The sequence below is a fragment of the Rattus rattus genome, chromosome 2 (assembly GCF_011064425.1).
Source record: "Rattus rattus isolate New Zealand chromosome 2, Rrattus_CSIRO_v1, whole genome shotgun sequence".
Lineage (NCBI taxonomy): Eukaryota > Metazoa > Chordata > Mammalia > Rodentia > Muridae > Rattus > Rattus rattus.
Genome location: NC_046155.1, coordinates 183,642,989 through 183,931,346, shown reverse-complemented (window position 1 = coordinate 183,931,346; position 288,358 = coordinate 183,642,989). Strand labels below are relative to the sequence as shown.

General features: G+C 46.6%; 1 protein-coding gene across 2 annotated transcripts; it reads right to left on the bottom strand.

Moving 5' to 3' along the window:
• Window positions 1–94,372: 94,372 nt before the first annotated feature.
• Window positions 94,373–223,455, bottom strand: Smoc2 (SPARC related modular calcium binding 2). Of its 2 annotated transcripts, none has more exons than XM_032894654.1 (13): window positions 223,157–223,455; window positions 179,763–179,934; window positions 169,025–169,131; window positions 167,899–167,998; window positions 156,262–156,309; window positions 153,295–153,378; window positions 151,964–152,038; window positions 128,665–128,851; window positions 121,773–121,855; window positions 101,591–101,693; window positions 99,558–99,832; window positions 97,642–97,682; window positions 94,373–95,678 (listed from the first exon to the last, which is right to left on the bottom strand). In XM_032894654.1, the coding sequence occupies exons 1-13, from the start codon at window positions 223,238–223,240 to the stop codon at window positions 95,661–95,663; spliced, it is 1,377 nt and encodes a 458-aa protein (XP_032750545.1). In that variant the 5' UTR covers window positions 223,241–223,455; the 3' UTR covers window positions 94,373–95,660. The 2 variants fall into 2 exon arrangements, with proteins under 2 accessions (XP_032750545.1, XP_032750546.1); XM_032894655.1 differs by having other exon boundaries at window positions 153,295–153,345.
• Between the last annotated feature and the right edge of the window lie 64,903 nt (window positions 223,456–288,358).

The window sequence follows — 288,358 nt, the reverse complement described above, 5'->3', positions numbered from 1 at the left end:
TCTCTGGGCACCCACCAGCTAACCCTGTCAGAGAAGCAAGTAGGCCAGCTAAGCAGGAAGGTGAACTTCAGATCCTCACTCTCTCTTCCCTCCTCCATCAGCCCCGCCTCCCAGTCTCACCCTCAGCTCTGTAGCAGATCACTACTCTGATTCCCCCCTCCATCTCTGAGTCGCCATAGCCCACGGACCTAGGGGAAACCCGAACACTTCTGTTCTACTAAAAGAACCTAGCAACAAAATGACTCCCAATGCCACTCTGCTACACTCATAGTGCCTCTGTCAGCCATCATCAGGGAAGCTTCCTCCTGCAGCAGATGGGAACAAAACAGAGACCCACAGCCGGACAGGCAGAGCGTGAGAGACGTTGGTACAATCAGCCTTGAGTGAGCCTCTCCATCCAATCCCTCCCCTCAGGGCACAGGAAACAAAACCAACAGGACTGGCTGCTGTGCCTTCACAGTGGCCGAGGAAGCTTGCCTAGAGTCTGCGTGGGTCTGCAGCAGGTGGGATCCTAGAGCTGAAGGAAACAGACCCCGCCATTCCTAATTCAGAAGCTACCTCCACTTGACAATCACTTGCAAATGAGAACTTAGTTTTCTCCAGGGAAGTCTCACAGGGGAAGCAAACTAGTCTTCAGGGTGGACTGCACCCTCGCTGTAAATGGCTGACAGAAAACAAACTCAGCGGCCATCGTTGGAGGATCCTTCTCTCCTAACATCATGTCAGGGCTTTTTAAACATTTATCTTAATTTTTATTTTTATTTTCATTTTATTTGTATTTTCTTCTCTATTTCCCCTCCCAGTCCTTTGGGTATATATTATGGTTTCCAGCTTGGTATTTATAAGGGATTCCTGAGTGTGCAATCAAGTGGGTCTCTGTGTCCATATCTGTTCCTTGTGTTTTTCTTGGATTCTTTTCCTTCTGTTTAATTTGTCCTGTTCCACTGTGTTAGTTTTTTGCTTTATCTTATATCTTATTTCATTATTATCATTTAGAAGCCTATGTGTTTACTAATGAGGGCGGAAAAGAGGCGGCTCCAGCTGGGACAGGAAGGGGAGAAAGCGCGTGGGTGGAAACATCAGGGTCTATTACGTGAGAAAAAATCATTATTTTCAGTAAAAGAAAAAAAAGACATTCCCCAATAGATACTACTGTGAAAATCTTTCAAACAGAGAGGAGGGATGTGAAAAGAGTGTGCAGAAAGAGTGGGAATCCAACGGCAGCTGCTAGGCTGGGGGCCCATGTCTGTGAATGGTTATGGTTATGGGCTGCTGGTGAGAGCTGTGCCCTCACAGATTTACAAAGTCACACTGAGACAGGCCAGACCTCTCACTTCATGTTGGGAGTACCTTCGGTTCTGGGTCCCAATCTGCACGTTCCGAGGATGTAGGGAAACTTTCTTCTGTTTTCAAAAACTATTCTATTATTCCATGCGTATGGGTGTTTTGCATCGATGTATGCCCGTACACTGTGTTCATGCCTTGTGCATTGGAAAGGCAAAACAGGATGCCAGAGCCCCTGGAAATGGAGCTACAGACACTTGTGAACCGCCACATGGATGCTGGGAATTAAACCCTAAGCTAGTGCCCCTACCTACTGAGCCATCTTTCCAGCTCTGTAATCATTGGAGGCACTAACGCTAAGCCGGCACTTTCTTGAGGAGTACGGCTCACGGCCTCAGGTCTACACAGATTGGGAGGAGTGTTCTAGTTGTACTGGGGCTGAGTTCCTGACAACCAGCCATGTGGCCTCACCCAGGCTAGCCAGACCGAAGCTCTGGAAGCTCCCGAGCTCCCGAGTTCTGTTTCCCCCACAAATCGCCCATTGTGTCTGCTCTTCAAACAAATGCATTTTGTCATCACGTCAGTATGAATTGAGAGACAGTGAACTCAATCAGACTTGCTACCAAGCATACAGTTACTTCATCAGGCAGAGTTAATGAGTAGCAGCCACGGACTCTGCTCCTTTTTTTTTTGCCCTTAAAAGGATATTTCTGGCCGGGAATAAAATGAATCCCATCCCCAAACTCTTCTGAGAATATTAAGCCGAAAATCATATTTTGGAATTTAAAAGCCACCAGTCACAAGGTTAAAATAAAACGCACAGTTCACGATGTCAGAAACAACTATTTCTGAATGGGACAGAACTGCCAGCAGCAGTGAGATGCTGCTCTGTAGGACAGCATGGAGGAGAGATCTAGCTCTTCTCCTCGGGACAGCTGCCCATAAAGAGACCATAGGTGTGTTCTGCTCAGTCCCCCCTCCTCCCCAGGCAGCTGTGTTAATAGGGATGTGTGGGGTGCCTGGTACAGGGGCAGTGCCTCAGGTCAGAAGTCTAGGAAAGCCATTTCTTATCTAATGCAGTTTCCCCATCAGTTTAAACTATTTGTGAGAAATAACAGTGGAAATCTTTGTCCCCTCCCTTGTCCTTGTGGTCATCTGAGCAATTCTGTTTCCTGGGTTTCGTCCCTTGTCTTATGAGAACATTTTTATTCGGAATTTTAGACTCAGAGAAACTAAAGTAGTGATTATTAAAAAAAAATGGAAGGCTTAAATGGAAGGCTAGGGGGTCCAAGTTATTGATGCTGCCTGTTAGATACCAGGAGTTCCCAGATGCCTCGCTGTTGCCCAGGAGAGGAGGGGAAACGACAGAGACCCAACCTCATGTTTCCATCTGCCAGGCTCAGAACAAGGGACTGAATCTCCAGCACTGTTGCATTTAAATATCTACCTCCTTGTGGTGTGTTGGCCTGTGGTGGCTTGTACTCTAATGCTAATTTGGGGCTCCCTGGAGTGACCCTGCCCCCAGTTAATTGTGACTGGTGAATAAAGACAGCTAATAGCTGGGCAGAAGAGATGAAAAGAAGTAGGTGGGTTTGGGGAGAGACGGCCATGGGCTAAGCTCATGCAGGAGAGAAGAAAGGAGAGCCGCCATGGCTTATCTGAGCCATAAAACACATGGCCGGCCAATTGGAGCTAAGAGCAGCTCAGATGAAACGTAGTCAGTAATAACTTGGGTTATGGATAGGAAGGTAGATTCTAACAGCATGGAGGGCAGGCAGTTGCCCAGCTATTGAGCTACCTAAGGCATATTTAAATATAAAGGCCATGTGTGTCTTTCAGGAACATACATGGTCTCAGGCAGGTAGAAACCCCACATCAGGATTTATTAATATTTTTCACTACAGTTCCTTGCGAATTGCATTTCAAGATGTAGCTCCTTGGAAGAATCTCACCATCATGCACTCACTCCCCAAACACAAACAGCGACCAACCTTTTCCTTGCCGACAATAAATATAAGTTTCATCTCCACGAGCACCTGGGCATCCTCTGCACTTTGCAATGAAGTTGGTCACAGTTGTGATTTCTAAGTCTGTGTGTGTGTGTGTGTGTGTGTGTGTGTGTGTGTACTTAATCTCCCACGGGCTACTCAGTGCAAAGTGGGATGCACACGTCCCATGCAGTGACAGGTGGCTCCTTGGCCCCTGAATGGTATGAACCTGGAGCAGCAGTCTGAGCAGGGACCGTTAGGGAGAACTTCGCTGCAAAGGCAGCTTTGACTGGTTCACCTGTGTGCTCACTGGACACCTACTCAAGGGACTCATGCCCAGTCTCAGGCTGAGGACAAATGAATGTGCACTTAAGTGTCACAATTCTCTCCAGACAGAAGGCTCCTAAATGACATTAGTGGCTCAGTCAGCCCCTGGTTCCTTTGCAAAGTAAGGGTAGACAATATCTTGGCTCAGATACAAGGCAGTCACTGCTAAACTGACCAACCATCTGAGTGGCCTTCCCCTGGACGACCTGTTTCCCCAGATGGAACTGCACAGTGCCCTAGCATCTTGCTCTGCCTGGATGGAGATTGGCCCAGCCCTGTGGATTTCTCCTTCTCCTTGCTTTAAAAGAATCATGTACTTGTTCCTACAGTGCTTCTTTGCAAATCTGACCAGTTAGTAGGATTGAGGAGCTTGGCTGAAAGCATTTCTCAGAGTGGGGTCAGAACAGAGGTCTGGATGTCCACACTGATGGAGGATCAACTCATCTGTCCAAGGGTTAGCACCTTCACCTTGTCTGGGTCACCTTATCCTCAAACCCTGGGAACCTTCTAGACTCCCCAAGTTGATCTTTTCCATCACTCCTTGGTAATCACAGCAGACTGAGACATTTAACATGACTTCAAGGACAATTTGGATGTTACATCGACATCAACACCCTAAACAGAAGGATCAGGGGGGAGTGGCCAGGCCCTAGTACCCTGTAATTTGCATTACACAAATTACACATCATAAATGGAAATGTCTTCTCTCCTATCTCTACTCCTATGTTTGAGGTATCAGGATATCTGCGTACCTTCAGTCCCAGGGGACACGGTGTTCCATAATTTAATACCTCGTGCATTGGAGCGCATTCCTCAAATGAGGTAATATATAAACTTGCAAATCCTAGGATGTCTGGGTTGTCAAGATGTTTCAAAGAAACAAAAGTGGCTTTACTGGAGCCTGAATGAGCAAGCCCAACTCTGAGGCATCAATGACAGAACCTAAGAGGCACTCTGTAGCTACAACATTGTTCTGAAAGTCACAGGACAGTCAGGTATCAGACACTGAAGGTGCAGTGACTGTGGTGGGGACCACCTCTGAGGCATGCTGATTGTCTTGGCAACTGGGCAGCAATGGAAGACCCTGGAGCAATCACAGTCTGACAGGATCACACAGCAACAGGGCCTCCCAGATCGATATGTTTCTGAATGTCTTTGTCCTTAAGATTTACAAGAACATGGTAATCTTAATATGTTTGGAAGTGGCCAAGTCATGAGAAAGGTTCCTCATGGTGGGGTCTGTGCCATAAGGTAAACAGAACCTTCCTCATACCACCAGCAGGAAGGCAGTTCAGTGAAGCCCTCACCAGAGCTCTACAGAAGCATCCAATCTCCATCCTGATCACCAAATGCTATGCCTTCCCCAGACACCACTGTTTGATACCCACCCTCTGGTTCCTTATGGTCTGTGGAAATAAGCCAGTCTTGTAGATCTCATAAGGTCACATGAATTGGGTTCTAGCAGCCTTGCTTCCTTTGACTTCTCTGGAGCTGTGACCCAGTCTCATCTGACATGCCCACACAACCTCCCCAGGCTTTCTTTCCTGGTGTGTCCTCCTTGGGTGCTAGAGTCTTTTGCTCTCTTGGAGAGTCCATACCTTGTGTCCTTACCCCTGAGACAGATGGTAGGCCAAAGGCCATAGCCAACTGTGTACAACAGTTGTGCATGCGATTGTGTGTGTTGACAATTCCACCATACATCTACAATGAATGAGGATAGAGAGAATCTCTTATAAGCATCACCTTTTTATAAAAGTGTATGGCCAATGAGCTGAGGCAGGAAATAAGAGGTGGGACATCCAGCAGGGATAGTAAGAGTTCTGGGAAATATTGATGTAGGAGATTTGTCTCAGAAGTTTGAGGAGGTAGACATACGAAGACAGGGAGATTAAACCAGTCATGTAGCTAAACTTAGGTTAAAATAAAAGGGGTAACTGAGTTATGAACTAGTTGGAGAATAAGTGGAAGCTTATGGCCTAAGAATTTTTAATAAATAAGAAGTCTCCGAGTCATTATTATGGGGAACAGAGAAGTCCTGGGTGGAAAAACCCAAAGTAGCTATGAGTACTAAGACCTCTCTTAGATTCAAAGAACATGCGAGGGCGACTCATTCATGGTCCTTGAGCTATATTTTTCCATGGCTCTGTGATTCTTCTAAGTCTGTCGTGCTCATTCTTAGGCCTGGCTGTGGACATGGTGGCCTTGAACTGGCACAGGGTCCACAGCCTAGCATCACACACGGTGGTCTCATCACACCGCACCCTTTCACTTTCACTCTGCCTCTGGAGGCTGTGAGTGCTCTGGGAATCCTGTGTCAGGAGGCTCATGTAAGCTGAGGTGAAAGGCCTCCTGGGAAAGGAGTGGAGCCTTCGGCTTCTATAAACTTAGTAAACACTGGCTTGCTTGAAGGCAGCTGAACATCTGGGCAACGTGTCATGATAGGATCTGTCTGGACAGGGTTTTCCAAACATCTTGGGAGGCAGAGAATCACCCAAAGGGTGAACCATAGCTGCAGGGCAGGTGTTTAACAAGCCTGTCACCCTAGCTGTGCGCACGAACACGGCAGCCTCCTTCATGTTTGGCTAAACAGTTTTCACTCCTTTGATTTTTCTTTTTAAATAGACACATACTTTGAGGTACACAGAGCCGTTACCGCTGAAGCACAGGACAATCTTTGATTGTGTGTCAAACACCGTGCTCACTCCTAACCTTGACCATACAGCTCTTCACAATCTGGTTGGTGAGCTCAAAGAGCTCACTGAAAACCTTTAACTGCATTTCCATCCAGCGTCTGACAGGATGGTATAAACAGAGCACCAAGCACAACCGTGCGCAAGATGCCTGAACGTCACACTGGTGCTGGAGACACGGAGTACGCATCTGTGCGGAGAACTGAGCCAGCTCTCACCCAGGAGCACCATGCAGAACATTGAGCATCCTCTGCCTCTCACTTGCATCCATGTGAAGGTGATGCTGGAAGTGTGTGCTGGGTGTGCAGCTGTGACGAGAGAGAATGTCACACAGCTGAAGGGCGCGGGTGCCAAGAGGCCCGAAGTCACAGGAGGAGCCTGAGCCTGTTTAGAAGACACCCGACTTACCTCCATCTGGTCACTGCCAAGTTCAATGTCAGATCAGAGGGCTGAACCTTTTGATCTCGAAGAGGAGCCTGATTATTGTGATTTTCGTAAGTAGCTGTTTGAACATGTCACCAGAGAGGACGCTGGCTTGCCAACTTGAGGCCTCTTTGTCTATCACGTTTGTCTGAAAATGCTTTCAAAAGTAGACTCTGTTTTTCAAGTGAAGTCGTTCTGTAGGTTCTAAGACGAAAAACAGAGATGATCTTCCATTTCCATCACATGAATTTGTCACTTTCATAATGCATGACTGTTGTGACTCAGAAAACATGGAGGCTATCCTGGTATGCATTCAGCAGTTGGATCTCAGTCGGGGGCTGCGATTGCAAGTGCAGAGTCTGAATTTCTTCCACTTGGCAAGGAAGTTCTGATTTACTAAGAATAAGAGAGGTTGTTGCAAATAGCTATTATCCTTTAAAAATATAACCTCCAACGCAGGGGCACTTTCAAATAACACCCCACTAGGGCCTTTAAAAAGCCACAGCAGATGCTGGTAGAACTATATATAACTCAGTACCATCTCAGGAGATCATAAAATCAAAACATTGATCTACTACATCATCTGGCTCCAGCACTCCTTGGTATTTAAACAAAGAACTCCAAATCAACCTTGTAAAACATAGAAGACAGGGACGCAACAGCCGTTGTGTTTGTGAAAGGACTAACAGAAAGACACCCGACAACAGTGTCTGTTGCAGCACTGCCTATAACCACAAAGTTATGCAGTCAACCTAGGTGTCCAGCAGCACAGGCATGGGTAAGGACAACATGGCATATCTTCAGGGATCAGGACAGATCAAGTTATGTCACTCACAGGAGAACACATGTAGTTGATGTCATTGTGTTTGACAGATTAAGCCAGTCTCATGAGAACAGATGCACATTTTCTCTCATTTGTCGTCCCCAGATGTTATAAGTCACATAAAATCATGTATGTGTATATTAAGTGAAAGTCAACGTGGAGTTGTCTAGGGGGAAGGGGGGCATTAACGTGAAAGGGGATGTCTGAGAGGGTGGGTGGAAGGAATGAGGTATTTCGTTCATCATTTAATATATAAATGCACAAAACATTTTAAAAAATTACAGGTTACTTAGAAAAAAGATGGCAATAAAAATAATAAATTATGGATGTGAATTGCTACTTCCCAAAAGAGCAGTAGACAATGTTTTTTCTAAGATGTGTTAATTAACAGAAGGTAGCATCTGTTCTTCTGGGGCCAATAAAAGTCAGATAAGAACATCCAGAGAGCTCCAACCTGCACTGAGACTATTGGTAGCAGATTTTCCATCTGATTCCTGTTTTATGATGGCAAAGACCCAGCTTTTCCAGGAGGCTCTAGAAGGGTCCCCATGGAGCCCATGGCTTGGATGTTCACAGAATTGGGTTCCCTGCACTGGAAGCTTGGAGCCTTTATGGTTGAACTGTGCTCACTAACAAAGGAGGACACACAAAGGAAACTAAATTTTCACTTGGTTTGAGAAAAAAAAAAAAGAGAGAGAGAGAGGTTTTGTTTTGTCCAAGAGCAAAACAATATAAGCTGGATGAATGAAGATATGGACAGACAAACAGATGGATGTCACATGAGTGGGATCTTAATTTAAACACAACCCATTTATGGCTGCACAGGAGACCATGGAGCTGTCTTGGAAGCAGAGTGACCCTCATAGGAACAAATGTTTCTGAAAACCCTAAATTCTCTCTAGTCTATCACCCCATAAGTGCAGCAACTCTTATTTAGGGTTTCCAATGCTGTGAAGAGGCACCATGACCAAGGCAACTCTTATAAAGGACAGCATTCAATTGGGGCTGCCGTACAGGTTCAGTGGTTCAGTCCATTATCATCATTGCAGGAAGCACGGCAGCATCCAGGCAGGCATGACACTGGCAAAGGAGCTGAGAGTTCTATATCTTCATCTGAAGGCCAATGGGAGAAGACTCTGGATCGTATTGGCCAGACTTAATCATACCTATGAGACCTCAAAGATGAACCTCTACAATGATACACTTCCTCTACCAAGAGTCGACTCCTCCAATAAGGCCACACTTCCTAATAGTGCCACTTCCCATGGGCCAAGCATATTCAAATCACCACACCTACTGTGATGTCCTTGAGCTGATCTTGGTTTTATTCTACTTGGCAGGCCCATGGTTTCCATCCATCTCTTTTTACCTATGTGTAAATATGAACTACTGTAAACCAATGCTTAACAAAGCTAAGACTTGTAGGAAACATGAGACAGCGTGTTCAATTGTAATCAATATTCTTACGTATGATGAGTGGTTATTTATGGTCTACCTCTCCATTTAAGTTTTCACTATGCTGTGAAATGCGTTTGATTTTTGCATATTGGTTTACACCTTAAGATTTTTGTTAAATGTGCTTACTACTTCAGCATTTTATAAGACACCGAAGCTTCGATGTATGAACCTCATCGTAAACTATGAAATTTCTGTCAAATTTTTCATAAATGCATTTTATGATATTCAGATGCACAGATGAACCCACATCTAATTGAATGTGTTGAATGTTTTAAATCACAAATGAACATTAAATTTTATCAAATGCTTTAGCTTTGACTACTAGATTATTTTTGCTTTAGCAGTGACTACTAAATTATTTTACAATCACTTTCCTTTGTTACTCTGATAATTTTAATTGATTGGCTTTCAAATTTTAAACCAATTTAGTCATGGATTTGAAGCATTGCCAGATTCAATTCCTAACTGTGTTGATATGTTCGCATCTGTAAATCGGTATGTGCAGAGAGTGTTACATTGTCTGTAGGTCCTGTACTATTGTCTTCTTGTCCACTATGTATGATTACTAGCTTGTGGTCCTTAGATTCTCCTGGTCAATGTTACTAGGAGTTTATTAATTTTATTCATTTTCAATTTTTGACAATTATATTATTTATAAACTTTGTTTTATTGAATTATGTTCTTTATAAATTGCTGTTTTATACAAGTTTATTTTGTTCTTCTTTTGGTTTCTTAGGATAAGGTACAAGTCAATTATTTTATATCTGTCTTTCCTCTAATAAAATTAATTGAAGCTATACATTTTACTTCCCATGCTGCTTTAGCTGCAGTCATATACTTTGATGCAGTTTCATTACATAATTCAGTCTCAACAATATCTAAATGTACATTTTTCTTGATTCTTTTGTATTCTGAATTTCATTATTGAATGACTAAATGTTTAAAGACCTTTAGACTAACTTAGTAACTTCTAATGTAGTTCTTAAGTTTGAGTTCAATTTTTAATTATTTCAGTTTTTAAATTACTGGGAACTGTTTAATGGCAAGAAGTAGCCTTTGGAATTTTCATGTTCAGCTGAAAAAAAAATGTATTCCCTGAATTTGGATCTAATGTTCTGGAAATAGGAAACGAGTCAGTTCATGGTGCTCTTCAATCTTGTATCTCTTTACTAGTATTTGAATTATTTTTAAATAGTACTTTTAAATAGTACTTTTAAATAGTACAAAAGAATCAAGAAAAGTGTATATTTAGATATTGTTGAGACTTTTAAAGTTTCTAATATTTCAAGGACGTTTGCTTCATCAGGTGACTTTTCAAACTAATCTCTTAAGCATTATATTGTCAACAAAAAATAAAGATCAAAGATCTCAGTTTGCTATATAAAACATAGAATATCAGTGATATGTATATATACTAATAAATGGTATAAATATTCACTTTATTCACATGACATAACACTTATATTCAGTAGTACACAAAAATAACACAGCAACTTAACATGTTATATGCTCGGTGTATATGATTCGTGTTTACCCTGCATTTCATGTGCTGGAAATAGGGCCCCAGTGTCCTACCACTGGGAGTTGGTGAAGCCTCTATAGGGGGAGTTGTAACAAGGACCAATCATACCAGTGGGCATGAGGTCATTAGAAGGCTTTAATGTTTTCCAGTGACCCTGCAAATGTAGGCTTCTATTAAAATAGCTAGAATCTCCCCCACCCTGGTGCCTGTCTCCCCATCCTGTCTTTTTATATTTGCTTATGCCATGATGCCATCCATCACGGGCTAGAATCCACATTATAAAAGCATAACCAAAATCAGAAAATACATAGCTAAAGAAAAAAAGAAAACCAGAGGGATCTCCTTGTCTTCATGCATTAGATATTCAGACAAAACAGACAAATTCTTGGGGTCACAAATTATTAAAAATCACACAGGAAATAGAACATGTAATCATTTCTATACCAAAGATAGTGAAGCAATGAAAATCCACCCACTGAAGAGGCCGATTTCAGGTAGAGTTGTCTTCGTGTGTGAACACTTCCAAAGATAGAAGAAGCGATCCTACCTCCTCACAAAACCGCCGGAAGATAGAGGAGGAAGGGTTCCCAACTGACTTTGTGAAGCCAATGTTTCCCTGATACTAAAACAGACTAAAATAACGTTGCTCTAAAGGAACACTATAGATTGGCATCCCTCGTTGTCTACACTGTTCAAGTGTTTGTGCTAAGAGGCTGAAGTCAACAACATGTGAAAATTATATGCATGGCCTTGTGGAGTGACAGAGGCCTGGTTGGTATAACACTTACTGTTGAGGTTTGGCCTTTTGCTATGCTAAATACTGGGTTTCCCCAGAGACTTCAATAGACCCAGGTGGTGCTATGTGACCTTGCCCCCCAAATTGTCCCCGATTGGTGGATAAAGATGCCAACAGACGATAGCTGGGCAGAAGAGACACAGGTGGGGTTTAGGGTTCCTGGTCTTGGGAGTGGAGGAGAGTCAGGATGGGGAGAAGAAGGTAGAGAGAGGGGAAAACAACCATGGGGTAAGAATCTTAAAATAATGGGCATGTGGCTTGGCTAATTGGAGTTAAGAGCAGCCCAGCTGAAACACAGCGGACTATATAATGAGATTATTGGCTGAGAATCAGGCATAACAGCATAGAGGGTAGACATCTGCCCAGGTCTTGTGCTGACTAAGGCTTATTATACATAGAAAGGTCGTGCGTGTCTTTTATCTGGGAACCGAATGGTCAAAGGTGGAGTAGAAGCCCTGAGCTGAGAATATTCAACGACACATATAACAATTTAAATATCAATCATTGTGACATGTCATATTAACAGAAGACAAAAACACATTATGTGCTGGCTAATATTGATTGCCAGACTGACAGACTCAAGAATCACCTAGGAGACCGATCTCTGATCACATCTGTGAGGTGATGCTAGACTGAATTAACTGAGGTGAGAAGATTCTAGTTTGGGACAATGGGCACTAGAACATCCACTCTGGCTATGGAGGCCCAGCTGGAGTGCTGACCTGAATGAAAACGAGAGAACAAACTGAGCACCCGTGTTCATCTCTACCTCCTCCCTGCCTCACGTTTCTGCCGTCATGCTCTCCTGTCGGACTGAAACCTCTGTGAGGCTAAACAAACCTTCCTTCACTAAGTCTTTGGGTGTTTTGTCACAACAATAATTGATAATTAAGTAACTACACCCAGAACAGACACAGCATCAAGTTCAAAACATGCACAACACAACCGGCCACAATGGTCACTGTGAACCCTCCGAAAGCAGTGGGAGGTTAGATCCTCAGTGGGGTCCTGTGTCGTGGGGTCATGTGACATCAAAAGCTGTAGCTATTATGTACCAGTTCATATAGATTTAACTTAGTAGTTCAAGGCTGGAATCAACAACACAAGGAAGATACCCCAGCCTCCATTTATAAATAAACCCTGCCAGAGAGACCATGAAAACAAACCAGCCCTCCGAAAGGAAGGTTCTCCAGTAAGATCTGTTAAACATTGAAAGGGACCCAGGCGTGTCTCATTAAGAGTTGTGCTCTGTGCTCTCGCTTGCAAAGGTCAGTGTTTTTAAGATGGAAATTTGTAAGAAATTGGTTCGTAGATACAATTTGGTGTCTGTACAAATGCCAGCAAGCTTTTCACAGTGAGTGACAAACGAATCTGAAAATTTCCATGAAAACACACAGACTCAAAATAGTCCATAGAATCTTTAAAAAAATAAACAAGGGTGGGGGAATTCTGCTTCCTAATTTGAAAACTTATTTTAAAATGGACTTAAAAGAAAAGACGAAACCCTACATTTGAAGTAGACATAGACCGCAGCACTGTCTCTCATCCACACAATTGGCTTTCTGAGAATAACAAAATCTTGAATGGTTTTTAAAAGGGCAAAGCAGAATTGGATTCCAAAACCATGGCAGAGTCCTGGCTGGGCCTTTACTAAACAGAGATCAAAATGTCCAGAAACAAATGGAAAGTGCTCAGTCTGTTTGAAACAAATGTGAACTGTCAGAGCCGTTGTATGTGTTTCCCACAAGCTTAGGACAAAGTAAACCAATCTCACTAGGCAGTATGGAGCTCAGAATTGCAACCACAGGTATCTCACACGCTTCTGGGGCAGGGGGCTGCAAGCCATATATAGCTCAGATATACTTGACAATCTAGAGCAGATCAGAGCACAAATGTTATCCTACGAACTGGAAAGTCTCCTAGGAACATGCTCAAACTCCTCCTCATGCATATTGTGAGGCATACAACAGTTCGTTGTGGCAAGTTTCAGTAAGAAATCTGCCCATGTTCAACAACAGGGTAGAGCTGCTTTAAACTCGAGTTCCTTTGTACAATGGGAATGGAAGACAGATGGGCCGCAGGCACTGGTTTGCATGAACCTCATTATGCTGAGATACGAGAAAGCCACAAAGTAATGCGGTATGATTCCATTTTGTGGTACAAGTAAAGTTGACTCTTTATCTTTCTAAGGATGTGTGCTGCCATAGAATGTGGGTATTTCTTTCTTGAACTCTTAGTAGCTGTGGTTACCTGAAGGAGCCCCAAAAGACTGGGCCCATGAAGTTCCATGATGGGAGAAGATCATGATACCTTGTTCCTTCCCCTGGATAGATAAACAAATGGTTCATGGTTGTTATGGGAGACAGTTTTCAGCAATACGACCACCTCTAAGTTGCCCTCATTTCTGTAGGAATCTCCTTCCCCACACACCTGGTAGGTAACCTCAGAGAAACACCCTGGTTCACCAAGCTAGACCAGAATGAGTTGTTCCTGTCACCTGTAATTTGTGTGCTGTCTGGGTGATTAGACAATTTGTTCACACACTATGTACACAGTAAGCTACACAAAGTAAGCGGATTTTGTCCCGGTGGCAGGGGCAATAGACACATGGCTGACTTTCAAAACGTAAATGATGCATTTCTCAAGCCGTGTGGTGACATGCAGGCTAGGGTATCACTATATCTTGAACCAGACACATATGCTTTCTGTGCATTTTCATTACTCATATTTTACAACATAATATGGAAAAATAAATGTATCCACAAGGAGACATGGACACTAATGCTATGTGGTAGTAATAATAATAATAATAATAATAATAATAATAATAATAATAATGGCAGCTGATGTGCTCAGAATCAGAACAGTTACACAAGTGATTTATCCACCATGGAGTACTAATGGGTAGCTTACTCTAACAGGGTGAGTCTAAAACACTCTGTGTTAAGGGGAAGAGTAAACGCAAAAGCTCAGCATGGCTTCTGCGACAGGGAAGATTTGGGCAGGCTGTAGGACACTGGAGCCTCAGACACAGGCAGGTTTGCCCTCATGGGGAGGTACCGTTTCAAGGAAGGGACATAAACTAAAATTGGACTGTGTTTTGGGTTGTACAACTCTACGTTTACTTTTTAAAAATTACTGAGTTGTTTCCACCACTACTTTACTAAAGCAGCATAATTCCTAACTACATCCTAAATATTTATCTTTATGCCCACAGATAAATGTAGCTCTCACCCCTCATAAAAGAAACTTCTCTTCACAACAGATGGAGACCATTACAGAAAACCACAGCCAATGAAATGATCGTGTGCTACCCAGCCCCGGGTGACATACAGCACACCCAGCTCCCATACCCAAGGCTCAGAGGACATCACGGAATAGGGGCAGAAAGATTGTATAAGAGAGAGGTTTGCTGCGAGATTTCACCTCTCAGAAATGACAAGAAGCTGCGTCACAAAATCTTATCAACATGGCTGCCTTAACAATACCCGAGCTTCAGCAACACCAAGACAAAAACTAATATGGAGCAGGGAAATCTCACAGGGTCCCCACCCTAACTGAAGAACGAGAGGCAACTAAAAGATGCAGAGAATGGGAGAAATAATCCTCCCTAATTGGTTATTCAATGCCAGATGGTCAGCCCCCAAATCATATATCATATACGTACAAGTGACATTATATGGACTGTGCAGGTTATGCATATAAATATATATATATATACATATATGTGTGTGTGTGAGAGAGAGAGACAGACAGACAGAAACAGAGACAGATGGAGACAGAGACAGACAGAGAGACAGAAAGACAAAGAAATAGAAAGGAGGGTCATAAAAGCATGAAGTTGAGAGAGGGTAATGGGGGATGCATGGAAAGGGTTAAAGGGGAGAAACTATGTAATTATATTTTAACCTAAAAAGAATTACTCACTTGGGCTGGGGAGATGGCTCACTAGTCAAGTGCACATGTTGCTATTACTGGGTTTGGTTTTCAGTACCACTCAGTTGGCCAGCAGTGGCGGGGTCCAGTAGCTGGTGCCCTTGACCCCTCATGCTCCCCCCATAGAGGCTGGAATATTATACCAGATTATAGAAAGAGCGGGCGGGGCGGGGGAGGAGTCACTCCTGTTTGTGACCTGAGGAAGTGCATCCCATCTTAAGCATATGGGACTCATTTTGCCCTTGTGGTTGGCTCTGAAGCTGGGAACATTCTGACAACATGGACGGTTACACCAGCCTGTCTCTCTGTCATTCTCACTGTGGCCATACTGCTCTGAATACTTCAGTCTGTGACCTCATTTTGGCCACAGCACCAGCTCAGTTGCTGGACCACACCAGTGCAGGCGACACAAACAGGAGAGCTGGCCAAGCCCCCTACAGTTCTATCCATGAGGCTGCTGAGCTGCATCTGTGACGCTGCCCCTCTGGGGAGATCACTCACAATGTTGGCCCCATGATACCTGCAATGGCTGGTAAGGGAGAGAGGCGCAAGTGGCTGACCATGGGAAAGACAAAACTGTAGAATCTGAAGGAAGCCAGGGACCTATCATGCTACAAGCTTTTCCTGGGCACAGAGACAGCTCCTGTGAGGTTTTGTCTGTTGAAGAACACAGGGAAACATGGGCACCCACAGTGGGTGACCCAGACCAGCCTGGAGAACCTTCTTTTTTTGGCCTCAGTGATGGAAGGCTGATAGATACAGAGAAAAGGCAGGGGTGACACTGGTGGTGGTTCCACCAGGCATTGATGCCTGGGTCACGCGTTCCCCCTGGAAAGACTTCCTACTTGAAGCTGGGTTGAGCACAGGCTCCTTCTGTTGGTTTCTTCTTTCACTGATGAGAACCATGCGGCAGCCGTGCATGAGGAAAGGCGCGATGACATTTAGCTTTGCACCAGCAGAAACACTTTAAGAGATTTAAAGATGCTTATCTCAGTTAAACCATGGGGAATGTTTGGGCTCATGAAAGCAAACAGCCTCAGGCAGCATCTCTTCCCCCCACCCCAGGATCTTTCAGAGAGCCCCAGAGCTGCTATGGGGCTTCAACACCCCATTGTGCCCCCCAACTCCGTCGTTCTTTGTTTTATTAACATTCTAAGTGTTTAGCAATGTCAGTAGAAAGCTATGATGACAAGTTCTTGGCGGCTCTCATGCCTGGAAACAGTGAGGACAGCGAGTCCTTACAGGTGTGCCAGAGGCTATACTGTCACCAGAATAAGTCTAGCTAAGAGCCACTGGCCCCCAGGTCAGGGAGGTACGGGAACTGTCTAGTGAGTCCCCAGCGTGCTCCGCTCTTACAAGTATCTGGCAATGATTTCTGAGAGTGGTATAAAGGCTGAGCCCCGGCTTCACGCTGTGCCAGCACACTTGAGAAGCTCAGAGCGCAGGGGCTCTTTTTCATGTTGTAGCCGAAAATGAGCTCTTAAGACCACTTACAACCGTCGTGATTTATGCAGCTGAATAAACACTGCATTTAAAAAAGAAAAATTTAAAACTATAAAGTATGACATATTTAATGGGGACAGGGTGATGCGATAGGATCACCAAGCTTCGTAAAACTTTAAATAAAATTAACACACATCACTTTTTAATACACCCGTGTCAAGGCATCTTAAAGACGCAAGAAATAAACACGTAAGTCCTCCGTCCCCTTTTAAAGCCGCACTAACATGTGAATCCTTATCTCCATTTATCAGAAGCTTTTAATAGCCTGGGTGGATGACAGAGATCCCGTTTCAGTGCTGCTAACAGCTTCCTTTGATGTTCTAATCCTGGGAGGTCAGAGGAAGACCCTCCACACATCTGTCTCTGGGCTCCGATGCTAGCTGGCACTTCTCTGCTTGCTGCAGGCTCTCTCTCTGCACACTCTTTCTCCTACAACCTGCTCCTGCCTTTGAGGTCTAAGCCTCTGAGATTGGTCTGGCCTGTTTCGTTTCTATTGTGCCGAGGAATAGCCCTAATCTCCCTCCAAACTAGGTGCTCTTTATTTGACTCGCTGTTAGACTTGGGACAGACCAGCAAAACTACCTTTTGGCCTCAAATGCATTTGATTTCCACCCGGTACCCTGCTGGCCCTTCCTTCTGCCCGCTCCCAGCTTCCACCTTGTTCCTGGTGTGACTTTAATCCTCTTTCTTGCATCCACCATCAGCAAGGGAGGCCATGAAGGAACTGTCATGGATTCTGGTATACTTCGCTCAGGGCTCAGGGAAGAGCTTTTCCCGTTTGAACTATCATCTCTCTGTTTAACAGATTGGTCTTTAAGGAAAGGTGTCCTTCTATAGCTCACACTGGCTTGGAATACCCGAACCCAGACTGGTCTCATACCATATTCCTGCCTCAAGGTTCCCAGTGCTGGGGTTACAGACATATATATCCCCACCCCAGATTTGGCTATTAACAGCTTTTCTGAGGTCTCATTTCTAGGGCATGTGTCTTAAATGTGCAATTCAATGATATTTTATTTTATGTATATGAGTATTTTACCTGCATGTATGTCTGTGTACCACGTGCATGCCTGGTCCCCAGAGTTGAAATGATGCCATCAGATCCTTTGAAACTGTGGATCATGCCACACGTCGGAACTCAAATTACAGATACCAGCTCTCTAACAGCGCCCAAGGCTAGATGTCCAAGATTTGTGGTCAGCAGACCAGAGTCTACCTACTCTACATCCTGGTGCCAGCTCCGGTGGTATGTCCTCATGTAGCCTTTCCTTGGCGAGCACCTGCCCTACGTCTCTGCTGGTTCACCTCTTCCTATGTGAATACCTGTGAAACTCGACGGAAGCCACTCTCATTTCAACTGGCCTGTCTCCAGAGATCTTAATGCTGCTGCCGCTGTTTTTCAAGCAGGACTTCAGTGCATACGTTTGAGGGGGACATAATTTAGGTCATGGTACCCACTCACTGGTAGACACAGACAAAAATTGGGTAGTTAATAAATAACCTGAGGTCAGCTTCTCTGAGGATAGAGTGGAAACAGGGTAGGCTAGCTCAGGCTTGTCCTAGGAAGGACAGAGAGGCAGTGGTGGGCTGATGGCCAGAGTCTGACCACACAAGCTCAGAGCACTCATGCATGCTTGTGATAGAGCACTCATGTATGCTTGTGGTGGAGCACTCATGCATGTTTATGGTGGGCTGATGACCACACATGCTTAGAGCACTCATGTATGCTTATGGTGGAGCACTCATGTATGCTTATGGTGGAGCACTCATGTATGCTGGTGGTGGAGCACTCATGCATGCTGGTGGTGGAGCACTCATGCATGCTTGTGGTGGAGCACTCATGTATGCTGCTGGTGGAGCACTCATGTATGCTGCTGGTGGAGCACTCATGTATGCTGGTGGTGGAGCACTCATGTATACTTATGGTGGAACACTCATGTATACTTATGGTGGAGCACTCATGCATGCTGGTGGTGGAGCACTCATGCATGCTGGTGGTGGAGCACTCATGTATGCTTATGGTGGAGCACTCATGTGTGCCCGTGAGGTCATCTGTTCTCTCATTTGCATCCAGATGGGAATTCTGTGCACACTGTACAAGCCTGTGTTCAGTGTGTTTTATAAGAACAATTCACTCATTACAGACTCCCATCCATGTCGCTTCCTCATGTGGCAGTTTGTGCTATGGCGTGCTGTATGCATCTCACTCTTTATGATACCTTTTGGTGAACAGAAATTATTAATTTCATTGTACTTGAATGGTTTTATGTCCTGTTCAGTAAATCATTCCCTCCCTCAAGGTCACAAATATAAATTCAAGGTATCTCCTAACAGCATCTTTTGCTCCTCGTTCTTGTAATTATTGTGCATAGTGCTACGATGGGTCAGAATCTGCTTTACTGTCCCCTGAGGTGAACCATTTATCTCAACAAATGTGGGACTGTCCCCTTCTTCACTAATCTACAAAAACTATGTTGCCCAAAGTTTCTGAGTCTGCTTCTGGAACTTTATTGTAGTCCAAGAGCAGCCTCCTTGGTGACATCGTGGTTTTTATGAGCCCTCTGTGCATTTATTCCTGGGTTTGCTTCGATTTTGTCTTTGAGGCAAAGTTATGTGGCCTGACCTTCCAATAGCACACGGTACATGGGCTGCACTTACAGTCTGTCATGATTTTCCTGTCTTAAATGTAAGCTGAAATTCTTTTGAGGGTCTGATGTTGGCAATTTCATAATAGTTTGAGATATTATATTCAGTCCTTACTTACACTTGTAGAAAGAACCTCTTCCTCTGGTTAAGGTCTCTTAGGCAACAGGTTATGTGAGGCCAGCCATGCAGATCTTACCGACAGTGTCCTCCAGGTTCTCATGGGACACATCCTCAGAGAGTCCCTCAAGGAGTGTACTGAAGACATTTGATATGTGCTGTGTTGGATATTTTAAAAGCAAAGTCATTCCAACTATAGTATAAATTTAATGACTTTTGTGTGCTTCTTGGCCTGTGGATAGGCTCTGAGCTGAATGACTACACTGAAACCTTAGTCAAAATGCCTGTGGTCCTAGGGGCCTATTTCAAGACCAGGGCCAGAGGCTTGAGGTGCAGGGCCCTAGGTGAGGAGAATAAGGGCGTCCTGGTGAGAATCCACTCCGTCTGCCTTAATGGTTCCCTGGAGCCTGGCCCCTGGATGGTGCTGACCACCCTGAGGGGAGGCAGATCTTCACCCTATCCACTGACTCACATGAAGCTCTCTTGGGCACACTGTCCCAGACACCCCTGGGGCGTCTTATCAGTCCAATCAAAGGTCAGACCACCTGGTCTCCCATTTGTAGGAGGTCAGGGCCCGGTGCCGACAAAAGCTAGGAGGATGATTCATGAAATAAATTTCATATGTATTCATGTCATATACAAAACATTCAGTTAAAATGCCCGTGCTGCCCTGACATAGAGGCCGTCAAGTTCACATACCAACTCTTGATCTGTCAGCTTCCGAGACTTCTCTCTGCTCTGTCACAGAGCTGGCAACCCCCAAACCACGGACATTCTTAAAGAGAAGACAGTGTGCTATCCATGTAACAATTTATCAAGATGGTCAACTTTTCAAAGGGAGAAGTTTGTTCTCTGAGGCTCGGTCCTAGCTCACTTGGCTCCGATATTTGGTCCCAGTGAAACACCAGAGTGAGAGCACATGATCGAAAACGCTGTTTACCTCATGATGGCCAGGAAGCAAAGAGAGAGTGGGCAGCGGTGTCTCCGTACCCTTCACAGGTGTGCCCTCTACCTCCTTTGCTGGGATCCACAGAGTAAGCCTTCAACATTTGTGCCGCTGGGGAAATTTCAAACCTATTGAAAGTGGAGACGTTTTGAAAGTTAGCCCCAAACTCAGGAGTCAAAATCAAACTTGGAAACAGTGGTGAGAAATTAAATTCCTTTTTCGACAATAGAATAAGGATTATTGTATTGAATCTACCCTGTCACCAGAAACGTGTCTGTTTGCTAACATGTATATGTGTACATAGCCATACATTTGTATGTAGTATTCACACACACACACACACACACACACACACATACACACAAACACACATACACACACACATGCTCTTCTATAAAATATGTCAATATGTGTACACAGGCACAAACATGTATGTAGTACGCACACACATGTATATGCTCTTATATAAGATGTCAATGTGCAGTGTTTCTTTTCTCTAAATCTGTCGTCACCTCATGATTCATTTCTCGTTGATTTTGTGGTTGTGACCGTTTATGTATTTACCCCTAGTTAGTTACATTTCTCACATTCTCTTAAGTTGGAGAGATGTCAGGAAAGACAGTAAAAGTCAGTTAAAATGGAGCCATGAAATGAATGTAAGAAAAGAAAATTAGCTGTGAAATATTGACATATGTATGTTTTCTGAAAATATTTTTTTTTTAAAAATAGGTTTTTAATTCTGGTGCTTGACATTAGAGAAAACGTTTAAGGCTAATGTTGCAACCTTTGCAGAACTGAAATATCAAGGTATCTCCATGCAGCCTAGTGCTCGCAGAGTTAATCACTCTCACATCTGTCTTTGGCTTGTTTGCTAGATGTTAATGAAGGATGGAGGAAGAGCAATTTAGATTAATTGCTCTTAATTAATTAATACCAATTGACAATTTATGATCAAGTAAATTAGGTAATGAAGAATAAATAGTAAAAAACTATCATGCAAGCTGGAATGGTGAGCAGGATGTCACGTTTTTTGTGTTATTGAATTTACATGGGTATTAACGCACACTCCAGTGCCACAGAGTTTATCCGGGGCTGTGACTGAGAGCCGATGAAATCCCCATGGAAAGAGCGTGCCCCCATCCCTGTTCGCTGAGTCAGCGTTCCAGGACACGGAAACCCAAGAAACCAAAGACAGGATCTCTGCACACTCGAGGTGGTACCGTTCAGCCAGCACTTGCTCCCGGGGTATCAGACTCGAAACTGGAATCTCACACAGGTAGGCTACACTGAGTGAGCAGACAGCGTAGCTCACAGAGTTCTCAACACGCAGAAATTCAAAGCCCCAAAGCAAAAAGTCGTATGAGATTCTTAAGAGTCTCTCAATCGGACAAAGGGGGAAACGCCCAAAACACAAAGCAAGTGTTACCCACAATGCAAGGCCAGGCACTGAGTATCAGCTCAAGTATCTTTTTAAAAGAATATAGCATGGGCTATTTTAATGCTTTAAGCTTAAAAAAAAAAAGGACACATTGGAGAGGGCTAGAGAGATGGTTCAACTGTTAAGTGCATGCTCTGCTCTTCAGAGGATCCTAGTCCGGTTCTCAGCAAATACGACTATCTCAGACTTTCACTTCTGTTACCCGCAAAAGCTCCCAGTGACTCCTGTCCCATACTGCTCTTCATATGGTGTGTGACGGACTGAGCCAAGTTTTCAGGCTACAAACGTTTCGTTTTTACTTCTATAAGAAAGAATAATTTTGCCCACGAACAGTTTCCTAAGGGAAGGAAACGTAGGAAGGGTGCTCACCCATAGCTTTGGTCTACATGTTGGATCTGAAAGAGCAGGGGCTTTTGAAGGAGTCAAAACTCTGTCCTTGTGTTTAAATCCGATGTTTAATTTGTGAAAACATAAAACAGAGATTTGAAGACAAGCCCATTTTGCTACACATGAAAATGTTCAGCTAAGGGGTAATTTGCTTTATGTTATGCCTTTTCACAGTAAATATAATTAAAATGTGCTATAAGAAATAAAAGAATATCTTTTGGCTAAAGGAAAAGCCAAGTAAGGGCACAACAGGGAGAAAATATCAGACATCTTAAAGTGGAAAACAGAAGAATTACATCAGGGCAAACGTTTAGGGTTTACTAGCCTTTTAAAATAATTTGCTAATAAAATTTCATATTAAATTAGAGGGCTCATGTTCAGAGCCAGGGTTAGAATGGTATATAATTAATTCTAGATCGTCCTTAATTTATTTGAAGTTTCAACACTGTCTGTAACAATGCCTAAAACAATTTATTTCAAAAATTATCTCCTCCAATTTACACACTGCAAAGAGTTTTGTGCGGCTCCATTTGCACCGAGTCTTGTAAAGTGTCTCTTATGGCCACTCTGTCACCCCAAGAAAGGGGAGGTCAGCTGCCCAGAGGGCAGTGTCTGGGTTCAGTCTGTGTGCATTTATGAGGAGCTGATCACAGTAAACATTCTCTCATGATCGACCAGGGACTGTCCTAGCGTAAGGTTCCTCTGGTTGTATGGCAAAAAGTCTCACAAGACAGCTGGGAACGGCAGCTGCCCCAGAGGATGAAGGTTCCTAGGCCATGAGTGCCAGCTCCCTGGGTCCACACAGCGGCACCGGCTGGTATCATCCACGCTCTTGCATCAGCAGCCAACACTGTCAGGCAGGATGTGCACACGATACAGCAATTCACGTAAAGCCACAGATTTTGATGAAGCCTGAGAATCCTGAGAACACAAGCTGAGCTGTAAGGACTCCTGTCAAGACAGAGTACATTTTCACTGGCTCAGAAAGAAATATTTCAGGATTAGGAGTGTAGCATGGCCTATGTGAGGTCCCCGGTTGGATCTCCAGCCCATAAATAGACTTAAAAAGCTTCTCATGTTCCTTCCATCCTCACTCAGAATCCAGCCTCCTGCAGCCTCCTGCCTCATGCACCCTGCAGGAATGACTCTACCACCTCGATTGAGACATTTATCTGGTCTGCTCACACATTACCACCTGTGTGCTTTGATGGAAGGTTGTACCACATGATATACATGCCCTGCAGGATGTTCGCCCAACAGCAGATGGACTCTCCCAGGTTCCGGTTTGGACCCATTTGTGCAGAGCTTCTCATGGGCGCTGCTCTCGTTTCCAATGCAAACAGATCTAGAACTATAAATGGCTGGATCATGCTTTAGCTTCCCCGGTCTACCTTCTCCAGACTCAGAACACACGTGTTCAGAGCCATCTAACACAAAACCTTCTTTATAGCGAAGTGGCCAATGCCTCGAGGGACTCGATGAATACTTGCATTCAAAGCACGCTGGCAACACGGCGCAGGACAGATTGGCTTTTTTTACCCTGGAGACTGTGCAGCTTCCTAGAGCTGCAGCTCTCTAGGCTGCCTGGAATTGCTAATGTTAACGATCCGGCCAGAAGAGACACACATTAGAGCACGAGGCCCAGCTTCCATTGAATGGGGGCCAGTTTTACACTCTCATAAGTCAGAGCCATGTGCATTTTCAACGGTAAGAGGCTGCCAAGAGAATTTCCCAAGCATTTTCAGTATTTGCAGCAGTATTTCCAACTGTTTGTTATGGCCCCCAGCACGTGGCTATGTGGCCGTGTCAATTGGCCATTGCATGACTCCGTGGGACTTAGGTCCATTCTGCTGATCAATATCGATGTGAGCTGTGGCTTCCTGTGTTTATCTTCCACATGTAGCTCTTCTCCCATTTAAGGCTCCCTTAAATTCTGTTTTGGGTGACTGCTCTGCCACCATGTTCTCTCCTTCTGTGAATGATTGCTTGTTCACTGTGTGGGTGCAGTAGGGGATAGGCAGTGGCTTAAAGTAGGGACCAAGTGCTTCTAGTTGTCTCAAAGAAAGACACAGCACAGTACATTCCTGCCCACTTAGTGGCTCCTGTGTGAGGGGTGTGTGGGAAAAGGATTAGAGTGGAGATGTGCAGGCTAGGACATGAGTCAGGGGGACACGAAGGATAGGGAAAAGAATTAGAAGCGTCACGCCTATATTTCCATGTTTCCTGATCAAGCGATAATGTATCTAATGCCTCTCTTTAAAGGGACATCTTTTGGAGTTAGTGTAAGAAATAACCTGTGAAGACTCCGAGTGCAGTTATCTGGGAGGCTCCTAACCAGAGTGGTTACTGCTACTCTCAGGATGAACTTAGCCATGGGGATGGAACAAAGTCAAGATCAAGGCCCTTCCCACTCAAAAAAAACTGTTGTCATTCCTCAGCTGGAGCTGATTGAGATGCTTCAGTTAAGCAGTAAGTGTTGTCTGGTCACGTGAGCTCACAAGCTCCTCGGGCAACTGACTCAGGGAAAGAGGATGGTTTGGGGAGGACCAAGCCGCAAGGCTGTTCTACTTAACGTATTCATAAATTCCGAGATCCTTGTGTGACACGGTTGTACTTTCACCTAATATTTTATACATGCCAAGAAGACAACAAATTGAATTATGTTTCTCATTACAAAATAAAAGGAAAGGTTTAAAATACGCTCCATCTAGAAACATCCATCTTGTCAGCATTAAGCTAATCCCCCTGCAGTGCACGCGGGGTCTTTGTCTCTCGGTTTATTACTGTTAATTTAAGGAAGGTTTTAAGGCACGCTTTGTGCTTTGCACACTAATGACTAAACCAGAAGAAGGGACTGTAAGCTGTAGTTTTCTCTACACAACAATAATGAAACCCAAAACAAAGCAAGGAAGAATGAGCTGCAGGCACTGAAGCCTGAGCAGTGCATGGAATTGAAGGATGGAGGACAAGAGCTGTTGCTTAGGTTAGACGGGAGAGCCATGGTTCAGCTGGGGCATTTAAACACACATGCGTGCATGTACACACACACATGAACACACATACACATGCACAGGCATACATATAAACACATACACACAAGCATATACAGAGACACACAGACATATACACATAGGGACACACCCATAGAGAAGCACATGTAGACAGACACACAGAAGAACATACGGAGACACACAGACATACTCACAGAGAGACACACACATAGAGAAGCACAAACAGACATAAACACAGAAGCACGTGCAGAGACACAGACATATACACACAGACACACGCATATACACAGAGAGACACACATATAGAGACACATACACACACATCCAGAGACACACAGACATATGCACAGAGAGACATGTACATAGAGAAGCACATACAGACATACATACAGAAGCACATATACATACACATTAGAGACACATAGACACAGAGACACATAGACAGAGAGAAGCACATACAGACACAAGCATAAACAGAAACACACAGACATAGGCACAGAGAGACATACACAGAGAAGCACATACATACATCCACACATACATACATATATACACATACATACATACATACACACATATACAGAGAGACACCTAAAAAAACAGAAACACACACACACACATATACAGAGAGACACCTAAAAAAACAGAAACACACACACACACATGCACACACACCTTCACTAATTAGAGTTGAGTATGTGTACGTGTGGATGGAAAGTCTCTCTGAGTCACTGGGTAAGGCCCCAGGATGCACCAACTGAACAAAGTAACCCTTCTGACAGCTCGACTGACTGACAGCTTGGCTGAGGACATTCCTTTTGTGCTTCAGGGCCATTTGTTTTTGTTTTCCTTCCTCCAGAGACCTCGGATGAACTTATTTTTTAGGAAGATAATAAAACAAGCGCTTAGAGAGCTGGGTGGGTTTTGCTTAGTCACTCCGTAGCCACTGCTAACCTAGGTATAATGCAGGGAGCCAGCCAGAAGAGCACCGCCCTTAAAGAATGGCACGGCTTCTTCTGTTTAAAGTACTCGCCGTGTAGTTGAGGGAGATTGTACAAAAAGAGGGGAGCAAACAGCAACTGACCTTTCAATGCTAGTCCAGTTTGATACATAAAGGAGCAGCCACACCGTTGCCAAAATTCCATGGAGTATCAAAACTGCAGAGTGACCAGGAGAGGAGCATATTTAGTTAGGCGAGGAAACCTATGCATTTGGATTCAGTGACTCAGGACTCCTCTCGATCTACTGCACTCTGACACTACAAGAAGAGCAGCACAGAAATCCAATGCTTGGTTTGCAATGAGAAAAATCCCAGACTCTACTACATAGAGTGTTGATATGCAAGATTTAACAAGTCCAACTTGTTCATGAAATTTGTTCCTATTAGAGACATAGATATTCCTGCCTCTCTGACTTACAGCTAGATGAAGAGCATTTGGCTTCATGGTTTATTCCAATTGATGAATCAGACCATCTAATTTTTCTCATATGTTTTCTATTACACAAAAAATGACAAAAATTCTAGTTGGAAGATTGAATAGTGCAAAATCAGAACCGCAGAAGTCTTCAGTAGGATTTTATTTGGGATATGAAGTAGAGTTTTCCTACTTTTTTCTGCTAAGTGTAAATCAATGGTCTGGGTTCGTTTTTGTTTTAACTGCTCAGTTTGTTAACAAGTCCCATGAGATCAAAGAGTAGAAGCCTCAAGCACTGACAATATACAGTTCCCCAGACTTCTGGGGCTCCCCGTGATCCTTCCATCCTGAATTCTGCAGCCGATGCGAGAACTTCACTTTAGATATCACAACTAGCTATGCAAAATGGCTGCTCTGTGTATTTCTTTCAATATCCAGCTGGAGGAAAGAAAATACTTATATTCATTAGAATCCATTTGCGTGACTTCACCTGCATGCCTTCCTGACATTTCATATCCAGACCTACAAGGAAATACATTTCTTTGCTGATGCAATGTAAGGTAAATATAAGATCCAAGTGGTCATGATCTCCCCTTCTTCCTAGATGCAGGAGGAGCTAAGTGGGGCCTTGTCAATATGTAGCAACCACCTTTAGGTTAGTCAGCACGGAGAACCCTGAATAGTGACTGTACTTCAGAAGGTAGTGGACAGAGGGTCCCCTGCTGGCTCTCTTTCTGCAGCACTGGAAATGCTACCACAAGCAAAGGGAACAAGTTACCTCAGAATCTAGGCAACTGAACAAAACACCAAAGGCAGAAAGGTCTATTCAAGAGAATCTTCTGGAACATGGTTAGACAGTTGTCTAGATGACACAGACTTGGAGCTCTACCAGTCCCCTACCACCAGATCAGTCCCAGTAAGTCAATTCCGAAGTATTGCCAGTTCTGAAAAAAAACCCTGACCCCAAAACAACGTCTTCAGAGCAGTGCCAGTGTTTCTTACAAACTTGCGAATCCCAGACATGTTTTCAGAGTGTGAGCTGTGCCCTTTGATCTAATGCTCATGCCAGGGTGGTGGGGGCAGGGTGGGTTCAGAATTCAGCTAAGTTTTATGAAAACAGCAAGGCTCAGCTGCAACCCGAGCTCTGAGAGTTTAGCCTGGAGGAAGTCCTAGACCCAGGGAAGAACAACAGCTCACCATTCCTGCATATCTGAGGGCTACCTGTCTGTAAACCCTGAGCTGGCCAGGAATCAAGGACAGGGGGTGGCAGGAGCTGGAGGGGACAGCTCTGTCTTTTATTTAATGATCAGCTTTACAGATAATTAAGAGATGCCAGTGAGGCTTGTAAGGAAAAATTAGAAGCTTAGCGCACGCGCGCGCACACACACACACACACACACACACACACGCACATGCGCATGCACAGATGCACACACACTGACAGAACCCAGTGTCCATATGCTTTAGAGAGTGGACAATCTACAGAAATGTGTGCAGAAGTCATAAATAAATGAACAGCAACAGGTATAAGGCATACATAACTCTGGGGATGCGTCACAGGCAAACCCAGCAAACTGTGAGGGTGGGGCTGAGGAATCTGCTTCCAGGAAGGTTGTGTTCTGCAAGAGACTAAGCAAAGAGAACCTTTAGGCCTGATTGGTTCCTGGGCTTTATATTGCCTTCCCTTGGCCTCGGTGTCTAACTTTATGCAATGCTCCTTGGGAGACTACAGCTTTGTGATGCATTTTGTACCACAAGTTGTCTACCGTGATGCTGTCCATACTGTGACTACAGTGTGATGCATTTCAGATGTTCCAAAAGTCAGGCTTCCTCGTCTTTTCTAACAGTGCTACAGTGTATGTCTTTATGCAGCTAAACGTGTTCTTTTCTCCTTCACTATTTGACTTAGTTTTCAAACACAACAGTACAAACTCAAAGACTCTTATCAATTACTTTCTAAGGACGCATGCACACACAGGCACGTGTGCACACACACACACACAGACAGACAGGCAGACAGACAGACATATTAACTAGGACTTTCACAAGAGGCAGAGAGCAGTGTTCATCTCCTGCCATACACAACAGCTGTGAAGAGGCCAATGTTGTAGAATTACTTGCAGACTCAGTAGCTGGCAGTATTAAGTGCACATAAAGTTAGCCTGAACATTTTTCATTTATTTTAGCCATCTGATTTCCTTTATTTATGTCATTTTTCTATGATTATTTGATTTATGTCATTAGTCAATTTAATGCTTTTTATACTTCATTCGCTATGTTATATATTGTTGAAAATTATTTCCGGTTACTATTTGCAATTTAATTTGCCTTGTGATGTTTAACATATAACTTCCTATTTATAAAATAAAATTAATATTTGTCTCATTATTTCTTGACTTAAATCTTAGGGTGTTCTTTGATTTTTTTTCAGGTTATTATTCTCCAACATGTGTGTCCAGTTCTTAAAAATTATTTCTTTTCATACTGGTCTGGAATTAATTTCAAAAAATGGTATTAAATAAATATTTTATTCTATTTTTTGCACAGATAGCCGGCTTTGCCTTAGCGTAATTTCTTCAATAATCCTCTTCTGGCTCTCCCAAGTGAAATACAATCACTCTTTTATATAAAGCATATGAAAAGCGGTTCTATCTGGAAAACTGCTCATTTTTCTGTTTATTTGTGTTCCAAAATGGACAAGCCTCAGAGTCATTATCAAGGCCATTATGCCATCTGGGAATTTAGAGAGAGCTCAAATTAAAGCTGGATGCCTCATCACAGTATATGATGAGAAGACAGAAGGGAGATTCAGGGATGGGGAGAGGAGCTGGGGAGAAAGGGAGGTGAAGGACCAGAGGAGTTGATGGGGGCAAACACAGCTGGAGAACATAAAAGACCTGAAAGAGATTGTCCATCTAAAACCCACACTATACGTGTCAGTGAAAATATTACAGTCAGAAACAACTTGCTTTGCCCCTGGGACTTAAAGCTCCACTAGGGCAGGAGCACATATCCCTTCGAGTGCAATAGATGCTCCTCTTTAAAAGGCTCCTGCGACATTTGTCAATGTGAACAAGTATATCAAAATGAGTCCACAAAGGGAGAGAGAGCCTTGGGATCAAGAGTCCAAAAACTGTTATGTGATGGAGAGGCCTCTTGAATTTGAATTTAACTTTGGAGACAATGGGACAGGGGCAATAGCAAAGGATTCCTCAGAGGTTTGCAACGAAGACTTATAATTCTTACCCAGGCATGCAATTATCATCATCATCATCATCATCATCATCACCACCACCACCACCATCACCACCACCACCACCACCACATCACCATCACCACCACCACCACCACCACCACCACCACCACCACCACCACCACCACCACCATCACCATCATCACCACCACCACCATCACTATCACCACCACCACTACCACCACCATTGTCATCATCATCACCACCATCACTATCACCATCACCATCACTAACACCACCACTACCACTACCACGACCATCATCATCATCATCATCATCATCATCATCATCATCATCATCCCAGCACTCTGGAGGGAGGCAGATGCAGGTTGATCTCTGTGAGTTCAAGGCCAGCATGGTCTACAGAGCAAGTTCTAGGACAGCCAGGGATACACAGAGAAACCCTGTCTCAAAAAACATATTTATATTTGTGTGTGTGTGTGTGTGTGTGTGTGTGTGTGTGTGTGTTTAAAAATCTTTTTTTCTGGCTGCCAGGTGCATGTTTTACCAGCAATCATTCCAGCAAGAACACAACAGGGATGGTTACTAGAACTTGGCAGCCAGCAAGTGGACCAGGCTAAGTGAGGTCACTGGGTACTCATGGTAAGTCACAAGCTCAGGACAGGATCACCAATATGGGCAGAGTCTATGAAGGATTCTTACAATTCTAAAAAACCCCTTAGTGGTCCCATAAGGGATGGGCCATCCATCATATACGTGGGTGTGGATGCCTGGGTATAAAGTCTCTACACCCAACTCAATATGGCTGAATGGTAGTGTTTGGAATGTGCTGAAAGGTGCGGAGTGGGGACTGATGTGCATCGTAGACACCCTTCTGGAATGTAGCCAGACTCTAATGGTCAGAAGTGATTGCTTTGTTTGGCCTTCATTCTGCTTTTGAAGGCACAATTTCCACACTGCAGGGGTAGGGGTAGATTGCGGGTGAGAGAACAGGGAATGTGTAGTCCAAGCAGGAATGTTTGCTGACAAGTGAAGGAGAGACGGAGTGTTGGGACACAGCACAGTCACGGTGATTCCTCAGCTCACAGCATAGGCGCCAGGCTCAAGGGTGATAGTGACATCTGTGGACGATGCCTCCTGGGCTTCCAAGCCTCAGGGCTTCCCTAGGCCACCACCACCTCCACTGAGAGGATTGGAAAGGCGGCCCATGCCAAGTGTCCGCACATGCAAAGTGCTCGCTCATGGCGATTCTACCTATAACACGTCTCCCTCCCCACAGGTCAGCTTCTCTAACTACAGAGTGAAAAACCAGTTTCTGTCAGACTCCTCCCAGAATTCCACAGTGTTCCAAAGGACACGTGGATTGATGTGTGCCACCGAGGATAAATGGGTACCAGCTGAGCTATTCTGAGGTCACACCTAGGCCAGCCTGTTTACAAAGAAACTTGTTCAGTGCCTCTGGCAGCCTTGGGGTCCGCACTGTGCAGCCCTGTTGGGGAGTCTTCATTTCACCAGTCAGTCAAAAACACCTAGAAGGTTGCCCTGCTGGACTACCCTGACAGAGACCAAGTGTGCTGCATCTCTGTGAGGAGAAACTTCACGTCAGGTTGAGGAGCAGGGTTAGGAGGGAGGCACCTTTAAGAGTTTCGTGGAAGGTTCTGGAACTGAGCATATTAAATTCTGGGTTTTGAAGGAGGCTTCTGAAATTGAATGTTTATGGTTTCAGCCAGGCCAGCAGAGCTGGACATCACAAGAAGCAAAAATAATCCCCGTTAGCTGTGCTCTGACCACAGTACCTTCTCTTGTGTAGGAAGCTGGCAACCTTACTGGGCAGCCGCACAGAAGCAACCTCTGTCTGGGCCAGCAGAACCTGGACGTGGTCTTACCCAGATGGGGGCTGGCAGTACAATGCTGGACATTGTCGAGGTGTTTGTGTGTCAGCCTGTGGCATATGTGAGCATTGTCTCTATGTAAGCTGATGGCTGGTGTTGATTCACTCCTCTAGGGACAACTGACTGAGCGCGATTTTGCTTATCGCTACTCTGTGAGGACAATCTCCTTACTTGCCAGTATCTCTTCACACCTCCAGCCCTTTTCCCTGAGTACATGGGGTACGTTTCACCGTTCTCACTAATAAGTTCAATAGGAACTTTCTTTGAACACCGTGGCTTGCCTTTGGTGAAGACCAGTGTCCCCAGGGAACGGATCACAGAAATTCCCACCAGGAATTTCTCCCACACTTCTTCATGTGACCAAGGAGTGCCATGGACCCAACATCTCTGCTGCATGACTAGACCACAGCCAAGTCAGGACTTGAATGATGGGTCCAGAACTCCCAGGGCAGCGAGTGGCATGGCGCCCATACACACAGCACCATTATTTCTGAACATGGGGCTCTCAATGGTTCACACTGCTGCCCGTGCGCATGCGCAGACTTAGACCTCAGCTGAGCCACAGAATCTCCTTTTGCTCCAACCCAACAAACCCGATGTCTCAGATCTTTCTAGAAGCACAAGATGTGGATCTGAATGGGCCTTGAGGGTTTTCACCTGGTTCCGTCCCACTGGGGTGGCCTTCAAGCTTCCAAATCCTGAATGCCACCATATCTTTAGTCATTCAGGGAGATCCACAGCTCCTGATAGAAATAGGCACTAGAGGAAGGCCATGATGATGCCCACATGATCCCCCTTAAAAAGACTGTATGAGAGAGGCCGCACTGGGAACTCTGGGTAGCAGCAGTGGTTCACTGCTGCAAGCAAGACCCAGTGCCCAGGCTTACTCAGAGTAGACTCTGCCTGCTTTCCAGCAGAACTCCGTGAAAGAACACCGATCTGAAAAACTCAGATGCTTCAGAAAAGCCTAGTCCCAGGGCTGTAGAATAGCTCTCTGGTAACCTCACCTGCTGCACACACGTGAGCCTGATTCCTGCTGCACACACGTGAGCCTGATTGTGAATCCTCAGCACCCAGGCAAAAAGCCAGGTGTGCTCATGTGTACCAGTAACCCCCAGAACCAAGGGCAAGGGCTGCTGGGGTTCACTATTGCCAGCCTCATTCCAGGGTTGGTGAGAGGCCCTGCCTTGAGGGAATGAGACGCAGGAGGTAGAAAAGATGCCCAACACTCTTTTCTGCTTCTCCACTGCATGTGCACAGACATACGGGCTCTCCACACACCGCCTACTCACTCAGACATATACACACGCACATTCTGATATACTCACAACACAGACACACATTCACATGTTCACATAGATGCTCACACGCTCACACAGAGACACACACATTCATACACGCTCACACAGAGACATACATTCACACGTGCACTTACACACAAACACACATTCACACACACACAAACACACACATTCACACACAGAGGCACACATTCACCCACACTCACACATGGCCACACACATACAAAACATGCTCACATATACATACACACACATAGACACACACAGAGATATACGTACACCCACAAACCCACACAACACACACACACACACACACACTCACAAGAAAAGCTGATCCAGACCCTGCCTTAGCCGTGACCTCTTATAGTAACAGAGAGCTAAGTTGTCCCCCTGACCAATTGCCTAGTGACCAGTCTCAAAATGGAACCAGAGAGTTCTGCTTTCTTGAGAGAAACCCCAAGGGAAAAAAACAACCATTAACAAATAAGTGGAGAGTATAGAAAGCAGAGATGCCAAAGCCACAAAAGAGACCTGAAAATCACAACCAAAATGAGAAATTTTCAGAGAGATAAAATACGTCCATCCAATAGGAAAAGGGAGAAACTGCGGTAATCAAGACTGGGAATCCTAAAAGTTGAAACCAGGACAGAATTTATGAACGTACACATCGTATGTCAGTGTGTGCCTCTCTGCTTCCTCCTAATACACACACACACACACACACACACACACACACACAGAGAGAGAGAGAGAGAGAGAGAGAGAAGAGAGAGACAAAGACAGGCAGACAGACAGAGGGAGAGAGGGAAAAGAGAGAGGCAGATGGGAGACATAGAAAGTTCTGGTGAATAGCTTGACTTTCTCGGACTATTTCATAAAAACAGAAGAATATCACGAAAGTAAAGTTGAAGAAACTTTGACCAAATGTAACAATTTACATGTTCTAAGAAGCAACTAAGTTAGTTTTAGAGTGAAAAGGTAGAGAAAATCGAGGAAGAGGAAATCGTTCGATAATACCAAAAATTATCGAAACAAGGCAGAACAAGAGAGTGTGGATTCCAAAAACATAAAAACTAGGCTGAGTGTGAGAGGCACAGTGACGCTATGCTGGGAAACAAAACTTTCTGGTTATTGTCACACCATAAGCCACAGTTGTCACTAGGGCCAACAGAGATCAACTCCAGGGCTTCGTGACCTTTGGCTGTGAGCCTAGCCTTGTGGGGGAAGTGAGTGCAGGAATCTACCCCTGCTCGCTCACCACGCGAAGTGACCTTCACCTGCCCTGCACTTCTACACAGTTCACTCAGCAGAGTGAGCTGGGGCTTCTCAAAGGCGCACGGCATGCAGGGGTGGGCTTCTGAGACGCGTGCTACTGCTAAAAAAAAAAAAGACACTCAATTTACACAATCTCATAATTTAGTAGCTCTTGGGTGCAGATAAATAATACTTATTGGAGGCTGGAAAGATGGTGTCACAGTTAAAAGCACTTAACTGCTCTGCAGAGGAGCCGAGTCCTATTTCTCCAGACACATCAGGCCGCTCACAACCTTTGGTAAATTCAGTTCCAGAGCATCAGACACCCTCTGCTGGCTTTGTCAGGTAACTGTACTCACGTATGTGTGCCTGCAAAACACATACACACACACACTCACACACACACACACACACACTCACACACACACTCACACACACACACACACACACACTCACACACACACACACACACACACACCACTCACACACACACACACACTCACACACTCACACACACACACACACACACACACACACACACACACACACACACACACACACACACACACACACACACACACACACACACACACACACACACACACACACACACACACACACACACACACACACACACACACACACACACACACACACACACCACCCACACACACACACACACACTCACACACACACTCACACCCTCTCACACACTCACACACACACACACACACTCACACACACACACTTAAATGAGTCTTTTTTTAAAGGGTAAATACTGTTTATTCTTTTAAAAATCAGGACAAGGACAGTAAGGTACTTTTTTTCCCTCTGCTGTAATGAAGAATCAAATCCACCAGGAATCGGCCATTTCATAAACAGACTTCATTTTGTCTCCTCTCCAAGGAGAAGTTTATATAAACTGAAAACCTATCTTAAAAATTATCTACAAATGAAGCTGAGGTGGAAAATTGAGCCATTTGGTCTATTATATATTCCAAAACACTTCCCGCCACGGATCAGGTCAGAGAAAGTACTCTGAGCAATTACCTCAATGTGTCACGGTCCGTGAAGGTTCCCACATTTCAACCTCGCCACGCTGGTGGTTCAATGGTTCAGTTCTCCACAACAGCAGACCTGACTTTGCCCAAGAGGACAAGAGCTTGGCTTGTGGAGCAGGGCTGATTCTGACACTTCTGTCCCCACAGGCATGGGATGTCCTCTCACTGTCCACGTCTGGGGTGGCCACTTTGTTTTCTGAGCCCCTTGCCTCATGTTTTAGCCTCCAAATCCTGCCTGGGATGATATCTGGAGCTTCCCAGCATATTTTCCAGAGCAGGAGCCCAGCGCTAATCAGGCCATTATATGCCCTGTCCCCTCTAGGACCATGAAAGGAAAAGCAGAACCTTGACCTGTTTGTACCCACCATAGCCCCTGACAAAGGGCCAAAGTAATGCTAACAAGGCCCTGCCCTGATCCTGCCCTTACCCTGCCCTGACCCTGTCCTGCCTCTGCTGGCTCCTGTACCCTGCTCCCGAGTGTAGCACATTCAGAGAGACACATAGGAGAAGATGCATTCTCCCTGTCAGAACACAAGTTGCCTTAGCCAAGCATAAGCTCTAAGGAATATGTCTGAGGAGAATTAAGACTGGGTGTCTGTGCTTACGAAGAGGGTGCGTTCTCACTAGAGCACACAACTTAGCCACAAGCCTCTGTTCTGGTACCTTGCGCACAACCCATGCGTGTCTGCCCTATGTCAGGAGACAAACCTGCTGGCACCTTGTACAACCCGTGACCCGGGTTGGACAGTCCTGGATGCTATTCTGGAAGGAGAGCCAGCCACTCCTTATTTACATACTTAAGACTGTTTGATTCATAAACCACAGCCCAAATATTTTCTTTTAAAATCTCTGTAAGGATTGAGACATACTTCACAGAAAGCTCTGTGTGTCCCTGAGAGCAGCTGCCCTGGAGAATACCTGTCTTGTTTTATAGAAAAACACCTAAATCACTCCTTGAGGTCCAGCCATGGGGGCATTCAGATCTAAATGACTTGTGAAGAAACAAGCCTTGTTGAATTGTTTTTTAAAAGAGATGATGATTTGGGGTAAGCATTTAGACATTCCTCCAGTGGCAGAGGTATCAGAGCCCATCCAGAAACCATTGGGGTTGAAATGATTAATTGCCCCAATAGACTCTTTGAGAACGGTGTTTATACTGCCATGTGTAACACCACAGGAGTGCACAAATGGCTTCCAAATTCCCAGGCTTCTTCCAAGACTATGGAGGAGAAACTGGGCTTCGTGCCAGGTTGACCCATTCCAAGGCCATATAAGTGACCTATGGACACCCAGGCCTCTCGGAGAAGAACCCAGGTCCACAGCTTCCTCTGCATCTTGCTTGTCCCTTTGCCCCTAGTGTCTCCCATCAAGAAGGGTGATACACGGGTTAGAGTGTCCACGCTGCTGGGTGGAAGACTGGGGAAGAAGGCCAGACTGCAGCCTCCCTGGGCCTCAGCAGTGTCCACGTAGCAGGTGTGTGCCAGCCAGTAGCACAAACCATGCTCTGTTGGGTGAAGGTGGCTGGCCTAGCCTCCTGCTGCTCTGCACAGACTTTGCCTTGGCAGTGGCTGTCCATTGCCTAAACGCCCAGTTCACTTCAGCTGCAGTGTTTGCTCTCTTTGCTTGGATAAAACAATCTTTCTCTGGGTAATTTGAGACCCTGGAGGTGAACATGTGGTGTTATTTTTCTCGCTCTTTCACCAAGTTCAGTTTTTCTGGGAAATAGGAAAGGCTCATTATGTGAGTCTGCATCTAATCTACAGAGATGGTAATGGTTGATTCGGCTTTCTGAAGGTCCCTCCCTACTTGAACCCTGACCTCCACCCATTCCTTTGCTTTGTCCTAAAACCAAAGCCTGTGTAGTTTGTATGGTCAGCAGAACAATGGCATAAAACATGGATTAGTAACTTACCTCACTGCTGTGAAAAAGCACCTGACAGATGCAGCAGATCGAGGGTCTTGGTTCATGGTTCTACAGCACATGATGGGGGTTGGGGAGAGGCAGCAGGAACATGAGACCATGCAGCAGAAGCATGAAGCCATGCAGCAGGAGCAAGAGGTCATGCAGCAGGAGCAAGAGGCCATGCAGCAGGAGCAAGAGGCCATGCAGCAGGAGGTAAGGGGCCATGCAGCAGGAGCAAGGAGCCATGCGGCAGAAGCAGGAGGCCATGCAGCAAGAGTATTGTTTCTTAGGTGATCCTAGATTGTGTCTAACTGGCAGCATTAACCACAAGGCTCCTTTACAAGTGAAAAACGAAGTCACTGGGGATATTCTACCCAATTCATTTTAAAGGAGAAATATAAATGATAATAAAGTTTAAAAGTCAAAACAAAAACCAGATGACGTGAAAAGCAAAGTCTTAGCTATTGTTAATTTGGCAATAGAGTGTCTATCACATTTTCCATGTTAGTGGTATCCCAGGACTTTGTTAAATTTTCTTAACATATGTAATTGGCATGTGTGTGTCAGGCCAATTTTCAAATAATTGGAAGAACTTAGTAATGACAGCAGTAGTGGGAGGGGTGGTGGTGTTGTGGAGGAAACTCCCGGCCATGCAGCTCACTTGAGCCCTCTCCCTCTCTTCTCATCACCAGAAGTCCATTCCTGGGGTACCTTGGTGACCTTAGTACATACCGAGCTGCCTTCTCTACGTTCCCAGCGTGCAGTAAGTATTGTTCCACTCAGCAGGTGCTGATTGATCCCTTCCTGGCTGTTTCCATTTCTCCTTCCTCAATATTGTAGGTTCCTTGTGCAACTGACATGCCACGCTCACCCCCAAAATATACCAATAGGATTTTATTCTAATAATATGTAAGTAGCTTGTCCTAATGGTACTATGCTGGCAATAATATGTTAGGCTTGGTGTTTTCAAGGCTGGACATGCAATGTAGGGTCTCTATATGTCATTCACGGTGAAACTCAGTGGAAGAAGAATGGCTGGCTTTTATTGGTCAGGCTCTAGTAAACGTTTAAACATCCCATAGAATTGTAACTTAAATCTGCCAAGAAAAATGTTCTGGAGTCTAATATGGCTGGGGGCTTGGTGGACGGATCAGTGCAGAGTCCGGAGTAAAAGCACCAGCTGCCAGATTCCATATACTTGCTTGCTGTGGTCCATCAGAAAAATCACTAAATTAAAACAAACAAACAAACAAAACAGCCTTCAGGAGCAGGTGTCTCCAACCGTACCCATCCAAGGATCAGGCTAACCTGCTCCTCATTGTATCTGTCCCAGCTACAGTCTTCTGGAGTAGCCAGGCACCCCTTCCCCCCTTTTAGACTATGTCTTCTATCTGGAACGTTCTTATGATCCCAAATGGTACATGTAATTCTTTAAGATATTCATCTGAACAATTATTCTGATTAAACTTCTACCTTCACAACCTTATAAGCCACCCACCCATTCATCCATATATACATCTATATGTCTACTCACCCCATCCTTCTACTCAGCCATTTGTCTGTCCTTCCATCTACCCATCCATTTATCTGTCCGGTATTGCATCCACCCAGCTATCTACTTACATACCAACTTATCCATCTCTACATCCACCTCTTCATTCACTTACCTATCCAACCTTCTGTCTATCCATCTAACTGCTCCATGCGCCCACCTACTTGCCAATCCATCCTTTACCCATGTGCTCACCACCTTCCTTCTTTCATCTACTTGTCCACCCCATTCCTCTACCCATCCAGCCAACCACCCATCTGTCCATTCACTGATAAAATTAATATTTAGTAAATGCCGGTGTCTGCTAGGTATAGGTATTGCAATAAATAATAGGATAGAAATATACATAGAACAAGTTATACATGTTGAAAACCCTTTATTAAGTAAGTAAATATATGCCTGAGAAAATGCACACAAGGAGGACCTTCCGTAGGCTGTGCTATTTGGGGAAGTATAGTGGAAAAGTCAAGACCTAAGCATAACTTCAAAACTTAAAGTGTCATGTTAATTATATATAATTGAATTATAAGTTAACTCCAAAAATACGGTCACTTTAAAGCATAGCATTTGGGGCTGAAGAGATGGATCAGTGTTTAAGCTATCTGGTTGCTCTTTCAGAGAGAGGTCCTGTGTATGATTCCCAGCACCTACATGGTGACTCACAACTATCTATCAACTACAGTTCCAAGGACTATGACACACAGCCTCTTCTGGTCTCTGTGGGTCTCAGTTACACACATATTTCATAGATATACATGTAGGTAAAACATCCATACACATAAAAAATAAAATAAATACGAACTTGTTTTGAAATCTAGTATTTAAGGTTCAGGATTCCAAGCATGACTGAGCTCTTGGACAGAGCCTCTCTGGGGCTTTAATCAAAATGCTGGCTTGGGCTATCGTCTGACCTAAAAACTTGTGCTCAGAAAGCCCTGACTACAAGCTCACTTACAAACAGGCTTGCAGGATGCAGATCTTTTGGAGCGGTTACTCAGACATCTCATTCAGTTTCCAACTTGTGATCATTGAAAAGCAAGTCTAGACAGGCAGCTAGTTTTATTAAGATCATGTGGGGAGAGCTAGAGATCCAGCAAGAGGCCTTGGCATAGGGTCCCTGAGGTCACTCTCCACCAGTTCATTAGAAATTGAACTCTCAGTCTAACTCACACTCTGGGGGAGGAGGCAACACTGTGTAGACATCAGAACCACGGGCATTTATCCCAGGAGCCCTGTAAATGCCACCTCCTTCTTGGATCCTTCAGCATGAAGAACCCGGGTGAAAGTGGGTGGGATGTGCACTTGAGTCTGCTGACACAGAAGAACAAGCGCTGTCTGGGGAGAGCCTGGTGGCAAAGCAGGCTCTTGGGTTAGGGTGCTGTTGGGGAAGCAGGAGGGTGGCTGAGTTTTAGCTGTAAGGATAAAATCACTTAACAGGAATAATGTCCCCTCCCCTGACACCGTTCACCTTCCATTTGTTCATCAACTGCCCGCCAGGCTGCCGAGTCACTAACGTTAACAGTTATTCAGCGCCTTGTACATCTTCATCAGTTCACGTTGCTTGTCAATCTCTTCTAGCCGCTACAGATTCTCACAAAGGAACTGTCAGGGCTGTCTGCTGTCAGTGATGGCTAAGAAATTCTGATCAAGTCCCTCTGAACAGAATTCTGTAATTTTCAAGTGAAAAACGTCCCCAATAATGTGTTGAACATTTGGTCCCCGTTGGTGAAGCTCTTGAGGAACCTATGGGAGGTGGAGTCTCGCTATAGGAAGTATGTCACAGAGGGCGGGGCTTGGGGTTTTCTAGCCTGGTTGTATAGCCTGTTTTTTTCCCCTCTGTTTCCTGTTGGTGGTTGGGAATGTGAATTCCTGCCCGCGCCACCATGTTTTTCCCACAGACTGTAGACTCTCTGGAACTATAAGCCAAAACTAAACCTTTTCCCCTTAAGTTGCTTTTATGGGGGTATACCATCTCAGCAATAGGAAAGTACCTACCTACTATAGTGGCCCAAACGGTGAACCTTGCTGTATTTTTCTTGCTGCATTTTGGTGGGATGTTTTGGCTACCGAGGCTATGTATGCTGTCATTATCCAACTTGGATTGTCTGAAAATGTGCATGTGTGCCTGGGAACTTTTCCAGTGGCCCAACCCTGAACATAATTCGAGCTCTCCGAGGTCTTTCTCCTCATCCCCACAGGACATATCCATAACCTTTGCCCCAGCTTTAAACCCATCCCGGCCCTCACAGTAATTGCCTTGGCATCCTTGCCTTTCTGACCCCGAGAAGCAGCAGCAACTGTGTTGAAAGGGCTGGAGAGTCGAGTGAGGGGTATTTGCAGGGGCCTGTTGCCTTATCCTTCCATGTTGACAGGATTCCATCTAACCAGGGATGTAGAGCGGGGCCCTGGGGCTCATCCAGTTGAGGTCGTGGGGCCAGGGGAGGGAGTGATGCCTCAGCCCACAGGCCCAGACAGGGCACAGAGGGGAGTCTGCCTGGAGCTGGTTGGCGCAGGGCCCCAGAACCGGATGTACAGACAGTGAGCGGAAGGGAGTTAAGGAAGGCACAGGCCCAGGTGTTTCATCCCAGGCCAGGCCTATCACTCCATCTTGCTTCACTCTGGGAGGTCTTCATTAGCCCTGTATTTTCATTTAACACAAGTATTCCATGTGGGGAAAGAAAAATCACATTTTTGGTTCACCTTGGTTGAACTTGGAGTCTTTCAAAAAACAGTAGGACCTGATTCCACAGCTGAGTGTGGACCTGGGACCATTGCCTCAGCAGCAACAGAGGTAACACCACCTCCCTCAGAAGTGTTTTGATCACTTTGCCAAGCCACCCAAAGGCTTCTAGAAACGGAACTGAAGTTCACAATGCCACTTCAATTCACACTGTGTCTGCAGCTCATTCTCATGTTCCCCGAGATGGGAAAGAAACTAATAATGATTTCAAGCTCAGTCAGAATCTTGTTGACGCAGATCTTCACTCGTTCGTTTTAACCTCTCAAGCGCTGCTTTTGAGAGCCGTCTTAGTCAAATCTTAAACCTCGCTTGTGGTCAAATCTGAACAAGACACAAGCTTCTCTCTTACGTGACCTTGGCCTGCTACTGTTGGGAAGCTCAAACTCAGAGCTCCATTTCAAGTCTTGAAAGGTGCTGAGCTCCCTACCTTAAGCAAACGCCAGCCTCATACTGTGCTTCAGTTGCTAAATGGGGCAGATTGGCTTTCTTGCTCCCATCTGCTACCAGAAGAAAGATCTCTGTCGTCTATCACAGGTGTATGAATGATGCAGAACGAGGAAATGGGTCTAGTTTCCTACACCAGCACTCCATAGTCTTCAGAACTGACCTAGGCTGCAGATCTAGTGTTTCTAGTGGCTGCCTGGCATCTGACACACTGGCTGTCTAGAGCACCCATGACACTCAGCAGGTGAGAGGTCCTTTCTGCACCTTTCTTTTGGGAAGTTTCTGGCACTTTCCTAAAATCTGCTGAGATCCTAACGGTCTATCTTGATCCACCATCCTCTGCCCTGTGCCTGTATGCTTTTGCTCCAGCTGATAATGAGGTTATCATGCTCACCAGAGTGGCTTCCTTCTGAAACCCTTGGTAACCGGCAGGGGCCACACTTCAGCTGCTTCTTTCCAATGTATTAAAGCTTCCCGACAAAGTGCTCTGGTGTTTCAGGAGACATGGCTGGTACTGTCGGTACAGGGTAGATGCCACAGCTTTGGATCTAATAGCTTTTTGCAGCGCAGAAGAAAACACACAAAGCTGGTATGGCGGCTCTTGTTTGAAATTCTAGCACTCAGGTAACTGAGGAAGACACAGTTCAAGGCTAGTTAGGGCTACACAGTCCAAGGTGAGCCTGAATATGGAGTGGGTCCTTGCCTCAGAGCACAACCCTCATGAAGACAACATTACAAAGTAGGTGGAGGTGGGCTCCAAAACAAATGGCACATTGAAGGTGTACAGAGGAATCCCTCCCAATCTTTCCTGGGTAAGCGGACCTTGAGCTTCCTTTAATATTAATTCTTCAGACTTTTAACAGAGAAATAAGTGAAGGTTTTTGAGCGGAAGAAACTGATGCAGGTGGGAGTGATGCCTGGGCCACACATTGCAAGGAAGAGCATGTGGAAACAGATGCACCAAGAGGCCGTTGCCCCAGCTTCTGAAGGACATGGGGCTTATAATAAGAGTCTGGAGCTTTGCCAAGCTTGAGGTGGACGGCATGTGTCTGATTCCAAGTCTAGACAGCGGGATATAGAGTATGCAAGCGCGGTATGTCTGCGTGTGGAGGCTAGAGGAGGGCGCCAGGGGTCCTTTAGCTCTCCACCTCATTCCCTAGAGACAGGGTCTCCCACAAAGCCTGGAGCTTGTGTTTTTCAGGTTGGCTGTCTGTAAGCTCCAGTGATTCCCCCTTTCTCACCCTCTTCTCACCCAACACTGGGCTTACAGACAGACATGGCCACTGCTGACTTTTTACTTGGCTGCTAGGGATCTAACCTTAGGTTCTCATGCTGCTCTCCTCCAATGAGCTATCTCCCCAGCCCCTGTACATAGTTTGATTTGTTCTCTTAGTGACACAGTTTAGATATGAGGTGCCCCCCTCCTGTGTCTCTGCTTGGTCCCTGTCCAGTGGATCCAGTGTCATTGGTAAGTGATTGGATCACGAAGGTTCTGACTTAAACCACTGCTGTGTTCATAATTTAATAGTGGCTTTGAGAAATGGAGCCCAACCGAAGAAAGCTGGAGCATTGGTTTGTATTCCTGGGCGCTGTGTCTTACCTTAGGCTGTTCCCTTACCTTTGGGCTCTCGCGTGGCCCTTGGTCTCTGACGTCACATCCTCTTAACACTATCACAGCGTGCCTGCCACGGGCTACCGCAATACTGTCTTGTTGTCCAGAGACCGAGGCTCTAAGAGCAGCATGCGAAATTAACGTTCTTCACCTCGTGCCATTCATCTCAGGTGTGTAGCCACAGACAAACACCCTGACTCATTTGCGCTTGGGTTCCAGCCCCCTAACACTTTCCTATAGATATACTTTCCATTATCAAAACAGATGACGACCTTTAATTGCATAGAACAGTTGCTTACAGAGAGAGATGGAGAGTTCAGCCACGTGGAGCAGGTCCTCTCATGGTTTATTAAAGATTTCTAAATATTGCCTGAAATAAGGAGCCCCCCAGACGCCCAGCAGTGAACCATTGTGTGTTATGACAGTGCAACCCATGAGCTCCAGAAGCTCCCACTGGACTTGTCAGAATTGTTTGATTAGACTATTTGACATCTAAAACTCTGTTCCATCTTTTTCTCCTCTGCCCCTTTCTTAGTCACTGAAGTAATAAAAGAATATGAGTTTTATTTTCCTGTTCGCCACAGGGTCTTAGGCAAACTCGACTGCGAAAGAATAAAGCACTTTTAATATTGGAAATCCGTGCATCCAGTTTTTGGGAAGGGTGAGAAAATTGAGTGTAAAAAATGTTGTATATTAAGTATTTTGTTTGATCAAGTGTTCCTTCACGGACAGTTTATTCAAACTAAATATTAAACAGTATTAAGTTTTTAAAAGTATAAACACAGAGAATATAAAACGTTTTCAGAAACAAAATGAGCTTGAGAACCGATTTATGGATATTAAGAGAGATGAGGTTGCAAAACACACCCAAAAGGAAGCTCCGAGCTCTGGGTTATGTAAATGTGGCAGGAAATTCACAGCGCCTGCCTTCCAAATTGGCCTTTGCTCCATAGTCAGACAGGGAGGCAAGTTTTCATTGCATTCGAAGATGAGGATGAAGGCTTGCGCATTCTTCTGAGACTGAAACTGAGAACAGACACCACTGGCATCTGCCCCTGGGTCTGCCCTGGTGTTGTGGCTCCTGTACAGATCCCAGTCCCTGGTGGCTCCGTGCTCTGTCTGCAGTCTTTCTGCAGATGGGATCTAGGATTGGTGACTGTCCCCTAGACCACAGGGGACCTGGAGAGAAAGTGCCTGTGATCTAAGACCCTGTGAGTGGTCACCCTGAATTCTTACCTCCACTTGTTTTCAATTTTGCAAAGAAATCTTTTCACTGGGTAAAGTGTGCCTGGGGTCTGTGCTGAGATCAAGGAGGAAGCAGGTTCCATTTTCCTTCTGATGCCCAGAAATGTCCAGGACCCCTTCTAGCAACACAGTTAAACTTGTAAAAAAAACTATTTCCAGATGAGTCTAAGGACATGCTGCTTTTTCCACACGTGGTCATACCTTCTAGAAACAGCTCTTTCACCTGCACAGGAGCTCATGTCATGAAAAGGTTAAAGCTCAACTCATCACGCGTCTGCCACAGCCAAGAATTTGAGGGTAAGAACTGAGGACCGCTTTTCCTTTCCCTGATCGTTAGCCCTCCGGTGTATGTCTTACTGCTTCCTTTTTCCTGAGTCTTGGCATCCAAGCATGAGAACCCAGGACTTAAAAATGATCTCCAACTGCCAGACTTTCGAAGTGATAGCATTTGGACCACTTTCAAGGGAGCATCAGAAGTGAGCATCAGATGTCCAGTCTCAAGTAGCTAGGTGTCTTCACAGTCAATCTGTCAGAGGGGCTCACTGTCATCTCTCTGACTGAGTCAGAGTCCCCAGTCTCAAGAACCATGTTTTCCAAGCTCACAGTCCTCACATGTAGGGTTGGGAAGGCTGTTCCCCTCTACCTATCACAGTCATAATTGATTGTCTAACCCGGAGCCCTGTGGACACCCATCGCTGCTATGGACCGCTGTCCAGCTGGCCAACTCCACTCTCATCCTTCCCAGAATAAATGTTCCAGTTCATCCTTCAGTGATCCAGTCCACAAACTAAGCTGAAAGTGGTGGGCTGGCTGCCCGAGTGTCTGCAAGCCTCCCAGTGCCCTTTCATTCGCATGCATTGGAGAATTTCTATAATTTCTTTATTGTCATTGAATAGATGTGCAGACAGCATACGAATTGGATTGATAGTGAAGATCCAAGAAAATAATGTGAATTTTCTTTTATGTCGGTTTCTGAGGTTGCTGTTGAGGTCAAGGACGTGTGCTACCCTCCTCTGTGAACTGCAGCTGGAGCCACTAGGAACATGCTTTCAAGAGAGCTCACCTTGTCCCTCATGTTCTTTCCATAGAGCATAAAATTCACCTTCTTTAAATTTCAACATTTTAAAGTGAACAACGTATCAGCTTTTATTCAGTTCTCAAGCTATGCAACGATCACGACCACCAACATCTAAATTCTAAAATGTTTTCATGACCTACGACACCTCATACTGCCTGACAGCCAAGTTTCCATCCACCCTGTGACCATGCCTGCTTTCCTGCAGAAGTTACGAATTACAGTGTATCCACCATTGCCAACTCTTACTATTTGCTGTGCTTCAGTTCCCAGAATGCAATACATCATGATCAAGTCATGCTCTTCCCATGCAGCCAAGGCTAACTGAGGTTACATTTTCATTAGTGGAGTGCGCCATAGTAACCAATTGAACTAGTGCAAAGATTGTGAATTCGTGCACCAGAAAACCTCTTATAACATGCAATATCCACTCATGTCTTTAAAATATTGGGAGAAATGATAAACTTGATACATAGGAGAAAAACTTCAATCTGATATAAAAACATAGAAAATGTATAGCTGTTGTTACTCAGCCTCTTTGCTACATTTATTTATTTATTTGTGTGTGTTGTGTGTGTGCTCATGTGTACACATGCACATGCATGGTATGTATGATTATATGTGTTCGTGTGTATAGTGGGGTGTGTGTGTGTGTGTGTGTGTGTGTGTGTGTGTGTGTGTGTGTGTGATAAGACAATTTGAAAGAGTAGGTTCTCCCCTACAACTGTGGTTTTCTTTAATTGAACTCAGGTCCTCAGGCTTGGTCTTGGGTGCCTCCTTGTCTTAATCGACTCTCTGGCCTTCTGTATCTTTTTGAGTGATAAAGTACATATGTCATCATAGGGCCAAGAAACTGTAAGTGCTTCCTGCTAACATTAGACTTTAATAATGTAATTCATCATTATTTTATTTAAAGTTGTTCTGGAAACCTTATCCACTGAAATAAGACAATGGAAATAAAAGCATCAAATTTGAAAAGGAGAAAATTTAAAGACATAAAGCTTAAGAAATCAGCAGAATAATCTTACAGAGGTGGTGAGATGTTGCCTCTGTATTTAACATATTTAACAAGGAAACTGATAAATTTTCAAATATTTAATTAAGCTTACAGTATCATAGAAACCATAAAAGAACTTCTTAGATATAAATTTAACAAAAATTATACAAACAATTTATGTTGACAAATTTTAAAGCATCACTAAGATAAAATAAAGGGAAACTAAATAAATAGGAAGACATACCATGTTCATGGACTGTAACACCCCAATATTTTTTTAAATCCTGATTGTCCACAAATCAGATATAAACACAACATAAGCTCAGCCAAATCCATAGCTTTGCCATATAAATTGATGAACCATTTCTCAATTTTTTAGAATAATTCAAAGGACATAAAACATCGAACCAAAGTCAAAAAAGAATGCACAGGGTTGCTTTATGTTGGGGTACGAGGGTGTTCTGTCAGGGACAGTGGACACTAAGGGCTTCAAAACCAAGAAGAAGAAAAGAGCAAGTTGTATTTTTACACTTCATTAAACATAAGGGGGAAAGTTAACTTTAGCCCTGCCTTAGGACCTCCAGACTGACTGCCAACCTTCCTTAGGACCCACAGAGTTGACCCTCAACATCACCTTGGTGTCCACAGAAGTAGCAGTCACTGGTACCTTTGGGCAGGGGTGGTAAAGCAGGAGAGTATATTTGCAAAGCATGTAATTCATCACATTCAAGAGTCTTCCCCAGTAAATAAATAGACCAAATGGGCAAACGTTCTGAACATGTTACAGGGAAATGTATACAAATCTCATATAAAACCTTTAAGAAGTGGTTAATACCATTAACAATTAAATAAACACCAGTCAAAACTGTAACGAGCTGTGTCTTCACTGAATCCCCAGGCTGTGGTACACATGGCCGGCAAACACACTGCCGTGGAAATATGAAGAGATAGCTAAAATGCTTTGGAAAACTGGCCGAAATTCTAATGCTCTTCTATATAAATGAAAGGAAATCATCCATCCACAAAAGGATGTATACAAATGGTTTTTCTCCTTTTTATTAGTTAATTATTTTACTTATTTACATCCCAAACGAGTATTTTTCATTTTCCTAAAGATTAGACATATTGCAACCAGAGAAATGGATAAACTATGGTTCAGAATATAGCCCAGTCATGGAAAACAAGAAGTAGCTGGCATAGTAGTGTGTGTGTGTGAGTGTGTGTGTGTGTGTGTGTGTGTGTGTGTGTGTGTGTGTGTATAAGTGTCTGTGTCTGTGCGCATTTGTGTGTATATCTGTGACTTTCCGTGGTTGTGTGGGTTTGGTTTGTGGGTGTGTGTCTCTGTTCTATGTCTGTGTGTGTCTGTGTCTCTGTGTATGTATCTATGTCTGTGTTTGTATGTGTCTGTGTGTGTCTATGTGTTCATCTATGTCTGTGTGTGTCTGCATACTATGAATCTTTTCTGGAATTCTTTCTTCAGAGATATGAAATTCAAGAGCAGGAGGACCTACCTCATCTTCAGCATGAAACCAAATTGGTGTTTGATGGTGGGAAATGGGACCAGACATGGACCTTTATCGTGGAGGATTTCCTGGAGCGATGGAGATTCTGCATTCTTAGGGTGATGGACTGTCATTCCACAGTCATTAGCTTATGACTGACCACAAACTCTGCGTCTAGCTAGATGTAAATTTTATCTCAGTAAAAATATCCAAAATCGACAGTGTTTGTCTGTAGAATTGAGGAGACAGAATGTGCACTTATTCACAGCAGACCATGTCAAGGAGAAACACCAGACGCAAATGGTGAGGGCCTGGCAGTGGGGTGGAAGGAATTCAGGATTTCCAGAATAGTTTGGGAAACTTATTTTGTAGGAAAAAGCCATTCTTTTGTGATTCACAGCTTTGTTTTTAGAAAATTGGACATTGCAGCCCTGCTGACATGTTACGGGGGGAGAGTGGCATTATGCTAGAGACAAAATGTCCATCACTTAACTGACCACAGCAAGAAAGCGTGCCAGGGGTGAGGCTAGGGTGGTTCAGCCAAGTGTAGGGTGTAATGGGTTTCGCAAAATTTTCCATTTCTGTAATTTAACAAATCATATGCGAGAGTGTGCATGTGTGTGTGTGTGCATGCACGCATGTGCGCAAGCACACATGGGTGCACATGTTCACGTGCACATACAGAGGCCAGGGGTTGCTCTCTGCCACACCATCTCACACCGGCTGTGCTCAGAACACTTCTGGAGCATTTTATCTTCTTCCCCAAAAGATGGGGCGGTGAGTGTTGTGCAAGACTACTTCTAAGACTTCCTGAATTGCAAACTTTCAGCAATAACCTAAACAGGCAACTCACAAAATCAGCAGGAGAGGGGAAAGCAAGGGAGGAATTCATGCTTTTCAAATGGCATAAAAAGTATCGTCAATTGTCACATATATGTAGGGAGTCTAGGTCCAGCCCCTGCATGCACTCTGGTTAGCATGCAGTCTCCATGAGCCCCCATGGGCCCAGGTTATCTGACTGTCAATATTCTTATGGTGTCCTTGACTCCTCTGACTCCCTCAATCCCTCCTCCCCACATCCTTCCATAGGATTCTCCTAGCTCCACTCAATGTTTGGCTGTGGGTCTCTCTGTCAGCTTCCAACAGTTGCTGGGTGAAGCATCCAGCTGCAACAAGACTTGGTGCACCCTTTTCCACTGAGGCTAGACAAGGCAGCCTAGTTAGGGGAAAGGGTTCCAAAGGCAAGCAAAGTAATCAGAGATGGCCCTTGCTCCCGAGTTAGGCCTTCCACATGAAGACCCAGCTGTACAGCTGGTATAGCCTGAGACCCATGTCATGAGAGGGAGCCCACTCCTGACACTATTGATGATATTAGTTATACTTGCAGACAGGAGCTTAGCATAACTGTCATCAAAGGGGCTTCGGCTGGACTTGGAAAAAATGGTACCCACTATGGTTAGGGATAATGCCCTGGAGGAGAGGAGGAGCAAGAGGGAGAAGAGGAGAAAGAGGAGGAGAAGGAAGAGGAGAAGGAGGAAGAGAATGAGGAAGATGGATCCTTCTCATGTGGAAACTCTTGCCCTGTGTGTCAGCTCACAGGAAAGCATTCAAAGCAAGTACAGGATCCCTGTGGTGTTAATCACAGATCCTCCATTTGCTTCAGCAACTGAAAATTAAGAGCAGCTAAGGTTGCACCTGGTCCACAGCCTTGAATCCTGGTAGAAGGGAGGGTCTGGAGATACTGGGACATAGGAGGCACGGAAGAGGACCCAGCAGTCACACTCTGTTTTATAGCCCTAAAGGGCAAGGCCTGAGGACAGTGAAGGTCAAATGCCAGACGACAGAATGCTCCGCGCCAGGGCTTTTCACTTAAGAGAAGAGAAAAAAGAAGGATGTCAAAGAAAAACTTGGCATTCGAGATCCTATTGAGGGCATTCACAAACATCCTTGCCACATTGAAGCAGAGGAAGTTTATAAATGGGACTAAACTGACACATTTTATTTAGAGAAATGTCTGAAGCCATGGTCACAAAGCCAGACGTGGAAGACACTGGAGCAACCTCAACCTATGACATCACACATGCGCGAGTCTGAGGCTTCAGAGAAAGACTTGACCAGGAGTGCCAGGGAGCTCAAAGCTGTAGTTCTGGGGTTCTGGGGCAGAAGGTGGGGGTAAATAGAAGGTTTTGTCTTTGACATTAGAAGTGGAAGGATTGTATTTACTTGAGTGGACAAGAGGAATCAAATGTTCTCCTTCCTTACTTTTGGAACTGCCAGAGTGATGTGCTGCCTTTGGGAACAATCATTTCACTTTATCAGGGCAGGAAATCCGGCAGCGTTTAAAGGAACTGTGGTGGGACATCTTGATTGTCAACTCAGTGGGACCTAGGGTCACTATGGAAAAAATTTTCCAAGCATTGGATTAGATGAGGTGGAAAGACCCACCCCAAATGTGAGCACATCACCCCATATACTAGAGGTCCAGACTGAGAAAGAGTAGAGCTTGAGTAAAGAACCAGCATTCACTTAGCTCTGCTACTGTGCAGATGCAGCGTGGCCAACTGCTGCCCCACTATCACCATGCCTCCCACCGCGAAGGACTGTATCCCTGAAAACTGTGAGTTCTGTGAGTTACAATAAAACTTCTTTCCTTAAGGTGGTTATATCAGATAAACGTCTCAGGCCAGTAAGACAAGTAACTAAGTAGCAAGGAGCTGGGAACTTGAGATTTCAGGAAGAAGCCTCCTTCTCAAGCAGGGGGGCGGGCAGAGGAAAGGACGGTTAGGCTGAGTCTGAGAAAGAAGGTTGCTGGAGAACGATTAGCAAGAACCAGATGATAGTAGAGCTACTGGTGATCCGGATCTTTCCAGAGCTGTCCTTCCTGGTTTCAGTCACCACATTGACCAAGTTTTACCTAACTGAACTGAAACACAAAATGCCCTTCTAGCATTGCATTAGCTACATTTCCAGAGAAAAATGGTCAATGTGGACTTGACCGGACTCCTTGTCACCAGGATATCATACTCTGGTGGTGCAGAGAAAAGACCTGCTGCCCACCTGACACTGGACACACTGGAGAACAATAAGGGGATGATTGTTTGCCAGGACTTCTGTTTGGACCTCTGGAGTTGTCAGTCTTATAGCCATCAACACTTGAGACCATCAACACCCTTTCTCCTCCACATGTACAGTATTGGATGCCAGGTGAATGCTGGGTAAGAAGGAGGCCCATTCATTCCCAGTCCCAACACAACTGGTCTGAAAGCCATTGGCTCCCTCGTTTTATTTATTTGTGTGAGTGGCAGAGGGAGGGAGGTAACTACACACATGGTTGTGCTGGGCTGTGGGAAAAGAGGACCATCAGTCAGACAAACTCCTCGTGGTAACCAAAGCGCAGGGAGTCTGCAGTTTCTGCGTGTTTTATAAACACTTTATTTCTAGCACATGTCACAGGGACTGCTGCTCATCTCTCAAGGGAGAAAGCAAGCAAGCCACAGCCAAACCAAGTCATGGTAGCTCTAACCTTTGCCAAAATAGGAGTCCCAAGATTTGTGTTTGCTTCTTAGTATTTAAGGGACAAAAACTAAGCCCTTATTTAGATTCTCCTTAGCAGGAATTAAAAAGGAAACAAAATTTAAATGCTTAAGTATTCTTGAACGTCCCATTTACTGTTTTGCTGTTGTTGTTTTGTTGTTATTGTAACACTTTTATAAACCAACTTTAGGAAAGACTTTCTCACAGCCAGGTACTTCTACTCTCTTGGTGGCCAGGGACAAGGTCTCTTTCTGGGAACTGGAAGTGGCATATTATACTCCTTGTTCTGGTAACCAAAGTGGCTCTCAACCATATTTCTCAGATCACAACTTATTCTGTTCTTCCTCCTTCACCTGATAGGGTGATCTGGGTCAAGATTTCAGATGGAACCCACCACAGAAAGAGAAATACTGAATCTAGGTCACCCATATGTCAAGACTTCAGTGCTGAGTGTGTCAACATTTGGTCTCTAAGCCTCTGTTGGAATTTCATCATTGCGATCTTCCTTTTGGTGACATGTTTTAGGAATCTAGAAGCTGGAGTTTCAAGACGCATAAAATATACAGATAAGATGCCCAGATAATGGGTGCTCCTCTCCATAGAACAAAGCTCACACTCCATTGGTGGCCCCTTCAAAGGATCCATATTCCAAATATGTACCAGGCCACCCCTCTAAGTCACTATCAGTGGGCACTCACAAATACCCAAGTTAGCTGCCACCAAGACAACAAAAGTGGGGTGCATAGAGGAAACCCCAAGGTGTTCACACAGCAAAATGTCCCAGGATGGTTAATATTAAGTCGTAATTTCAATTGAGGGGTCCAGTTCTTGTGGAATACAATGGTCACTTGAGAAGTTGACAAGGTCTGGCTCCCTGGCTCACTCCTGGCTCCTCAGCCACCACTTAGAGCTGATGGCTCACCTCACCATGTTTTCCTGTTCACTTGTCCTCACCGATGAGACAAGGATTACCCCTCACACCAAAAAGAAAATAGCCACAGTGTTGTTTATTTGCCTCAAAATCAAACCAAATATTTGTCTGAGGTTATAAATATTTAGATAACTTGTCCACTAATTTCTATTTTCCTTCATGTTTGGCATGTCCCTTCCCAGAGCCTAAACACCCTCTCCTCGGTTTTATTTGTTGATTTAAGCATTGTGTGTAGAGGCATCAGGCAGGGCAGGGAGTTTTAGCACCCTTGTGCACGCAGAGCTAGAGAGAACTTTATTTCTCACTAATCTGTAAGTTCTGTCTGTACGTCTGTCCACCGTGTTCAGCTGTGGTCTGTCCAGGATGAAAATGATCAAAACCCATTATGAAATGTCATGATGAACCCCATCGTCATGTATAATTTTATATATGCTAATAAAAACTGAAAAGGTGTGCTTTAAAACCACTGAGATTCTCACAGGCAAATCCAAAGTTCAAGTCCACTTGCTGCCTCCTGACAGGGTCGCTTGCTGTAATGCCAGCTCTTCCGAAAACAGATTCCTAAGAGTCCTGAATCAGAACACGCCTAGCATCTGTGATGGGCATTGCTAACTCTTAACTTGATGGAATCTGCAATTACCTATGGGGCAAGCCTAACTTCTCAGCGGCTCAGCTAAGTTCAGCCTCTGAGGATGCCTGCCAAGGACTGTCTTGATTACGCTAACGGATAAAGACCCATCTTGACTGTCAATGGAATTCCTTTCTCAGGGCATCTTGAATGCTCTAAAACCAAGAAAGCAAGCTGAGCCCGAAGAAGCATCCATTTGTCTCTGTTTGACTGTAGATGGGTGTGAGCAAGCTGCTTTGGACTTCTGCTGCCTTGAATCCCACACTATGACGGACTGTCCCCTTGACTCTCAATCTGCTGTCTTGATTTCCCCACTGGGATGGTCTGTATGCACCCTTGACTCACAAGTCAAATAAGCCCTTTCTCCCTTTAACCACTTGCTGTTGGAGTATATTTATCACAGGAACAGAAGAAACCGGTGCTTGATGTGCGTCCCCATCCCTTTGGAGTATGAACATTTTTACATGATGAGGCCAGCCATTCCCAGTCAGTGTCTGAAGGCTCCTGCTGACCGGGCCACTGTGCTAGGCTGCAGCGTGTGCCTGCAAGGGCAATGATGCTATACCCAACAAGTTATGTTTACCTCTCACGTCAATACAACACTGAAAATGGCAGTGTGAAATCTATATCCCCCGCTGGAAACACATGTCGGTCGGGTGTGTCACTTACGGGATTCCTCAGAGATGTCAGCAAAGGAGGTCCTGGGTCAGACAGAGGCCTGGGCAGCCAAGTGAAAGTGTGAGGTTCTGTAGGTCACCTCTGTGATGGGGCTGGCTGACTGTGGTGGTTGCAGTAAGCCAGACTCAAAAAGGACTGCCACTTTTCAAAATATTCTGCGCACGGCTGCTGTACTGGCTCCTGTCCACTGTCTTAAACATGTGGAGAAGCGAGTTGGAAGTTGTGTTTTTCCAGAGCTTCCTCATTCTCTCTTGGCCACATCAGTTCTCTCTGGGTCTCCTGTGGAATGCAGGTTGAGCTGGAAGTCCCTTGTGATCAGCACAAACACAGTACTATTGTACCCCCAATAGGGTGTGTAAAAAGTGGTTCCTAAGAGTCACTGTGAACCCCTAGACGTACAAACCAAGTCTCACCAGCTTTACTCTTGCTCAAAGGTTTGTTCTCTCCCCCTCCTCGCCCACCTCATGTCCTTGGGCCTGGACTCTTGCCCATAAATCAACCCTCACTAAGCCTGCACCTGGCCTTTCTGTGTCTGGGAGGGATGTGGCTGATAATGGGTACAGGGAGTGCAGAAGATGACTGCGAGAATGGAAGGGGCACCATGGGTAGGGCTTGTATCTGGAAGATACTTTACTCCCCAGCTTTGGCTCTCTGTTCCCTTTCTAGGCTATGGGACAGGTACCCTTTCTTAGGTACCAACAGTTTCTCAGGGCTCAAAATTCTGCGGATAAATTCATTTGGCAATAGCTAAGTGGCAGATTACAGGTAGAACTGTGTCTTCCCAAAGATTGAAGTGTTAACTTTTCCCTATACCACATCCAGCATACCCTCTCCCTATACAGACACACACACACACATACGCACACACACACACACACACACACGTATACCTAAATATACACACATAAAGAAACATACACTTGCATGCATACAAGTGCACAAGCACATGCATGAGCACACACACACACACACACACACACACACACACACACCTTACTGCTCCCACAGTGTCCCCGCCAGCGGGGACCCAGTTATTCAGGGTCCCGAAGAGGCTTTCTACCTGTGGGCCAAAATGGGGGTGAAGAGAAGAAGGAGACCAAGCAAGATTCTGTTGTCAAGGACTCGTTTATTGAGAGGAATGTACAGCATTTAAAGCTCTGAGGCAGGAAATGAAGCAGGAACTGAAGCTTAGGGTGGGGGAGTTTGGGAAGTGCCCAAGGATATAAGGTGAATCACTATACTGCAAGATATCCTCCTATAACAAAAGAGGCAAATAGTCTTCGGGGACATGTTCTTTGAAGGTCGAACCCTTCTCAGGAATCTGCTCAGGGACATCCGGTGTTTTTCTCAGGCTGAAACATCCTGTCATTTCTCCCAGGGTCTTCCTGGGAGAGGCTCTTAGTTCAACAACCTCAAGTCTGTATGGCAGTCAATTCAAGGGTAAACCTCTGTGGCCATGCAGCCCAGAGTCAAGTAGCCACCTTGAGCTATGCATGGCCCTGCATCTCCCCGTTATTCTTTTATTAAAAAAGGACCATTAGGTGGAAGTAGTGGTCTGAGATAGATCAGACATGCCTCACAGGTGCCCAGCTCGCCATGGCGAGCCACTCTTGCAGTTAGGACTGCACCCCAATGGCTAGGAATGAACTTATGCTGTAACACACCGTTCTGGGCTTGTGTGTTATTGGGGGAAAACTGGGCAGATGAGCATTTGACGGCCCATTACATTTAAGCGGGGTGTAGCCACCTCTGTCTTAGGATCGACCTCTCGAACCCCAGCCTTATCTGTCATAGGATCACCTTGCGGCCCCAAGGCACCATGTCTTAGATTGGTCAAGGTCAGAGGAAGTTGCCCGTCCCTGAGGATAGCTTCTACATTGGATCATCTTCTCATTCCTCTTACTTGAGCCCAGGGGAAAGAGTAGGACAGATGGCATTAATATAAGAGATTGTAGAAATTGAGCCTCTCCCGAAGTAGTGGGCACCTCATCTGGTTCTCCTCAGCTGCTATGGCCATACCACCAAGGGCCTAGTCAAGCCTCTCCTGTAATAAAATTTAGAATTCCCAATTGTTTAACTACTCCAGAAAGTTCACCCACTGTGTTTGCCTAACAATAGATTGGGGACAGGTAACTCCAGACACTGCAGACACAATGGCTGGCAGTAATAACTGCTACAAAAGGAAAGTGCCAAGGTCTTTCCCAGGACAGTTCAGGATCAGTCATTCTTCTCTGGAACAACCAGCAGGCAAGGTTATATAGATCTCAGACAACACCAGTTAAGGCAGCAAGAGTCACCAGGGGAATGGGGGGATCTTCTATCTTTCTCTCAGGGCAGAGGAAAGACTCCAGGGACCTGAACCACGAGAGCTGAATCTTCACGTAATCAGGATCAGCAAGTCTCAGCAACCACCTCTGGCAGCTGGCATACTCTTGTAGCATCCTGAGAAAAACACAAAGATTCCTCTTCCCCATATAAAATACCTGGACAGGATCATGCCAGTATGTGGGTCTTTCTATTTCACCTAAGCAGAAGTATGCCTAGTTGTAGGGTGCCATAAACACCAAACAAGAGTTCCTTGGCATACAAATTTTAACATTGAAATAAAAGGAGTATTATTTAGCATACAGGGGTAACTCCCCCTTTTTATTTATTAAGATATTGTTAAGATATTATTTATTAAGATAAGTCCTTGAGGATTAAATTGAGGACATTGAGCACTTGTATTTATAAATTGACTTGTATACCAAATTATTGTTTTGGTGATATAAAGAATGAGATTTTTTGACTGTTTCTATATAAGGCCTATAATCTGCCTGGTATCATTGTCCTCCCTTGCTAAGGGGTCTAGGCAATCCAGTTTGAGTTCTTAAATGATCTATTAAGGAACAGTACTTAGTGCTCTTAACCATTAAGCCATCTCTCCAGCCCCTCACCAGCTTTATTTACCTAAACATAAGCATTAATTAGAAATGCCAAATCCTATAAATACTGTCCAGATTCAGTCTTACTAGAAATCCCTGAGCGGCAGGGTGAGGCCGTTGAAAGTAAGCAAATGGAGCTTCCCTCTTTTCGTGAGGGTGTGTTATCAACTCCATTACCATTTTCAAAAGAGCTGGGTCTATGGTTTTGTTTAGTTCTCTGAGCCAGAGCACTTGAAAGGACAGTGAGTTGTCAGACATTCACACTGAAATCATCACTCACTGATTTCAAGTAGAAAACTTGTCTCCAATAAAGCATTAAGTAATTGTAATCAATTGTAAATCACAAGCCACATTGGTTATCAGCATATGAATTGAAAGCTTGATTTTAACATTTAAAACAGTAGCTGCAAGCACGTAATTTAATAGTCTGTGTTGAAGCAGGGAAACTCAAGAGAATAAACAAGTGATCCAATCATACATGTAGCCTTTTTTCATTAGATGAACCACCTATAAATACACTTGATATTCTATGGGTTGCATGCACAAATTTACAGTAAATAGAAAAGCATGCAAAGAGTAAAATTATCAATTTTGCCTGAAAATTTCTATATGTAATAGGCCAAATATCAGTATTTTGTAATAACCAATTAATTGCTGTTTGGAATAAGATATGTTTTACCAGGTTTCTTTTTTTAAAAAAATACTTCCATGACTCTAGCCTACAATTTTGTACTAATATGACAAAAGCTTTATCTCCAATGAGGATAACAAACAAAGGCCTAAGTCCTCTGGTAAGGTGAGGCTTAGCCAATTAACATATCCTTAGAAGCTTAAAATTAGCTTCAAATATTCTTTTCTGGAGTAGTAAACAGCTACTCCCCAAATATTAAAGCTCATGTTGAGAGCAAGGTTTGTAGTAAAAATTTCCATATACACTGAAAGATTCAAGGTTCTAACTTTTACATTGAAGAAGCAACAAAATTACATAATATAAGGCTATTATCCATTCTTTTGTAAAATTTGTAATGATATCACTTTATGGGCTCTCTAAAATCATAAGCAAGCTCACAAAATGAAAACTCACAATCGCCAGGACGTAAATAATTTGCATAAAACAATCCTCTAAATCTACATTGAAATGGCAGTTGGAGTAAGCAAACTGGCTGTAATGCTCTCATAAGTTCCAAAACCTCATCAATCCTTTGTAAATCCTGTAACAATCTCTACCTGTTTGATTCTCTTTTTTTTTTTTAATTATAAATAAGTTTGAGTTAGTCAATGTAACACTGGCAATCCTTAATCACAATCTTTAAGCTCTCCTTGTAACACCAGACAGCCACAACTTTGGGAAGTCACCTGAGTTCTGAGTATGTGACTAGGCAGCTGCCCTTGGGCCAGTGGAATTAGCATCAAAATACAGGTAACTTCAGGGCAAACCACAACTTTGGAAAGACACCAAGTCTGTCCTTCATGCTACTAAGTTTGACAAAGAGACATTGCCTAAAAATCTTATAGAAGCCTGGTTTCTAGGATAAGATTTCCATTGAGATATCATCCCAATTTAGACCTGTTTCCCTAGATTGGCTCATGCCACGTGTTGTCTAGAATGACTCCATCCAAATTAACAGTTTTATTTCAACTTTCTGTTACCAATGTTACACCTTTTTAACCATATCTAGTAATTTAAAGCCAATAGTCCATAACCAAGGCATGTAGAGCATATTTATACATTTAAAACCAATCAGAAACAAAATTGAAGTGGCACACATGTCTTTTAATATTTACACCAAGCACCATTTTAGTTTTCTAGCTGTGATTTTAAGAGAAGCACCTTGTCACCTGTTAAGTCTAATAATCAGCTCATGTAGATGCTCATCCCCGGGCAGCTTCTCTAGCTGACCTAGGCTCCTAGCTACAGGTGCAGGGCTCCAAAGGCCGATTGAAACTGTTTTTTATTCATTGTTCCCTTCTTGAAACAAGTTAAAACCAAGTCAAGGTGTGAACGACCGGCAGATAAAGTTTTTACCATTTTTTCTTTTGAACACGAAACATAAAACATTTAAGCAACGAGAAACAAAAACCACAGACATAAACTGACAGACATGGAGAGCTTGGTGCACCAAGGACAGACAATAGACATAGAAGGAAAAAAAAACTAGATGGTGTCCCACCAAAGGGACCCACATATCCTACTATGGAACCCAGAACCAGAAATAAGCATTTCTCCAATAGGAGCCAGCAGAGAGGCAGGACGTCTCCTGCTTTCCCTCTGTTCCTAGGAGAGCTCTGAAAAGTTTTTCTCTTTCTCCAAAGCATCTGCGGAGAGTCTGGCAGGACTGTTTTTCCCAAGCCCATTCTCTCTCATGTCTAGGGTGTAAACTATCTCTAGTCAGGGTCCAAAGACTAAAACATAACTCTAAAAGAACGCATACACAAAAACACTTTACCATTACCTTGTCCCTTTTTTATTACAAGTTTTACTTACCCTAGCCCAAATCATCAAGGCCTTTTCTAGCCCATCTTACCCCAAGGACACTTTTCATCAACAAAACAAAAAAAAATTGATTAAATCCTTTTTCTTAACTCTTTCCTCTCTCCCTGAATGAGCGCTTGATCTCTCCTATGAATCAAGCCTCCTTAGACAATACCTTCCCCATGGCGATGGGACGACACTTATTCGACCGGTCTTACCTCCCTCTCCAGTGATGCACGAGCGATGCAGCCTGAGAGTCCTCAATCTCTCCGCTGGATCTCCTGTCTCCGCGTCCGGTAGTTGGCCGTGCATTGGTCCCTGTTGGGCGCCACTTGTCCCCTCCAGCGGGACCCAGTTATTCAGGGTCCCAAGAGGCTTTCTACCTGTGGGGCCAAAATGGGGTGAAGAGAAGAAGGAGACCAAGCAAGAGTTCTGTTGTCAAGGTCTCGTTTATTGAGAGGAATGTACAGCATTTAAAGCTCTGAGGCAGGAAATGAAGCAGGAACTGAAGCTTAGGGTGGGGGAGTTTGGGAAGTGCCCAAGGATATAAGGTGAATCACTATACTGCAAGATATCCTCCTATAACAAAGAGGCAACAGTCTTCCGGGGACATGTTCTTTGAAAAGGTCGAACCCTTCTCAGGAATCTGCTCAGGGACATCCGGTGTTTTGCTCAGGCTGAAACATCCTGTCATTGCTCCCAGGGTCTTCCTGGGAGAGGCTCTTAGTTCAACAACCTCAAGTCTGTATGGCAGTCAATTCAAGGTTAAACCTCTGTGGCCATGCAGCCCAGAGTCAAGTAGCCACCTTGAGCTATGCATTCACAAAGCGGCTAGGCCCAAATCCAATACGGCTCACTGCACCACAGCCCCCATATATACAACATATACTTGCTCCTACATGCACATACCCATCTGCACACATAGACTCACATGAACATATGTCATGCACACATACACACATCCTTCCTACTCACCCTATCTGAAAAATGAGTCTTGTAAATATCACCAAACCAAGATGATGTCCATGGACAAGGATCCTAATCCCAGTAGGCAGTGAGATGAATACACAGAGACTGAGTGAGGACCGCCAAGTAGAGATGGAGGCAGGAACCAGTGTAGGCAACTACATGTCGATTCCCGCACCTAAGAAGTTAGAAGCTGCATGAAGGGCCATCCCAACCTTCTGGGTAACAGCACTGCCATCTGGACCCTGGCCTCTGCCCCGGGACTGTGGAAACGAGGTTCTGTTTCTAAAGCCAACTTCTTATGTGTTTTGTGACCACAGGCCTGGGAGACTGGCGGAGGAGTGCAACATTACATGGAGGCTGAGGGAGACAGAAGCTGCTCTCCTGTCCCCGTGGCACTGTTGTGTCCTGAAGCCTTCCTGTGGGTAATTTAATAACTCTTAGTCACTGGTATAACAGGTCTTGTGTTCACTTTCTACTTTAAAAGTAAATGACAGTGTTTGGATTCTTCTTCTTCCTCAATTGAATAAACACTCCAAGAGTGTTCTGGATGCTAAACGGGAGCTCACCTCATCGTCTGTGATGAACCTTGTAATGGTCCATCAAGAGAATTCACTGATAACTGACCTGGGAGAACGTTTTCTAGTATTCTTCTGCATTTGATGAGGTTTTTTGAAGGGGATTGCTTTTGAATCCACTCCACCCTCCTCCCTGGTCACATGGTGCAGAAGGGGTGAGTAGGAACTTCCTGACCTACTATGTGCTCCTCAGGGTCCCACTTGGTGCTTTGACTGACACATAAATAGTGCCAATCCCTCCTGGGTGTCCTACAAGTTGACAATGGTAGATTCCTCTGGTGAGGGCAGTGTTCAGATGCACACGGTTAGGATGTCCTGTTGGTCATGCTAACTCAGCATCAGATGAGGTCAGGACACAGGTTGGGAAAACTGTGGCCCTGCCTTTTAACTACATAATAAGAACCAGGAATTTTCACAATATTTCCACATCTTTTACTACTTCAGTCCCTCAGAGAGAAGAGCCTTGTTAAGGACGAGTCAGTTATTGAAGGGTGTCAAAGCTTTGCAGCTCAAACGGAGTTCAGTATCCAAGCCCCAGAAGCAGATGAGTTCTTGAGTGTGATCATCCTAGCTAGGGTTCCCTAGATTACGAGGGTGCCAATCGCACACCAGAGATGCCGCCTGCGCCCCAGAAATGATGGGTTTCTCCTCCTCCCAGTTCTGCCCACGCTGGCCACAGGTAGTACCTGCTTAGATCAGTCCTCTGAATGCCCAGAAGGTCAGTGCCAGGAGACAGCCTTCAGGATCCATGGGGCTGTCGACATAACCATTTGTCAAGAGTGGCTTACACCGGCCTCCCTAGACTGTAGTGTGTTCTGGAAAAGAAAACAATTTATCTGCTTAATGGCCAGGGGCTGGACATTCCCCAACCTCCACTCTTTCTCAGTCTTAGTCTGGTCTTTCTTGGTGCCAAGTGGCTGCATATGGTTCTCCGTGGACATTTAAGAGATGGCTGTTAGCTTATTTGAGTAACAGAGATCCCTTTTGTATTTAAAAATAGTCTCCATGAAAAGCTGTGAGCTGACATCTCTAAATCACACCAATCTCAGAGGCTACTTCAAAGTACTCTATGGAATTCCTCTTCTCACCTCAGGCGGAGGCTACTGAGGTAACTGCTACGGGGCTGTGTGCCAAGAGGTCTCCAGCCAGTGTTTCATTTCCTGGTGCATACGCTGCCTCCTGGGGCTTTCTGTCTATATTGTTTCTCCTCTTTCCTCCATTCCCTTCTCTTCAGCATGTCTTTCCCATAATTTTCAACTTTGTTGCAAGCGGCTGAGCTAGAACCAGTGGTATAGGAATATGGAGCATTCAGTGAATGGCGTGGGATGGGTGACGGCCACTGATAATCACTGATAATCGCCCATTTAGTAACCTCTGTGAGGAGATCAGAACTCAAAGGGATTTCTAACTAGCCGGGTAGACACATAGGTTTGAGCGTACCCATTGGATCCCTGAACTTTGGATGGGGATTGTGCAGTCCACATTAGCTAGTATCTAAACAAGTCCCTCTGCAAGGCCTGGGCCTCACAGGGACCGGACTGGAGAGGTGTCCCAAGAGGACTGGGAGTGTTCCTGTCCCTCATCATACTCCTCCTCCCCTCTGGCCTGTGTGCAAACTCTGCAACCATCTTTCTTCTGTTCAGAGGCAGAAGGATGCCCTCTGGCTATCTCCCTCAGATGTGTCTCTGGTTCCCAAGTCCCTGTAACTCTGCCCAGACCTAAGAAAATCTATCCAGGCCTTTTCTTTCCTTGGAGGTAAAGTCCAAACTTCCTTGCTCATCTGAGGCCACTCTGGCCCACCTTCCCTGTCTTTCTCCAAAGCTTTCTAAGATCCTGTCCTGGGCCCAGGAAATCTCACTGCTTCCTCTCCTGAGGGAGAAGGTATTTACTGTCCTATGCCCTGCTCGTGGAGATGGGAGTCCAGAACCAGGGATACAGACTGCCTCTGACATCTTCCACAACTGTTATGCTGTTAAATGAGACAGATGGCAAGTTTGACGGTAGCATGGTTAAGACCAGAGGGAAGAGAGTACAGTCTCTGAGGATGGTTCCAGGGACCTCAGTAAGAAGAGGTACTGGGGTCTCTTCTTGCTGCTTAGTTTTGACAAGTTCAGGTTGCATGTAGAAGTTGATAAAATGGTTTTATCCAGAGATCAGGGTTATGTAATGTCTTAAATGGAAAAAAAAGTGATTTGGCTTCCCACTCAGACCTACATCTGTCTCCCATTGCTGCCTATTCTGAAGGTGTCTCAAACCCTAAACACCACCACACAGGGAGGTCACAGCCTCCCCCATACAGGAGATCCACAGTTTACATCATACAAGAGGGCCACAGTCTACGCCATATAAGAGGCCATAGTCTATACCATATTGGAAGATCACAGTCTACATCGTACAGCAGGGTCACAGTCTCCACCATATAGGAGGTTTTAGTCCCTTCACACATGAAATGACGAAGATATTGCAAGTTGCGTTGTCTAGAAATGTTCACAATACACAGAGCTAACAGTTTCAGAATAAATTTCTGACTCCAGCTCATCCAACCTTGAGGCTGTTTGGTTTTCTATGCCATGCAGATATCCACCCCCATGATCCAGGCAGGAAGGGATTCTGTGCCCCAAACAGAAGTCTCTTTCTTCCTCTGCTGCTAAGGCATTCTGTGCAACTCTTAAGGTGAAGGAGACGCTGCTTTCTCTGGCTGGGCATTCATTCACATGCCTCTTCCTCAGCTTCAGGTGAGCACCTGTAGCCACCCCAGAAGCACACTGAAGCCAGCATTGCCACCAGAGTGGGTTCAAGGCAAAGCTTCCACGGCACCGAGAAGTGCTGTTCCTATGGACCCAGGCTGGCATCAGCAATGCAGTGAAGGCTTGGCAGCCTCGGTATGGAAGCCATGGTGGTGCCTTACAGCTGCCAACAGCGATGACCACCAGCTGAGCTGCTTCTAACAACAGACTCACTCTCGCAGTGTCCTAAATCCAGAATGTAGAGGTTGGGGTCTCAGTAGGACCATGTTGATGGCTCCAGCACTGAGCACCGCATGCCTCTTCCAGCTCCTAGCCATTAGCCTTCACAGGCTCTGGCATGGGACGACACCCTCTATTCCCCCCTTTATCCTCTTACAGGGCAGTGTCCTCTCTGCTTCTGAATTCCATACAGGCTGTCTCAGGACACAGGCACAGAGCCTAGGACCTGCTCTAAGCGAACCTCTGACCACATCTTGGATGAGCAGAATCCCACAGACCAAGGTTAGGAGTGAGAGAGCTGTCAGCAGTTGTGGAATGGACTAGAGGTGCCTCCGGTCCCTCTGAGCCTAGGCTCAAAGGCGAGGCTGCTTCCATGAGGGTGCCACACCAAAGTTCTGTGATCACCCTTTCCTAAGCAGGTGCTGGAATTCCCTCACTGCTGGGGTTTGGGGCCATGAACTCAAGCTCTTCCTGTCCCATGGAGCCTTCCTAAACCCTTCTTTTTGTAAAACAAGATCCATGGTGCCTGCTTCTGTGACCATCAGGAGTGAGCCCAATACCCTGTCTTTCTTCTGATAATAGCACCACCATGTAATCCAGGACCCATCCTGAGGGCTCATCTTAACTAAATAATCCACAAAGACGTTACTTCCAAACTGCACCCTACTGGCAGCTTTTGCAATTGGCAACAATTTGTCTACAATATCCCATTTCGGGGGAAAAAAAAGAAAAGAAAGAAAGAATGTTGCTCACTTGTCCATGTGGGTAGGTTTGTGTGCCCACCTGTCTGTGTGTACATAGATGTAGTGGCTTGCAGAGACCCCAACAAAGTTTTGGACCTTTTAGAACTGGAGTTACAGGAAGTTGTGAGCCGCCCAATGTGGGTGCTGGATCCCTGTCTGCTACAAGAGCCTTAAGTGTTCTTAACCACTGACCCACCTCTCCTGGTCCGACCACATTCATTTCATAAAGCACATTGCAACTGAGATTCTCTTTTCTGGTGACATGATATGGCCAACTTGCAGTGTCTTGAACAGGTCTAGACCTCCAAAATAAGGATACATAAATACCAGAGAATAAAACGTTTTAATGAAACTTTTATTTATAATGAACCAAAGAATAATACAAGTGGGGCTGGAGACACGGCTCTCTGCAAAAGCAACAAGCACTAATGTCATACCAGGTCCACATCCATGATATCTGGGGAGGCGCGCGTGCACATGCACACATATGGTCATGGATGCAAGGGATGCCTTCCTGAGATCACTGATTTAGCTGGACTGACTCTCCAGCAAGCTTAAGGGATCCTACTATATCCACTGTCCTGGCACTGGAGTTATAGCCATGCACCCCTGTGCCGTTTTTACACCGTGGTGTGGATTCAAACTAGGATCTCCCTGTATGTATTACAAGAAGTTTATCCACTGACCCATGCATGAGCCCCTCTGAGATGGTTCTTCAGGGTCAGGGCTGTCCATGGAAATTCTACCATGTAACCAAGATCTTCTCATGCATCTGCTCCACTGACAGCCCGGATCTCCCTGGCTCCCATGTCACCAGGTGTTCCAAAATGGCGTTCCATTGTTTCCAAAATGCAGAGTGAGAAGCTGCCTGGAAACCTTTGCAAGGCCACCCCTGATCTGGAAGGCTTCTATCCTGGTTGGGTTTTGTTTGTTTCTGTCAATCTGACACAAGTTAGAGTTATCTTGGAAGAAGAACCTCAACTGAGAAAATGCCTCAATCAGACTGGCATGTAGAAAGGTCTGTGGAGCATTGATGTGATTGGTGTGAACGGGCCCAGACCACTGCTGGTGAAACCATCCCTGGGCGTAGATAGGAGGATGTGCATATCATGGAAAGCAAGCCAGTAAGCACTGCTCCTTCATGACTTCTGCTTCAGCTCTGACATTGAGTTCCTCAACCAACTGTGATCTAGGATGTGTAAGCCGAATAAACCCTTCCCTACATAAGCTCTTTTGGCCATGGACATATCACAGCAATATAAAACAAAGACGGGGTCTCTCTAGAATAAGTTGAATTTCTGTTCACCCTGACTTCAGCCCTTCCCATTATGCGATGGTATATAGATTTCTTACTGATTGCCTGCTCTATAGTTTGAACCAGAAACGTGTTAAAGCATTAGTGGCCAGATAATTCATTGTTGGGAAACTACTGGATCGTGAGACTGAGACCATGTCAGTGAGTTTATTCAACAGTGGCTCCTAACATACAGGATTACTGGGAGGACAAGTAGGATCTGTGACCTGTTTGGATGAAATACATCACTAGGGTATGTCCTGAAGGGACTACCGTGGTACCAGTCCCTTCCTGTCTATCAGCTTGACAGCTGCCCCAACACAAGCAATTGTCTCCACTAAACGCCTCAGGCCACAATGTCTCCCTCACCACAGACTGAAAGCAGGGGAGCTGTCTTAGTTAGCGCTTTACTGCTGTGAATAGACACCGTGACCAGAGCAACTCTTAAAAAGAACATTTAATTGGGGTTGGTTAACAGGTTCAGAGGTTCAGAGGTTCAGTCCATTATCATCAAGACAGGAGCATGGCAGCATCCAGGCAGGCATGGTGCAGGAGGAGCTGAGAGTTCTACATCTTCATCTGGAGGCTGCTAGTGGAATACTGGCTTCCAGGAAGCTAAGGTGAGGGTCTTATAGCCCACACCCATAGTGACACACCTACTCTACTAGGGCCACACCTCCTAATAGTGCCACTCCTTGAGCAAAGCATATACCAACCCCCAGGGACCTCCAAGGTATGTTGCTGTGTGAGCAAACCTAAGTCCATCCTCCCGTGGCTGTCTGCCAGGCACCTGTGGCAGGCATGGAAAGTGACGGACATCAGCTCCCTTCAACACCAGCATCTGAGGAACTCACTTGCTGCCACACAAATGCATGGCGAGTACAAAAGAGAGTGCTGTCCCCAGGGAGGAAGCTGCAGGGAGGCCACTCCTCCCCTCTTCTTGTAGAAACAAGGGGTTTTCTTTGGCCTAGACAACTGCAGCCCCAAGAAGCCAGCAGCACTGACAGGTCATCAATGAGTGCTCCATTTTCTCTGTCAACATAACATGTTGAAGACAGAATAATGTATACTGTGGGTGGCAGCAAGTTAGCCCTGGAGGATCTGGGGCATTAGTGACCCAGGGCTCCCTCTCTGCCTCCTATCCTTAGAGGTGGATGTGTATTGAGTGCATAAATAAGTGTGTGTGTGTGTGTGTGTGTGTGTGTGTGTGTGTGTGTGTGAACTTGGGGGCAGACGTGTGCATGTGGGAGGCATGGGGTACCTTCCTCGACTGCTTTCTATCTTCTTCTTTGGGATACATTTCTCATTAAACCTAAAGCTCCTAATTTGTCCAGATTGACTGACCAATGACCAGTAGGAGATTCTCAGGAGATTCTCTGTCTCCCCCTTCCCAGTGCTGAGATTACAAATGCATACTGCTGTGCCTGACCCTTTACACAGGGACTCGGGCTCAAACTCAGGGCCTTCGATTGCAAAGGAAGCGCTTCACCAAGATTCCTTCCCAGCCCCCATGTATACCTTTTAATGTCCACTTACCCCACAAGCCTCAGTCGGGAGATCCAGGCACTGCGGTCTCTTCTGGTCCTCTTTTCAGAGTTTATTTTTATTTCAAAATTGAAAACTATTAGAAACACTGTAATTGCTGGATTTAATGTTCCATCCAGGCAAGTTTACTGAACGTTAGAACAACCTTTCCAGCCTTACCCAGCCATTTAACTTTAAAGCTAATTTGGCGCCTCTGGAGAGACATGGGTTTTTCCTAGACAAGGTTTTCATGGTTTCATTTCGTGACATTTAACTACACGTTGAATGAAGAAACCACAAAACCTTGCAAGCCCACAGCAATAATGTCAGATGAAATTGCTGATTTTGTTCTGGGTTTCAATATTGCCATATGACTTCAGTCAAAAACCATACAAATTAAACAAATGCTAAGCTGGAGACCTGGGAACAGTGTGGAGACTACGCTCACGGAGGTCCTCAAAGAGCTGAGGCGGACATCTTTATAGTAGTCGTCACCATCATCTTCATCATCATCACTAACATTGTTGGTGCCATCACCATCACCGTCCCCAATCACCCTTGCCATCGCCACAGCTGGGCTGTTCAAAGACAGCCACTGTCAGCCTGACACAGCCAATCTGCCTGGTCAGAGACCACAGAAAATCTATGGTTTGGAAAGAGTCAGAGAAACATGCGAAGCTCTTAAATCAAGGTGGTCTCCTGGAGACTCTGCCCAACCCTGTCTGCTCTGCCTAGAACCTCACAGGGAAGGAGGACTCACGCCCGCTGAACAGCAAGAGAAAAGATCCCAGGTGACACTACCTGAGTGTGTTTGCTTGCTTGAAAAGGTTGCCTACTCATACATACGCTGAGGTCAACCTATCCACTGAAAACAGCAGGGCATTAGTAGGACTGATCATAGTCACTAATGAACAGAATGAGTCAGCAAGATGGGTCAATGTTAAAGAGGACTCATGCCAAATCTGATGACCTGAGTTCAATCCCTGGAACTCACAGATGCCCGGAAGTTACCCTCTGACCTCCATATGCACACCATGCACACACAAGCACACACGCACATACATATAAAATTAAATAGATGTGAAAATTAAAAATAAGAACCAAGACATAGCAATCAGGACACTATAATGTGGTCAGTGCTATGACACCGATTCATCCCCCAGCCTTTTCTCCCTCTGTCTAAACGTCTTAGTGTACCAGACTTAATGTTTCTAGGGTGATTTGAGATGACGCTAGGCCGATGTAATGAGAGGAAGCAAGGAGATGGATACAAAACTGTGTGACACATTTCAGTGCAGAATGCAGAAAATCCACCTGAGTCCAGGCAGTTGGCCCAGCCACAGCCACTCTGACCACACCCATCGTATCTCAGTGACTAGCAGGTAGCTAACAAACACAGAGGAGCAGCCCTGACCAAGGGACAGTCCATAACTAGAAGATGGGGCAGCCAGTCCCTCCCCCCCTTGCAGAGAGCACACAACTTCAACATGTTTTATTCATGTGTGTTAGCATATTTGGATGGCAGCTGAGCCTAGGTAAACGTAACTCAAATAGAAGTCAGATAAGGAAGGACTGCTGTGTACACTGTGCACACACAAATACAACATCCTTGCATATGCATTACATATACATACATGCAAGAATCTATATGAATATAATCTCTTGGGGTTGGGATTTAGCTCAATGGTAGGCGCTTGCCTAGGAAGCGCAAGGCCCTGGGTTCAGTCCCCAGCTCCAAAAAAAAAAAAAAAAAAAAAAAAAAAAAAGAATATAATCTGTATACATGTAGGTATATACTATGTGCAAATATGCACATATTTGAAATATATTATAAATGTGGATGTTATACACATATCCATTTTATACAAATGAACATACATATCTATATCTGTATCTATCTTTATCTATCTCTATTTCTATCTCTATCTTTATCTCTCTCTTTTCTCTCCCTCTCTCTCTCTCTCTCTCTCTCTCTCTCTCTCTCTCTCTCTCTCTGACACTTTCTGGAGCAGAGCTCTTTGATCTCTAAGTTTTATACCTCCTTGCATGAGGCCCACCCTCTGGAGAAGGCACACTGAGGCTGAGTGTAGGAGGCACTTTGCACTGGAAGGTTTCTGTGGGTAGTTATTGGGGTCTCCTTTTCATTCTCTTCAGAGGCCAGAGCCTGATGCCTCTCTGTCTCTGAGGAGCTTGCAATGTCCATCAGGGCAAGATGAAGGGGTCCCTGTAAGAAAGCGTCCTGAGCCCCTTCTTGTATGTACTTCCTTCTGTCCAGATTCCCTATTCCCGATGTGGAGAATCATGCTTCTACATTCAAACACTATACTCACTCGGAAAGCAGGGAGATTCCCGTGTGCTTCTACTGCGGGAGACACATTACTCTGGTAGAAAGAAAGCCTCTCTCCCTAACCTAGAACACAAGAAAAAAGACAGGCTGGGTGTGATGGCTCGTGTACAACCCCAGCACTTAGGAGGCGGTGGGGGGGAATTGCTAAGTGCTCAAAGCCAGCTACTCAGTAAGTGCCAGGATAGGGCGGACTAAAACTGAGCTTCCTGTCCTGGGTTACCACCTTCATTTTTGGGTATAGTTTGGCAAGGACACAGCAGCCTGGGACTGAGGACAGTCTTCATCTACTTCTAGAGTTCCATATTATTTTGTTTCCCATTTAAATAAACCCCTGGCTCAAAGCAGAGGCTGCACCAAGAGGGATTGAGCTGAGCAGATCCTCAGGGAAGTCTCTTACTGCAGAAGAGACAGACAGGAGGATGCGCTATGCTCCCCCTCAGGTGTCTGTTGAGAAGGCAGTTGTCACTGGGTTTTCTGCTTCTAAACCTGATCACCCCAACACACAACTGCTGGAATAAAGGCAACTGAGGCGCAAAGTTTCAGCCCTCCTTAGTCCTGAGGGTTTGCTTCTTTCTTTCTTGTGCTTGGGAAGACAACAATGGCAAAAGAGGGAAGAGCCTTTTAATTCTGGGTAATGAGTTCCTCATCTTTGTTGACCCTAAACAGCTACACCTAGGAAAATCATGTCTCATCTTTAAGACAGGTGAAGGGTGCTGGAAGGGACTGGACTCTATACATAGTCAATATGGACAGGTGCTATGGTTTGAATAAGAATGGCTCCCATAGGCTCATATATTTGAATGTTACCAGGGAAACATTTTAAGAAAGATTAGAAGGATTGGAGGTGTGGTCTTATTGGAGTGGGTGTGGCTTGTTAGAGTGGGAGTGGCCTTGTTGGAAGAGGTGTGTCTCTAGGGGTGACAGAGAGACAGAGAGACAGCAATGAATGCTATGATGACAGGCATAGGTCCTTATGAACTTTTGAGGTTTTCAAAGTCCACAATAAACTAATTCTCTCTCTCTCTCTCTCTCTCTCTCTCTCTCTCTCTCTCTCTCTCTCTCTCTCCTCTCCCTCTCCCTCTCCCTCTCCCCTCCTCTCCTCTCTCCTCCCTCCCTTCCTCCTTCCCTCCCTCTCCTTGCAAGTCAGGAAATCAGGACTTCTCTACTGCTACTCCTGTTTGCCTCCAAAGCAAGCCCCCAAATTCTTTTATAAGAGTTGCCTTGATCATAGCGTCTCTTCACAGCAACATAACAGTGACTAAGCCAACAGGCATGCCAGACTACATCACACCACACAACAGAGACACCACTGGGTCAGGATGACTAGGCTATACCTTCTTTTTCTCCTTCACCAAAACTCCACTGCCAATGAAAAGTTAAGGCAGCATTCCCTTTTGGGCCCCTGTTTTTTTTTTTTTTTTTAATCTATGGCTTCGACAGCTTAACTCTAAGAGACTTAGTAACTGGTCAGGGGTGACATTCACTCCTGTACAAAAGAAACCTCATGATTTCAGAGTTGAAATATGGAGGTTTTTGAGAGCAACTTTTTCCTAACATAAGGTCCTAACTCTGAGAAAACAGTTTAAAGTTCAAAAACTTTTGGACATCAGATAACTATTACAAAGCCACGTTTAGATGCCTCTCAGTAAGAAGCAGGGAATTAGAAACATATGAATCACAGTTTCCGTCAAGACCCACTTGAACTTAAAGATTAAGGCACAGAGAGCTATTGCTTAACTGAATGTGTTCAAGGGCTTACTAAATTCCAAATATTTAAAGCATAATGAAGACATTTGGAGGGGAATAGTTATACATCTTTCCCCCACCCTTTAAGTCATGCAAGTAAGGTTGGGTGCAGAGAGTCCTGACAGTTACTCTTAGCTTAGGATAGCTTACCTCACCTTGGACCAAAGACAGATCCTGAGACTGAGACCTGTGGATCTCTCTCTACCTTTCCACATTTGTATTTACAGAAGCTATTTAGAATTGGAGAGACATCAAACCAAGGTGTGAGAACTGAAAAAAAAAAAAAAGCTGTGTGGCAGAATCTTGGTGCTTTTTCTACTCAACAGCCAAGGGAGCCAGTTCCCAAAATGATGTGCTGGTTTAAATAACAAGGACGAGGGATATTACCTGTCCAGGTAGAGAAAAATAGGTTAGAAAAATCAGTATCAATCAAATAGAAATTTAGAAGACTTTACAAGTAAGAGTGCACAGAAAACTCTATTCTAGAGAGAAAGGTACAAATGTGGTTGAGCATCCCGGAAGGCAAGGCAGAGAAAGAAAGGGAATACTCACCAGAGTTCTCATCCAGTTAGAAAGCCACAGTCATCACTACAGGAGCTGAAACTGGAAACAGTAACGAGCTACACTACTGGAGTCCCCAGAAAAGAAAAACCAGGCATCTTCCAGCAGGGAAGAGGGGAGCAGGACCAGCCCAGGCAGATATGAGGTCTCGTCTTCCCGTACTGCAGTGAGGACACAGGTGTGGACAGAGAGGACATCTTATTCCCCCTTCCCAGAGGAGGATGTTAGCCTAGCTTATCCAGACATTCTAGGGCACAGGTCTTGTATTGTTTATTCTTGCATTTTATGCCTTAACAGCCAGAATTTTCATTGTTCTGTTAAACTGTTTTGTTACTTTGTATTTCCTTTTTCCATCGATGGTTACATGGACTAGGAACGTGTGTGTTCAGTTTCCAAGCCCTCACTGTTGCAATGTGAATGCCATGTTTCCACCTGATGTTACCAAGGTACAGTCCTGTGTTTCAGTGCAAGGGAGCTTACCTCTCTGTGGTTGTGCCTCCCTGAGGCTGTGCCTGTTTGCATTTTCCAGCAACCTTGATGCTTATAGCACTTTTCTTATATGTTAACTTTTATTGAAGTGATTTATAGTTTACACAAAAGTTGGAAGGACAATGCAGGAAACTCAAACGTCACACCCATAGCAGTTAGTTTTTTACATTGGTTCCATCTGGCTCTTTCTCCCTCTCCCTCTCTGTTTCCCTCTCCCCATCCGGCTCCCTCTCCCTCTCCCCCCCCCTCCCCCCTCCCCTCCCCCCTCCCTCCCTCCCTCCCTCCCTCCAACTTTCTCTCCCACCCTCTGTGTGTGTGTGTGTGTGTGTGTGTGTGTGTGTGTGTGTGTTTGCATCTGTCTTCCTGAAGCATGGAGTGTATGAACAAAGTAGATGGGCAGACATCAAATTGCTGGCTGTATTTTGTGGAAACATGGTTTCTAACTTAGCCCAGAGTTCACTGTTTTTTCTGGCCAGCAAGCCCCATGGATACAACTGTCTCCCTCATCCCTAGTTCTGTGTCTGTGTCTTTATGTGTACCTCTCAGTCTGTCTCATTGTTTCTGTCTCTCTGTCTCTCTCCCTTTTTTCTGTCTCTGTGTCTATCCCTGTTTCTTTCTGCCACTGTCTCAATATCTTTCTACCTCTCTGTTTCTATGTCTGTCTCCATCTCTCTGTTTGTTTCTCTCTGTCTATCTCCCTGTCTCTCTCTCTCTCTCTTACACACATACACACACACACACACACACACACACACACACACACACACACACACACACACCATTCTGTAAAGAAAATCTTTCATGCAATGTATGGAAGCATCACCTGTCAATAAAACGCTGTTGGCCTATTAACTTAGACAGGAGATAGATAAGAGGTGGAAGTTCCCGGGGAGAGAGAGACAGACAGACAGAGAGAGAGAGAGAGACAGAGAGAGAGAGAGAGAGAGAGAGAGAGAGAGACTCAGGCACAGGAAGAGACTTTCCCCAAACTCTGTGGAAGATGGCCACATGAACCATAACTAACCGTGTAGCAGGACTTAGAATAGAATAAACAGGATAATCGTCATGAGCTAGCGGGGAACAAGCCAAAAGCTTTTGGCCTAGGCAATTATTCATATTGAAGACATCTCAGAGTCATTATTTCAGAGAACTCAGGCATGGGTGAAAAAGCCCTAGGTTATACCATTCCTTTTGCTTAGCCTTGCCAAGCCCAGTGGTTCGGGCATTGTTCTGTGCTGAACTCTTTACCTAGTCCAGCCAGATCAACCAGATCGGACCAGAGGCAAGTCCTTCATGTTCAGCACTGTGTCACCAAGCAGACACAGTAACGGGCCTGTTTTCGTGAAACCTGTGGTTCCAGTGGCTCTGATATTGACCAGTGATACATGAACTCCATGCCTACCTTATCCCTGGGCAGATTCTAGTACACAGTTTCCATACACCCCTAAATTAGAACTCTAAAGGCAGACATAACCTGCCTTCTAAATGCCCACAAGCTTTTGAGCAGCAGTGACCCTAGGCCTGGTGCTTTCTGAGAGATCCTTATGAGTCAAAGTAAACTGTACATCCTGGGTCTTGTGCTCCTCTCTCCTCCTGCCTTGTCCCATATCTGCATTGCTGGCCTGGGGCTTTTCCCATGAGATGCAGCCTACACAGGCAGTGGCAGAAGCTACCTCATCTCTGGTCAGCAGCTGCCCTGCTTTGTCTAACAATCACAGGCTTAAACCTCCCTCAGGCAAGGGGTTCCCCTTTTCCTCAGCTGTCACGTGAAAGTTCCCTCCTGAGTTACTGGGTTGATGGCTACACTGATGGGCCCAACCTCCTTACAGCTGAACCCAAAACCTCTCTGCTTAGACAAAAGAACAGAGTTTCTCTATGGGCACATCACCACCTTCCTTCTATAAGGTGTGAGTTATGACTCATGTGCCTGTAGTTTAGATACTGAGAAAACATTTCCTGTTTGCTATTAATGGCAGCACAATAAAAACAATCTTAAAAAAAAAGAAACATTAGTTGTTACTTGCAAAGAATGAGAGATTCAGAAGGCATGCTCCCGTTCAGAAAGCCGGCAGAGACGCTCCCATTCATAACCTCATTCTTACTTAGTATACCCATCACAGGAGATACCCTTCTCCATACATACTCTGTGCTTTACCTACCCTGTATTTGGTAAAGCTTCCTAGATACAAAGTAGGTTTAGGAGAAGCACTGACAGACTGTGAATTAATGAGGCACTGTCAGTTAAATACCTCTAATAGATACCATGAAGTTTTATCTTCTAACAACATACAAACTGTCAGAAGAGGCGGCTCTCTGTCAGAGAACAGGTCTCCAGCTAAAATACCTACAAAGAACGTCCAATAGCCTGTGCCAAACCCACACACCTTTCTAGGACAAGAAGTTTCTCACTGATGCCATTGTCCTGGCTGAGCCTTGGTAGGTTTAACCGCAGATCAGGGCTCAAAGAGCAGCGGGCATTCAGGTAACTTCTCACAGATCCAGACGGGCTGTGGGATGTTCTCTGTGCTTGTCGTAGAGAGCACTCTAGTGTTTGTGCTGCCCCTCCTAGGGACTAACCCAGGTCTACCTCTTACCTTGCTTGTACCCGTCTGTCCTCCAGTCTCATCTCCGTAATGTGTTGCTCCATCATCAGGATGGTGGGCGAAGAATCAGACCTGTGAGAAAAGAAAGCACACCCTCTACCCAGATGATCAGCATCACCATAGATTCCCACAGGAACTTGGGTGACTGCATGCATCTTTTCAAAGTCTTCTATCAGCTACAGAACACGGGTGTTTATGGACTACTGTTCAATTGTTCTTCAAGAAATTATTTGTGTCTACGCAGCTCCCACACAAAGGTCACTGGCTGCGTGGGAAAATTGAGAGGAGCCCATCCTTGTTTCTTGAGGAAGCCACTCTTCACTCTGTGAAATAAAAGAAACCAATATGATTTGGGTTTCTCATGACTCTGATTACTGCTCAAACTGTGACCGGAAGTGCACACACCTCTGAGAGAAAATCATGATGTCAGCACGGTTTCTCCTCTGTAGGGTGAATGATCATGGGGGCCCGTTTAAGGGTTTGGTCAGTGGGTCCAGTAAGCAGAGGTCCTGGGACTCAGGAGAAGGAGTAGGACTTTCTGTTAAATTAGAAACTAAGTCAATAGATGAACAAGCAGACAGAGAAACATCCCAGTGACAGACACACAGACCCAGGGACCCATTGCCAACACCCAGGGACCATCTCCAACCCCACAGACAGACAGACAGACAAACCATCACCAACACCTACAGACAGGCACGCAGACCATCATTAGCCTCGCCGATGCCACCCATTGTGTGGCACACAATTCTGCCACCTGTCATGACCCTCACAGGGGCATCGCTGTGCCTTTGCTCAAGTTACACACAGACAGAAACAGGGATTAAGAGGAATTAAAGCATCTACCTCAATTGTGGGCATTCTAAAGGTCCAAAGACCTGGTAAAGCATACAGCCCTATGAGCTGTAGAACCCTACCCTAAAACACACATCCCTAAATGAGAATCTACACAAAGCGAGATCCAGCGGGGCTTTCTGTAAAGTGTGTTCAGTATGAGTTTGTTGTATCTCCTCTGTCATATCTGGGATTCTCCTTCTTAAGGATCAAGTGAAGAGCTAGCCATCTTCCTGAAGTCTGTCACACAGAGCTGGGTGACAGTCATTGTAGGGTGTCACAATGTCTGTGTGCTCAACCCTTGGATGATGAAACACCATCTCCCAATCCTTGATCCCTGAGCCACGTGCACTTGCTACTTCTAGGTCACTTGGCGGATGCTCTCAGATAAGCTGCAGCGAAGTCATTTAGCTGATTTAAGCTAAGCTCTCATTGATAATACTGTTAAAATGCAGAACAGTCTCTGTACTGTAGGGATGGAAAATAACAGAAGCAATGCAGGTGCTCCTGAATGGGAGACATCATATCCTTCCTGGTCTTCTGCTTTGCATAAGCTGTGCTAATTTCCTAATCAGACTGTCTCCACTCTGGCCTGGTTCACCTTCCCAATCCCAGTGACAGGGTCCAGGCCTGGAGCCTGGGATCTGAGAACACAGGGCTGACTCGGGGGTCATAGCTGATGGAGCAGTGAGCAGAATGAGGGTAGGGGACTAGTCCTTTACAAATCCCCTGCATCGGATATGAAGTGGCCAATCATGGCTTCTCTGGATTCCCCCAGAGATCAGGGCATCCAAGTGGCTAGGCTAGGGCTGGGACAAGGGGCTGAGTCACAATGTCCTAATATTTGCATTACAGACCAGGTGGCACTAGGACAAAGACACGGACATCAGGAGGAATGTGACTGCTATTCCTCATTCAGACAGTGCTTTTGTAATAAGTAAATCAGACAAAAGTGGCAAAGGACTCTGTGTCTGTGGTGTTTTGGTTCACTCTGAGAGCAGGTGCCCTTTTTACTGTCAGGCAGGAGTCCCCCAGGTCCTCGTAGGAGCTGAACCCATGCCTGCTGGAAGGCAGAAGTGGTGTTTTCAGGAGCAGCAATGAGAGGACATATTGGACTCAGTTTTGAGATCTCTCCAGAATGTGAGTCCTCTTGGCTTTTTCTTGGTGTGTATTTATCTGGCTCGAGAGACTGGGATGCCAAGAATCCCTGGGGGCGCTGTTGGAGGGCCTCCAGGTGGCCTGAGCGCCTGTGAACAGCACCTCTCCTGTGTCCTGCAGGCCCCCTGTGGGAGGGATGAATGTGTCCCTTTGTGGGGCTTTGGCTTCCAAGCTCTGGAGAGCGCCACCTGGCACCGTACTCCTCACCGCTCAGGGCTTTCATTTGCAACCCCCAGAACATTGCTGCTTCTCAGCCTTTCCCAGTGAGAAGCACATGTCAGAGCTGCAGGGGGTTGCCTGGCACCCTCTGTAGCCTGTCCCTTCATCCTCTATACAGCAAGAGAAGTCAGGATCACAGTGACATTCCCTCCCCACCTCTGCAAATGTCCCACACCAAAGCTGCACGAGGCCTCAGTGAGCTGGGAGCAGCAGGTCTTGTTTTTAGGTTTTTTTGTTTTTGTTTTTGTTTTTTGGGATTTTTTTAGGCTATTTTTAAATTTTTAAAGAGTTTATTTTAATTATATAAAGTGAGAAATGAATATTTCGTTTATTTTCAGTTTTTTTTTTTAAAATGAGAGCTATAATTCCTCTCTCTAATGAGGTAAAAAAAACAACTCATAAAATTGTAGCTGGAAAAGTTTTCTGCATCTTAATATTTGATCTGTATACAATTAGTTCAGAAAATAAAGAATGAATTCTCACGCGTGGGAGGGAAGGACACTGGGTCAGAGGTCGATGATGTGACATCCCCGAAGGACTTTGAGGGGCAGGGAATGGGAACATCTCCGTGGAGGGGAGCATCTGGGACATTTGTCTCCTGACATTGCTGCCCCAGCAGAAAGTGGAGTCTCTGGTTCCTGCTTTGGCATGGAGGAGTCTTTGGAGGGCAGGGCCAGCTGCATACCCTGCAAAGGAAAACCGGGCTTTCACCAGCGCAGCCTGCTGCCTTCAGGATACATGCTTCTGACTTCACTAATCTCTGGGACTATAGGCTTGGAGAAGAGGTTGGCTGTGTTCAAGAATGTGTTCTGACCTAGACAAACTGAGGACCACTGAATGCAATGAATGAAGAGCGCTCTGATCCGAAATGCGGATATTTGATGGAGGAGGAAATGGGTAGAAAATCAGCCAGTAGCAATGTGTCTGGGTAGACGACTCCGCCTCTTCTGAGAAGAGTGCAGTAGGATAGCCAATGGGCTCCAGCCTCACCCCCAGCATGACCACGATTGCTCTCCAGTCTCTGGTGGCCCCTCCCACAGCTCTGGCTCCTTCCCAGACAGACCTAGGAAGACACTGATGACATAATAGTGATTGTCCCGCACTTGCTTCATATGAGACCATCCATCTACATTCTACTTTGTGAGTCCATGTGCAGCCCAGCTACTTGGATGCTGAGCACAGCCTCTGCGAGTGCTAAACTCAGGGAGCTTAACTGGCGCATAACCCAGGTTGCTGCTGCTGCTGTCAGCCGCTGGCCTATTGAAAGGGCCAAGTACGGCTCTAGCAGTGGGAGAACACAGTCTAAGTTGGGGGACACAAAGTTGGGGTTCCCTGACTTCTGGGCCTCCAGTTGCTGCTGGAGAACTGCACAGAGAAGTTGGGAACGAAGTGTCGAAGTGTTGGGGGTTCAGTGACCCTCCACAAGGCCTGGACGGGGGTTCCCAAGGTCCTGGACATCCAGACATCACTGAGTTAGTTGTGAGGGGTTGGGAGTTGAGTCTGAGTTGGGGTGCAGGCTGAGAACAGCGTCTAGCTTGGGGGTAGGAGGAGGGGAATGGGAGCTCCTGCTTAGCTCACCAGTGATTATCCCTAGCTTGTCAGTGGTTGGCTGGAAGCACAGAGAGGCCTTCTATGGGAGATTTAGTTTGTGGCTCTGTAGGCAAAGGTCTTCTCCATGCTCCCCATGGTGGCTCTCAAAGAAAGAGACAGTCCTTAGTTCCAAACTGTTTCTTGGTTGGTCATCATGGAAAATGTATGCATACCGTACCAACTTCTCAGGGTGGACCAGATTTTAAAAACCTTTTGCAGGGAGGAATGTCCAGGAAGGGGAGCTTTTTGACTAAACCCTCAGAGTTTCTAGGTACCTCATTAGCATGGAGAACTCTATTCTGGGCTACATGGCCAAGTGGGGAGTGTGGTCACGTGTTCCAGGCCAGGAATCTAGGAGGGAGCAGGGTGGCATCCACCATCTTAGGTAGATGCCCAGGTGCAGGAGACTCAAACCCACTCTACCTTACCAAGTTTCCTGGCACGGTCCACTGGCCCACACTGGGTGATTCCAACTAATACCTAAGAGTCAATGAGAAGAAGGTAGGTTTAAGTTGAGCAGGAGGAGGCAGAAGGCTGGGGGTCAGGGTTGCAGGCTTCTGAGAGCTAAGATTCATCACTAATATTGGCTCGGTTTCTTTTCCCTCGTCACTGAAATGAAAATACCTATCCAACAGGGCAGTGAGGTTCGTCACCTGACCTCGGGTGTGAAGTGCCTACCACACCGTAGGTGCCTATTACTGTTGGCCTATTCCACTTCTTGTCCTTTTCTGGATCCTTCACCCCTCCAGCCAGCCCTCAAAGCCCCTGCAGACCTCTGAGCTCCACCCCTCTGGGGTATGACTTGGCCACAGGATGCTGGATGCTCAGGGATTCTTCAGCAGGCCGACTGAGAGGCTGTGGGAGGAATCATGTGGAGTTCACAAGAACCCCATATTGAAACACTGCAGAACAGAATTGGATACAAAATAGAAGCCACTCTGCCCAAATGTGGAAGGAGCCGGTTGAGTTCAGCTCTGCTCCAGCTCCGCTCCAGCTCCGGCTCCAGCTCCGGCTCCAGCTCCAGCTCCGGCTCCAGCTCCGGCTCCAGCTCCGGCTCCAGCTCCGGCTCCAGCTCCGGCTCAGCTCAGGCTCAGACTGAATGTGAGGTAGGGCCTCTCCGCTCACCCGCCAGAGCCACAGCTGAAGCGGACCACCTCTGCCATTTATCACAGCTTCTGAACTTGGTATCAGAGTGTGCCGAGTCTGTTCCGTGCCCTGTTTGTCAAACCGCACTGTCGGAACACGACTTTCTTGGACATAGCGCAGTTCTTTTCCAAGCCTGTAGTCTCGGCAACTACTGATTTAGAAACAAGTGAGCTCGGAAGCAGCAGAGGCTTGCCCAAGCCTAAGTCTGACACCCAAGCATCCGACTTCAGGGTAGTCTCCACCCCTCCCTGCTGTAACCAGGAGGAAGAGATAGGAACAGAAGAGAGAGCAGTGTGTTTACTCTCACCTCAGGAAAAAGTCCGTGTAGAGCCAGGCTTTAGGGACTTAAGAGCTTCCTGGATCCCATGGTCCAGGACCCTGATTCTGCCTGCTGGCCTCTCCCTCATGTTCGTTGTCACCAGTTCTGGTTTCGAGTCTCCAGGTGGTGACCATGTGGGGTGATAAGCTTGACAAGAAGGCAAAGGTGGCAGGTTCTACATGGCTGCTGTTGTCCCTGGAATCAGAGGACAAAACCAGCCCCCAGGGTCACAAGGGCACGTGTTCTGTCAGGACAGCAACAGGGCTTTAATCCTTTGACATCCCTTGGCATGCTGCAGGTGGGCTGATTAACAGTGCCACTTGTCCCTAATACTCAGACTTGGGGCATCTGGGCTCTGAGCTGCAATGCTAACTCATGTCTCTCGCCATTAGGAAGACTAGTTTTACTGACTCCTTTCCATAATGAACTTGACATTTCAAAGTCAACCAGGATGCTCAGATATCATGACAACTGATACTGGAGAAGTGACTTACCTTCAAAGTCATGGTCACTGCTAAGAAAGGATATAATCACTGTTCCCTGACTTTTACTGCCAAATAGCTAACAAGTAAGAAGGGTGTCTCCAGATGGTCTGGGAGTCTCGGTGACTTCTAATGACATACGGTGCCAAACCAGCAGCATCACACAGTCCACACAGCCTGTACCACCAGCAGCCAAGCTGAGGCCTGCATTGGGGTAGCTCCCACTGGTTCCCATGGGTTCTGAGCCAAATAATGCAGGTTTTGTATGTGCCAGTTTCTTATCTACAAACCATCTGAGTATCCTGATTGTTTCCCTGTTCTCTGAATGAACTAGCTTTGAAACAGTCTCTGCTCCTGGCAGTGGGTTAGTATGGGATTTCTTTTGTGCCCAGTTTGGCAGGGACGACCTAAGCATCTTCGTCTCTGTGTGTTGGGGTCTAAGTTGCTACCATACTGTAAGTGTGTGGGACCCTCAGCTCCCCCGAACTGAGGTAATAGCTTCATGTCCCTGCTCGCCAGCTCTTCCTCCTATATCAGCTGCCCACACTGAACCAAGACCTGGACAGTTCTGACCTCAGGGCCCGCTGGCCACTGAGCCTCCCTTCGCCCCACGATACACGTCTGAAGTACATATTCCATCACACTAGAGGCGAGTACGTCCACAGGCGGACCACACAGTGCATGTGCTACAGAATAGCTACGAGTGCAGCCCCACATAAAATTGCAAATTTAAAACAACATTCTTCTTTTTAAAACTTTCTCCTGTGACTCTGTTGCGTATTTCTCAAATGTGAACTTTGTGGTTAGTAATGTCGAAAGGTTGGGCATATCTGCTGGTGAAGTCCTACAGGTGACCCCGTCCCCTGTAGCTGGACTATCTGCAGGAATGGTTACCTACGGTCCTCTATGTCCTTGGAATATGATATGGAAAATTCAGAAATAATTCATAAGAATTTTATGAAAGCTTGGGCCATCCTGCAGCATCCACCTCAGGTCTACACCAAATGCGATGCCCTCTGTCAGTCAGTGACCCTTATATCATCAATGGTCACTGTAACGCTTCCTCCCTCCTCTAGAAGGCAGAGTCCCGAGGCAATGACTATCGTCACCCTATTTTATCGTAAGTTTCTGTTGATGGCTGATTTATAAACCCAGCTTTATGGTAGCTGTATGTGGGCAGAAACCTGTACCACACATAAGTCTTTGCTATTCAGAATTTCATTCACCAGGAGCCCTTGGCTGCATCTCCTGCAGAAATGAGGCAGCTGTGACATACACATGTGCATGACATACTAATGTATATAATGTAGGCAGCATATATATGTGCACATATATTTACCTAATGAGGATCCATCTTTATTTATACGTATGTGTAATGTATATACATATTCAGGTGTGCATAGTACTTGCTCTATGTATGTGTGCATAATCTGTGTGTTTATGCTTGAGTGTATGATATAGGTGACACATACAATGTATTGGTGGTTTCTATGGAGACAGCTAACACATGGAGATGGTGCAGATGAGAACTCCATGGTGGGCACAACTGCTATAAGTCCCCTCTGACTTCATTTGTGTTCCCCAGAGCCTGAGTCATGGCTGGCTGATATGCAGCCAGTGGCTGATACGCAGAGGATCCCAGCAGCCACATGGCCATGTGGGCAGTGATGGAGGAGAAGACACTAAGGAAGAGGGTGCTGATTCTGACTTAAACCTCATAAGAAGCATCCAGGTGACATTGGGTAATCCTGCATGGCCTCGGTCAGCGTCTGGGATCATAAGGTCTACTTCTTGCTCAGGGGGGCAGGATCCTCTTTCCTTGGCACAGAGGTAAAGAGGTTACTGAGTGTGGGAAATTAGCTCCCTATAAATTCTGTGGTGAGGTGGACGGAGAGTGCCTAGGGCAAACAGCCAGGGACACATGGCTAACTATACATGGCGAGGTATGCACGGCTGGGCAAGCATCTGAACAGCCACTGTCTGTGGTTGTTGCTGTCCCCTTCAGTCCAACAGATGGCCAGCCTCAGGAGCTACCAGTAGCCTCTGAACTTGGCTGTGAGCCTTGAAGGCAGTCATGAATTGAAGTCCAAGGAGACAGTGTGACCACAAGTGGTACAGAGGAGAAGCTTGTTCAGTGTTACCAAGGTTCAGGGCCCACGGGGAAGTCACAGCGCACTCCTCAGCTCAGCATGCATCTGTGGAACATGGCTCCTCCAGGGTCAACCATTACTAAAGCTGATTTACAGGGACACGTCTGTTTTGACTCGAGAAGTAGTTTTCTCCTTAGCAGCTACAGACAAGGCCCTGGGGAGTCCCGTGCACACCAAAATCAAACAAGTTTCTCTCCAGGGACGTGTCAGCTAAATAAAGATCCCAAGCCAATTCACCCCACTAACAGCCAGAGCTTCAAAGGTTCTATTGTTAAGGGAAATGAAATAAAAAATATTGTGGAACTGGGTTTTGCTTGGAGCATTAATGCAACAATGTCCAGAAGGGAAGTTCACCTTTGCTGCGGCTCTGTACCCATGTGCCATTGAGATTTGCTGTTCATTTGCGGTCCATGCTGGTTCTTCCTCCATTTTCTTATCAGTTTGCCTGGTCTGTGTGATGCATACTGTGGACATTGTGGGGCTGGTCTTTTACACAAACAGTGTAAACGTAACTAACCAAGAGCCAAATAGGTAAAAACAGAAGGACCTTGACTTCCCAGTGGTATATGTGGGGTTGCTCAGAGTGTCTCTGTCTGTGTCTCCGTGTCCGTGTCCGTGTCCATGTCCGTGTGTGTGTGTGTGTGTGTGTGTGTGTGTGTGTGTGTGTGTGTGTGTGTCTTTTCTACTTTGTAAGATCTCAGGTATAAATTGATTTTCTCCTAGAAGCAAAGAGAACTCTCACCAGAGCCTGACTGGGATTTCTCTGTCTGAAATATCAGTGAGGACTCAGATTCCCATGCTGCAAATCTTGAGCAGGTGAACTCAATGGTGTCAGCCACACTGGCTCAAACCAACCTAAGCGATGAAGGAGAATGTGCTCCTTACACTGTCCAAACGCTGTGCTTCTATCCTGTGAGGGGGTCAGGCTAACCCTGTGCTGATTCTCAATGACAACTGACCTGGCAGTGTTAGCTCTGCAAAAAGGACCAACCTGACCTGAGAGAAGATGCTGAGGTGATGGGTGACCCCCTCTGCTCATGGTCCCTACAAGACACCTGGACACAAGGCCTCTCTCCTCTGGTACTCAGAGTCTTACCTTGCCCTGCTCACATGGAATGACAGCAAGGCACCAGTGCTGCCTGTTAGCAGGACGCAGTGCTCCTGGTGGAAGGCTGTGTGTGTGAACACAGAACAGTACATAAAGACAGAAGCACTTGCCACTTTGGAAGTGTGGCTGATGTCTACATGAGTGATGCTCACATCCACACTGACACACATACGATGCATCGTCCTTTCAGGCATGAGAACTCGTCTTTGGAGATGGACATGCCATCCAATACAATCAGTATTTAACGTGCCTTTGGATATCACCAGATCACTCTGGACTCCACTGTTGTTGGTGTCCACCGAGGCATTTCAACAGGGGTAACAGGCACAGTATTTCTTTGACTTGGACCGTGTGACAACGTGAAAGAAAAGGTGAAATATTAAGAAATGTGAATTTTTGGTTTTTATTTTCATTTTATGTTCTGTATTTGTATATTTTGTTTGTATACATGTGTAGAGGCCTAGTGCCTGCAGAGGCCAGAAGAGGGCATTGAGTCCCCAGCAACTGGAGTTGTGAAAGCCACCATGTGGCTGCTGACTATCAGTCCCAAATCCCCTGGAAGAAGCCACCTTTCCGACCACAGGACATGGGGATATTTCACTTCATTAAAATGTTTGAGTATGTTTAAAGAATGTAAAAGTTCACCAGGAATGGGGACTGCCTATCACCCTGCATCGGGCATTCACTTTGCAGCAGTTGTCTGTGGGTTTCATCCCTGCTCATTCTGCTCATGTCATGGGAGCAGATTGGGAACTAGCCCAGGACCACAGCGAAGTCACCTGGTGACTCTCAGAGTCACCTGGAATGCTCAGTGCACGTCTTCTGATTCTCAACAGAGTGTAGATGAAGGTTGAGGTTTCCAGGAACACATGGTATGTGCTCTGGCTACCATGTTTCCTCTCTCTCCTCTCTCTCTCTCTCTCTCTCTCTCTCTCTCTCTCTCTCTCTGTGTGTGTGTCTGTCTGTCTGTCTCTGTGTGTCTCTGTCTCTCTCTCTCTCTGTCTCTCTCTGTCTCTCTCTCTCTCTCTCTGGTTCTCTCTCTGGGTATCTTCTCTCTCTGTCTCTCTGTCTCTCTGTCTCTCTCTCTCTCTCTCTCTCTGTCTCTCTCTGTCTCTCTCTGTGTCTCTCTCTGTCTCTCTCTCTCTCTCTGGTTCTCTCTCTGGGTATCTTCTCTCTCTGTCTCTCTGTCTCTCTGTCTCTCTGTCTCTCTGTCTCTCTCTCTCTCTCTCACACACACACACACATTGATACTGTAGTAGATGAAAAGAATGAAGAAGAATGTGGTGGGGTGAAACGGATAGCTTAAGGGGTGATTTCCTGTTACTGATATGCATGTTTGACTTGTAAACTTCCTTGTGAGTGAAAGCTGACACCCTAGGATAAGCCCTGACTGCAGGAAGACTGAGTTCTGCAGCACCATGAGCCTCTTGACTTTATTGAGCACGTGCTGCACCAAGTACCCAGCTGACAGAATAAGCATCAGCCAGTGCAAATGCATTTACTGAGTTATGATAAGCCATGACATAGCTGTGGTCTTGAGCTAGCAGCTCTAATGAGAGAGACGTCTTTGCACGTAAACGAGCGGTTAATGCAAACGTGTCTTACTCTGCTGCAAAGGGGTTGACACAAGTCTTTCGTGGAGCTGTGGGAGGAACAAGGTTTCCTGGAAGGTTAGCACTTCTGTGTGATGGCTTCCAAAAGGGTCTCCCTTGCTGTATGGAGAGCACTTAGTGACAAAGTACCTGTTTATGTGGAATGGAAGAAAGTTATCCTTGTGTGTGGATGGTAACCAGGCAGGTGTGGGCATGGAGAAGAATCCCCCATCATTGGTGGACAGTGACAGATTGCACTGTGGGCGAGCAGCCTGGGAGATACACTGCTTTGTAGACAGAAGCCATAGGACTTGTGCAGGGGTCAGTGCTGAGGCCAGAGGTCATCAGGTTTGTGCCCATGGGTGGCAAATGAGACATGGCCAGCTCCTGCCTGGTACTGACTACAAACCTCCTCACCATAGGGGATCCTGAGAAGAGGTGTTTTTGAGTCACCATCTGTCTCCCATCTTCCCTCACTGGGAAGAACTAGAACGTAGAAGGATGTCCAGGGGTATAACGGTTCTTAGCAATGTGAGTTCCTGGCTCCAGGCTGGCTTGAGGCCCTTAGGACCTGTTCTCCACCTGTGATGTCCCACCATGTGCTCCAGGCCCAAGTCAAAAAGCTGGCTTTGCTGTTCGTGAACCCCTATCACTGGGCCCTGAGCATAGTAGGCTCCATGTTCATAGTAGGCTTTCACTTCAATTGGGAACTGATGGGAATATTGGGAAGAGGATAGAAAGGATGAACAGAGAATCATGCTCAGAGGGAGGAAGTACTTAGAGCCACCCACCATGTTTAGAAAGAAAGAACTTGTGGACAGGTGAAGCCTGGAGATCCAGAAGCATGTATATGGGGTAAATGAGGGGAGAGTAGAGAGAAGAGAGGAAGCTGTTAGGTCCAGAGACCTGAGACCATCCTGTAGGAATGTGAGAGGAGTGTGAGGAGAGTGAGGAGTGATATCAGTAACTGTGGGGACATCCTTTCCACCCCATGAAGTGAGATTATAAATCCAAATGGACACCTGTGGGCACAACTTTGAGATCCTTCTGCTGTTGCTCCAGGGAGAAGTTTAAGTATAAAAAGAAGCACTGGGGGATCCTGTTATCTAGGGTCTGTGACAGAGTTAGGAATATCTGCAAAGGGGCCACAGAGTAACAGTCCACATCGTGGTCCAGACTAGGGTAGGGAAGACCATGTGGGCATTAGTGGGCACAGAGGATGGGCTTGGCACATCCTGGTCTGCAGGCTGATCCCGAAGACCACTGGATACAGGTTGGAGGCTGCCCATAGCTACAGGCCAACAGCCCAGAGGGCAGAGAGTCCCAACTGGAGTCCTCATGTGTGTTTGTGAGGGGTCTTTAGAACCTCTCTACAGGGAGGTTGGGTACAGGAGGCAGGCAATAAGCAGTAAGACCATGTGGCCCTCCTCTGGAGCCCTGTTAGATGTCATCCTGTGAGGTGAACATTGATTTTCTTGTTTTTCAAGGGAGCTGAAATCCAGAAAACTAAAGGAAAAAATTGCCAGCTCACGCAGGCTGACACCCTACTCCCAAGTCAACCTAAAGCATACCCAAAGGCCTCTTCCAACTCCTGCTGCCTTCTATATAGAAATGCTGTCTTTGGCACCCACCCATTTCCCCTATGTCAGTCAGTGTGCTTCCACGAGCATTGGTGTCTGGTTGATGAAAAACACGTTGGATGTATAATCAGATAAGAATTGTTGGTCTCATTGCTGGGAGCATTTGTTCACAAGGCTTGTTGGCGCCCTAAAGGTAACCAGCTCTGGTTTTGACTGTCTTCCTTTCCAAATTTTGTTTAAAAGAAACGTTTTTATTTTATTAGTCTTTCTGCAGTTCATCTCAATGAAACGGGACTGAAAGCAGCCCCACATCCCCTCTGCAGGGATGCAGGCTCTGAACACGGTGGTTCCTCCAGGTTGACAGGACAAGAGCCTTGGCAATTCTCTCATGTCTAGAGAACATGAATGATGGCATCTCCACCTCCTGTCACAAGATGGGGTACAAAATGTAAAAAAAAAAAAAAGGGCTGGAGAGATGGCTCAGTGGTTTCGAGCACTGACTGCTCTTCCAGAGGTCCTGAGTTCAAATCCCAGCAACCACATGGTGGTTCACAACCATCTGTGATGAGATCTGATGCCTTCCTCTGGTGTGTCTGAAGACAGTTACAGTGTATTTACGTATAATAAATGAATAAATCTTTAAAAGAAAAGAAAATGCAAAAGGAAAGCGTTTTCATTGACCTAAAGACATACTGAGACCATAAAGTCAAGTTACAGAGGGGAAAATGTGCTGATTTAATGATGAGGACTCCGAGGGATGGGCAGTGGTTTCAAGCATCTGTGGACTTTGCAATGGTGGTTGTGGAGACCTAATTTCGCTTTGAGGATGCCAACATGAGCTAGCCCAGTGACAATCTAGCCCCCTCTCCCCATGCAGGAGGAAACTACTCTTCATGCAGGAGGAAGCCACTCTCCACAAAGAGGAAGCAATTGTCCCGGTGATCTGACAATGCAAAGGTCGCCATTGTTTACACCATTTTGGAACGTGTCTGTCAATTAACGATGGGTCAAAATCTTGTATGGCTTTGCTTTGGATATGGAGAGGCACTCAAAAGCCAGGAGCTGAAGGGTGACCCCTACCATGGTACTTTGGGATCTGGTAGAACACTTCAGAGAGTTGGGTCCTTTGGAGGAATCCACGGATCACTGGGATATGGGATAAATATTCACTGTCACCATCTGCCCTCCCAAGAAGCCAGAATGGGGCCACCCAATGTTGGACTTGAACCTCGTGTCTGAGCTAAATACATCTTTTCTCATATAAGGAACATAACCCTTTATGTTTCATCTAATAGGTGTTTTTAGGTACATTCATCTGGACATGTTAAGAGAAAAAAACCCCAATGTCTCAAAAGAGATGAAGCATCGTCTTGCACAAACCTCTTAATTCATGGCATCTTTGCAGATGTGTGGGCCCTTTCCATCCTTCCACTCAAACAGCAGGAATTTAATAATAGCCAGAAGCAGGCTGGCATCTAACTCACTTTGAGAGCTTGGCTGGCCTGGCCTCGAACTAGAAATCCTCCTGTCTCAGCCTCCCAAGAGCTGAGGTGACAGGACAACATCACCATGCCCTGCCAACAACAGTCTTTGGCAGCCTAACTCCTTGGTTGTCAGGTAGATAGAAAACAGATAATGTACGAGCTGTTGGCTCTGGCTCACTTCACCGACTGTAGGATTCTCTGTGCTTGGTGTGAATTCTCACTGCCAAGTCCCCACTCCCTCATCATGAGGGAGACTATTACATGTAATAGTCTGTCCAGTGAGGGAAGGGGAGGGGAGAGTTCAGGAGAGATGCCATCCACTTGGGCTCTTCTCTTTGTTACAAATGGAGATTGCTCCACTGGAAGGCTCAGGGAATCAAAACTGAGAAAACCTGATCCACTGAAGTCTGCTTCATGTGAACCTGCATCTCTCAAAAGGCCAGACGCTGCTGCAGCAGGCTGTGCTTTCCTGATGTTACAGAAAGCAGTTGAAAAATTCAAGCTGCCATCTGACACCCCCTCCTTCCCCCCACATACAGGCCATTTTATTTCGTTTTACTTTTAAAAGTAACTTTCTTGTTACCGATGTGATGGCATCCATCGGTAATCCCAACACTTGGGAGGCCGAGGCAGGAAGATCATGAGGTCTTGATCTATAGAATCCTTTTCTTGAAAGACAAGGTAATAGGCAATAGATTTAATTCATTGGGGCAGAGCTCAATTAGTGAAATTTCTCACCAAGTTAGAAGACCATTTTCTTGTGCAAGAGGGCAGATGGCTTCTTATTTTGGTAAGTATTAAGTGATAGAACTTAATGATGAGGGAGATCATGAATATGTAAATTAAAACTAAATCACAGAGACCCTTTTAGCGAGTCCAGCCTCACTAAAAGATGCTCAGAAGTACCAGGAATATGTTTTTCCTCCTGTGAGGAACCACCTCCGCCGGGGAGAACATTAAGCCAGGTTGTAGGGGATGTCAAAACTCTAATTTTCAGAGCAAACAACTTAGTATTTCTATTTGTTTATTATTTATTTACTGGGTATGATTTCAATTTTAACTTGAGGATAAAATATTTGTTCTGGAGTGAAAGACTTAACCAGAAGGCCGTGTAAAACCTCTCCGCTGCGTAACACACATGAACTGAATTATGCAGCCCACTTATCATCATTACTAAGCACTCAGGCATCCAGAGGCAAGATGCAGGAAAGGAGCCATTTACATCACATAAAACACATAAGATAGATAAAAATCATGAGGTGTTGTTGCTCCACCAAGAATGAGAGGCTGCCTTGGGGCAATGTTGTTCTGTCTGCTGAGCAGGCCTCTCCCCTCTGCCGATTCTCAGATCCCTGTCACATCCAAGGCAGGGAGCGGATAGTGAAGAGGCTGAAGCCATGGCTTCTGGTCAGAGCTTTGATAGGATTCTACTGGATAAGCATGGGAAACTATAGGCATGAAGCAAAATGCAGTATATACAAGGCTTTCCTGTCTCCCCTGCCCTCCTTTCTTCCTCGGGTCCTGAGGCACTGCTAGGAGCCCTTGAGACAGAATAGATATAGACAGACCTCAAAACCAGGAGCTGGGACTCTGAGCAAACCATAGAACAGCCCATGCATCTGGTTTCTGCCTGACTTCGGGTTTGTTGGGAAAGTTAACCGAGTTCCTAGGTCACTGTTATTTCCCTTTATAATTTCTAAGAAACAAAATCCAGTCCTGCTCAGTTTCCTTGGTTCATTCTTAGACCTTAGAAGGATTACCTGTGCTGCTAGGAGGCTCTGTACTTTGCAGCCTGATAGACTTCTGGGGTTTAGACTCAAGTGTCCTGTTAAGAGAAACATTAAGGGCTTGAGAGATGGCTCAGCGCTTAAGAGCACTGGCTACTCTTCCAGAGGCCCTGAGTTCAATTCCCAGCAACCACATGGTGGCTCTCAACCATCTGTAATGAGCTCTGGTGCCCTCTTTTGTGTCTGAAGACAGCTACAGTGTATTCATATAAATAAAAATTAATAAAAAAATTAAAAAAAAGAAAAACAGCTAAGCTAGAGTGAACTAATCAGACCAACTATGAAATGCTGCAGAACACCAAGGAATGTCCTTCACATCACAAAAAACTTAGTATTTATATGTAACTATTATTTACTATATAATAAATAATCACTAGGATCCCTAGGAAGGATCCACTGTTTGGTTTGCAGTAATGCTGAAGCGAGGTATTGAAAAAAATCTTTTGGGGGCCTTTATGATGAAGTGGAGCATCTGCCATGAGCCACTCGGTAGGCCCACAGCTACAGTCTCCTCAGAACACCCAGCGTTCATTCCCTTTCTACCTAACTACCTCAGGAAACTAGTGCTTTGTTACCGAATATCCACATACACTGTGTGCAGACTGGGGCCCGGGAGTGTAGCTCTGTCCTGCATTCCACTCTGCTGTGGCTTCCTAGCCTGTGGCATTCACTGACTCACATGACGGACACATGAGCACAGACAGACTCGCATGACAGAATGTGCAGCACAGGCAGACGAGTGGGCACTTAAGCAGCTGAGCTCACTGTGTCCCAGCACAATCATTAGAGAAGATGCCCCAAGGCACATTCATCCAAAGGATGAGAGCCCAGAGTAGCCCTGTGTCTAGCATGGGGCCCAGAACCAGGCTCAAAAGGTCCTGACTACTTGGCTATCCCAGACCACATGCAGAGGCAAGAACAGAAACAAAGCAGAGATGCTGGAGCTGCTAAGTTTTCCAGGGAGTTGTTTGTAGCACTGTGGAAAAATAGGGAAAAGATGGCCAACACATCTTTCAAAAGGGAAGAAATGCTAAAAATGTCTGATTACTCAAAAAGCACTCCAAATTTTGGCCTGTGGGGTAGGCTATGGTATTAAGATGAAAGTCATCTCCCCCCCATCATCATTATCATGTAGCAACATCATCATCATCACCACCACCACCATCATCATGACCTAATATTACCATTACCACCACTACCACAACCACCACCAGCATCATGACCATTACCATCATCACCACCACCACTATCACCACCACCACCATCACGATCATTCATTACCATCACCACAATCATCATCATCATCATGACCATTATCATTATCATGACCACCACCATCACCATCACCACCACCACCATCACCACCATTACCATCATGACCACTATATCATCATGACCATTACCATCAACATGGCCACCACCACCATCAGCAGCAGGACCATTAACACTACCACCACCATTATCATCATGACCATCACCACCATTACCACCACCACCATCATGATCATCACCAGCACCACCACCATCATCATGACCATTACCACCACCATCACCACCACCACCATCATCATCATCATGACCACACCATCACTGTTATGATCAGTCACCCTCCTCCTATTTGAAAAGACTTCTTGCTTCCTCATCATCCTACTTAGATAACAGAAGGATAGTGGGTGACTGTGATTATAATGGTGATGGTGTGGTCATGATGATAGTAATGGTCATGATGGTGGTGGTGGTGGTAATGGTGGTTGGGCAGTTATGCTGATGGTAATGGTGATGACAGTGGTGGTGGTGGTAACCATGACTACCATCATCACATCACATTACCATTACTACCAAGACCACCACCAATCATGACCATTTCCATATCATCATTACCACCATTGCCATTATCACATTATCATCCCAGTCACTATTATCATAACCACCACCACCACCACCACCACCACCATCGTCATCATCACTATCATCGTCATTACAGCCACCATCATTAACACTCACCACAATCACCATCACTATTATCAATACCAATATCCTGACTGCCCTCACCATCATCATCAGTTCCCCTGATTTCAGCCTTTATGTGCGTTTTCTGACTTTCTGGAGTAGCTTTGTTGTTTGCACTATTTGGATTTGCACTTGGAAGCTAGGATCACATTAGTCATGTCCACATCAGTTTTAGCAAGAGCTGAGGCATTTCACCTTGATAATGTAAACAGCCCAGGTGTGACATCTGTGCAGATGAGGTATGAGATGCTCAGTGTGCCTCTGAAGGCATCCAAGTAGGATGAGGAGGAAGCAGGAAAGCCTTTTCAAACAGGAGGAGGGTGGCGGGGCATTCTCAGGGAGGCATCCAATCCTAAATGTAGCTCTTGTGGGCAGAGAGGGGAGCCAGCTGCTGGTTTAGATTTTCAGTATTAATGCCCTACAATCAGAACCATGTGTAGCTCCTGCCTCACCCATGATCTGTCAGCCTCCCGAACATTCTGTCCTCTCTCGTGCCTTTTTCAGAACCTGGCCTAAACCCTTTCTCCTCTCTGTGCCCTTCCAGCCTTTCCATTCCTTTCCCCCTATGCACATCATCAATGCTCAGAATGAGGGTCTTTCTGCTCTGAGTTTGGAGGACCCAAGATGAAGTGGAGATACTGGAAGAGGCTGAAGGGGGAAGGGACTTCAAGAATTTTCATGAGATGTTACGGAGCCCATTGGGGTGGTGAGGAGTTCTGGTGGTTGGAATGGGAGAAGGCAAAAGTCACCTTCAGGGTCCTGGTTATTTTGTCTCATGCAACGGCACTAGCTTTAATAACACAAGGCACCATTAACTGCTTCTTTCATGTCCAGAGTGTCTGCAGCAGGAGCGGCATGGGGCAGGTGGCGTTGATCCATCCTGGGGTTCTGTCACAGAGTGAGGGCATAGAACCTTCTAGTGTATCGCATAGGGCAGACTGAGGTATTCACAGCTATTAACTCATACATCCCACCTGTCACAGGGAATGTACCAGCACTCCTGTCCTGGAGGAGAAACTCCAAGGTTCAGAAAAGTTGAAGAACATGTCCCCCACCACACAGCCTCTCTCAACAGGCAAAATCAGACCCCAGTCTGCTGGGCTAGCACCCATGACTTTGGCTTCCACTAGTGGACGCTTTTTACAGTAAGCAATCATGAAGAACCAGAGAGATAACTCAGTGTAGAAGAATTTGTTGTTCTTGCAGAAGAACCGAGCTCAGTCTCAGCACCCATATAGCAGCGCACAACTGTCCATAACTACAACTGCAGGAGGTCTGATGATCTCGTCTGACCTTCATGGGTACCAAGCATGAATGACGTACACAGACATACACACAGGCAAGACTCTCACACATGTAGAATAATCTAAAAAAAAAATACTTTAAAACAGCAATTAATTGTGAAATGCTGAAAAGAAGACTAATACAGTTTAATCGCATATTTTTAATCTAATAAAAATGATTAAATTCAGAGTTCAGCAATATAAAAGATTATCCAAAACAGTTAGGATCATTTTTTTTTTTTTTTTTTTTTTTTGTAGACAGCGTTGATGTGAGCTGGTCACTTCTTGCCTGTACACAGTTCAAACGAGCAAAGGCCTTCCGCAACGTGTGTTCACAATGCAGCCACAGACGTAGACTGAGAGGCTGGGGACCGTGAACAGTTTTCCATTAAACCCCAATCTGAAAGAGTTGCCCCAACTCTGCCCCATCTGCAAGTGTTCCTTGAGAACAGAGAGTACAGATCGACCTAGGTCAGAGAGTGGCAGCCAACCATGCACACAGCCCAGCCCAGTCCCTCACAGTGTGGTCATCCAGTTCCTAACCTTCATCCCATAAGGGCCTTGGATGAATCCCCTCAAACCCCCAGGCTCCCACAGAATGAAAGTGACCTTCTCAGCTGCCCGTTGCTCGGCACTCTTGGAGCGATGCAGTCTAGCTCTGCCTTCCACGGGATGTGGTCCATGATCTCTGCAGAAGGCATTTTTCCTTTCCAATGGTCCCTAGCAGGATGGCCCGGACACTTAGAAGTGAGGCAGGCAGACTGCATCCATTTTGGGCCGATGAGATGGAGCCCGTTGGCCAGAGTTAGATTTGCTGTCCGAAGGAGGACTCTCTGGCTGCTTGCCCACTCAGCTCCCTGGAGATTTAACAGTAGGGTTGACTCGAGCAGAGCTAAAGCTCAAGTGGAAGCTAAAACTGGAGTCCTCTGACAGAGTCTGGCGGCACAGCCTCAAACAGGTGCTACTGGGAGTTAAGGCTATGCCTGAGCTAGTGCCTGAGTGACATCTCTAGAGAGCAAAACCTCATGAAACAGGCGACCACTGAAAACTTCTAAGGACACGTAGGCTCTGGCTTGCATCAAGAGGACCAAGAGCAAGCCAACAGAGACTGCAGGCAGAGGAAAGGGCAAAGGGCTAAGCCGGGCCCTCCACAGAGGGATGAGGAAGTGAAACTGAAATGCATTTAAAAACCCACTCCATCAGCACAGATCTCGAAGGTCAAACAAGGACACATACATTGTATGTGATTAATTTCTCGAAGCCAGCCTTCCATTTTCACAGATCACAACAGTCCGTTTAAATATCTCATTTCTACAAAGTGAATTTACATTTAAAGTACAAAGTGCAAATACTATATGTTTTTCGTTTTTAATTGCTCTTTGGTGAGTGAGATTCCCACATGTCTAGGAACTGTCTTGAGTAGTCAGCCGTTCATCCTTGTTTCCTGGGCTGGAAAAACAAAACGAAGATAATCTTATGAAGACGTCTGGGTCTTCCCTATGCAGACAAAGGCTCGCTCCTGGAGGTAAACCTACTTGTGAGGGAAACAGGACAGGAAAGGACGGGACACCTTACAGTTAGGGATGAGTGGGCCCGTAGTTTAGGAAGCCTTTTCTTCCCTTGAAACCAGCCGGAAAAATATATCATCTGAGAAAATTTGCATATTCGAATATCTTAAGTGAACTACTACATGGTACAGGGTGGTCCTAAACTTGCGGTCACCAGACTTTAGCTTGGGCATGTGTGCCCCCAGCCTGGATAGTCTTACACTGTTTTAAAAAAATTTCCTTTTGATTCTTCTGTCTTGCTTCTTTTACCTGAGAAGGAATGCAGCTTGCATTCGTGTTTACGGTCCCTTGCTGTCCTTCACTGAATGGACCTTCAAAGAAGATCATTTAGAAAAGAAAAGCAGGGAAAAAGCAGCCATCTTTTTTTTTTTTTTTTTCCGGAGCTGGGGACCGAACCCAGGGCCTTGTGCTTGCTAGGCAAGCGCTCTACCACTGAACTAAATCCCCAACCCCAGCCATCTTTTTTTTAAAATCAAGTGCGGTAATCTGCACGAATCGAGGTTGGTCTTTTTATCTGATACCTAAAATACTAAACTTTGAATCTCAGGCTGTCTTTCCTTCCTTCTGGTAACACCACGAGGCGGTGAATAGCCCTCTATTCTAAGCTGATGAAAGATTTGCTTTAATTCTAAGGTCTTCTGACATATTTCAGTCATTACTGAAGATGACCAGAACTTCTGCGGAAGAGGGTTGTCCTTGGTAGCCATATCCAGACACCCGAGCGCACAGCTCTGATCCTTGCTGAGCAGATATGAGGCTACCTAGAAAGAACTTTCTGATTTCTGGCCCGCTGACATCACCCCACAGCATGCAGTAGGGACTCGCTCTGTGCATTGAGGTACTGTAAGAAAGATGGAGAAACCGCACTGGTCCGCCTTTTTTCTGGAACAGCGCTGAAGTGGAAGGCTTGGTTTGCGGGGAGGTATTTAAGATTGTGTGGCACATGTGTGCCAAAGAGTTGCCATTAGCGAGCGCAAACAGCCCCTGGGAAGCCTTTGGAGGCAGCTGGGTAATTGCTCTCAGACCTGCCCCCTTTGCAAGTGTAAGTGATTTGCAGTGTGACTGGAAAAGTTAAAACCATAAACATTTACCAAACAAAGGAAAATGAATCACATGCCCTTCCTAATGAAATCCCTCCAAGGTGTGTACAGGAGGTCCCTACTTAAAACCCACAACAAACAGGGACCCTCCGCCCGGCATCAAACAGGTGCAGCCAATGTAAACAGATAACATACCAGAGTCATAGAGAGCGCAACATGCCTGGCTTTGGGTAAAGAACCCTGCAAAGTGTCCCCACTTAGACTGCGGTTGGGGACGCAGGGACCACAACTGTGCCCTTTAATTGCATATCTAGAAATGTGGCCTCAGAAACACAAATGTTTGTTAACGCCGTAGGGAACTGAAAAGCTCTTTGTGAAATGAACTCCTGCCTCTTTTGATCTCCAGGTGAGTGGGGGTTATTTGAGGGGCAGAGTGTCTCCTGTCCCAGTCGTCACCTTAATATTTAAGAAACAAACACCAATCACCAGCTTCCCTAACCGTTCCTACCACACAACTTGGAAACCCATTGCTAAATTAACAAATTAATTGGAATTTCAAATAAATTTTTTTTTTTAAAAGGGCAGAATCTTTACATAAAGGACTTAGCTGGTCAGTGATCTCAGGCAGACTTTGGCAAAGAAAGTTTCTTTGCTACAAATGCTGTCATGTGTAGCTGCCTTAACTGAGCTGTCTGGTTTTTCTGAAGGGACGATTGCACCTAATCCTACACGTAGGCCCTGGATTTCTCTTGTAAAGTTGAAGTAGACGGAATATTATAAAGTCTGCAGCACAGACATACTCACCTGTCTATTCGAAGAAGTACTTTCGGCATTTCCTCTGGGGGCTGGAAAGGAAAAGACGTTATTGTTAGTCAAATACTCCTCAATGACAGGCTCAACATCATCAAATGACAATGTATCCATAGAGACCTGAGGCTAGATTTGTTAAGAGTGAGCTTTTTGTAAGTCATCATGGAAACATTGTCTAACAACACAAATGTCCTATTGTAACACTAGGAGAATGCCTTGTTTTATCTCAAATCCTAACCACAAAGAAAAGCACAGAGAGAGCCTGAGCCCCACCCACTCACATTCTGTTCTTTGAAATATTTTGGTTCAGTATTAAAATTAGAAAACATTAGGTTTGGCTCATTTCACTCATACGATGTTTGCTCTTGGCTTGGAGATTAGGGGTCTCCCCTTTCTACTCCCAGTGCAGTACCCACCCGTGTGCTACATGGCCACTCTACTTCAGGTACCCCCTGACTCGCTCGAGTCTCTGCTCAGAGTGCAGCCTCTCTCATCTGGCCAAAGTTCATCCTTGGCCAGAGTCTCGGGGGGGAGGGGATTTCTCCAACCTTCCTTCCTACTTTGCAATGGCCTCCGTGTACCTCCGTGACCTCATTCATTCCCTCCTGGCTATGGACAGTTGCTGCCTGTGCCCAGTGGACTGGTCTCATCTCCCTCCTTTTTCCCTATTCACTGTTGGTTCCATGGTAGTATTAGATACCTGTTTCCTGCTGGTCCACAAGTACACACAGGCCAGTATCCCAGATGCTCCTGTCTCCTAAGCCCAGACTCTACCTCTAACCATAGCGACCGATCAGAATTCTAATAGACTACTTAAAGGCAGCAAGGAAAGCAGGACTCTACTCCCATTAGCTGTAGTCCTGCCTGTTCCTTCCCAGGGCCAGGCAGCCCCATTCCAGAGCTGCTCTGTAGTCTCCTGATGTCCCATCAACACTCCCTCCTTGCAGGCCAACACCTGTAATAGCCCTGCCTCCAAGCCCTGTTCTGAGTTCACGATTCCCAGCAGCCCTCTGTCCTGTGCAGACAGCCACCTCATTCAAAGGAACATGTTGAGCCCAGATCCCCTTTTGAAGCCATCCCAACTGTGATCTATACCATGTGGTTTCCCGGAAGGCAAAACATCTCCCTCCTTGTATCTCTGCCTCTAGTATATGCCATGGTGACCATTCGACATTATATAACTAAATTAGGGTCCAGGCTAGATTTCTGCCTTGAAGAAATGATTCTTGCTAATTTATGGGAAGATGACTTTTTATTTTGAAGATGGCTATCTAAAGTCCCTGCAGCCAATTACTGTAATGCTGCCCTGACCACAACCACACAGCTCCGAGGTACAAAGGGAGAAACGCACTCATGTTCCACACATGTGCTCCAACATGTTGATGAAGTCAGTCACTAAATCATAAAATCAAATGTCAGAACCTCGGACTCATGTCTCCTGGAATTCTCTCTACCCCTGCTATATCTGGTGACTTACAGAGGTCAGGCCTCACAGAGAGACCCGTCCAACAGCTTAAGTCAGTTAAACCCACCAGGACAACTGATTTCCTAGAGGTGACGATTTCACTGCCCCTGACCTGGCCTGATTGTTCCAGTGCAGTCTATGAACTGTGCTGGTCAGTTAGCACTAATGAAACCAGGAAGGGAGGTCAGGTTTGAACAGTTAGCCATGGTGATTAGACAGTAATAGGTTGGTGCGTTAGAGCTGTGCTCAGCTCACGCTCCTGAGACTTGCTGCTCTCCTGGCCAGGTGACAAGCTGCTGGCTGACCACCTGTGGTCATTTCTACACAGGTCACAATAACCAATGGCATGCCATACTTCTGTACAGCAGACCCTGTCAAATCCAGGAAGCAATCCCATCTCCCCAGCATGATTAAAGTGCAGAGCAGTGAAGTAAGGAAGGCTTACTGTGACGCTTCCTGGTGTTGGCTTTACCCTCCTCTCTGGTGACGCCCAAGCAGCCCATGAGCTCCTGCACCGTGATGGACTTATCGTTGTTCATATCGCAGTATTCCACAAACTTCTTCACGCACTTTTTGGGCTTGGATTTCTTTCGCAGGAACCTCTTAAAGGGTTTGATTTCCTTCTTGCCAATGTCTCCGCTAGAGTTCTTATCAAGCAGCTTGAAGTACCAATGCACAACCCTCTCCTCCAGGGTGTGGCTGGGGTCTGGCTCTGACAGCCTAGAGGACGAACAACCGTGTCAGGCAGAAGGCCGACGCTGCTGTCTCCCTGACTCTGGCTTCAGCCTTCCCCACCCCAACGCTTATTTATGCCTACCCTGATGCACTACCTGAGACGGCCACTTTCAAATACAAAGTAGGAAAGCCATTCGTAATGGCTCAGCCAATGTGTTCAGAACAAGGAACACCGCAGCACACGTGTGCACTGTGGTTATTCACTTGCCCAAGGCCTTGAAAGCAAGGTCACTGTCCTGAGACCTAGGCTTCCCTAGGCCAACAGGTAGCTCAGATACCGGCATCCACCAAAGGCATCTAGAGTCCCAGGCGCACTACTTTAATGTGATAATTTGTCTACTGTGTGTGTAAGATACACTTAAATAGATGAGGATAGTTGAAGGCAATATCGAAAAAATGTTAAAGTGGTAACTCGACGGTTTTTTTTGGAATTCTTTTGCAGCTGTACATTATGAGACACGAGTAAGTCAGGCTGCGAGTCAAACCTTGAAGCTGTGCTGTAAGGACATGCGCCTCTCACCTGAGGTGGAGGACATGTGTTATCACTTTAGACTCTGTGGACTCCACTGTCCACTGGTATAGATGAACATTTCCTCTGTGAGAGTGCAAACACAGCAGGCAGAGGCCAACAGCTGCCAGGGACTGGGCTTCCTGGTGCTATGCTATTGTGGGTCAGACACTCAGAAGGCAAGTCAGTCACTTCCACAAGTACAAAAAGTTAGGTGACTTCTTTGGCCTTGGCATATGCAATTGTGACATTTCCCCTTAGTGCTCCTTCTCCCCTATGACTTCCTTAGCAAAGGAACCGCAAGATGAAGGGAGTTTTGCTAAGGAAACTGCATCCGTGAGACAGCCAGGAGCTGTTATCAGAATGGCATGGAAGCCATTATTTTCAGGCAAACAAAAACATTAAAATCAGGTTTCCTTTAGAAGTAAGAGTGAGACACTGTGAACACACGGGGATGAGTTTAAGTACTGAAGTGTCAGAGCCATTCACCTGGGCCACTCCATCACCCTGGACTATGAGGAAGTGGGCGCAGAGGCACTGTAAGCTCTGCCGTGGTACAGAACCCAAGCCCCGGTGTGTCTACAGTGTACACAGGAGAGCATCTCTAGGTGAGCTGGTGTCGGCGGGATCAATGCCTCGACTTGTATACTTGAACCTGAACAAGTCTCACGTGTGCAGGTGTCCACAATAAGTAAATCCCAGCCCTCAGGAGGCTGAGGCAGTGGCTCTCTGAGTTCAAGGCCAGCCTGGTCTACAGAATGAGTTCCAGGACAGCCAGGGCTACACAGAGAAACCATGTCTCAAAAACAAAGAAAAAATAAAAACAAAAAGCCAACTTTTTTTTTTTTTTTAGTTGCAGCACTGCAGCATTCCAAAGCATTTAAAACCCGGTAGATAAATCTCAGATTCAATTTCAACCTATAGATCTACCACAGGAAATGTGTTCCTCTTCTCTGGGACCCAGGAGCCCCTGAACGTGAAGAGTGGGGCTGTTTCCCAGTGTCCTCCTGCTCTAGAGGGTCTCTCTCTTCTCTTTCTTCTCTTCTCTTCTCTCTCTCTCTCTCTCTCTCTCTCTCTCTCTCTCTCTCTCTCTCTCTTTTCTCTCTCTCTCTCTCCACTCAAATGAACTGCCTGATCTCACATGGCCAGTGGCCAAGAAGAATTTAGCTTTCCAGATTCCTTCAGATTTCTGGGCTTCAGGCCATCACATTGCTCTGCAGTAAGACTCAGTATACCTGCCAGATGAGGAAGAGGGGTCAGAGACGGCGTGGACCATGTCTGTGGAGAGCGCATCCAGGACACTTGTCAGAAACTCGTGCTTTTTGGCACCGGGACAACCTAAAAAAAAAAAAAAAAAAGCACATTCCCCCCCTCTGTTAGTGGAATTCACAAAGTGTAACAGACGTCTCTGTACAATGGAAAAAAGACTCAGTATTCAGAAATTAGTTTGTCAGACTTGCTTCATGTGAATGAGACGATTTGATGCAGGCACTTTATGTATGTCCCTCTCGCTAACCAATTGCACTGCTATAATTCATAGGTGTTGACCTTGACTCACAGCAGCGATTAACCATGGTATTCAACATTTGTTGAATTGCGACAGGAGATTAAGAATTCTCAGGCTTTAGCCTCTGGTTGATCTTTAAAGCCACAGTGCAGGCATAGTATGGGTGTCCCCTTGTTACAGGAGGCCTCAGACACTTGGAAACATCAGTGGTCACCGAGTTCTCTCTAGTGGGATTTACATAAGGAGATCTAACCCAGGGTAGTGAGTCAAGAAGCTGCCAGCCACTGTTACACATCTCCTAAAATCCCAAGTCTAGTTAGAAGCAATTACGAGGCAGATCTGTGGTTGCCTCCTGAGGGGCAGATTCATTCTTAAACATCAGCTCAACACATATCAGGGATCACGGGCATTCACACTTGAGAGCCCCAGAGCTGACGGTGTAGGATCTCAGCCCAAGAGTGATTTACCAATGCTGGTATCAACTTTCCACAGAGCACTTTACCTGCTTCTTCACCAACTCCCCTGTACTCAACCCCACTTGGGGTTCCTGTCTATCGAGTCTGAGATATTTTCTTCACCCTGAGTTATAGCAGCTGGGTAGGGAGAGACTAGGATGCTGGTGTGGCTGAAGACAGTCTGGTCTTAGGGTTTTCCTTTAGACACCTGGGTTGGTTTTGTTGTTGTTGTTGTTGTTGTTGTTGTTGTTGTTGTTGTTGTTGTTGTTAGTGGTGGTGGTAGTGTGTGTGTGTGTGTGTGTGTGTGTGTGTGTGTGTGTGTGTGTGTGTGTGTGTGTGTGTGTTTACTATGATTCAGATAAATACTGCCTGCCCGTGGCAAGGATCTGTGGAGGTCTGTTTTGACTTATTAAACATTCTAGCAGAAACAGATGTTAGCCTTTCATAGAGTGTGTGGAACTTGAGACAAGAAAGACTATCTCTTCTGTGCTCAATTAAAAGAATGGACTGCAATCTACAGAACAAGCCAGAACCCTAAGGCGGAGGGCTCTGAGAAACTGTCCTGAATGCCCTGGGGCACTCCCCAGGAAGAGAATGGAAGTCTGAGGTTGCTTCAGGTAGTCACTGACTCTTCAGAAACGTCTCAAAACCATCTTTGCTGGACAACTGGAGATGGCACGGGCACCAATGGTGTGAAAACAAGGACAGGAAATGATGCAGCAGGCCCATTGAATGGGGCGTCCTAACCACCTGCTGTATAATCAGATGGCCCATGATACCCTTGAAGGAGGAGGCATACTAGGAAAGTGTGGTAGGCCTGTGAAAAATCCTGGGGTACACCCGTGAGCTCCCCAGCGCTTGTTAGCCTCAAGAGACTCAAAGGGAAATATGATGAAGGTATCCATTGGTCATATCTGCTCAGAGAATATCCACTGAGAGCTCATAAAGAAGCAGGGGTCTGGTCACAATCAAACTCAAGCAAGGTCCTTGCTTGGGATGAATGCCCAGGTATGAAGTCCTTATTTTGTTTTACAGGAGGTAACTGATGATCCATTTGTTTTAGATTCTGACACCTGTGTTTGTTATAGTTTTAGAGACAACAACAAATGGAAAAAGAACAGTGGATCATGTCCGAAGAGGGCAGAATGAAGGAGAAGTGGTGGGGCTGGTTGAAATGAGGACCCAGGAAGCCTCTCATGAGCTGTCTGGGTTGGGGGAGTGAAGGGAGTGTCTTATCTACATAGATGGTCAGAGGTAATAGTGGAGATATGAGAAAGAGACCCAGACAAAGGGCCAGAGATATCTACAGGCTGTAACTGCCAGGTTTGTGTTGATTGGTCACCAAGTACTTTGAGCTGACTTGTTCCCTGTTAGAATCTGAGAGCCCTTTGCCTCCACTACAGAGCCCAGAGCCATACTGCTTTGTGATACATGGACTGGGGCATAAGAACATTCCCAAAGGCCAAGATAAACAGATATGAGACAGACTGACATACTCAGAAGAAAGAGCTAAGACCACCCATTGCTGGAAGGTGATGGCTTGCCATGTGTGAAAGATAGCTGCACCATGGTGTCAAAGTGTGTCACTGGGAATATATACTCTGACAAACATCCAAGATAATGGACCTGCCTTGAGGCAAAGGGGCAGGGACTCGACATGGCTTCACAGTGTCCTGGTGTTGTAGACAGAAGTCTATTCATTCTGCAGACACCAGTTCCCAGGCCCACAACCATAACCCGCCCAACCATCTCATGAGCAGTGAGCCCTTGGGTTCTTCTGAAACATCAGATCTCTGTCAGGATCACAGTCTGACAAGAAATACAAGACTCATGGTTAGTGCTTCATGCCTCCAATGTCTCTTCTTAATCAAGCTGCCTGTCTTGGGGCCTGATGGAATGTTTCTAAGAATGCTGGCATTCCAGGGTAAGTGTCAGGATCAAGCACAAATCTTGATCTAACAGGACAGTCAATTTATTTAGGGATAGTTCTGCTAGGAGGGTGTTCTTCCAGTCAATGCAGAAATGAGTTCAGAAGTCCTTGGCCTGCAATGGCTTCCCTGGAAGTCCATTTTCAATGCCTTAAAAAGATTGCTTTTTTTTTTTTTAAATCTTTTAAAAGAAGTGTGTTCTGCACTTTCTATGAAACACTCTTATTTTTAAAAACAGACTTCTTTTATTTAAAACTACTGATTTCAGTAATTTTGCTTATGCTTACGATTTATTTTTTTCCAGTATGAATTTATGCATGTTTACAATGGGTCTCCTGATTGTAGGGCAAAGCCACTCTGTGGATCATCACAGTGAATGCAGACTTTCTCCCAGTAACCTGCATGGTATGCCTGGCTACCACAAGGAAACCCCACGCATAGCCAATGGAGGCAAAGAGCAGTTTATCAAGAGAAGAGACTGGGTGATCCTAACCTGGGTTTTATACACATGCTGGTCAGGCATAAAGAGAGCAAGCCTCCATGCCAATGAAACACCTTGAGATTAGGGAAGGCCACTGGGATAGGAACTTGGGCCTTGAGCTGGTCAAAGCCAGTGAATTCATGAGTCTGAAGTATCTGGTTGATGACATGTTTTAGACTTGTGGATACGTTCTTAGTTTAAAAAGTCTATTTTAAATTGTAACATTGAACCTGACATTCAGCCAAAAAAATTCCCTCTGTCTGCAGTGACTTCTCAGTGAGAAACTACCAGGGTACTCTTTTCTCTGAGCTTAGAGTTTCCTTGAACATTCTTGAACAAGAACCTCTAAGGACTGAGGAGTCTTGAGGAACATGATGTTAGCAGAGGTTGGACCACAGCTTCCAGCTCATAGCACAAAATGTTATACCTGATGGTTGAAGCCATCTCAACACACAGGTTCTCCCCACCACCATGCCAGCTTTAGGCACCCCCCCCCCAGCCTTGAAAAATTGATGAATCCGTTCATACCAAGAGACACAGAAATACAGAAAGACACAAAGAGAAAGAGGCATGAATCTTATATCCACTTAGTGGAGATCTGAAAGTGGATGGTCTTTGAAACTACCACCAGGCTGGGTTAGAGGGAGCCAATGTACTGACCCTGTCCCTGAGCAAGGATCTGAGTTCTCCTTACCGCTCTTAGGGCCACAGAATTGGGGATAAAGGACCAGATTCACCCTACCTGGACAACCATCCTAGTGGGTATGTGACCAGAGCGGAAAGCGATCTTCAGATGACTTCAGTCTCCTTGGTGAGGAGTTAGCAAGGAGGGGAAGGTGGGAAGCCTTGTGCACAGGTAAGAAAGAGGCTGCTGTGAGCATGCCCAGTGGAAGCCTATCCCGTGTACAAGGAAGACTCTACCACACAAGGTGCGGGGAGCTGGGAAATGGGCTTGGCTCAGAGGTCTGGGACTTAAGCAACAGGTAATGATCACGGTCACGGGGCTTCTAAAACATGAGGTCACAGATATTCCTAGAAGGTGACTGTTCCAAGTAGCTACCATCTCCTCCTTGCCTGCTTGCAGACACAGGACCCATTTCCCCATCAATCCCCCGCTCTCTTTCCTCACGCACAGCTCATAACTCCTTAACATTTAAATTTAGAACTATGAGAAGAATCAAAATTTAGACCCAAGCAACCAAGAGTTAGGGGAGTTTGCTCAGCTGCTTGTGTTTAGCTGCCTGCAACTTGTTACAGGTGTGAAAAGCCGATCCGGTAATCCTTCCTCCGGGCTGAGCCCACAGAGGGTTTAGTGCTAGAGAAAATCTCACCAAACTTTCCAACTGCAAGATTAAAACAAAACAAAACGAAAACCCACTCTTGTGTTAACTCTATTTTGCTATTTTCTTTATTTCTACACTTGAAGTATTTATATTCAGATCTCTTTATTTCATCGTATTGCCTATCTTTTAAAGCGCAGCTCCTGGGCTCAGGGATGCACATTAGGGAGTTTATACTCATACATTGGTGGAAATCAGCTCTTGATTAGGAAAAGCAAGTCATGTGAGGCACACGGCTTGTCAATGGCCCCCATTGTCCTAATCCTTCAAAGAAGCTATGGATATCAAGCCATGGGACTTCTCTTAACAAATATCCCAGAAAGCCTTTGCCTTGGTTTAAGTCTCCATAAGTTGAGCATCAGAAGAATATACACTAGGAATCTGAGGAACACATCTGAAAGACAGAGTTGCCTAGGCATTTATCCTCAAGCCAGCCTTGCTGGTGCCTGGAATCTCTCTTGGCTTCCCAAGAGCATCGGTGACATTTGTCAAGGGCCTTGATGACAGCCATGACCCCAGCCCTCAAGGTGCTCGTAGAGAGAGGGAAGTGCTGCTGAAGAGATAGTGGGAGAGCGGTCACGAGCAAAGCTCAGAGTCACTTTATAGGACTCATGGAATGTCTCTGGGTTCCTGTCTGTGTCCTTACAACATCTAAGGTCACAGACCCCCTGAGGCAGAGTGAGCATCTTTAGACGCATTCCACCTTGTAATGTGGCACTGTAAGTCTCTTCCAAGAGTCAGAGCCAGTTCTGGTGCCTGGCCCCCATTCCAGTCTGGTCTGCTCTCGCTCTGTCATGTGGCGAAATAAACATATGCTGCTGCTTGATGTTCTCCTGAGCTAAGGTTGTTGTACAGAAACTGCCAAAACATTACTTCTAGAACTGAACTGTCAATGTGTTAAGAACACTTGGTTGCTAACAGCACTCCAGGAAGCAACTTGGTGAAGGCGAGACAGAGTCATCATGTCACGGATGGGGACAGACAGAGTCAGAGACCAGGCAACCAGGAGAGAAATAAAGTGTATAGCTTTGTGTCCAGCGAGACCAAGCACTGGCCACATACACAGGCTAAGTTGTCTAAAGACACAAACACCTGGGTGGGTGGCGTCTGTATACATTCTGAGTAGCCATGTCCCCTTGGGAGTCCCTGGAGTTGAATGCTCAGTCAGTCCACTCGGCCTCTTCAGGCTCCTGTGAAATTTCAGGAGTCCCAACACAGGACAGGAAATTCTGTGATCTCTATAGATCATGGTGTCTTCATTTAAACTTTGAAACAGACAGGAAGACCAATAGAGAAGAGAAAATGGCTCCTGAGAGTACAGTCAGACGTTGGCAGTGAATTTACCAGGACACCTACATTCTGAGAACAGTTCCCAGTTTGGGCATTGATGTACATTTGATAATAAACACTATAAGAAATAGTGCATTCCCCATCCCCTCACCCCCTTATGGCACTGCTGAGATGGTGGCAGGTCTGTGGCATACACCAGGAAGAGTCTGAGTGACTAATGAAAGGCTGGGTGTGAGGGATGCCGGTGGCCTTGCCTGCCTGGGAAGTGCTGTGAGCCTTCAGCATCCATCTCTGTCTTAGTATCTAGACCGACCTCCAGGCAAAGCCATGGGCCCACATGACAATCAGAGAAACAAGAAGAGAAACAAGGGCCCAAGCCCAACGAAGACCACTCTGTTCTGAACATCCCTTCTCTGGAAACCCTCTACGGAGCAGCATCTCAGAGCGTTATACTCCGGTCAGTTCATCAGAACCTGTGCATGCTCCCATCCAGGTCTGCAGGGGAAGGTAGGCCAGGCCCTCACAAGTCAGTGAGCACAGAAATCTCTGCAGGCGTCTCTCTCTTCAAAGGTAAACTTCTGTCCTCCATCCCAGGCCCTCAGCTCTCTTTGTCTAAACTTTGTGTCCTTTCTTTGAGTTATCATAAAAAAAAAACCCAAAAACAAAAACCAGTGAGGTCAGAGGTCAATGCTGAGCCTCAGTGGCCCTGAGAAGGCCTGGCAGGCTCTCAGGCTGCTGGTTTCCTAACCCCTATCATCGTCCTCTTGCCTGGCACATTAGTTCCAAAGGACACAGCAAGGCTTATGACTACTACTCATGACTACCCCAGACCTGCTCATCCTCAGCCGTCCTCCCCACCCACTGCAGCTCCCTCTTGACTGTGCTCCCTCCATACTACCCCTCAGGCAGCATTCCTGCCTTCTTCTACCTGCCATGTGTCCCCAACGCCACTGCTAATGGCAGTGGTAAAACGCAGCATTTGCATTGGCTGCCACAAGTTCATCAATCAACACATATGTACTAGTTTGACATGATGACACATGTGCACGAAGTCCTGGATCTAACCCACTGAATGACGTAGAGTCCAAGAAGGAGGTTCCACTAAACCTCCCACACGCTGGCTCCCACCTCTGTGCTTCTCATGGGACCTCACTTCCTGTTCTGTTTCCATGGCCAGTACTTAAATGCCACAGTTTCTGCATTGTCAGCATTGTCTTGGGTACTCTGGAATGACTGAGCCGGTCACATTTGTCTTTCTATTGTCACTGCTATGATTCATTCATACTATATGTGCATGAAGGCCAAGGGATTATCTCTTGGGAGCTCTGGGATCCATGGCATGGGTGAGGCACTTACTAAAATGCTATACACAGAAAACTTACCACAACTTCAACTGAGGCTCCCCTGCTTCTCAATCCTGAGAATCTCCAGAGCTCAGGATTCATCCCGAGATTATGAAATGGAAGAAGCAACACATTGTTCTAGAGCTCTCTAGAGGGAACTGATCTGATTTGGTTCCCAGCGGCAGGAGAAGGCAAGCTACCCAGTGACGAAAGTTGCTGTTAGTCATGGTAAACAATTGTCCTCAAGGGGAAGGGAGCTTGGGCTTATGTGGTTTCTCACTAACACTCACAGAAAGCACAGAATGATGCATTGCTCTTGTCTCAACTGGACAAGCCTCTGTGGCTTCAGGAGGCTCCCCAAGGACAGCGGGAGACAGAGGAAACTTCTGCCCTTGGGATCCAGGAGGATCAGGTGCGACCTTGAGGTGTACCAGAGCCACCCACTCAGTGACAGAGTTAAGTAGCTTACATCTGGGTCAGGAGCATTGAGAAAAAAACATCTTGGACCAATGACAGTCTTTGAGAGCCATGCCAGGAAAAGATATAAAACTCTGTCTTCAGTCTTCTCCTTTGCAGAACATTCCACAATGGTATCAGTGAAGACAGATATTAATTACCTGACAACCAAACTCAGAAATAGTACAAAGATGATTTCTTTCCCAATAAGTTGGGTAGCCAAAGGTTTACAAATTATGATCTAAATCATTGTGATTACTGGAATATTGAGGTAGCACCAACATGAAATGAAATAGTCTAACATGACATGCACCTGGCTATGTAAGCCTGAAATGTCAGTGTAGTTCAGAAAATGAATACTCGCTGACCTAAAATACTTAGTGGGTAACAAACAACTGCACCATCATATCAGCCACTGGGAACAAAAACATTCCCTTCGTGATGGTTTTCATAACTGCCTTCTGTTTTTTATGCTTTTAAAATAGTTATCTTGTAAAAAAATATGTGAAGAGAAATAATTTGGTGTCTGGCACATTAGACATTAGTATTCTGGAAAATTAGAACTATGACCGCACATGGCTGAGCATTTTCTGGCAAAAAAAAAAAACAATTAATTAAGGACTCTATATGGCGGCTACTGGAATGGGGCTTTGGCAGAGTTGCTGTTTCCCGGGTGTCTCTGGTGTTACAGTTTCCAGTCACCCAAGCGACCTCTGATGAAAGAGCTGCCAGGCAGCTTCTTGTCATGTGAAAAGCCTGGGAGAAGATGACGGAAGGGGGTCGGTCTGCTTTACCATTTCCAGTTCACTGGGGTATCAAGCCTGGAAGAGTGGACGGAGGGGAATGTTGTAACTCACGACTTCAGAACAAGCTATCTAAACCTATAACACTGCCAGATCACTAAACCGCTCTCTTCTCCTCCAGGCTGTTACTCAAGGGAAAGGGCCCAAGACATTCCAGGAAAAGAGTTCAGGAAAGTGGCAAATTCTCTAAGGAAAGGCTATGCCCGTCTGACCCATCTCCCGGGACCCAGCCAATGACTTGTGAAATTTCCACTCATTGAACATACCTAATGCCACGATTAGGACAATAGGGAAAGCAAGGGAAGCTCTTATAAAACACAGGCTCTCCAGCCTTTGGCTTTCTTCACTCCGGATCCCTAGGTCTGGTTTCTGAGTGTTGTTCCTCTCTGTCTACTCTCATTTCCCTCATTCTTAATAAATCAGCTCAAAGACACTGTCTTCTCAGCTCCTCTGGTGAGGACTTCCTTCCTATTCTGTACAATTCAACAGCGTTAGCCGGCGTTTCCTCACCATGAATTCAACCTCACGGGAGCCAGCTCCAACCTTTATTGGTGTCTGACAGGAGATGGATGGTGTTTGCTGCATTTAGGAAACCAGACCCAGCCATATGTGTTTGGATTCTTTCTACCTTAGAAATCTTGGTGGAGAAGCCATATGCATGCAGCATCCTCACGGCGGATGAACAAGACGCTGCAATCTTCCCATGGTTCATCCAGATACTGCCCTAGGGAACTCAAAGACAGAGACTCGGGGCTTCCTTGCAGAGTAGGAGCAGGGGTTCTCACAGGATATGGCAGCCTAATCAGGTAACTGGATGACAGGGCTTAGCAAGGGAACCTGAGAGGCGCAGAGGGACAGGTCAGCTTCTTCCGTGTGACATCACTTCCATGGCAGCAGGGAAAGTGGACCATGGACTGAGGATAAGAATCCCACTTTACAACCCAGTGGCCCAGTGCCTGGTAACTGCTCTCCGGTTCAGCTGCTCCCTTAGTGGTATATCTGCTCAATAAATGTCAGAACAATCTAACTCATTTCCTGATGACTCTTGGGTTCCCCAGCGCTGTAGCAAGGAGAGGAGTGTTAATGTAAAAGGTGCTGTTTGACTCAGGGATTCCTTCCTAGGGAATGTCGCCAGATGGTCTATATGTGGTAATCGCAGACAAACTGAAATTTCCCAGGTGACTACTAGCCTATTTAATTTAATCTTGGAGCTGTGAGTTCATACAGTCCATGTAGTGGGGGCAGCCCCCAACCCTCTGATGACCCTGTGTGGAACATCAATGCTGCCTCCTACACGAGGCAATCGCAAGAGAGTGAGGTTTGGGCTGCTCCAGGAGACACGCTCATCTTGGTTATTTGAGTTCAGGAAGAATCAAAAGCAGACAGTGGACACAGTTAGACACGGTGCACGTGTCAGAGAACATGAAGTCAAGACCACAGACGGATCTTGATGGAGCAAGCACATGCTGGTGGCCAGGAAAATGATCGGACAAGCACTATGTGCCCATACACAGGGGGCAACGAGGTGAGAACACGCATGCTAGCTACCCAGGGCGGTCCTTTCAAAGTAAGCAGAGCAGCCAAGATTATGCTCACCGAAAAAGAAGAGTTTTTCGAAAAACATGGTCAGCATCTCCTCACCCTCTGGCCAAGTGTGAGAACTGATCCTCTGTCCTGGGTTTTTTCTGTCCTTTACCCTCAGAGATGGGATATACCCCGACCTGGGCATCAGGCATGAGACACACTGAAAGCCAGCTCCAGCGGCCAGTACCTTAATGGGTTCCAGTGCTGGTGGGATGCCAGGTAAGGTATCTGGGGAAGATCTGAGGGGTCCTAGAAAGAGCAGAGTACCCCAAGAGTTTTTAGGGAGGCCTCTATTCATCTCTCTTAATCCTACAGAAACCTTGCTAAACAAACCAGTCTGATTAGGGCTAGGAGGGGAGGAAGGGGGCTATGATATGAATGAAAGAATAATTTACACTGGCTAAATGCTGCTGGCTTTGCATTTGCAAACAGACTCTCTCAGCATTCTACCCCACGCTTGTTTGTCAGAACTGAGACGGATTATCTCCCACAGAATTATCTCCCTGGCCATGTTCCAGACTCCTTCACTTAGACTGTCACAAAGCCAGGGCTTCAGGGAACAGGAATCCAGTTCCATTCTGAATGAAATGTTGTCACCTCGGCACTTATACATATTTATAGGTTACTTTAATAACCTGAAGGATTTTCTATACCCCTAGAGTTTTACTTGGGAGGCAGCCACTGGATGAGGAAACTGGAAGCTATGTTTTCCTTTCAATAATGCTTGCATCACCACCAGGGTTCCTGTTTCCTCAGTATAAAGGTGGCACAGCCTGCAGGGTTGCTCTAATGACAGGACTCTAGTAGTGATAACTTAGTTTCAGGATAAGTGCCCTGTGGTCCTCATTTTGGCATTGGATGGCCACAGACCATCACATACAACAGGACAAACCAGCACATGGGGACTGGTGGGCTTAGGGACAGCATGACTGAACTTTCCCAGTACTGTGTCTACTCTCAGTCTTAAAGTACAGCTAGTGCAGCTGGGCCCAGGCTTCCCTCATCAGATCACATCCCCTGAGCAGCATGCAATACATGTAGTTCTGTGGGGCCACACAACCAGCATGATGGCCTGGACATCCACTCCTTTAAGCAAGAGTCTGACAACCCACAACCTATTTGTTAGCTCTGGGTCATTGGCCTCTTAATGGAGGGGTGAGCAAGAGACAGGGTGTATAGCTGTAAGATGAGGAATGCAGACTGGTGGAGGGGGTAAGTGTGAGTGGCCTGCATAGGATCCAGGTGGTGGAAATACGCACACACACACACTGCCTGCATGGGTTCTAGAAACGTGTATATGCTGCTCACATGGGTTCTGGGCCCAGTTACTGTCTGCTTCTAAGAAAACTGGGACTCTGAAGACAGCACAAAACCTCATGGCAGGTCAATTGGGGATTTGCTACCAAGCTGAAGAACACACTATTGACTTTCAATATGTAAAGAGTAAAGATGGAAAAATAAAATTACCAAAGGCCAGCGGCAAGGTAAAAGGCCCAGACACCTAAAGGCAACTAGATGTGGCTGGACCCAACTTTCAGTGCATGTAGTCCTGTTGGACTATACAACCTCCAGGTAACCCTCCTGTGTCTGGTCCCCATGTGCCCTGCACAGCATAAGCATGATGTGACCTGGGCGTTCTCTGGACACCCAGTCATATCTCAGCTGTCTAGGAGCTGACCCAGGATACTATGCAGGTGGCAGAGCTCCCCTCTGTCCAAATCTACACGATCATGTTCCACAATGTGTCTGAATGGTTGTTTTTGATACAATGTAATTACCTTCTCAGCCCCAGCCCTTACAGAAGAATGCAAGCTCCTCAGCCCACCAACGTCTGAGTTCTGAAGCTTCCGGCCTTTAGTGTGTGTGTGAGGAATGTGTGTGACCTCTGTCTACTGCACACCCCCACAGACTCTTGCTTCAGTAGTTAAAGGGTCAGGCAAGCATGAGAGCTTGTGTGAAAACAGAGTGGTGAGAATTTGAACCTGCTCCTACTGTGCTTCTGAGGACTCCCAGCCATCAGGCATCCAGGAATCTCCACCTCATGCTTAGACTTTGCCATATTCCTATAGCCATGACCTGAGGGGTGGAGGAAACACTGTCTTCGCTGAAGGACACATGACTACTTCCCAGAAATTGTCCCATCTGCAGCTATAGGCACTGGCTCTTACAGAAAGGATCTCTTATAAGTATCACCAGTCAATAAAAGAGCTTATAGCCAATGAGATGAGGCAGGAAATAGGAGGTGGGACATCCTGAAAGAATGCTGGGTAATAATTAGAGGTAGGGGTGATTTACCCCAGAGCACTGAGGAGACAAATGTAAACTAGCAGGTACTGAACTCTGGTTAGAATAAACAAATAAACAGGATAATAACTTACAAACTAGTTAGAGAACAGGCCAGAGCTTATGGCCTAGACATTTATTAATAAATAATTAGTCTCAGAGTTGTTATTTCTTGGAATTAAATAGTTGGGAGGAAAAACCAGATTTTACGGGCTCTTAAGCATCCACTTCTCCCTGTGTGGGCCATAAAGGTGTAGGTAGAAGTGTCAACAGGGAAAGGAAAGGGGGTGTTGGGCTGTAGCCCAGCTCCTTGCTCCTTCTCTAGACACAAAATAACTGTCTACTTCTACTAACATAGAAGCTATCTGGCCTCCCAGATGCCATGCACAGGGGATGCTGGGGTGGCAAGTTCTGGGAAGCCAGTCTGTGCAATAAAGAGTATACATCTCAAGAGTGAAGAACGTGGGCAACAAACACGCCATGGCCAGACCAGAGCAACAGGCAGTGGTGGAGCTCTGGTTCTATCTGTATCCGAGTGTCTGCTTTATTCCTCTCATTACTTCAGAAAGAGTTCTCCATTAGAAAAATTACTAGAGATAAAGTTCCCATTGTGGCCCTGAATGAGCAAATTGCCTGCTCTGCCCCGGGGAAGGTGGGAAGTGGTTACTATCTAACAAGATGGTGTTAAGTGACAGAGAGCCTCTCTGCTGAGCATGTCAGTGTGCCCCAGAGGTGTCCCGACATGACAGGCATCACAAGGTCCTCAATCTTTGAGCACCTCCTGGACTTCATGAGACCCTGATGACAAGACAGCAGAGTGAGGACTGAGAAAAGCATCAACTGTTGTCTAGGGACAAGGAGCTTCCACAGACTCAAGAAGCTGATTAGATAGGAAGAACCCAAGGGAAAAGACAGACAAGGGGTGCTGCCGGCCAGCATCAGCATCCTCAATCGCCCCAGGAATTTCTGAAAGGCAATTAGCACATAAGGGGCAGCCACATCACCCTTTGCCAGACAGAGACTCCATTTGACTGCCTGCCCTCAGTTTGACAAGTCAAAAGAGAGCTAGATAGAAATATTAAACCGTGTTTGAGGAAAAAGATGTAGAAATTTCCAGGCCCTGTTAGTATTCGTTATAAACCACGCTTCCGTCTATTTTTTGGCTACCCAGGAGCATCCTGGTGTGCCCGTCACTGATTTATGCAGGTGGGCACCAAGGTCCTGGTCTGAAGAAAGTTATAAAGGGAACATAATCCGGTTTCTGCTTCCAGCAGGATCTTTTCATGGCCCTGCCTGTTACAGATGCAACCCCAGATGTATGCCCAATATCACCTCGAGGAGCTGGCTGTGCCTTTCTCCTCCCCTGGACTTTCTCCAGCAGGTGACTATCATCCCCCAATACCTGTGTCTTCCTCCAGAGGGACCTGACTCAGCATGGTTGGGTGTGAGCGGAGCGTTTCTTCTGATAAATCTGTACTAAAGCTTTTCAGAATTTTACCCAAATCTACTCAGGTCCTCGGGTATCAACAGAGAACCTAACAAACACCACTATTTCTTTCTCTCTCTCTCTCTCTCTCTCTCTCTCTCTCTCTCTCTCTCTCTGTCTCTACACACACACACACACACACACACACACACACACACACACACACACACATCTCACAATGTTGGGAAAGAACAACTCACATTGCCAAAGAGGAGTAACATTGTGACCAGCTCTTGATTCAAAGCACAGGGGTACTGAGGGTGAAACTTGATTTCAGATGGTAGACTATTGTAGGAATGAAAAGAAAGGCAAGGGGTTGGGGATTTAGCTCAGTGGTAGAGCGCTTGCCTAGGAAGCGCAAGGCCCTGGGTTCGATCCCCAGCTCCAAAAAAAAGAACCAAAAAAAAAAAAGAAAAGAAAGGCAACAGATGAAAACAGTGTCTGAGTAGCTTCGCTCGGTGAGGCGAGGCAGCCTCCAACATGACAGGCTGACAGTGTCACCTCACCTCACAGCTCACCAGCCTGGGACATGTGACACTCGAAGATTGTCACTACCCTCTGGAATCCAAACCATCCCAGAAATAAGACTGACTCAGGAGTCATCAGGGGAAGCTCCATGAGAGTCAGGGCTGGGGCTTAGGTTAAAAACACAAAATGTGTGGAGAATGAGGCAGGGGGAAAAGCTCGGTTAGTAAACTCTTTGCCCTGCAGGCATGAAGGTCTGAGTTTGCTCTACAGAACCCAGGAAAAAAATGGCAGGGGCGGTGGCAAGCACAAGGAATCCTCGTGCTGGGGAGGTGAAGCAAGTGAATCCCAAGGCTGGGTGGCCAGGCACCCAGTCAAATGGGTGAGCTGCAACCATCAAGAGATCCTGCCTCAGAAACCACCCCCTGAGAAGTAGGCCTTGCCTGGGGACGCAGGGCCCTGGCAGCACCATTCCGCCTAAGCCGTCCACTTAGGTTTGTAGGTTTGTTAACGGATGTACTATAAGGAGCTTTCAACTTGGCTATTTAGGTCTTTAAAAAAAATCAGATTAGTCCCGGGGTAAAGAGAGCTAAAGTCAGAGGACAGCAAGCTGGTCATTTCTTCCAACCGGGTTCTTTTAGATAAATGGCTTTAATAAAGAGGGAGGAAATATTTGCAACAGAATGGAGATTGTTTAGCAACAATTAAACTTACTCGGTGTTGCCGGAGGACAGTGCGTCCTCGCGTGTCTTGAAGCCGTGTCTCTGAAACACTGCTTACGCTGTGAGCTCGTCTGGGCGACGCTTCTTTGGGGACCGAGAGTGACTTAAATTTCATTCTGTCTCATTTCTTTGTAAACACTGCTCCCCATGCGTTGGGGTCAATGTAACTGGTGATGAACCTGCCCAGCCAAAGCGAGGAACTCACAGCTCTAAACAACCATGGTTGATAGAGCACTGCATCCAAGAGCTGCCTACAGCCAGGACTCTTAGAGTCTCTGTTGAATGTCCCTACTACCATTTCATGTGTCGTTTAATACTGGTCCTGAGCTTCTTGGGCAAATCCCTGTGAATCTTGTAAATGAAGTATTTATTATATTAAAGTGTGGGGAAACAAGAAATCAAGTCGAAGCCCGCAGATCTTGGGAATATGTAGATTTTTTTTTTCGAAATCCGACAGTCTTTAAGCACTCTTTCCTGTCGGTGTCCCTCAGCACTTCTGGAACAGCAACCAGAGTGATGGGAAATGTGTCTGATTCCTGATGCTGCCCCCAGCTCCCTACAGTCCACCAGGCAGGGCCTGCTGCACAACCTAGGCACCTATAGATGGGAAGGTGTACCTGCCCCTGTGGTCCACTTGACCTCCCTGGTGTCCCACCAAGCCAATATGGTTTCTACCTTGCTGTACAATCTTCCCTATCCTCCCAAGCCCTTTGCTAGCTGATTCCCCCAGTTGACCAACGCCTTCTAAACACCATGACATTGGTTCTGTGGGTGACACACAGGGGAGCCGCTGCTGTGTTACCACTAAACATGGCTAGCTGGTTAGTTGGGCTCAGTGTCGAGCGATCTGCACAAGGTAATTATCTTGAGGATGGTGTTCATGGTGGTGAGCACAGGGCAGCAAACCGAGAGGGCCCATCAAAGCACAAGATGCTGTCATGTGTCCAGTCCCTAAAGTGAGGCTAGCCCTGCTGCTTAGAAAGAGGAGGTCTATGGCTAAGGCCAATAAGCTTCTCAAACTGTCACTAGGAGCCACCACAGACCTGGTACCAACCCTCTCCCTACCTGCTCGGTAGAAGGAGGGTGGCACAGGATACCCCGTGTGTGTGTGTGTGTGTGTGTGTGTGTGTGTGTGAATTAGGGAAGCAGATGGTAGGAATGAGCTTGTGTAAGCACAGAGGGACACACACACACACACACACATACACATACATACACACACACACACTCACACACAGTTTCACCCATATGTTCAAGTGTAGAGGATTATGTCTAAAGCTCAGCATGAGCTAGGGCCGTACCTCAATTAGCAGAACATGCGGGAGGCTTTAGCTTGGCTTCTCTAGCAAGCACCACAGAAAACAGGTGAGGAAACGCATGTCTGTAATCCCAGAACCCAGGAGGTGAAGCAGGAGGACCTGGAGTTCAAGGTGATCCTTCATTAATACGACAAGTTCAAGGTCAGCGGAGGCTACATGTGACCCTGTCTCAACATTTTTAAAAATGAATAATAAATAAACAAGCCTTAAAGTCACCTTGATCTCAGCTGACTAGCGTCCCAATGCAGCGCTTAACCTGAATCTAGCATGAAAGTTGACATCTAGTTTTTAAATGAGAAACGTGGCTGTCTCTCGCGGTCAGGGAATCCTCTGGCTGTGTAAAGTGCCGTCTGCTGTCTGCCCATCCACTTGGCAAGAAAGGTAAACACCAACCCCTCCATGTGTCATGCAATACCTGGCAAGCGTGCACAGCTTAGGGTCTAATTACCTTTGGAAATCAAGCAAGGCTGTGCCTAGGGCAAGGTGGGGATCGTTTTCTGCTGCCTCAGAAAGTCATAATTAATTTTGAAGCAATTTAGAATCATGCTAAAATATTGCTTGAAAAAGAGAGAAGGCGGCTCAATGGTTTGAGTCGAGGGTTATAATTACGCCTGCGATGGCTGTGGGCTGCCAAGTGGAGAACACACTCCTGAGTCTCTTACGTCCTCTCACTGGGTAGAAAGAGCTGAGGTATAAAGAAGGCAGTAAACTTCCAGGATCAGTTACCGTCCCCACTCTGGAAATGTTTACTCTTTTAAAGTCCTATGCCACAGGCAAGGCATGTGGCTCAGCTGGTAGAATGCTTGCCTAACATGCACCAGACCCCCGGGGCTCAGTCCTCGGTGCTGTAGCACACACTTGTAACTCTAGCACTCAGGAGGTAGAGCAGGAGGATTGGGAGTTCAAAGGTCTCCTCCAACGATGTAGTAAGGTACTAGAGTCCAGTGTAGACTTGGTGAGGCCTCTCTCAACAGAAACAAAAATTTTAAAAAACAAAAGAGATTGTTGCTAACTGAAGTGAGCAAATGTTTCTCAGTGCTGGGTTGCCAAAGGTTGGCATGAGGAAGAAATTCGGATCCCTATTCTGTCGTATCTCATGGCCTCTGTGCCACAGAAGGGAGTTGGAGGGCTGGGTCTCGCCCAAGGGAACCTGTGAGGTACAGGAAAGGGGCATCTCAAGCCCTGGGTACACAGGAGTACCCCAGACAGGCGTATGGAGAGGCAGGAGGGTGTTCCTGGAAGGTAAGTCTTGGAGGAAGAAAGGAACAAATTTCTGATAATGATCACACTGAATTCCTCACAAATGATTCTTTAGTCTCAAGAGTATATGAAGATAGAAAGAGTGGGACAGGAGAAGGAACAGGGCAGGGACATTGTTCAAAACACTCACAAGCTATTTTTAGAACTTTAAAAAATTATGTTTAATTATGTTTGTGTGTGGCTACTCACACGGATGCAGGGACATCAGATGGCCTTGGAGCTGGAATAATGGTGTGGAGCACAGATGTGAGTGCTAGGAACCGAAGCCCGGTCCTCAGCAAGAGCAGTACCTGTTACTGACCACTGATCTAACTCCCTAGCCACTCCGCATGAGGTGCTTTTTCATTAGGAGCAAAACAAGGAGAGTTGCTGAAGGGGAGAAGGCGGCTCTGTGACTATTTTATGTTCCTACTAACCCGGTTTTTACTTTCCTCATAGCCACCATAAGACAACCTGACCGAAGTCCCTGACCTGAGAGAACTTTGAGGAACCACCGCTCCCCACATACAGCCTGATGCTAGACTCCAAAGACAAAGTCATCGCTTGCTCTCATCTGGCCTGAGCTGCAAAACAGGCAGGGACAGCAAGCAGCCTTCCCAACTTGACCTGGGGGTTGAAGGCTGCTGAGCTGGAGGAACGCAACACAGAATGGAAAGCATCTTCACAGAGGAAAACTCGCCCCTCAGCCTATGTCACATGGGCTTCACCTACCAGCCGGCTGCTGGGCTATTGTGGAAATAAGTTTCTCCCTCTCAGAAAGGAGAGCCTGCACCCTGGAGTTCATTTGTGACTTCTCTCCTAAGAAGGTTAATAACTTCCAACTAATGAGAGCTATGAAGTGGGCGTGAGTAGCACTTGCCCAAACATAGCTGACCTCTCCAGGGTCAGGACAGAGGAATGGTAAGGCTCTGTGGTCCTACCCTCTTGTGCCAGCAAAGTGCAGTGGCTGCCTTGACTCGACATGGGACCTCTTCTATGTGCTGAGTGTTGGCTGCTCTGAGTAACTTCTCCTGACCTTCAGACAGGTCAATGATATCATGTCATGCTCTCCATAGCGATGGCCACTCATTCTCACCAAATTACTTATGGCCCCAGCCTTTGAATCAAGAACAGTAGCCACCTAACGTATGAAATCCCATCATGTAATGTGTGGCGTTCTCAGAGGGGGAGAGCCACAGTGCTTAGGAGTCATAGGACACTGTATTAATAGTCCTAAATCTTAGGTTCTTTAAGGCAGGCATTGTGAGCAGAGGACATGGTGGAATTATAGATGATAAGGCCTAGTCAAATGTTGCAAGCATGTTGTTTTTAAGAAACCAGATCGCCCACTGATACAAAATTCCTGGTTTCAGTTAACATGCTGGCAGAGGCTATAATCTAATACACGTGAGGAAGAAGCAAGAGGATCAGACATTCAGGGCTATCCTCAGCTGCGTGGGAGTTGAAAGACAGCAGAGCCTACTTAAGTAATGGCCTCAAAAGGAAATTTGATTTAGATACCTGTGAGAAAGTACTCTCTAGGCCAGAAAACCTCTGGACCAGCTGAGAGGTCTCTAAGACCATAGCATCCATATGTAAAGGTCTGAGGCAGGGTGTCTATGCCATCTTCACCCTGAACCTCATCCTCTCTGTCTCAATCCCTGACCCAGGAAGCAGGAAGCAAGACGCTATCCACGGACAGGAATGGTGTCCTTAAGATGAGGTCACTGGCAGGTTCCTGAACCTATGGGTGGACAGGGAATGCAAACCAGCAGAAAGCCTTGGTCGAGATCATCAGAGCAGGAGGTGGGCCACTACTATCCATGCTGGGAGGAAAGTGTAGCTGCTTCCCCACAGCAGGACACAGACAGCGGCTCCTCTGCAGTGAGCATGCTCAGACGGTGCCATTGGTCCATAAGGAAATGTGGGTGTGCTGTCCTCCTCTTCATGTTTATAAAGGAGGACTTTCTCCTGACCAGAGGGGACCAGGCCAATCTTGCCAGTTACAAAGTAGGCTGTCAGAGCCTGGAGACTCTGATGGGAGCATTTGTGGTCTGCAGACACTCAAAGGAAAAACAACCAGAGAGAACAAAGCAGAGAGCTTCTTCCATGCAAGGTACTTATGGTATCAAGTTTGCCTGTGACGTCAATGTAACTGAGGCCCCTGTTCCTCAGTCATGGACAGACACCTGTATGCCTTTTGAAAAAGCAGACACCCAAGAAGCATCTTCCAACAGAGAAAACTCTGATGCCTGGTAAGTCTAAATCTACTCTCTGTTTAATCTCAAACAGTCCTTGAAGCTAAGTTCACTTGGTATACAGATGGACTTGCATTTATTAAAGACAACAGCCAGCTTCAAATGCCAGTTCAACAAAGAGTCTGTCAAGGTGCCCATTCCCCAATGAGTGAAGCCTTGCAGAAACTCCCAGGAGGGTTATTTGCAGAGGAGGGGGGAACTCACATTAGGAACAATTTCCCCCTCTTCCTTTACATGTCTGGTTATGTACCAGTGGCCCTTTCCGCATTGCCAAATTGGAGTTAGCTCTGAGATCAGTGTGTGTCTTACCTGTCTCTTACATGGGTTCCCATGTCTGCTGGGATTCAGCTTCATGTAGAAGCTACAAGGCACAGGGTCCATCAGGCTTCCCCATCCCACATTACATGAGGTCCTGAGTAGTCACCAAGCTGCCTCACCCCTGTGGATGCTCTACTCACCCTGCAGTGGCCTGTTCTTGTACAGGTCCCGGGCCTTCGCTGGGTGAGCTCGGGCTGTGTTGTCACACTTGGGCTGCTCATACCTAGGAGGAAGGTGATGAGACAGAAGGGTGGGGTTGAGAGCCGGAGTTGGAGTTGTCTTCAGTTTGTCACATCTAACAAGCTATCTATCTATCTATCTATCTATCTATCTATCTATCTATCTATCTATCTATCATCTATCTATCTATCATCTATCTATCTATCATCTATCTATCATGTATCTATCTATCTTCTATCTATCATATATCTATCTATTCATCCATCCATCCATCATATATCATCTATTTATCTATCTTCTATCTATGTTTAGAATGTTTCATAAGCTCTACCATTGTTTTGCAGCTCTGTGATTTAATTCCTTGGTGGCTTGACCAAACATTCCTAGACCAACTTATATCCACAGTCATCAGACAAAGAGGACTTGCAGCTCAACACACATGGTCAGGCTCGCCCCTTTGATCTGGTTAAGAGAGTCTTGCCTGGTGGTTTTTAAACACCCACACCCTGCCCTCCATCTTCTACTTTGTGTCTTTATGAAAAGCAAGTGTTCTGCTCTGTTGTCTCTTGGGAGTGTTTTCAAATGTGTGGGAGGGAGGACCATGGGCATGAATGGTGCAAGGGTTTGCCACTTGGCTCCTTCAGAAAGGAGCCAAGGTCTCAGGAAGAACTTGGACGCCGCAGTTATGTCATTGAAAGGCTAACTACTTTTCAGTCCAACTCATGGAGCTACAGAAATTTGGCCAAACGTTTAAAGAGAAAATAAAAAGAAAGAAGAAAGGAAGGAGGGAGGGAGCATGCCGTGGGTTTTACCGGGTGTTAGTAGCAGGTCTCAGAAGGCCTGCCCAGGCCTTCTGCCTGAAGGTATTTGCTGCCCGAATGTTTCTGGTCCAAGCCCAGATGTACCTCTGATGCTATTCAACAGCCCCTTGAATCTGATCTAGCCCCAGGCCTGTGTGAGTGCTGAGGTGAAGTGGAGTCCTGTACCAGAGACTACTGACTTTCTCCCTCTGTACTTTCTCTCACAGTGAAGTCAAGGAACGGTTGCCTCCACAAGGACAAGGTGTATGGGACAGGAGAACCCATCCCAGTGAGGTGGGGTCTCATCCTCCCTCGGATAGCTATAACAACCTATCTTGCTGACTTATACCATCTAATGGAAGGTGTGACCCATGATCTAGCCTTTCCTCCCAGCTACCAGCAGATGCCAGCCTTCAACACTGACTGAGTCTGTTTCCCACAGTTGTAACCCTCTTTGTCCAAGTCTCATTCATTGATCCCACCATGGAGATTCCTTCCTAGGGACTTGGGTGCTGCATATGTATTAGGAGATGGACAGGAGGTGATTCTTCATGGAGCACTGAGTAGACTAATGGAGCACGAGCTAGGAAAGGAGAAAGCTAGGTTGGGGATAATAGGAGTATGTATGAATAGAATGGTCTAGGGCTGCAAACTTTCAGTCAGGAAATGGCAAAATTCTACAGGACATTTCTCCTCACTCCCTGGCTACTTCCCTTTCCACTCACAGGAAGGGTTGTAAGAGCACACTTCTTCAGCTTCAATTTTTGTCATTGATTTGTTTTCCTACCATAGAAAATAAGAGAAAATGAAATTTCTCAACATGAGACACTCTTTAAACTCTTCTGAAACTGGGCATGGTGATATGCCTGTAGTCCCCGAACTCAGGAAGTAGAGATAGGACAGGAAATCTAGGCAGGGATGTCAGGGTTAAGCATAAAAACTCTTGCCACAGAAATCCAACAGCCCAAATTCAACCCCCAAAATCCTCTGCAGGAAGAAAAAACTGACTCCAGAAAGCTAACTTGTCTTCTGAGCTCCATAGGCATGAAGTGACATGTATGTGCCCAGATTCTCCTCTCCTCTCCTCTCCTCTCCTCTCCTCTCCTCTCCTCTCCTCTCCTCTCCCCTGTCGTCATTGTTGTCATCGTCATCTTCTTCTTCTTCTTCTTCTTCTTCTTCTTCTTCTTCTTCTTCTTCTTCTTCTTCTTCTTCTTCCTCTCTCTCTCTTCTCTCTCTCTCTCTCTCTCTCTCTCTCTCTCTCTCTCTCACACACACACACACACACACACACACACACTAAATTTTTTAAAAAGAATTCAAGGTACTTTGGCTATAGAGTGGGTTTCAGGCTAGCCTTGGGTGAATGGGAACTTATCTCACAAAACCAAAGACAATATGTTGGGCTGTGATATAATGGTGATGGTGATGGTGATGGCGATGGTGATGATGATGATGATGATGATGATGATGATGATGATGATGATAAATGACTTGTGACACAGCTTTGACACCAGAGAAATCAACACCCTCCTTCTACAAACTTTACATCTTTGAAAACATTATTTCCAAAGTTAGAGTCCCCAATGCACCCTCGCCATGCTACCACATCCTTCCCAAAGCCACTAGACTATATTCTTTAAGAACACAGAGCTCAGTGCCAGACAGCATGCATCATCCAGAACCATAAGGCAGAGGCAATGCGGTGGAGGGGCCCCTACTCAGGTGACTTCTGAGGCCCAGGACCACGTCATCAGACAGGAGCAAAATTCATCTGAAGACAATAGAGAATGCACTCAGCTGCCTTGGGGTCATTAACCACTATCAATGAGTGATGCTAAAGTTAGATAAAATAAATGCCCAGGTAGCAGAGCTTCACTCCAGTTTCCAGGTCCTGCCTGGGGGCTAAGGGTAAGGTGTCATCTATGCTACAGTGACCTACAGAGAGGTGAGCATGTGTCTCTGCTCCTAACTGATGGTGTAGAACCCCAAACCAGCAGTCCCATGATATGTGAGCCATGGCCTGTCCTACGGTGTCAGAAAGCTGAGCTTTATTTCCAGTGTTCGTGTGGTCCACACGGTCTGAGAGCCAGGCCGTCCGCAGGCCATTCCAATTCATTGAGTCTTCAGTGGTGCTGAAATCTGAAGAGCACATTTAAGTAACTGTGTCTTGCACATTTGAGAGAGCATGGAGAAAGGCTTGCCCGCACAGAAACCATAACCGGGAGCGGAACTTGTGGGTTTACCAAAGTGAATTTGGCTGCAAAAGCCTTTGTTCTCTCAACAGCGCTTACTTCACAAAAGAAGAAGAAAAAAAGAACATTGCCTGGCCGTGGCTGCCCATCAGATACCAGGCTTGCCGCCATGGAGAAGTGCAATTTCACGCCCACATGGCCACATGCGCTAGGCCACTGTGCAGAGCACTGGGGTCAGAGCGGAGGCTGTCTCGAGGCAAATGGTGCCAGACTGCAGCACCAGACAGGTGGACAAATCCTAAGCCAGCCCTCACAAAGGTGAAAGGGAAGTCTGTTCCGGCACTAATGGAGTAGCTGGCTGTCAGCCCACATGAGGAATCCAATAGCCTTCTCCAAGCCCCTGCTACTACTGGACAGCAGCCAAGTAGAAATCTGCCACTCCTCCAGCTTCGGTACCACCAGGTCTGGCAGCAGGGCCCTGCAGGTGTGCCCTAACTCCGTGCAAGACTGTAGGAAATATGGTCAGAATGTCAGTCTTGACCCACAGGGGCAGGGGAACCTGCAAAGTCTACCATCCCAACCTCCTGTCTGATCCGGAGGGAAGGTCAACTTTGCAAGGATGAACAGCACAGGGTGTGTGATTTTTTGACTCACGTCCACAACTGAAGCACCTTATTCCTGTGTGGTACATGAGGACAGAGAGATGGCTTATAAATGGCTAAGTGTTTGACACTTGCAGCTTCCAGTTTCCAAGGTCAAGGATTCCTCCTGGGGAAGTATGAGAGAAGACAGGGAAAGCTAGCACTGAGCTGCAAGTGCAAACCCAGGCTTCCCTGGTAGCCTGAGCCACGCTTGTCTTGTGTTATACGAAAGCTGCCAGGTGTTCTGGGCATCACTATGTGACCCTCACGCCATGCTCCCAGAGGGACTCCTGTTGTTTCGCTACAGTGTTGCCATCTCGGAGGCCGCACCCAGCTACTCTGTTACTCTGTGCCCTAAGTCCCTGTTCTTGCTCAATGCCCTCCAGATTAATCACCATCCAAAACATTTCCTCATGCAGGCTTAGCCATGGACCCATTCTGTCACCACCACCACCCCCTTCCTTCAGGAAGCCCTGGTGTTCGTCCTCTGCATTCACCAATTCCACGTTCTACGATACTATGCCTGGAACACCGAAGCCATTAAAATCATTCCGGTGTTTACTGACAGGAAATGGAAGGAAGAGAAGCCAGGACATGTTCTCACCACTACTGAGAAAGTGCGACAGCATCAGCCAGCTCTGCTCATCAGGGCGGCTGTCAGAGGTCTGATCCTAGACCTGAGTCTGGAAACTCTGCTCTCTGCATTGCTTCCCCTTAACGGCTGACCGTCCTGCATCCCTCACGCCACCTCTGCCCCATAATTTCATCTTTCCTCTGCCTAGAAAGGCTGGTCAAGAAGGGACTAGATTGGACCCTACCTGCCCCTGCCTACCTCTGAACGGCTCTCCACCTTGGTGTCACCTATTTTAGGATTGTCAGATGCTATAGGTGACATCGTCTCTTTTCCTCAGAAAACAGAATTTATTAGACTGGAATCTGGCCTTGCCCTAGTACTCAATGAAGGAACCTTAGTAAATGGGTCCTTTCTCTGGCCAGGCTAGTGTCAGCCCAGGGATGAAACTGAAATTGAGCGTGTCCATCAGTTCTGAGGGAAGGGTACTCTTACTGCCAAAAAGAAAAACTGCCTTGAAGCTGGAGAGATAATTCAGCAGCTAAGAGCACCAGCTGCTCTTCCAGAGGATATGGGTTCAATTCCCAGCAGCCACACAGATCACAACTATCTATAACTTCATTCCCAAAAGATCTAAATCCTCTTCTGGCTTTTGTTTAGTAGATGGAAGAAAGTGTGATACAGAGGAAGTCAGCCATCTGAGCAGCCCTCTCAGTTTGGTTCAGCCCTTTCCTGAACCTTGGGGAGGACAGTTCCCCATTAGGTAAACATGGGAGCAGGAGTCTGAGGTTGTCTTGTTTGGCCTGATACCCAGGAAAAGTCTCCACAGAGAAATGAGAGTGCCTGGCTTTCTACTCAGCTGCAATCTAAACTGTTCTCAGGTTCTTCAGGAATATCTCACCCTTTCAGAACCCTCTGGAGGAGTGCTGGGTTTGACTGGGTAAGGATGCTTCTTAGCCAACTCAGAACACATCTGCCAGGGCTGCTTCTCCTCTATGATAGCAGTGTAAATGGAGCCAAGCCGGGAGCTGTCAGGAGCCAACTGGTACCCCTGAGTGGTGCATGGTGAGGGAGCCAGAGGCTTAAGTATGTAGGAAGCTCACCCCCGAAGAAGAGTGCTAAGAAAAGAGTACACCCTGTCTACCTACACACAGGACAATGGATTACCACAGGAAAACCCAGGAATAGCAGAGGCTTCAGCTCAGTCATTCATGCGGCGTGTGCTAACTTCCAAACCTAAGGCTGCCCCATGGTCCAGCTTCATGTCAGCTTCTTGGGTCAATGGAAATACACCGTCCTCCAGTGTCTTGAGAACAGGATGTGTTAACTACTAGAATCAGCTGTGATGTCTTAGCATTGTTACAATACACAAACCAGGATGCCAAGGAACATGGCTTCAGTCAGGGGCTAGAAAGTGGCTGAGAAGGATTGGACGTGGTCCTGATGAAGCCATTGCCGTCTGAGCAATTGTGCTTTGCTTCTGTCCTTGAGCTCTATGCTGACCAGCACCTCGTGCTGAATGCTGGGTGTAATACTTGAATAATTGGGGAGATAATTTAGGGAACATTTCAATGCTCATCCAGGCACCTGGGGTGAAATTAGAGAGCAAAGCTAGCAACTCTGTCAGAGAAGATGTTTGCGTATTTCTAAGTCTGGGGGAAAATTCAAAGTCATAAGGTGGGGTTGGGGATTTGGCTCAGTGGTAGAGTGCTTGCCTAGCAAGCGCAAGGCCCTGGGTTCGGTCCTCAGCTCCGAAAAAATAAAAAACAAAAAACTACAAAGTCATAAGGTTTTGTCAAATAGCTATTGATAGGTGAACAACCAGCACATGCACCTACTCAAGAACACAACCTGACATACGCCATGTGTACCAGCTCCTGCTGGGATTCCAGGAGAACATAACTGTTAGTTCAAACTGGCAGAAAACATAGACAAACCATGAATAACATTGATTACTCTTGCCTTACATGTTCTCCTCTCCCTCTCTCCCTCCCTCCATGCCTCCCTTTCTCCCTCTCTCCCTCCTTCTCCCTCCCTCCCTCCCTGCCTCACCCTCTCTCTTTCAGATATACAATGATGTTTTGCCTGCATAAATGTCTGTATGAGGGTGTCAGATCCCCTGGAACTGAAGTTACAGACAGTCGTAAGCTGATATGTGGGTGCTGGGAATCGAACCCACGACCTCTCTCTGGGAGAGCAGCCAGTGATCTTCATTGCTGAGCCATCTCTCCAGCCCTCACACATTCTTCTCTTTAAATGGTAATTTCTAGATACAAACATTTACATTCTATAGGAAGCTATTTGAAACATTTGGCTTCCTTGGCTTCTTAAATATTTAACCTTTCAGGTCAAAGCCAGCAGCAAGAAGGGGTCCAAATGTTCTTTCTTAGAGTTGACCCCTTCTCTGCTTCATACTCCATGGCCCATGACTGCTAACAATACGCTTTCCCTCCCATGGTCAGAACAGCTCTTCTTAAGCAGTAGAAGCACGGAGGGCAGAGTTCTTGTGTGACAGTCACACTGAGACTGTGATAGTGAATTTAAGAAGAGCTAAGCCCATAGTAAAAAGAACCTTGGGGGTGGGTTGCACTTTGCTGGCTTTAGAACCCAACTATCTGTCCTCCAGCTCCCAAGGGGATGCAGTTTACCTTGTGGAGGTCCCGGGAATGGGCCGCCCAGTGTCCACCAGCACACACCAGCAGTATCCGGTGGATGGGTGGCATTGCACTGGCTTGTAGAGGCCACCGTGTGCACACTCGGGGATCACTACATTGTCATTCTTGGGTTGCTTGGCTTCCTCCAGAGCCGACTGGTGCTCCTGATCACAGGAGGATGCTGCAGAGGTAGGAAGGAACAGGTAGTGAGCAGACATATGGAGCCAGCACTGGAGTCCAGTGACCAGTCACAGCTAAAGGATTCTGTGTGCTGACCTAGCACTGCAGTGACGACCAGGCCTACGAACAGACAGGCGAGCCCCTCCTACCTCCTCAGCCACATGTTGGGAGGTTGGGACGTGTATGCAACAGGACAAGACAATGTTAGTCTTTTCAGGTGCCCATGCTGTGTGTCCCTTGGCCCACAATCCCTGAGAAACACTTGCGATTGGCAAACACTGCTTTCCCTACACAGAGCATGCAGTTCAGTGCACAAGGGTCATATCTTCTCAGGCTAGAGCCTCGGTTTCTCCTTCGTCTTTAACCACCACTAGTTTATATCCAAGGGACATCTGCCAATAGATAAACACATACACACACGTACACACACACACACACACACACACACACACACACACACACACACACACACCTCTACCTCTTTCCTTATAGTCTAAACTTGGCCTAACATATATATACGTATATATATATATATATATGTATGTATGTATGTATATATCCCTAGATTGGCTACATATAGTCTCACTCAGACAGAAAACAGCAAGGAAAGGCTCCAGTCAAGCCAAGTATACCACACACAAGAAAAAACCTCTACAACTTCGCGAGTAAGAAGCAATGGCTGAAGCTTTGTCTGAAGGCACTGCCCACAGTCACAAGAGGCTCAGGAGCACTGTGATGTCAGGGGAAGATACCAGGAAGCTGATAGGGAGGGATTTGTACCTCCATGCTGCCCTAGCTGCAGGCAGCGGGTGTGGTACAAAGGGCGGAGCCTGGCCCAGGTGATGCTCTAAAGCCCAGGAGATTGCAGATGCAAACCGGAATCTAACTGTTTCATAAATGTCGGCTGTCACTTTCCTTATTGCTCCAGGGCTGAAAGTGGAAGAACACTTGGCATTCACTACATGTGCCTTAGTGTCTCTAATGCCAATAAATAGTAGTTAGAAAGCCACATGGATATCAGCTTGCTTGGTGATTCTGAGGACAATACGGTACGTGTTTCTGCGATCTATCTGTGAACTGAGTACATTATCAAGTGCGGTTTCTATATTTCTAAAAGCCACATTAACTGTATTAACTGTAGCCAAGGTCGCTTCCTGATGCTTCCCCTATGTTGCTATTCATGGCTACTGAATGAGGAAGAAGAAGGCTAAACTAAACATCTGTCCAGACAGACATCATAGAGGATAAAACCAATGTGTGGGAATTGTTCAACTCTCAGGTCTAAAAAGCAAAAGAGAAATTAAGAAACTGGGCTTTGACCGACATTCTGTAATTTCCCATATAACCTGTACTTTCTGTGTATATTCTATAGGCAACTAACATATGTAGATATGCAAATGAAATACACTCAGATTGCTGGATACTTGACAAAGCTTTTACCCGACTCTCACCAGAAGGCTGGCATGAACAGAAAGCAGCAATCACTGGTCTTTCTCCCCAAATCTGTTATAGCTGTTGATAGCCATTCAGGGACGCCAAGCAACACAAGGATTCGGGCAACTCTGAAGACAGTTGACACTTCTCTGTGCAACCATTTGGCCCACCATCAGTCCGAGAGTGAGTGGAGCAGACTGTGGGGGCAGCAACCGAGCTGCACGAGGCAGCTCCACAGGGCAGCCCTCCTCACGTTATCTAAGGCCTGGTTGGCACCTCTTCACAATCTTCTTAGGCCATAGAATGTGCAGTGTGATTATCTGGCCACAAAATATGTTTGGTGCTCCATTCCAAGGACATATCGTATCTATGGGAACGGGAATGGAAATTTTTTGAAATGTCCCTATGAGACATTTATGTCATATCTGAAAGTTCCTCATAAGCAAAATGAAATTGATCGAATTAAAGGAAACTCTAAAGTTTGCTGCACGCATTGTAAAATATCAAAGCCACTCTGCATTGGCAGAAGAAATCCTGTTTGTATGAGCGTCAGGGTAGGGAAGATGTCTGGCTCAGCCTTGACAATCTGGTTGCATCTGGGAATTCAAGGCTACTGGAAAGATGGGATCATGCGCTCTTACAGGATAAGCCACAGTGAAGGCAGAGGGCGTTTTAATAAGTGTGTACGGCCTTCATGAATAGAAGGCGAAGCAAGAAGGCAATTCACACCGTAGTCACATCCCCTCCCTACCTCCTCCCAGGCCCCATCCACTGCAGAGATCTGCACAGGCCGCTCAGAGCTCCTGGGACACAGAAAGCTCACTGTAAAGTCAACGCAATGTTAAAGGTAACACTCATCATGTTCACATTAATCCACAGCTAATTAGTCCTGGGAGGATCTGTTTCCTATCCGCTTCTATCTTGTTCTTTATTTCTAAGTTGAGTCTGAAGAAGAAATTGAGTAGAGCTGATTCTCAAAGTGAAAAGGCTGATTTTCACATTATTACTTAACACTATTAATTCTCCCAAAAATTTGACTCAGCACAAAAGGAGGAAGAAAAGCATGGAGGAAGAAGTGTAATCCAAGTTTGGATTTACCTGGCTGTGAGACTTCCTGCTCCTAGTATAAAGGGTAGTTGTGTGTGTCTGTGTATCTGAGTATCTGTGTGTGTGCATGTGTGCCTGTGTGTGCCTGTGTATCTCTGTATGTGCACATACATGTGCATGTGTACTTGTGTGAGAGTGTGTCTGTGTTTGTGCATGTGCCTGCGTGTAAATGTGTGTTTCTGCATGTGTGTCTATGTGTGTTTGTGTGTATATGAATGTGCATGTGTGCCTATGTGTGTGCGTGAGTGTGCATATATGTCTCCAAATCACACAGCATGACTGTCACCTCTAAGATGGTGGAACGGGATCTTTGGGGTGAAGGGTCATAGGGGAGAGCCCAGAGCTGGTTAGAGGGAACCCACCTTCCTCTTCCAGCATGTGAAGACACCTCAAGAAGGTGCCATCCACAGACAAGAACATAGGTCTCCAGAAGCCAAATGTGTCTGTACCTTGAAGTTGGATTTCTGGACTCCACAAACTGTAGAAAATAGCCTTGGGTTATTTTTAACGGACTTCTTTCATGATGCTTTGCTATATCAGCTGGAGCAGACCAGCACCTCATGAAAGGAGCAGCCACTGGAACCACATGTGTGTCTTCAGAAAGAGGGCTTACTGACTCCCAAAACTGGACAGGATGGTTAGAACATCACAGGCCACACTCAAGAACCCTGTCAGAGGTCATCAGGGCATTGTACCCCAAGACCAGGCCCATGCAGCTGCTCTAGGGCAGTCAGTATTCTGACAAGGGTGAGGCAACTTGTTTTTACTAAGCTGAATAACTTCATTAAGTAACTTCATTACTTAAATGGCAAAACTTAGAAAACTAGAAATGTGGAAAGATAGGCCTGGGAGGAAGAACATGTTCTTTAAATGTCCACAGTTGACATCATGCAGAAATGGCCTTCCTTTAGCATTCTGTGAGAGGTCCAGGGCAAGGCAACAGAATCAAAAGGAAAAAGTAATAAAGACTGCAATAAAAGAAACAAAAATGTCTTTAAACACATATAACACTATTGTATATATAAAATATCCTAAGGAAAAAACTGCCAATGAATGTACAAAATTATTTATATTTTATATACTGTGAATAAATGACTACAAGAATAAAGACAATTAAATGTCATTTGTCAAAACAACAAAACTAAAATACTTAGAAATAAATCCATAATGAGTGGTATAAGATATTTTAAAATGCCATTACTGAAAACAAAACTGAATAATAGAGAGATAGAGAATATAGGTGGATAGCAAGACGTTATAAACATTAACATTTATAACATCACAAAGTCAAGTTCTCTAAAGGAATTAGTGGATGTAACATATTTCATATCAAACTCCAGATTTCAGTAGAAAATAACACGTGGACTCCAAAATGAACATGGAGATCTAAAGACTTAAATAGCATCTGAAGCACTGCTCCAAAGTTCTGGGTCTAATAGTACCATGTTTGAAAAGGAGATATTGAACCAATAACCCAGACAGTGGGATACGACGGCTAGGAGGAGGAGTGGAGAAGAAGGCTGTCCACCAGAACTGGTACTGACAAGGGACCAGAGCTACTCACAGGGAAGCATAACATTTCCCAAGAAATGACAGAAGGTCAGAAGGACTGCATGCCAATGAAAGAAAATAGAGCCACTCTGCCCAGTGGGAGGCAGGAGGGATGTGACTATCAAACCTGTAAGCAGGCATTAGGAGTGCCCCACCAAGTCTTTGGGAAAGACTAACCACAGAAGAAAAACTGGGCAGATTAGACTTCATTAAAATTTAAAACAACCACCAGAAGGTGCAATTAGACAGTAAAAGGCAACCACAGATGGAGAAATGTTCCCAACACACGTTTGTCAAAGACCCTCAGCTCTTCTCATCAATCAAACCACAAACATCCCAATCTGAAACTCACGGAGACTTTAGAAAGCAAGTCAGGGACTGAATAATAAACACTAGAGAGGAGGCCGTCATGAAAATGGTGACTACAACCTCACTGAGCTGTCACACATGTGCGTGGTCCAAATTAGAAACACACACGCCGATGCTGGTGGGAGGTGTAGGGCTTGGAGCCTTGCAGGGTTCCTCATAGCAGACCACTATCCTAACCTGGACACTTATCCAAGAGAGAGTAATGAATACATTCATGGAATGGCCAATGAAGAGATGGATGTGGGATCTTCTTCACAGTCCCGACCTGCCTTTTAAAACTGCCTATCTATGAATTGAAAAATGCACAGATGAGAGTATGTTGTGTGCAATAACATAAAGTTTATGTATACATCACAGAGAGGGGAAAACTGAATCAAGGCTGAATCTCAAAACCGTTGTGCTAATTGTCAAAAGGACACCTCAGAAATGGAAGAACACTCTCTAACCTCCACCTGCAAGAAAGACTGAAGAAGTGAAGGATCATGGGTAGGCTCAAAACAGCAGACATCTTCCAGAGCTTCCAGAGTTATGGAGCAGTGTCCATTGTGGGTAGTAAGGCCCAGGTTCAGGCTTTCCAGAGGCATGTGTGTTTGCCACGGTATCCCACAATGCTCTCCCATCTTCCAGCCTATAAATACTTTTACACTTGCAATTAAACAAAGTCCGTTACTCAGGAAGCCCCTAACATTTCTTTTCCTATCTTGGCATTTTATGGTGGGCAGCACCTCACATTTGATGGCCCAGAATAGCCATCAAGGATAAAGTTGCCTACCCAGCACACAGTCCATGTGCTCTCCTACTCTTGCTTTGTGTTCTTCCAAGAGTACATGCTGTTCCCCTTCACCACATTCCACTGAGTAATGGATTCTCCCCATGAACTGTAGAGTGCCAAGGAGGCATGGACTGCCATTGTCTCTGGGTTCGACTTTCTGTTTGCATACATGCCTATAAGTATGATGACACCGAGAGCCCCAGAGTGCTGATGTTGTTAGAGAGATTTTCATTAAGTAAAGAGGAGAGCACCAGAGGGTCATTCCTGTTCAGTTTAGTGTCCAGGGGACTTGGATAAAAGCCAGTGTAAAATCAACTTAGATATAACTTGGTTTTCTCTGGACTTGGTCCCACAGTCTGAGAGGCCAGAATTCTGAACTCCTGGGCTTCCATGATGAACATCATAGTGGCCTCCTAGCACTAGCTAGCTAGCCTGATTTACACACACACACACACACACACACACACACACACACCCTGTATTTTCAGCTCTGCAGGTCCACACTGCTCTGATGTTTGCACATGGTTTATTTACCTACAGTGACCTGTTCTAGAGTCCCGGTGGCTGTCACAACCACAAGCTGGAAAGCCAGCAGTGCCTTCCGTCTTTGCCTGAGCCCACATCCCTTCCTGTAGTACACTGTGGGCATCTCCCTATACCTTGACTTGGTTCTGGTGGCCTGCCCTTATTTTAGGAGTAAACCACAAGCTTGATCTCTCCTTGCCATTTGCATGGGTTCTGCATATACTCATGGATCTGGATACTCTTTCTTCCTGGGCAGCGTTGGGCAGCCCACTGTCCCTCACACAGCTTAGACATGTGTGCAGTATGAGGCCCACACAGGCTCAGCACCACCTGTACCAGCTCCTGACTATTGAACCTCTGCCATTACTTTGAGAAGTTCACCCAGTGAAGGGTTAGAAACATAGAAACTCCACTTGCACATACTCTCAACCTCCAACAGAAACCCTGCATTAGCAGGTATGGAGAAATAAACTTCCAGCCTGGTGGTAGTAGCCCATGCTGGCCACGCAGGAATACTGCTGAGTGTGCAGTCACCCACCATGTCAGGGGGTAAGGATCCAAGTCTTCCAGGCTTCTTCATGTCTTCCTAAGACATTTTCTAGCTTCTCAGAAAATGTCTCATTCATCTCCAGGGTTTGTATCTGGAAGCATCTCTTCCCTCTTCGGTTTTATGCAATTCCTGACTGCCAGCACCCATCACAGGTGAGGTGTCTGATCTGGGCAAGGGTGGAATGCCAAGGGACACAGGCAGGGTGTGTGAGGGGGGCAGTGTGGGTGGGAACAGGGATATACAGGAAGGTCCATGGCGAAGCTGCAAGGAAGCAGGCTACAGGTGGGCCCAGGCTGGGCTGCAGCCTATGTATACGTAAACCTCCAGTGCCTATCACCCTCTCACACACAGACCTGGTTTTCAACCTCGTGACCATTACTAACTGTGAGCGTTCATCAACTCATGACTCGTGCCATGGTGGCACTGCCAACGCCCAGTGACCTCAAAGAAAGGCGCCAGCAGGAAGCCCATAGAACATCAGCGTTGCTCTGAGGCTACCCACTTCCTGCCCAGGTTTCTGACCCAAAGGTCTGGGGGGGAGGTGAGGCCCCATAATTTGAGTTTCTGAGGAGCTCTGAGATCACGCTGAAATCAGCGGTGTTTTCGTGTGCCAAAGGTTTCTCCATGTGGGTTTTTTTCCCCCTTAGAATGATTACAGTGCTTAATTCTTACACAGGCTGTCCTCATCAGTCATGGGATCTCTTGTGGTTCACTTTCCAATTACACAAAACCTATATGAAATGATCAAAGAAGTCAAGGGGAAACAAAGAATTCAGGCCTGGATTTGCTAGCAATGACAGAGGAGAGTGAGCAGGGTGGAAGAGGTGCCCAGAAAACTTGGATCAGACAGTGTAAATTTACTTGAATGTTCACAAAAAAAAAAAAAAGACCAAAATGGGATTACAGTGTTTGGCTTTGCCTGTGCTCAGGATGTGATTATGATCGTCAGTTAAGTATAATCTTGGGGGATTTGCATAATATATTATGTTAAAGACAAGGTCATTGCTGTCACAATCAATGCACATGGTAGGATGGTAGTAAGCTTGCATGTGCTCTTTTGAATCCTCAGGACAGAAGGAGGAATAGGTTAGAACCCTGTATTCCATTAGCGAGAGGCCCAGGCTCCCGTAAGACTGGCACTGTGCAGATGCATAGATGTAGGAAATTGGTGTGGGTGTACAATCCCGGGATAGAGCCAAATTGCCAACACCTCGCTCTCCAAGAGACGAACTAGGCAAAGTGGCTCACTTGCACCAAAATAAATAAACAAACAAACAAGTGGTTGGATAAAACACCCAGGTCCAGGATCTCTAGATATAAAAATAGAACTGACGTGGCTCAGCAAACAGACTCCAGCCTAAAGCTCTGATTCTGGACCTTGACAGAGGAAAAGAAGCCTCGTACCAAACCAGAGACAGATTTTCTAGAATGTTCATAGAGGCCCTGATTGTGAGCAGCTTCTAAGCTGCAGCCCCTTCCCCTGATCTCTTTCTAGTGACTCCCGTGTGTTCTGCCAAGAAGGTGCCACAGTGAAACCCCATAGTCCCTGCAAAGGGCCCTAGGTTGAAATCCCTTTGTTCTCCCACCCCTCGGAGGTATCACACCAACGTCAAAGCAGTTCCAAGAGTCTGGGAAACGTGTTCATCTTCACTCTGGCCTCCGAAAGCCAGACTCTGTGCCCCACCCCTCTCTTGTCAAGTTCCCCTCAGAGTTCAGGCCCCAGCAGCACTGTGAGTTCTGCCGCAGTTGCCCCGGCAGAGTCTCATCAAGTGAGTCAGCCCAGCCCCGGCTCGGAGCCTTCTGCCCTAGGACCTTTAGGAGTTAGGGAGGAGAGCAGCGAATTGCCTAAGAATAGGAAATGCTATTTGAAAATTCCGTGGAATTGGGAAATTGGCTCTATTTGAAGGAAGCTAAGGAAGAACGTGGTTTTGTTTTGTATCCAGGGACTTACAAAGGAAATCCGAACGTCATCTGTTTCACAGAAGCATCCAGCATTGAGGCCGGTGGCTTCACCCAATGCAGTGGTTGCTAGCAGATCAGACAGTGGCTCAGCCTCTCAGAGGTCTCACCTCTCTAAAGCAGTGGCTTTGAAAAATGAGACCAGGGGCTCATGAGATGGCTCAGTGGGCAGTGGCATTTGCTGTGAAGCCTGACTGACCTGGACCCCATGACCCATGTAGTAGAAGGGGAGAACCCACTCTGGTAAGTTGTGCCCTGAACTACATACTCATGTCCTGGCATGTGTGTGCCCTATGCATGCACACACACACACACACACACACACACACACACACACAGAGAGAGAGAGAGAGAGAGAGAGAGAGAGAGAGAGAGAGAGAGAGAGAGAGAGAGAGAGAGAGAGAGACACTCACATACACAATTAACTAAGTGATATAAGAAAAAGCAAGTTACAGGTAACTAAGTTAAACCTTTTCCTCCCCAAGTTGCTTCCGCCATGGTGTTTTGTCACAGCAATAGAAACTCTAAAACAATCAGGCTGTGTGCAAGCCTGTAGGAGATTTTAAGTGGTGATTACTTAAATAATCTCAAATAGGGTAGGACCCAGTCCACCTGGGCTGGTGGTCCAGAGTTCTATAAGAACGTAGGCCGAGGAAGCCAGGAGGAGCAGGCCAGTAAGCCGCACCCCTCCACGGCCTCTGCATCAGCTCCTGCCTCCAGGTTTCTGCCCTGTTTCAGTTTCTGTCCCGACTTCCTTTGGTGATGAACAGCGATACAGACGAGTAAGCCAAATAAACAATTTCCTCCCCAAATTGCTTTTGTTCGTGGTGTTTCATCGAAGCAACAGAAACCCTAAGGCACTGTAGTACCACACAACACCAACAAACACTCCCTGAGACACCTCAGTTCAGACTTATGACTGTCGTATGTCAGAAATGGCCCAACACCTTCTTCTGACATGTTGTACCATGTATTTATGAGAAACAACATTCTCAGCGCTAACCATTGTACATCAGAACACTGATCATCTCAGAAAGACATTAAGGTTATCTACATTCCACAGTAGCAAATGTCCAGCCAAGACTCTATGTAAAACCAAACAAGCATTGTTATGGCATTAGTATACATGTTTTCTCTTATCTTTAATAAATAGTAAAATTATATTCATATCAAAGAATAGTGCTAAAATAAACTTCAACATGGTTAATAATGTAACAAATTAGTCAATGTTTTATTTTAATTTCTGTATATATACCTGGGGTCACAGCCCTTGAGTGGAGTCTATTTAAGGAACCCTGACAAAGAGAAAGCAAAGTGGGCCAGTGACTCACAGTGGGGCAGTCTGACTTTCAGACACAACCAGGCCATAAACATGGGAACCCACCGAGAAGCTGAACGTCCGCGCACCCAAGACATCTGTTCATAGGAGGAGGCCACAAAGCAGATGAAAGAGGCCGCATGTCACATGTCATATCCTTGACTTAGAAAGATCACTTAAACACAGTAAGAAAGCAAATAACTCAATTAAAAGCCTGACTAGACACCTCGCCAGGGAGCACACCCAGATGGGAAAGTGAACCTCAAGAATTTTCTTGGGCTTCAAAGCTGTCGGGGGTGTCACGGTTCAAATGATTAGGCTATAAAGTCACACCCCCAGGAAAACCACTGAACTCCACAGGCTGGACAGCACCAAGCACTGGTGAGGCATGGGCCACGGGACTAACACCCTGACGTAGCTACCTTTCCATTGCCGGGAGAAAGAGTTTAACTGACCTTACAGTTCCAGAGGGTTAGAGTTTACGGAGGCCACAAGAGGATGCAGAGAGTAGCATTCTCATCCAGACAACCACATTCCACCCTTGGTCCACAGAGGCTCGCGGCCATATCATAATGCAAGGTTTTAGTCCAGCTTCGAAAGTCCCACTGTCTTCCACAGTTTCTACACCATTAAAAAGCCTAAAATCCAAAGTCTCTTCTGAGACTTAAGGCAACCTCTTAAATTGTAGCCCCCCTGTAAAATCAAAAGACAAATCACATACTTCCAAACACAGACGGCGCGGAAGATACATTACCATACCTGAAAGGAGAAACGAAGGCATGGTTAGTCAATATTGGACTGAAGCAAGCCAGAAACCCAGCAGGGCAAACTCCAAACCCTATAGCTCTGTGTCTCTGCCAAAGGGCTCAGATGGCTTTGCCACTCTAGACCAAAGTCCCAAAGTCTTCCATATTGGTCAAAAAAAAATTACCATGGTCAGGTCTATCTATCATGGATAATGTGATAAAACACTATGACCAGAGCAACTGATAAAAGATGGAGGTTAACTGGGCTATGGTTGCAGTGGTTGAGAGTCTACACTGGCAGGGTAAATGCAGAGGTAGGTGGCTACAGCATCAGCCAAGGGCTCACATCGTGATACATAAGCAGGAGACAGAACAGTGGGGGTGACATGAGCCTTTCCCAAGTCCTTCTCCCGTGACATACCTCTTCCAACAAGTGCACATCTCTGAAGTCTTCCTAAATGGTTCTACCAACTAGGGACCAAGCATGCAAACGTGTAAGCCTGTGGGGGTTGTTCTCCTTCAAACCATTACATTCACCATGGTTAGTGGGATTTCAGAAGGCCATGTCTACTGGAGGAAACGACGTCAAACACAGACATCCATTATAATCCTGTATCTACACATGTAGCCAGGTCATGTGAATATAAATCTATACAGACTTGGATATGAACACCTATAGCTGACTAAATCATAATTGTCCCAAATTGGAAACCACCAAGATATAAGTAAGAAGGTGGACAGATAAAACAGTGAAGATCTCCACGACAGAATATTTCATGCTAAAAAGTGAGCTATCGTGGAAAAATGGTACTGAGAAACTTTACTGCACATTTATGAATATAGGAGGCCATGTCCTATCAAAGCAATAAGGACAGCAGACAGACCACAGGTGCCTGGTGGCCACAAGACATGGACAGGTGTAGCATAGAGGACCTAAGTAATGAGGCCATGGTGAGGCATCATGGCCCGTCATTATCTACTCCCAGAGAGACGATCAAGTGAACTGTAGGTACCTGATAGCAAAACCAGCATCACTGGCCAGTGTGACCACACAGCGTGTCAAGGTACATGTTAGCTCTGGGGATGAGGAACGCAACAGCGGGAGGCCATGGTTCTGTTCTCAGGACAATGTTTTCTAGAAAGCAAAAGTGGCCTACAAAATGAAGTATTTACGATGTAGCCCTGCCTTGACACTCCTGCTTGGGCATAGGTACCACTAGCCTCCTAACAATGTTCTTGTGTGTGTGTGTATGTGTGTGTGTGTGTGTGTGTGTGTGTGTGTGTGTTTCCGTCTGTCTGTTTGTATGTGTGTTTGTATATGTTTGTGTCTGTGTTTGTGTATGTGCGTATGTGTGTTTCTGTCTGTTTGTATGTGTGTTTCTGTCTGTTCATATGTGTGTTTGTGTATGTTTGTATGTCTGTATGTGTCTGTGTTTGTGTATGTGTGTATGTGTGTTTCTGTCTGTATGTGTGTGTTTGTGTGTGTGTGTGTGTGTGTGTGTGTTTCTGTCTCTCTGATTGCATGTGGGTGTTTGTATATGTCTGACTCTCTCTGTGTGTATGTGTGCGTGTGTATGTATGTGTGTTTGTGTGTTTCTGTCTGTTTGTATGTGTGTGTTTGTGTAGGTTTGTATGTGTGTTTGTGTCTGTGTTTGTGTGTTGTGTGTGTGTGTGTGTGTGTGTGTGTGTGTGTGTGTTTGTGTGTGTGTGTGTGTGTGTGTGTGTGTGTTTGTGTGTGTGTGTGTGTCTCTGTGTGTGTGTGTGTGTCTGTTGTGTGTGTGTGTGTGTGTGTGTGTGTGTTTGTGTGTGTGTGTGTGTGTGTGTGTGGTGTGTGTTTGTTGTTTCCCCAAATTAGTATGTTTTAATTCAGTCACATCCAAAAGTGGTTGAAATTGTGGTGTGTGTGTGTGTTTGGTCAGTGGTAGAGAATGCTCTCTTTCCCCAAAGGCCCTAATTTTAATTCAGTCACATCCAAAAAAAAAAAAAAAAAAAGTGGTTGAAATTGTGACAGGGTATTCTAGAAACCCCACGGGCTTTCAGAACTGCATGGGGTGTCTGTAGAATGTAGAATGCCGGTACAGATTTATAAATGATGACAAAGAAAAACAGAAAATAAAAGGTACTAATTTTTAAACAGCAAGGCAAACCAAAAAAGCGCAGATAAATATCGTAAGTAATTCATTTATTAGCTTTCGCTTCGACCCATAATTTTTCGTTTCACATGTGACTTGACGGGAACAAGTTGCTTCTGCAAAAATTATAGGGGTAGCCTTGGATATCATGAAATATGTCAGTATTTGTGTGAAAAATGTAGCTTAAAATATTTAAATTAGGAAAAAAACCTAAGCTGTGAAAGTGATTTCCAAGCAAGCACTGAGTTTGCTGTACTGATTTTTGGTTTTGTTGTTGTTGTTGTTTGTTTTCCAGTTTTAAAAACTGTCTTCTAAAATAAAGTAGCATTTTTCCCTTGAATCAGAGTCAAGACAAAACAAGAAAAATCAAGATTATTTCTAAGTTTTCAAACCAAAGAGAAAACTGTCTTTTAGCTGAGAGCTCTGGAGAACTTGGTTCTTAAGATGAGTTCAGAAGGTTTGGGCAGGAGAACAGCAGCGAGAACGCGTGGGCGCCAGTCAGAAAGCTTCACTGGGCACAGTACGGATCTGTGTGTCCGCTGATCAACGCTGATTAAGAGAGCTGTGTTCATCTGCCTCCCCCAACAGGGCTGCTGCTGTTCAAAGTCACTTTAGGGTAGACTCGCATTCCCAGAAGAGAAGGGCTGGGGCTCCTCCCAGAAGTGCTAGAGAGAGAATGAGGAGCTATGCACAGGTGAGCTCTCAATGACCCGCGGGGTCTCCTCCTGCAGTGCCTGTTCCCACAGAGCTTCTCAGCAGTGCTCCTCTCTCGCCGCGGGTGACTGGACATGCACACCACACAGGCCGAGTTTACACGACTGACTCTGCTTTGTGTGACGAAATGCTAATAAACGGTACTCACTAGCTTTGCCGAACACTTCCGTTTACAAAGCATTAGTATGTGGATGTAGTAATCCACAGGTGCAGAAATGAAAGGTGCCTACTGCAAGGGCATGCCTTAAAACCTCCAGGATTTCCTTCCCTGTTCAGCTTCCTTCCCTGTGCCCTGTGCATACAGGAGACACTTGGAGCCTGGGCCTCAACCAGCTGCAGTCAGAGAGGAGGAGAACGGGCCCTGGGGGACAAGGCGACTTTGAAAAGAAGCATCCTCTGGCTGAAGTGCCAGACAGACATGGTACTGTGCTTTCCTAAACCACATGTACATTTTCCTAGTTTATTAGCACAGCTTTATACTTGGCTGATTTTCATTAAAGGAGCAAACAAGCATTGTTGGTGAGCAGCAGCCTTTGATACGTAGTACCTGTGGCTGGGAAACCATGGCTAAAGTTGGGGGAATTCTTGGTTTTAGCCAATGTTTGCTATCTAAGAAGGGAAACCTATAAAAAGAACTTCTCGAGGTCACCTGCAGCCAAGACTCGAGCCCCTCTTACCTGCTACACAAACTCGTTCTTACTTAGGGGACATCCTGGGAATGGACTATGTGTATGTAACAGCAAGAACTAGGGTTCCATGGTGAACCCCATCTTCACAGCAATCTTCTATTCAAGCTTTAGTCACCCCAATAGCAACGATTCAGATGTGTGTTCCCCTGAAATTCATATGCTGACCCCTCATGTATGAGAGTTTGGAAACAGGACATTTCAATTCAGAATTCAGCAAGACCTTCATATGTCCTGATTGGACTGAAAGAGGGACACCTGGGATGCTCAGAGGAACATTCCTGAGAGGAGGCAGAGAGGCTCTCTTGCAAGTCAAAGAGAAATCTGCAAGAGAGACCAACTCTGCCAGTTCCACTGCCCGGACTCAGCCCTAGCTCAGGCCATTGAGAAGGAATCCCCACTCTTTAAGCCCAGGGACTGGAATATCTATGGAATCTCATCAGAGCAGTCAAGGCAAAATAATAAACAATATTAAAATTTGCTTCTGAGGAATACTCAAGGAAATTTTTCTAAAGCCCTAAGCCCCAAAATAGCTAAACAAAGTTTTGGGAACATCACATGGCCTCACTTGCAGGCAACTTTGTTAGATCAAAGCAGACGCTGAGGTGAAGGGGTACTCCAATAGCAAGAAGCACCATCTGTGGAAGGGTGTCCCATGCGGCTCGCCCATTAGTAAGTGGCAGCCTTGTCATCCCTGCCACTCACAATGGCTGCTGACACCACTTTGAATCCATTACAGTGAAGGAGGAAGCTGACTGGTGGTCTTCCTGGTCCAAAATTCTACTCTGAAGGATCAACTCAGCATAACAAGTTTCTATAAAACTGAGAGCAGCTGCCCTTGGGGGCACAAAGGCTTCTGAACAACACCCTGCCAGCAGCATAGCAGCTCCACCAATTCCTGCTTAAGGGCCCCAGTGACCAACACTGATCCACAGTGATGACAGTGCAAGGGTTCTGAGAAGAAACGAAAGAAAAACCAAGTGACTAAACCCATCCCAAAGAAACCACCGGGCTTCAAAGAGGCTTCTAGTCAAGGAAGCACAAAGGCAACTCATAGAATAGGGTGAACTGTATGCTTAACCCGTGTCAGACCTGTACCCAGAATGCATCAGCCTTGCTCTCAGAGCCTTCCTGAGGGCACCCAGTGTGAATATTAGAAACATTCAAATACGTTAACAACTTCACACTAGTAATAGTGAGTTTTTGTTCTTGGTGGTCCATAAAATTTAACATTAGCTTCCAACAACAGAGAGAGAGAGAGAGAGAAAGAGAGAGAGAGAGAGAGAGAGAGAGAGAGAGAGAGGGAGGGAGAGGGAGAGGGAGAGGGAGAGGGAGGGAGTCAGGGAGGGAGGGAGGGAGTGCTTAAAATAAGTGAGCAATATAGATGCTAAGAGGCCATGACTTTCTCTGGAACTATCTGTAAGAAGTAGGTTAGGTGGAGAAATTCTAGTAGTCTCTAGCAGCAGCTGCAGAAGTCATGGTGCAAATGCAAGAGGCCACACTCTCTGTCAGGATCCCATGGTGAGATGCTGCCTTAGTCCAGAGCCTCTCACTTTCAGTGCTCCCCAAGGCCTGGAGGGGGCTAAGCCCCAGTAGGGGAAAAGGCCTCAGAGAGGTAGGCACTGCTCAGGAGAATGAGAATGCCCCTTCAGTCTTTGTAGGCCATGAACTCCCATGCACATCTGTAAACAGCTGTTTTCTGACCTTCACTGAGACTTCACAATGCACCTCTTCCTTACCAGATGCCTGCAATTCTTTTAGCTTCTGTGAGAAGGATCATGGGGCCTGGCTAGTACAGTCTGCCATAAGAAAACTGTCTCTTTTCAGTTCTCATACACAAGGCCCATTTTGGGTGTCCAGGGGCTTCTTCCAGAGCCAGAACCCCCTACTCTGTATCTACTAGAGCCAGAACTCACCTCTAACCACAGCCAAGCAGCAGAGAAACACTAGCAGGAAATACATGTTTAAGGCGGGTCATTCAAAGCTCTGCACAGCCCAGTCCTCTGTCAGCCTGAGCAACCCCAACCCCTATCCTCCCACACCCAGCCATCTTTAGAGATCCCCACATCTCCTCTGCCAAAAAGCAGCAGGAGAAACCTACATTCCAGGTTGGGCTGCACATACACATAGGATCCTGAAATGCATGCTTGCCATGGAGACAAATAGCCCCAGGCTCACGGAGCTGTTTTAAGGATGAAATCGTACCAACGTGTAATCAGAGCCCTTTGCCTGATGCACACCAGCGCCATATCCTTTCTGTTCTGGAGCTCTGTTTGTATAGGAAACCCCTGCTGCACCAGCGATCCGATGGCGAATTGGATTTCATTTCTCCTCAGAGAATAAAGTCAAATGTGCTTCTCTACCTGGAGATGCATTAGTGTGCTTCCAAGCAGCCTAGCCAAGGGTCCACTTGATTTCACTGCTTTTTTCTTTTTCTTAAAAAACAAAAAACAAACAAACAAAAAACCCTTGGGAGCTTTGAATACTCTGATCATTTACAGTTTGATTGAACATTGAAATCTGAGAGTTAAGCATGTTTGGAATTAACAAACCCTTCCCCCATATGGTTAGGAAAATTAAATCAACTCCATCGTGTACATTTTTAAGCAGGATAATGAACATTTTAAAAAGTGTGCATGGTTACAGCTACAGTGAATGGGAATTATGTAATTTATAGATTTTGATCTCTTCAAATGACCAAAGCTTTATAACTTAAGAGTCTAAATGGTATTTTGATGATTTTATAAGGTAGCTTTTGAAAAAAAAAAACACAAAAAGAAAAACCTAGAAGTTACGAATGAAATGTAATTCATTATTTTCCCCCTGGGGAACAAAATTTAGCTTGATTTAAAGCAGAATTAAAAGATAATTATCTTTTGGCATTAATTTTAATATGTGCAATAAAGCAAAAGTTATCAATCCCGAATAAGGCAGAAAATATTTCCACTGGGGGGGTCCCATAAAACCACGGGACACGGTGACCATCAAGGGTGTCCTCTTGGGCATAAGCCAAAGAACTGTTTAACTGTTGAGAAGGCAGAGGGAAGGGGGGGTGGTGTCCAACGATGACACAACCCAGGCCTCTGTGCTTTCTCCAGATTGTACAAAATCCAGAAAGACAGTAAAAGATTGGCAAGCGTGCGCTCAGCAGTCTGCAGAGAGACAGGCGAGGCTGAGTGCAGGGAGCCTCCCCTGCAGCCTGCAGAGGCTCAGCTTTGGGCTCTAGAGCTGCTGGAAGAGCCAGGGACAGAGAGAAAAAAACAGACACTCGACATCTCCGATCAGCATTTAAAAATAAACAAGGCAGCGAGACGTCCAACGCCTAGATTCTCTACTCCGTACTGCAAGTGGGAGGGAGGTCCAACTGCTGACACTGGAGCTGCAACCAGGAGCCCTTCAGTGGTGTAGGTGAGGGCCAGTCCTTGGCTAGTACCCAGGCAGGACTGCCTGCAGGCGACCAGAACTAAAGCCACAAGAACCTGACCTAAGAGGGTAGACTGGAGATTACCCAGCCACCGGGAACCACAGCCCTCAGAAGCCACCCTTAAACGAGTAGCTGGTGACCATGAATACTCTGCTCTCCATAGCTCCTCAGCTACAGTAGAGAGCTGTAACCTGTCAGAGCTTCCAGGTGGTGGGAAATATGGAATGCTCTGTGTTACTCTTTATAACAAAGCCTGGCTTACCTTAAAGAGCATCTATAGGTCCTCCCGACAGAGAGAGGAGTCATACTATCTCTCTCGGGGATAGCAAAGGGGACAGCTTTAGATGCTGTGCTCCATTCTGATCCTGGTAAGTACCACTTGGGTGGCTGACCTGAGGTCCGTGTGGCTCCCATTTGGACTGGCAGTAACTTCTGAAATATTTCAGTGTCCATATAGGCATAAGGAAAATGATGTAGCCACTGCTGTCACACTTGGTCTGGAGTCCATAGCGGGGCCTTTGGCTACTCCAGTCCTGAATGAAAAAGCCCATTTGTAGAGGCCATAGGCTCAAACCACAATCTACCAGGTGGGTATATTGGTCTTCACGTAGATTGTGGGTGTCTGCCACATAGCCACAAAAGCCATTGCTCCTTAGCTTGAGGCTTTGGACTCTGGGTGGACTGGTCAGCAGGAGTGACTAGAATAAACAACAATGCCTTCACCTCCCTCCAGAGGTGATCTCAGCCTCTCCTTTCTCCAGCTATTGTCTCTAAAGGAGGCCTCTCCCCTGCTTCCCTGCAAAGGGTTTAGAGCTGAGCAGTAAAGATAGCTCGTGAGGTCTCTGTCAGTCCTACTCCAGTCTGGTTCCATTTTGAAATGATTCTGTTTTCGGCTACTGACCCCACTCTGCCAAATCCCACTGGGAATGGGCCGGTTACATCATGACTCTTCAGATGAGGAGGCAATAGGAGCACAGAGCCTTTGTCCCCCCAACGCTTACTGCATAGGCTCTTATGATGGCTAGGCACCCCAACTCTGGGAACCCTGACGTAGGTAGGATGCAGAAGACAGGTCCAGTGAGTTTCTCTCAGGCTTTGGATGGTCACACACATAATCTTTTCTGTCTTAAAGTAGTAATCCCACTTACCTACTGTCATGGCTGGATGGTGATGGCAGCTCTGACCCATACTGGCTAGAACAGGCCAAGGAAGGAACTGTTCCAGTTTGAAAAGAGATCAGAAGGAGGGGACACAGTGGGTCAGTGCTAAGTGAACACTACCAATAGTGTTCAGGTGCCCTACACCTGACCACTGAAGTCTCTGGAAAAGCCAGAGAACATGTGTGCCTGGAGAGCCGGTGCCTGTTGTACACAAAAGCCCTTTAGAGGCTCTCAGGAAATAACTACAAATTTCTCACCCAGCAGAACATCCTGTGACTTCTCCCAGCGGGCACAAGAAGGGGAAAGGACAGAACAGTGAGTTTGGTCCACACTTCAACTTGATTCTGATCATCAAGACTCTGCTGGCCTAAGTCAGACTACGGGTAGCTTCGCACCATCCCCTCCTCGCCCTCTTCCCCAGTGTCTTGTCCTTCCATAATTTACACAGACATTTCTGTATTAAATTATTAAGTTAAATATGACCCACAGCAAACAGTCCCCAGCTATCCATTCATCTGTAGATGTTGAGAGAAGTTTTGAGAATTGTTAGAATAAGAATTCAGTTCTTGGTCATCTGGGAAAGATTGTGACCTCTGAAAATAACAAGTAGACAGAAGCTTGGCTCTTGTTTTTTGTTTTTTGTTTTGTTGTTGTTGTTTGCTTTTTGTTGTTTGTTTGGTAAAGGATGATTCTTGCTTTACAGAGGAGAGGTGCAGCACATGAACGTGGAAATGGTCTTCAAGTCACTCGCCCCACTGAAAGATCTCTCTTCCCGGAGATAAGCAACTGGCCTACCATCTCAAGTCTATGGTTCTTTTGTTCCAGGGCACATCACCTGGCTCCACTGCACATGGCTGTAGAGGTGCAGATAGAGGCTCCTGTTCTGATCTTCATTCCCCCACAGACATGTCCTCTCTCTGTCTTAAACTGACAAGACTCAGGCCTGTACTGTGGCACATGCTTCTCATTTAGAACGGGGCTTAACACCCTGCCTTAGTTGACTTCCATTGCTGTGAAGAGAAAGTATGGCCAAGACAACTTACAGAAGAAAGTATTTAAACGGGGTCTTGCTTACAGATTCAGGTAAGTAGAGTCCAGGGCTATCATGATGGGTAGCATGGCAGCAGGCAGGCAAGCATGGTGCAGGGGCATTCGCTGAGAATTCACATGTTGAGACAACATCCAGGAAGCATGGAATAGTGTGGGCTCTGGAAACTTCAAAGCTCATGCCCAATGACATACCTTTTCCAACAAGGCCACACCCCCTAGCCCTTTCCAAACAGTTCCACCAACTGGGGAAAAGCATTCAAACATATGTGCCTATGAGGGCCATCCTCATTCAAACTACAACAAATCCTATACAAACTGATAGTCATGATTCATGAATAACATTTACTTTTTGGCACTGTTAAGAGACAAAGCAAGAGAGAAAAATGAGCCTCCTCTTTAGCATTTTAGACTGGATTTTAGAGGGTCAGGCAAAGGTTTGGAAAGCACTGTATACATCAGGTAAAGGATGCGGACTAGATTCACATGTGTTTGATGAACAAATGGGTTAATAATCACATAATTAAAAGACTCTTACAGAATCTTCTATCCAAAACACTTTATAATCAATCAATATGTATCCATGAATAGAAAAACAAAACTTAATACAGTAAGATGATTCAGGACCAGAAAGAAGTGAGCACCTTTCATTTTGAACTGACAGAAAAATTTGAACAAAATGCCTTTGCAAGTAAAATGCAAATTTAGACTTTACTCGTTAATTTAATATGCATTGATTGGTTCTCTTACTAGGTTAACTCACCAAGAAGATAAAAATTCAGGAATAAAAATATAATGGCACTGAAGTCTCTCTCTATCTCTCTCTCTCTCTCTCTCTCTCTCTCTCTCTCTCTCGATTTATTATTGTTTTTGCTTAACAACATCATGACAATGGTACCATGAGGGCCCATCGAACGCAGGTTGGCAAGACTCTGCTAATTTAGAAAATAAATAGTACGTGTAATTTTCATAGACTTGGAAGCCTTGTGTTTTACAGGAATGGCTCCTGTTGTTACTGAACACCCTAGGGCCTGTTTGGTTTGCACGTAACCTGCCTCATGATATTTACTGTAGTGCCCTACAGATTTTATGGTAAAAGTCATAATAATATTTTAGTACCAAGTCCTGAGAGAAATGCAAATTTATGTGTATTGTTTTCATGTATACAAAAGGAAAATAGTGCATTTCCAGTTCGGTGTTTGCTGCAAAGGAGCATGCAAGAGTTACAATACACTAAGTCAACACTTGAAGTACAGAGCAATAACTCATCAGCTCTCATAGCTGATGTCTGTCAACCCAGGATAAAACCCAAGTAGGAAAGTACCACCAATCTATGCTCCATCCCTTAAATAGTTTGTTAAATAAACATCTCTGTAGCTGCCAAAGATGATCATAAGTGAAGGTAGCTTTTAAAATAGAAATTAAATACAAACGAAAGTCTTCTGATGGCCAAGTTTACTAACAATAGTCAGGCCATGTGTCCCCAAGAGTGTTTTCAGCTTCGCTGCTAATACCTCGTTTAATGTCCTTCAATATCATGTGGGAGCTACTGTTTGACCCTCAGAAAGTAGACAATAACAGTTAAACAAAACCTAATAGTTTCATGGCCCATGTCTATAAATCAACTTAATGTCTCTGTTTTGAACTGTACTCACGTACAGAAAATTTCAAACAAACTACAGTAACTTATGTAAGCTGGACTCTCCTCAGGCATTTTTTCCAATCCTCTGTACAGTGAGTGCTTGCTCTGTAGTTGAAGGTTAGTTATAAACAGCCTAACCCTGGCGACCGTGACTGAGAGGTGATCCTTTTATTCTACGAGTTACCTGCCTACATTGAAATCCTTCCAGAGCACAATTAAATTCGCCTTCAAGTGACACATGCCCAGTGACTGCTCTTATACTTTTCTGTATGTTTCTCAGATCAAAATCAGCCAAAGTCCCATGAGAAGCTCTCAAGACCCATTGCTTGCAAACAAGCAATGATTTACTTTCTCGTACACTGGTTGCTTTGACACAGGATGGAATCAGATACCTTTTGTAAGTATGGCAACAGCATTCAGTAAAACCTGGCTCTTGAGCTTATGAGAGAAGCATCCAGATGACTTTTTATACAGTGAGTACTCTAGTTAGCTTTAACTGTCAACTGACACAGCCTAGAGTCATCTGAGAAGAAAGTCTCAGCTGAGGAATTGCCTGGATCATGCAGTATATACGAGGATATATACTTACATAATATTTAATAATAAAAAATAGAGCATATATAGTCATTTAACGTACATACATATTATATATGTTAATATATATATATATAATGTATTATTGGTTGATCGTTAGCTAAAGGAGGGCTGGTCTACTATGAGAGGCAGATGATCCAGAACTCTATAAAGCACACAGAACATAAGGCTGTCTGCAAGCATTAAACACCACCATCATGGCTCTGCCACACTTCTTTGGCTGTGAAATGAGTTCCATGATCTGAGGTGCTGCTGGGTGAAATAGCGAGCCTTCAAGTCATGCATGAGTAGCTAAGGTAACTTCCACCAACGGTGGGCAGCGACCTGGAACTCTAGGCTGAGCAAACCCTTTCTTGCCCTAGCTGCTTTTCGTCAGCGTGTTCTGTCACAGAGACAGAAATAAAACTAAAAACATGGGGAAGTTGCCAACAGCAATCACTTTATGTTCCCTGCCTTTGCATACTTACAACTGGTAAACCTTTGGGTTCTACCTTTCTTAGAGCAGCCAAGGGAGAAATCTCCGTCAGGGACAAGGTGAGGCTCAGCCATGCAGAGCCAGAAGGAAATGGTCAGGGACCATCAGAGAGCAGTGCTCACTCATTCTGCGGGAGCCCACTGGCCAGTCCAGGTAAGCCTTCTATTGCATCAGGGAGCCCCTGTCTCACCCCATGCTGTGCCAGACAGCAAGCTTTCCCAAACAAGGCATTCCCGGGGCTTTGAGATTGAACAATGCCAGACACAGCCTTCCTGACAGTCAGTCCTCTGTGCTGGATGTGGGTGCACATAGATTCTTCTCTTCCGAGCCGTGACACTTCTTAGGTCTCTATTGTATCATATGTAAAATGCACTTTAAAAGATGTGTACAGCCCAGACAGGAGCACTCTGGGCCAGGAGTATCCGCCTCTCATCTCCACGCTCAAGGTCAATCCCAGGAAATTCCTGTGGTCACCCTGACCTTCCTCGGACTTCCACTAACCCATTGGACAGCTCCAGATTTTACAAAGGGCCAGTGGAAGCAAGCAGGACACCCACCCACTGAGCTACATAAACTCCCGAAACAAAGTGGTCAGTAACAAGCTGCCCGGCTTGTCTACATGTCACAGCAGTAGCTTATAAAGGTCATTTCTGTCACTGCTGTCCTGTAGCAGGTTCAATCCGCACATTTGGAGGCTTTTAAAGCCGCCGAGAGCGCAGAAACTGCCTCAAGGAGAGCACACACCAACAAGCAGCCCGCTGTGCCCACGCGGCCCACTGCACAGCTGCACACAATTCCTTCTGAGAACACAGAGAATCTAATAAGAGAAAAACTTTAAAAGCCCACAGAAGGCAAAGCTCCTGAATTAAATACTCCCTTGCACAGACTGACACCAGGTCCCAGTTTACCTGAATTTTTATTGGTCTTGTTCTGCCGGCTCTTAACTTGCTCGGTCCAGAGGGTGGGGTAGCGTGAGGCAATATCTAGGAAACATGAAGGTGAACAGGTCATCAGGAAGTGTGGAGTCCCTCAGCTAAGGAATTCAGCCTGGTTCCCAGACCAGTATAATAAATAAAGGTTTACTGTATCTTTCAGGAAGAAACGGTTAAAAATGGATAAATGCACGACCAAGGAACAAGTAATAGAAAATTTTAAATATATTTTTTTTCTTAATCTGAACATGTAACTAAAATCTGTTTGGACAAAGGCAGGTTCTGAGTGTTATAAAACGCATCGGTGTGAGCTGAGGTTGTAACTCAGCGCTGTCGTAATTCACCTAATATACAGGAGGCCCTGGGTTTGTTCCTCAGCAGCACCAGGGAAAGGGATAAACAGAGGGAGGGAGGGAGGAAGCAGCCTAATGCACAAATATATCCCATGAAGTGAAACAGTCACTCATTCAACACGAGACTCTCACATGATATTTAAAATCTTTCACATCACACAGTAGGGGAAAGTAGCCCCTTAATATTGAGTACCACACCTGATTGACTACACATGACCCTGAAAACACAGACTCTGCACATTGGCTGACTTTGAACCCCCTTCCATGTGGGATAGGCAGCCCTGCATTCTTGTGGGTGAACTGGGGTTCTACAGGATGGAAAGTTACCATGGCAGAGCCCAGAGAAGCCCTAATACATACAAGCCACTGCTGTTATTTGAAAAGCATGTAGGATTCTGTATTCTTTGGTGTGTGTGTTGGGTGTGTGTGTGTGTGTGTGTGTGTGTGTGTGTGTGTGTGTGTGTTATAATGTGTATTGCATATACATGTCCCCCAAAGCCTGATCCCATTTGACTTGAGAACATGAGCAATGCTATAGACAGTCTATAAAGGTAAACATAGCGATCTATCTTTGTCACAGCATCGTGAAGACCTGATGTGAGTAGGGAAGCGGCACATGTTATCACATCTTTTTGAATGTATACATTTCCATTAATAAAATGACTACAGAAGAACCCTGTGGCAATGTGGAAAATCACCAGGAGAAGCCATAGATTCTCATGACATTGGAAATGGCCTCTCACAGCCAGCCTACTGTACTGTTCTGTGTCTGTCCTTCCTGGGTAGCTTATCTTTCTGTGTGTAGAATGTTTTTCTAGATTCACAAGTGAGTGACAGCAGGCAGTAGCCTTCTTTGTGTGTGTGAATAACATCATAGCCAAAGCAGCTTGATATCACTTCCCAGCCCCTGCCTGCCCCTCCCTGCTCCCCGCCCAGTTTCCATCACCCACTCACCTTCTTCATCTCCTTGGGGCTGAGTCTCCAATGCTGGGACTGCAGCATCATCTGAATTCAGAACGGAAAAGATTTGCAAGGAGACTACAATTATGAGAGTAAGCTAAATAAGTGTGCATCCAGGTTGGAGCCCAGGACCTGCAAACCACCCACAGAACCTCCCCACAGCCCACCACAGAGCAAAAACCAGTACCCCAGGGACCCAGGCAGCAACGACGACTGCTGCCAACGAAGGGACTGCTACTCACTCCCAAATGCTATGGGAACCTGAAAGCCAAGGCCCACCCAGAGACCTAAACCATCAGGGCAGTTAAAGGCAAGTGGTAAACTGTGGGAAGGGGGTGCTAAAAGACCTGTCTACTGCAGGCCATGAGGTGGGGAAGAGAACAGAGATCCACAGGGGTCACTGTGGGAGCTGAAACCCCATTTCTGCATGTGTTGCTATGCGGAGGACACTTTGAGAGCCACCATCTGAACCAGCCAGGCGTCCCTTCCCCTCATGGGCTTCCAGCCACTTAGTAGTGGGAGCACAGAGGGAACCTTAGCAGTGCTATGTGTAGGATTGGGGGGTCTGCAGTGTGGGAGGGGTCAAGCAAATGAAGAGCTAGGTGGGAGGGCAGGGTGGACTCTGAGAGGAGTGGCCCTGTTTCCTGGAGGATCCTCATCACTGAATTTACTGACCACCTCCCTGTGGATTCCTGTGAAGCTCAAGGTGAGAGCACTGGACAAGACAGTGGCTGGGACAATGGTCTCTCTCCAACTCTCTCCCCACTGCTTTTCTTCAAGTCTACCCTAGACATTTTGGTACAGTCATTTCAGAATCCACATATCAGAGAACAGCTGGCCATGGGGCCCAGCTAGCTGTGACTCCACTCTATCCTCCAGCTGTCTAGAAATGCCACTCCAGGGTTATAGGGGAGCAAAGGAGACTTATTTTCAGAACCTTTAATCCTTAACAATCTCTTGAAAAAAGTCTGGTGTCCAAACATGAAGAACTCAGTATGACTTATATGGAGCATGCAAGCCTAATGTTTGACATAAGGGAGATTTGCTGTTGAACCATTATAATTTTCAAGGAAATAAAATGAAAGGAATAATATATTCAAGCCAAATTTAACACACTATGAATCTCGAGGGGTCATAGAAGAAGCCTTTAAATGGCACATATGTCTCCTGGGGTTTTGTGGGGGAGGGGGATTTCTTGCTAGCGTGTATATCGTTGAGGATCAAGTCACCCTGGTGGGCCATTCCCAAAATCTCAGGGTCCCCGATGGCTGAATGGAGCCTGCCTGCTGAGAGTGAGGTGGGAATGGTTGGTGATGTCCACCCCAAAGGTGGAGCTGTGCCCAGGCTCTGTCCATCTGGCTCAGGCCCCTGTGTGGGTTGCCCTCCGCCCCACCTGCCCTCAGAATGCTGTGTCTCCAGCGCCATGGGCCGACCGGAATCTCTAACAGAGAGAGGGGCACAGCCCACAGAACAGAGAAGCTGTTGTTTCCTCCATGTCTCTCTCCTGCCTTGCTTTCTTCTCTAAACCTAGATTGTTGCTTCATTAAGTCTTTCTTTTGGGTGCCTGTCCAGAGAGCGGGAGAATCCAGTCCAGAGGCCTGCTTGTTCTCTGAATTCAGCTTTTACCCACACCCACTCCCCCAGGGGTATCCGCCAGTGGAGCCCATGGGCATCCTGACAAGAAGATGCTAGTGGGCAGCAGAACCCTCTGCTTATGGTCCTCTTCCCCCATCAAGTGTATTCCTTCCTCCTGTCACTCCTCAGGTGTTCTCTAGACTGAATGACTCCTCTGAGCATACCTGAAACCTCTGTGGATGGTTTAGTCCTCTCTGTCTACCCCGGGCCTCTCTGCATCTGCCCCAGAACCCTCTGAACATATTGCATGCATGTATCTTAACGGTACAGATCTCTCTTACAGGCAAGAAGTCCGGTTCCTGGCCAAGAGACTTGTGCCTCAGGAATGGGGCTGAGTAAACTCAGCTCTGCTTGTCTTGTCTTTATACCACTTCTCTTTGTCAGGTTCATTATACCATAACCCATGGTGGAGGGGAATGTCTATGGTTATGGAAAACAAATGCATCTTGAAAATTTCTCCTGACTCCAAAGCAGAGTGTGTATTATAGGGACTTCAGGGGGAAATGAGGAAGGTCAAAGGACAAAGGGACAGATCTTCCCAAGATGTCTCAGTAGGCAGGTTACAGGAGATGAACTTAGTCATCAAGTGGCCCCAAAGAAAGAAGAGATCGTCCCTTGCTCAGAAGAGCACTGCTGTAGAGAAAGCTTTCGCCTCCTCACAGACACACATTATCACGGCCATTTCTATGGCTAGGAATATGTGAGACACCAAAACACTGAGCCTCTACTCTCTGGCCAAGTGCCTCTCTTGACGTTGTCACTCAGCACACCTATAGTAGAAGGCAGTACACACGCAGGGACTCTGAGATACCCACAGGATTGCCTGACTCGCCTACAGTTGAATGTAGGTCACTGACAGCCCTGACAGACCCACAGCAGTCCTCATAGACCCACAGTAGTATTTGAACCTGCCACACCCACAGTGGTACCTGACACCTCCAAAGCTGCCCCCATATACCTGTAGTGTTATCTGACACACCATAGCTGAGCAAGGCATTCCTACCTACGGCTGAACTTGCCACATCCAGTGTTAGCTGCTGTATTACAGTTCTCTTCATACACTACAGGGCTATCTGGCACACCTACAGTTGAACACAACACACCCACAGTGGTCTTGAGCCCCTTTCAGGGTCCCCACACAAGCTGTAGCCAGCACCCCTGAGTGTACTGCCTGACCCCACAAGTGACTAGCAGAAGACAGGACTGGATCCATACTGCTAGAAGATCTGGACAACACCTTCCAATGTACCCCAACTTGAGAGTCATTTCAAGGTGCAATCGGATCAAATCTTATATGCCATCATGCATTCATTTCAAGATAGTTACCTGCTTTTCCAGCACCTTCCCGCTGGGGCAGCTTTTCATTTATTGAACCTGAGAGAGGAAAATAAGGAACGGAATTACAATGCTCTACCAAATGGTTTTCGTCAATTAGGGGAAGCAGCTCTGCCCTTCTATTTCTATAAGTCCAATGTGCATTCTCATGTTCTAGCTAAATTGCACAAGTGACCTGACACCATCGGGGGAAACTGTAACCAAAGCGGTGCCACTGACAGTACTGAGGAGTCCCCACTGCTTAGGCTCAAGTGTGGAAGACCTTTACCCTGACGTATGGCAACAGATACACCAGAAAAGCAGTCTGCGTCCTTGTCAGCACACATGGACCCGGTGAGTGTTGAGGTCATAAGGTACAGACCAGACAGGACATGACGCTAAAGGAAACCAAATCCTTGGCTTCAACTTGAGTCTGATTATGGGAAGAAAGGAAAACTGTAGGTTTGTCCTTTGAAGATGGACACAGACCATTCACAGAGCTAAGGAGTGTGATGCTCTCAGGACGGTAAGGGACACAGGGAGAGGACATCCCGGGTGCTTGCTTTCCGTACAGACACGCTGTGGCTGCCTGTGCTTCTACGAGCTCGTTTCCCTTCTGTGTGAGGGCCATGTGCTCACCATGCTGCCCATGTGTGCTTTGTGGAGAAAGGTGTTGATGATGCACAGTGTGGACAACAGTTCTTCTCACAAGTCCGAGGTAGTGCTCTTTTGCTTCCAAAGCATTGGATACCAACTTCTCCCACCTCTCCACCTGCTCAGTGTATCGGGGAAGGGGAGCTCTTCTCAGAGCTGAGACTAACGCAATGCCCCTCAGTGAAGATGCCCCAACTTATAATTTGCTACAGTTGTTTTGGGCCGTGAATATGAAACTGGAAAGGGATCAACACTTCCATTGAGGGCAAAGACAACTTTGTGACATCATTTCAATTGCTGGCATTTCTTGAAAAACAGTAGTAATGTGTTGGGAGACACAAAAGCAAATCATTCAGAGACTCCTGGGTGCGGAAGACTGCTCTGCACGGTCCAGCTCTCCCTGCTGCTTCCTGGCTGCTGCCTAAGCTATACGTTAGAGACCTTAGCCCACAACCCAGGAGGCCAGCTGGGCAAATGGACCTCCTGCATCATCAGCCTGCACCCCTGCAGGTGCCGTTTGATGCAGATGCCTTCCTATTCCCATCTACATTTTTCTCCTGCCTGGGAATGTGATTGTGTTTTGCAGCTTCTGGGGTCTGGGTTTACCTTGCTAAGAATCCAAACTTTCCATGTGTGCCTCCATTGCTTCCTGGCCTGCCCCATCTTCAGGGACCAGCTTCTTGCACAGCTTTCTTGTTAACCCATGGATGGAAGCTTATCACGTGTAGCTATGAAGGATCAAAACTTTCCCTCTCTTGACTGCAAGTGATGGGATTTTAGTACTATCTCTGAGCTTGTATGTAGGGAGGGGTTTTGATTCGTGAATGAAATATAAATATTCTAGATGGTCAAACTGCTCCCTTGAGAGCGAGTCTCAGGACTGAATTAAGATAATCTTTTGTAATCTGAGGAGGAAACAGAGCAAGCTGCTAAGCAGAAAGCTGATTAGAGACAAAATCAGGGAAAGACCCGACAGCTTACCACCATCACTCTCTCCCCGGGGAGTTGTGGGGTATGCTCTCAGAGCAGCCAGCAGCCAACAGTCTCCCCAGGGGCACCCAGCACCGAGTTCATCAGGCCCCTCAGCATTTACGGTTAGCCAAAAATAGTTCCATCTTGATCTTCATCTGTAGGAAAGAGCTCTCCGCCACAGGACCAAGTGTCTCTGATCACACACTTTGCCATGCAAACATTGTGAAATAAGGAGTTTGACTCGGTGGGGATCTGGATTCTGTCCAAGATCAAAGACTTTGGCTTTCGGTCCCAGCCTCCCTGCAAGGTTCCGTCATGAAGGACTGGGAATGGAACTGAACACAGATCTGTAGCCAGGACAAGGGGGAAACCAAGGGAATCCAGGACCAACAGGGCAGCTGGGATTTCTCACAGTGCTTGCTAGTCATGGCTGTCCACAGTGAGCTGCCCCTGATGTGCCACTCCCCAGACCAGCAACAGAAGGGCACGCTGAGCTTCTGTCAGTGAGTGAGCTTCTGTCTTGCGAAAGGGGCCTTTTAAGTAGGGTGTCACTTTTAGCAATCGCTGGGGGTGTTGATGCAGGGGGGATACCCCATGAATTACAGAGAACTACTGGACTCTTGCTCTTGCAGCCCAGGTAGTTGGTTAAAATACAGATCCAGCCACATGGCAAGAAGAGGGGGGCTACCCACAGTCTCACAGAGGGCAGTGCCCTAAGGACACGCTAGCTCATTTCCCGAATAAGAGATGAAATGTTTGGTATGGACACCAGGAAAGCAGCCGGTGTGGTGGTATCTGCTCAGAAAGGTGGCACCCACTCACCTAAAAGAGCCAATGTCTCCCTCAGAGCACAGTTAGCACAACAAGACTCACCCCAGAAATCACCAACCCCACAGATCACATGGCTTCTCTTGGGAGAGGGATTAGAGAGGGCAGGGAGGCTGGAGAAAGGAAAGACAGACTGTGCTATCTGTGTTAGGACAAGCATTTTCCATTGTCACTCAGCAGGTGCCGATGGCTTCTGCTCTCGTTCTCTGACAAGAGGCCCTGAGCATGGTGTGAATACTGAAGCCAGTATTGAAAGATGCGGTGTGGTAGGCGAGGAGAGGATATGGCCCTCAGTGCATCTCAGCTCTAGGACCTGGCAGACGTCTGGATTTACCCCCTCTAAACCTACTTTCTCATCTATGAAATGGGCAGAGTGTACAGAGACTGTAACCCCTGTACTTGGCTGAGGCACTGGGGACTCTCAAATTTGAGTCTGGCCTATGCTACAGAGAGAGACTACCTCAAGAATAGCCACAGCCACAAGGCAGCAAATGGGCAATGTGGTGACCTCGTATCGAAGCAAGCCAGTAGCAGCAATGCTGACTGTCCCCTCAGAATGACCCATGGCATTACTCTATGTGCTCTACACATAGACAGTGAAGGAGCATGCCAGCCCATGAGAGCAGAGCTTGCAAAGCCACACCACCGTGGCCTCAGCCATCAGCTTTCTCCAACTTGTTTTCTCGTTTGTACAACCATTCAACATACGACCATGTGTCGTGGGATAAACAGCACAGTCACATAGCACCAGAAAGGCCAGGCTACTTCAGGGAGATGAATTCAATAGAACGCACAGACACCTACAGCATGTCTATATGGGAAGCAAGCACCTGAATAGTCCTTAGCCTCTGTCTCTCACTGTCCTGAGAGCTTCGCACTCCTTAGGTCTTTTGATGCTAACAGCTCAAGACCTAGCCCTACTGTTACACCCAAGACACAGATGAAGAAACTGAGGCCTGGAGGGCTAAATGACTACTGAGTAGCAGACTCAGCCCACAATCTGCAGCCAGCAGGCCATCAGAAGGGTAGTCTGCAGCTGGAGCAGCTGATGTGAGGGCTACATCCACGGTCCTTACCTGGACTCTGAAAGCTCAGCCTACCATCTCCCTGTCCACCTACCCACAAGACAATTGCCTGGAGTGGACCCTACACAGACTTCTAGGTCTAATGTGCAAGAACTTAAAGTCTCTGGGGGTCCCTCCTGCCACCTCCTTACCCCTGGGGCTGCTGAGGGAACAGGGCACAAGCCATTGCTCATTTGCTCTCTTCCATGATTGGGGCCTGACCTGTCCCCTTCCAGCTGTGAGTCCCCTGAAGGTAAGTAAGGGAGTCTCCTCTCATGCACGCTGAGTCAGCTGCACTTCCAAAGTCTGCACTGTTTTCCTCAAGGCAAAGTAAGAGCTAGCAGCTTCTAGGAGCTTATGCAAAGCTTCCCCCAACCCCTGCTCTTTTTAGTCTGCACAGAGGCAACTGGCTTCGGTGACTTCTGCACAGTCATGGTAGGATTTAACAGAGAAGTAACACTGGGAGTAGGTGAAGCATGGCTATCTACCCACATTGCACACAGTCACCGGTTGGGGGGCTGGCCCAGGAATACAGGCTGTCCTCTGCACCTCTCGCCTTATGCTTCGGGAGTGAGGATCATGCACGAAATTAAGAGACGGTGCTTGTTTTAAGTTTTGTAACCATCTCCAGGGTACCCAGGGACTGATCTTTACATGAGCAACATAAACCAGGACCACTTACTTATAAAAGGCCTCTTAATGTTTTCCAGAAAATTTATTAGAATACATGAAGGGGGAGCCCTAGTTGAAGTAGGTATGGCAAAGGGATGTTAACAAGCCTTCTGTAAAGTTAATTTTACAGGGACTGTGCTAGCAAGGGTCAAAGACAATCTTACTTCTGTTAACCTGTTGAAAGGTCACCTGGTCGAGTCTAAGGCCATTCGGAGTTTATTCCTGGGTCTTCCACACCCTGAAGTAGAATTCTCTGGACCAAGCAGCAGAGATGGGCATGAGAAGATTCCAGAAGAGACCACCAACCTGCACAGCCTTGTCACTACAAGTTGTGAGGTTGAACATGTAAAAACTTGTTAGTGAATGGATGGAGCGGGCGCCTTTGATGTTGTTGGACCCTTTACTGAAGCATCTGCCCGCCATCAGCTCCAGAGCTGGTCCTTGGAAAGGGGGCTAAGCACTGTGATGCTGCCACATCAAGTCACACCGTTTCTGTCTCTCTGCTGAGAATTGGAATCTGAAGCCAAGCTCTGGCTCTGGCTAGTGTCCCAGTGAACACTCTCAGGATATCGTGGTGCTGAGAGCCCTTTCACTGGGGAAATGGCTGGGAGGCTAAGAGAACCCACTGCTCCGGTAGAAGATCTGAGTTCAGCTCCCAGCAGCCACATCAGGAGACTCACGACTACTTGTAACTCCAGTTCCTCTGCTGCCATCTGCAAACACATGCACATACACACACAGGCACACACAGACACATCTGCAAACACATGCACATACACACACAGGCACACACAGACACATCTGCAAACACATGCACATACACACACAGGCACACACAGACACATCTGCAAACACATGCACATACACACACAGGCACACACAGACACATCTGCAAACACATGCACACACACACACAGGCACACACAGACACATCTGCAAACACATGCACATACACACACAGGCACACACAGACACATCTGCAAACACATGCACATACACACACAGGCACACACAGACACATCTGCAAACACATGCACATACACACACAGGCACACACAGACACATCTGCAAACACATGCACACAAACACACAGGCACACACAGACACATCTGCAAACACATGCACATACACACACAGGCACACACAGACACATCTGCAAACACATGCACATACACACACAGGCACACACAGACACATCTGCAAACACATGCACATACACACACAGGCACACACAGACACATCTGCAAACACATGCACATACACACACAGGCACACACAGACACATCTGCAAACACATGCACACACACACACAGGCACACACAGACACATCTGCAAACACATGCACATACACACACAGGCACACACAGACACATCTGCAAACACATGCACAAAAACACAGAGGCACACACAGACACATCTGCAAACACATGCACATACACACACAGGCACACACAGACACATCTGCAAACACATGCACACAAACACACAGGCACACACAGACACATCTGCAAACACATGCACATACACACACAGGCACACACAGACACATCTGCAAACACATGCACATACACACACAGGCACACACAGACACATCTGCAAACACATGCACATACACACACAGGCACACACAGACACATCTGCAAACACATGCACATACACACACAGGCACACACAGACACATCTGCAAACACATGCACATACACACACAGGCACACACAGACACATCTGCAAACACATGCACACAAACACACAGGCACACACAGACACATCTGCAAACACATGCACATACACACACAGGCACACACAGACACATCTGCAAACACATGCACATACACACACAGGCACACACAGACACATCTGCAAACACATGCACATACACACACAGGCACACACAGACACATCTGCAAACACATGCACAAAAACACACAGGCACACACAGACACATCTGCAAACACATGCACATACACACACAGGCACACACAGACACATCTGCAAACACATGCACAAAAACACACAGGCACACACAGACACATCTGCAAACACATGCACATACACACACAGGCACACACAGACACATCTGCAAACACATGCACATACACACACAGGCACACACAGACACATCTGCAAACACATGCACATAAACACACAGGCACACACAGACACATCTGCAAACACATGCACATACACACACAGGCACACACAGACACATCTGCAAACACATGCACATACACACACAGGCACACACAGACACATCTGCAAACACATGCACACAAACACACAGGCACACACAGACACATCTGCAAACACATGCACATAAACACACAGGCACACATGTATGCAATACATTAAAAATAACAGATTTATTTTAAGTCCTGCCTGAAAGGTCAGCCTACAATATCTTTTTTCTCTTTTTTTCAGAGCTGGGGACCTAACCCGGGGCCTTGCGCTCGCTAGGCAAGCGCTCTACCACTGAGCTAAATCCCCAACCCTAGCCTACAATATTTTAAGCCTGACTAGGAATGAGCTCTGACTAGGAATCAGTCATTAGAGTGAAGCTATTTCCAAATTACAAGATTAACCTGCTGCAGACATTCTCCTTGGAGGGAAGTCTCTTTGCTTTTAACATTTTCATCTATGCTCAGCCATGTCAGTCTTTGGAAACAGAAAAGAAAAAGAGAGAGAGAGAAGGAGAGGGAGGGGGAATCAAGGGGAAAGGAGAAGGAGGGAGGGAGAAACAGAAGGAAAATTAAATCCCTCAAGACTACCCATGACCGTCTGGAGATCCTTCACCAGCACAGAGGAGAGAAGCCGAATGGACTCTATGCCATGCTTCTTGAACATTTCTGGCACCAGAGAGAATACACAAGCGTCAGCTGCAGACCAAGAGCTCTAAGGCTATGGGGCTTCCTGGAGCACCCAAGTCTCCAGGCCAAGGAACATCCACTCTCAGGAGGGGAGACAGGAAGTCAGCAGGGAACAGTTCAGTCTCTAAAGCACCCTTGTCTTTAGCTTCTTGTCACCACCCTCCTTGAAGCTATCCCCCACCCCACTACCATGAAAGTCTTTCTTCTCCCCCTTTCTATACCTGATCTATGCACAGACATAATCCAAAAGGCATCAGAGTCGATAGCACGCATGAATGAAACCCTCTCCTATTCCTGCCCTTATTTATGAGAACCACCCCTCTGTGGGGTTTTTCTGGATGCCACTGGACAGCGCGGATGGTATTCCGTATGTGTCTGCAGTGCTTGTCCATTGCTGGCCCAGGCCCCAGGCTACACCAGTGTCTGCCAGGCTCCACTCACTGCTGGCTCCCTGGTGGTCAGTGCTTGGTAAGAGCTGTGATAACAGTGAACAGTGAGTGGGCTTTTTGCACATCAAATCCAGACAGGAATACTGCAAGAACTGGCCAAGCACTGTCCCATGGTGGGAAGGGGCTGGTGGCTCAGGAATGCCCACTGAGGAGTAAGACTGAAGGAGGAGGTAAAGGTTAAAGGGGCCTGACATCTCCACACGTTCTCTTCTACCTCAGCCCTCTGCCCCTCACACCTAGCTCAGGACAGGGAATCAGAAGGATGGGGAAGGTCACTGGCTTATGATCTATGGGCTAATTCCTTTTTCGTGTAAGCAGTGGCCGTCAGTGGAGGTTGGCATGATAGGAGACTAGCTTTTTCAGGTTTGTAAGAAAGGAATTAGGGCATCTCCATCCTGATCCCTCAGGACAATTGTGGATCAGGACTCAGAATGTCAACAAAAATGTTCAAGCCCAATGGAATGTTAGCCGAGCGGGTCTGGCAGCAACTAAGCCCTCAACCACTCCTCAGCATATTTGTGAGGGGGAGTTGAATCAGGGTATTTGAAGTGTCCACATCCTAAATGTGCACATCACCTTCCAGTGGCCATGAGAGAAGAGGAAGTCTGCAGGGAAGGCTTTGCTTTTGCCTCATTGCCTTTCTGTCGCTGTGACCACTGCTGCTACATTCATTCCTCTGTGGACATCAGAACCTAGCTTGTAGCATGCACTAAGACCAGCAACACTCCAGGAGTTCTCCAGGCTGTTGGCACCAGGGTACAATGGTGGAGGGATCCAGCCTCACGGACTGATCAGCTACTAAGTTCTGGAGTCAGCCACCACAGGGCTATCCAGGTCACAGGATGTAGACAATCTGAAAAATTACTTTTATTGTATATCCTTCCATTGGTTCTGTTCCTTTCTGCTCACGACCGGACACCTCCAGGCCAGGGCTGGTTTGTCTGCTAGGAGCTGTAAATTCCCTGCCCTGTGTTGTGCTTTCCTGTGTCTTCTGACTCACACAGCTGTCAGCTCCACGGCACCAGTGAGAGAGACAGGGAGTGTGTATCTGTCTGCACTGATGTTTATCCTACTGTGAGGCTAGCACTCTGTGTAGTGTTATCCTACAGACATCTACAGAGCCAGTTCCAGGGTTTGGTTTTTACAGCTAGTGTTGCTATAGGCCTGCCACATGTCTGCATCATGGAGCTGTGTTCCTCCAGGGTCCAGTCCCAGAAGGAAAGAGCTGAGCCCTGAGTGACCAGCTTACACACTGCCATGGGTGGTCTATTGTTCTGTCTTCTCCCTTGCCACACATTCACCTCCGTGTTTCTGTCTCCATGTCATTCTCTGAGAGCCCCAGTGGGACTCTAATCTATGCTGCCCTGGCATGAAGACACAAGGACACCCTCCTCTAGAAAATGCTACTGCTTTGACCATTTTGAAACTGAGGTATTCTGCATCCATGGCTTCAACGTACAACTGTGAAATGACTATTCATGCCTCACCCAGGTCTTCCCGGTGCAACTAAGGACTTGAGGAGGGGTTCTACACCATGTCATTGGATACAAGCCTAGAAGGGACACCAGCCTCTATCCCCACTTAGATGCTACAGAGTATGTTTACATGGTCCTAATAAGCACATACAGACACAAATTCATACACACACACATATGAATACATACACATATTGACACACATACTTGTATACATATGTACACATAAATGCATATATACCATGTACACATATATACCATGTGTACACATGCAAATACATACTTACGTATATATACACATTCACATACATATATATACATATATATACACGCGTATACATCATGTACACACATCTACATGCATATACATACACCCATGTATACACACATACACCCACATGTAAACATGCACATATACACATACATATATGCATATTCACACATACACAGATAGACACATGTACAAATTGCACACACATATACGCCATGTACACATATACATCATGTGCACACATACATATACCCACATACAGTCATATTTAGACATGTACATACATACATACACATTCACACACATATACATACACATAGTCCAACAAATTTGCTGTCTTCTGCTCATTTCTAAAGTAGTTTCTTAATTCCAGTTTTATAGAGAATACCTATAAGGTGAATTAGATGAATTTGAAGGCAGAAGCTATGTAGTGAATTCTGCAGTTTTACCCCTGTACACCACCTGTGCTGAACATTTCCTGGTTGCTGATGGCATGGGCATATCCAAAACACACGCTCCCTGTGGTTTGCAGACAAAATCAGGGTCACTCTGACCTGCTGTCAAAGCCAGCCCAATGTAAAGTGTAACCCACTACCCCACTTCTCCATCAGGCTGTGTCACGACACAGGAAGAAGTCCATTGTATCATGTAAAAGCTACATTGTCAGTTCTGTCTCTGTGGGGTGAGTGTAGGATGCCCAATTCCTCCACAACCTTCCCTTAAATCTCAAAATCCCTCAGTTGCTCAGCACAGGGTAGTGATGTTCCCCAAAGTATTAACAAGTAATTCTAGCTCTCTCCTCCCCGTGGGATTGCAGAGTGAAAGCTTAGCATCCCGCTCTGTGGGAACCAGATACACTAGTCATTCCAACCCGGTGGGGAAGAACATCGACTTAATCCACAAGGGAGAGAACCCCCAGTCAACCGCATACCACACACAGAAACTACTCCCTCAAAACGGGGCAGCCATCCTAAGAGTTCTGAATTGTCTAATTGTCCTTTTTGTTTGGTTTGGTTTTGCAGACAAAATCTTCATACATAGTCCAGGCTGGCCTAGAACTCTCCATTCTCTTGCCTCTGCCTCCAGAGTGCTAGGGTTACAGGTGGGGGGCACTACCCTGGGCTTAGACATCAGACCCCTTTGCTCCTTACCCAAGCACTACACACCAGGCTTTTAAGCAAAGGGCCAGAATTTGCATGCAATCATACACCAATCACATCTCGTAAGAAAACTCGCACAGTCTATTCCAGAAGCAACGGATGTTCCAGCGGTGCAGTCCAACAGTCTTACGAACAGCTAGAAGGAAGCTGGTTCCACAGAACCCAGCTTTTTCTGACAATGCAGCTTGGATCATGGAATCCTATTGCCCTGCCCTCTGCTTTCTCCCAGGAGAGCAGATCTGTCTTTTCCTCTACAAGTCTGTACAGGAACTACTCAATGTAAACATTAACTCACAGGGAAAAAATAGCACTTTGTAGGTTGCAGTGGTAAAATAGTTTTGAAATAAAACAAATGTATTCCCATTCTACATGACATAAAGCATGTGGGTTCCAGAGTGAACTGTCACTGAAATACAGGGTTTGTCACAGGGTCCCAAGGAGGTCACAGCCAATGATCCCATGCCCAGTTCCTCTGCCTGGGTCACAATAACAAATGGAATCTTGGCAGGCAGTGCCTGACCCTTAAATAGTAAGTAAGTCTGACAGTTAACTCCAGACACTAACGTTTCAACCCTCAAGTGACAAACTTGGAGAAATGTGTGTCTTAACGTCCCTAGTCCCAAACAGTTTGCCTATTTTCATATTATAACCCAAAGACTTGGATGACAAGAACGTTCAGCTTCATCAGACAGCAAGTTAGTCAGGCCCGGGCGGGAGACCATTTTCACATAAAAATGATCTGAATCATCTATAACCTTTTTTGGTAAAATATTAGTGGAAAAGGGACCATTTTATAGACTGTGAGGTCGCCAGCCTTGTTACTTTCAGTACATCAAGCTCCCGTCTGGGTAATAAAATATCACACGTAAATGTCTGGAAACTGAACTGTGAGGAAAGATCCCCTTTCTCTTTGAAAACCCATATATATATAAAAGCAGGACCTTTTGCTTTTTTTGGCCAAGGAAAACAATGGGTCATTCAAGCTGGTGACTCGAGCCTCTGTGGTTATATTTTCAAATGATTCAGCCCAGTGTGTTCCTACGGCCAGTTGTCCCCTGCCCCAACATGTCGACAAAAGTCTTTGCTTCTTTTCCTCCAGGTCTATGTGGAGTGGTGTGTCCAGTGAGCTCATCCTACCCCTCTCTTACTAAATGTCCTTTTGATTTGTGAGTAAATCTGAGTAAGATGACCAAGAGAAACAGGAAGGCATTTCCCCGGAGCCAGCATTAGTCAGACCTACCGGGGCACCTGGGTGTCTTGTGGGCCACAGCGGTGCCACTGATGGGCCTTCCATTTGGTGTAACACACCAACAGTATCCTGTGTAGCTGTGACACTGGACCTGCAGAGAAATGACAGGGAGGTGAGCTAACCACAGGCAACTCTCCCACAGAGTCACCTCAGAGGACAGCTGAGATTCTCAGGTGCCGCGTTTGGCCACTCAGGGGAAGCTGAGTGCTGAGCTTCACCACAGAGGTATGGAGAAAAAGGAACTGGTATATGTTACTGCACAACAGTGAGGGTCAGGCCCTGCTGCAGAGAACCTAAGGCCCTCCCTTCACACAGGGCAAAGCCAGTCCCTAATATTTCTCGGTGAGTCCATGGCTGACGCAGGGGGAGGAGATAGTTGTCCAGCAGTGATGACGTATTTCCACATCACCTTTTCAGTTCCCCGAGGTACCTTCCTCTAACTTTCAGTTGACCAGAGTAGAGGACATCCATCAGTGTAGCTCCTCCCCCATGCTATCCTTTCTCCCTTCTCCCAAATGTCACATGACTATGCTTGAGACGACCCATGACCTTAAATAGAACGTCACATGAGATCACAGGTATTGATAGCAGAATGTTTTTGCTGCCTCTCCCCCACCCCCAAGAACCTACTCTATGGTGGCATGCTGCAGACAGCTCTCAGTAGCAGCACTGACTGACTCAAATTAGAACCAAACTATTTTTAAGAGAGTTTGGCCGGCAGCATGACCATAGGCAAGCCATGACTTGATGTGGCAGCATCCTACTGTGGACTCAGTGGCTGAGTCATGGGGCTTATGAATGAGCTAAGCTACAATCAGACCCAGAGCTTGGCCAGTTAACCGGGGTTAATGAGCTTTTCTGAGAGAGCTGCCTCATACGGTATTCATGCAGCACAAGGATGCAGAGGCCACGGCTGTAGTACAGACACCTGAGCCAGCTAGGGCTTAAACTCTCCCTCACATACCATGCTGTGAGGCCCCTGAGGTTGGCATCTCAGAAACAAGATGACTATTTCCCACTCCATGGCTCTGGCTCCTTCCCTTTCGCTCCCAGCTCTGGCACCCAATTATCTCAACCCAATAACCCAGGCTTGGACTCTCAAAGCAAGACAAGTCACCTGACTGTAGGTGCCGTCGTCGTTGCATTCTGGGATGAACACTTGCTGGAACTCCTTCCGGGCCTGCTCCTGGGTGTACTTCCTCTCAGCCACACACCTGGACACATCTGTGGGGAGACCACGGTAAAGCAGTTACAGGGCAGGAGGGGAAGACAACAGATAACATTCTAAGAGACAAACACAAGCTGTTGAAGAGTAGAGCACCGGGGTTAAAGGGTCCTGCCCAGCACAGCAGGTGCCCCTCTGTTCCTACAAGAGCTGGGAAGAGTGTGGCTCATTCCTCACACTTTATAGAAGGGAAATGGAGGCTAGGAATACCCCCCTGAAGGTGTCTGTGAGGTAATGGGAAAGTCTGGCTTCCTAAAAACAAGAAGCAGGCTGTGCTAGGGCCCCCAGATGCACCTAGACGCAGATGGGAAGCCAGAACACACAGCTCAACTCAAATCAGAGGCAGGTGCTGGGGCCCGATACTCCACAGTAGCCCAACACCTAGTGGGGCTGACGCTACCTTCTACGGGAGTCAAGACTCACCTCTTTCCTCCGCATCTTAGTCTCCAGGATCTCACAGTCTGTACCAAACCGTCAGAGAAATGTGGTGATAAAAAGCTAACCATGCCACAGCTCATGAGAAAAATGAAGCTGATTTATTTAGTGATATGAAGCATGAGGACTGGATGACTGGTAGAAATTGTAAAGTCCAAAAGCAACCGAGCGGACTGGGCAAGGAGCTCAGTGGTAAGATGCTGCCTCTCTGTATCAGGCCCTGTGCTCAATCCCCCGCATGAACACAGAAAGAACATTGAGGGCCAGCGAGATAGCTCAGCGGCAGAGGCCAACAACTCAGTGATCTCAGCTCAACTCCTAGGAAAAAAACCTGTAATACAAACTGTCCTCTGACCCCCACAGGGACACTGTAGCATGGGCCGCACATATACATACAAATACACAAAGACACAAACATACACACACACACACACACACACACACACACACACACACAAAGAGACAGAGATAGACAGAAACAGAGACAGACAGAGACAGAGAGATATGAAAGAGATAGATGATAGATACATAGATACAAAGATAGATACATAGATGGATACATAGGTAGATACATAAATACATAAATATATAGATATATACACAGATGGTACATAAATAAATGAGATAGATATAGAAAGAGACAGATATGCAAATAAACATAAATAAAGTAATGCAGTTTTAAAAATCTAAAGTATATTTGATTTCTCTCTAGGGAAAATGTATCTGCACACGTGAGTCCAGAGCATGAATGAGTTAAGTCCTCACAGAGGAATACTAATGTTCTTTCTTTTCTGTTGGCCAGACAGGCCCTTGCAGGTGAATTCCTGGCTCGTTTTAGATACCAGCAAGGAGGCTTTAGGTGTGGGTCTAACACTAACTGTGACCCAACTCGCCATGCTGGGGAGAGGGTAACAGGTCCTAAGGATCAAACACACCAAAGCATTGTAAGGCCTGCCACCCTGTGCACCATGCTCTGGGGACAACACAGCAAGTCCCACCCTTCAGTTTGACCAGAATGAATTTAACCCTGGAGACGAATCCGTTGCCAGCATTCCTGTCTCCCGGTTGAAGTAAGCAGCATCCAGATCAAGAACACTGCAGCCTCTCACCTCCCAGAGGCAGGTCACCCCAAGCCATCCATTTCTCTTTTCTACACAGTTATTCCTGGGAGCTACAGCCCATGTTGTCATTGTGGCTACTGACCAGATGCACCAGCTTCAGCACAGCGACTCTGGGGACATGGGTGTCTCCTCCTCCTGTCTTTGCCACCCCAAAGCAGGGATTGTGATCAGATCATATGCTGTTGTTGCCAGCTGTTTATGTGGGCCCTGGGACTTGAACTCTTCATGATTATGAGCTGTCACTTTTCTGAGTAAGCCATCTCTGGGTCAACAAGTGGTTTAGTGCAGTCTGTGTTCGCTGAATAGAAACCATGGATTTGCTGGCTTATTTACTTATTTTTTGAATAACCAGAGGCTAGAGGACACATAGACCCATAAGCCATTCCTAATACTTGAGCCATCATAAAACATCCCAGAAGAGCGTAATAACAGCATAATTTTTCAAGCAACATTTTGTTTCGTCCTTGGCTCACAGTTCCCTAAAGCCTTCACGTCACCTTGATCAAGCCATTTCCAAATTTGAAAATCTGTATACTTGGATATTCATTCCAAGTTCATGGATGGCGTGTCCCAGGCTAGTTTGCCATAGGAGACAATGACAACAAATGAATAAAATCTGTGAAATCCAAGTATCAGGTAACTATCATCTCCTGATGGCAAGCCACCGGCCTGCCACATCTCACTCCATACATTACTGCCAAGTCTGATCAGGGTCTCCACCAGAGGGTCTCCACCAGGGAGACACCCCAGAGGCAGGGTCTTTGGGGGATCCACACTCCAAACTGGCAACATCTCCTTCTATTCTTCCTCGGACACTAAGCCATTATGTCCCTGATACATACAGCCACCCAGACCAAAGAAATGAAAACCTTTCGCACCTTGAGCATTATATTTTCCCACACCTAAATTTTTAGTCGATTTTAAAAGAATAGAATACAAGTATTATTTCAGCAGTTTCATTTACTGGAGTTAAATTTATATTACTGTTCTTTTATTCTTTATGCTTATACGAAATACTTTAGAAAATAAACGATTCCCTGTTCAGGACCTCATTGAGATAGTTTACTCTGGGCCTTTTGTTTGAATATAATAATCCTCAAAACCTAAGAAAAATAAGTATTAGTGTGGTACCCCTGAACAGTACATAAAAACTCCCCTCTGAGCCGTCTCCAGTTCAGGTCAGTGGTGTTTCCTCCAGTCCTGGTATGGGATGACCACTGCCATCTGCTGCCTCCACCCTGTCCAACTCCAGCACACTGCTGTCACCCTTGACAGAACCCCTCATCTAGTACAGACACCCTCTACCCCAGCACCTCTCTACATCTATGGATTGACCTATTCTGGGCATGTTGTATGGAGAGCCACAGGCCCTTGGTGTCTCACGGCACACCCCAGCTGCAGCATGGGCAGTGCTTCCTGTGGTTCACCACCTGCTGACCAACACTGGCAGACCCCATGTTTTGACCACCATGTACGTGCCTCACTGAATATCTGCAGGTCAGCTCTGAGTGCCTTATTTCATGCCCTCGTGGTTTAACACAGGGGTCGAACGGCTGTCACCATTGGAATAGTTGCTGGGGGGCTGGGGGGTTCCCCCCTGGCTGAACTGCTTGACTTCCCACTGACAAGGGCCACGATGCTACCCTGTGCATTTCCCAATAGCTATGTCTTCTCTCCTTTTAAACTGCCATAGCCACCTCAGGGAACATGACTCAGTGTTTTTAAAGCTATGGTTCATTTCTATGTCATAAGAAAAATCAATTTAGCTAGCAATTCCAATGTTAGCATTCTCACTAGGACTGGAGAGATAGCTCAGCAGTTAAAAGTATGGCTGCTCTTCCGGAGGGTCCAATATCAGTTCCCATTGGGCAGCTCATAATCATGTATAACTCCATCTCCAGGGGATCCAACAGTCTCTTCTGGCTTCTGTACACATGCGCGCGCGCGCGCGCGCGCACACACACACACACACACACACGCACAGCATATACTCAGATAGACACCACACATACACAAATACATTCACCGACACATACCCATAAGAAAATTCCAATTAAATAAATTTATCAATAATTTAATCACTTAATTGTATATAATTTACTTTTTACTAGAACAGAGAAGGAATCTTTGATGCAAATTAAATGAGACATTTTAGAGACCTTTTGCTCTGACCGGAAAGAGCCAAGATTTTACAAATAAAGCAGCAGGGTGCCACTAACAATATCCAAACAGAAGTTTTCGATGAATTCTTGATTAATACTAATACATTTTGGAAACAACTTTTTTCCAATCTCAATTGAAAAGTAAAGTAGATCCCAGAGGGTTCACAGGATTGTTTGTGTATAAATTTATATTAACCCAGAAATGGTGTTGCCTGTTATTGAAGAAACAGTTAGCAGTGGTTTGCTATGGTGATTTCTCGTGTGTGTTGGGGGGTGGGGGGGTCTGTGTGCGCGTGTGTGTGTGTGTGTGTGTGTGTGTGTGTGTGTGTGTGTGTATGTATGTGTTTAATGGGAAGAAAGCAATTTCCCATCTTGCAGAAACCACTCAGGACAGAATCAATAGTCATTGGAAGAGATTGCTTTGCCAGATGTTTTCTATCAAGGAATCTTCGTGAGAAGGAGCTGTGAAGAGGGGCAGTCGGGGGCATTTTCAGGTTTGTGTGATTGAGCAGCTCGTGGTCTCTACGCACAGTAGGTGCCTCCTTCAGGGACCCCTGCTCAGCAAGAGCAATTAGAGACCATGCCCCATGCTGCAATCTCCCGCCAGGGCTCTGCTCGCCCATGCCCCATGCCGCAATGTTGCAGGCCAAACTACAGATAGTTCCTCTGTCTTAGCGTACGTTATATCACTGTGATGCAGACCATGAACAAGAGTAACCTGGAGAGCAAAGGGTTTATTTGGGTTATAATTTTATTGGGGGAAGCCAGGGCAGGAAATGAAGCAGGAAGCTGGTTGCAGAAACTCAAGCAAAGGCCATGGAGGGATGCTGCTTACTGGCTTGCTGACCATGGCTTGGAATCCAGATCCACCTGCCCAAGGTGGTAGCACCCACAAGGGGCTGGGCCATCCCATAAGAAATTATTAATCAAGAAAATGCCCCACAAACCTGCCTACAGGCAATCTGATGGAAGATTTTTCTCAACTACGATTCTTCTTCCCAGATAATTCTGAAGCAGCCAGGGTGGCCTTTAACATGTGTCTTGTACAGAGCCAACTCGTCTTGGAGGGGGATAAATGTCTCAGTACCTTTGAACATGGAGCAGAGCAGGCAGACAGGGGCACAGGTTTGAGTCTATGGGTCACTCAGTCGTCATGGTTACTGCAAAGGCCATGTGAACTCTCTGGGGTCAAGAGCAGATTTCACTACTATTTCCTAGGGCTCCATGTAGTGGCCACAGAAATGACAGACTAGGAGAAGCCTTGCCTTTGATGTTCATGGTCTCAAATAAAAACAGACGCTGCATTTCAAAGCTGTAATGCTTTACCCACTTGTAATTTAAGGCCAGACTCTGGAAAAGAGAGACTATTCTGCAGTGACCCTTAGATTGAAAGCACACTTCCCATCCGTACAATGATGTGCTGTGGTGGGAACCTAGGGCTAGTCAGGGCACCCTCTCCCAGCAGGTCCCTGCTGTCTCTAGCAGTCAGCTAAAACAGCTCGCCCTGCACTTATGAAAACAGAATAGTAAGTCCATTTAACTTCCCATGACAACGGAAAAACTGTGATTATAGAACTAGAGAAACAGAGGCAAAAATTTCATCTTCAACTCATAAGGCATACAAATAGAAAGTGCTGGCATAGAGTTGGCATTGCAAAGGGACATGAAGGTAAGCAATGAGGGTCACTCCATGTGTGAAAGGCCGTTTCTATGGCATGTAAACAAGGGACGTGTGACCGTCACCATCCTGTCACAGGAACCCACCTCCCTCCCAGCATGTCAGAATGGATGATGATGCAATCCCCAGCTTCTTTATGGTGAAGGTTGACTGCCAGCCCTCCAGAGGGAGAGGCCGGCTGATGCCACACACAAGAGCTCCTTCCTCATGGAAGCTGCACCCTGAGATCACAGCTGAGCTGGAGCAAACAGAAGGGGCCGTTTCCAACTTCGTGTCCCATAGCATTTGCTTGCGTTTCTGGCTATGGCTTGTCTGGGAAAGGAGCAAAGTCCCTGTGGTGACTTCTCAAGCCTACGATGACACAGCAGCAAGGGAAGCTGAGCATGGTGCAGGTGGGGCTGCAGTAAGGGACAAGCAGGGAGGGCTGGGGGATCCTCGGACAGAAATGCTATCTCTGAGAACTGTATCCATGGGAAAAAAGACAAGCCAGCTAGATGCTGGGTGGAGAAGAGCCACAGACACCCTCGTACACTCAGGAGCAAAGCCAAGCACACCCTCACTGTGCACCCACACTCATACCTGCACGCTCATATGTGCGCGTGTGCACACTCACACTTGCATCTGTGTGAAGTCATATACTCTCACCTGCACACATGTATGTGCATGTGCGTGTCCCTCACACTACACAGAGCTCTCATGGACAGCTGGTTTCCTCCGTGGAATTCAGGTAGGTCCACCCCTCACTGAAGCAGCCAACAGAACCATCCAAGCTCTTCCTATGGGTCACGATAGTCCTGCGTGCAGCTGCAGGCAGCATAGTCGCAATGCTTCCTTTACCACTCCCACGGGATTGTCTTAAAAGGTGAGACCATGAATGATTGTGTACAGAAAATGGGCAGATGTTGGAGCTTGTGAGCAGTTTCTAGCTTGCTAGTTGCCCATCAGTGAAAATGTGTTAGAAGTGTTTTAGAAAGAAGAAACCTTCTCATCTTCTCAGATGAGAAGAACGCCCAGCATTCATGTAGTCGTGGAGATGGAAAACAAATGTATTCTCTACTCCTCTGTAGAAGATAGGTCCTGACTCCTGGAGCTCCCTAGTCTGAGGGTCTCAAACAGCTGGGGAGCTGAGCTTGGTGGGGGAAGCGGGAGAATCAACTTTTAATCTCTGTCAGATAATGGTTCTGAGCCACTGTGGCCCATCCTGTCACAGTGAGAACTCCGAAACCTCACGACAAGGACAACTGTTTACTCTCATCATGTCGTCAGACCACCCTGTGAGTCCAGGCCTCCCAGTGGCCAGTGTTACAGCTCTCCTATGTCAGGGATCCCAGTGTTGGTGAGTGGTGGACACAGGAGGACCGGGCTGCCAACCAAACATCTGTATCTCTCCACATGAGTCTACTTCGAGCTTTTGGTCTCGAAACCTTCAAGGGAGGTGTTTCTGGAAATCTATTATAGTTTTGTTCCCAGAAATCTCAAAATAATCCCAAGGTTTCCTGGCATGTGACCTTTTCCTTTATTTTCTTCTTTTCTTTTCCTTTGTTTTTTTTTTTTAATTCAGTTCCAGAGATTTTGTTGAAAAGAAAAGCAGCCGTACTGGTTCCAGATCAAAAGAAAAAATATTAATATGTTTGCCGAGTTCCGAAAACACAAACTCCACAAATTTCTATGAAAACACGAGAAAAATCCACCAGTCTAAACCACTGCAACTCCAGTCGGGGTCAATGTCAAATTGTGACGGGAGACACGCACATTTTAATCCTATTTAATTAAATGTGAAATAAAATATCTTAATTGTTGTTTCCAAACCAGCACATGCAAAAGAGACAGGCCCACAAATCTGTCACCCACAAAATATGTAAAAATGGCCTCAAAATAGAGATGGCTAGCTGTAGCTGAACATTTTACAGCTCCGGGAAGCAGGGTGCACATGACTCTTGTACAGCTCACAGCATTTGTAGTCTTGGAAAAGGAAGAAGACATTGTCATGTCAGCCACGATTCACTGTGTGGCGGCCAGCGCTGTGCCTGGGTTCCATGGCATGGATCCATTCCTATAAACTATCTCTCCGATGGTTGATATGCAAGGCGGAAGGTGATGTTACCCAGTTGACGTTAGAAACCAGGTAAGCAATGTTTGGTAGTGTAGATCACTTAGGCAAAGACCCCACCCCTGTGTCAATTCTTTCCTCTCAGGGTGAGGTAGGTGAAGATATACCCCAGCAGATAAAATTCACTCACCACAGATGGGAGCAAGATAGAGCTTCTTGGGGTCCCTTCTGTACCCCAATGTACTAGAGGTGTGTGCTGTCCACCTGGGTTGAAGACCGCACGCATGGAGGGCACCCTCTCCTCCAGGTCTGCATTTGCTGCCTGGGCTGACTACAGCCCCGCAGAAGCACAACACAGAACGCTGCTGGAGTCTGTGGTGTTTTTATGGTAACCCTTACTCTGTATGTCGCGCTTGTTTTGGAGAGGTGTCACATTTGACTGACTCTCCCCATTGTGTTTTTAGAAGTTTCAAGTGTTTGATATAAAATTTCCTCCATTAGGGGTTGAGAATTCCACCAAGAAAATTATCCAGGAACCGGAGGCTGTCTGCAAACAGCCATGACCCAGAACACACTGAGAGAACATCTCCGTCCCCTTCAAACTGACCCCTGTCACAATTAAATCAAATTGAGACCAGAGACAGTGGACGTCCAAGCCCTGGGGAGACACCTCACACTAGGGACAGGAGAGCACTCTGCTGTCATTTTTTTCTTCCCTTGAGGTCATAAAGTCCCCTGATCCACACCATACTTCTCATGTCTTTACTGGTCCTCAGTAACCATGGCAGCAGCTGCTCCGTCTGACCACTTCCTTGTGGTCCATCAGCAGGATGCCCAGCCAGGCCAAGAAAATGTGGCAGGAAGCAGGGACAAAGGATGCCAAGCTTTGTGGAGCCACGTGACCACCACCGCTTCCCACAGAGATCGTTTCTGAGAGCCAAGACCTCCTAGGCAATTGCTTCTAGAAGCTTCTGTAGGGGTTACATCCTGGTATTTAAAAGAAGCTCTCATTTGTTCCTCTTCCTTCTGTTGCCTATAGCTGAGACAGCAACAGTCAAAGACATAAAATTGCATCTAATTTTTCCTTGAGTGTTTGATCAGCTCTCATGGCACAGACATCTGTGAGGGACAGGCATGGGGCCAGGCGTGGACTGCTGTCATATCTGCTGCCCTCAGCCTCTGGTGCGATGCCTGTAGGGGATCCATTCCAGCCAGGGACACTCTTTCAGCCACACCATCTATTTGAATGTGTGAAGATACTGGGAAGAGTGGTCCGTGGTTGGATTTGCAAGAGTGGACTGGAATTTGAATTTGTAGACTGCTCACTCTCAAGCTACAGGGTGTGCTGTGAGGAAACACAGATTCCTGTGGTGTCCACGTGGTACCACCTCACTCTTCAGAAACTGCGGGGTGGAGCTGAATGGAGCGTTTCTGAGACCACAGAGCACTGTTTAAGGAGTCCCTCAGGGAGACAGAAGCAGACACTCACCCGAGTCATCGACCCTAAGGAATGTCAGTGCCCGTTCCTGGGGACATGAGAACATGTTTGCAGAGGTATGTGTGTTACAACATGGATGCTATGCAAGAAATAAAAATTAGATTTTTCTAACTCTTGTTTTCTCTGAAAAAAATTAAACATCTAGAGACAAATAGCAATAAGACAAAGTAATAATATGGCGTATGTAATGTCAGGTGGATGAGAGTCAATAAGATATTTATTTTAAGTTTTTTCCCAATAAACAGGAACGGATGTTTAGAGGCAAAGAAGGTCATTAGTAAGTGGCATTTAACCTAAGTGTCCCCTTTTCCTCATAACCACTAAGGAAGGCCACTGGGTTACGTGGTTTCTGTGACACTGAGTTTTTTTGTTGTAGTATGGTTGTTTATGTTCTTATTTGTTTTGTTTTTCACAGTCAGGGTCTCACAGTGTAGCCATTTTGGCCTTGAACTCAAAGTGCTCTCCTAGGCTCACCCTCCCAAGAACTAGGATTATGATCATGACCCACCATCACTAGCCCTAGCCCCAGGTACTAAACCTGGGGCTCCATTCACTCTAGACAAGCAGGCTACCACTGGGCTACCTCCCATTCCCTCTTCACCTCTCAAGTTACCTTGAGGCATGGTCTCACTAAGCAGTCCAGACAGGCTTTGAACTTGGGATTCTCCTGCCTCAGCTTTCCAAGTGATAGGATTACAGGTGTGCTCTTGAGACTGAGACGTTTGCTCTTGGCAGCGGGCGAGTCATCTGAGTTAAAGGTCAGTCTGTCTGCATTACCTGTAACAATGGCCCAGGGCTGCCCAGCAGAGCTCTGCACTTTGACAGAAAGAGTAAACAACTTGGCAGCTGGGTTAATTGAAGGCAGAGGCATGGCCCTGGCGGTTAATGTGGTTGGGCTGTTTAGCTGGGAGGATTGTCAGAGTTAATGGCTCATCAACACACATCTTCTTAGGACCGTTTTAGTCTGTGTGGTCTTGTTTCCCAGAGATTCAGAGAAAGTAAATCCCCTTTGAAAGCACTGTGTGCTTGCCGCTAAACTGAACCCTTCATTACTGTGCGAGGCTCTTCCAGGCTTGCTCTAAGCTGTAACTCTGGATCTAGTTGCTAATCTGAAGACTGATTAAGTCCAAGGGTAACGTCCACATCAAACTGACCTCACTCACAGGAAAAAAAAAAAGAGAGAGAGAGAGAAGCTGATAATCATTTTAGAGCACTTGGAGGCAAAAACAAACAAACAACCCTGAAGTGCTTATGATAAATTTGTTTTATGACAACACGAAACACTTTGGGGAAATCAGGAAATTTGTAAAAATGACTGCTTTGCAGCTAGACGGTTCAGTTGGTAAAGTTTCTTGCCTAGCATGCAAGGGGCCCTGGATTCAGTCCCCAGCTGACCATAAACCCCAAGTGCTTGTTCCCATCCTTAATCCCAGCACTCTGGAAGTGGAAGCACAAAGATCAGAAGTTCAAGGCCAGCCTTTGCTACATAGTAAGTTCCTGGCTAACCTAGTCTACATCAAACACTGTCTCAAAAAGTATTACTTTAAGATTCATAAAAATGACTCTTCACACACTCTGAGAAATAATTGCCCATTCAGAAGGTTTCAAGCTGCTAGGTTTGAAAGTAAATTGTCTATGCCCTTGCCACATAGGCACCATCTTCCGGCCATGGCCTCTGCAGCTCACCTTTGCAGTTCCCACGGTGGGCAATCTCCAGCTGGGGATCTTTGCACTTGGCCCGCTGGAACTCACATCGCGACAGGAAGGTCCTCCCATCTGAAGCACAGAGTGGTTTCTGAGGGGAGCTGGGGCAGTCCAGGCTGCAGTCTCTGTCTTTGTCTTGATCGACTCTCAAGAACTTGGAGAAGAAAGAGAAGTGAGAGATGTTTAAAGAACTCACATTGAGGAGACAGGAGCACAGAGCAGACAGAGAACAGACTCCGAAGAAACACGGCCACTCCACGCTCACATCTCACAGAAGCGCCAAGGGAATCGCTTTCCAACTAGTTCGACATCCATTTCACAAGGTGATAATAGCTGACCACAAGTCCGTATCTAAGGTCTGATGGGAAGACAAATGCAGCTCTTTGTAAGTGGAAGGAACTCCCCCACTCACCTTCCCCTTAGAAACCTGAGGAAGGGGCTCGCCTACTCTGCCATCCTCATAAAGTTCTACAGGTGGCATCGTGTCTGTTGTGGTTGTTGTTGCCGCCACTGCTGCTGCTGCTGTTCCTCTCTATAGCCCCTTTCTTTACCAGTTCACTCAAGGTCAATGTCTTCTCATACCCCTGGAAGTCAATGTTTATGCCCTTCAGGAACTGGCAGGTCAGCCTTTTTTTTATAAAATGGCTCTGTTGTCAGAATACATTTGTGTATCCCTTACGTAAATAGGTTACTGGTTTTTCTTTTGTCTTTTTGATTTTCTTGAGACATGGTGTTCTGTAAGCCCAGGGTGGCCTCAAACTTGCTATGGAGTCAAGGATGGCTTTGAACTCCTAATTCCCCTACCCTCACCTTCCAAGTTCTCAGATTACTGGGGTACACTACTTCATTTGTGATTTTTAACCTTACGCTTTGAAAGTTCTTGTTTTTCAACAAGCATTGAAATATTCGCTAAATGAATTGCTTGGTCCCAAAATTGAGAGGCTGATGCATCCCTGTGAAACGCCTTGAACTCCTCTTACGACACATCTTCCCTCTGCAGAAAGAGTAGGTTCTAAAGGTCGCACTTCCTCACAAGTTCTCACTGAGAACTGAGACCCTCTCTGTAGGAACCATAGTGGATTTGCATGGTGTAGTTCCCAAGAACACACTGCCTGGGCTTTTGGTCTTTCTTTTCCTCTCTTATGCCCTTGGGTTTGCGATAACTCCTAGGGAATCTCAACGTAGACCCCTCTGACTCTGCCCATTCACCTTGGACAAGGGATCGGGATCCTGACCAACCTCCACCTTTCTGCCTATTCCTTATGTGCCAGACCTTGTCCTGTCTAGTCATACAACAGGCCAGCTAGAAGAGCAGGCTGAACATGGCCATTTCTCTGGTTGAGTGCCTCGCATGATGCAGCGTCTCATCTATGAGACCAAGGTCCATCTTTCATTTAGACACATAGCCTTAGATGGGCCTCATCAGTCATGTTCCCTGATGGGAAGACAACGCTGGCCACTTTGAGAAAATACCAAATGTTCTGGGGTGAGGGGAGAACACCGTCCTGGAGCTCAGCTCCACTCAGCAGCCCGGAGTTTATAGACAAAGCTGTACCCCAAGCCTTAAGAAGGTTTTGGACATCTCAACAGATGCTGCTTCTAACTATTGTAGCCTTAGGTTGGTTACACACTGTCACCAGGAGACATGGTCCCTGGGAGGATGGTGACACAGACTTTCCTTACTCCCTCATCTATGAACATGGTGGCTCTGGGGTGTCAACCCTGGGCCGAGCTGTAGAAATTGAAGCCTTCAAGTTCAGGACCTCGGTTCGATGCCTCAGCAAGATAGCTGGTGTGAGAAGGCCTTCACGCCTCACTGACTCTGAGTTATGTTTGTAGACCTTTGAAACTAAGGGAAACTGTTGAACGAGAGACACTTTGTCATGAGTTACAGTTCTGGGTGAAATCTGAGGACCAGGAAGACACCTGGGAAGCCAGGGCAGACATAAGGAGACAGCTGGACCGGGACTCGGTGCCTAAAATAAGGATGGCTGTTAGCATCAGAGATGGGGCACTACATAACGCTTTGGGCACTCACAGACTCCTCATGTGTGAAATGGAGACGATAAAACAACACTCATTCTGTAGGATCACCATGAATATAAAACGAGATCATATTTGGAAAATATCTTGGCCAGACATGAAGAAGTAAGTCACTGGCAGTGATCCCTACCAATCACATACCTAGAGTCTATCATTTTAATGTGCACGAGTCCACTGTGGCTTCTCCGAAAATATCACTTACACTACGTGAGCTCCAGGCCCACCTCCCACATGTGATTATCTCCAAGTGAAACATTGAGAGTGTGAAGGAAAAGAGCTAGATTAGGTTAAAGGGGGATGGTAAGTCTTTAATAAAGTATTAGAAAGACATAGGAAGACTCAGGAAAAGGAAAACAGAAGCTTGGCTTTGTCTCAGGGTGACTGGAGTCATTTAGGGGACATTTGGAGTCAGGTAGACAGGGGGAGGCTAGGGCTAGAGGTCACTTTCCCTAAGGTGGGAAAAAATGTCACCTTGCATGAGGAGTAAAGGTAGACCACTGAAATGCACATGCACATAACCCCAACTCCACCACATTGCTGAAGATCTCTGAACTGGAATCCTAGACAGAGCAGGAGACATCTAACACAAACAAGCAGGCCATCCACATATCTATATTCTCTCTCTCTCTCTCTCTCTCTCTCTCTCTCTCTCTCTCTCTCTCATATATATATATATGTATATATATGTGTGTGTATATATATATATAATGTTCTCTGTGTGTGTTCTCTCTGCTCTGTCTGTTCTATCTGTTCTCTCTCTCATATATATATATATATGTATATATATGTGTGTGTGTAGATATATATATAATGTTCTCTGTGTGTGTTCTCTCTGCTCTGTCTGTTCTATCTGTTCTCTCTCTCTCATATATATATATGTATGTATATATATGTATATATGTGTATGTGTGTATATATATGTATATATGTATATATGTATATATACATATAATGTTCTCTGTGTGTATGTTCTCTCTGCTCTGTCCTATCTGTTCTCTCTCTCTTTCTCTCTCCCTCCCTCTCTCCTCCCTCTTCCTCCCCTGTTTGATTATTTAATTTAGTGCACATAAAACCTTATTCACATATTTATAAACACATTTGATGTGTCCATTTTGGGTCCTACGACCTGACATGTCCTCTAATTTTCTCAGTTTCTTGAGTGTGTGGTCAGGAATCCACAGCTGAACTCAGTGTGGGTCAAGGTGCCCTTCTTCCTCTGTATCTCTCCTTCTGGTGCCCTTGAACATCTCCCTTCCACCTCTCCCCCTCCTTCCTCCCTCCATTTCCCCCTCCCTCCCTGTTTTATTATTTGATTTAGTAGACATAAAACTTCGTTCACATATTTATAAACACATTAGACATGTCCATTTTGGGTCCTATGACCTGACATGTCCTCTAATTTCCTCAGCTTCTTGTGTGTGGTCAGGAATCCACAGCTGAACTAGTGTGGGTCAGGGTGCCCGTCTTCCCTGTATCTCCCTTTCTCGTGCCCCTGAACGTGTCCTCTTATCTCTTTCTCTTCCTTGCCTCCTCCTCCTTCTCTCAGTGATGGAAGTGGGTGCTTTTGCTTATTGTCAGCCCATCATCCGCTGCTACGGTTTGTGTTTGGAAGAGTCAGTGGGAACTTCCTCACCCTAGATTCTTCCTAATAAGATACCGTATGGCTGCTGTTACTTCAGTACAAGAGTTACCCGTGGCAATAAGGGAATTGCCCTCCTCGGCAGTCGGTCATTAGTCTTTCGGGTCAGACATGATGTGTCTGCAAACTCACTGTGCGGTCCTGAGGCAGGGCTGGGCTTCAGACAGACACGCTCTGTCTGAGGCCTCTTCACTCTAAAGTGTTTGTGGAAAGTTCCATGGTCCGTTGGCACTGTCCTCATCGACAAACAAGAAACAGTTTCCTATCCAAGACCCCAGGGGGGAGCAAGAAAGTGCCAATAAGGCATTAACAACTCCATTCTAGGTCATGGATCTGGGCCACCGCACAGCCTTGGGATGTGGAAGAACCTTCAGTGAACCCTCAGCAGTCAGGTTGGAACCCTGTGATTGGGAAACACTGGGAGACGGCTCTTACCCATTTACACGCCCTCAGTGCCTCACGCAGGACTGGCCTCATGTTGGTGCTCAGTACCGGTTTATTGCCTGAAAAGCCATGTCAGTGAGGGAGGGGGAAATGGAAGGGCAAGAGGAGGAGGTTGAGAGAATGCTGCAGGCTTCCGTGATGACACCCAGAGCTCACAGAACACTGGACAGCCAGCAACTCTGAGAGGAACCTGTGGCTCCTCGCACCGTCTGTCCCTCATTTCTGTCTTCTCCTTTTTAGCCGAGCCTTACCAGACTTCATTTCTCAGACTGTCTCCTTGCTTAAAGCTTGAACACGCTTGTTGTTACAGTGGTGAGCCAAGCTTTGGAAGGTACTGGAAGTCTTGCTTGCTGCAAGCATCATTTCCTTTCACTCAGATCCTTCTCATGAAATGCTACCAGTAGCCTACCTTGCAAAAGAGGCAATGGGGTAGCCAATCGCCATGCTTCTGAGATTTCACAGAGGGCAAGTACAGTCATCCTCAGACTCAGAAGTCTGCTGCCAAAAAAATCAAACCCTGAGGTCCTAGGAGGTGTTATACAGGAAATGTGTGTGTGTGTGTGTTCATACATGTGTGTATGTGTGTACATATATATCTACATATGCATATGTGTATGTGTGTACATATATGTACATGTGTATATGTGTGTACATATATTTACATTTGTATATATGTATATGTGTATATATGTACATATGTATATGTGTATATGTGTGTACATATATGTGTACATATGTATATGTGTGTGCACATGTTGTATTGAGTACATGTATGTACATATGTATATGTCTGTATGTGTTCAAAGACCATTCTCATGAGAACCTGAACCATAGAAATATACAAACAGTACATGTACATGTGAGTTCAAGAGGCAACATATGCTTGCAAGTCTGTGCAATGCTGTATACCCAGCATGAAGTCTAGCCCTTTGCTTTACACCATGTTGCATGCAGTGCTTCTCAGGCGCTCCGAGGATCAGAGGAACCCTAATGCTTAGCCAAATCAAAAGCAAACTTGGGGAAACAATTTTCCAAGAATAGAGAGACTGATAAGGGCTCCAGGATAAAATTATCCTTTCCTAGCCTTTTCTTAGGCACCAAATGCACAGAGAGAGGTGGTGGCATCAGTACCTGAGGCTCAGATTGTAGGATCATAGCTCACCAACACCCCACCTCTGGTCCCAAAGACAGGGTAGAATATCAGGAGTGCTCACCTGTGATTGAATATCCTGTGGGTGGGAACCCCAGGCTGTACCTTAGGAAACAGTTCTCTCAGAGGCACCTGAGTTAATCTGCTAATGCCACAGTTGGGCCTTTAGGATATAGTCCAATTTGGGATTGGGAATGTAGCACAGTTGCTAATGTAATTGTATAGCAGGCACAGAGCCCTGGTTGATCCCTAGTGTCATATAAAACCAGATATAATTGTGTATGCCTGTATTAAACACTCAGGAAGTAGAGGTGGGACAGTAAGAAATAAGGACATCTCCCACCACACAGGGAGTTCAAGGTCAGTCTGGACTACAGACTCTGTCTCCATAAACCTCCTGATGGTTTCGCTGCTTTCTGGAGCCGTTCAACTATCACCTCCAGTAGATAGACACTGTTCTCCATGCTGTCCCAGATTTTTTGGAATCAATCAAAGTATGTACCTGATGAAGTGATGCAGTTTCTTGCTCTGGTTCTACCGCTCGTTTCAAAGCCTCCTTAGCCAATTGCACTAAAGTATACACTACAGAGCACGAGACTAATCTGGATATCTGGGAACAGAGCATATAGGGAGATGGGACTGCCCAGAGTCAAACCCCAGTGAGGATCTAATATTATACACTGAAGTCATTCTAGCAAGGGCCAGGATCATGGGACCAAATAGGAAACAGAGGAGCCTGTCTTTGCAAGAAGCCTTAGCTCAGGAAAAATCCCCACCCTCTCCTGCCAGGTGAGAGAGACTATCCCAAAAAGGATGACAGCCATGAGGTCTCACGAGGGCCTAAACCACCATTTATATTTCACAATTTATTTTTATTTGACACAGCCTGCACATTGGGCTGTTGGAGGTTGTCAGATCTCCTGGAACTGGAGTTACAGACAAGTGTGAGTGCTGGGAATTGAATTAGAGTCCTCTGGAAGACCAGCCAGTGCTCTTACCCACTCAGTCATTTCTCCATCCCCCACCATCTTTATATATTAAAGAACTATGATATGAACCGGATCAAAGGCTCTTTGACCTCTGAGTGGAGGCCAATCAATGTCCACTGCTTGGCCCATCCAGCCCCGTGTGCTGTTGAAGATCACACACACACACACACACACACACACACACACACACACACACACACACACATACACACATCCATCACTAGTAATTATCCATCAGATCAGAAAAGGCCTTACCTGGAGCAGGCATGCTCATATCCTAAGAACCACCTTGTTCATTCTAGCAATAAAGATTCTTTCAGGCTACCTTGCAGGGCTGGGAAGAGCCAAGACAATGAGGGACTAACATCAGACAGAACCACACATTGACCAGGGATAGTTAATTGTGCTTACCCAATCCACTTCCTCTGGTTCTGACTCTATTTAAACTAAAATCTCATGTCAGTACCGTAAAGGTGAACTTGGGGTCAGTGAACCCTCCATCTACTCTGTGTGTCCATACTAAGGAAGTCTCTCGTTCTTCCATTGGCATGTTGAGATGGGTGACCAAGCCCAACCTGTCGGGGATGCTGGAACCAGGGCTTTTGCCCTAAAACTTCTGGTTACATCACAATAGAGGGAAATGCCCGATGGCCAGACTTTGCAAGGAGCCATGGGTGGGAATGGGGTTTTAATCAAACAGCGCCTCTCCTTCCTCACCCCTGTGCACAGAACCTATGAGAAGAAGCTGAACCTTTGCCAGGGAGCAGAAAGGAAAAGCCATTTTGCAGAATGCTCAAGGGTCAAGTGTTCCCTATGGGGCAATGACGGTGGGGATAGAGGCCCAGGGCTTAATTGGAACCAGGAGAAACTCACAGGCCACCAGTAGATAGCCATTCCCAGTGCTCACTCAGATGGTCAACAGGGTCAAACCCAATGCTGAACCAGCTTCTTCCCTTCATCTCAGCAGCTCTTGCCAGGGGGCCATGCTGGGTCTTCCTCTTCCAAGAAGGTAAGTCCTCCTTGCTCAGGAATGACACAGGAAGGAACCCACGGCAGGATAGAGAGAAAAGGCCTAGAGTCTGGGAATGATTCAAAGCCCTGCCTGGGAAGCTTCCTCAGCCAGCACCTCCATTCTCCCTCACCTTGCTTCACACATGGGAAGGAATTCTTGAAATATTTTTAGTTTTGTTTACACTGCGAGATAGATGACCAGGTCACGAAGTCCTGGAGAGAAAGCATCTCTGCACCTCTGGTACAGCTACCTCCCTCCCGAATGCCCCTGTGCTATCTGCAATCTAGGAGATAGGGCCTGGTGCTGAGCACAGAGCGCCAGACATTGGCCTGTAGTTCTTCAGCTGACACCTCCCAAGTGGGCCTCAGGCACCTTCTCTCGGGTGCTACCATGCTGGATATTCAGCTCATAATAGGGCCTGGGATCCACAAAAAACTGTCAACAGTGGGGTTTCCTTCAGGCCTGTTTGTGATTCAACAGAATCCATAGTATCCCAAATACATTTTCTTCCAGGACCTGCAGTCCAATAAGAAACCACCCACATGTGCAGCTTCTACAGTTAAACTAATTGCAATGAAATAAAATTAGAAATCCCACTGCCCACTGCCCCAGATGCACTTTGAGTTGCTGGTGGTCCCCTGGGGCAGATGCTGCAGTTCTGATCGAAGAAGTCATGAAACAGTCTACCCTCTGTCAGAGGCAAGTCTTTCCTTACCTAGAAACCAGGGCTGAAGGGTGATTACTTCTATAAACTAGCTCCCTAAACCTGAGGTTTTCCTGACAAAAGGAATGGTTTAAAATAAGACAGACAAGCGAAAATGAATTCTGTAGCATACGACAAGTTAAACGAGTCAAGGCTGCAGAGGGAAGAGCAATTTTCACAGAAATTATCTTGAAATTCACTGTTTTGGTTGTAGAGAAGGAAATGTTTTAATTACAGGAAGAAGAGATTCTGGGGCTTGTGGGGAAGGAAGAAGGGATTTCCAGGAACTTCAGAGGTGCTTAAATGAGAGAGGCAGAGTGGACAGGGGACTCTCACGGGTGGCTGGAAGGAAGACGCTCAGAAAAGGGGGTTCCTAGGGAGAGGTTCCGTGCAGAGGCTCAGAGAGGATGGCTCTGAGAGAGGTGTCTCTCAGAAGGCTACCTCCCCACCTCCAGCGGAGCCCATCAAGTCAAGTGCTCATTGGCTGACACTAACCCAAGGGAGGCAAAGATAACAAGACCTAGAGAATCGAGGTCAGGAAGCCTAGTGATGAAACATCCATGAAACTGTGGCCGAGGGGCTATGGGAACAAGTTGGAGTTGGGAAGAGTATGGGGTATGTCCCAGGAGGAAGCTCAGCTCTTTTTAACAGCAGTTTCCCAAAATGTTTGTCAGGTCACTGCCAGGCAGAGAACTCTGACCATGTAGTGAGTCTTCCATGAGGACCTCAATGAATTGCGTCTATTTCCTACACAGTACAGACTTAGACGTTAAACGCAGACAGAACATTCAGGTTCTTACAGGATTGGGGGAGGCTGTGGATGAGACCCCAGGATGCTCTCATCCTTCAGTATCAAATGAAGTATAGGTTGGAAGTTCTCAAACTGGCTGCCACGGGCTTCCCAGGTAATATCTCTAGCCACGTACTGCCATCGGGAAAGAGCTGAGGAGACAGAATCCATAAGTCTTGCTCTAACACATGAGCCCTCTTCTCTGCCCATCAGATACACAGAAATCCCTGCCTCAGCTCAGGTACCCTGTGACAAGGAGCACGAGTCCTAACTGACTGTTGCCAGGACATTCAGCTGACACGAAACCTGGCTTCCACCTGGGATGATGGGAGAAAGTTCATCACAGCATCCAGCCACTGCACTTTCCCACGAAAGACGGTGAGAAGGCCTCTTCACGAAGGGGACATGTACCTGTGGAGGGTGCAGGTGCAGGAGAAGAAAGAGGCTCATGCCAATTAATTTTAGTTTCATGGGGGTGGCGGTAGTGGTGAACTTGACACAAACTAGAGTCATCTAGGAATAGAGTCAACCGAGAAAATGCCTCTGTAGAATTGGCCTGTACACAAGACCCTTGGGAGCATTTTTCTTCTATAATAATTAATGTGGGTCTGCCCAGCCCAGTGCGGAGGTGCCCCTCTTGGGAAGGTGGGCCTGAGTCTTATAAGAAAGCAGTCTGCCTTCCTCACGCGAAGCAAGCCAGCTTTCACAGCTTCAACCTCCGTGGCTCTGCTTGCCTCTGGGTCCCTGTCTTGAGTTCCTGCCCTGCATTCCCTTGCTGATGGATTTAATAAATCCTTTCCTTCCCAAGTTGCTTTTAAACTAAGACAAAGCTCCATTCAGCTCGCCTCCCCAGAGTTAACCAGCTGGGTGGCATGAGGCTGGGGGCAACTAAGCCTATTCTGGCTGAAGCTACGTCTCGCCCTCCTAGTTCTGGAGAAGCCAGGGCAGGAAGACATCAGTACCCTAGCAGTTTCTTGGCCTCCTACAGCTTCGTGGTACTTAGATCTAGCTTCCAGCCTAGGCTTGCTCCCACCTTTAGGAAAAGAGAATGCCAAATTTGTTTGCACCCATCTACCAAGTTGCCTGGCTCCCCCTCTAAATCACTTGCTCAGGGACAAAGGGGAAAGCCCCTCTTTATGTGTCACATCACTATAACAATTTTCCAAAATCTAGACCAGTGTGCCCGGAGTCATGCATGTCAAGCCAAGAAAACAACAGGGTTTACAATGGAGACAGACAGACGTGACTTTAATTAAGGGCCATTTGATGACATCTGGACGACTCGTTAGTAATATCTTCAAGTTGCCGAGCCCACGATGTGGGCCATGCAGAAACTGCAAGAATGTCAGGCCACAGGGGTGGGGGGGTCCATCTCAGAAGTTCTCAACAGGCAACAAATGAGAAAAGCCACCGAAAATGGCCGCAGCAGCCAAGAGGGCTGAAAGGTGCACAGAGATGCGGGGCAAGGTGCTCAAGTGGAATGACTTCCCAAGTAATGTTTTATTAGTACAGGTTCATACATGAATCAGGTTCGATTAATTTGCATCATGACTGTGGCAGCCAACCCTCGTGACAACGGTGTCCATCTCAATGGTATGGTGGCCTCTCTATGTTTCCTGGGCAGGAAGTTTTCCTTTGGTTTTAGAGACCTGCCCTTAGCAGATCATTGACCAAGAATGTGTGTCAGTGCGGTCTGGGCCATCTTTCTCTGTCCGTATGATCTAACACCAAGGCCAGAGAACGGGGGCGTCTTGCTCAGAAGAAAAAACACTGTTCGGTGGGGTGACTCTGAGACAGCTTAGAAAATGCATCTTTGTCTTGCCTCTGTCTACATGGTGTCCCATGAGACTGTCTCTCTGACTATCTCCATCTCTTAGGTCTCTGCCCCCCCCCCACTTCCAATAAAAAAAAAACTGCAACACATCTGCCTCATTCAGCAGTAATTCCAACTTGGTGTTTGGTCACAAACAATGACACTGCCCCACTTTTCTGCTACAAGGTATCACCAGGGTGCTGAGAGACCACTGAGTCCCACCTTCTATGAGAGGAGCTTGCCTGAGTACAGATCAGGGGTTAGGGGTTAGGGGTCTGGGGTCAGGAGTTGAGGGGCAGGGGACAGGGGTTAGGGGTTAGGAACTAGGTTAAACACAGCTCTGCAAATTGGACCCACTCATACCCTTAGTGCAGGGCATGGGACAACGTGGGTGGCAGGTCTTTCTTGCTGTCTGTGACTGCACCTTGCTTCTAAAACACAAGGGGAACAAAAGGCTACCAAAGACTAAAGCGAGGTTGCATACGCTGACAATAAGCTCATGTTTCTGTGCATGCAAATGTTTTATGTGTCTGCTGTGTCTGCATCTGCGCTATGTACACAGGCCTATGTGTATGTGCCTGTATGTACATACAATTTCTCCCTGTGTGTGTATGTATGCATGCATGTTTATGTGTGCATGCATGTGTGTGTGTGCTTGTGTGTGTATGTGTGTGCAAATACATGTGAGTGTGTGCATGTGTGTGTGTGCATGTGTGTCTGTGTGTCTGTGCATCTGTGGAGGTTGAGCTAAGGATGTGCTAGAAACAATGAGAAGTGGAAAGTCCCATTTAATCCCCTCAACTTTATGGTTTTGAAAGGCAGAACTGCACTTTTGCTGTCATGGGAAATTCTCCCTTGAAAAACAACCTTTAATTGTTCAGGACAGGACTCACCAGCAGAGCCAGGAGGTAGGGAACGAATGTCAGGAATAGATCCTCCTGCAGGGGTCCACACCACATCCATCTCACCTTCCTGCTCTCTCCTGGCTCCTGGCCCTTGTTATTAGAAACCACAACAAGCTCAGCCACCTGGTGTCCTTACACGAAGGATCTGGGCCACATCTTTTCATCGCTACTTCTTCGTAGAAGTTGGCAGCAAGCCGTGCAGTGAGGCTAGAAGGCTCGTCGCTAGAAGTCAGGGAAAAATGCCTTTGTAGAATTAGCTCTGGAGGGGGCCGTGCTTTGTCCTGTGAATTTCAGAGTTGGCTCACATTGTCTCCCTTTCCAAAGTCAGTGATGGTTGTGAATACTTCGAAAATCACTGTGACTCACCACCAACCAATATCTGTGGGAAGCCGGTACTGGGAGGACCACGAGCATCTGGCGCTTCAGAACAAAATCATCATAATCACGGGACAGTGTTAAGGCACATGGAGGTCACGGGTCCTGGCGTAGGGGTTCCTCTCTTACCACAAACAAGTTCAGACCTCAGGCAAATGGAAGACGGGAGACGCAGCAGGTGGACAAGGGGATCTAGGGTATTAGAACTTGCACAGAGACTTTTTATCAGCTGTCTCCCTAGTCAGCCCAGGACATTTATGAGTTGTTCTTAAGAGGTTAAACCAAAGGGAAGTCACCAACCATCTTGCACCATCTTCTGGTCCCTGGCTGACAGAGATGAGTCACTGGAGGCTGCAACAGCCCAGTGCAGGAAGACCGTTACCCTACAGAGGACTCGTCGCTAGAAGTCAGGGCAGTGAGCTGAGGTCCTACCCCAGCCCTCCCTCTAACGATGCTACAGGATATGGCTTGGAAAGCAGAGTTGGCACTGGCCTTTGAAGAACCAGCAGAATCTGAACACACTAAGTAGAGAGACAGATGGTGTCCCCAGCCTCTAGCACCATCACCAAGCCGCTGGTGAGTCATAGTGGGTTTGGAAGTGCACACAGCAAGCATTAGCTTAGGGAAGGAAAGCAACCAGAGCCAGCTCTTAAGTTCCTAGGATAAATCACAGCCCTCCCGGGGCTAAATCTCCAACAAGACAGCCTTTCTAGCCCAGAGAAAGGACCACTGCTTATTCTGTGAAGAGGTGGTAAATGAGTCCTCTTAATTGCCATTCTCCTGCTCAGCCACACGAAGAAACATGTGGATCTCTCACAAAAGTTGGACATCAGTTTCCATGGAGTAAGAAGGAGCCTGAGCGGAAGGAAGTCACACACTGGGTCCGTGACGTCTTTTGGTGAGCACCATGCTGCTTTGAATGTGGTGTTATTTTAATCCTGGTTCTGCCATTTGGTTATTTTTTTCAATGATGTTGAAAAAGATGCTGAGTCTATGGACTCATTCACTAAATTGGTTCAGGAGATACAGAACCTCTTCTCGCTCCCAGACACCATGTCGGAACAGAAACAATGATGGGCAAAGATCAATTTCTCTCTCTTTCTCCTCTCTCTCTCTCTCTTTCTCTCTCTCTCTCCCTCTATCTCTCACTCTCTTGCTCTTGCTCTCTCTCTGTCTCTCTCCCTCTCTTGCTCTCGCTCTCATTCTCTCTTTCTGTATGTGTCTGTCTGCCTGTCTCTCTCCCTGTCTCTGTCTATCTGTCTCTCTCTGTCTCTGTCCCTCTTTCTGAGTCTCTGTCTCTCTCCCTGTCTCTCCCCTGTCTCTCTCGGCCTCTCTCTCTCTGTCTGCCTGTCTTTCTGTCTCTATATGTCTGTCTCTCTGTCTCTGTCTCTTTGTGTCCCTCTCCCTGTTTCTGTCTCTCTGTCTCTCTCTGGGTGTGTCTGTCTGTCTCTGTCTCTCTTTGTGTCTCTCTCCCTGTGTCTGTCTCTATCTCTCTCTTTCTCTCCTTCCCTCCATCTCTCCCTCTGCCCCCACCCTTGCTAGCAAAACCCTCTAGCAAGTTCTCCATGTCTGTTATTGTTAAGCTCCAGTCTTTCGTAAGGCTTCTTCTCTCTGGTGATATTTTTGTTTTGTTCGCACATTATTTTCATGACTTCCTTGACACCTTCCTTCAGTTTCCTGAGCATCTTTAAGATGCTGTCTTACGTCCTTGTAGTGCATCTCTACTACCAAATAATGCCAGTTTTTCCTCAGGTTCTTTCTCCCTGCAACCTTCCCTTGAATGTCTAGTAATTTTTGTTTGTTTGGAAGTCTCCCCATTTTCTGTTGTTTCCTCTTCTCTTTTGTTGCGAGATGGCTTTGTGTCAAGTATCTGTTGTAGTATCTCGAATCTACCACTGAGAGTTGGGAGGATTGGTGAGGAGGCTCCTATGCTGAGAGTTCGAATCAACCTAAACTACACGTCACTGTGGAAACCTTCCCCTGAGTCCCAGCCCTCAGGCAAAATACAAGGTCCAGGACAGACTCTGGCAGGGTGGTTGATGTCTAGGTGGAGGGGGACCTAGGGTTCCCCTGCCTACATCTCCAGACCACAGCATCTTTCTTTATTATCTATGCAGAAGTGCCTTTTAAATGTATTATAATAGATATATTAAATGCATCAACACATAGCCTTGCCATGTCTAATAAATATAACTCAAATATTGCATCTTAAATCACTAACAAGTAGCAGAACCATGCTCTCTAAGGCAGGACCAGCTAAGAGCAGACACTGCAGTTCAGGGCCCTTGCTCTCCCGTGAGAGATAAGGGAACAGCTGGACCACACACCACAGTTGTTCCTTTTCCCATGGACAACACCAAGAAGCAACCAGATAGAAAGCCACACACACACACACACACACACACACACACACACACATATACACAAATCCCATGACACATTGACTTGCATACTCACACACACTCATGCATATGATGCTGTCACACACTCATACGCATGCATGCACATATGGCCACAGATTCAACCAATTCCCATACATACGTGAGCTCTCACACAGTGACATACACAAAGACATACACTCACGTTACACACTTCTGCGTACAACTCTTTCACATGTATGCATGCACGCACGAACATGCACACACACACACACACACACACACACACACACACACACACACCACTCCTACTCCAACCACGCTGCTCTCCTAACAGACCGCAGCTAGTGCTCACAGAACGAGGTGAGAGGTACACCTGTTACTTATTCTTAGGACTTGAGCCAGGACTTGAGCAAAGAGCCAGGACTCTGTCTTTCACTCACAAGGTGCTGCAAGTGCTCTCAGTTCTCTCAGAACATCAAGGGAATTGAGTTCCTCCACACACCTTTAGTGCTTCAGCTCCAGACACGTTTCCACAGAATGATGGGAAGAGAAGGGAGTGAAGTCAGAGAGAGCAGCCATCCCAGCACGGGGCTGTGGAGAATGACCTCAAATGTCCGACCCACAGTGGATTTCTATGGAGCAGTGGGCACCAGCTTCTCCAGGAAGGCTTCCTCCTGCATCTGAGCCCATCTGTTCCTCATTGACACCAAGGCTTGAAAAGTGCAGGCCCACAGGGAAACGAAGCCACACATACTGCAGATTTTAAGCTAACCAGCCTTAATTGGGACTCAGAAGTATTCTAACTTAGCTCAGCTTCGGTTAAAGGTTTGCAGTCAGCACCATCATCACACACTGAAGTCTGTAATGAACGCAGATGTTCAGACCAGAAACCAAGGAAAACAAACTTTCTGGTTCCGAATGCTCAGTTGTGACTTGCTCCTGAGCCCCAGTGTTTGACAATACAGAAACCAAGGCTGATTTACAGTGTATGCTGGAGCCAACGCCATGCCGATATCTCTCCGCCCAGCATTTCCACTTCCAAAGTACACGAAGTAAAACTTAGAACTGCATGGAAATACATGTGTATAATGTCAGCCACTGAAATATTAAACGAAATAGCAAAACAAAACTGAGGGAATCTAGGTCTCCAATAATTAAGCTGTGACAGCTCAAAGGCAGTGATTGCCCAGAATGCACAAGGCCCTGGGTTTGATCCAATATAAAGTAAAAAGTAGTAATGGTAACAGCTATTCTATTTACATACATCGGAAGTGTACTCATTCATGACATGCAAAACATTGAATTCTGTCTTACATCGTCAAACAGTATTTTTAAGTGTAAATTTAGGATAGAATCCCAGTTTTCTGATCACTATATGGATTATTACACATACACACATACAGGCACATATATACTTACATACATGAACAACATACACAAACACACATACATACATACACACATATATTCAAAACACACACATAGCTACATAATACACATACATACAGGCACATATATACACATATACATATACACATATATACATGCATACATATACACATATATGCACAATACACACATTAACATACATACACACATACATTCACAGCACACAAACACACATACATATACACATATATTTACAACACATATACATATACACATATATTTACAACACACATACATACAGGCACATACACACACATACACACACACACACACACGCAGAGTCCATAGATAAAAGATTGCAAAATTCACAGTACCTAAAACCTGTCAGAGAAATTGGTCTATGAGTCACAGACTTTCTTCTCTGTCCTCTTAAATGTTCCAGATTTCTTCAATGGACCTCTCATTTGGTTTTCTTTTAAAGTCATTCTTTTTTTTATTCGCCTTCTTTTTTTCCCATCTTTAACTTGTGAAACACTTAAGACCCACTAAGAGCATACAGCAATATGCTTGGCCCCCAGGCGGATGGTATCAGTGGTAGCCCAAGAGCAAAGCTTGCATTGTAAAAGGACATCAAACTGTAAGCAAGCTAGACATCCAAAGGCAACCATCAGTTGTGTGTTCTCTGCCTCTGCACACAAGAGACTTTTTCTTCCTGGGACTGGGGAGATTAATTATATATAAGGAAGAGTATGGGTCCAGTGCATAGTCCCAAGACTGCCTTGTGTTCTGCAGGATTAGAATCAGACGTAAATGGTGACATCCTTGTCCCACCCTTTATGTGTCTGTGTTGTGGATAGCGATGTCCGCATTCCAGTCTTGGTGATCATCTGTGGAAACTGAGTGACCAACCTGAGCCATGGCCATGTTGAAGATTTGATTACAAGGACATGAACTGTCTCTCAATGAGCACTAGTTCCTTACCTGAAGATCTTTCAAAGTTGTCGTGTCTCAAACCCATCCAAGCACAATCTAGGTCCCTAGCTATCTGCTTGACCCTGCCCAAGGCCACTGCAGCCTATGACGGCAGCTTGCCTGTGGAAGGATCTTTCTTTCCATTCTCCTGTACACCCTGTGTACACAACCAATTGTCACCTCCCCTCTCCACCCCTCCCTTCTCTCCTCCTTTCCTCTCTCCGCCCCTCCCTTCCTCTTCCTCTCTCCCCCTCCTACTTCCTTGTCTCTCATCCACCAATGCTACCACCTCCTTCACAGCTGCATCTCCTCATGGGGGTGACCAGACTTCCTTGTCCACTAACAGGACTCCACACCCACGCTTCCTTCATCCCTGTATCTGTGATGAGCTGGGGCTATGGTATGTACTTGGTATCTTGGGAACAAACAAGGGAGTGAATTCAACTGAGTCCATGAAGAAAGAAAGGAGAAGCACCTGGATGGAATGAGTGTGCACCCGGCTACACCCTGACTGCCTTTGCACAAGCAAAAGTCTGACTAAGCCAGGAATGGAGCCCAGACTTGACCATGATTGCTAAGACAGTCATGGAAGGCTCATGGACTCCTGATAGTGGAATGCAAAGGCCTCTAGGCTCTGGGTCTACCAGTTACCATGTGACTGTGTTATGTGGCTCCCACCATGACAGCATGCCTCCCATGCGCAGACACTCGCTACCCTAGTCAGAGCCTCCCTGTAAGTCACATGTGCAACCCCTGCCCGTGTGACTGCCTTGTCCCTAACTATTGTTTCTCAAGTGATATGAGCAGAATGCCAGCATGCACGTCTCAAGATCTGCCAGTATCAGAAAGAGGCAGAGGCAATGTGGTGTCCACGGACTTCTGGGCTCTCCCCTCTTTCCCCTGTAGTCATACAGGCAGAACTGGGACTCTCAGAGCATGGTCTCTGTGTACTCCTCTAAGGAGAAAGTTGGTAAAGCCTCAGCAGAGCATATACTCCAGGCCTGTTGAAGACTAAGCAATGCAACAAATGCAAGCAAGCAGAGGGATTGGCATGCGGGGAGCCCAGGGATCCAGGGGCCACACCTGAGTGTCCTTAAGCTCCCTAGCTTCTTTGTCATGGAGTCATATCCACAAGCGCACGCCAGCCACCTCCCCTCAGCCTACATCTTCTCCAGCCAGTCAAACTGCCAAGGTGCCTGCATTTCTCCACCCTTCCGCCACAGCCATGCTTCCCTGGCTGATTCAGAGTCATTGTCATGGTCAAGATAAAGGGCTGCTTCACTTCTCAGCACATATGAGTTTGAGCCAAAGGATGAAAGGTTTTCATGGTTGGGGGAGTGTTTGCCCGCAAGAGTCAGAGTTTTGTCAGGTGCCGTGAAATTATAAGCATGACCTTGGACAGGGAGGAAAGAGCAAGCACCTTCAATCCCTCCATATCCTCTGTCTGCTATTGGGTGTTTAGGCCAGCTCTTCCGAGTAAGGAGCAAGAGATTTTTCCCATCCTCCTGACAGCAAAAACAAAGTACAAGCTCTAAGACCCATAAGCATCCTGTGCAATGTGACTGACTTTTGCTTCCGGAAAGAAAAGCACTTGTGTCCCACACCCACATCTATTGGCATGAAGGGTAATATGTAAAATTTCAGATGTAGCCAAGGCTCGACAAGTTCTAACTAAAGAATCAAGATGCCAAAGACAACAGCAGTTCGATACTGCAGCGATGAAGAAGGTTGTGTCGAAATGAACACAACTGTCTTACACAGCTCACATCCGTAATGCAAAAACCTTGACTTTTTTCAGAGAAGCCCTTTAAACTTCTTTAACAGTGTGGCTAGGATACTGATGGACCAGACATATAGACCAATGAAAAAGAGGAGAGGCCAGAATTAGGGTCCTATCCATTCAGTCAAAGGTTTTCCATGGGTGTGGAAAGCCAACAGACTGAAGGGTGTCAGCTTTTGCAACTGACCTTGGGAGGACCGGAAGGCCATGTGCAGAAGATTAGAACTAGACAATAACCCAACGAACACCACATACAAAAGTTAACTGATAGTGGTGCAAAAATCCATTATGGGACACAAAACTCTTGACAACAGCACATGGAGAAGAGTCATGACATTGGGTCTGGCCATCACTTCTCAGCTATGACGTCAAAAGTACAGGCAGCAAAATTAAACGTTGACAAACTGGTTGGCACCTTGTGAAAGACCTGTCCGCCTGTATCGGGGAAATTGTGTGTAAACAATGCATCTGAAGAGAAGCTGAAATTCAGGACATACACAGAACTCCCATCATGCCCCGATACTAGTAAATAGAACCAGAGTAATCCACAGCTATGGGGGTGAATACATGCTTCTTCAAGACAGGATATGATTGAGATATCCAGTATCGCTGATGGTTTTGGAAATGCAAATCAAAACCACATGATGGAACATCATATTTTACTGATTAGAAGGCCCACGGTGGAAAATTTAAAATGGAAATAATAACTACTGGGAGATAGGGAGAGACTAGGAGCTTGGTCAACTCAGGTGGGAATATTTGGTGGTACAGGCTCTAGGGGGACAAAGGGAAATAGATGTTCTAGGTGACTCAGAACCCAAGTTGAGTGTATGGCTCAAAGAACTGAAACTGAAATGAGAGTTAGTTTTGTTGCTATGATAAAACACTCCCACCAAAAACAATTTATATAAGACAGAATTCCTTTTGTCTTAGAGTTCCAGGGAGGGGTCCATAATTGTCGGTGTATCCTGGTGCCTCAAATGAGAATAGAGAGCAGCTAGCCCACAACTAGCCTCAGCTAGCCCACACCTAGCCACAGCTAGCCCAAAGCTAGCCACAGCTAGTCTAAAGCTAGCCCACACTTAGCCCACAAGGTTTAGACATCATTGGCTTTAGATTTAATATAACTTCATTGACAATTTTTTTTAAGCCAGAAAGAAGTCCAAAGAAGTCCTCATGGGATCTTAGAACTGAAATTCATTTAAAGATTTTGTTTGGTTAAAAAAAGAAAAAAAGCACTGTGATGTCAGTACAGATCATTTAAACACTTGATTTTTAATATAACAAGCCATACTTTATGGCAAGATAGCTTAACAGTTAGTCTGTTTCATAAGAGAGCAAAGATGCAGTAGAATGAAGGAACAAGGTCCTGTGTATCTGGAAAACTTGCTGCAGTTCCCGAGTACCTGGGGTGGGGACAGGAGAGTTGTTTAAAAGGGCATGCTGGCTCTGTCCTGTAGAGAAAGGAGACCTCACCTCTCACCCCATGAGCAATCGCAGCCCACAAGGCAAGTCACAGTGGAACTGTGAACCACTAGAAGCAAACAGTGGGACCCACATGCAGATTTAAAGCCAGGAATAAGTGGTGTGGAGTGTCCAAACTGCCCTATGCCCACCTGGCTTTCTGATGGGGTCAGGCTTAGCTCCCCTGGGCACAAAGTGCCACCACTGGCAAAGGGCACTGCTGGGGACATGGACCTGTTTGAATTTCATGTGTATTTTCTGAGTGGATCAAACAGAGAAAATTATTGTTTCTAATTTAGTCTGCCTGCCCAAAGGCAAGAAAGAAACATACGCGCGACTTCATTGAAGGAACTGGAAATTTCCGTTCTGGTCTCTCGGGTGGGGTGGGGGAGGAGAAATCATTTCTAATGAGGCTGCAACCAGGCATCTTGGCATGCTGGCAATGTGGTGAGCACCCTTTGTCTCTGTAAATGTCAGTATGCTGACCAGCCACTGGTCGGGAACCAAAGGCCCTGTTTATTTTACCACAAGTGCTTGTGATCCGGCCTCAGGACAGGCTCAGAGTCACATGCAGAGTTGATGTGCAGAAGTTTGTTGATTTCAGGACCATTTGCAAATAGATTTAGAAGATTGCCCAGTTCTTGAATCCTGACCCTCTGTACACTATTGATCGTTTCTGCTCAGCCAGCCACGTCTGTGTTTATGTAGACTGGTGAACCCATATCTGTTTAAAAAGTACTCACTGACCCCAGCAAAGCTGGTCTCTCTTCTCAGCATTGCATATTCTCCTCTGCCAAAACCTATTCCCCATGCTTAGAAGTTTCCTAGGAAGAAAAACTACACCTCTGGCCCCCAACCTCCACACCCGCGCCCCCATCACTAGGGTCCAACCCCAGAACTTGTAGAAACAGTGCTTAATTTTGGTAAAGATTATCTTCTCCTGCTCCCTGCTCTTACCCATACCCCACCCCTGCCAAATTAGGCAAGGAAAATCAATACTGTGGAACTAAACAGAGAGTCAGATCAGCTAATGATGCTCTTGGTCCAGAGAAAGCAGGGGCTTGTGGAAACCTAGCCAGACTGCCTCATGTGACTAACCAGAAAGGCTTGTAGCCAGAGAGCTTCTGAATCTAGAAAGTACTTAGCCTTGCTAGACACCCTCTTAATCATGGTTAGATGCATCTGGTGACTCAGAATGAGTTTGGGACAAGACCACCATCACCAAGATCAACACAGAGTGATGTTTAAATGGTTCTAGAAACTTGAATGGAAGGGAGTGATTTGAGGAAGACTTTCTTAGTGGGCATGAACGGATGCAGACTGGAGGTGGCTTGAACAGTGTGAAATTCTCTAGGCAGGAGGAACATCCCATTGTGTATAGTCAGGGTTTCACAAGGCAGGCAGTCCCAGACATACCCCAGTTGCCTGCTATAGTCACTGTGGAAGACAAAGGTCTGGAGTGCCGATGGTTGTCCCGGATACAGACTTTCCCTTTGTTCTCAGGGAGCAGCAAGGAGTATCTTACTCCAGCCAATGAACAGCCATGGCCAGATTCCCAGAGCACCGTGCTCTTCTCCAGGCCTAGCTCCAAAGAGAAACACTCAGCAGCTTGTTTAATTAAAAGAAATGGTGAGTCCTCCAAATGGAAATAGACAAAACTATCTTGTCTATAGTTCATACGCATGGAAATTTTTACAAGACAGCTATTACACTGAACTCAAGAGAAGTCTACCTCAGTCTTGAGTCAGCAGTAAAATGACTGCCCAGCATGGGCAAGACCCTGAGGGTTATTTTCAGCACTGAAAATGAAAGCATACAAGCAAGAGGAGTCCCTATCGGGATATCAAGAGAAAAAAAACTTGATTAACAATGAAAATAAATAAGAATCTCAAAAATCAACTACCAAGTAAACATAACCTTAAATGGCGATAGATAGATAGATAGATAATAGATACATATATATATACATGATAGATACATAGATGATAGTTACATAAATACATAGATAAATACACACACATACATACACACATGACAGATACATAGATTCATAGATAGATGATAGTTACATAGATATATAGATAGATACATAGATAGATACACTTAGACATACTTACATACACTATAAATACATAGATTCATTCATATAGATGATAGCTACATAGATACATAGATAGATGATACATAGATACAAAGATAAGGATAGATATAGACAGATATTTATATATATACATATATACAAACATTTAAATGCCTTTGTTGAAATACATTTCACATACACTATATTCAAAGTGGGGAAGTACATTTTTTATTTAGTTTAATCGTGTCACTTTGATGGTTGGTCATGTTCATCCTGCCAGTGGGATTCCAGAGACACCAGTATAATCCATCCATCATGATAACCAGGAAGTCGTGGGAAGAAAGGCTCAATATTCGCCTGGGAGCCCCAGGAACCTCCGGATGCCCCCACCTCTCAGTCCTACCAGCCCTATGACCTTGAAGCTCAGAACAGATGAGTCTCACTGAGATGGAGCCACAGTTCTGAAAGGAATGCTGGGGATGGACAAGGATTTACTGTCCCTCTGCATCAGTCACCATTCCTTGGCCCGCTGATGCATCTGGTAAGCCAAGCATTCAGGACGAGTTTTCTTCTTGGCCTCTCTCCCCACCCCGCTTCCTTCCCACACAAGGCAGTGGCTAACATGGAAACAAACATATTGCAGGTGCACCCTTCATTGGGCTGGAGTTGGAAAAATTTGTCCTCTGGGACAAATGCAGAGAAGCCAGACTGAGTGTTATACACACACTATGACAAATATGCTTTGTTCTTGAGACTTTGGGTAATAGACTCCCATAAAGCCAAGCATCCTGCATCAAGCCAGTGCACAGTTGCCTGACCACCAAATACTACCAGATTTCTCTGAACTCTTCCCCCCACCTCCATAGCCATCAAGCAGCCTCATGTGGTCTCTAGGTGCCCAAAAACAAGAGAACAGGGGTTTAGGGGTACTCCCACCTGACCAAGAACACCTTGACATACATGCAACCCACAAAATACTGTATGAACTTGGCAGAGAATATTATATGTGTTGTGTGGTGTGTGTGTGTGTGTGTGTGTGTGTGTGTGTGTGTGTGTTTAATTATTAAGCAACAGGTAATTTGTCCATATGAGTAGCCCAGATTGCTTCCTTCTTTCTATAGACAATTTCTAAAAACCTTTCCTCTCCCAGGTAATAGCACATTAGAACAGAACTTTGAATCTATAAGTTATATCTCACCCGGATCGTTTTATACAGCCTAGTAATTTGAGGGATTGTAGAAAGGTGTCGCTGAAAGAACTCTTGAGAAAGAACTCAAGAGTAAAGTCAGCCTAAACAGTTTTGAGGGATAGGAGACTTCACAGAATGGCTCCAAGATCCTACTTATTATCGAATTGAGAATATAAAAGCAAGGGGGACATTCAAAAAGAAAGGCAAAGGTCAGATCTTTGGCAAAGGTGACAAACTAAAAGGAGAGAATGGAGACACTGGGAACTAGCCAGGTACCCACTGTGGACAGAGGAACAAACCCTGGTAGATGAGATCTTCTGGAGGTGAGAGGGTCTGTCTGGAATGTGAGCTGCTTGATTTTGGAGCAGGGCTGTGATCCACCAAGCCTTTGAGCCCTCTCGAAACCTTGGTCCACCTGGGTCAATGTCTAGAGGACCCGTTTTGTGGAACCAGCAGGATGGTGTTGTGTACCCAGTATTCTAAGCAAGTACACACACAGGCTTGACTTGTAGTCCCCTCCATGGCCATCATAAGACTATTATTACTCATCCAAATGGTTTTCCTCAATATGAAGTGGTTGTAGCTTGAGAAATGTCCCCAGTAAGCTCTTGTGTTTAAACATTTGCAGGGGGCGGCAAAATTTAGGAAGGTTGCAGAATATTTAGGAGGTAGAGCCTGGTCACAGGGACATAGCCTGGCCCCACTTCCTGTTCATTCTCTGCTTCCTGAGTATGGATGCATTATGGCCGACCAGCCTACTGCTACTGCTCCTGTCATCAAGCCTCCCTACCTGTTGTCATGTCTTCCTTACCATGGTGGACTGTGTTTCTCTGGACTATGAGCTACAATAAACCCTTCATCCTTTAAGTTGCTTTTCTCCTGTTTTTTTTTTCTTTTCATTGCAACAGAAAAGTAACTAAGACTGAGGTTGCTCTAAGAATGCTTCCATGATGTTATGATAAAGTCTCAATACAAAGAGAAATTCAGAAGCTGTCAAAACATGACTACTGCACATGCAAAGACAATTTTTTTAAGACAGGATCTAAATCTGTAGACTGGCCTGAAGCTCACTACAGAGACTAGGCTGTCCTTGAACTCATGGAGATCCATCTGCCTCCATCTCCTAAGTGCTTGCATGTACCACATTCAGCCCTAGGTTGTTTTAAGCAGTCATAAATATAACATTATCAGATCTAGATAACTTTGATTTAGAGGAAACATTACAGCATTTGGATTTCTGGCTCTTAGGCATGGAGAACACTAACAGAAACCACAGAACTTATGATATGGAAGCCAATATCCCTCCTGATCAAAAAGTGACCCCTCCTTCCTGGAGAAGTCCATCTTTCCTACCTAGACTCAACCACAAGAACAATAGGCTGATCTCTGGCAGATTTCAGGAGTGTTAATGGGTCTACAAGCATCCAAGAGCAGGTATCCAAATGAGATCTCCATCTGTGGTGTCTCTGCTGAGAGACAAGCATCTCTACCTGGAAGTGCCACCCCCTATATCCCCAAGTGTCACGCCAGGACATGTCTGATCCTCCGGGAGTCTCCCAGAAAAGAGGGTAAAGGGATTTTCTGTTTTTAAGTTTGGGTTAGTTAGTAACATATTCTAAGGACAGAAGACTGGATACCACAGCACACTGAGCGATCTCCAAGTAGCCCAGAGACTACTCCTGTGACGTTTTGGCAAAGAATGTGACTGTTTTTTCCCCTGTCCTAAAAAATCTGCCTGAGGCTAAACTGGAAAGTTTCGGATTAATGACACTGACAGAGGAGATTTCAAGACAGCCTAGTATTGACTGTGTTGTGTGGTTATCAGTGACCATTCCTAGGCAGATCTATAAGCAAGAGGAATAAGCTAGACAAAGAGAAATTGCACAATGTATAGTGTGAGGAGAAAAGGAGAACCAGGAAGTGTATTGGAGCTAAGTCCAGTGCTCAAGGAGATAAAAAGTTTAAAACAAATAAAATTAACAAAGAATGGAATAAAGGGAGTAGTGAAGTCGGGTAAGACTCCACCCAACTAAGCTCCCAACTTGTGAAAGGCATCGAAGACAAGCTTAAGCAGTGAAAGAATTCGGCATCAATAGAAAGCTGGTGTAACTGTAAGTTCTAGCTCCAACAAGCAGAAGGAATTGGCAGCTGCAGCCATGTGGTTCTGGCCTTAGAATTAAGAACACAAGAAAGGAATTATAGATTCTCCCTTCTAAGCTAAGGAAAGCTTCTGAGGCCAGGCATGTTTCAGGGGTGACTCTACATGGAGGCTCAGAGGCCATTGTTAAAAGCTGAGTGTGAAGACTGGATTTTGTTGGAGATTCCAAGATGTTGGAGATGACAGTGTTGTAGGATACTTGCCAAGGAGAGCTGTTAACAGGATGCGGAACCAGCCCAAGAGATTGCCTTGACTTTCAGACGAGATTTGATTTGGGACTTTTTAAACAGTATTGAGACTGTGATAGACACTGGGAACCTCTGAAGTTGGCCAGGATGCATTTTTGCATTATGATATGGCTACAGGACTATGGGGGTCAGGGAGTAGAATGGAATAGATTAAGAATGACTCCATAGACCCATATGTAGGGGTGGCCTTGTTCAAGGAATGTGTCATTGAGGATGGGCTTCAAGGTTTCAAAGGCCCATGCCAGCTTCCCCCACCCCTTCCTCCCCCCTGCTGCCTGCCAATCAGGATGTAGAACTGTCAGGTCCTTCTCCAACACCAAGTCTGCACGCTCCCTACCATGATGATAATGAATAATAAACTCAACCTCTGAAGCTATAAGCCAGCCTCAATTACATGTTTTCTTTCTTTTTTTTTTTTTTTTAAGAATTGCTGTGGTCATGGCGTCTCTTCAGAGGAATAGAACGGTGACTAAGACACCTGTTATCAGATTGACAATAAGAAAAGTGTGGGAACTCAAAACATAGCAAGGAAAAGACACTCAGATTCCATCTCAGTTTATTTGCTTTCAAAGACAAGTTCAAACTTCTAAGCTGCCCTACATACTGGTCTTAAAGATCCCTTGTATGTTTCCAAGGAGCTCCCTGGCATTTCCAGCATGTTTAACACTAGCAAGAAAAGGGAGTTGCTCTGAGCCTGCTTGTCTCTGTAGACACTCGCAGCCCCAGGGTATTCGAAAAACAAATAAATCGAAGCCAATACACAGTGAGGCTGACACTTTTTTTTTTGCATTTTCAATTTTAATGAGTAAAGTTATTGCCTCTTAACATATTTCCTCCCAAAATAATCCTGCATATGAGCATAGACACTTTGCATGTCTGAGGCTGCCCATGTTTGTGTTTGAGGTCTATGTTAAGTATACCCTTACCTTTGGGTTAATTGTGGAGGCAGCAAAGGGGTAAAACAGACGGTGAAGTAGACTGAAAGTGTGTTCCATATCTGGGTTCCCAACACTGACCATTCTCAACTGAGTGTTCCCTTATCAACTGAAGGCACTGAGCGTGCAAGTTGCTAACCCTTCTTGTGACAGATTAAGGCCAACAGGAAGAGTTCACTCCCTCCTTCCATGCCACCTGCCCCTACCTCTGTCCTCAAGTGTAAGTAGTTAGGCAGTGTGACATATTCTGTCTCTGTAGCAATGCTTCTAAAAGCCACAGAAGAGCGTTGCAGAGACATTCCAAAATTATGGATGTTGGGAAGACTGACAGACCAGCTCTTATTTTACAAAATGTGTCATATTATTGTATGACATCTAAGCCTTCTTTTGAATTGCTTGAAAGGACATCTCATAATTCCGAACACATTCCTGGAGGTTAGAGTTCAGGGATGCACTTAGCTAAAAGAACGGGTCTCCAGAATCCAGAATCCACAAATGAGATTTGCCTGAGAAACCGCTTCCGTGTGTGTGCTTAACACTTTATCTTTCACAATAAAACAAAAGGTCCTTTGGGGTCTCCAAAGAGTTAGAGAGCTCAGTTATGCTATTGCTCAGCCTAGATTGTTGAAGCCAGATGCCTACTATTGGAAAGGAGACCCCGTGATTCAGAGACAAGGGAGCCAGAGAAACTGAGCTGACCACAGTGGCCTGGACCTATCCCAGCTCGGCCTCGGTCCCAGCTCTTGATACAGGTCTGCCTGCGTCTCCCAGAGCGATTTCCAGCATCGCCTCTCACTAGCTCCCCAGCCTCCGCAGCCATGACCAATTTGAACTCATCCTCTCATGTCTTGAGAATCCCCTCCAGATGTTGCAGACGGATCCTTTCCAGGTTGTTCTGGGACCTAGTACTTCCTGCCTATGACCCAAATTCCTCCACACCAGTCCAGCGAAGTCTGTGACCCTGACAGGAACACATCTATGGAGCACTAGAATGAGGTTTAGGCCCTGGCCCAAGCTCCTGACTCACGACTTGTACTGGCTGCAACTTTCCCACCTCATTCATCATGACCGGACACCCACTCGTCCCATGACCCTGGCGTGTCATTTAATCTAGCCATGTCTCAATTTCCTTGTCTGTAGGATGGGTATAATCCCATTGGTAGGGATATAGTTAGATGCACCTCCTGTTAAGGATGTGGTCCAGACCACCCACGGATGTGAGTAGGTAGAACTATCTACTCCTAAGGATGCTGATAGATGCTGTACTGAAGATGCAGTTAAGAGAACCCACTACCGTGAGGTACCATGATATCCGCTGTTACAGATGAAGTTTATAGCACCCACTGCTGAGAGTACCGTGTTTTAAGTGAGATGCCACTCATAATCTCAAGCATTTAAATAATTGGTCCCAGTTGGTGGTGCTGTTTGGAAAGGGTTAAGCGGGGCGGACTTGCTTCAAGGGAGTATGTCACAGGGTGGGCGTTCAGATTTCAAAAGCCCAGTACCATTCCCACTTCACTGTCTCTGCTTCCTGTTGGTGGTTTAGTGCGTGAGCCTTCAGCTACTCAAGTCACCCTGTCTACCCTCCTCCTCTGTGGTAGTCTCGGAACTGTGAGCCCAAATAAATCTTCCCTCCTCTAAGTTTCTTTGGTCATGGTGCTTTATAGCAGCAACAGAGAAATAACTAATCCAAAACTTTGTACCAGGAGGTAGACTATTCCTGTGAAGAACAAGAACATGTTGGATCTGGGAGCACTGTGGAAGTCTTTGAAACTTTTGACTAGAAAAGCAGTTGAACACCCTGTGAGCAGAGCTTAGTGGTCTGTTAGAGAACTTTTGATGGTAGTTCTAAAGGTCAGGTGATGTGGACTCTAGAGGCCTCAGCTCAAGGAGTTTCAGAGAGAACAATGCTGGCACCTGGGCTAGAGATTATTCCAGTGAGATTGTGGCCACCAATGTGACTGCTTTCTGACCTTGTAGTAAGAACCTGCCTTAGCCTGAATTTCAAAGAAATGGACTAATTTCCTTGGTAGAGGAGGTTTCCAGATAGCCTAATATTGACTCAGTCCTATGGTCATTAGCAATCACTCTTAGGCAGGTCTACAAGTGCAAAAGGAGCAGGCAGAGAGAAACACAAAATGTACAGTTTGTAAAGAAAAAGAGCACCAGGGAATTTACTGTTACAGCTGAGGCTTATGCTAAAAGACGTTAAGTAGATTAAAAGGCGCCTGATTGCATTGAAACAAAGGAAAGGATGCCTCCTGGATACCCAACCCAGCTAAGTTTCTGATTTGTGAAAGGAAAAGGCCTGGGGATTTTCTGCTCTGACAGAGGAACAACAAAGGCTGCTGCAAATGTAATTCAGGAGGGCCAGAGTCTGTCTCAAACAAGTAACCAAAGTTGGCAATATAAACATCATCCACCCATGCTGGCTTTAGAGGCAGGAGGGAGACACAGGTCACAAACAACAAGGAATGGATCTTGGATTCCCCCTCTGCAGCTTGAGAGAGCTGCTGAGATCTGGCAGTGTATGTCTAGGGAAGCCCTGCACTGAAGCCCTGAGAGACCATTGTGTGAAGCCTGGGTTTGCGCCAGAGACCCAAACATGTTGGAGATGCCAGAGCTACGGGATGTTTGCCAAGAAAAGCTGCACTCAGGTAGTGGAACCGGCCCGAGAAGGAGAAGTCTTAGCAAGCAGCAGAGCTGGAGGGCCAGATCCATTTAAGCCATTTTACATCAGATATGAAGCCAGGGCATTTGGTGTTCATCGTGCTGGCCTTTGGTCTAGTGCATCTTCACTGTGTCCCCATGCCTTCCTTTTGGAAGGGTAATGTATGTTCTGTGTTGTGTCATCAGATGTTGGGTTTATGTGGTTTGCTTTTATGGGGGGCAGGGAGGATTGCAATCAATAGATTTTTTTTTTCGGAGTCTCAGAAGGAATCCTGGACTCGGAACTTTTAAACAGTGTTGATACCAGAATACTATGGAGATTTTTGGAGTTGCATTAAATCAATTTTGCACTGTGATACAGCCAGGAGCCTCTGGGAGTCAGGGGTAGGATGTGGTGTTTGAATTAATGTCCCCCATGGCTTCAGACATTTGAATACTTTCTCTTCATTTGATGGTGCTGTTTTGAGGAAATACAGCCTTGTTGGAGAAAGTATGTCAATGGGAGTCGGCTTTAAGTTTCCAAAAGTCACCTACCACTTCCAGTTCACAGTCTCTGCTTCCTGCCTATGGCTTAAGATGTGATTTCTTAGTTTGCTTCTTCTACCACCATGCCTGTCTGCCACCAAGATTCCCTGCCACGATAGTGACCGACTCATCACTTTAAAACTGTAAATGCAAACCAACCCTTCCTTTACAAGTTGCCTTGGTCATGGTGTCTTATCACAGCAGTAGAAATGTAACTAATGCAGGTATAGTTAGATGCAGGCACTAATAGTGAGAATTAGAATATATATGTAATGTACATGTATAATATGCAATATGTAATGTGTAATGTGTAATGTGTAATATGTAATAAATATGTAATGTGTGATATAATATAATGTATAATAAAATATATAATGTGTGATATATAATATATAATAATATATTATATATAATATTGTATTTATATGAGTTAATCATTTTGAACAGAATTTTGTGCATACCAAACACTACAGATATATTAGCCATTGTTACCCACACTCCATCATTGCCAATTTGTGTCAAGTATTTAATTCCAGAAAATGTTACTGCTATAGCATCTGATTTTCAAAGATAAGTTAGTTTTTAATCATTAAAAATGAAAATAAATATAATAACAGGTCCAAAAAGTACCCACCTTCCTGCTTTGTTTACACACAGAGCAGAGGTTTCAGTTCAAGCCAAGAGGCCTTCTTGGAGGAAGGGTTGTTGTATAAAGTAAGCTCATAGCAACAAAGAAACCCAAGTCACTGAGCATTGGGAGGAGGGAGCAAGCGTTCTGCTCAGTAACCAAGCCCACCAGCGTGGTAAACTTCGGCTCTGAGAGCCTTGCTTTCACTGGAAGTCTAGCTCTACCCTATAGCAACAAGACAGGAGATGAAAACAGGCCGAAAGGGGAGTAACTGAGAATCCTCTGCCATCTACAACACAGAGGACTAAGATTCAAGGGCAGATCCACAATGAGCAATGGATCCAGGACAACACAGAATGCTGGCTTAGGCAACAAAATAACCTGGAGCCCCTGTTACTTACCAAGTCTCTGACCACCCACATGGGATCCATGAGGACTCAGGGAACTGGTGCCCAGCCAGGCCCTCATATACTGAGTTGCACTGCCTGACCTGTAACATACCTGTGTCATCACTGTGAGGTCTTCCCAAGCTTCCCAAAAGTTACATAGTTTGGAAAATGTCCAAAGGGCCTTATTTCACTCTATGTAGGAACACAGTATACAAGAAACTCACAGTGTCCACTTTATTGTAAGTAGAGCAGACTGAATTGGGATGCCATCCCCACCAGGGGAAAAAGATAAAAGGGCAATCAAACAGGGGCAGGAGGAGTGGGGAAAGAAGGAAGAAAGCTGCCCCATTGCTATCAACTAAGAAAAAGGACAGAACCATTAGGTGGTATGTCCAGGTGTTGAATGGTATGTCCAGGTGTTAGGTGGTATGTCCAGGTGTTAGGTGGTATGTCCAGGTGTTGGTGGTATGTCCAGGTGTTAGGTGGTATGTCCAGGTGTTAGGTGGTATGTCCAGGTGTTAGGTGGTATGTCCAGGTGTTAGGTGGTATGTCCAGGTGTTAGGTGGTATGTCCAGGTGTTAGGTGGTATGTCCAGGTGTTAGGTGGTATGTCCAGGTGTTGGATGGTATGTCCAGGTGTCAGGTGGTATGTCCAGGTGTTGGTGGTATGTCCAGGTGTTGGATGGTGTGTCCAGGTGTAGGTGGTATGTCCAGGTGTTAGGTGGTATGTCCAGGTGTTGGATGGTATGTCCAGGTGTCAGGTGGTATGTCCAGGTGTTAGGTGGTATGTCCAGGTGTTGGATGGTATGTCCAGGTGTTAGGTGGTATGTCCAGGTGTTAGGTGGTATGTCCAGGTGTTGGATGGTATGTCCAGGTGTTGGATGGTATGCCCAGGTGTTAGGTTGTATTTCCAAGTATTAGATGGCATGTCCAGATGTTAGGTGGTATGTCCAGGCATTAGGTGGTATGCCTATGTGTTAGGTGGCATGTCTGTGTATTAGGAATACCACCTAGGCATTAGGTGGTATATCCAGACTTGCCCTGAGAAGCACTTGCTGAGCTTCTGTCCAGAGCCCACCCTGTCCCCAGAGTAAAGGTATGAAGTCCTGTGGCAGTCCCCGGTATCTGTCACTTGCAGACCTTGTGCCTTTGGTTCTGTCTCCCACACATCATCAGAACACACCACCCTGCATATTTACAAATGACAGCTCCAGGGCACTTGATACTCACAACACTGTTCTATAGGGACCACAAAAGATGAGCTAACCTGAGTGAGCCAACCAGAAGTGCTCTTTGTGGGCTGAAGAGGTGAGCACCCCCCGAAGCCCGCAGTGTATACATTGTGACTTGTACGCTTCAGAGGGGAAAGCAGCATCAGCATGGACTAGCACAGCTCTCTGAGAATGGTGAACAGCCCAGACGCTGTGTCATTCCTCACAGAGAGCAACCTCCTTGTGACACAAAGGTGAGCTCTACCTACTCTCACAGTTCAAGCCAGCTGCTGTCCCGCGCTATATCCTAAGAGCTCGAGACCCCTCCGCTAGAAACAAATACAAAATTAGAGGGGGTTTTGTTGTTGTTGTCGTTGTTGTTTAAGTTTAAACGTTACTATTTTGGGTTCTGCATTAAATGGAAAGTCAGAAAGCATGTACTGGGAAAGGTTGTGTTTTTTAAGTGACTAAAATATGAAAATAAAAATAGAGGACAAGCTGTTTTGGCTCTGAGTCCCCATGTTAGTCAGATGTTTGGTCCCTGTGACCTGAGAAATTAACTTTTCAAAGGAAAAGGTTTTTTTCCGCTCTTAGTTTCAGAGGTGCCTCTCTGGTCCCTTGGTGGTGGTAAGGCAGAACACAGCACCCAAAGAGCAGAGGAAGAGATAGAGGGATCCAGGGACATGATGTGCTCTTGACAGGCATGTTCCAAGCAGTCTCACTCCTCTAGCCAGCCCTAATTGTCTCCTCACAGCATTCAGCTGAACCTTAGGATTCAGGATTCAGGATTAGGGCCCTCAGGATTCAGACCCACTCAGAATCCTCTCAGCTGTGACCTTAACCTTGAGCCTTCAGGACATTTTCAGATTCAAAGCAGAACACTCTGGCTCTGGGCTGGTTCACTCACCTGTCTTACAGTCTATGCTTGAGATGGCTTGTAGCCTCTGCCCTGGGAGCTTAAGATAACCTCACTGGTACTTAACCAGGCTCAACAGCATTTGTAGCCGGGCAGAGCCCAGCTGTAGGACAGCAAGAGATCGATCTGCTCACAGGGTGGGGTGGAGGCAGGACAGACAGGAACAAAGACGTGCGCACTGGAAAAAGCCTGGGAGAGGAAGAGACAGAGACTGGGACAGATGGAAACCTGGACAGATGGAAGGAAGGAGAAGCGAAAATAAAAGAGGGGAGTAAAGAATCCATTAGGGGAGGGGTGCTTCTTGAATCAAATCAACTAGGCAACATAGAACTATGTCCGGCACATTTCAAAGAAATAAGGGGGCAAGGACCAATAGAAATGCCAGAGTGATGACACAAATTGGAGTGGGGGCATTAGTGTTTAATTTGCTTATGGTTTTTGGTTTTTTTTTGATAAAAGAAATGTAAATGGATTTTGAGCCAGATGCCAACAGACTGTCAGTACACATGTGCGCATATGCGTGAGTGCGGCTCATCTGGGCATCAGTTAGAATGTATCTAACAAGAACAATGGTCCCAATAAGCACAGTGCTAAGAGTACAGAGAGCAGAGCTGAGTGTGTGCTCAGTGGGCCTATGTTTAAGGAAAAGGGAAGAATGTATCCAGTAAGAATATCGATAAGGATGTATTTGACAAAAATGATATCTAAGGAGAATGCCCTTCAAGGGACTGGAGAGATGGCTCAGGTTAAGGGGAAGTGCTGATCTCCCAGAGGACCACTCCAGCACCCATATCAGCCAGCTCACAGCTGTCTGTAACTGGCACCTCTGCCTCTGTCCCTCCCCCCTCTCTCTGTAAGTGTATGTCTAATAAGGGTGCGTATCAAACAAAATAGAGCCAGTAGTCCGCCTTCCCAAAGGACTTCCATAAAGCACACTTGAACACTTGCTGAACTAAAAAGGAAACAAACTTTTGCAGTCCTGGGCACAGAACAGTGATTTGCTGTAGCTGCTTTTCTTTTAGGATAGGTTAAAAATCACTTTTTTTTTTTTTTTAAAAAAATCGCATTTTAGAGCTTTATTGTGAAGAGTACAGATACGATATTAATTCAGGAAACAAAATAACTCTAGTCGTTGCTTTAAAATTAATGGGGCAATTAAGTTTGCAACAGAAAAAAAAAAAAAAAAAAAACAGGAACTCCAGAACATGCCCAGCTTGGCTTGTTTTAAAGCCAAACTTCTAACTCTATCTGATATTTGGGTGGTAACACTGAGTTTACACAAATGTCCCAGACTTCTAAACAGCGAAGACAGTGCCCCTGCTTTTTTGTTCCCTCACTTGGGACCTTGTGCCTTGAGTTAAATGTATGAGACTGGAAGGACGGAGCTCAGCAAGCATCCACCTCTGTAGGTGGGAGTTGGGAGCAGGCTGCGGTGGGAACCCCAGCCCCTCCCAAAGACAGCTCATACCCTTGGGCTCCCTCCTGTGGCGGACTTGGGAAACATAGAAGCACCTTCCAAAGGGTGGAGGGGTGGGTCCTTACTGCCCAGGGATTGCACCTGGATGTCTCTCTGGGAGGGTGGAAGGGCGGGAGAGGAGCCAGGAGTACAGAAAGGGAGCTCGCAGCTCCACCTGGATTAAGTCTATGAATAGAACGATCTGTCTTTGGCAACTCTACCCAAAAGATAAACCTTTTAAGAGTGAGACACGGATTGGCACAGCACCTATCTGTGTATCCGCTCAAGAAAGAACTTGAGCGTGTATGTTCAGGTCATAGCTATCTATTGCTCACTTTCCTTACCCTCAGGGGCTTTCCAAACTCCAAGCTGCACACAGCCGGGACATATATTTATAGTCATCTGGTAAGGAGAGGTGAGAGCAGAAGAGATAGTATCTGGAAGAGCTCAGAAAGCTGAGAGAACAGTACAGAGAGAAAAGGCAGTTTGATATTAGCGCTGGCTTCTAGATTCCGTGCCCAAAAGGCAGCATGCTGTCCCTTAGAAGGGGTAGGGGGTCACGTGAGGAGGGCTGGAATGACAATTCACACCTGTGAACGGACTCAGCCTCAACTACGGGGTGAGCCCCCTACCTAGTGGCCTAGTGCAACTCCGGGATCCAATTTAGCATTTTATAAATGACCATAGTTAAATCATGGGAGGGCTGGAGGCTACGATTGTCCAAGTCTCCAGAGTCTTTATCCAGGGACACTAAGCAGCAGATGGAAACAATACAAGCCTCACCTGGTGGCAGGGAACCTGGACAAGCACTGCCCAGGGGCTAAGGAAGCTCCTCTGCCCTAAGGACCAGGAGCACACCACATGGGCATCACCCAAAGGGAATTTCCAACCTGATATAAGGCATCCAAGTACAAATGCCAGTGATCAGCAGTGATAAAGTATCCCTGTGACAGAAAGGTTTACAAACAAAAACACAGCTAAGGGCAACTGGTTATAATCTCAGAAAGTCTTTCGGAATATTAGGCAGCCACCAAAGTTACATGGTAGTTCCAGGTTGTGTTTGTGACAGTGAATTCTGACACACTTGTCTGGCATGGATGTTTTAGATGGCCAGTTAACCCCTCTATGGAGAGCCAGTGGGAGAACAGAGTAAGGGTCACTGTCCCACACAAGCACTGAGAGCCACAGTGTCAGCTCCTCATGTAACCCACTCAAACCCATCTACCCCTGGCAACTGACACTAGGCCTGAGGAGACAGGGCTAGGGACAAGGAAGGTGGCCCTGTAGAGTCCTACCATCTCCTTTCAACCGTGGAATGGACAAACAGTCCCCAAAGAAGAAGAAATGGTAATAGTTCTTATTGATTGAGGAGCCAGCAAACTTTTGACATGACGGATTCTGTACCAACGGCAGAATCAAAGTCTCTGCAGCAGTCCTGCAGGCAGCTCCAGACAGTGTCCAGACAGTGTCCAGACAGTGTCCAGGCAGTGTCCAGACAGTGTCAGGTCCAGACAGTGTCAGACAGTGTCACAGTGTCAGACAGTGTCCAGGCAGCCAGACAGTGTCAGGCAGCTCCAGACAGTGTCAGACAGCTCCAGACAGTGTCCAGACAGTGTCAGGCAGTCAGACAGTGTCCAGGCAGCAGACAGTGTCCAGGCAGCTCCAGACAGTGTCCAGACAGTGTCCAGACACAGTGTCCAGACAGTGTCCAGACAGTGTCCAGACAGTGTCCAGACAGTGTCCAGGCAGTGTCCAGACAGTGTCCAGGCAGTGTCCAGACAGTGTCCAGGCAGTGTCAGGCAGCGTCCAGACAGCGTCCAGACAGTGTCCAGACAGTGTCTAGACAGTGTCTAGACAGCGTCCAGGCAGCGTCCAGGGAGGGTGCTGCGCCATGCATTTAACCCAGGATGTGAGAAAGAGAAAAGGGGTAGGGCTCAGGGTCTCGCCCTGTCTCAATGTGTAAGACGTCCTGTGCACTCGCTCACCCACTCCCGGGGCAGCAGGTCTGGCCAGCACTGTCCTGGAAAAGGGCTGGGATCCATATATCTGGTTTCCCTAAATAGTACCTTTCTTTGCTCCCTCCTTTCTACCCTGCTCCCCCTCTCTCCCCACTCTTTCTCCACCATCTCTCCCTTCTAATCCCTGTACCCAGTCTCTCTCCCTCTCTCTCCCTGATTCTCTCTCTCTCCCTCCTTCCCTCCCTCCCTCTCTCTCTCTATCTCTTTCACTCTCCCCCCTCTATCCCACTGTCTTCCCCTCTCTCTCCTCTGTCTCTCTCCCTCTCCCTCTCTCTCTCTCACCCCCCTTCCTCTCTCTCCCCTCTTCAAATCCCTTTTAAGAATTGGATTTCTCTAAAAGAAAGTGAAATGTGTGCCCTGGAGTCCCCTCAGAGGCAGGACAAAGAGGGCAGAGCCACTGTTTCAGCCGGACAACAGGAATGCCCTCTGCCTGTTAATTTCCCCTCGAGGACTGTGGCAGCCACCTGGAAGCAGATTTATTATGATGCTTGGGTGGACTCTTCTTTGACACAGAAGTATGATGGAATAGTCCAACACGCATTTCATACTCTCATAAAGCCCAGGAAACCACACAGACAGCTTCAGGGAGCAGCTTCCACACACAGGAAGTGTCATTGCCTGGAACCCCAAACCATAAACAGATGATAAATTCAAAAATACTTGTCCTCTTCCCCCTTTTCCCTCCCCCATCACGCCACCACTGGAAAGAAGAACACTAAGGTCTCTTCCCCAAAAGAACTCGTGTGTGTGTGTGTGTGTGTGTGTGTGTGTGTGTGTGTGTGTGTATGACACACAGGTACACATACATGAGTGCATGTTTGTGTATGCAGGCGTACATGTGTGTACACATATTTCTGTGTACAGGTAGAGGTCAAAGACAACTTTGAATGCTGTTTATCAGGTGCCACTCATCTCTGTATGCCTGAGACCAGTCTCACATTGGCCTGCAGCTCACCAAGTAGGCTAGGCTGACAAGCTAACGAATCCCAGGGATCAGGGCTATCTCTGTCTCTCCCTCACTGAGATTCCACGTGCCTGCTAACATACCCAGATTTTTAAAAACATGAGTTCCTAGAATCTAACCCAGGTTCCTACATTTTTCAAGGCAAAGACTTTACCAAATGAGCCATCTCCCCTTAAAAAGCCAAATGTTAAAAAGTTTAACTGTGCTGAGGAAAAACTTAAACAGTTCCACATCCTCTGTTGAATGAACTAATTGATAATCAAAACTCAGCTGCACATTAGAACATTTTTAGTTAATCCCATCGAGAATTATTTTCTAAATTATGAGCAGAGACAGAATTCCCTTCATTATCATAAATCTCTATTTATTTATTTATTTGTTTGTTTGGTTGGTTGGTTGGTTGGCTGGAAGGTTGATTGGTTGGTTTTTTTAGAGACAGGGTTTCTCTGTGTAGCCCTGGCTGTCCTGAAACTTGCTCTGTAGACCAGGACGGTCTTCAACACAGAGATCTCCCTGTCTCTGCCTTCCAAGTGCTGGGATTAAAGCTGTGTGTCACCACCACCTGAATGGTGAAATCTCTATTTCATATCAGAATGGTTATCAGTTAAGAGGACTATATCCTGTGAAGTCTTTTTACTTTCATTTGACCTCTAATTAATGAAAGATGCTCTTGTGGGCACATAAAGACGAGACGTGTCTGTACTGAGGGCTCTCCATAGTTAAGATTGGTATGATGTTGTAAGAACCATCTGGTGCGTGTGTGTGGATGAAACCCATGTGAAGGGAAAGAAGTCTACATGGGACACTCAGAGACCAAGACTCCATAAGGCAAAGGTAAGCCCAAGGGGGGATGTGGCCAAAGAGAATGGAAGGATTGGGTGTGGAACCTTGATCATTGGGGCTGGGCGTTTACTAATGTAGTATACCTATGACAATGTGTAAAATCGGAGCACAATAAAGTAATGAAGTTGGAAAAGACTCAGAAAGATTTGTCTACTAAACACAAAGACACTCCTCACCTCAAGCATCCACAACCCTGTTACCCTGAAGGTAAAAGATACCCTAGGAATGAGGACCACTAACCCAGCAACATACACTCCCATTCTCGCTCAAGTGCTGCCAACACATTTGCTAGTTTTTCGAGCTCCTCGTAAAGGCATAAAAGCTACAGGTGTGCACACCTGTGGGACCAGAGGGGCGTGGCCAGCATAGTCCCCGGAGCCCACAGGAGGGCTTCCGAGTCGAGCTCAGAGAGAGTGCCCTGGAGCTTTTGGACAAGTTCATTGCTCCTTCAGGACTCAACCCTCATGGTCACCAACTGATCTCTGGTTCTTTTGCACAAGTACTGGGGTCTCAGCCTGGAGACACCTGCCTTCTTTCTGGTCCTTCATGATAGCATCTGAGCGGCAGAGCAAGCAATGCCCTGAAATATCTGGCAATTGTCTTAAACTCAAAAAGCAGCTCAGCTCTGGTGTGTACCCATCTGGAGCTCCAAGTGGATTCCTTGTTGCTATTGCCTTGGTTACTGGATCTAAAAGATAAAACACCCAAATCTGAAGGAGCAACTTTCATGTACTGGTTATATTTTTGGTTGTTGCCAATAAACTTATAGATTTGTTCCTAAGCAGTGACTATAGTTCATAACTCCAGGACAGGTGCAGGATGGAAACCACTCACTAGACTGCCCTCCCCCTCCACTGGCCCTCAGAGTTCTCCCTAGGTTGGAGGCCATTTTTACCAATAAGAAGGAGACTCTTCCATCAGATTCTGGGAATAAGAAGAGCTTGGTGCCCCACCATGCTGAGAGGCTCCCAGCACCACAGACCCCAAGGCAGGGACACAGGGATGAGCCTGTGAAGTACAGAAACTGAGAACTCCCTTCAGTGAGGGCCAGGAGGGAAAGGTAATGACTACAGGCTCATGAGAGGAGAAGCAAAGGGCCCACAAATAACTGTGACAAGAGAAGGATAGAGAGAGAAAGTGAGACCAAGAGCAAGAAGAAATGATGTTATCAGTGAGGGAGATAGATAGATGGATAGATAGATAGATAGATAGATAGATAGATAGATAGATAGATAATAGGTAGGTAGGTAGACAGACAGATATGTAAAGAGGTAGGTAGATAGACTGATGGACAGATGGATGGACAGATGGATGGACGAATGGATAGAGATCGCATGTGCACATAGCCTATACCTCTTTCACTGTAAGCCACACTGTGTTCAACACAATAAAAATATGAATATACTTGTGTTTCATCAAAGTGAGGTTATCCTGTGACCTTCTTGGTGTTGAGAAATCTAGTTAAATTTGGCCAGGTTTTATAATAAAGATTCCCATTTCATCCCTTTTTAAATCTGGAATACCAATGCGAGTTGACATCTTTAAACCATGCTCTTTATTTGCACTGAATTACAGCCTTTTGCCTTTCGATTTTCAGCCTGGAACTATGAGACCACAGCAGACTGTACACACTGTCCTCCCTTGGAGTAATTTGGTTTTAATCCATGTGAAATTAGAATTCAATGGGACAATAACTCATTCTGAGCCTTTTCCTCATGTGGGGCACAGTCTAATATTTCATATGTGTATGGATATTCAAAGTCGGAAGACACTCAGTTAGTGGCAGGACCCTGCTCCCTACCTGACCCCACAGAGAGGTGGACGTTTCATTCCCTATAAATGAACTCATCCACAAAGAGAAATTCTCTCTTCAAAGCGCTAATGGAATTTCCTCACTGTAAGTTTGTGCTTGTATATGTGAAATCCTGTGTCTTTTAATAGAATTTTTAACCTGTAAACATTACCTTTCACCTCCAACCTCACAAGCCACAGCCAGTCTTTAAGGCCTCTACGTCCTATCATCCTGGCTGGTCCAAAGGTGCATTGGGATACAAGATCCCTTAAACCCCTGAGCCATGGTAACCCACAGGCATCCATGTTGCCGACATGTCTCAATTGTCTTAGTCAGGCTTACAGCCATTCACCATCTTCATTTCAAATCAGAGCTAAATGTTTGAATTTGGAGATCATGGAAATGAGTTCCTAGTAGGAAACGTCTTTACTTCCCTCCTCCTTCCCCAGCTTTGGAGACTGTGTTCACAGAGCCTCAGGTACAGTGTTGCCAGAAGAGGAAGGAAAGTGGGATTGCTGTTGATTCCTCAGACTGAGGAATAGGGTGTCACAGCAGCATGGTCCATACACTCCGCTCCACACCACGCAAGTGCAGGAGGGAACGGGATAATGGACGGCACATTGTGTCGTGGACTGATGATCATCAGTGAGGCTCTTCTGAATCCTCACATGCAAAATGCTGTCTTCCCATCACTCTCCTTCCCTTCAAAGACCCATGCCGAAGACGGCAAAGCACGCCGCAGACTGCCCACATCTCCTCACCTCGCTCCACTCGCCGGAAGAATGCCAACATCTGTGCACAATCAGGCCATGGGAAGGGTGGAGAAAACCCACAGGCTGGCTCTGCCCATGTGCACGTCCTCCCCAACAGGTGAATCAGTTTACCCATTTTGAGGAGAAACGGGCAGGACAAAGGGAAGCAGAGAACGTGCTCTTCCCATCTGCCTGGACAGCCCACATGATTGCTCTCATCTAAGCCAAGCAAGGAATGTGCTCCAATAGTGCCAATATCCAAACACCGCTTAATGACACAACAGTATAAGAACTGGTGGCTGTGGTTTCTAAACTCCCTTCCGGACCAACAGCATAATCTGGATTGGAGAATGAGCGTGGTCTGAGTACATCGAACGTTAGCTTTAGCCCTCAGCACATGCTCAGTCGTCTTCTTCCCCATTCTACAGGTAAGACCAAAGTTCAGTCACTTGCATAAGATCATACACCCATCAAGAAGGGACCTAGCCCCCACACATCTCCATGAACTGTGAATTCCACAAACCCTTGCAGACCGACAGTCCCCCACACCCACCATGGACTGCCAGTCCTGTATTCTCCTGTGGACAGAGTCCTGTGTATTTCCAGGAACTGAATTCCATACACCCTTAAGAATTGAGTCCCATGCAGTCCTGCAGACTAACACTTCAATCACTTACCAGAGACAGAATCTAAACCTTGTACACAGGAGGCTACTCTCTGGGTTAGCATTCAGGAACCCAAAGACTTCTCCAACAAACAGAAGGTAATTCAAAAGGAGATTAGCACCACAGAAAAAAAAGCCAGAACATTTAACATTTCCTAGTGACTGACCATTCAAACTTTGATTATATCTTAAGTATATAGAAATATAGCAACCACAATCTTCGTTGTCTAGCTTGGGGGGGGGGAATCCTGACAAATAGTTTATAGCTTTAAGTACTTCTCCTGGATGAAAAAAAAAAAGCAGCATTTTATGTGTTAATGTGATTTTAAGACAAAGTGTTCTTGGGGAGTGCAGTAAATGGGGCACTTCCTGTATGGTGTAAGACCAACTCCCAGCTCCAGTAAAGGGACCCCACAAGCAGCTGGCACCCATGGAGACTGGGAAACCCTTGCAACAGTGTAAAGAAACAAAAGGGGAAAAGATGGAGAGTGAGAAGTTTCCAGAAGGGGTAGGACAAGAAGACAATCTAGTAATTTGAAACTGTCCTGATTACCAAACTATCTTGAGAGAGAGAGAGAGAGAGAGAGAGAGAGAGAGAGAGAGAGAGAGAGAGAGAGAGAGAGAACGCACAGGGGTTGAAACAAGTCTATTTGGTACTTTTAGAAAATGTGATTACAGAAGTCTGCTTAGAACTCAGAAACATGGTGTTAAGACCTTTTGAGAACTGGCCTCTTTCCCAGTGGACTTTTTAAATATACTTGAAGTGTGTGCCTGAGCTCTGTACATACACGGGCATCTATGCACACGTTCATTTATGAATGCAGTTCCTTCAGGTTCCTTGAGGTAGGGCAAGACTGAGGGAGGGAAACTCCCTCCAGTTTCCAGCTATGGTTCTAATCTATCAGTCACTCATGAGACACAAGGCAGGGCCCTAGGACTGCCCCAGAAGAATTTTAGGTATGAACAATGAACTCACTCAATCTTCCCCCTTCAAGCTGCTGAAAAACAGAGAGAGGGAAAGAAAAAGCAACAGGCTGGCCTGCTTGCTTCACTTTTGCAAAGAGCTTTAACCAGACTAGCCCTGGTTTTCCATAGGATAAGCACCCTCCGCAGGGCACCTACCACTCTCTCCACAGGGGCCTGCTCACCACCTTGGTGTTTTCTTAAGCACTTGTTCAAAAACACGTTTAAGTGGAGTGCTTTCGTTTCTGCAGATTGCATTAATTATGGGCTCCCTAGAGCGCGGGCCGCACGAGGGCTGCCCGCTGGGCTCTGCAGACACCAGCCTGCAGGAGTGGCCGCGGTTGTGTTGGCCGGAGGTGGACGCTCTCAGCCCCCATCCACAGCGCGGCTTCTGGCACCTCACCTCGCGCCTTGGCGTAGCCAATACAGCAACTAAGAGAGACAAACTTAGAGCGGTCAACCACAGTGCCACACGCGCTCGGGAGCGCTCCCTGGCACGCACAGCATCCTGCCCCTAAGGAGAAGACCCAGGAGACTAGGGACACTCCTTTGTGCCTCCTGTGCCCCAGATCCTTCCTCCTCTATGAATTTTTTAACAAAAGAAAAGCGGTCTTTAATTCAATGTCATATCTGCTTCTTTGTCTCAAGGATTCTCTGAGATGCTCCGCCACAAGTGGAACCCATGGGCTGCGCTCCCCCCGCCCCACCAAAAGGATAAAGACAGGGGGTCCTCGTGGCGCTGGAGCTGAAGATCGCCCTCTTCCTAACGCTAGGCTGGGTCGGCGACGTTGGCAAGGTGGACACCCAATCCCTGTGAGTTCACCCTAAAACAGCTGAGGTGCATAAGTGGCCCAGATCCTTGTTCCTGTGCCATCCCTTCCCACCCAAAGTGGGGAACTGCGGGCACTCCCGCATGCTAACTCCCTTCTATTCTGGACTGGTAGGACCAGCAGCCCTTCACCTACGGAGTAGCTATGGACCCTGGACACGCATGCCGTGGGACTCTCCGGATCCCACCTGTTGGGAGATCACCGGACCACCTGCTCCTGGAGCCTTGTACCAGAGGGGAGAATGGGTTCTCAGGGAGGAACAACAGAGAAAGCCGGGGAGCGCGTCCCGGGACTTACCGTGAGCGCCGAGAACTTCTGCGCGGGCACTGGCGGCAGCAACGCAGCGAGCAGCGGCAGCCAGCACAGCTGTGGCGGCAGCATGGTGACGCTGGAGGGGACCAAGCGAGGCAGACGCCCCACGCGCTGCACCCTGGCACTCGGCGAAGATCCGGTGTGCGAACGCGAGAGCGAGGGGGTTAGAACTGCTCTGCGGTCCTACCGCCTCTGGTGGAGATCGCACGGCCCCTCGGTGCGCTACGGCCGGAGCTCCACGAACTCTTCTTCGGCTGCCCCTGCTGCTGTCAAATAACCCTAGTTTCCCGGATCCTCCCCTCCCGCCCTCTCCGCCCTCCCGCCCGCAGATCTCCTCCCAACGCCCCACCTCCCTCGGCCACCGCGCCCGCGCAGGGGCCGCCCGGCGTGCAAGGCTGTGAAGGAGACAACGAAGGCTACCAGGACCAGGCAAGCGTGTGTTGGTGCTGTTTGCACGCCTCCTTCACGCAAACACAGGGACACACCTTACAGGGGTACGAACTCACACAGGTTCCTGAGATGCACTGTGCCCCGCCCTCCTGCCCTGGGGCGCCTTCTGTCTTCTTCTTGGAGGGTCCCCACTGCGCCTAGGCTGGCCTGTGGCTTTGCATTCACCAGAAAGTAGCTCTCTGAGATGCTAACTGGTTATTGGCTCCTCAGTAGTGCCGCTGAAAGCACCACGAAGTCCTGCATCTTTCCACAGGTTAACCCTGAGGGCCGGAGGGGTCTAAACACAGATCTGCGAGGTAGATGACTTCCTGGGCAAACGTGGAGGAAGGTGAGCGCACACACTGATGCTACCGCTTTAAACTTAGGCAAGCATTTCAGGTGTTCAGCAACAAGCACGTTTGAGTGGGCTGTTGACTGTTGATGGAAACCAAGGGGATTTTACACACCAGGTTCTGCAAAAGGAGAGCATTGCTGAAATAGTTTAGCCCTGGCTGGTAGCTTCACAGGAAAAGGCCCTAATTCTACCTCATGCAGAAAGCCAACTGAGAAGACTTTGGAGAACAAAGAATCAATTGACTTGTCAGGGCCTCTCTGTAGGGAGCAAAACAGCAAGCTCACCTCCAACTTTTCTCTCCTCTGCTGTTCTGGAGATCCCTGTGAGCTGGGTCATCAATCAGAAAGCAGCTACCCTGCCCTAGGCTAACACGAAGTCCTCTGGAAAAGAACAGCGCTGGAGCTCCAAAAGGATAGCATTGAGGAGTGAGGTCGACCGAGCAAAACAGTCCCCAACTTCATGAGATCGGCTGTGCCTACTTTCAAGAGGTCATTAAGGGTGCGCCTGTAGACAGCTGACATTCCCTCGATGGGGGAAAGGGAAGTATCCCTGGGCCTCACCTGAGATGCCAGTTGTTCATCCCAAGTCGTTGTATGCAATTCTCCCTACTAGTACTTGGCCTTGGGGTCTTGGGAGGTACTCAAGTTCATGGGCTGAGGAAAAATTTATTGAGAGGGGCTCCATCTATGTGGGTGTGAAAGCAATCAACTGTGTGAAGGCTGTAATATGGATGCTCTGAGGTAAAGTCACCTTCCTGAAAGGAACCCTGTGCCGTTTAGTAACCACAATAAGCTTATTATCTCCCCGTGTGGAACTCCCAGTGGAATCCTAGTTCGTCTTGCCACTGGGGCCTTTTGAGGATAGGTAGACCTTGCTTATGTCTCCTCAGGGAAAGAATTCTCACAACACAGGCGGAAAGAAAATCTTCTAGAGACAGCTGCTTAAAGAAGCCTTCAAAACTCCAATCTGTCAAGCATTCAACACCCTCCTACATTGAGAACATGGAGGAACATGGTACCAAAACTCTTCAGAGTCAGACTCGGTCCAGGAACAGGCATGACTGAGTAAGTAAATAACTTATACATTGAAATAAAAAAATTAAATAAATGCTGTGCACTTCTATCCTCTACAACAGTAATAATAATAATAATAATAATAATAATAATATAAACAGCACATTCAAGAAGTATTTGATACAAAACATTTTCCTTTTATCTTTTATTTCAAGGGCACAAATTATTAGCTGAAATGTGTCCTTAGGACTCAGAACCTGAAAATAGCTTTTTTTCTACTCTCTTCCACTGTGAGTGTCCAGCAAGTAACAGGCTTCATTTGCTCCCATTTTACAGATGAGAAACAAAACAAACAGCTGTATGTCCTAGCCAGCCACAAAATCAGGGGCCGAGTCCAGATGTCCTAACTTGGAATTCTGGCAAGCCTATCACATCCCCTGGAGATGCGGGAAGGCAGAAGAAAACTCCTTGGCGCTTGCTGCCTTGAATCCTTGAATCTCAACACATCTTTCATGTGTCCTCTGGGATTCCAGAAAGATCAACGTAACGACATGCTTTTCCAAGCCACTGACAGACGAGACGGATCAGAGCCTTCAGAGACCCTCCGACATTTGGAGGCACTCACATGGACCGAAAGCCAAGTTCTGTCTTCTCAAAGATTCTCCAAGTGGAATTTGGAGAGGTAACCAGTTCCCATTGTGTGGAAAAAAAATAGAACATTTATTAAAACCACTAAGAAATGGTTTTGTGTGTCAGCCACTTCCTTCAAAGTTAAGGCAGGAAGAAGTCAGCTCACAGGTCTGAGACGTCCCTAAAAGAAAGAAAAAATATCCCCTTCTCCTGGAAATAAGCTTTCAGTTTTAGACAGGAAAGGTGGCAGGCTTGCTTTAGGACGTGACCTGTGGACCCCAAATTTACATTTCTGTCATTAGTGAAAGTCACGGTGAGGAGGAGCAGAGAAGACAGGTCAGTCCCTGTGGGATTATCTTATACCCACATGTCTCTCCACAGAGAGACCATCGTTGGTCATCCGCCCTACCTTCCTTTTCTTATTTTATTAAGTTAAACTGAAAAGTCTTTTTATTCCTGGTGAAGAGGCCATTCACCATAACGATCATCTGGCTTACTCGAGTTTAGTCAGTAAAAGAAAAAAAAAAAAAAAGTCAGACATTTTCCCATCTCCCAGTATGCAAAACCCAAGCAGAGTTGAATGTTCCCAAGGTTTCCCTCAGCTGTCCGTTTGAGGCTGGGTTGGAGTGAACAGCTGACCGCTGTGTCTAAGATGCATATCTGAGTCACCTACAAGCCTCTGGCTTCCGTAACATTTCCTCCAGGTTCCTACTTAATCGTAAGAGGAGAAATCTTCACAGATTCCCTGGGTTCCCAGGGTATGTGTGTAAATGCCCAGGGTTTATGAAGTCTCCATCCTCTTCTTGGCCTGTCTTTCCCTGCCTACCTCTTCTGGTCCCCGGGATAGGAGGAAGCTGGAGTCTTTTCTCACTGCTCTTAGACTCATTAGTAGAAGAATTTAAGAATGACTCAAACAGAAGTCTGAAGACAGTTTAAGCAGAGTTTGAAAGGAAAACACTCCAGCTGTAGATCTTAGCAGCTGCCCCAGAGGACAGGAATAAAGGAGAGAAGAAAGAAAGTCGCACAGATACATGAAGCTGTCTTGCTCCATCCCTGAAAGCTACCACATTAGGAGTGGGGATTCTGTGAAGAATACGTACAGTCTTCTTGAAGGAAAAATTATTTCACCTGTCTCTTTAGCAGGCTTAAGGTGAGCCCTGCCTCCCTAAGGGTGGTCCCTCGGCCAGGTGGTTGGCCCATCCCGGGACAGAGCATCTATTCACCTGACCAGGGGTTTTCCCTTGATGGTCCCTTATTGGTGCTCTACAAATGGATCCATCACCAGCCTTTAGCCCTTTAAGCTCCTCAACTCCAGATCCTGCTTGTTAGAGTATGTGAGCAGATGCTGACAGAGGTCGGCTGGGGTTAAGGCCACTGTTCTAGTTTCGTGTATGCGCTAGAGTTTGGATTTGTCCTCTTGTTCGAGCCTGTAAACAAGCCTTCCTGTCCTTCACACGACAGACTCCATGTCAACACCTCCTGTGGCTCTTATGGAAATAGTTTGTGTTACAAGCTAAGTCATCCCCACAGGAGCACTGAAGGTAGTCTTCTATCAGCAATGATAATGTCCCCAGGAGATCATAGAATGTGCCCAGATCCACAAGGAATCGCTGGCAGCATGGAAGCAGATCCTCACTTGTCTTCACTTTGACAGGGTCTTCTTCTGCTCTTGAAGAGAGCTCTGGAAGGGACCAGAAAAGGCTCAGGCCCCAGCCCAGCCTGAGATACTCAGTTCTTAAGATTTGAAATCGCAAAGTCCTTTGGCGGGGGGGAGGCTGGGGGGGTGATAGAAACTATAGGCACTTCATCCAGGAGAGTCTGTGAGCATGCGTACATGGACATGCACTCGCTGACTTATTCTTTTGCGTATTGTTTGAGGTCTACCTCAAAACAAACAAAAAAGCACTTTGTGGTTGTTTCTGAATTATTGATGATTCTTCAACTCCAGTACAGTGTTTCACAACCTAATGTTTCCAAAGAATGCTCTGTCTCACAAAGCCACAGGCAGAATCATCACCTTCCCAGAGACGTCCATCCCTGCAGCACTGAGGACAGATGCCAGGGCCTGCAGAAAGGGCACAGTCCTGGGAAAGTGGATGGGTGATTCACTCAACCTAAATAACGTATCATATTGAACACGCAGAACGCCCTGTGAGGACTACTGTCAATATCCAGGCTCCGTGAAAGATCTGCCTGTCTGCTCCTGAACAGTCTCTGTCGGGGTGTGACACTGGCCGAATATATCAACTTCAGAGTCAGTAAAATTCACCAAGACCCCAGATCATAGAAACAGTACAAGCTGGGTGGAGTTAGCCTCCTCCAAACTCACATGGCCTAGACCACCTCAGGACTCGTTACCCCAGCCTACACAGCTCAGGATCAGCCTCTGTGTAGCCCAGCCTAGTCCATCTCAGCACTAAAAGATCATCCCTGCCTGTGAACTGCCCCAAATCACCTCAGAATTGGTCCCCCGAGTCAGCCTAGCCTTGATCCCCGCAGGACCTGCTTCCATAATCGCTCAGCCAACCTCGGAATTGATCCTTCTTGTCAGCCCAGCCTAAACCACCTCAGCAGAGGAGGATCAGCCCTCTCTGTGACCAGGCCTAGACTACCTTGGGACCGGCCCTCCTTGTCAACCCAGCCTAGAGACTCTCTTCTTCCTGACTTCTTGGGAGACATACCTTAAGAGGAGGGGAAAAAAAAAGTTTTAAAATGGTAAAAGGAATACGGCTTGCCAGGAGTCCTCTGGGGAAGTGTGGACCACACAGATAGAGTTTATATGGATAGAAAATGGTGTAAGAAGATACTCTATTAAAAAGAACTCTCCATTAGCCTCCAGTGATTCTCTCCTCCGCCTAGCTCTCTGACCCAGCTGCAGTGGGACAGAATTGCACACACCCTCTAGGCCTTAATCCCCCCACTTCCCTACCCTTCTCTGAGCATTAAGATGTAGCTCGGAGAGAAAGCCCTACATATTTAGACAAACAGCCTCATGCCTAAGCTGCCTGGTAGTGAAAGCCAGGCTGGGAGAAGTGGCCCCCACCCCTGCACTGCTGCATATCGCCTAGACAACACACGCCTTACATAGCCGTACTTCATTAAGCTCACTCTGATTTGTCTTCAGAACCAAGCACGTCTCTCTGCCTCCATCCCAGGAAGCTAAAACATGTTTGGTTCTGGTTACTCTGCCTCCAACCTCTCTAGTACCTTTCTGTCCTCAGAAAAATCACATCTGAAGAGATTCAGTTCTGTATTCCCAAAGGGAACCACGTCCCTTCGTTAGTTCCTGTAAGGCAGTTAGAGACGCTCCTGGCTCCAGAAAGGAGGGCGGAAAGGTAGCCTTGTACATCGTGCGAAGCTGGCTCTTTGTATGCATCAAACAGCTGCTCAGTGTCCCAGGCCCACACAGCATCTGGGGAGGAGTCGTGTAGATCCAAGCACAACCGCACAGGCTTAGTACCTGTCTGCCACCTCTGACTCCACCCTCTTCGGTAAGTTCCTTGTTTGCTCAAGCACTTGGAGCCTGCCTCCTCCTCGCAACCTGAATTACTCACTCTTTCACGTGTGCCAACTTCTTCCCAGAGCTTTCTGAACGCGGCACCAGCTGTGACCCTCGTTGCTGCAACATCTTCAGCAGAGCAATGCCTGCGCTTTGGGTGTTCAGGACATGAAACACCCGTTCCAAAGGACACCCATGAAGGTTCATCTGAACTTCCCGGGAATCAATGGAGTTGTGACTTCACGCTACGTTTGTCCTTTTCCTTTAAGCACAGTCCAAGATGCCAAAGGACCTCTCACACCGATGGGGCGACAGGGCAAGCTTTGCAACATACTTGATCTCCTCAGTGTCTAATGGGCAGCTGGGAGCCTCGAGCCTGCCTCTGGGGGGACAGGACTTGGGAAAATGGTCAGTAAGGAAGTACAGTTGGAATCACTTTAGCCGAGAAGAGAGTTTTGAAGTGGTTAGGATTAACAGAAGTAGCCAGCCCTTGGGAGTCAGAGGCAGGCAAATCTCTGTGAGTTTTAGGCCAACCTGAACTACAAATGGAGTTCCAGGACATCCATGGCTGTTACACAGAGAAACCCTATACCAAAAGGGGGAGGGGGGACTTATCAGAGTTAATTTTAAGCCCATTTACTCATTTTTTTTTTTTAGGATTTTGTAAACTTTATACATTTTCAAGGTTTTTAAGAAAAACAAAATTCAAATGTATTATCTATGGAGGAAATGGTTGGAATTTACATAATTCCATTAAGAAGTGTAGTGTTATTTAACCTGTCACTATGAAAATGAAAATATTTCTAATTAGCTCATGACACAGTACTCTCTCACATATAAATATCTTTTAAGGGCATCCCCACCTTGTGAATGTTAAAACATGAGGGAGTGAGCTGCAGAAAGGAACTGTCCCCATGCCCCAGGAATGACAACCTGCAGGACAGAAACTCCAAAAACCCAGATGTCGGGATTCCACTAGGGAGGAGTAGAACCCTCCTATAGGATCTTTGGACAGACAGACAGACAGATAGACACAGAGACAGAGACAGAGACAGAGACAGAGAGACAGACACATGGAAAGAAGCAGAGAGAAAGAGAGACAGAGAGAGAAAACAGACAGAGAGACAGAGACAAAGTGATTCACCCCTCCTAACACCTCTCAAAAATGAAGAGGCTCCAGGCTCTCCAGACCCAGTGAACATGGGAGCCAGAGCCTGTGTGCTGTGTGCCCCACAGAGAGCAGGACAGGAAGGATAACAGCCCAATCTTCCCAGTGCACACAAAAGAAAGGCAGGGCACAAAAAACAAAGAGAGGAGGGGCCTAACCAGGACCAAAACAAAACACCAGAGAAAGAATTGGCAAGGCAGGGAAGCAAGGAGGGGAGAGAAGCAGACTGAGGACTTACTCAAAAAATAGGAGCCTGCCACCATTTTCCTAAACCTGTATAATTTCATAACTGCATTCTAAATACTTATTCTTAAACCCGCAGGTGATGTAGCTCTCGTGTCTCATCAATGAAGCTTCTCTTTGCAGCAGGAGATTATCAGAAAAAGCCGCACTGGTCAAGATACAGAGAACACCTGACTGGTGCCCAGTTCCTTGATACATCTGCACCATGGTGCCTGGATCTAAGGCTCAGGTGATGTCCCAGAAGAGAGAGCAGAGAGACTGTAAAAGCCAGAGGACCAGAAATCTGCTGTGGGGCTGTGCCTCCCAGCTGTGAAAGCGTATTGGTCATTTTTCTATCACTGTGATAAAACACCATGACCAAGGCAATTTATAGAAAGAAAGGTATATTTGGAGCTCACAGTTTCAAAGGGTGAGTCCATGACCATCAGGGAACATGGACGCAGGTTATAGGCATGGCCCTAGAACATCAGCTTAGTGAGAACTTACATTTCCAGATGACAATTGTGAGGGAGAGAGAGAGATAACTGGAATAATGTGGACCTTGGGAATTTCAAAGCCCACTCCCAGTGGTGACACACCTCTGAATCCTTCCCAAACAGGTGCAGCCACTGGGGACCAAGTATTCAAACATACGGGCTTCTGGGGCCCATTCTTATTCAAACTACCACAGTCAGGGTATATCCATGATATATTAATTACACGAGTGCTTAAACACCATCCAGCAACAATTGACATTCCAACCTAGAAGGAAGGAATCTCACCTCTAGATGGGGTCAATTAATACCTTCTGAAAGGGGGCACTGAATTCCCTCCGGAGATGAGCCCCTGATTGGTTATCCAATACCCAGTGCTAGGGCCTCCTCAGGCAACACCGACTTGCTCAGCAGATTGCATTTACTTATGCACTCATCTACATGTAACATCCATGGCTGAAGGAGAGGCTATAAATTGAGGAGGGAATTTTGGGATACTTGGAAAGGATAGGAAGTGTGCTGTCTCCCTTTCTCCTTGGAGGCTGTTGGTCACCAGCCTGGGAGGACAAAGAAGCAGAGACTGAGAGCAGGATTTGGACAGCTGTGAGTATGACAGAATGGCCTCCAGAGACAGCCCCAGTGAGGCAAGTCTACATTATTGTTTCAGGGATAGAGTATATAAGGGCTTTTTTTAGGGATACAAGGGAAAGGGGCTAGATGGTCACAACATCAGCTGAGTGGGAAGGGCTGATTGGTTATACAGCACCTAAATATCATTCAGTCAGGAAGCCAGAGTAGGATGTGTGGGCTGAGTTATTCAGAGCTCTGAGCTTTGCAGAGACTCTGTACAAGGCCGCTTTTCAGACAAAGCCAGGCACCTGTACTCAGGGACACTCTCCAGACAAGAGGGGGAAGCCCCACTGAGATAGAGAGTCCCCCATTTCACTCTGAGCTCAGGAAACCATCTGGTCATGGGAGACTGCTACTGTAATAGCAAGGTTCCCTGACAAGGAAGGAGGAAGAGAGCAGAAGACTGAAATAATTATATTTAATTAGACTTTTTAATGTACATAAAAATAGGACCCTTGGACTGGACGACTCAAGGCGATGACCGTTTCTTAACTTCAAAATGAAATGGATGGGGTTGGCTAGATGGCGCAGCCTGTACAGGCGCTTGCCATCAAGCCTGACCGCCTGAGTTGGATTCCTAGGATCCACACGGTAGAGGGAAAGAACTGACTTCTGCCATTGTCCCCCGACCTCCACACTCTCACTAAGGCCTGTGCACACCATGCGTACATGCATAAACACAAAATAAAGGTCCAGGAAGCTTATGAAAATGAAATGGCCTGATAAGTCAGAACCCTCTGTTCTCCCTGGCTCACCTGCTGTCCCCACAGATCTATGGCTCTGCAAAAACAGCTACACAAAACACCCCCTCCAATAGACACAATTAGGAATGAAGAGAAAGGTAGCTCATTCCAACCGAGCCAGCTGGCAGAGCAGGCCCGCCAGACCCAACTTGGAAGTCACATGGCTCAATTGCCCCAAGCATTAAGCATTAAGTTCTATTTCCACAGAACACCAAACTACGAGTGGCTAGACTTCCTGCTACTTAACTACAGTCTCTCTCCCTCTCCCTCTCCCTCTCCCTCTCCTCTCCCTCTCCCTCCCTCTCCTCTCCCTCTCCCCTCCCTCTCCCTCTCTCTCTCTCTCTCTTCTCTCTTCTCTCTTCTCTTCCTCTCTCTCTCTCTCTCTCTCTCTCTCTCTCTCTCTCTCTCTCTCTTCTCTCTCTCTCTCGATGCTGGGAAGCTTCACCCACACTCATCAGAACATCTAGGGTCCACATGTTTCAGTAACCACTTTATCATGGTCAGCCCAAACCTCAGTAGCTAGAGAAAATGTCAGAACTTCAAATGTTATTCAACAGGTTGGGCAAGGCTCAGTGGCTACCTTGGTCAGCAACATAGAGGCTACAGGAATGCTGCCATCTTGGCCTGGGCATCATCTGGGAATCAAGCCTGCCTGGAGGTCAGGGGGTTTTCATGTTCCTTGCTCCCTATGATCTCTCCTCCCAGGCTGGCCACTGACTCCAAGATTGTTCTTAGCAGAAGGACAGACTCCTGGGTGCCCTGCAGCAGCTCAGTCATGCCAAGCCTGACCACAAGCTGTTCATTGCTAGAGCCCATGCCCAGGTCCCTGAGACCTTATGCTCTAGCTCTGATTGAACTCATGCTCAACTTATCTCGGGAAGGCCTGGCTTAGAAGCCAAGGCTCTATGGAAGGCCTTAGCTCCTCTTTCTCAGTCTCTCCTTCTTTCCAGAGCTGCTTTTCACTTGCAGTGAGCTCATTTGTTCCTTCTACTCCATTGAGTGCCTTTCCTAAGGGGCATGGGCGGGACAGGGCAAGAATCCACACCATAGGAGCAGCCATTTTCTATATTAATTACCACTGCACTGGGGCCATGACTATAGGCACAGCAATGCCTTGCACTTGCCCCCTTTCTAAACACACACACACACACACACACACACACACACTACCAGACCATACATACACATACACACCACACCAAACTACATACACACACACACACACACACACACACACCACCACCACCACCATCACCACCACCACCACCACCATCACTACTGGACCACATACACAAATACACACTTATACACCATACCAGATCACACACATATGCACACACACCACAAAACACGCACATATACCATACACACACACACACATACACACACACACACACATACACACACACACACACACACACACACACCTGTTTTCAGGTCATTTACTCATTACACTTCAGTCCTAGATAAATCCCTGCTGCCGGATTTGACCTTCAGAAAACCAGTCTCCCCAATCTCTCTGCTATTCTGCACCCTTCTATAGGCACAGAAGTCATGCCAAGCCACTCAAATCAACACCTGTGCCCTTCTTCCTCTTGGTGTTCCAAGTATCTATATATCTTCATTGCCTCCTGAGGACTAAGCTCCTGTAGAGACACGGGGCCTGGGTGTGCCTAGCACCTGGCGTATCCTTTGACATGCACAGGCTCTGAGGTTGCTGAGTTATACAGGGTGAGTCATGGGGAGTACTAAGAGGGCAGATAGGGACTAAGATACAAGCACTCGGGGAGCAGAACTTGACTCAGGAATGGAGAGCTACCAGAGAAAAGGAGGATTCAGATTCAACCACAGACTTCCCGTGCTCGTATGAACTGTGAACACTGGCATACGGCTCGTGGCAGGGTAAAGCTAACGTGGATTCATAAATGTCTGACTCAACTGTGGCAGCCTCCTAGTCTAGCAAAGGATTGTGGAAGGCGATAGAGAGTTGCTACGTAACTCAGGGGAGAGAGCCGGGGATAGAGAGGGAGATCGTGGAGCTGGCTTCTGCAGTATTGGGGACTGGCAAACCTCTGATCCACAAGGAGGAATGACAAACTGACCCAGGAAACAGCTGGTGTGTCCAGAGGCTTTCTGTGGGCCAAATGTCTGCTTGCTCAGGAAATTTCCTTCTCCCCAGAGGCTTCAGCCGGCTGGTGGAGGGCCCACCTACGAAGCACAGGGTCAATGCTCACAGCATCTCTCAGTGCTTCACGGCCACGGACACATTGTATCTGGCCAAGCAGCTGGGCATCTTGGCCCAGACACACTAACACATAAACGCAACTGCTGTGGTTGTTCCGTATGTCCCCGAGCCCACAGACAGACATCTAAAACAGCATTGTAGAGCTGGGTATGGCTCTTGGAGGAAGCTCTCCCACAGCATAGCCTTTATCAACGCACAAGAAAACAGCCTCCCTGTGGGCTGTGCCACAAAGGGGCTGCTGCCTTCAAAGCGAAGATGGAACAGATAAGAAAATCAAGTTGTGCTAAGCGTTAAGTCAGAGAGGGCAAGCTCGGCCCACGAATTATCCACATCTTCTGCCCCTTCCTCCTCCTGCTGCTTCCTGCTCTTTAATAGTTTTGGGAAGGGAAAGACAGAAAAATTTTTAAGAGATCTTATCGAGGAAGCATGGCTGTGTGTCCCCGGGCACACCCACATCTAGGGAAGGGTAGACCGGATGAGAGGCAGGTAACAAGTCAGCTTGCTAGTACTCGGAGCACCTGTTTTCAATTACTCCTGTCGCATTTCATAACTCATAGATAACTTTGGCTGCTGAGGCAAAAGAAGAGTCTGTCTATGCCCAGACTTTAATCCACACGGTTTAAAGTGCACAGGAGTCCTCCATCAGGGCTGCCTTATGTGGAGCACACAGAGTCAAGCACTACCAAGAGACTGGGGACTCCACAGGAGAGGAACAGCAGGGATGACAGTGATGGGGGGAGGGTAATGGAGTGACAGTAATGGGAGCACTGGGATGACGGTGATGGGGGCAGGATACTGGGATGCCCTCCCATGGCTGCAGGCTCTGGGTGTTTATTTCATTCTTTTAGGTAAATGTGTGTGCTGACCATATACTATTTCTCACTATTTGAATAATTCTGCAGTTTATTACCTGCACCCTAACAGGAATCAAGGAGCGTAAGTCTGCCTTCCAAAGCTGTGAGATTCTGAAGGTGAAGGATAAAGATGGACCAGGATACTTTCTGGCCCTGGACTAGGGGACTTCCCCAACCTCCTGCCTCCCAACTCTAAGCCATGTGTGTTTACCTTGGCTGCCTGTTACCATTTCAATTAAATTTGGTGGTAACAGAAACAGAGGCACCAGCCACGGTAAACACAAGGAGTTTCCTCACCTTGATCAGGTTGGAAACAGAAGTGTTCGTACACACTACGCTTATTCAACACAGCACCTGAGGCTGCAACAGCCACCGGAACATGAAGAAACACAAGCCTTGGGATGAGAAAGGCAAAATTAGACTGCTCTACTATGCAGATATTACGGGGAGAGTCCTTAGAAACTGACAAATGATTGCCACATACAAGACTAGCATGCAAAAATCATGTTGTATGGTAATAACGTATTGATTACATTTAAATCATGTATGGCATTCAAGGCAAAAAGATAAATACCTCACAAATAAAATTCTCAGAAACCCTACGTAGGCATTGCCTTTCTTTTTTCATTTACAAAATGCTGATAAGACAAACCAGGGAAAACTTGCACAGGATACATAGAGAGGTATGCTGTGTTCAGGGACCAGAAGGTGTACCACAAGAAAAGGATTGCCTCCTCCCAATTTGACTTATAGCTTTAAGGACAGGACCATCAAAATCACCCAAGGGTTCCTAGGGAGCACCATCAAAGTTGATGGGGAAAGATATGTGACCAAGAGCTGTTGGAAACAGAGAGGAAACAGGGAGGGATGTATCGATCCACTTGATATTAAACCTTGTTGTATCTTGATTAAGGGGACACAGACCTGGAGGAGGGTGAGCGTGGAAATATATCCATAAGGCTTGAAAACAAACCCTTTCAAATACCTGAATCAAGGAAAAGTTGACGGAAGACTACGCCTTTCAACTGAAGGGGTGCAGGGTGGTGGTGGTGGGGTTATCAACCACTGAGTTGTATTTCCTTCCTTCAGATTGTAGACGGAAGCCTAAACCCTCTACATCTATACTTGGAGTTCAGGCCTTGAGGAAAGGGTCATTACTGAGAGAGAGAGAGGGTGGGACCTAATCAGAGGAGAAAGAGACTGTGGTCTCCCCTCCCTCCACCCTTACTCAGAGCAAATATCACCGTAGGCGCCAGGAAGTAGAGGCCTGTTAAGAACAAAGAAGTCACACCAGAAACAAACCTCTTGTGATCTGATGTTTGGGTCCCATACCCTGAGACTTCTAGATACCAATCTCCATTGTGCACTCCTCAGGAGTCTTTGTCTACAGAGGCTCTGCCAAACTCATTTGTGTGAATTGGCAGCGTCCTTACACCTGACATGAGGAGCGGAAGATGACGTGATCCCTTCAGAGGAGACGTCAAGTGACAGATGAAAACCACGAACATTAAATACCTTTAGAAAAAGTCATATGGAAACCTAGTTTTGAAGTGTGGTGTGTGTGTGTGTGTGTGTGTGTGTGTGCATTGTGTGTCTGTGTGCACATGTGTGTGCACATGTGTGTGCATGTGTGTACGTCTATATATGTCTGTATGACCATGAGGATCAGTGAGGGTTGAAGATACTGATATGCATAGGCATATTGAAGGAGAAGGTAGGGAGTTAAGTGGAGTTGCCCTACCCTATGACAGGTGACAATGCTCCTGCTAGACACTACAAACTAAAGCAAAACTCTCAGCACCAGGAATAGTCTTTTGGAGCTGCTGTTGTATTTTTTTTTCCCACTTCATACGTTCAAACGTGCCTAACACTCAAGGGAATCTACAGAGCCCATGCAATTCCTGTCAGAATTTCAATGAGATTTTGGCAGAAACACGTCTTCAAAAACCCTAAAATTCAAATGGAATCTCAGAAGAACCCGTGTAGCAAAAAACAGACTCCTAAACAAGGCAGGGTGGGGGTGGGGGGGGGTGATTGTGGAAGGTCGTGTTTCCTGATATATAGTGCTTCAGCAGACAAAACAGAATGGCGTGTCAGAAAGCAGGCACAGGTACAAAATAAAATAGAAGACCCAGAAATAAATCCAGACATAGATGGTCATCCAATCTTCACAAAGGGGTCAGGGTCTCTTCAAATTATCAGTGCCAGGGGATATGGATAGTCGCATGCAGAAAAACGAAATCAAATTCTTATATCTCATTGTCCCAGCTTGCTTTCTGTTGATGTAATAAAAACCCTGACCAAAATCAGCTTAGGGCAGAAAGGGTGTGCTTGTTTGTTTGGAAGCCAAGGCAGGAACTCAAAGCAGGAGCTTGAAGCAGAACCCATGGAGGAGCACTGTGTTGTGTCCTGCCTCCTCTGGCTTGCTCAGTCACTTCCTTATACAGCCTAGGCACGGGCCCAGCTATGGTATGCTGAGCCCTCCCACGCTAATCAACAATCAAGGAAATACTGTGACTACGGTCCACAGACCCATCTGACAGAGGCAATTCCTCAGCCGAGAGTCCCTCTCCCCAGAGAAGTTTGGGTTTCTGCCAAGTCCATAGAAACTAACCAGTGCACTAGCTATGTGTAAAAATAACTTACACAGGGTCGAGATTTAAGTCAAGAAGCAAAGCTTTAAAACTCCTAGAAGGAAATGTCAGGGTTGTGGGGGGAGCATGTGGGTCCTGGGCTGGGGAAGGAATTCTTGGGGCAAAAGTGAAAGTGGACAAAAGAACTATGTGAAAAGACAGGGTGCAGCACAGGAAAAGGGGCAGCCTGCGGAAGGGGAGAAAGCCAGACACCCAATAAAGAGTCAACAAGGAAAATGAAAATGGACAGAGATCCTAAACAGACTCTTCTCGAAGGTCAACTAATAATAGCGACTTAAGAGAGGAAGGGCTTCTTTCTTAGGGTTCAGGATACAAAGTTACAGTCTGTAGATTGCTGTAGGACAGGCCCAGCCGGAACCTGAAACCCAGTCACTTCACAGCAGTGAGCAGAGAGGAACCAGCAAACACCTGCATGCTTAGTGCTCGGGTGTGAGCTTTCCTTACTAAGTCCAAGACCCCGCCTCGAAATGGAACTGTGGCCTCAATTAACTCAATTAAGAAAATCCCTCACAAGTGTGCCTAGAGGCCAGCCTTATCTTGATAATTCCTCATTGAGACTCTCTTCTCAGGTGATTCTTTGTTATGTCAAGTTGACCATTAAAACTAGCTGTCATTCCAGGAAAATGTACATCAAAGTGACAGCAAGGTGTCATCACTTTCTTGGGGATAGCTCCTAGCGCCCGGCCACAGACAAGAGCTGACAAGCCGGAAGCCTCTTAGCTCTTGATGAGGGCCTAAATTTGTTCTGTTACAGAGAATGCTAAAAAGCATGGAGATTTCTCACAAAATCGAATGTTCCACAGGAAGATGACTCCGTTGCACAAGGGATAGTTCACATTGGACGTCTAACACTCACAGGACCTAGGATACTACTGCCAGGAACACAAGCACAGACAATGAGTTCAGAGTTCTAAAGAGACACAGACCCCCACATACACTGAGGCACTGCATGCGTTATTCATGCCAAACTCCAGGAAAAGAGTGACAGCGGACAAAGTTAGGGATTAAGTGTGAAAGGCAGGAGATGCTGGGCAAAGGATATGATGCTTCCATCATGCTGGACCCATGAGCTCTAGGACAGTAACCCATAGCCTGGTGACCCCAGGGGATGGCAGGCAGAACAAGATGTGGGGGATTCACTGAGCTAGTGGCTCTCCCGGGGCTCTGTGTTTGGCAGGTTACTCTGGTTCTGGGACTCAGAGAAAGATCCCAGGCCACAGTCTGCTGGGAGGCACAGTTAGCATGGCCTGGAGGGGTAATCAGTGAGCGAAGTCCATGCAAAACACCCAGAAGGACTTGGAAGTCTTCGAGCAACTTGCTAATAACCTGAGTCAGCCTCTAAAAGAAAGGAAAAAGCCAGATGGGTTGTGACGAATTCTGGTGTGGGTCACCACACCAGGGAGGATGCCATGTGGTGATACAAGATAGAGAGGATGGGGAAGAGCAAGGACTGTGGTAAAGGAAAATGGCGTGGTCTGGTGGGCCACATAGATACAAGACTAGAGCCCAGACGAAAGACTCTGTGGGCAGTTCATGAGAGGTTCCCAAGAGGCAGGTAAGGTCTTCAGGGAGCCAGGTGGGCTTATGGGTATTTCCCGATAGTCCCAAGACCTTCAGAGCCAGCATCTCCTGACCTGGGGCATAGAGCAGTTCACGGTGATTGGTAGAGACCGAGATCCGTGACCTGATTGGATGCCAACTGCACACAGAGACTCCCAACCCCACCCATGAGGGGCTCACCGGCCTGGACTCTTCCCTTTTCTCAGGTTTCTCTCTGCTCATTCCCTTGTGTGCCTTTGGTTTTAGACAACAAAAGGCATCTGATGTTTACTCTTATCTAAAATATTAGCCATCTTGTCCACATTCGGACTGGAGTTCTCAGAAGACCCAATCTGCTTTAGCCCAGGCCCCAGCACCCGTCTATAGCAAAGGAGGCTCACCAACAGCTGTGAATAGCACCTCTGTGTAAGCCCACATAACAAACACATTTAGAAAGGGCCAGAGAAAAGCGCTGCTTCACCGCAGTCAGCCAGGCAGCCCGTGCCAGGTGCGTAATCTTACCTTTCATCAACAAGTGAGAATTCTTGGCTCCCTTTACACCAGTCTTCCCTCTTCTCTGGCCCACCTGGGACACGTACAACTTTTGACATGTCTTAAAGTACGTTTGCTTTGCAAAATTGATGGTAGTTTGGGGAGAGAGGGGCAGGCCTCTTGAGACTGTGCCGGCTGCAGGCTGGAGCTCAGTGTATGCAGCTGCGTTGGGCCCTAAAGCCTAGTCCTCAGTCAGACCAGGGCCACTGCCTATACTGTGGCAGCCCGCATGTTTACTCGAGGGTTCTGGAATGATCTGATGCTCTGCTCTCTCTCTCTCTCTCTCTCTCTCTCTCTCTCTCTCTCTCTCTCTCTCTCTCTCTCTCTCTCTGTCTCTCTCTCTCTCTCTCTCTCTCTCTCTCTCTCTCTCTCTCTCTCTCTCTCTCTCTCTCTCTCTCTCTCTCTCTCTCTCTCTTAGTTAACCCCATGTGTATACAATGTGAGAGACCCATCCACCACAGGTAGCAGATTGGGACTCCCTATTCATACACATCCTTGAGCAGATGTGCCCAGTGATACTCATACCTCAGGAGGCTCTCTAGCAGACTCAAGATGAAGTCAAGGACCAGCGCCCTCTCCCCAGCCTCCAGCACTCCCAGAGTGTCAGAACCCAGAGGCACACACACATTCCCCAAGGGCTCTCGCCAACAGCCCAAGAGCGCAGACACGCAATTCAGCCTTCATGAGAAAGGTGTTGAGTCTGTGGCGATACCCAGAACCCCCTCTGCGCACACAGTTGTCTTCAAAACCTAATGTTGACTTTATCCTCAGCTCCCGAGTTACACCTTCTCCTTTCTCAAAAACGTTAGCCGAGGGACATGAAAGACCCTCCAAGCCACAGCCAGCTGCATCACCATTCTAACTACACAGCAATTCTTAATCACCCCTTTGGTTGGTAAATAAATACCAAACTTGCTTCTTACATGTTAAGGAGAGCACCACTCACCACCTTCCTCAGGACCCCAGTTAGCCAGGTCTCCTGATCACACCTCAGAGATAGTCTGCTGAGCATCTTCACGGGAGCCAGTGGTGGCCCTGGAGTGACACCACTGACGGGCATGCGTGTGGTTCCCAGGAAGCCCCTCTGCAGAAGGGACAGAGCGGAGTCAGCCAAGGCTGTCTTCCGGTCCTTCCTTTTATCTGGCTATCAGGGAGCTTCACAGTAAATTATAGTCATTTTGAGCCAACTTTTAAATTATTTGATAAATATCTAATGAAGTAAGTGTTCGTGTGCAAAACTGTTTGCATTTTTATCACAAAGGTGTGTTTCTTCTCTGCTGGAGCTGATGGTGTAATTACTGCTGAGGGTTTCTGAGTGTGTTACATAGATGCCTGGTGCTCTGCCAGGAGCTTCTAGGGGGTCCAGGAGCAGGTCCAAAATGAGAGCAGAGTGTTTGAGGAAGACTCAGCCCAGTGCCCAGGAGAGGTGGAGCGTGAGGCCCGGCTGCAGGCTCCCAGGGCTGTGTGCTCAGGAGCTTTCTGCATGCATGTGTCTGAGCACACCATGGCTGTGAACCTTTTTGCTACCCCAGGCTTCTCCCTTCCAAGTCAGTATAGAGAGCGGTTCCTGAGCACTGGGCTGCAGAGGAGGCCAGCGACTGTCTTGAAGGAGAACTCACCTGTCATGCTCTTCCCCTAGGCAGTGTGGTACAGCAGTGTGACACCCAGAAACACCTCACTTGGGCCTGGATGCCTCTGATTCACTGTGGTGACACAGCCCTCCAGTAGCTCCCTCCAATTGTCCGGAGTGAGATAGCAGACAGGCCTCACCTGCAGCCTAGGGGTGAGACAAATGTGTTTCTGCAGACGGCCAGGCATACAGTTATGTCTCCTAAAGGTGGAACTACCCCAGCTTCCCTGAAGAGCAAGGAGCCCTTCCCCTGAAGAGGCTGTATGTGTCTCTGAGGCCCCACTCTCTCATCTGCTTGTCCTTCTGCCAGGTTTCCTGTACCTGTCCACAGGGAGTGGATATCCTCTCTTCCGGAATACTGTTAAAAGTGGCACACAGCTGCCAGAAAGAAGAAGCTGACTGACAGGGGCAGGAAGCTCAGGCTAGAGCCCCAGGTCATATAAGTTTACTGTTAGGTTTGGAGTGTGTGTGTGGTAGGGGAGGTGGAACGGAAGACTTTAGATGAAGGGTTTATCTGGGGGTGGGGGGGTTATCATGCTCACCTCTCTTTGAGTGGCCCTCTCTGCCAGGTCCTTGAACTCAAGCTGTCTCCTCCCATGCTCTCCCATGGCTCCCCTTGGATAGTCATGTTCATGGAGCCACCTGATCCCCACTGGCTGCAGATGATGCTACTGTACCATCGTGATGTGCTGTTACAGATAGAAGGAGCCAGGCACTCCTTACCATTCATAGAGCAACCACATAGAACAGCTGTCAACCTCATTTACCAATTGAATAGGCACAGCCTGCACCTTCCACTCGAATATATTGACACGGCAGTATGTAAGCAATATGGAAACCACACAGTTAAAGAAAGACTAGAACCTATCAGCTAATGCAGGAGACGAGAAGATTTGGGGTAGAAGCTACTCAAGAAGGCTGAGCCCAGGGTGTCTTTGGGAAGTGGGCGTGATTTGGCCATGCACGAAAAACTCACATCGTGCAGAAGTGAACAGAGCCCTCACCCGGGCTCAGCACCTCTGTCCTCCTTGCACCTCCAGGTACACAGCATTGTGTAAGCAAAACAGAGCTCAGTACCTCAGTGAAGTCTGTCTGCAGACCTTCCCAGCTCTCCCACTCCCCGCTCCCAACCTCTGCGACCTTCACTCAGTGACTCATAACTTTCTGAAAGCGTTTTGGCTGCAACTATTTAGTCTTGGGTTTGGTTATTTCCCTCCCACCGAAGAAAAATGGTTTAAGACTGAACAAAACTATGTTTTACTTTTGAATCATGGAAGAGGATATAACTGACGTTATTTTTATGTGGTAAGACCAAATTGTTCAGCTTTTACATGCTGCCGGGGAGTGTTCTGGTCCCTGCAAGGGCTGGCCTGGCTTACCTGTGGTTGTGGACTTTTTGTATAATCACTAAAGGGGAGACCAAATCTCTCTTTTCTTCAATGGGAGGAGGACCCAGGAGCCTGTCTGCTCACCTTGAAGGTGAAACCTTGAAGGATTCCTCAGAGGTAGCAAAGTGAGACTCCCCACAGAGTGTGGAAGCACTTTGGCTGACTGGCTCAGACCAGGAAAATCCAGTGAGTAGCTGCAGAGTCAGCCACGTAGATTGGAGGTGGAGCATCTCTAGTGCAAGAGATGGCGTATAGTTGTCCCTTGTCTTCTACGGGCAAGCACACAAAGAAGGCTTAGGCGGGGACCAATTTAAAAAGAATTGAATATTTTTAGGGAGTCTATATAAAAGACACACAATCCAGGTGTTTTATTTACAAGCCGTAAGCCTAGATCGGGCAGGTTGGGAGCTATTTTATCTTGTTTCCCAGCCATAATGCCCCTTGTTACTTGCTGGTTTTCCTGTCTTAGGGTGGCTCCCTCCTGTCTTGTCTCCTCTGTTTCTCCCTGTAACTCCCTCCCAAGACCCACCTTTCTCCCTCTCCTGCCCAATCACAGACTCCAGTCTTTTATTGACCAGTTAAAGTGGGGAGTAAGGTTTACACAGCATCACTTGGGGATGCTCTCGGGCCTGGAGTAACAACCAGGTCTTGAAAGCCAGTATTTAGCATTAGAATACAAGCAGCATCCATACTGACGGCAGCCTGGAAGTCAGTGGACAGCATGGTCAGAAGGTAGTCGGATCAAGGGAGGCCAGCTGAAGTGAGAGGCCATTAAGTCTGTGACTGGTAGCAAAAGATCTCGTCCCACCTCTGCCTGAAAGAACATGCTGCCCTGTATCCCAGTGAAAACAGAAGATATGGGCCCCAGAGCTTCTTAGACTCCGGCTGTCTCACTGGACTCTCGTCAGGACTCCTGAGTGTGAGACCAACAGTGCAAAGAGCGAGGAAAGGCACAGCTTGTGGAGGTCAGTGCCTCACCCGCCCAAGGGCCTCGGCATAGCTCAACACCCACCACCACCTCCCGGTGAGCTCCAGACCTCCTGCCAGAAGCAGCCAGCTTGAGGGGAGACGGGAGGCTTCCTCAGATGCAAGGTCAGCAAAGGGCCATCCCTGCTCAGAGCCAGGTGGGAGGGAGAGCCCTGCCTACGACCTGGGTGCACATGCCACTTGGCGCTGCTCACCCTCCTGACGAACTCTCAGACCACAGGGCAGGGGTGAGCGTATTTTTAGCTCTGCCTATAAATATTTGAGTTAAATCTTTATTAAATCTTGTATGATTCATTCCATAATTATGGTTCCTCTCCGTGAATTGCTCGCTGTTAGATCATTTCCAGAATTAAAAGAAAACTCCCAGGTATAAGTTGCTACCTAAGACACCCAACCAGACCTGAAGGGCACAGGCAGTCACCCACCCTGCAATGGGAGAGCTCCTGGGCTCCCGCTCGCTCTCTAGCATGTGCCTCCACCCGATGGCCGCCACCTTCCTCGTCGAGGGAGGATAAGAAAGGTTCTCATCCTCGGTGCTCAGCTCTCTCGATTGTGGACTGTAAATCCTAGGCTTCTGACATGGAAGACGGAAAAGGCGGCAGCATTCCGGAAAGACTGAGGACCCATCGCTACATTTCACAGCAACAAAAGAAACGTAGGAAGATGGTGTGTTTCATGCCAGAGACAACTCCTAGATCATGCCAAGCAGAGCTATCCCCAGGGTCACAGGGACTGAGAAAGACTTCCGTCCACCCCAGGACACACATAGCCACTGTCCTCTTGGCCCGTCCACTAGAGGACTCTGCCTTGCTGCACCTGTAAATGGTTTCCTGCAAACCCAGTTCCTCCTCACCACCACTGACTCTCTTTTTCTACCCAAAGCACTATTTTCAAAATCTCTCCCATGCCAGGCTGACTTTGTATAAATAAAGGCCTTGCTACTAACTTGCTCTGTGAGGAGGAAAACACCTCTGTCCTGTGGGAGGAGGAAAGTTATGGCACCTACCCAGACATGCTGAGAAAGAAGGTGAAGCTCACGGTGACTGCATAGCACCTGCCATCGTGGAACTGTTCTTCGGGCTGTTTGCCCCTGACAGGGTGTTTCCTGCTACTGACTCTTAAACATTTCACTTGCCTCAGACTTATCCCGCCTTCACAGAGCACTGGGCACAGCCCTGCTGTCCTTTTATGATGAGAACACGCTTGCTGGATTTACACCAGGAGGGCTCTGCTCCCCAGTAAAGCCACACTTGGAGCTTCAGGCCTTGTCTGGTAGGAGGGTTCTTTGCTGCTGACTGGGGTAAAGCAGGTAAGTTCACCCTGAAGCAGAATACAGGGGGACCACTCCTTAATAAACTGCACAGTAGCCGGCAAGTGGAGGAGAAACATGCTATGCGGGGCACAGGGAAGGATGACCTCAGCCCCTCACAGAGTGGAGGCACGAGTGCTGACCTCCAGCAGGCCACACACGGGGGCCAACATGGGGCCTCCCTTGTAGAGGCCAAGTGGCTGCTTCACAAACACACACTCACAGGTTTGGATCCCATGTCTGAGAAAGCATGTAGACAATGACTGGCCAAGCTGTCAGCGGGACCCACTACAGGCTGCCTCTCCTCACAGGGCAAACACGGTTGCTCCGAGAGACTGCTCTGTTAAGCATTCAACCACAAATTTGTCTTCTTTAAAGGAAGCTGAGGACGGTTTTCTATTGTATAAAATTAAGCCTGCGGCACACTCTTTCCTCACACCTGACTCCCTCTCAGAAAGTGAAGCCTAGACACTCTCTGCTGTCTAATGGGCCAGTATTCAGAGGTTCTTAGAGTTCCTGGACACTGGCAGGATAGTTCAAACCACCCTCTGTGAAGGCACATGGCCCTGGGGAGGCCAGGCAACTCTAGCAGCCCTGAACCTGACACGCATTTCCCAAACCTCTGCATCTGCCTGTGCAATGCCTCCTTTGGGCTCTGTGTGCCACGTGCCTGCTCCTTTGAGAGAAGCCACAGAGAACCTCAGATTTTTTCCTGGGAAGCCTGTGGCCTGGGCAAAGGTTCTAACATCGACAGCCCAACAGTGATAAGCAGCTTCTGCCCTTTGGCAGCTCCAACTTTTGGAAACTATAAAACTAACATCAGACGTAGATAAAGAAACTCCCGCCCAAGGAAGTCTGGAAATGGCCGCCGCTGGCCCTTGTTATTTGGGGGTTTCTGTTAATTTTATGGCTGCTTCCATACTGCAGAATAATGTGCCAATGTGACCAGCATGGGGACGCCCCAAATTTCCGTGAGTCGAAACAGATTACAACACAGAACAGAGACCAGTGGAGGTCACCAGGGGTATCTTCTCCAATTCTGACCCCAGTCCTAACCCCAGTTCTGATCCCAGTCCTGACCCCAGTGACAGGAGCTGCCAACCCTGTGTGTCCTACCTCAGTCACACTCAGTTCATCTTTTTTGTGCTAAATATAGCACAAAATCTGTACCGCACTGGACTTGCTTTTTCTTAGAAAACTCTTCCCAGCAGCCCCCAGTGAGACTGTAGCTGCTTCCATCGTCCTCTAGCATTCTGCCACAGGGGTCCCAGCCCCCACCCCCAACCCACACACACCTCTGCTCATCATTAGTGCAGTCTAGCACTCTGGTTACTGAGTCTCCTCCCTGCTTTTGTGGCCCTGCCCTGTAGACCTGTGCCTCCGCTAAAGGTGCTGCATGGACCTGCTTCTGGGTTTTGTTAACTCCACTTTCCACAGATGTGTACTGGTGAGGGAAACTGGAGTCTCAGAGCACATACACATTGCCCTTTGTTCCGCTCCTGCCCACCCCAAATCCTCCACTGTCCACCCCTGGCCCTCGGCCCCCACATGCTCCCTGTAGTAGATGGAGAATGTGATTCCCCTACTCTGTGGTTCAAGTAGAGCCCTTCACATCTCGTAGCTCCTCCCTTTTTGATCGCCATTCTCTGCAGAATCATTGTGTGAGCCCATTCTTGGGGATGAACAGGTAGATGAGTGTCACCCATTGGTGTTGGTCTACCTGGTAACCCTGAGAGACACAACCTCAGAAGGAGATTAATAATTGCAGAGGACCAAACCCTGGGCCATGCCCCATCGCACTGCACATCAGGGAGTTGGAGGAAGAAAGAAACACGGAGACAGGAGGGCCGCAGGCAGATGGACTGACAGGGCTTGACATGAAGATAGCGCCCCTGAAGGTGGGAGAGATTATACTGAAAGCAAGTCAAGGAACATTGTAGGATTCAGCCATTGTCAGTGATCACAGGAAGAACAGCCCAGACGAGAGGCCAATCGAGAAAGGGATGCCAAGAATCCAGAACAGCATGAGGCACATGTGAAGGACAGTACTCGTCATCAAAAATGAGTGACGTTAAATGCTAGGATCAGAGAGCCAGAGGGAGGCTTTTCCCAAGCGGCAAGAACACAGCTCTACTCTCATGGTAATGGAGACATCCGAAGCAGAAGCTAACGGTCGACAGGGTGGGGGACTTTGAGGCAAGTAGGTGAGGGGAGTCATTCACAACACCGTATTCCCGTGTGGCCCCTTGTTCACCTTCCTTACAGAACGTGCATACATTCCACACACAGCCACACCCTTCTGAGGCTTCTATCATAGGAGTTCTTGGATGGAACACACTTCCTCCTTGAAGCCCTAGCCTTCCAGGGCTCTGTCTGACTAGCTCTTCCAAGTTGGACTGCTGTCCTGCCCTCCCCCTGCATTCTTGGCTGGGCCCCACATCTCTTCTCGAGTCCCATGTCTCTCTGTGTTTTGGATTCCTTATGTGACTTGCTGGAGACAATCAGGCTTTTTTAATCAACGTGCATGCATAAGGTACATTTTTATTATTTTCAGCTGGTCTGAAAAAGGCCTCGTTTCTTTCCCATCCCACTTGCTGGTAGCTGGTTTGGACAGTGGATCTTTGATTTTTTAAAAAAAAAAAATCACTCCTTCTCTTTATTTCAAAGCCATTGCTTTTCTTCCTTGGGGCAGTGGGTTTTATGGTAAGGCTTTTGCAAACCTCCTTCAGTGTTTTTTTTTTTTCTTTGTAGGCAATACGTTTTGTTCTTCTGGGTACTTTCTCTATCTAACAGTTCTCCTATGTGTCCCCAGGATCTGATGAGCTGGAACTCCCACAGCCGAGCCTGTTCTGTTCTCAGTGAGTTACATCAGCCTAAAGATTTATGCCTTCCTTCAACTCCAGGTTTTCCTTTCTAGTTCTTTTTTTCTCCCTCCTTTTGATTAGCTTCCCTAAGAGTGTTTTGAACTCTCTTACTATCGTTCTTCTGAGAAAGACACCAGGCCCTGCGTCTGACTGATGGCACATCTTAACATTCTTTCTGCATTTCCCCCACCTCTCCATTTTTAGTTGTTTTCTGGGAGATAATCTGGCTTTTATCTTCAAGTTTACTAATTGAATCTTTAATTATCCTCGTTCTGTTATTGAGCCCTTTATGGACTTTTACAATTTCCTTTAATCACAACTGTGGTTTCGACAAATGTCTTCTGCTCTGCCGTCCGTTGTTCAGCTTTGGGCGATGTTTGGTTCTTATTATGCTCTGCCGTCTTAAGGACACTGCTTCCCCATCGCTAGGTGGCTTCTGAGCTTGCCAGCTTCTATGATTTGGGGGACAGGAGGCAACAGGATGCTTCCCTCTGAGGCCTTGTGAAAACACACCCAAAGACAGCAAGGCCCAATTCTTTACTTTCACTAAATTCATCCACAAAATGGGGCGAACAGGACCGTTCTCCACCCCCCAGGCTATACCAGTACTCTGTGTTCCTTCCTATCATAGTTTGCAATCAAAAATGTCCTCAAGTGCTCAGGCAAGGTCCAAAGGCTTGGCTTCCAAGTTGATGTCATACGGAAGGTCCTTCGGTCACTGAAGGGCAGACTTGGGTGAAATAGGGGGTGCCCGGGGTCTTCTTTGTCTCTGCTCACAGCTTCCGAGTGGGTGTTTTAACTCTAGAATGTACTCCCTCCTCCATGCGCTGCCTCCACAAAGGCCAAAGCCAGGAGGCCAGTCATTCATGCACTGATGCTTCCAGGATGAAGTGCCATAGGCCAGCTTCTCCCTCTATAGGATGAAGGTCTCTGCATTTTGTTGTAGTGATTGAAGTCTGACTAACACATCGGCCTTCTCGGAGATCCTGCCTTATGGGAACTGCTGTCGGGACATGGAACAACAAGGGGCTGAGGCTGCCGGGGCTCTGTCTGATCAGGAAGGGGCAGAAGCTCCCATCTATCATCAGCAGGGCAAGTGACTTTCCTCTGGCTCATCCCTGGGTTAATGGGAGGTCCAGCGTTCACTGCTGATAGGTGATCACGGCTGGCCCATCCCCTGTGGCCGCCTGGATGCCTACTAGAAGGACAGGCAGATGGTTATGTTCACCAGCTGACTTTCCACCCCAGTCAGTCGCCTGGGAGAGACCAGTACCTGAGGATCCGAGTGAGAGAAGATGGATCTTCGTCAAAGCACAATCCCGTGCCATCTGCTACAAAAGCGCGATTGACAGGGTCCTGCATCTTTCTCTAGCCGCTCAGCATGGCATGGGCACCAGCTGAACACAGACAGTATTGGCTCTTCTGGAATAGGCCCCCAGAACCTGAGAGTGACATCACCACCACCCGCATCCTTCTTGTCACTGATGCCTCCACGCTGAGATGTCCTGGCTTGAGCTTGACCTCACAGTCTGGCTTCTCGCCTCAGAATTATCCCTTGGAGTATTGGCTGATTGGCTTCAATAACTTCCTGCGTTTGCTCCAACTAAATCAATTGCACACACCCCAGGGTTTTATGAGCCGGAAATATCTGGGGTCTGATATCAAATATCAACAAGACTGGGAAAGTCACTGGGACATGTTCCCATGTAGACAGTGCACTGGATGATCTGAAAGACATCTGAAATATGTTCTTCAGTAGTCAGCATGTTCACCACAGTGTTAATCTGCATTTGGTCCTCCTCACACAGGACAACTAGCCTCTGATTAAATCTTGATTTCTATGATCGTCATATGTGAGAGTAATCAAATTCCACCCACTGCTAGAATTAAAAGTCTCTGTAGGGCTGAACACTCAGACAATCACACTCACACACGTTCCTCACAAACACCCTCATTCACACACATACTTCCAAAGTCACACAGGTGCACTTACCTCACATGCTCGTTCATTCACCAGTAAGAGGTAGGCCATTGGCTCTCGGCAGATGACTGATGGTCCCTCTGGTCCCTTCTGAGTATTAAGCAGGACAAACCTGGCTGTGGAGGTGACCACTTTATGCCAAATGCTGCCTCATTCTGAATGATTCATGGCCTCACTCCCCGAGACCAAGAACAAACCCAGCTGCTCACAAGTGTGCTCAGGACATGGGTGTCCGTGGCACAGAGGGCCTTCTGTAGCTTTGCCTGCTCCCCAGTCCTCACAGTGCAAAGAGGTCCTTCCTGCTCATTGGGGTCCTGGAACTACAGAAAACAAAATGCAGACACAAGAGCTGCAGAGAGAAGCAGGCAAGCCCACATCAGCCACTGGTGGAGCTCACTGGTGATACAAATGCCATGTTCTTGTGCCCCCCAGCAAAGGGGGCAGACACCGCATCCTCCAGGCAGCCACCAGCCATTGGGCAATACTGTTCTTCTTGTGGTCAAAGGATGTAGGGTCTTTAGTCACTATGACCAATTGCTGCTCTTTTGGCTCCCCTTTGGTTAAGTCACTGCCTCCTGGCAGAGGCATGGGGAGGGACAGTAAGAATCTCACACCAACCCCAGTGAACTGCAAAGCAGCCATCTTGAGTCTCCGCCCCACCACCACCACACTGGGCACCTGGCTCCTATCACCTGAGCGGGTTCTATTTGCCTCCCCGTCCTATTCTGCTGAAGACACACAGCTAAAATGGCAGTGTGCTCACTCTTGCAACACTGCCAGTTTTTAAAAACTCAATCATATACACAGAGACATGTGGTTGTAATGTATAGGGAAGGAAGAGGGTGGCGGACTGGAGGGAGACGGAAGGAGAAGAGGGAGAGTCACTAATCAGCTAACTCCGCGTGATCTTCTCTGTGCCTCTGCCTGTTATAAATCTGGAATGGAGAGACTACTGTGGGACCCCATGAAGCAAATGATATACTGGAAATTACCATTTCCTGCAAGGTTAAGATGGAATTCAAGTCAATCCCAGGAGACTGGGAAGGCCATGCACTCGTTTAAAGAAGTTGCTGGAGTCTCCACGATGTTTTAGGTAAAGGACACTCGCGGAAGTTTCTCATGACAGAGAAAATTCAATGACTGTCCTAACAGTCAGGGGTTGGTTTAGAATACAGCACATGCTGTATGAAAAGCTGTGAGAGCATTTAAAAAAAAAACAAGCCTAAATGTGGCCTATACCATTTCAGAATGTTTCTATAAATTCCAAGGTCCCAGCATTCTCTATGTGCTTCAGGCTGTCCACATGCTTTGTGATTTTTCTCAACAGACCCGAGGCAAAGAAGGACTATTCCCACTCCATCTTCAGATGAGGGACTGAGCCCAAGCTAGCACACTGCTCCAATGCTTGATTTCATTTGACAGAAAAATATGATCAGTTTACTGCCTCCCAGAGAGAGAAGGAATCCATGTACATGTGTGTGCATTGCCACATGCATCTGTGTGTCCCTATGTGCACAGATGTGTGCTTTGGCCCATCTATACATATGAGTCCATGCCCATGCATGTGTGTAAACACATGCATGAATGCCTACATGTATACATGGATGTCCCTGTGCATATTTACGTATGTACATGCTCATATTTGTGTGTGGCCCCATAGAATATGAGCACCATGTGTGTGTGCATGAGTGTATTCCTGTATCTGTATGCATGCATGTATATATGCATGCATGTGCAGAGGTTCATGTGCACATACATGAGTTTTTGTGCATGCATGGGTGTGTACACATCCACATATCCACGTGTGGGTTTTGTTGATGTTTATAGAATTTCTTCCAAAACCTTAGGGGCTTTCCATGTCAAGATTATACAACTATCTTCGTTTTCATCTTCTTTTATATTATACTTGCTAAGTTCTCTATTTCTCTCTTACTTTTCTTTGCTGTCTCTGAAGTAAACCTATTATTTCCACAACTGGAAAAAAAGCCAATCTTTAAGTGGAATTATAGACTTGTTAGGGACTTTTGTAAAGTTTATACTAACCCTCCTTGGGTGTGCATACCCTCCTCCTAAACTTCTCTCCCTCTGCTCAACTCCAATCCTTAAATATATATCAAAAACTTCTCTTAGTAACCTTCAAATTCACTGGGGATAAAAACAGTACAGTTGCTAATTCAAACCACACATGCAGATGGAGCGTGGGTGAGCAGGGTGAGGACAAGTGTCCCCACACCACCTGGTCCATCAGCGGGCTTCACACCCCTTTCCCAGAACTGACTCAATTTGTCTCTGGAGAGCTTTGCTAAAATCACAGCAAAGGAGACTGGAGTCCTCCAAAGAGGCCTGCGGTATCGTCCATCCGTCTGTGAGGCTGGAGGACGTGTGCGAGCAAGTGTTGAGCGTTATATGAACCACCCAGACCCCCCGTCCTCGGTGTCTAGTGAGTTGAGGGAGGAAGGCATAGAGATGTTCATCCCAAAATGTGCATGGGAGACTGGCTGTGGTGACCAATACAAAGGTCAGGGCTCTGCCGCAGGCCATTATACACAGCGTTTCTCAGAGCTCTGCCCACCGCTCTGACAGGACATCTGCTGCCCATCTCAGTAAACACCTACTTGACCTCATCCTCCCAAAGTCACTGTGCTGCCAGGCACCCAGCCCTGTGGCTGGATGATGCCTCTGCCCTTGCTTCACGCGGTCCACATGTGAGCTCTGTTGAAGCCAGCTGGTACCTGGGAACAGCACTCAGTGCTGGGTGCTACGTTTCTATGTGTGTCTGACTTACCATGGTTCCCTAGAAACAAGGTGTGAGGGGGTTGACTGTCAACCGGGTTGTCTCTGGTGTCAGACAAGAGATACGCCTCTGGGTGGATCTGTGTGGGTCTCTCTATGGAGGGTAACTTGTGGGGAAGACCCTCCCCCAGAGCAGGAAACACCTTTTGAAGGCAACCCAGATACAACAAACATCAGGGGATGCCATGCTTCTTGTATGCCTGCCTTCCATTCTTGCTAGTGAGTGCATCTGTGCTGTTGCTTCTGGTTTTCTGCTATTGGAACTCAGATTCTCAGTCTTCCCATGTGGACTGAAGACTAGGGACTCTTCTCCAGGCCTTTAGCACTGGGTGGGGCAGTCAAGGCACTCATCCTGGTAGACTGAGCAACTACCAGGTTTTGAGTCTCTCAAGTTTACAATCCCTACCTCATAAGCCAATCTAATAAATCCCCATATATATGCATATATAAATATGTATGTATATAGAGAGAAGGGGGTTTATTATATACATATATTTGTGTGTATATATATGTATATATAAAACACACATATATAAAGCTGACTTCCTCAGTCCTTAGTCTTTTTTCAGTCCACATGGTCATATATATATATATATATATATATATATATATATATATTATTATCATTGTTTCTATTTCTCTACAGAGGGCAAGGGGCAAGCTGGAAGACAGTGACAAAGAATGAGATGTGGTGGCTGCTGGGTAGCTCTGCAGGGATCCTTGATCCAGGTATACCTCTGAGCTGTCCTGAAAAGGTACGTTCTCTCTGTCCTCTTCAGAGGTACCTCAGCCTGACTCAAGCAGGCTGTGGTTCTCAATGCTACTACAGAACCTACAAGGTCTGAGGGGATACAAGACCATGGCCAGGCTGCTATCCTCAGTACTCAGGAAAAATCCCCGACTTCAACTTGCTCACAGACAAAGGCATATCTGGAACCCATGCCTAGATGGTTATATTACATAATTACTTCTGGAAATAACTGACTTCGTATGTCTGCCCAGACATGATGATTTCGGTACCCACTACAGGGGATTAAGAGCTTAACAGAATTTTAATCCAGTCCCTCTAATCCAGAGGGCAGGAACCAAGACCTGTTTCTGTTTATGTCACTCACAAAGCTCACACATGACACATGCCTAAAAATGTTAGTTTAATCCCATCTAACCAGATACTGATTTACCCTGAGTGAGTCATCCTTTTCTGTAGATGATAATATTTTAGACTTTCTTTGGCTTCCCAGTTGTATTCTTGTGATCTCAAATGTCATTTTTTTTTCCTGGTAAATATCCCTGTATATCAGCTAGCGGAATGACGCTGACTTCCTCAGTCCCTAGTCTTCAGTTCACATGGTCAGACACTTTCTCCCCGCTGCCTCACCAGGTGTGACTGTGTTAGGCTCCGGCAGCCTGTGAGGCAGGTGACCATCCTAGAGTGGCGTGGATGGTGCATGCAAGTTGGGCCAAAACACAATGGCGCAGAACACCATTTATTTCCACATACTAAGCACACAGCATCAATCCAAAACTTAAAGTATGGGTTTCCAAAGACTGATTTTAGCCTTGGACTCAGATCCCTTTCTTTAAAGAACCCTTGCTCAGAAACATAAACGGACAGAAGCGATAAACAGACTCTCCCTGAGATGGCCTGGCTGGAGTTCAGGCTTTTGCTCCTCCCAGGGGAGCTTGGGGCTATGAGGAACCTTTGAGGAATGGCAGGGGCCACAGGCCTGAGCAGCTCAGCTGTGGGTGTCACCTAAGCAGACAGGAGTACTGTGCCTAGACAGGTTTACAGTGCTCACTGCACATAAGATGAACTCCCTGGATAGTGGCCCCCGGTCTCTTGAGCTGTCCCTGGGCTTGACCTGCTACCATTGACCTACATTACCTCTGAATACAGAGAGGGATAGAACACAGTGTTGCTGTGGATATCACCATGCCTATGATGGCTCTCACAGGGCGGACCCAATCAGCACCACAGTCCAATCCTATCATGCTGGTATTTGGTAAAGAGGCATGGGCACTCATACCCTGCACCTCAGGTCACCATGTCCACGCACACTGGGTTCCAGTAGGAGGAAGCTTGGGAGTCTCCACTCAGATGCACAGAGAATCCTGGATCCTCCAACTACCCAAGGACACAGGAACAGCCCAGAACCAGCTCAGAATTTAGACATGGGTGAGTATTCAAGTCCAGGGCAGGCCAAAATAGGCCTGTACTGTTTGGTTTAGTTTTGCTTTTAAAATATATATATATATATATATATATATATATATATATATTTTAAATATCTGACAAGTTAAAACTAGACAGAAAAATGCCTGAGGCTACCCAGCTGCTAGAAGCCTGGCAAATCATGGGTGCGATGGTGCTTAGCGCTCACATCATTAGCGATCGTTTTCCTGCTGTGAAGGAGGGCACTCGGTCTGGTCTGTGTCTGCTTTTCCTCCTGGCGTGGTTTGTATTTATGTTTGCGCGGTGGAACCAGAGAGCTGGCCCACAGAGGCCCTTGTTTGAATGGGACTCTGCCTCCACTCAGTGGGGAGGCTGTTGGAAGAAGATCCCAATCGGAGCTGCAGATCGGCCAGGTGTGCTACAAGCCCGGCCAGGTTCTGGGAACCGCTGCCAGGCCTTGGCTGAGACTAGCTGCTAGGGTTCTGCCCTCACCATCCTCCAAGGACATTTGATCAGCAACCGCGGCCAATGTCGAGCGTGCACAGAAGCCCTACCACCGATGTCGTCTCACAGCTGGGACTCTGCTTGTCTCACATCCCCAGTCTATGCGCATGGTACTTTCCAGGTTCACATGGGCTGGGCCGGCCGAGGGCACCAACTTGGCTGTGGTTCTGTGCAGAGCCCAGAGTGGATTCTGGACTCATTTACAGAAGAAAGGGTGACAGTTTTCAGTTTCAGTGACCTGAGGCTACTTGTTCCGCTCAGTTTCTACCAAGGAGAAGGAGTGGCTGTGAAGAGCTTGTGAAGTGGGCCACTTACCTGGCAAGGTCACCTCAGGAGGCACCCCTGGCCCAGCAGGTGCCCTGAGGGCCACCTAGCCACTGTGACTAATGTGTGCAGGTGCAGACCACTTGTAGACAGTTCCTATGCTGTGTAGACTTGAAGCTGAAGGGCAGAGCCAGCCTGGGTCCCAGCATCTCCCACCTCCCTTTCAGGCTGACCTCAGAGATTTGCTTCGCACACAAGCTTGTTCTTATGTCTCAGGATGGGCCCTAATCAATGATCTGTCTAATTTTCTAGTGGTGCAGCAAAAGCACTTTTCCTCAGAGGTTCTGCCAGGAGCCCGAGGGTTAACACCCTGCTCTTATAATGGCCAGGGAACATTCAGGCCATGAGTGCAAAGGCAAAGCCTTGATGAACACACCAGAATATCGATAGCCTCTATCTTTCCTCTCACACAGGAGGTCCTGGGATGTAAAAATCTCCAGTCACCTGGTGCCTTGGGAGCAACACTGGCACATCTCCAAGGAAGCAGCCACCTGTATGTATTGTCTCAGGTCAGACTCATGTTGTGATCGAGGTCCAGTTGCTCTGTCTACCATTGAGCTGCCTCCCCCACACCCCCAGTTCCGTGTTTTCTAGGCTCCTATATAACTCCTTCATGCCACAGACGGCTTCCTGCAGTGGACGGGTTGTCGGGGACCTCTCCTAGGGGAGTTAAGGAAATAGCTTTTTTTCTTATGTGTGCTCCAGTCTCAGAAATATATAAATTCATTTCTCTAACTGTCAGAGCTCACACTGGCTGTGGCTACCTGGCCCTCAGGTTAGATCTGAAGCCTTCTCACCCTCCACACATCAAGCCCAAGACGCTGTTGTGAGTTCTTGCCGGTGGCCTCTGTTATTTGAGTATTCGGGCTGTTTTTCACGTAACTCTGGTTTGATTAAAACCCAAATACATTTGGCCAGCCCTGATTCCCTTTAATATTTCAGCAGATATTTATTTTAAGGGAAATATAAGCCTTGGATTACCGAGTCCCCTTCTTGCAGCCTTCAAGCCAGCCGTTGGTGGTTGGGGGCCCCTCCCAGTGCCCTAGACTGTCCTCGAAAGTCCCGTTCAGGGGAGACAGTCACCCACTACACAGCAAGACTTCTCATGCACAGAACCCACAGCAAACGGCCTGCAGTCCTCTGATACGTGCCGGGCGCGGATGTGTGTCAGTTCTCAACGGGACTGAGCTTTTGTTGTTGTAACTTATAACCCATGATTTGTGAGTGGTTTTAGACCAGGAAAAACATGTTTTCTCTGCTCTGACTGATGGAGAGCTCAAGTCTGAGGGAACGTCCTGACATTCCCAGACCGGGTCATCTACCTAAAACTTTCCAGATCCCCTCCCCCCATTCACTTTCTGTCCTGAGCTATTAGCTGAGATCTGCTGACGAGAGGAAGAATGGGAGGTGAATGTGTCATTAAAAATGTTCAAGCTTCTTTGTGCACTGCTGGGGAACGGTGCAGCCACTGTGGAAATCAGTGGAGGGGGCTCCTAAAACAACTAAAAATAGAACTTTCCAGATTAGCCTGTTATAACCACTCCTTGGTGCAGACCCAACACCGACGTGTCTCGGAGATACTTGTGAATATACATGTGTCTACTGCAGTACTGCTTACACTAGCCAAGTTACTATGGTCAGCCTAGAGGCCCATGGCAGATGTGGGCGACATGTACCACAGATGCACAATGGTGTTTTACTTAGCCATAAAGAAGGAAGCATTTGTGGGGAAATGGGTGTGGCTGGCAGTCGCTGTATCAAAGGAAATGAGTCAGATTCAGGAAGATAGATAGATAGATTCTTTTCTTGCCTGTGAGTACTAGAATTTATACAGATACATACAGAACGTGGAACTAGAAGTAAAACTGGGGTGACAAAGGGGGACAGCAGGAGAAGACGGGGAGAGGGAGAGATGCTTGACATACCTGAAATATTATTGAGAAGGTCTTTGTAAAGCACAGAGACGTGCATTCACGTATAGTGATTTTTAAATGGTAGTTTAAAATCTTCTCAAGCCAGACATGGTGGCACACCATTTAATCCCAGCATTCAAGAGGCAGAGGCACTCAGATCTCTGGGCCAGCCTGGTCTACAGAGTGAGTTCTGGGATAGCCAGGGCTATACAGAGAAACTGTCATAAAAAAAGAAGAAAAAAATCAAGCTCACAGAAGTTTACTTTCCAAGCCATTCGCTACAGGAACATCGTTTCCTCAAAAGGAAAACATAAAGCTTTGTTAATCAGATACCATTACTATAACAAAAAAAAAAAAAAACAAAAACCCTGAGATAATTAGCTTGTAACGAGAAAGTTTTGTCTCATGGTTTTCGTAGTTCCATCCCGCACTTGAATGGACTCAGCTTTCAGGGCATGGTGTGGTACTGGTAGGGAGAATGAGATAGAAGAAGCTTCATATCCAGGAAGCCAACAGAGAAGAAGAAAAGCCCAGAGCTCCACAGTTCTCCTTTGGCACCTAAGGACCAGTAAGCCCATCTCTATTTCCCACCGGGAAAATCCTTCAACACACATCCAATGGGAGACACCAGACATCTAAACACAGCATTTCATCGCTGTCTCCAGAGGCCCATGTCCCTCTCACAGTGCAAAACGACCCTCAATCCATCCCGAGATTCTCCAAGTCTCACCTGCCCAGCGTCACCCCAAAGGTCAAGTCTGAAGACTCCCTTGAGACTCTAGATGAACTTGACCAGGAACTCCTATTCCAAACTTTCCACACCCAGGTTCATACACTAGGAATGAAGAATGGGGAGAAGCAGAAAGAAGGGACCAGGCCAAGACCGAAACTCACCAGGGAAAACCTGGCTTGAAGTCACAATCTCCATGACAACTTCCAAGGATCACAAGCAGAGGCCATGAACTCCCAGGAACTCCACCCTTAGAACATGGCTAGTTGTAACACACATGACTGCTCTCCCAGGCTAGCTTCCCACGCTAGCCATAGTTTTCCAAGCACATGCTTCGTATTGCTGGGTCTCCACTGTCGTACTGATGACTGCATGCAGCATCTCTGATCCTGTCACACACTGCCCTGGCATGGAGAGGATTTCCTTGAAATCCCACTGGAAGCCTCTACGGTGTAACAACTCTTACCCTCTGCACGTCTGCAGAACCAGTATGGTGGAGACGATCGTGAGGTGTGCTTGACCCAACAGGTATGCTCGAACTATGTTTATGGTACCCTTGGGAGGTTTCACTGGCTGAGCAGAAGGAAGTGGGTCTGAATCCAAGGACAGCTCTGGGCATGCAGAGCACTCCAGGGCTCTTTGGGGTGGGGGTAGGGGAATCTGCCCTGGAAAATCTCTGAAACACATTTGCATTTCTATACTTCTGAGCCTGTGGTAGAGGCCTGGAGCACTTGGGTGCTTTAGATTGAACTGTTGACTGTACCTGCCCTGGATACAACAAAAACACACACTTCTTTTCTTGGCTGTGCCACAGATTTTCCAGATCCGCTCCCCTCTGCTGCTGATCCTCACTCATGAAGCTGGCTAAAAGCAGACAGCTACACTCGCTCGTCGTCTGCCGTCTGGACTGTACTACCTTCAAATTCTCTCCACCCGAGAAGTTGTCCATCACCTTGAAGCTCAGTCTTCTAACAAGTCCCAGGATGTGGACAAACGCAATCATTGTTTTATGTTGTGGTACAAATAAGGATAGCCTCCTTACAGCTCCCAGGAGACTACTCACGCTCATCTGAAACCTCGTCAGGATGGTCTCCGCTGTCTACGTTTCCTTCCGAAGTCCGTTCGGAGCCTGCACAGAATTGCTAATATATTCTCCTCATTGCACTCGAGGTTTCTCGAGCTGCTCCTTTGAGGCCCTCCAAACTCCCGCCTATAAAGCAAAGCCTCCTCCACCTTGCCAGTAGAGCTGGACCAATAATCTCACTCCTGCTCGCTCTTGACACCAGTGCCTTATATTAATCAGATAGAGCAAGATACCTAAAATAATTTACTTATAATGACAAAATGTTTATTTTCAATGACAACTTTAAAATGTCTAGCCCAAAATTGGGAATGCCCACCCTTTAATAAACCAAGAAATAACAGAAAGACACAGAGAGAGAAAGACAGAGAGAGAGAGAGAGAGAGAGAGAGAGAGAGAGAGAGAGAGAGAGAGAGAGAGAGAGAGACCGGAGCCTCATAGTCCCTTAAAGTCATGGAAAAGCTAAAGACCTGCTATGTCTTCTGTAAATGCTATTACAAGCACATGACAGATGGGCAGTCATCATGCCAGGCGTCCATGAAGACTCCCGGTGAGACAGCCTGGTGTGGGCTCACTTTGGCCCCACAGCCCTACCGTTTACAAGAGCTTGGCTGGTGTAACCGTGACCACAGTGTGACTCATTGCTCCTTTATTGGTTCCTGTTTTACTTCAACAACTGTCACTCACGGTCGTCTTCCATGCCCACAGTCAACACTCTGTAAGTGGGAAAGTTTCTAAATGGGGACCCTCAGGCTCAATTCCAGGTATGGGCTCTGCCGCAGCGATATCCAGCACTCCCAGTTTACTCACCATCAACGCAGTGAGTTCAAGTGTGGCACTACCGAAGTTTCAGAGCTCTGAACGAATGAACTGCAGACGGTTCGGATCCATATAGCCTCAGTGTATACCTTACAAAAAACCTTCAGCCAGTGGGACCAGTAGGGAAAGCTGTATACATGACCCTAGAGCAGTCTTACCCTAACACTTGAAGGTCGTGGGCATGGTTTTCAGCAAAAGGGACTTTACAGGTGAGCTCAGGTCGGAAGCCTTGGGGTTGGGGGTTGGGGGTTGGGGGCTAGGGTAGGGAGCAAGTATGGTCCTAGATTACCTAGTGAGCCCTGGATATAGTCATAAGTATTCTTGTGAGAAAGAGGGGAAGAGTCTCTTCTATGACTTTCTCTGAAGAGAAATAAAGACATCTGCTCTCCCTAGATATTGCACTGATGACTGCAGACCTTAAGAACCACCATTCCCAATCTAACGTGGTGAACCAGAGTTTATTCTGGTTACTCACAGGACTTTGGGTGACCCCAAGGCAGGGGGCATCACCCACCCAGCCTGAGTGAAGTTTACAGGATTTGTATCCCTGGAGCTCCCTGCCCAACACAATTATCGTCAATTGGCTTTATGAGGTTGGGAGAGCCTGTGTTCCTCAGCCCTGTAAATGCTTCTCTCTAGAAGGAAATGACTACCTGACAATCTGTTCACTGCAAAGAGCTGATACATTCCAGGAACAGAGGCTACGCTGGGTGACATGTTTAGAAGGTGGAGCATGACACGTACCTCTACAAACCGGAGAAGGCCAGGAAAGGTACCATTCCTGGAACCTGAAGAATGAACCAGCCTTGCCCACACTGTCCCCTGTGAGTCTGACTTCAGGTTTCTGATCTCAGAAACTCTCAGGCAGCAGGTCTGCCTGTGCTGCTTCAATCACCAAGTGAATTGTGACTTGCCACGACAGCAGTGAGAAGCTCATAGTTCCCATGCTAGGTCCAGAGACATGGGGGCTGACCACATCCAGGCCCTAGTTTCTGCAGTTCACTGGGTCTCAGCCCCCATTGTCCCTGGGCCATCATTTCCTGGACAGGAGGGAAGCCTGGGACATAGTGTGACACACGTGAATGGGCAAAATTCAGCAGAAGAAGGGGGGAAAACTCTTGGTCTTTGCTAAGAACCCTCCCTTAGAAATGGCGGTGATCCTCTTTTGAACCAACCAAGACAGATCAGTTTCCCAAAGATGCCGTTTGATCCCGGGACACTAAAACACGTTGATTTCTGCTGAGAAGATTGCAGACCCCGGTGTAGTTGCTGGGCCGACTCAGCTCCCCTGCAGAAGTGAAGTTTCAGCTGCAGGGAAGCACTCTGCATCACATACTAATGCTTTGTGGCAAGGAAGATGGGGAACGTAAAGGGCTCACAGGGCACCTGCCACACACTTACCTGTCAGGCACGGTCCCCTCCTCTCTTTCAAGGATCAGAAGCAATCGTGTAGGCTGGCAAGCCTACGGTCGTAAGTCAGCTAGAAACAAAATGAAGGGGTTTTGCAACAAACCATGCATCTTACCAGAAACTGGTAGGGCTGTGACCTCTACCCAGAGAACAGGAACCTCACGAGGCTCCTCACAATGTCACAGGCAGGAGAAGGAGCTCACACACAACAGCAGTGTGGCCCGTGTCGGTTGTATCTTTCAATAATGGAGCCACTGGGGAGAGGAGGCCAGTGAATACCGGGACCACTCAGCCGGCAGCGTCATTGTCGCAGCTGCATGGTCTGAGGCAGAGCTCTCAGGACAAAAATCAGAGGGACAGAGAGACTTCCCCGTCCTCCGCTGACCAGGGGCTGTGAGCACCTCAGAGCCCTGTCAAGTGGAAAACCAAACACTACACTTAAAAACCCTCCGTTCGGCTTCTCAAATGTGGAAAAGTTTGGTGGAGAGGACAGAAAATATCCCCCCAAAATATCAGAGTGTTTGTGCAGGTGTAGATATGACCCCCCACAAACACACCGGTTGTTCTGCTTGTGTGACACTCACCCAACCCCCACACCCACCCCCCAGGCTATCGCGCTTGGGTGCCACCTGGTTACTCCTGAACACTGCTGGCGACGGCATCCGTCGTCTCTGAATGGTGCCTGAAGAGACTGTAAAATTGGCACTGTGTCTTCCATCCTGGTCATAGGTGAGGCCCGCTGGGGGTCTGGAGAAGCCAAGGGTCTTTGTTCAAAATTCAGTCCCGTGCCTAGAGGTTCGAGGATGCCAATTGTTTGAGAGTTTTCTTTGGGGATGAAATACATACTTTACTAAATCAACAGATCGCTAAGCATCTGGCGGTATGAAAACACAGAACCAAACCAAAACAAACCCCAAGAGATGCCTTTATTTAAAAAACGCCTCTAACCATGTGCACATGTGGCTGGGCCACCTCCGTGGCACGGATCTTTTAAGTCCTGACTACAGAAATATTATAAATGTCAGGTTTTATGAGGCTATGGAAAAAAGGATGCATTGGCTCAGATATTCTAAACCATTGGATGTATGGACTCCATTATGCCGGTCAGTTTAGGACCGGTCCAAACAGCCATGTGCAGTGGATGTTTAAAGGCATAGAGAAGCATTCCTAATGTCATTCCACACTGACACTTCCAGGTTGGATGGGCCAAGAGGCCCGATCTCATTTCCAGCTTCAGGTGACTCATTCTCAGCTCCAAACACCTTGTTGAGAGCCATGCCACCTGGGAGAGGAGCCAACTCCTGGTGAGAGAGAGGCTGAGGTGGGAACAAGAACACCTAGCTTACCAGTGTCTCCTCATGACACTGACTCCAGAGGGATCCTCCTGTCTCCAGTGCAGCCCTCCTCACCTCAGAGCAACCCCCTCACTCCAGCGAGATCTGGGAGACATATTGTTCTTACTCATCTCTAAGTCCGTGCTGCTCACGGCTGTCCATGGGGATCCTCCAGGACTGACAGATAATGGTCCTCAACCTTATCATACACACTTAGTAAGTGTTGGAACACGGCCTTCTTATAGGTTGGCTTCTGTGGAGAATGTAGTACAATACCTGTTTTGGCATGGAGGATCAAAATTCTCAAAGCTAATAGGCGACAGAATGAAGATCAAGTTCCCCCACCCCCATCTGGTTCCACAGCCAAGTACTGTGTCCCGGCCCCAACACAGAGTAGTACTCCATAGTCACAGTAATAACAGACAGGCAAAAAAAAATAAGTATGGAGTGAGCTTCCCCCCAACCTCCCTAGAGACTCTATTCGTGGTTTCTTGGGGCCTAGAAACATTTCTGCAAATACTGTTCTTTGAAACTCCAGAGGCCTGGGCAGTCTGGGGCAAGGATAGGCACTCCATTGGTCTCGCTGGTACATGCTGAAGCCCTTCCTCAGATGGCTAGAACTAGGCATCTACCTGAGAGGAATTGGCAAGTGTAGGCATGAATGTGTAGCAGAAGACTTCACCTGACCCCCTCAACCAGGACGCCAGGAACAGCCTCCAAGAAGAACCTGAAATAGCTGGCCCCATACCCCAACCTCCTCTGGAGGAGCTGGGGTTTCCACACAGCTGGAAGAGACCCCAAAGGGGAGGACCAACCATTTCTGGAAGAAAAGCGAGGTGGTTTTGCCATTCCTAGTAGCTTCCCTATGCCATGGTGGGTTCTGTCCTCACAAAGACCCTTCTGGCCCCATCTAGATGACCACATCTGAGCCACTGGCTGGCCCCAGGTGATGTTCTGAATGCTGAAGCTGGCCTCTGGACAGCAGCTCTGTACTCCCAGCAAGTGAACTCCCATGTCCTGTCTCTCATAGTCAGGACAGTGGGGCACCAAGCTTGGGGTGAAAGGCTGATGAGATGGTCCTGTGCAGGCCAAGTGTTTCCAACAGCTGCATCTGCCTTGAATGTCTACCGCAGTCAGTGGCCCAGGTCTCCCTCTTCCTCCAGAGAACTGAACGGATCAGTAACCGCTCTCCATCACTCCTTCCAAGGAGAAGCACCCTCATATCTCTCTTGGCTTTTATAATGGTTTGAGAAGAACTGGAGCCATTTCCGTCTTGCGGCGTTCTGGAGTTTGCCGAGGGGACCTTCCGGAAGCTGCTAATCTCTCGTTTCCGCGGTCTCATCTACTAAGTTTAGTGGATAATAAAAGTAAGGAGAAAAATGATAAGTGTGGCGGCTCACCATGTGCTACAGCTGTGGGCTCAGCGTCAACATAAGTTCAGGATTGTGGCAAGCGCAGGTGTGTAATGAGTGTGCACCAGGAAGGCAGCAGAAAGCCATGCAGAAGCCCTCCGTGTAGTGAAACCAGTGAACCAGGAGGTCCCAGGATAGCAGGACCCTGGCTGGGCTTAGCCGTTGCCAGACTTGACCCTTGCTCTACGCTGCTCTCAAGCTCCACTTGGCCCCTATCTCTCCTCAGCTCGCTTGGCTCTACCTCAACCCAGCTCAGCTCATCTTCTGCATGGGGGAGCCTACCTTAGGCTTAACCCTGACTCTGAAAGAATCTATGCTAACTATTAACTGGATGTAAGGCTGTTCACTTGAGTTTCTGTTGTCCACATTCCTAAACTGAAAGAACAAAGACCCATCTTGCCCTGAGGCTGGAGTTCTCTCTGAAAGGGGCCCAAAGATGTGGCCTCTGGGTGAGCGGAGAGCCAGCCGAGGCGAGGGAAGGAGTTCTCATTACCAGTAAGTCAACACAGGTGCGCATTAGTCGCTGCCAGGCAGGTGACGGTTTGTTTTCCTTTCCCTTCACAATCATCCTTTTTATTCCCCTGAGCTCAGATCTAAGCCCTCATCCCTTCGTGGATCAAGGAGGAAATGTCACCTGGCACTTGTTAGGTATTAAGTTTCCTTATCAATAACCGCCTGCCCGCCCAGTTTATCCTGGCCCCGGGCACCTGCAAGGCCATAAAAGACTGTTAGAAAGAGCCACCAGCCTGGAGCCCCCCAGAGAGGACCGCTGCTGAGGGCCAGCCGTGTGCTCTTGCTCAGTGCACACCACATCAAAGCCAACTACTTCTAAGTAGCCAAATGCAGGCATAAAACCCATGAAAGGCCTTGTCAGCTTTACTCCAGCAGCAGGCTGCTTCTTGTCACCAGTGAGGACTCTCGGGGAGACACTTGCCCATGGAGAAGAAGATGAGTAGTAAGCTAGGTTGGAGGTTGGGGAGCAACCCAAGAGGTGACTCAAGACTCAAGATCCACGGGCCTGCAGGGAGAGCGACTGGGCCTTTGAGCTACATCTAGATCAGGCGTTGTCACCATGAACATCATCTTAGGCCAGTAGCTGGTCACAGGTGACACTGTTATGGCCACCGGCCAGGCTCTACTCCTGGTGGTTTGTGGACCTGTGAGTATGGCTAAGTATGGATGTGTGCACCGGTATGTGGATATGTATGTGTATACACATGCGTGCAAAGATTATATAAGCACACATATGTATGTGTCCTTGTATACATAGATATATGCATGTGCACGTGTTTGCAGAATGCATGTATGTGCATTTGTGTGCATTTTTGTGTATTCCTATGTTTGTGAATATCTGTAAATGTGCATGCAAGTGTTTGCATGGTAACCCAAAGGCGTTATGCCTGATCTGGTCATTGGTTCTGGAAACTTCAGCCCTTTTGCAACACTAACCAAGGAAACTTTCAGAGGAATCTGTCCCCACACCCTTCCCAGCGCAGCAGGTGACAGACAGACAGACGACAGACATTTCTCTTTCAGGCAGCTCTTTTTTATTCCTCCTTCTCCTGACCTGCTGAGAGTGCTTGTGGAACCTGGGGACATCCAGACAGGGTGGCCTAGGGGCTGCACTAGTCTTTTCAGGACTGAAAAAGGAACAAGAAAACCTTCTACTGTGACTTCTTTTCTTGAAGAAGCAGAGAGCTATTAGGATCTCAGCACCAAGGTTTGTCATTATCTGGCTCCAAGGCCACTACAGGGATCCGTTTCCCCAGTGTGGGTTGTAAAGCCCTGAGCACACCTGTCCCTGAGACCTCAGTGCCATCTAGCGGTGCATGACCTGTTCCTGCAGGTGGCCAAGTGCTCACCAGCAGAGGAAACAGCCCCAGGTCCCCCAACTTGTCATAACCTGAGTTTTCTCACTTAGAACAACACATCAAAATTCTAACTGCTAGTTCCTGTGAATGTCAACTTAGCTGGCAATGGAGCCTTGGCTGAGGTCAAGTTAAAAGGAGGTCATAGTGGAGCCAGAATCAGGCTAGGGGACAAGAAGGGACAAGACACCAAACAGAGCACCTATGTTCAATTCTTGAAGGATGCCTCTGATGTTAGGTGTTACAGACCATGAGTGCATTCAAATTACCCGCCCATCCTGGCACAGGATGCTTAAGGTTATGTGCCAAGGCTACGGAGTGGTCCTTGGAGTGGTGTAGGTTGTTCTAACACTCAGGTATCAATGTCCAGACCCGGTGATACTCAGCAGGTGTCTGCATCCAGCCTCAGGAAAACTTGTGTCGTCTGCTCTGTCCACTTGCTCAGATTTTCTAGGTCAGCACCATGTTGACCGAGTGTGGCTTCTACCTCTCTGTTTTGCCAGTGACCAAAAGGAGGTCAGACACGCTTGCATTTTCTAACCAAAGCATTCATTACGAGCTGGTTTTGCAAAATAGCAATTCATTTGTGTGGTACTCGTCTAAGTCACAAAGCCCTGGGCCACTGGCCTTCAAGAACCAGGGAGGAAGAAGAGGTCCTGAATCTTGCTGTCCAGCCCGCCCATTCCCAGCAGAACTCCAAGACCCAGCCACAGTTTGCCAAGGATAACTCAAAAAGCCTGCATCTGGTTGGTCCAATCCTTCAGTGGACTTCACATCCAGGTCTATCTATGGCAAAGTAGATAGACAGCAGCTCCCCAAGGTGGACCTCTTTGTGGTTTAGCACACAGAAGGTTTGAACCTAGGTGTAAAAGTTTGCAGAGGCTGCTCCTCCTGTGTAACGGGATAGGTTCAAACTCTGAAGTGAGCCAGCCCTCAAGAGGGCCTCATCCAGTGTGGGTCAAGAGCGCCCCCTGCTGTCACTACTGCTCAAGCTGGTCATTTCATGAGCAAGATGTTAAAGGACTCTGGGTTTCTCAAGGCAACGGCCATTCCTGGTAGCCGTGTACCCATTTCTGAGCACTAGAGCACAAACTACGGCCCACCTCCTGGCAACAATGAGAAAATCCAGTGTCCACTACAATCAATGTGGCATTGCGCTCTGTTTCGTACCCAACACACACTGCCATACATTTCAATTAAAATCTACTCTACGAGTCCTCTTAGATAGATGCTTCTGAAATTCCTAGGGTGGAAACGTCTTTCTTGGAAGGGACCCTGTGTGAATACCTTCAGAGTGTGTCACACCTGCCCGTGAATGTGCTCATAGCACCCAGTCCAATATGGCGCCTCTGTGCAGGACCGGGAGAGAGAACACAGGCCCTTTTGCTTTCTCCTAATAAATTCTCTAGCTTAAACAGTCTCTGGGGGTTTCCCTTAGTAATCCAGAAAGTCAGGTCAGAAGCGGCCATCTTCATCCAGAAATTCTCAGTCCTGATGTTTCTCTAGCTTCAATACACAGCCAGGCTAAGGAAATGCAGCAAGCTCTCCTTGGAAACTCCTAGAGGGGACAGAAAGCTTGCAGAGGGAGGAGGAGAAAGAGGGGGCACTTTAGGGAGAAAGCCTGCAGGCCTAAAGGAAAAGCTCACAATGAGAGAGACTGTACAAGAAGAAAGCGTTTGCAGGGACAGAAAGGGAGCTGGCAGAGAGGCAGGGGAGAGGGAGAGAGAACTTTAGGGACACCCCATGCATGCATTAGAAATGCGGAGCCTTGAATGGTCCCTGCTTTGCTGCAATTCAGAGCAAGGGCAAGAGAAAGAAAAGGAAGAGCAATTAATTCACCATCGTCAGCCTAAGGGGGAGTTGGAGTCGGCCCTCACAGCTAACCAAGGGTCACTGGGTTCTCTCCTTTCTGCCAGCTTTCTTCTGAAACCATTCATCACCCAGGCTCCGCACTCTCTGCACTTTGACACACAGTTTGCCAGAACCTTGCAGAAAGTTAGAAACAGAGTCACAAAGTACAGCGGGCTCCGGCACGAGCCAACAAGTCTGCAAGTCATTCTCCAGACGAAAAACAAAAACAGCTACAGTGCTTCGAGAGATTATAAATACGGCCTTAGTGAGACCAGGTTTTCACCTACGGGGCTCCAACCAAGAACAGAACTTCTGTCTGCCCAGTGTGTGGTTAATCCTGCCTCCCTCCGAGGGGAGGGCGCTAAGGATACTGCAGAGCTGTTTCCATTCCTCAGGCCTGGTCCCATTTATCATTGCCCCTGATGGCTCCTTGTTTGTGCTGGAAGCCATGGGGTTAGATGTCAGAATCCATCGCAGAGGTGGTTAAAGCAAAGCATGGAGATCATCCATCACGCAGCAGGAAAGGCACAGAGCCAAGAGCCGGCATCCACTCCCCAGCAAGTCTCTGCCCTCCACTGGGAGCTGTGCTGCAGCAGATCTCACCTGGGCTCCCAGCCAGGAGCCAGTGGCTGGTGCTGAGGAGGGGCTGTGATGGAGTGCAGGGCACGTCCACGAGGCAGCACACTTGGAACAACTTGGGAGCATTTTAAAGTCCTGATGGCCGGGCACATGGGGCCCCCATTAATACAAAGCCCAGGTGTAACCCACGCATCGGATATTTTAAAGCTCCCAAGTGATTATCCAATTATCTGCACTGAGGACTGGAACCAGTGAAGTTGGAAACAGCCCTGATCCCTGGCTGTTCTTTAAAGAGTCAGGTTACAAGGCAGAGGCCTGAATCCTAAGGCTTCACGCATGTTCCAGATTTTCTCAGGCAGCCTGTGTCCAGATAAGACATAAGCTATAAGTGTTTCTGTATATACCTTCTCCATAAGCCCTAGATCAGTGAAGGCTCTCTGTCGACAGGAAATCTCAGCGGACACTGATTATTTTTGTGGCAAGGTCTCTCACTGGCCTGGGTCCCACCTGTTAGGAGTGTCCATGACTCTCTTGTTCTCCCAGCACCGGAGTTACAAGTGTGCACTAAAACACACTAGTGGGCCTAGGGGTCAAACTCAGGCCCTCATGCTAGCTCTAGCCAGTGGAGTGAAACTTTACTCTTAAAACAATGTTTGTGGAGCAGTGTTGTGATATATTTCAAATGTTCGATTCGACTTCTCGTCTCAGTAGAAAAGGCACGTGTGCTATGAGACAAACACAGTCAATATGGAAACTATAAGGTTAAGAATCTCCCTCAGTCTCAGGCCCCAGGATGGCCCAGTGATACAGAGGCAACACCAATGACAGCCGTGCCCATGTGTCCTTCCAGAATTCGTCATGGGTATTTTCCAAGCAAATAAAAAAGGATACAACTTCATGGCCAGCTTCATGCTCCTAATGATGGGTGCTGTCATCAAAAACATCCATCTCTCCAGTGGCTGCACGTAAGTCCTAGGAATCAACACACATTCCTGTGTCAAGTAAGAAAATGTATGGCTAAAGGAATGAGTGAGTGAATTAATGAAGGAATGAAGTGAATAAGTACAGCATACTCACACACACATACACACATATACATGCATACTCATATATACACACACATAAACAAATACATATACACACATACACAGATACATACACACATATACACACATACACAAATACATGCACACACATATATACACACATACACATGCATGCTAATACATACACACATACACACATACATATACACACATATACACATATGTGCATACTCATACATATACACACATATACACACACATGTACACATATATACACACATAAACATGCATACTCATACGTACACATACACACATACATACACATGCATACTCATACATACACACACATGTACACATACACATGCATACTCATACATACACACACATACACACATACACATGCATACTCATACATACACATACATATATACCCATGCATACTCTTAGGTACACATATACACATATGTATACACACATATACACATACATATACACACTCATATACACACACATACACACAGAGGTCTTTGTGCTCACAGATTAGCACCAGGAAAACCTAGAATGTTGAGAAAACAGGGTTGTTCCTTCAAGGAAAGGAATACAAGACCTATTACCTGTGCACACAATGTACACTTACACAGCCACATACACACATGCATGTGCACACTTACACACACATACATGCACCATACATGTGTGCACACACACGCACATACACACACACATACACAGTGAATTTATGAGTAGCTAAATGAACAAATAAACTGATAAATGAGTCAATGCTTCTGTGTATAATTGAGTGAACATGCAACTATCTGCATATGTAAGGAAGCACATATACCTGCATATACCAGTATCTGAATGAATGAATGTCTGGATGCAGGAGAGTAGATGAATGAATGATCACTCGGGTGCTTAAGTACACGAGTGTCTGAATGCATGAGTGAGTGAGAACTGAAAGGGGAAGAAAAGGGCAGTGGCTGTAGCTGATCAGATCTATGGTTCACAGACATGCACATTCATACTCACAAACACACTGCACATGTGTACACGTGCAGGTACAAGCACACCACGCGTGCACACACACACACATGCAATGTGCACACTCACACGCACACCACAGACACATACACACTTGCACACACCACACATACTCCTTACACACACATACACACTCGTACTCACATACCACATATGAACATAGGCACATGCACACTCACACTCACACCACACATGCACATGCACACTCACACACACGCTCACCATAACCCCACATACATGCATGCACACACACATACACACTCACACACATGCACGCACGCACACATGGCTAGAGGCTCCTGCTTGCAAGAAGGCATGATCTGAGGATCCCTGAGAAGTCTGGACTGGAAATTTGCCTAAAGCGTCAAACAGGCAGAAATTCCTCAGAATAGAAATGAGCTTTGGGCTACGAAGAGAGCAGATGCCCAGGGCTGGCAAACTGACTTCCCCATAAGGCATTTCTGAGTTTCTAAAGAGTCCTGAGAGAAGCAAATGAGAGTTTTCTCAGAGGAGCATGGGGTATACCTCCAACCTCCCTGAGCAGTGTGCAGCTGTTAAGCCTGGGGGACTGAGGCAGAGGCTTTGCCTCTGTTCCCGTGGACACACTGGCCCCCTCCAGGATACCTAGAAGGCTGCTGCATCCCATGCAGGGTGTCCTGATGTCACGGAACCAATTCCCTCCTAGAGACATGTCTGAAAACAGCGTAGGTGCCCTGTTTAAACAGTCCTTGAGAGCCCCCACCAGGTACACCCAACCTGCAGGCTATGGGACACATGGCCACATTTACCTCAGAATAAACTACCCTGTGACCTAACACAAAACGGAGACTCGCCTACATATATTTTGTGACTTGATTTTTTTTTTTTCATTTGCTTTCTAGTTCCCTCCTTGTGAAGTTCTCTGGTGTGAACTTCATGAATGACCTCTGTCCCAGTGTCATTCCCGGTGTTGGATGGTGGTAAACACGTGGCACCACCCAAGTGTTCCACACTCCTTGGGGTGTAATCCAACAGTCTGGTCCCTTGATGCAGTGCACATCTAACCCCCAGGAGGAATGAGGACAAGGTTTACGTGGGGCTCATCATTCCCGCATGCTCTGGACACCATTTCTAGCTACCTGGCGACCGGGTCAGTATGAAGTCTCATTGGTACACAAGGTTCTCTTTTTCACGCTGCGAATAACCTCCATGGTACACAGAGCCCAGGTTATGGGATTTGAGGAAGCTGAGGATGCAGAATCTAATTCACAGAAACGTGAACCACACATCCCAGGGCCACTTGCTAACCACTATCCTTCTAGCCCTTAGCCACACACACGGCTGGAGCAGCTAAGATTCCTGCAAAGAAACCTCTCCTCCCTGTCTTGCTCCTGAGCATGTCTTCTGGTCTCCCGGTCAAGCCAAAAAAATAGAAAACAAAGTCTCCTAAGATACAGTCTTCCCGGAGGCAGAGCATCACGGTATGAGCCTATCGCCCCTACCTGAAAGCCCCCACAACAGCAACCTATGTAGAAGGAGGCATGGGTTCCAAACAGCCCCCACAGAACTCAAGGGCAGCTGGCAGAACCCCACAGTACCACTTCCGGTCCTCCCAGACACCTTTCCCATTAGCACAGCCCAGAGAAGATACCACTTCTGCCTCCTCCTCGCCTCTACAGTTCCCACCACCACCCACGTGCAAGCCCTCCGGGCCGTGGACCAGCTGCTAACGGAGGCTGCCTCTCAGGGCCACCTCGTGCAGCCATCCGGAGCGTCTGTTTGAGTCGCTGTCCTGAGCCACAGCAGTTCTTGTCTCCCAGACTGACAGCATTGCCGAGTCTCTTTTAGCGTCTCCTTGTTCGTCTTCCTAGCCAGTCTCCATTATCTGAGACTTATCCCAGCCACCCCGCCCCAGTGGAGGGTGTTTATGTTGTTCTAATCATCCCAACGTAAATACCATAAAGAACAGGGAGTGCGCGGGTCTTGCTCCTACAGGAATGTTATCTCATCCCGTGACCCCCTGGTAGGGTTGGCATGCGCCTTCTGAGACACTGAACAGCAGGCAGTGGAGGGTGGAAGAGAAATCTACCCCCCCTCCTTCACTCTTTCTTTCCCTCCCTCCCTCGCCATCCCTTCACCCTCTTTCCCTTCCTCCCTTTTCTCCTCTCTCCCTCTTTCTCTCTCCCTCTTTCTCTCTCCCTCTTTCTCTCTCTCTCTTTCTCTCTGTGTGTCTCTGTCTCTGTCTCTCTCCCCCCCCCCCCTCCCTCCATCTTCCCCTTCCTCTCCCTCCCCCCCCTTCCCTTCCTCCCTCCCTTTCCCTTTCTCTTTCTCTTTCTCTCTCATCTTTTTTGGAAGTAGAATCCTGGATGTCGTATTCCTCCATGCGGCACCCATCCCAGCTGACTCCATCAACTCCCCACGGGTTCCAGGGCTCTGCTGCTGTTTCACCTCGGAGTGGGTGTCTCCTCCGTAGGACCCATGCCATTTTCCAACGCCATCTAACACGTTAAACAAAAATCAGTTTCACAGGCCAAAATTATGTTAGACAAATGAAACATACTCTTATTATATAAATAAAGAACACATTCCAGAAAGTGTTGATCCTGTCATCGCTACCACCTGGAATTCATTTCCAATGTTGGCTAAAATCGGAACCATCCGCTTCGTAACAAGCATTGTTTGTCTCACCGTGGGGAAGGGGGCGTTCCTCAAAGACTGCTGTTACCGCAGCACGCATGCTCAGTAGCAACAGTGCGATGCTGAGGTAAGCAGCAAAGCCTTCTCAAGGCCCTCTCCCCCTTCCCCCCCCCCCTTCCCCTCCCCCCCTCCCTGCTCCTCTCCCTCCCCCATCCCCAACCCTCTCCCTCTCCCTCTAGCCCCTCTTTTCCTCTCTGTGGACATATCTCATGATTGACAAACGGCCACACTGCCCCTCCTCCCCCACAACTATTGTGCTGTGAAAAGTATGGTGTTCTGAAACTGTGGGCTAGGTTTTCAAGTCAGAAGCACATGCCTGTGGGAACATGCGACTGTCCTGTGTTGTTCTGGGGACACAGTACTACACAGCATGACTTGAGAGCACCCTTTGGGCTGCTATCGAGAATGTGTTGGATAAGAATGCCCGTGCCTGAACGGTGACATGTGTGTTTCCTGCAGAGAAACCCTGCAAACTCCACTGCCTTCACCTCCTCCTGGGGTCTAGAGGATAGACAGGAGCATAGGACTCAGCAGTGGTGACAGCCACGAATCCCTGGACTCTCTGTGGACCCTGGGGTGTGCACAAGTAAAGTTTGTACACAAATACAAACAGAAGACCTCAGAGGACAGAGGTCCTGTCTGCACCTGCGGCCCCAGCCTTCTTGTCTAGGTGCACATTATCTGCTAGTCTAGTCAGCAGGTATGGCAAAGATTGGGGTTCTAGGGAGCCTGAGCCAGGGTTCCCTGTCTGGAGCCAGCCATGCTGCTGGAGCAGTTAAGCCAACCAGAAACATCAGTCCTATGTAACTAGTCATAAAGATCAACCAAATACACTGAATCTAGTAGATGAGAAAGTGGAAAAGAGCCTCAAACTCATTGGCACACAGAAAAGCCTCTGTCAGGCAAAAGACACTGTCAATAGGACAAATCGGCAGCCTACAGATTGGGAGAATCTTCACTAACTGACAGAGGGCTAATATCCAAAATATATAAAGAAGTCAAGAAGCTAACCTCCAAAAAAAGACCAAATGACCCAATTTAAACATGAGATACAGAGCTGAACAGAATTCACAACAGAAGAATCTTGAATAGTCGAGAAGCACTTAAAGAAATGTTCAAAGTCTTCTGTCATCAGAGAAAAACAAATCAACACAATCCCTCAATTCCACCTCACACCAGTGAGAATGGCTAAGATCAAAAACTCAGGTGACAGCAGATGCTGGCCAGGATGTGGAGAAAGAGGAACACTCCTCCATTGCTGGTGGGATTGCAAGCTGGTACAACGACTCTGGAAATCGGTTGGGAGGTTTCTCTGAAAATTAGAAATAGTTCTACCTGAAGACATGGCTATACCAATCTTCAGCATATACCCAAAAGATGCGAAAACATATAACAAGGACACATGCGCCACTATGTTCATAGCAGCCTTACTTGTAATAGCCAGAAGCTGGAAACAACATCGATGTCCTTCGACGGAAGAATGGATACAGAAAATGGTTCATTTCTACAATGGAATACTATTCAGCTTTTAAAAATGAGGACATCATGAATTTTGAAGGCAAATGGATGGAACTAGAAAATATCATCCTGAGGGAGGTAACCCAGACCCAAAAGGATGCATGCTATGTACTCACTGGTAAGTGGATATTAGCCATAAAGTACAGAATACCTAGGACACAACCCACAGACTGTAGGAAGTGTAACAAGCACGAAGGCCCAAGTGAGGATGTTTCAATTCTACTTAGAAGGGGAAGGAAACAATCATGGGAGGCAGAGGGAGGGAGGGACGTGGGTGGGAGAAGGAGGGGGAGGGAAAAAGCAAAACAGGATCAGGCATGGGTGCAGGGGACAGGAGTAAAGCCCAGAGGGCCAAGAGAAGGGATGAAGATAAACAGCCTCAGGGGTGAGAGGTGTGGGGACCCTCTAGAAAGTACTAGAGACCTGGGAGGCGAGAGACTCTCAGGACTCAATGGGGGTGACCTTAGCTAAAATGCCCAACAGTGGGGAGTGGAAACGTGAAGAGTCCACCTCCAGGGCCTCAAGTGGAGGGACAGAGCTACTAACCCCCAGTCAAAATTTCTGACCCAGAACTGTTCCTGTCTAAAAGAACTTCAGGGACAAAAATGGAGAAGAGATTGAGGGAAAGACTGTCCAATGAGCAACCCAACTTGGGATCCATCTCATCGGAGAGCACCAAGACCTGACACCATTACCGATGCTATGATGTGCTTACAGCCGGGAGCCTGGCATGGCTGTCCTCTGAGAGGCCCTACCAGCAGCAGCTGACTGAGCTGAACTGAAGTCGGGAAACCCCTATTGTTGAATTAGGGGAAGGATTGAAGAAGCTGAAGGGGAGAGCAACCCCATAGGGACCAGCAGCCTCAACTAACCCAGACCCCAGGGAGCTCCCAGACACTGAGCCACCAACCAGGAACAAATACAGGCCAGTCAGAGGCCCCTGGCACAAATATAGCAGAGGTCTGCCTGATCTAGCCTCAGTGGGAAAAGGTGTCCTTAATCCTGGAGAGGCTTGAGGTTCCAGGAAAGGAGGAAGCCTGGTGGGGAGGGGGAGCACCCTCTCAGAGGCAAGGGGGAGGAGGAATGGGATGAGCAGCTGTGGGAGAGGGGACCAAGAGTGGGGAGGACAATGACTGGAATGTAAATAAATTAAAAAGAAGAGAAAAGGAAAGGAAAGGAAAGGAAAGGAAAGGAAAGGAAAGGAAAGGAAAGGAAAGGAAAGGAAAGGAAAGGAAAGAGAAGAAAAATCATCCAGGCCTCCTGCCACCAGGGGGTGCCAGACTCCAACAGCACTGAGAGGATTAGAGGGCAAGGAGAGAGCCTCGGGCTGCCAGCAGCTAAGGAATTCCCCTCCACTAGGGTAAAGTTGAATCCTTGACTTAGGAAGCTTACGCACGTTCACGTTCACATGTGACAGCTAGTCCGGCTAGCCAGCTTACTCCCAGGATGCCCTGTCTATGCCTATCGAGTACTGAGATTACAGGTAGGCACTGGACCTGCCTGCATTTATGTGGGTGCCAGGGATCTGAACTCAGAACCTCTTGTTCATTCAGTCTTTCCTCTTCTCTCTCTCTCTCTCTCTCTCTCTCTCTCTCTCTCTCTCTCTCTCTCTCTCTCTCTCTCTCTCTCTCTCATCACTGGAGGCTGGAGGTGTTCTGAATTGCTTCTCCACTGGGACGCAAATCTTCCAGAACTCTCCACGAATCAGATCTCCCCTCCCTCAGAAGCAACTAAAAAAGCCAGTGACCCTGAAACGCTATGGTAAGGCTGCGTCTGTCAGATAGAGGAAGTCCATGAAGCTCTGATGACAAGGCTTCTGAGCAGGGTAGGGCATGAAGCATTTATTACTAAACCCTCATCTTGCGCACAAAGAGAACACAGGAAAGTCCCACAGAACAGCGAAGCCTTGAAACCTTGTCAGCACAGTGGGCAAGTGGACTTCGAATGAAGCCACAAGCTTAACATTCTTCAGTGTGAGAAGGACTGGTGGATTTCATTCTGATTTCTACAGGAAAATGAGGTTCTCTGGGTGTCCTTTCGGGGAGAATTCGGTGCCAGTCCACATTCCTTCCTCTTCTCCTTGAGGACCCTTGCAACTCCCATATAAACACCAGAGGGCGCACTGCCCCACTGGAAGGTGGGAGAAGAAAGCTACAAACGCGCGCGCGCACGCATTCACACACACACACACACACACACACACACACACACACACACACACGTGCACACACAAATACAGATGCACACATCACCAGAATGAGCATCACCGGAAGCCATGCTGCTCATTTTAAAACAGGTTTTGTACATGCAATGATACTTTCCTGGTACTCTTGTTTGGCAGCATCAGGTTGTCTAGATGGCTGAGATCTTACAGCATAGGGCCTGCTGCCTCAGCCAAACCACAGAATCTAAGGATCCAAGGAGAGCCCACTACATTCAGTAAGAATCGGGCTCACTGCTCTTCAAGGATCCGTGTGAAAGTCAGAGGCATTTCAGAGACGTTGGACAAGAACAAAGATGGTGACTGGTGACTGGAAAGTAAAGACACATCTGTGTTTCTGTCTACACACTGTTCTCGAGACTGCACCATGGACCTATAATTTCTCCAGAAATCCTCTACTGGGAGGAGGAAGCTGGAGCCTGGTGCCACACAGTATTTAACTTGTTCCTTGGTAGAGACGCTCATGTTCTGACAAGTGGCCAGGAGAGGCTGGAGCCCAGACAATGATGGTGGGATCACATCTGGACTGCTTGGTGTGCACACAGCCTGCTCTCTACTGAGACCCAAACCTCCTTCCAGGACCACAAACATGGGCTTGTAGGGGGACTGGGTGGGGCCTTTGGACCTCTTTGTTCCTCTTCCTACTGGGGATATATTGAATAAATCTCCTTTTTTGTCTTTAACTGTTACCTGCTTTTTTAACTGGCCTGTTGAGAATGAGTATCCAAGCCTGGTCCCACAGAGGGCTGCAGGGAACAAGCTCTGCCCAGAACTCTGCCCAGTGAAACTTTTGGCCAACCAGACCAGAGGACAAACACATTTTAGTGTCAGCCACTCAGAAGTCAACCCCAAATGGAGAGGAAAGATGGAAGGGTCCCAGAAGCTGTGAGAGACACTTTACACCAGGGAGATTTCTCTTCTTCCTGCTTCAGCTGACCACAGCTGTTTTTTTACCTCAACTTGGTGACACTAGGAAATGAGCATTTGGAAGTGGTTCTGGACTCTTGTGAAAGTCTGACCCTTACTGAGCCTCTCTGTAATTTCTGAGTGTCTCCCTGGCTGACTGGTGAGTTTCTCCCTGACTGGTGGACTCAGGTGTTGCCCCCCTTGTTAGTTTGGGCTGTTATGTTCTCTCTGAACCATATTTTGGTGACTTCCACTTAGTGACCGGCTTTGTCTTTTGGAGTCTTCCTAACCACTTCAGTTCTGTTTAGTAGCCAATTTGTATGACAAAGCCTTAAACTATTTGAATTCCTGCTGTGTGTCAGGGCAGATTTGGGGTTCCATTGAGTCATTTGGAACAGAATCAGGCTGATGAGGAGATCTCTATTGTGATTAATGTAACCAAGGAGGATTGTAAGAGAACTCCAGCTGGTCCTCTGTAAGCTTGCATGGTTTCTAAGGGAGGAGGGGACAAAACTGGGTCTGTACCTAATGCTGTTGACCGTAAATGAATAGCAACCCCTTGGGCGTACCTTAGTTTCTTTTCCTGTTGTTGTGACAAAATAGTCTGACAGAGCAATTTGAAGTAGAGGGTTTGGTTTAGCTCACCTTTCAAAGGTCCCTCGTGACAAGGAAGCCCAGGTGGTGGAAGCCTGAAGGAGAATCCACATCAGGAAACAGCAAAGAATGCACGTAGCTGCTCAGCTCCTTCTCCAAATTCACAACAAGGAAATAATAGCTGCTGCTCAACTCCTCCATTTAGTCAGTCATCCTAGGGAATAGAGCCACCCACAGTGGGCAAGTCTTCTCCATTAACAGGATCAGGGGAATTCCCCACAGGCATGTCCATAATTAGTCTACCTCCCAGGTTAGTCCAGATTCTATCAAGTTGAGAATTAAGTAACCATCAGAGTCCAGTTTACTTCTGTATTTTTTTATTTATTAAATGCTAAAATTACTATTTTTGGCATGTCTAATTCAAAATGTATGTGCTTGGGTGTTTGGGGTGATATTTGAACCATGTTAACATTCAAGAGCTCTTGCCTCTCTTTGGGTGTTTTTCTTCCTTCCTTTCTTTTTTTTAAGAAAAATAGCCAAAATGCAAGAAGCTAGAGAATTTGAATTTGAGGGGAAAAAAAACAAAACTGGTTTTATGGGACTTCAGCCAGGCTATCTGAAGTCCTGTCAATTACAAGATTTTTTTCTTGGTAAACAGAGTCTCGAACTTTCAAATGTTAATTCAGACTGGGGAGAAAAATCTCTTAACAGTATTTACAAGAGAGATAATTTGAAAGGTGATTAAGTTGCTAAAATACTCCTTTATTGAATACTCAAAAACTTTGTAAAGGGACTTTATGATAGGCAAACTAAAATGCAAATTTAAAAGATTGACTTTAGGATTGCCTTGTGCATAAAGATACATTTTCATGACTACTGGCCCCTCGTTCCATGAAGGTAGGAAGTACAGAGACGTTTCGTCAATGTTGAAATGGGTTAATTTTGTTTTGGAATAACTACTAATAGGTAATATACTTTGCTGTAAGTAGTGTTATGAGATTGAGCATATACACATCTCGCTCAGTGTGTACATACATTGTAAAAGATAAAACTCGTCCAGTCCCATTCACAGAAAGGCAGGCAGCATTAGATTTAGAATCTACCTTAGGGTCATTGGACCAGTGGATTCCGTAACCCCTGCTTTGACAGAAAGTGGTCTCACATGTGTGATGTGACTGTAACTCTGGATGGAACCTGGATGGAAATGTTAAAAACTGGTCACTTTGCAAATGCTCAGATGACTTTAACAAATGGGCCGTGATTGTGTATGTGCATGTACTTGTCTGCAGCATGGCAGACTTTCAGCACATACAGAAAACCCATGGGGGAGCTCACTTTGTCTTTCTGCTTCTCATCAAGAAATCCCAGCCCTTCCCGCTCTGGCCTTTCTCTCATTGTCTCCCATTGTTCCCACAGACAGTCATGTCTCCCTGGTGTGTTGAGACTTGCCTCTGTCTGTAGGGAAACTTGTCTAACTCCCATCTGTGCTGACTGTTCTGTATGTTTGAAAATTCGATGCTGTGTCCTCTCCCTCCATCATGTTACCTAGATGTTAGCGAGTCCTATGCCGACTCTCACCAGAATGGGGCTAATTTTTTGTTTAAGGGACAAAGAAAAATGAAAACTAGGTTCACTATCCTGTGGTTCTATTTGGTTTAAAATTATTTGATTGGACTTAAAATTACCAGCTGTTCCTTGAAAAGGAGATCTGTGGTTTGTAATTTCCTCTTTCCTTTTTACCAGGTCCCTATTAAAGGACCGTGTTGTGGTGTCTACTCAGTCTGCCTGGAGGTGAGCCTTGGCTCAATAGAGTCCTAGTAAAAGAAAATCAGGGTGCTTTTTTTATGAGTCCCAATGTCCATAACACTTTCAGTGTGGCTTATACTGCTTGTCAGGACCCACTCAGTGCTCCATGACACTCTGAATGGGTGACCTGCACCTCGGTCTGAGAGTGATGGCTTGGGTTCTCCTCTTGCATACAACTTAAAGTGCCAGTCATTACCATCGCAAGGTGAATGAGTAACCAATTCGTAAGTCTCCATTCTGCCAAACCATATAAAGACTGCCCTGGCCCTCAGCTAAGAGCGTCTCCCGGATAGTGTTATAAAAGAAAGCACAATTGTTTCCTTTTCTTTTGGTCCTTTAAAAGATACTCCATGCTTGTGGGTTAAAGTCAACTCTTGGGTATGGTGGCCCATGTCTTTAATACCAGCACTGAAGAGTCAGAGGCAGGCGGATCTCTGTGAGTTCGAGGCCGGCCTGGTCTACATAGTGAGTTCCAGGACAACCAGAACTACATAATAAAGGGCTTGTCTTGAAATGACAGAAAGAAAGAAAGAAAGAAAGAAAGAAAGAAAGAAAGAAAGAAAGAAAGAAAGACAGACAGACAAGACAAGACAAAGAGGGAGGGAGAGAGGGAGGGAGAGAGGGAGGAAGGAAGGAAGGAAAAAAGAAAGAAACAAAGAAAGAAAGTCATCTTGGACTGACAGGATGGCTCAGTGGGTAAAAGCACTTGGCACCAAGCAGAGTTTGATCCCTGGAACCCACATGGTGGAAGAAGACCAGCTCCCTAAAGCTGTCCTCTGACCTGCACAGGTACACCATGGCACCTACCTGGACACATGCAATAAATAAAGGTAATACAATTATTTTTAAGTCTTTATGTTTTCTCATGGCTTCGTTGGGCTTTCGATTAGTTAAGACGGGATCTCACGCAGCTCTGACAACTTGTCAGAGCCCCTTGCAGGAGAGACGGAGCGGAGGGGCCATGGCGGGCAGGGTCGCGGCTTGACCAGACTGCTTATGGTGCATGCCTCAGACTTTTCTCTAAACCCCACCCTGAGGTCAGTATCCCAAGGATGGACCCAAAAGTGGGGTGGGACACTGGACCCCTTTATTTCTCTTCCCAGTGTGACCACATTGAAAACATCTCCTTCCCATATCGCTATTAGTTTCATTAATTGATCTGTTGGGCAACCCCGAGAACAAGTAACAGGCGTGTAATTAATCCAGGGGATCTAATTAAGACTACAATCATTTAAAATTTGACATCCAGCAAGACCGCAAGATGGCTGTGTTCAGAAAAGACAGACAACTGCAGGTGAGTGAAGGAAGCTGTTTCCACTCCCAAGAGATATTCAGGCTCACAGGAGCAGTTAAGCATGCGCAGACCATGAGATCCGCCTCTGGGCCGGAACCATGCGGCACTTGCAGAGGTGGGCCAGGAGAAGGAGGATTAATGTCCCAGAGTAGCACTGTCATGATTTGGGATGCAAACAAGAGTGGAAAGGAGGGGTTGGGGATGTAGCTCAGTGGTAGCGCTTGCCTAGGGAAACACAAGGCCCTGGGTTGGTCCCCAGCTCCGGAAAAAAAAAAAAAAAAAGAGTGGAAAGAAGAAACAAATTACAGTAAGGTTGCACAGAGAAAGCCTAACACAGTGCTCTTTGTACTTCAGTGGTGACTCCAGAACATAATATCCTACGAGGTGTGACATTATTACGAGGCTGTGAGCCACGAGAGGGCTACATGTGACTTGATGTCCAGCGTGGTATCCAAAGGTCCGGCAAAGATTCTAGGCCATTTGCATAAGTGGGTGGAGCTTTTCCTGGTGCTAGTGTCTGCAGAGCTCTGGGAAGCAGCCATGAAGACACCGAAGGACAAGTGTGAATACTCAGGGTCAGAATCCTCTGTCTGTCCTGCACCAGAAGCTACAATGTTGCCGGCTATTCTGAGACTGTGTCCTAGACAGGCATCTGCCAGGCCTGGAGCCCAGTGGTGCAGTCTCCCTCAGACTCTGCATGGCCCCATCACCTCCTTAGCAATCCTGGCATCGTCGCTCCTCTGTGTGGAAACTTATTAATGCCACTCAGCAAAACCATACTCTCCCTTTGGGGCTTCACACATTCACACCCAAACCCCTCCTCTCCCTGGGTGAGCCCTACAGCTCTCCCTCATAGGGCTGTTCCCTGTGCTTGAGGCTGTCTTGCTCATCCTGCCAGACACAAAGGAACATGCTAATTTCCTCTGTCCCCGTGGCAGATGACACCTCAGTGCCCTGTGGGAACCTGGGTCTCTACAGATGCTTCTCTGTCCTCCATGAGCCCTGGGGCTCTTGCCAACTTCAAGGCTAGCAGAGTGCCAGTGCTGGGCAGAGCAGTCCCAGCTTGCTGGCACCTGGTTTGAACAGGCGAAAACACTGGTCTCTCGTTTGCTTGTTGTTTTTCGTGTCTCGAAATCGCCCTTCTATTTTCGTTCCCCAAATCATAAAAATTAAATGTGAGGAGTAATACTGTATTCCACCCTAACCAGTAAAGCCTGATCTCACACTCTTGAATCCCCTGAAGGATGCTGATGGGTCTGTTTCGTAGCCTCTGAAAAGGGGCACCACCCACCTATGCTCACTGAAGTACTTTCTGGCATGTTCCTTGTAGCACGAACCCTCAGGGGCCTGCCAACACCGTCATGCCCATCTGGGAGGATTGATGGCTTCTCTCTGGTCAGGCAAAGCCATCCCCACCTTCTAGAACAATCTACCTGTGAAGATACCTTTGCCCAAACATATTCTGTACAGACCCTCTTCCACTGGTGTCCTGGTCCTTTTCCAGTCTTCTGTCCTGTCCATGCCTGCTGTCCTCGCCCCAGGTGACATACCAGGAAAGTTATCCCAGTGTCAGCATAGCTAAAGCTACTGTTTACATTCCCGGTTCTTATGGGATGCTCAATCTTTTGGTATCTCTAGAGAACAACAGACCAAAAAGTATTTTGGGCCAAAGATTAAGTCTAGAGCTGTCCAAACAATAGCCCACAGGTGTCAGGAACATATGTAGGTTTATTTTATGTGTTATTATGGCAGAATGAGCTGTCCTCAAAATAGAGTAACCTGCTGAGGACAAAGGACTTCACCTACTACTAGCCCCATTCTGACACTGAGAGTATCGGCCAGTGTTCATTGAGCCCTATTCTGGGGACTTGATTATTACGGGCCATTTCCTCTTTAAACCACCCTACAAGTCACTTTCTAAGGGCTAAGCTTGAAATATAGAAACTGAGGTTCAGACGCATGACGTCAGACATCTCGGGAGTGCCAAACCCGATGCCAAATGACCAAAAATGTCTGCCCTGCTGTTAATATTTGTATTGGTTGACTTTAGGGGATCTTCTCCTTATCCTTGGTCGTAAATCAGGGAGATTATCATCATCTATGATGACCCTGAGAAACTAAAGCTTATTGCTCTGAAAGCCTTTGTGTGGCTAGAGTCTCATAGCTTTCCAGAGATTCTGCCGATCCATGACATCACTGCACTTGTATTCAATTGCTATAAAAGAAGAAGAAACAAAAATAAATGGTCTCTGGTTAAAAAAATACCTCTGCCCAGGCTGGACCGCTATATGCTTCAGGACTTTAAAGACATGGGCAATCCAGGTTCAGTTCACCCATTACAGCCGGGAAATGTCTTTGAAGCCCAGAGCAACCCTTTGTCCGTCAGTCTCTCAAGGAGGAAATGCTGGTAATAGAATGTTCCCATGACTTGCTGCCTCCATTTAAGCTCAGATAATCCACAAATGCATTGACTCAGTCTCTGGCTGTGTCACAGGGAGGGTTAAATAATCCCACTGCTGTTTGGCATTTGGCTTGAACACCTGAGTTAGGTGTCTGTTCTGGAACATTCCTAAACATTGGCAAACACAAAAGGAATAAAGGCTAAGTCAGAACCAGAAAAAGCACACCACAGTGTGTTGGAGCCCACAGAAGGAAGGAGAATAGGCCACAGCAACAGGGAAAGATGAGACCCCCCCCCTCACCAGGGACCATATTACGAGAGACCAAAGGGCCTGGAGGAATTGTCCATGGGCAGTGAACTGTTGCATTAGAGTGGAGGGAGGGCCACAAAGTGACCTGTGCCATCTCCTGGGCTGCAGGCAGATGTCTTGAAGGAGAAGTAGGACCTGGCTGAAGATGTTGGGGAGACATTGGAAGACCAAGACCCAGCAGAGCCAGGTAGCCAGACTACGTAGAGTACAAGACAGCTTGTGGGAGGCCTAAGAAGAAGGACTGTAAGAACCAGACCTCACGGCCGTGTCCAGGGAAAACCCACTCCACCCTGGAGACAGCATCAGGAGACCATAAGCCCAGCTGGACCCAGAAAGCCTTGTTTTCCCTATGGGGATGCCAAGGTACCGGGCATCTTGTTTCTCTGTGGGAAATGGAACTGGTTCCATGACTCTATGAGTACCAGAGACCCCACCCCAACCCCATCCCACAGAGAGGAGACTTCTAAATGTCTGCTCCTCTCTATACAGTGTGACACCACCTCCTGCAATGGCTAAATCAGACGTTCCAAATTGGCCTGGCCTTGGTCTAAGACACTTTCTGGAATAGGATCACCCACTGTGCAATGGAAACACAAACAGGAGCCCTGACATCACTGTAACACAAAATGACATCACTATAAACAAAAGAGCACAGGGCTTGGGAGCCACAAGCAGGTAGTAGAGAGACGAGGCAACAGGAAGGAGGCCACATGACGTTTAATCTTCCTTAGCTCCTTGCTTCCTGGGATTATGTAATTAAACTTTAATATTTATATTTAGTTGAGCTCGTGAAGTTATTTTTAAGTGACATATGAGGTGGTTAGGTTTTTTCGTTTTGTTTTGTTTTTTGTCAACTTGATGCAGGTTCTCCACTGAGAAAAAAAGTGCCTTGTAGGCCATCTGTAGGGCATGTCCTTGATTCATGATTTTTAGGGAGGGTCCAGTTCACTGTGTGTGGTGCTACTCTCCACAGATGGCCTTGGGTTGTGTAAGAAAGCAGGCTGAGCAAGTCATGGGGAGCAAGCCAGTAAGCAGCACCCCTCCATGGTCTTTGCTTCAATTCCTGCCTCCAGATTTCTGCCTTGAGCTCCTTCTCACCTGCACAGAACTTGAGTCCTTCTACTTTGGACCATAAACTGTAAGCTGTAAGCTGAAATAAACTCTTTTCTCACCAAGTTGCTATGTTTGTTTGTTTGTTTGTTTGTTTTGGTCATGGTGTCTTATCACAGCATTAGAAAGATCACTAGAACAATGTGGTTGCTTTTAGAAACAATATTCCTTGTGAGACTGAGTGGCAGTGGCTGGATCTAAGAAAGCCTAGTGAAGGTGTTGATGAGAGTAAGGAAAGTCTTTTTAATGCCCATACTGAGACCAAAATGTGCCTTGTGGCCAGTAGACACGATATAGCATGGATATATACAGAGATGTCAGGTCAGAAGCCAGAACTGAGGGCCTAGCCAAGTTTGAGCACAGGGAGGTGCCAATGGCAGGAACCAGGGGCACTGGGTTGGGAATAGTAGCTGATGTTCAGATGAGGTGCTCACCGTATCCAGGGGAACGCATGTTTCCTAGGTTACTCCAAATCCCATCGAGTTGACCATCAGAATCAACCATCATGGCGGTGTGTGTAGGATGCTTTATTCGTGTCCTTAAGAAAGGGGGCACCCCACATTGTATTAAGTGGGGCCCAGTTTCTTCTGTTTCATATAACAGTTCAGTATAGAGCTCATGCACTCCAATAGTAAATATTCCAGTTATATTTCCAATAAATAATCATGGCAGTAGGGGTCACCTGTCACAAAAAAAAAAAAACATGTTTAAAGATAGTAACACACACACATACACACACACACACACACACACACACACACACAAACACACACCTAGAGGTGAAAAGCAGTTTTACATGCAGTACAATTATTTTCTTACATAAGCCCACAGATTTATAACTGTGTCCTCAAACACTGACAAATAATGATTAAGTATTACTTAACTGTAGGACAACATATTCCACTTCTCAATACAGGAAAATATATGCATATGTATATACATGCACACATAGCACATGTACACAGATGCATTGCATGTACGTGCACACATACATTATATGCACAGCCCACACATTCACAAGCACACATACACGTTGTGCATGCTTCACATACATATATGCATACACAGCACACACATATATACACACTCACTTACATATCACATACATACACACATACCATCACATGCATACACTCACCACAGATCATAGATTAGTATGTCATGTATATACACTTTATGCACAAATGCACAGCCATACATGTACTGTCGCATATACACTAATCACCTGTACATACCACATGTTCACAGACATATGTGTATACATGTACCTATACACACATCACACCCGTGTCTGCATGGTGCATTTCCCACTGTCGGTGTTACCCTGCTCCAATGGACCAATAATCCTAGCCCCAAGTACAGCACAGGCCACCATCTTCCCAAGATTTTGATAGTCAAGTCTCTCCCCTCAGCGTGTCCATCAAGAAAGGAGTCGAGATTGAAATACCGCTGAGTCAGAAGATCGGATGCTGAACGCCTAGAATGAAAAGCAATCCAGGCAAGTCTTCATGTCTGTAATAAAGGATCTGGCTTGTTGACAGGGCTTTAATGTGGCAGAAGCTCGAGATAAGGCTTCATGTCTGTAATAAATTAGATTCAGACACTGGCTCTTCCACGGGGCCTTAACATTGTAGAAGCTTAGGGTGTCTTTTAAAATCAAGTCAGAACACCAGAGCCTGAGGTGTGGCAGCATTTATGAGGGACACGGCAGCTGCAGGCAAAGCAGAACTGGGGATTTCAGCCATGCCGTCAACTTTCTTACTTGTTCCCAGGAGCCTCAAGGTGGGAGCAGTATTCACACCAGGCTGACTTCTTCTTCGGTGAGGACCAGGTTCACTCTCAAGGAGGGCCAGTCCTGATACTGCCCTCCGAACACAGGAGAGTGCAGCCGATAGCAAGTCGATCAGTTGCAGTTCAGGCTAGCAAACCAACATACATAACTTCTCACAGCACCTGGGAGCTGTGAAGAACCATTGGGAAACATGGTCGCAAGTAACAGGGTATGGTGTCCTGGCGGCTGTGTATTCACCTTGCATCTTTCTCACATCCACGGGCTCTCAAGGACAGATGGTGCTAGGGACCCCAGGCTGCTGTGATGGCAGCCGTGTAGTTCCTCCACCCATGAGGTCAGTCAGAATTGCTCCCTCGGAGCACCTGGAAGACAGTGTCGTTCCCTTTTTCTTTTAAAAGAGAGGTTAAGATCACCTGTCAAGTGCGCCATCTCTAATGAAGTCATCTCCTCACCCCACAGTGGGGCACCTCCTTTTGCTGTGGGCAGCAGAACCTC

Bases quoted from the DNA above. Each gene is read 5' to 3' on its own strand.
- Smoc2 (XM_032894654.1), bottom strand. From the start codon at position 223,240: ATGCTGCCGCCACAGCTGTGCTGGCTGCCGCTGCTCGCTGCGTTGCTG. The intron at 167,999-169,024 runs GTGACTTGTCTT...ATTTCTCTGCAG, and splicing joins ACGACGGCACCTACAGTCAG to GTCCAGTGTCACAGCTACAC. The intron at 152,039-153,294 runs GTGAGTGGGTGA...CATGTTTCCTAG, and splicing joins GCCCCAAGGAGATGAAGAAG to ATATTGCCTCACGCTACCCC.